Source organism: Staurois parvus, unplaced genomic scaffold (assembly GCF_062004578.1).
Source record: "Staurois parvus isolate SC_StPar_1 unplaced genomic scaffold, SC_StPar_1.0 ptg000662l, whole genome shotgun sequence".
NCBI lineage: Eukaryota > Metazoa > Chordata > Amphibia > Anura > Ranidae > Staurois > Staurois parvus.
The window spans coordinates 3,248,413-3,490,887 of NW_028318458.1; the positions used below are offsets into that span (position 1 = coordinate 3,248,413).

General features: G+C 42.8%; 2 protein-coding genes across 4 annotated transcripts; one reads left to right on the plus strand and one right to left on the minus strand.

The window, feature by feature from the left end:
- Positions 1-6,035: 6,035 nt before the first annotated feature.
- Positions 6,036-31,172, plus strand: DDX39A (DExD-box helicase 39A). Its single transcript, XM_089651781.1, has 10 exons — positions 6,036-6,193; positions 14,712-14,921; positions 20,591-20,811; positions 20,916-21,099; positions 24,843-24,961; positions 25,053-25,184; positions 26,286-26,395; positions 27,463-27,607; positions 29,911-30,058; positions 30,974-31,172. Exons 2-10 carry the CDS (start codon positions 14,717-14,719, stop codon positions 30,988-30,990), a joined length of 1,281 nt encoding a protein of 426 aa, XP_089507907.1. The 5' UTR covers positions 6,036-6,193; positions 14,712-14,716; the 3' UTR covers positions 30,991-31,172.
- ADGRE5 (adhesion G protein-coupled receptor E5) lies at positions 30,144-187,687 on the minus strand. 3 transcript variants are annotated; one of them, XM_089651778.1, is made up of 23 exons: positions 187,163-187,687; positions 161,965-161,979; positions 159,241-159,258; positions 152,854-152,871; positions 145,543-145,572; positions 143,141-143,170; positions 123,929-123,988; positions 122,082-122,216; positions 115,780-115,938; positions 111,110-111,235; positions 76,376-76,419; positions 66,864-66,947; positions 64,429-64,594; positions 60,758-60,859; positions 57,011-57,201; positions 54,990-55,151; positions 51,493-51,684; positions 48,262-48,479; positions 45,329-45,395; positions 44,290-44,381; positions 42,001-42,169; positions 33,586-33,687; positions 30,144-31,470 (listed from the first exon to the last, which is right to left on the minus strand). In XM_089651778.1, exons 1-23 carry the CDS (start codon positions 187,215-187,217, stop codon positions 31,441-31,443), a joined length of 2,265 nt encoding a protein of 754 aa, XP_089507904.1. In that variant the 5' UTR covers positions 187,218-187,687; the 3' UTR covers positions 30,144-31,440. The 3 variants fall into 3 exon arrangements, with proteins under 3 accessions (XP_089507904.1, XP_089507905.1, XP_089507906.1); XM_089651779.1 differs by lacking the exon at positions 143,141-143,170; XM_089651780.1 differs by lacking the exons at positions 143,141-143,170; positions 145,543-145,572.
- Positions 187,688-242,475: the final 54,788 nt, after the last annotated feature.

Genomic DNA, 242,475 nt, shown 5'->3' on the forward strand with positions numbered 1-242,475 from the left:
AGATTTCAGGGGTCACAGGAGGCAGAGGAGTTGGGGGGGGGTTGAAGGTATAGGAGTGGAGGGGTCCCTACAGACATGAGATTTCAGGGGTCACAGGAGGCAGAGGAGTTTGGGGGGGGGGGGCTGGAGGTATAGGAGTGGAGGGGTCCCTACAGACATGAGATTTCAGGGGTCACAGGAGGCAGAGGAGTTTGGGGGGGGTGGAGGTATGGGAGTGTAGGGGTCCCTACGGACATGAGATTTCAGGAGGCAGAGGAGTTTGGGAGGGGGGGACTGGAGGTATAGAAGTGGAGAGGTCCCTTCAGACATGAGATTTCAGGGATCACAGGAGGCAGAGAACTTGGGGTTGGGGGCTGGAGGTATAGGAGTGGAGGGGTCCAGGGTCCCTACAGTCATGAGATTTCAGGGGTCGTGGGAGGCAGAGGAGTTTGGAGGGGCAACTGGAGGTATAGGAGTGGAGAGGTCCCTACAGATATGAGATTAAAGGGGTCACAGGAAGCAGCAGTGCAGAGGTCACTGGGGTATATGGCAGCAGACACTAAAGGCACGGGGGGGGGGGGGCCTTGGCTTAGGCACGCAGCATGATGCCTATCCCTTTAAGACATTGCTCAAGAACTGTTTGGCACACAGGGGGTCGCTGAAGATGCAGAAATAACTGGAGACACAAAAGTGAGCAGGGGTCACCAGGCTCACTGGAGATACTAAGTCATAGAGTCAAAGGAGCACTAGGGTCACTGAGGACACTTGGGTCACAGAGACGCTGAAGTCACAGGTGTGCAGGTGTCACTGGAGGACAAAGGAGTGCAGAGGGGTCACTGGAATCACAGAAGTACAGGGGACGCTGGAAGCACGGGGGTGCAGAGGTCCTTAGAAACATGGAAGTGCAGAGGCCATTTGAGGCAGAGGAGTGTGGGGGGGACTGGAAGCAGAGGCTTGCAGAGGTCCTTAGAGATATGGGAGTGCAGGGGTCAGAGGAGGGTGGCAGGGCTGATGGCACAGGAAGCATCCAAGGTCACTGGAAGCATGGAGCAGACACTGAAGGCACAGGGGGCTTGGCTTGGGCAAGCAGCGTGACTCCTAACCCATTAAAAACGCCCTCGACAGCTGTTTGACCTTGTAGAACTGGGAAGCATAGGTGGCTGTATGCCAGAGAAGAGGCCCAGCAAAAAGTTTTGGCTGGATTGGATCTTTAAATAGATGGAAATGTATCAGCTTTTGAATGTGATGACTGTTCACATTTCTGAGAAAAAACAACACCCACCACACAACGAAAGTGGAAGCCTCCTTGATCCTACAGTGTTGAGTTCACGGGGGAAGATGTGAATAAAAGACTGAATCAATGGCCAGCTGAGTTCTGATGAACTGCTATAGTATAGCAAGTTACAGTATACACTTTATATAATGTATATTAGTGCATTTTTCTTACTGTATGCAGTATGGGTTGATTTACTACAACTGGAGCACTCAGAATCTGGTGCAGTTGTGCATAAAAACCAATGAGCTTCTAACCTCAGTAAAATAAACCTGCGCCAAAAGAAATGAAAACCTTAATAAACAATGCTGCTGCTCAAAAATGAAAGAAACATCAATAAAATGTGACCAAAGCGCAGCGCAGAAAATATAAACATAAAATAAGCATATATAATAAATGGTACAAAAATTATAATAAAAGTCCAAAAGTCCTAAATAAAAATAGTGATGTGCTCCAATCAGACAAAAAAATGCTTTTTCAAGCACTTTTTTTTTCTGTTTGGAGCACATCACTTATTTTTATTTGGGACCTTTATTATAATTTTTTTTACCATTTATTATATATGTATATTTTATGTTTATATTTTTTTGCGCTTTGGTCACATTTTATTGAAGCTTCTAACCTCAACTTGTTCAATTAAGCTTTGGCAATAAAACCTGGAAGCTGATTTTGCACTCTCTAGTTTTAGTAAATAACCCCCCTATATGTCTGATAATGCCTACAGCCGTAAAAGGTCACTTCTACAGGTCTAATCAGTCTCAGAGTTTCCATAAATTTATGGAAGAAAAGATTCCAAGGAAACTCCCAGTAAGGTATTTACCATAACTATGGGGCCTGTTGTTTTCTGTAGGCTTGTGTACACATGATATATACACCTTCTGTTTTCCTATCTGATGTTTATTCTGATTTAACCCTTTAAGGAATTTTCAAATTGAAGTAGCTTATTCTAAACAATGACCCCCCTCACATCTATGGGGTAGTGCGGGCTGCGGTTTGCACCGGCACGAGAGCCCATTCATTTGAATGGACTCCTGTGCCCCTGACATGCAGGGAAGAAGTCCCTGCACTTCTTTGGAAAACACAGCCCGCACGGGATCCTCGGTTCCCAGTAAGGTTGCATTTTCCAGAGCGGGCGGCGTGCCATTAGAACTAATGGCGGGTCTGCATTTCTCTGTGCGGGTGGTGCAGCTGCACAGATTTTGGTGTGGATCCACAGTGGCACCACCCACACAGATGCGAACCTAGGGTCAATAAAGGCTAAAATGTGACCTCCATCATCAGGAATGGAAGTGAAGGGAAAACTCCCCAATGAGTGGACATATAGCAGTACAATATTAACTCTATCACACTTTATTCAAAGAATTAAAAAAAATGGTTGGCATTGGCTTTAGAGATACCCAGTCACTGTTGAGCTCATGGAACAATCTGGATCCTTGGGCTGAAAGTGAAGTCCCTTCCTAATGGTAGCCCCTTCTCTTCACTCTCCTGCCGCACCTAATCCTGTGTTTGCACACGTGTGGTGCGATTTTCAGGTCCGTTTTTAGTGTGGATTTCTGAAGTAGTTATTCTGTGTGATTTAGATGTGGTTCTAATGAAAATTAGCAAGGCTCAAATCGAAGTCACGACTGATGACATGCGCAATTTTAGAAGCGTTCCCATTTAAATCAATGAGCCTATAATTCACACCGGACCCGCACCGCACTTCTCAGAAAACGTACAGGACTCTTCAAATTTGCACTGTGGATGCACCGCATCTGTGAATGGCCACAATACAACCCCATGTTATTTAACATGTCATGTGAATCAATGTGTTCTGAAACGCATCTCAATTCACATGTGTGAACCGGGCAAGGGCCGTGGATTAGGGGGTACCACCAGTCCTCCTGTAAGGGGCCCAAGCCAGCAGGGGGGCCCAGGCAGCTGGGTGAACCGGGTGTGGGCTGGGAAGGTGATCGGCACGGTGGGGGGGGGGACAATTACTGGAATCGATCCCCTGTATGTCTCTTGTATGGGTCTCTCTGCAGCAGCTGAATGCTGGATTCTTCTCTCCCTCCTGCTGGCTTTCAGCTGCTGCAGAGAGACCCATACAGGTCTTAGTAATTGCCCCCCTGCCGCACCCATCACCCTCTGCTGCCCACCCATACATTTCCCTCTGCTGCCCAGGCCCCCCTGAGTGCCCCTACACCTGCAGTGCTGCTGGCTTCCCACCGCCAGCTGCAAGCACACAATAGGATCCTTCAGGATGGAGAGTGGGGGAAGGGTCTGGTAAATATGTCACATTTACCAGCCCCTTCCTTCCCTGAATGAACAAAATGAGTGATCGGTACAGATCACTCACTGTGTTCATTCATAAATGAAGCCTAGTAAACTGTGTTTTTTGGGGGGGCCTGTCAAGTTGGCTGTATAGGGCCCCGTGGTTTCTAATAGCAGCCCTGACCGGGGCTAAGGCTACTGTGACGAACAAAACCTTGGTATCTCTGGGGTATAGAGGAGACTCACCCCCTCCAGGGGCGTATTTACCACAAGGCAAACAAGGCACTTGCCTAGGGTGGCATTTTTTGGGGGGAAGCTGCATTTTCCAGGGGGGGCAGGATGAAAGAAGGGACACACACAGCATGGGGACCAGGTGAGATCTGAGAGAGGCTGCAGGCTGCTTGATGGTGTATGCAGAGCCTGACTCTTGTTCCTGGATGTCCGGAGCTGTGAAGGTGAGTGTCTTCTCTCTCACTCGGTCTCATTGTTGGTGGTCAATGTCAGGCTCTCTTCATGGGGTAGGGGGATGTTGGTCAGTGTCAAGGTCTCTCCATGATGGGGGGGGGGGGGACGATCTTTGTGTTGCTAGGGCAGCACGAGACCTATATACACCACTGCCTCCTCCTCTCCTGTGATGGTTTTGGTGCTTGATCACTGTCACACGGGGCAAGGAGAGAGCCCTTCAAGGCGCCTTTACCAAAAAAATTTCCTGTGCGGGTAAGGGGGGTCTGTAGATAAAAATGCACTGCACAGCTTTGACCAAAGTTGAATAATGCCCTTGCTAAAAGTGGAGGCCATTTATGTACCTCATGAAGCCTACTGAGAAGCTCAGAGGTGGCATCCTCCCGTCTTGTCTTGTTGCTAGGACGTTGCTAAGACATGCCCAGCTATTCCTGTTCAATTTCACCATCACATGAGCTTTTTTCTCTGATTCAAACCCAGTCACGTGTGCCTTCTCTCTCCTGATGCAATAGGTCTGAGCTTGAGAGCTCACTCCTGTGACGGTGGAAGTGAACGGTAACAGGTGGGCTTGTCTTAGCAACGTCCTGGCAACACAGCATTATGGGGAGATGCAATCTCTGGGAATTTTCAGCCAGGTTTCATGAGGTACATACATTGCCTACACCTATAGTAAAGGCTCTATTCAACTTTGGTCAAAGCTGCACTTTGTGTTTTTATCTACAGACCCCCCCCCCCCTTATCTGCATAGGCAGTTTTTTGGTAAAACATGAACCTTGCCTTTGACCTTGTGTACCTCCAATCCTTGCTGGATACATTACATCACAGTTCCTCACATTTTCTAAACAAAGAGCCACTTGAGTGTGATCCTCCTGTGCTCAGTCCTTCTCCTCTTTGTTTACGTCCTGCTTGGATCCTTCCTTGGATGAGTGTCCACATCACTGCCTGCATGACATTGAGAATGCCCTTTGGCTGTCCACCAGAGGGGTTCTCTCAGGATCCAGAGTAGGACTAATGTTGGCCCAAGGAAGGTGAAGGAGACCACTGGTTTTGGGTGCATATGCAGCACTGGACTAGCGTTCCCTGCAGGCATTCAGCCACAACCTGCCATAGACTTTGACAGGCTGCCTGCAGCGGGGGCGGACACTGCACCAGTCCTTCTCAGGCCCACGAAAGTTACACGAAAGATACATTGCAGCAGTACAGCCCCACACTCAACGGACCATAGGGGTTGCAGGGCCACCAGGGATACCGTATTATAGCTCATTCTAATGGGTAGCCATCAAACCACAAGAGAGAACCCCAAGGAGCCAGATTTATTTAGGTTTAAGTACACAGATGTAAAGTACAAACAAAAAAGTGTATGTACTGTGGGGGCTGGGAAGTGGATAATAATTATAATAATAATGACTGCTGTTCTGGTGACAACTCTCTAAGGGAAAATAAATCTCACTTTGTATAGATTTGCCTGACTATAGGCCCACAAATCAGGCAGTTCACAGGGCAGCCCTGTCTAATGAAATCTGACCCCCTAACTAAAGCTACAAAAGCAGACCCCTTACCTTGCCCTCATCTTGCACACTACAGCTAGCAGAGAGAATATTCAGATACTTGTCTACGTCCAATCATGTCTGTCTCTTTCAAACTACAGCGGCTCTCCTGACACATCTCAGGAACCACCTGCCAGGCCCTGCTATATATATATATAAAGAAAACTTTATTAAATTACTTTGAATTCACTTAGTAAACCCCGCTGCCCACATACAAAATGGCGCAACAAAAGGCAACCGCGCTCTTTCGTTACGTCAGCACGCCGGACTCCATTTTGTTGGCGCCAAATCTCATCTTTTGAAGTGAACTCTGTCCCGGGAGGAAATGCACCCCTCCCGCCCTCTCGCAGACATATCATTGGCCGCTGATTTCCCCCTGTTCAATGCTTTAGCCATCGCTCTTTGCTTACATTGGTTGTTCGAGTAATCCCGCCTCTGCCCGTGACTAATCAGGCGCCGAGCTCTGTAACAAAGCCCTCGCGTCTTCCTTGTTCCCCCGGCGGCCACACCCTGTCCTTTCTTGCGTGTCCTATCGGCGAGCGGGGACGCGTTTGCATCACTGGGGGCTAGGCCAACCAGGAGCGGTGGGAGGAGCGTATTTTGGCCTGGTCTAGTCAGTGGCTCGAGCGGCGGAATAAGGTCGCTGTACACGTGGAGGTGTAACCGGAGGAGAGAAGAGGTAAGTGGGGATTGTAGAGCGGGCGGGGAGCTGGGCTTGCTGTGTGCCGGAAAGTAGCGGGAGAGGCTGATTTGGGCTCCGGGTACCGACCGGAGGTGTATGGGGGCGTATATGGGACCTGCGAGGGACCCCTCTCTGCCTGCCAGGGGCCCCAGAAGTGCCGGCGGCCTTCTCATCGAGCAGGAATATCCTTACTTCTATGGAACAACGTGCCGGCTATATCAGCCTGGAGTATCCATTATGGGGAAAGATAGAGGGGAATCTGAATGTAATGTGATCATACACCTCATTATACAAGGTGATCGTACGATCTGATTGTATGATCATCATACTCAATAGGATGGCCATTTTCTATACAATCTGATTGTATGATCTCCATAGAATGGCCATTCTCGCTGCAATCTGATTGTACGATCTCCATAGAATGACCATTTTCTATACAATCTGATTGTATGATCTTCATAGAATGGCCATTCTCTCTGCAGTCTGTATGATCTCCATAGAATGGCCATTCTCTCTGCAATTTGATTTGGAGTATGGTGATCATACAATCTGATTGTAGAGGGAATGATCACCGTAGGAAGGCCATTCTCTCTGCAATCTGATTTGTAGGATCGATCACCATAGGATGGCCATTCTCTATACAATCTGATTGTCCGATCTCTTTTACATTTGCCAGTCTGCACCTAGACATCACTTTTCATTTTCCTCCAATCAGACAGACCCTCTTATTATATAGCTGTGTGCAGATCTAAAGGAAATTGTACAATCAGATCATGTAGTCCCCTTTTAAGCTGGCCATACACTATACAATCTGACTGTACAATCTCCTATTTAGAGCATGGGCCCGTCTGGATACAAATTGTTTCTGATATTTGGGTTTGTGCTCATATCACACATCTTTGTTTGAAGGACATTCTACGATCGGATTGCGTCATATATGGTCACATTAAAGAGGCATTAAACCCCAAAGCAAACCTTTTTATTATACTGCATCTTGCCAATTCTTAGATGTGATGGCTGCATTTGTTTTCTTCTATTTCCATCTGGAGATTCAGTCAGTAAGTCTGTTGTTTTTCAGATGCTTGAGCTCTCGACCAGGAGGGGTCAGTATACAGAGATGAGACAAACCATTTACCACTAACAGGGGGAGGGGCTTACAATGATCAGCTTTGATTTATGTAAAACTTTTATCCCAAAAGGAAAAAAAAAACTTTTTCTGTAGCTGCTTAAGGCGGTATTACACCCAAATCTAAAACCTGTAATATATTGCAGCTTACCTGTCGTTCCATGTTGGGGCTGCATTCGTTTTCTTTTTAGGCTTTTTTTCCTCCTGTTTTCACCAGCTGATCTGGCCAGTAGTCACCTCCTCTATTAGAGCGCCCCCACTCTGGATGAAGGAGCACAGGGGGCACGGCAGACGGCGGCATTGTCGGTCTGGGAGGAGGGGAGTGTTGGATGTACTAGCAGATTTAGATACATTAACAAACTCCACCTAAGGCTAGGTTGGCATCTGTGTATTCCCTGCATGGTGTGGTTGTTCGGGGCTCAGCTGCCCATTCATTCATTGATTTTGAACTGTACCCACGGAAAATGCAGGGGAAAGGATCCTACACGTTTTCACAGGAAAAGCAGCAGTCTGTTTCATACTGAGAAATGCTCTGTGTTTTCAGGTGTGTGACGGTATCATTAACCACTTGGCCTCCACCCGAATACTGCTACAGGGCGGCAGGGCTGGGTAAAATCACGTGTGTGTGTGTGTGTGTGTATATACCTGATTTACATTTCCAGGTAGGGAGGCGTGCGCTGCTCTACCCGCGTCGCTGTTGGCAGCTACAGATGTCAATCACCGGGTCCTAGCCAGCACTCAGCCATTGTGGGGGAGAGGTCTATGTGTAAACAACACGGGTCTCCTGCCAGCATGGACATGCTGCTTTGTATCTCTCTGCACAGCATGTCTCCGTAATAACACACAACACAGTTAACCCTTTGATCGCCCAGATGTTAACCCCTTCCTTACCAGTGTCATTAGTACAGTCAGTACTTTTTATTAGCATTGATCACTGTATTGGGGATGTCAGTGATACCACGTCCGTTCTCTCCTCTCCAGTGTCAGAATGTGCGCCGCAGTCCCGCTATAAGTCCCTGATTGCCATCATTAATATAAAAAAGAAAAAAAAAACCCAGTGTCTATACCGCCATTTGTAAACGCTATAACTTTCACGTAAACCAATTAATTTACATATTGGGATTTTTTTCTTTTAGCAAAGACGTCTCAGAATACATTTTGGCCTAAATTTATGACTAAATTAGATTTTTTTTATTGGATATATTCTATAGCAAAAAGTAAAAAATAGTTTTTTTTCCAAATTTGTCGGTCTTTTTTTGTTTATAGCGCAAAAAATAAAAACCGTGCAGGTGGTCAAATACCACCAAAAGAAAGCTCTATTTGTGGGGGGGAAGGACATAAGTTTCATTTGGGTGCAGCGTTGCATGACCGCGCAAATGTCAGTTAAAGTAACGCAGCGCCGTATCGCACAAAATGGCCTGGTCAGGAAGGGGGGGAAATCCTCTGGAGGGCAAGCGGTTAAGAATTATTGGCACCAGGGGCAGACTGACCATTCGAGCACTCGGGCACTGCCCGGGGTCAGTAGGGGGCCCCATGAGATGCCCCTGGTACCTTTTTTATAGTCTTTTTTGAGTGTGGGCAAGGACACAGGGGCCCCATGATCCCCTATTGCCCGGGGGCCCCATGATTTGTCAGTCCGCCCTTGATCGGCACCCCTGTGTGTCTGCTACAGAGGTGCATGTTTTTGTCTGTAGGTCCAGGAGTGTGTGCAATTTCCACTCATTCCTACTCCGACGAGACGTGAACTTACACTTTATAAGTAGTTACAGGAAACTTTTTTTTTTTTTTCATTTTGGTATAAAGGTTTTATATAAAAGCTGAAGATGTAAGCACTCCTGTCAGTGGTAAATGGTTTATCTCATCCCTCTAACAGCTACATGTGCAGAAGAGCTTTTTCTCTTGAAAAACAGACATACTGGGCAGATCACCAGGTAAAAATAAAAGGTACAAAAGTCTTAAAAAAAAAAAAAAAGAGAGAAAACTAATGCAGCCATCACATCCAAGAATTGGTAAGCTGCAATATGTTTGCTGTTGGGTTTAATACCGCTTTAACTTTGTATTGAAATCCACTTCATTATGTGTGGCATATTGATCAAACCGATTGTTCAACTTATAAATCCATTATTCCGTTCGATTAGATTGTGAAGTGTATGGCGAGCTTAAAGTATAACTAAAGATCAAACTTTTTTTAGTTTTTGGTGGAGAGGGATTAGAACCCGTCAAGTTTTATTTGCTGTCTGTGTTCCCCTTAGGGAGTTGCAGCCTCTCTATCGGTCCTGTTTCTCATTATCAATAAGAGTGAACAAAAATCCTACATTTTGGGTTGTCACCAAAGCAGGAAATAGAGAAGAAATTAGTGGGGACACTGGTTCTGGCGTCTTCCAGGGGTTCCCTCACTTTGCAGAGATTTCCTTTCATTTCCTGTTCTGGCTGTGGGACAGGAAGTTGAGGGAAATCTCCCACAGCAGGACACATGACAAAAAACTGACGGGTTACAACTCTCCCTTTATTTAGTGGTTTAAATATTTAACATTTAGTTTATGTATTCATTTATTTACCATTTAGTTCTACTTGAGTTTAGGTTCACACTCATGGGGTGCAGGGAAACCACTTGTGATTCGCACAGGAATCGCACCACATTGTAATTTGCAGTGTGATTTAAGCCTTTTCATTTTGTATGGCTCAAATCTCCCCACATGCACACAAAAAAGGTGCAGGAACCCCCCCCCCCCAACTTTTTTTCTTTAATTTCTGCACTGGGTTCAGATTGAATTGCACGTTCACACCTATGTGATCCCTTTCAGGCAATCACACTCCATTTAGGACCTGTTTTTGGGATGTCGTTAACTTAACATTGACACCCGCATCAGATTGCAAGAACACAGTGCGATTGTGATGCAGTGCGGGAATCACACTGGAATTATTGCTAATCCTGCACCACATCAGTGTGAGCCAAGACTTAAACTGGCCATACGTTGTACAGTTTTCCTTTAGGTTTGCCAAAAACATATAATTAGGTCAAACCCACACGCTTTCAATTTTTACACTGCCTTGAAAAAGTATTCATACCCCTTGAAATGTTCCTCATTTTGTCATGTTACAACCAAAACCGTAAATGTATTTTATTGGGATTTTGTGTGATAGACCAACACAAAGTGGCACATGATTGTGAAGTGGAAGGAAAAAGATAAATCGTTTTCAAAATGCTTTACAAATAAATATCTGAAAAGTGTGGCGTGCATTTGTATTCATCCCCCTTTACTCTGATACCCCTAACTAAAATCTAGCGGAACCAATTGCCTTCAGAAGTCACCTAATTAGTAAATGAGTCCACCTCTGTGTAATGTAATCTCAGTATAAATACAGCTGTTCTGTGAAGCCCTCAGAGGTTTGTTAGAGAACATTAGTGAACAAACAGAATCATGAAGGCCACACCAGACAGGTCAGGGATAAAGTTGTGGAGAAGTTTAAAGCATGGTTAGGCTATAAAAAAAAATATTCCAAGCTTTGGACATCCCACGGAGCACAGTTCAATCCATCATCCGAAAATAGAAAAAGTATGGCACAACTGCAAACCTACCAAGACATGGCCGTCCACCTAAACTGACAGGCCGGGCAAGGAGAGCATTACTCAGAGAAGCAGCCAAGAGGCCCATGGTAACTCTGGAGGAGATGCAGAGATCCACAGCTCAGGTGGGAGAATCTGTCCACAGGACAACTATTAGTCGTGAACTCCACAAATCTGGCCTTTATGGAAGAGTGGCAAGAAGAAAGCCATTGTTGAAAGCCATAAGAAGTCCTGTTTGCAGTTTGTGAGAAACCATGTGGGGGACACAGCAAGAATGTGGAAGAAGGTTCTCTGGTCAGATGAGACCAAAATTTTTCTTTTGTGTTATGTGTGGTGGAAAACTAACACTGCACATCACCCTGAACACACCATCCCCACTGTGAAACATGTTGGTGGCAGCATCATGTTGTGGGAATGGTTTTCTTCAGCAGGGACAGGGAAGCTGGTCAGAGTTGATGGGAAGATGGAAGGAGCCAAATACAGGGCAATCTTAGAAGAAAACCTGTTGGTCTGCAAAAGACTTGAGACTGGGGCGGAGGTTCACCATCCAGCAGGACAATGACAATAAACGTACAGCCAGAGCAACAATGGAATGGTTTAGATCAAAGCATATTCATGTGTTAGAATGGCCCAGTCAAAGTCAAGACCTAAATCCAATGGAGAATCTGTGGCAAGACTTGAAAACTGCTGTTCACAGATGCTCTCCATCCAGTCTAACAGAGCTTGAGTTATTTTACAAAGAAGAATGGGCAGAAATGTCCCTCTCTAGATGTGCAAAGCTGGTAGAAATATATCCAAAAAGACTTGCAACTGTAATTCCAGTGAAAGGTGGTTCTACAAAGTATTGACTCGGGGAGGGGGGGGGGGGGGGCTGAATACAAATGCACTCCACACTTTTCACTTTATTTGCAAAAAAATTTTGAAAATCATTTTCCTTCCACTTCACAATTATGTGCCACTTTGTATTTTTCTATCACATCCAATTCTAGTAAAATACATTTGTTTTTGGTGGTAACATGACAAAATGTGGAAGACTTCAAGGGGTATGAAAACTTTTTTCAATGCACTGAATGCAATCAGGCAGGCCCTGGCACTACATGAAGGGAAATCTAAAGGAAATTTAAATAAGAAAATTGTATAGTGTATGGCCAGCTTTAGATCTGCAGACACCCCAGGGAAGGATCAGTTGGCTGGCTTGTATTTTTCCAGCTGTGTGCATCCAATGGAATATCAGTATTTGGTGGAAAAGCAGCAGGCGGTCTGTTTTTATGCCTGCCATGTTGTCGGGGTATATTTAGTCCCAGGAGGAGGTACTTGCCTTGTGTTAATGATTGCAGGGGGGGAGGTTGTGATCCTGACAGCCACAATCCCCAGGGGCCTCCATATGACACCTCAATGGGACAGGTGCTGGTGGTAGGCGACTGATATAATTGAGGGGGGAGTCAGCTGTTCCCACTCATCCCTGATTGAGGACAGTTCTTCATAGTTCCACACAGAACATCCCCCCCCCCCCCAGCCTTGCCTGCTTTTTTCTTCCCTCCATGGTTTGTGCTGTGTTGGTGAATGCCCCTCGCCTGTGTGGGGAATTGATGGTAATGGAGGTTTCAGTAACATAGTGTTTGAGATCCTGATATTGCTAACAGAAGAACATTCTTCTGTTCTTCCTCTGCCAATGGAGGATGTTGGCCAAGCTGTATAATAGTCCACCTACTAAGATCTGCTGCACTTTACAATTGACAAAGTGGTATTAAACCCCAAACCTAAGAAGTAATATATCACGGCTTACCAATCATTAGATGTGGTGGCTGCTTTCCTTTTCTTTTTTTTTTTTTTTGGCTTTTCCCTCTTTTTTTTCCATCTGGTGATCTGGCCAGTAACACACCACCTGTAGTAGTGCCCCCACATTGGATGAAGGAGATCAGGGAGCTTTGGATACACTAACAAATTGAAGCCAACATCCAGCTGGTACTTTATAGCACTGTCATGGGGGTGCAGGGATAGTGCCCTCAGCTGTGTGTAAAGGGGGGACATTCTGACACTGGGGGGGACTGACTTGGTGTCACTGACATCCCCAGTGACACCAATCTAGTGATCAGTGCTACAGAATAATGGGGGGGCAGCTGCAGGTTAACTGGTTTTTTTTTTAAAGGAGAACTCTTTGTAAATTGATGATGTCATGGCAGAGATGCATGTGCGGTATGTGAGCGGTTTTACATGCCATAGGATTTCTAGCTCGTTTCTTGTAAGCTACTCAACCTGACATACTGGGCAGACGGTTGGCATCATCACCTGACAAGTCAGCAGAGGTTTGGTAACCTTGAACCAGAAGATAGCAGCGTCTGGCTTTGCATGTTGACTGTTGTAATCTGCAGTATTTTTGATGCACACAAGTCTGTTGGGAGGTTGGATCAGTTGACCTGTGCATTGAAATTATGTATAGATCAGATTTTCATTTAAAAGGCATCTTTTGGGAACAACACATAGCTGTCACTGCTGTCCCCCTGAACATGGAGAATGCTCAGCTGCTCATTTGTTCCAGATCAGCACTTGGATTACAGTGAAGCCAGAGGAGAAGATTGACAGCTAAGGATTGTTTTAAAGTATAACTAAAGGCAAAACTTTTTTTTTTTTATTCAGTTTTGGATGGAGTGGAGAGACATTAGAACCCCTGTCAGTTTTTATTGCTGTATTTGCTCCTTTTAAGGAGATTCACTCTCTCATCTTGTTTACCATTATCATTGAAAGTAAAGAAAATCCCAAATTTTGGGTTGTCCCCAGCAAAGTAATAAGGGGGAAACCACCTAATGGGGACACTAGTTCTGGTGACCTGGGGGTCCACCAGGAATTTCTTTAATTTGCAGGGATTTCCTCTCGTTTCCTGTTTTGGCTATGGGACAGGAAATGAAGGGAAATCTTCACAATGAGACACAGATGGAGAAAACAAATCTGACTGGTTATAACCCTTGCTCTATCCGAATTGAAGAAAAAAACATTTTGCCTATAGTTCTACCTGAAAGCTGAGTTCCACTAACCCTGTCAAAACATAAGTCCGCAGCTGCAAAAACTGTAGCTGCTGACTTTTAAAAAACAGCCACTTACCTGTCCCGCGGTGTGTCCCCCACAGCCCATTTCACCGGCCGTCCTGTATTACAGGAGGCTGGCGAGTAGTGCTTCATGAATGGTCCTGTAGTCTTCTGGGACCTGTCACATGTCCCAAAAGACTACAGGGAGGTAGGACACCTTCCGATCGCCTAGGCAACCTGTGGCTCTCTAGCTGTTGTGGAACTACATTTCCCATGAGGCATTGCAAAGATTACAAAACTGACAGTTACAGCTATAACTTTGACTTGCAGAGGCATGATGGAACTTGTAGTCCTGCAGCTCTCAGGTTGCCTACCCCTGGCCTAGGCGATCGGACCGGAAGTGGGAGCGGGTACCTTTCAAATTCGGGTACCCGCTCCCCCCCCCCCCCCCCCCCCCCCGCTTCCCAATGGTGCCAATCCTTAATGGGGAGCAGTCCTTAAAACGGAACTTCCCCTTTTGGGTGAAGCTCCACTTTAAGAAGACATCCTGTATTTTGTCCCCCAGAGAAGTTGTCTTTAGTAGTTCTTTATTACTTCAGGATTCCAGTGAGCAGCAGAGAAGGGTGTACACATGACACTCCCTTCATCTTGGTCTATGATATTTGAGTGTCGTTAATGGTAGACTTACAGCTACAGGAATGGTGTTTTTGTAAATGGCATACTTTTTGTTTTCGCTGTCTTCCATGTCCTTGTTAGGTTTTATACTAAGTTTTGTGTTCTCTTTCCATTGTCCCGCAGACATCATGACTGAGCAGGACGTTGAAAATGAACTGTTGGATTATGAAGAAGAGGACGAGCCACAGCAAAGTGAGGCACCAGCACCAACTGGCAGAAAAGAGGTGAAAGGATCCTACGTGTCCATCCACAGTTCGGGTTTCAGAGACTTCTTGTTAAAACCTGAACTGCTTCGGGCCATTGTGGACTGTGGCTTTGAACATCCCTCTGAAGGTAGGTGTAGCTGCTGAATCCAAGTAGCTCTGACAGGAAACTGGTCTTGGGGGAAGAATGTCAGTTGCTACCTCTCCTTTTGAAGCTAACGGATGCTCCGTTGTGGAGCTGACTGTACACCCTCAATTTTGTCACCAATGCAGACGTGTGCTGGAAGTAGAGTTGGATATTTAAATCTTCACACTTGTTCATTCCTGTTGAAAGCCAAGCAGCTACCTTTTCATCTGAGATCAGCAATGGTGCCTTCCATATTTCTTGGCACGTTTCCTAAAGTGTACCTGTGGGCTGCAAACCCCACCAAAATCTAGTGACAGACAGATGGCATTACACCTTACTACTTTTCATGGTGCCCGGGTTCTCAAAAATCCCATCAATGTCAAGAAAATATTTAAGTCTGGTTGCTGTCTGCCATCAATTTTCCCCCACCTTTCCTGCTCTTCCAGACCTTCTGTACCAGTGATGGTGAACCTCTTAGAGCCCGAGTGCCCAAACTGCAACCCAAAACCCACTTATGTATCGCAAAATGCCAACACTGCAATTAAACCTGAATACTGAGGTTTTAGTTTACAAAAAACTACTCGTACATTAACATCTTTTGTCTTAGAAAAACAAAATAACAGCACTTCCACTGCCTGCCGGCACGAGGGGCCATAAGTTCCACTGCCTGCCGGCACGAGGGGCCATAAGTTCCACTGCCTGCCGGCACGAGGGGCCATAAGTTCCACTGCCTGCCGGCACGAGGGGCCATAAGTTCCACTGCCTGCCGGCACGAGGGGCCATAAGTTCCACTGCCTGCCGGCACGAGGGGCCATAAGTTCCACTGCCTGCCGGCACGAGGGGCCATAAGTTCCACTGCCTGCCGGCGCAAGCTAAAATCTTGTGTTAATAAAAATAAATGTATTAAATCCTCACAGCCAGTCCAATATGTATATATCCTTGGCAGCACACTGACCAGCCATGCGAAAGCTCGGACGAGTCACGGCTAATGAGTTGCAGCTCGTGACATCGTTGTCTGGCACCCCTACTCCTTTCCGAGCATGCACATTGGCCCCTATGTGCACTGTTATCCGATGCTCGACTGCTGGGGCGACTTGGCTTGCGTGCCGAAAGAGGGCTGTGCGTGCCTACTGCGGCATGTGTGCCATAGGTTCGCCACCAATGTTCTGTGCACTGTAGAGTGGAAAGGCTTATAAACCACTGGGTGGGGGAGGTGTATTACGAAGAGCTGGAAAGACAGGCCACCAAGGAAATCTGCGGTCTTATTTAAAGCTAAACTCCAACCTTACTCTGTCTTGCATGGTCCAGGATCCCCTTCTGTACTTGGACTGATTTCTCTGATATCACTGCACTCTGTTAGGTTTTCGGTGTGCATTATAAGCTGCAGCAAGCCCTAGCCCACCTTATGTCCTGGCTGGAGGACGTCCTGCATCATCTAGCTCTTTAGGATATTTGGCTTACCCCTAACATGCATGTGGTTTCAGTTCTTTCAATCATGGAGGCTCAGCATCACATTGTGAGTGGTCTGCTTGCAAATGCAGCCTGCCTAGAAATATTCACTCCTCCAGACATCACCCATCAAGACAGTTTGATATTTGACTCCTCCTAAAAGCAAGCCTACTGCTTGCATCAGGATTGAAGTGATTCTAAAGACTTATTTTCTTTTTCTAAAAATAACAAACATGACTATACTCACCTGTTTTGTGCAGCAGTTTTGCACGTAGCAGGTAGGATCCGCCTCTTCTCAGGTCCCTCACCGGCGCTCCTTGCCCTTCTCTCCTGTCGGGTGCCCCCACAGCAAGTGGCTTGCTATGGGGGCACCCTCTGTTCCATGTGTCCATTCACACACTGCTGTTGCTAGGCCCTGCCCCCTCTCTTCTCATTGGCTCACTGCCTGTGATTGACAGCAGTAGGAGCCAGTGGCTCCCTCTTCTGTCTCAGCCATTGAGAAGAGGGAGACCTGTGATAGCTGAGACTCCAGTGCACATCACTGGAACGAGAGGGGGCTTAGGTGAGTATTAGGGGGGACTGGGGGGGGTGCTGCACAGAGAAGGGTTTTTACCTTCATGCATAGAATGCATGATGTTAAAAAGCCCTGAGCCTTTACAACCACTTTGAGGGCTGTTGTAGGGTACTAAGGCAGGGTGCTGTGGTGTTTTTAGGAATCTATGTAAATCACCTTACCAGACCCTCCCAGTAATGATCTACCTGCATTGCATAGAGAGCTAATGATGTCCTCACTGGGTCTACGTATAATAAAGTATGTAATGAAAACCGGTTTCATTAAAATGTTGGGGGTGGAGCCAGGTACAGCAAAATATCAGATTAAATGATTAGGTTTCACTTTTACGAACATGTTACACCAATATTTAAGCTGTAATTTGTTGGAAATCACCAGCTCCTTCCCCTGTGACAGTGGCAGGAGTTCTTTTCCCCACAGCCAATGTTGCATTTAAAATCAATGCAGCTGTGAGTCTGCACCTAGACAGCCATTAATTCATTGGTCCTGTCCACCACTGCTGATTAGTGCCCTCATATGTAGTCCATTGACACTATCTGCACATACAGAAGTATGGGTGGAGAATTGTAGGCATTGTCTGAAGGAGCCTAACGTACCTGCAATCCACTGATCGTGAATGCAATGCTTTGCAGGCTCTTGTGTTCAAATAAATAATAAATGCACATTTTGTATCTGCATATTTTTTTTAAACCAAAGGTGAACTTGGCTTTTTTCCTCCCCAAATAGTTTTTAATCCTTTTTTTTTTCCTTTGTGTGCGAGTAAAGAGAGAGAACTAGTATTACCATGAAACAGTATAACATAACTTTGGGAAGTCTTTATCACATCCACAAAACTTTTATGGTGACTGTGATCGCATAAGAAACAACATAATGCTCATTGTGCTGTCAAGAGAAATAAACCAACAAGTGTGAACCTTGTTATATATCATGTCATTTGTAAACACTCCCAGATATTAAAGCGGTGCTCCACCCAAAAAGGGGGAGCGGGTACCCAACTTTGACAGGTACTCGCTCCCACTTCTGGTCCGATCACCTAGGCGATCAGAAACGGAAGTTGTCCTTCCTCCCTCCCTGTAGTCTTTTGGGACATGACATGTCCCAGAAGACTACAGGACCATTCATGAAGCGCAGCGCTACTCGCGCATGCGCAGTGGGTACCCGGCTGTGAAGCAGCAAGCAGTCACAGCCGGGTTCCCACACTGAAGATGCCAGCCTCCTGGAATACAGGACGACTGGTGAAACGGGCTGCGGGGTACACACAGAGGGACGGGTAAGTGGCTGTTTTTTTAAAAGACAGCAGTTAGTTTTTGTAGCTGCTGACTTATTTTTTGACAGGGCGAGTGGAACTCCGCTTTAACTTCACCCTGTCATGTATCCATGGCGCTTCTAGTAGGGACAGAGGGGGCTAATCCTGGTACTTGTAGCCAGGGGTCCCATAGCTTATTAAATTTGTGAGGGGTACCTTGTTGCAGCAAGATTTGTCTCTCCAGAGCTCAGGAGTTGGAGGACATGATTATTATTATTATACAGTATTTATAAAGCGCCAATAGTTCGCTCAGCGCTGTACATTACAAAGGGGGACAGAACATGTGACAGAACAATACCAATACAATGCAAAACATGAGGGGATCGAGGGCCCTGCTCTTTCCAGCTTACAATCTACGATAGATCCATTTTAATGAAACACATTTGCAGGCTAAAAATAATAGTCTGGAGCTAGAAGTCTGGACATGGGGAGTAAATAACTCCATCTATGAATCAACTTGGCCTTTAAACGTCAGGTTTACTAGAGCACTGGAGTTCTTGGTGTAGCAGCCTGCTCCTAGGAGAAGCAGAATGTGTGCAGGCACTAGTCTGTCCCTTCCCATAGAGGGTTGATAGATCTAGCCCACAGGGGGGTTTCATGTTGGGATTGTGTTTCAGACCCATTTATGCAATAACAGTTGATGTGGGGGTTTGAGTCAAAGATTTCACCTTTTTTGCTCTTGCAGGTTACAAGTAGTATTGCAGCTTTTTGGTTCCATTACAATAGTGTTTGTTCCTGTTGAGCAGATTTTAGTCTTGTTTTGGGGGGTAGATAGGACTCCTTCATTTCATAATGCATTAAAAATATCAAACTTACCACTGTTTAAAGCAGAACTTCATTCTGTCAACATTGACTATTTCTAATCCTTATGCTGCTAGCATTAGTAAATGGCTGGGAAAGCATATCATATGTACTTGTGTTAAGTAGGGATGCACTGAAATTTCCGTGGCCGAAACGTTTTGGCTGAAAACACCCCTTTCAGCCGTTGGCCGAAATTGGGAAGAAAAAGCACCGATACAGGTGCCGCAAAAACCCCGCCGCTCGGTAGTTCTCTGCCTTACCTGAGAAACCATCGATCCCGACTCTGGACATAGCGATGAGGGAAGGAAAGATGACTGTCTCTATGACCGTGGAGGAACCGGAGCGATGTCCCTTCCCTTTCCAGGCATTTATTTATTTTTATTTTTTTAAGCACTAGATCAACGCCTTGTGTGTTGTTTTTTTTTTTTTTTTGTTTTTTTTTTTTTGATCCAATGATTTACATTGTAGAGGAGAGATGTGGGGTCTTACTGACTCTCCATAAAGAGGACCTGTCACGAATTCTTTCTGTCACAAGGGATGCATGCATTTCTTGTGATAAGAATAAAAGTGATTACATTTTTTTTAAAGGGACAGTGCAAAAAACCCCTCCAAAAAACCTCAAAACATTAAACAAATAAAAAAAAAAAAAGTTTATAGTGCCTCCGTCCCTCCGTGCTCGCACATAATGGTGACCGCATACGTAGGCCATGTCCACATATGTAAATGGTGTTCAGACCACAAACGTGAGGTATCGCCACGAACATCAGAGCAAGAGCAATAATTCTCGAACTAGACCTATTGTAACTTTACACTGATAACCTGTAGAAATTTTGAAAGCATCACCCATGGAGATTTTTAGGTACCTCAGTTTCACGCCATTCCACGAGCGTGTGCAATTTTAAAGCGTGACATGTTGGGTATCTATTTACTCGCCATAACATCCTCTTTCATATTTTACAAAAAAATTAAGGTATATATTGTTTTTTTTTTTTTTATCAATGTATTTCCAAAAAAAAATATTCATGTTTAAAAACTGCGCATGTCGGTTTTCGGCCAAGTGCATTTTGAATTTTTGGTTTCGGCACCAGAATTTTCAGTTCGTTGCACTAATAGTGTTAACTTTTTTTTTTTTTTTTTCTTCTTCCATTTCTTCAGTTACTTCCTGGTTTCCATGCCTAGGCAAATGTCATACATCCCAGGCGTTTTCAGAAGGGCATGGATGGTTTTCAGCTCAGCCAATGCCTGAGCTAAAGGCAGATGGATTCCAGGAAGTAACTGCTACATGAATCATCTGCCCTTAGTCAAGATGGCCACGGCATCTCAGCAAAATAAAGCATAGAGACATGGACGGATGGAGGAGTTTGCTTTGAATATTAAAAATGAAATATGTAGCATTCTTGGTTTGTGGTGCTTGAATCCAGTGCCGTTCCACTTTAATCACGACTGATTTTTTTTTTTTTCCTCTTTTGTTATCTGGTGTGGCCCATCTACATCTGATCACTGGCTCATGTTTGTGTTTTTTTTGTTTTTTTTTTCCCCCTCCAGTGCAACATGAATGTATACCTCAAGCCATCCTCGGCATGGATATCTTATGTCAGGCCAAATCTGGTATGGGGAAGACTGCGGTCTTTGTCCTGGCCACACTTCAACAGATCGAGGCAGTAGAGGGACAAGTATCGGTTCTTGTAATGTGCCACACGCGTGAACTTGCATTTCAGATCAGCAAAGAATATGAGAGATTCTCAAAGTACATGCCTAATATAAAGGTAAGGGCTTTTCTTCTGATGTGTAGGGGTGACTTTCATGCACCTTGTGCTCATGCACTGTGAATGTTCTTGAGTTTCACTCAACTAGTCTTCTCTCTAAACAGGTTGCCGTTTTCTTTGGTGGCCTTTCCATTAAGAGGGATGAGGAGACCATCCAGAAAAGTTGTCCTCATATCGTGGTGGGCACTCCTGGCCGTACCCTGGCGCTGGTCAGACAGAAGACTCTGAACTTGAAGCATGTCAAACACTTTGTCCTAGATGAGTGTGATAAGATGCTGGAGCAGCTAGGTAAGTGTTGTATGAAGGTGGGGAGACCTTGTGTTAAAGGGTAAGCTCACCTTTTTAACAAAAATAATAAATGCCCTTTTTTTTGCAGGTAAAAAATGTGCAGTTATTATTTTTGTCTGCAGGAGCCTGGGAAGCCTTGCACCTGTGATCAGTAGATCAGTGATGCCATGCACGTCTCCTGCAGACCTGTCAGAATATCTGCTTGCCATACGAAATGTAAGAGCAAGCATATATTCTGACCGGAAGCTTCAATTAACTCCCACAGCACCATGGAAGTTCATTGAAAACTACAAGCCTGCAGCCGCTAAGGCTGCCGGGACTTGTAGGCACTCATTCACAGAACTGTGAAAGTGACGTGGCCGTGTGGGAGGAGCCATGCACGGCCACGCTGTTTTCAAATCTGACAGTACGTCAGAGGGAAGGGGCGGATGCGGCCGCAGCTATGGGAACATGTTACGTGTTCCCAAAGGTGAACTTATCCTTTTAACTGCTTCTGCTCTCACACATATTTACTCCTTATAAACCAGAGCGATTTTTAAATTTCTGCTGTGGACCTGTTTGATCAGCGATAACTTTGTCATTACTTAAGATAACATTGGAATACATTAGTTTTATTTTTTAAGGACAAACAAGGCTTTTTGTGAATACTGTCTTGCAACAATGGTTATTTATTTTTTGCAAGCCTTAAACCATTAAATGTGACAAATCGTGCTTTTTCTCTTTTTGAGCAGTGTTTTCTTAGTTTAAAAATAAATAGTAGTACTGCATGTAAAAAGGGAACATTTTATTCTGTAATTTTGTTCTGTTTAAAACGACACTAAAATTGATTCTGGTACAAAGCATTGCAAAATTATTCACAAATGTAATAGTGTTTTTTTTGTTCTTTTAAATGTGAAATTTTCTAAACATGGTAAAGAAGTAAAATATTAACGAAAAAAACATTTAAATATTAGTTAATAATATAGAAACTAACGAAAACAAATCGGCAAGAAAAATTGAATCAAGGCGAATGAGTTAATTAGGGCTGCTAGAGTAAACTAAGGGTTAATAAGGGGTTAAACACAAACATTTAAAAAAAAAAAAAAAAACTTTTTTTTTTTTACTTGTCAGGTTACTTTAACTGACTTCATCTGCAGATTGAAGTTCATCCATTTGATCTGTAGGTAAATCTCCAGATACAAAATGAAACATTGTTTCTTTTGAGCAGTGTTGTTGATAAACATTGCCTGACTGCTTTTCTTTGACAGCTCCAGCTGTCAGACCTCTCCTTGTGTACTGGGCAATGCAGCTTTGATTATTCAGAGCAGAGTACTGGGACAGGGGAGGTCCTGGAAGAAGGGCAGAAGGACTGGATGTGTTACACACTCCCTGTGTATAATGATGGCCTTTTTTTTGGGGTGTGTCTAACACATCCAGAGTCTGCAATTGATTAAAGGTGAGGTACAGAGGCTGTCATAACCTTATGAAAATGCATGTTGTCTGGCATTCTGGCTTAAATATTTAGAGTCACTGACTCCGATCAGGAAAGTTGGAGTGAAGTCAGAACTTCCAATGTGCATTTCTCTCGAGTCAATGGGATTGATTTACTAAAGGCAAATAGGCTGTTCAATTTGTGCAGGAATTTGCTCCAGAGCTTAGTAAATACGATGTTTCTATGCAAAGAATACCCAATCACATGCAAGGGGGAAAAAAAAAATAAAACCGCTTTGGGTGATCTTATTCACTAATCTCTGTGGAAAATGTTCTTGTAAAGTGAACAGCCTATTTGCATTTAGTCAATTAACCTCTATTATTATTATTATACAGGTCTTGTATAGCACCAACAGTTTGTGAAGCACTTTACATTATGGAGGGAGATAGTACAGTAACAATACAGTTCAATACAAGAGGGATTAGAGGGCCCTGCTCCTTGGAGCTTACAATCTAGGATGTCTTTAGAATACAACAGGGAATAGTATTTTAGGATAAGGGATGTCGGCATTGGAAGCCCCCATTGATGTGGCAACTTTTTAATGGTTAGAAATCACTCCGTTCCTGTTGAGTGTGTGACAAGACGTGCAGGGCAATCTCCCAAATGGGAACATGGCAAAAAACACACCCTAACACGTTATAACCTTTCTCCCACGTTATCCAGAATTAACATCGAACTAAACCTTCCAAAACTTTCCCCTATAGTGATTCGACTTCCCTCTGACACCAATATTTTATACCCAGATTTGGGGTTTTCAGTCATCTTGATTGGCCGGGTTGGGATGATCTTACTCCTGCCCATGCATGCTTATGGGCGTTCATGTATCCCAGTACTGATGTGTGGCGAGAGGTGATACTCAGCTGTGCATGTGCAGCTCGGTGTACATTCTGATGCATCTTGCGAAGAATGTGCAGTAAAAACCCTTCATTTGCGTAGGTCTCTTTAAAATCTAAAGTTAGTCTTTAACGTTTTGACAGGAGTTCTGCTAGAAGCATTAGATGTTATCTTAGTGAAAAACTGAAACTAGATGGCACTTCCACTTTTCTTTACCTTTTGGGATGCACTGAAATTTCGGTGGCCGAAACGTTTCGGCCGAAAACTCCCCTTTCGGCCAAAATGATAACAAGTACTGGTACAAGTGCCGAAAGAACCCCGATGCAGCCATTGGCTGCCGCTTGGTAGTTCAGCCTCGCCTGAGAAATCATCGATCCTGGCACACATAGAGATGTGTGAAGGCAAGATGGCCCCCACTCATCTCTATGCCCTTGGAGGACCAGAGCGATGTCACTTCCGGTTCCGGCCATTTTTTTCTAAAGCACTAGATCAAAGTTTTTTGGTTTTTTTGATCCAATGCTTTACATTGCAGAGGAGAGATGTGGGATCTTATTGACCCCATATCTCTCCATAAAGAGGACCTGTCACTAATTATTTCTATCACAGGGGGAAGCTTGCATTCCTTCTGATTTAAAAATAAGTGATTGCAATTTTTTTAAAAGAACAGTAAAAAAAAAAAAAGTTTAAAGTGCCCCCATCCCCCGTGCTCACACATAGTGGTGAACGTATAGGTAGGCCATACCCACATGTGTAAATGGTGCTCAGACCACACACGTGAGGTATTGCCATGAACAAGAGCAATAATTCTCACACTAGACCTCCTCTGTAACTTTACACTGCTGACCTGTACAAATTTTTAAAACATCCCCTATTGAGATTTTTTAAGTACCACAGCTTCACGCCATTCCACGAGCATGCACAATTTTAAATCGTGACGTTTGGTAGATATTTACACATAACAAAAAAAAAAAAATTGGGGTATTTTTTTTTAATTGAAGTGTATTTTTTCCCAAGAAATATATTCATTTTTAACTGTGCATTTTGGTTTTCGGCCAAGTGCATTTTGAATTTTCGGTTTAGGCTCCAGAATTTTAATTTTGGTGCACCACTACTTTACTTATTCTTCTGTCTGTAGATAAGGAGCCCTTTTGGGCTCCTGTGGCTGGTGCAGGTTGTAACGTTTAGTTAGCTTTAGCCCTGTTGGTACATAGGGTTGAGGTACTGTTACATTGGTAAGACTGGAAGCTATAATAGGTTGGATATTGTCATCGCCTTGCCTTGATCCTGTCCTTGTGTATTACAGAGGAAATGAAGAGATTAATTTATTACTCAAGTGGTCATTTTTCATATATGATCGGCTTTACTGTAATCCTTATGTTCATTTCAATGTACTAAATGGGGTATTCAATATATACGTGACTGCTTGCTTTTCCTGCAGATATGCGCAGAGACGTTCAGGAGATTTTCCGCCTTACCCCTCATGAGAAACAGTGCATGATGTTCAGTGCCACCCTCAGCAAGGAGATCCGCCCAGTCTGCAGGAAGTTCATGCAGGATGTGAGTATCCAGCACTGTGATCCACTTGCTGCAATATCTGCCCACTTATGTTTTGGATGGCAACCTATAACTTCTAGTGTTTTTTCCCCAGCCTATGGAAGTGTTTGTGGATGATGAGACCAAGCTGACACTTCACGGTTTGCAGCAGTATTACGTCAAACTAAAGGACAGTGAAAAGAACAGGAAACTGTTTGACCTGTTGGATGTGCTGGAGTTCAATCAGGTTGGTAGGAGGGATCATCTAAAGACATACTCTGGGCAATATGATGGTGCTTCTATACAGCCCTCTCCCCCAGAAATGTACTTGCATCTCCATGCTTCTTTCTGTTCTTGTTGAGCAGGGCTTCTGGGTATGGAGGAGCATGTGAACTCCTTGTGACAGTGCCCTGGTTTGAACAGCCAATCACCAGGCCTGCACACTGTCACATGAGGGTGAGGGCAGTGATGACCTCCACAGAGTGAGATAAAGCGGAGTTCCAATAACCCTGTCAAAAAATAAGTCAGCAGCTACAAAAACTGTAGCTGCTGACTTTTAAAAAAACAGCCACTTACCGGTCCCGCGGTGTGTCCCCTGCAGCCCGTTTCACCAGCCGTCCTGTATTCCAGGAGGCCGGCATCTTTAGTGTGGGCACCCAGCTGTGACAGCTTGCAGCTTCACAGCCGGGTACCCACTGCGCATGCGCGAGTAGCGCTGTGTTTCATGAATGGTCCTGTAGTCTTCTGGGATCTGTCACATGTCCCAAAAGACTACAGGGAGGGAAGACACCTTCCGATCACCTAGGCGATCTGACCGGAAGTGGGAGCGGGTACCTGTCAAATTCGGGTACCCGCTCCTACCCCCCCAAAGGTGCTAATCCTTAATGGGGAGTGGGGGAGCAGTCCTTAAAGTGGAACGTCCCCTTTTGGGTGGAGCTCTGCTTTAAGACATCATAGCTTACCCAAGCTGGACTCCTGCAGCATGGATCAGTGAGAATACCTTGCTGGGACAGAATGGGCTATCGGAGGATGCTGACATTTTGCTCTGCATGGAAAACCCAGAGGGCCTGCCAGTGCAGCTATTTTTATTTATTGCAAATACTAATTTCCTTTCTGTCATGAGATCTTGCCTTTACCTTCAGTAGTTTGAATCAAGGACCACTGTCTAGCTTTCCTGATCTGCATACTTATTTTTCTGACAATAAAAAAATTGAAGTCAATAAATTGGTATGACCGGTATTTTCAGAAGGAAGTAAGCAATGGCAGCACCCATATTTGTTCCAGATAGATGTACATTTTTGTGTATACAGTGGTGTGTATCATACTTGACATTGTTTTTCTCTCTCAGGTGGTTATCTTTGTAAAGTCAGTGCAGAGGTGTATAGCACTGGCGCAGCTCTTGGTGGAACAAAATTTCCCAGCTATCGCTATCCACAGAGGAATGCAGCAAGAGGAGAGGTGAGGCTCGCTTTTTGGATTTCTGCGACGGTTTGCATGTACAGCAACAACTGCTAGATACAGTGTGGCTTGTGAAAGAACAGAATGGCTTTCAGAGGTTTAATCTGTGTTCAGGGTTGGGTGATGAGTTTAAAGGATGATTTCACCTTTTTGTAACATGCAAAATGTTATATCTATATACAGTGTGTAACCGGCCCCCGATCCTCCCCATTGTTACAGCTAGTGGGGATCTGCTCCTCCCTGCTAGCTGTCACAATTGGGGAAAAAGGCAAAAAAAGAAAAGAAACTGCAGCTCTGTGGGGTTCTATCCGCCAGTCTGTGTCATTCATTCTCTGTGTTCTGTGAATGAATGGAATGCAAGTCTCAACAGCCTTTGCGACTGTCGACTTGCACTTCTCAATGAACTACCACAGCACTGTGGAGCACCGTGGTAGTTCGATTCTTCCTGTCAGTATATCTCCTTGCCCATACATCCCATACAGCAAGCAGATATACTGACAGGTTTGCCAGAGACCTGCGTGGCACCAGCGATCTGCTGGTCACTGGCGCATTGCTTTACATGCTCCAGAAACAAATAATAAATACACATATTATTTTTTTTTTTTTTTTTTTTTTTCCTACAAAAAAAGTGCATTTATCTTTTGTGAAAAGGTGAACCTATCCTTTTATCTTTTGACTCAGTGACTGCTGGTTTGTCTGCCATTTGCAGTTGGTTCTCCTAATCTGTTTACATCTATAGAGGGCTGCAGAGGTCAGAGTCTGTGGAAAGTACTGCCCTTTCAATGAAATTCATGGCAACTCACAGAATATTTCCAAAGCAGTGAATGACCTTTTCTTGCAGGTTAATCGTGAATTCAAAACCTATGCAGCATGAAGTAAATGTTTGGTATATTTATAAAGCAGTGAATGTGACATACACCAAAGTGTGTGTTGGGGGTGGGCATTTGTGGTGGAAATATTAAATACCAGTTTGCCAGTATTGGGTATTGCACTCAGTAGTTGAGCATAATTGTTTGATATATTTTTTTTTTTGTATATTATGATCATTTGTATTGATTCCCTTCCAGGCTTTCAAGATATCAGCAGTTTAAGGATTTCCAGAGGAGAATTCTTGTAGCTACTAATCTTTTTGGCCGAGGCATGGATATAGAAAGAGTTAATATAGTCTTCAACTATGACATGCCAGAGGACTCTGACACCTACCTGCATCGGGTGAGTAGTGAGTTTGTTTGAAAGGTTTGGGACCAAAAAAAAAATACATATACTATACTTGTAGAGTGTGCAAAAGATTGAAGTATATCTGTCAGGACAAACTGGAGCTGTCATTGAATGACTTTAAGTGGTTCAGTTCTGTCATTCTTACCTTTGCTGTTCTACTTGGAGTGTTACTGACATAAATTCACCATGAGCAGGTTAGGTGTCCCCTAAGGTGATCTGTAAAGTAATATCAAAGACTTGTTTTTTTTTTTTTTTTACTTTTGGTGGTTTTGCACAGAGCAGCCACGATCCTCATTTTCCCAGGTCCCCTGCCGTTGCTCCAGACCCCTCCCTTCTGCCTAGTGCCTCCTTAGCAAGCAGCTTGCTAAGGGCTCACCCGAGCAGGCTCTCTCTCGAGTTGCTGTTCTGTGTGTCCTTTTCACACACGGAACGTGGCTTGTACCCGCCAGCACTCTTTCCTCATTGGCTCACTGACAGTTATTGACAGTAGCGGGAGCCAATGGCTACTCCTACTGTCTTAGCCAATGAGGAGGGGGAGAGCCAAGGCTCTTGTGCATATTGCTGGCTCAAGAGAGGGGCTCGGGTATTAGGGGGGGTAGGGGCATGGCTGTACACAAAAGGTTTTTTACCTTCATACATAGAATGCATGAAAATAATAAAAAACTTTGAGCCTTTACAACTGCTTTAATGTTTGCCCTACGGGAGGCAGGAACCTGCTACAAGAGCAGGGGACAGATTTCGTTTATGACCCTCTCACACTTGTTTGTGCTGTTTTCCCATGCATTTGTGCACCAGGCTTGCTTTGAGGAATCCTGTTCTTATTTAGTGGGTGCTTCATGCAAGTCAAAAAATATGCCTGGTCCCCACTCAGAGTCCCTCAAGGCAATGTGTTGCTGTGGTCAGAAATACAGGTGTATGTGCTCAGTCTGTGTATATCTGTGGGTTTCTTTTCAAAATGAATGGCAAAAACGTAAAACACGTGAAAAGTGTGAACATTGGCATCTGTGTATTTTTACTGTGCACAGGGGGCTGGGGAATTGATGATTACCATTATAATCCTTGCTATGCTGGCAGATCATTACTTTCAGTAGATTTGAACACTGTCCTAACAAAGGGTCAAACTGGTAGTTTAGGCAAATTCTACGAAGGCTAAATCTACTCCCACCCCATTCAAAGCCTAATTTATCTAACCCTGTAAAGAAAAGATATGTATACTTGCCTATTCTGAAGCCGGTCCGGTCACATGATCTATCCAGCGGCAGCTTCTTTGTAGAGGACAGATCACCGATTGTCATACCATAGGCTTACTAGGGGGCATCAGTTGTTGGCTGCCCCTCCTCTACACTGAAGCCAACACTGGGACCCATCATGTGACTGGACCAGCTTCAGAATAGGTAAGTATACAGATCTTATCTTTACAAGGTTATGTACAATAGTCTAAAAATGGAGTTGGGAGCAGATTTAAGCCTGATACAGTTGAATGATTTTGTTTTTTTTTTTCTTCTTCTTCTTTATCCAACCCATGGGCTGAACGAAAAACACACATGTCCCTGTACTAACAAAACTGATTTAGTGCAGCGATCTCCCCTGCAGTGCTATTTGTGTTCTGACAGGGGGATGGCCCTCAGCAAACAACGATCACCCGCTCCACCCTTGACAGACACTGTTCACATACTGGCTATTGGCTGTCAGCGCTGTTTGGATACTGGTTTTCCAGCTTGCCCGTTTGACAAGCTGGTCTGGCTTCTGTCAGACAGGGAGCTGTACACACGGGCTGAAAGTCAGCTGGTTTCTGCTGAATCGACCATTTTGGCATTCACCTTTTAGTTAGATTTTGCCTGAACTTCCTCTTTAATTATCTAGAAGTTGGTCTTCGTTGTATGTTAATGTGGGGAAACTCAACATGTCCCTCTTTGTCAGTCTAGCCAGATTATTTCCATTTCAAATTGTTCCGAATAGCTTACAGCTTGCCTAAGGCCTGCTCCGAACACCTACAAAGATAATGCTGTGTGAATGGCAACACAAACCGATAGAGGGGTTTTTACAAAATTAGTACCACACTTTTAAGGTGGTAGAAAAGTCTCTGCCTTAAGTTGTATAGACAGGTAAAGACTGTAAGTACAATGAAACCCCAGAAGCAGTGACAGCACGCTGCATGGCTCTCTTCCGGTGCATACCAGCACACTGTGACATAAACTTGCAAGGGACCCTGTGTGATGTTGGGTTTTTTTTTTTTCTTTTAAAGTTTATTTCTAAAGGTTTGTTTCCTTGCCTTGACTGAACTGTATTTTTTTCAGGTGGCTCGTGCTGGTAGATTTGGCACAAAAGGTTTGGCCATAACATTTGTATCTGATGAGGAGGATGCCAAAATCCTGAATGATGTCCAAGACAGATTTGAAGTTAACGTGGGCGAGTTACCTGATGAGATAGACATATCCACTTACAGTAAGTGAATTCCACCTGTCTCGTGTTTACTATTGAAGAATCTGCAACCTGAAAATGTTTGAAGTTAAATGAGAAGTTCAGGAGATGTTTTATTATAAGTTTATTTAACACTGATACTTTACATATTTATACATTCACATCAGTCCCTGTACTCAAGGAGCTTACAATCGAAGGTCCCTAACTCAGTCATACATACACATACTAGGGCAAGTTTAGACAGGAGCCAGTTAAAGCAGAGCTCCATCCAAAAGGGGAATTTCCACTTAAGTACTAGTCCCCTGCTCCCCGTGAGGAATTGGCACCTTTTGTGGGGGGTGGGGAACGGGTATCCAATTTTGACGGGTACCTGCTCCCACTTCCGCTGCAATTGTCTAGGCGATCAGAAGCGGGAGTTGTCCCCCCTCCCTCCCTGTACTCCTTTAGGGACGTGACAGGTCCCAGAAGAATACATGACCATTCACAAGGCACTGCACATGTGCAGTGGGCACTCAGCTGTGAAGCTGTCACAGCCAGGTGTCCACACTTAAGATGCCGGTGCCGCGGAGCGAGGACATCTGGTGAAATCAGCTGCGGTGAGTACACCACTGGATTGTGGAATGACTGGAGCTCAGCTTTAACCTACCACTGAAAAAGACATTTTCAGTGTGTGGGTAGAAACCATCATGCAAGCACTGGGAGAACATACAAGCTCCATGCAGGGAGTATTCAAAACAAGAGGACATGTAGTAAAGCTGTGGTAGTTTTCCCCCACAGAATATACTGACATGCGGTCTTTCATTTTATTAGCATAATATACAAAGGCATTTATAACCTATATATAAAAATTGTACCTTGGAAAGAAGCATTGCCTTAAGAATATTTACATATAGAACATTGTCATGTATGTGATTAACTTTTCTTCTTCTTTCTTTACAGTTGAACAGAGTCGATAACGCTGCCCCCTGCTGTCCTGCTAAGAGTACATGTTCATCTCTGGTCTCCGATTTAGTTTCTGCTCTTGTCTGGCTGCACACATCCTGTGGGGAATTTTTCGGTTTTACAATATCTGGGTTTTTTATTGAGTTTGGTTTTGTGTAAAGAAGGGAAAGAAATTAAACTTTTTTTATTGTTTAAATCTGGTGTCCTTGTTCATAATGGTTTATCATCAGTTGTTTCCTTGGAAGTGTTGTGGGTGGTGCTCTCTGTTCATGGTCAGAGGTAATTGGCACAAAGTGAAAAGTGCAGTCTGCCTTGAGAGTTCTGCTGACAGATCAGTCTGTTTTTTTTTTCCCTTTAAATTTAGTCTTATTTTAACTAGTCTGGGTTTAGGCAAGTGGGAAGTGCAAAGGAAGTCTCTATGTGGCAAGTCATGCCACAGAAGATTGCAAGGTGTGCAGAATCCATCATAAGCCAGACTCCTTGCTTACCTTGGCCTGTAATAAAAGACACATTAGACATCCTGTAACAAGACATGCAAAATAAACACATTCTTTTTATTACCTCCTGATTGGCCTTTGTAGCTAATTAGCTGGTCAGATTCTTTGCAATGGTGAAAGCCTTTTCATAAATGTCCTTGTTCTCAGAGCAGTAATTGTGTGTAATGGCCATGATCCCACTTTCATTAGCAGATATCATGGGCGAAGGGTATAGAGCCAATCAGAGTGGCTCTGTGCCTTGTGATGACCAAACACAGCATTTAGCCATGTAAATAGTACTGCTGGTTACATTTGAGAGGCTGCCACTTTTCTCTTACACGCTCAAAGGAAAGAGTCAGTGCCTGACTGCAGGACCAAGACAGAGGCTACAATTCAATGTTGGGGGGGGTTAACCGCTTTACGTCCGCCCTATAGCAGAAGTACTGCTACAGGAGGACACTGGTGCGCAAAATCGTGTGTGTGTGTGTGTGTGTGTGTGTGTGTGTGTGTATAAAGTGAAGCAATGCCAAATCATGATCCATGTTACAGACACCTCCAGGGATATCAAACCTATTGCACACCTTTGTGTTATCAGCAGAAAGACATACCTTACCCAACAAACCCTTAGCTATATCACAGGACTTAGTACAGAGCCTTGGGGTACACCACTAGTGACTGGGCTCCGAGTGAACACCATTTACAACCACACTCTGGTATCTATCTTTTAGCCAGCTGCATATCCACTGAACCACCCAAGGGCTAAGTCTTAGCTTGTACAACTTTTGTATTAGATCATTATGTGGAACTGTATGAAATGCCTTGCTGAAATCAAGATATGCTATGTCCATAGCACCACCCTGGTCCAGAACATTGGTATTATGGTCAAAGTATTCAATCCAATTAATCTGACATGATCTGCCCTCAATAAAGCTATGCTGCTTTGGGTCCAGCAAATTTTAAGAGGCCATTCACACAACTTTGGGGTCCAAAGTCGCATAACAAGTTACACCCAATGTTTCCCAATGAGTGCCATTCATATCTGTGTGACTTCAAGTCACAGTGACTTGTAGTTCCTACTTGGTAGTGCATAGACTTCAATGTGAATCCTTCAAAGTCACATGAATGTCACACCTGAATGATATATGTGCGATTTTGTACAGCACAAACAATCATTCTTGGCCAAATCCAAAGTTGCATCCAAGTCGCAATGAAAATCACACGATTTTGAAATCGCACAAGTGTGAATGAAACCTAAGTGATCAATGATCCTTCTTTTTCAGGAGTGATTCCATTAACTTAACTACAACCGGTGTTAAACTCACTGGTCTGTAATAGCCACCTTCTACCTTGCTGCCTGCGCTGTGCTCCAAGAAAATAATTTTACAGGTAAACCAAAAATCAGTGGGCATTCTGTGGCAAGGTGGTATGGAAAATATAAACATTTTGCATACTTGGTGAGGTATTGCTAGTAATGATAATCTGCATGGCTTCCAGGCAACTAGCATTTTTAGAAGGAGGGATAAGCACTGGGAGACTCCAATTTAACTGCTGCAAAATAGATTGTTGACAGTTGTTCCCTTGTAAAGAACTGATATTATAGTTACTTGTCCTGTAGCTGAACTTTGCTGTCTTTGAGGGAGAGAGTTGGCCGATGGACCAACAACACTTCTAAGAGTGTTGGGTTCCTTGTCCTCTGGCCTAGAGAATCCCTTTCACCCAACACACTTCCAAGTGTTTTAGGTTCCTTGTCCCCTGGCCTAGAGAATCCTTTTCACCCAACACACTTCCAAGGTTCCTTGTCTCCTGCAGAGCTGCTGCAGTGTGTTCCTGACACTTGTAAGAACTGAGGAAGCTTATTGGCTAAGTAGTGAAATGTTGTCAACATTACAGAACAAGTAAAGTGAATGTGGCTAACTACTACTGGATATACCATGACTTGTATAAATGAGAACTCTCCTAGAAAGAAGAAAAAAAGTAAGGCACCTAAAATATTTGTTGAGCACAAAAACGGCAACTCTGCATGTACTAAAGGTGGCCTTCGTAAATCAAACTACAGTCTGCTCCTCACGGGATTTTCTATAATGAATGGAATTATCCTTAAATGGGTGAAATAGTATAAAGACTTCCTCTTACCCTGCTCTGTGTATTTACATTGCTGCTGTTGCTGAATTCGGAGTAGAGTGGAGACCTGAAATGAGCGAGCGCACAGATCACATCGCTGTATTTATCCCGAACCTGTGGAAAAAAGGAGACATTTTTGAAAAACTAAAAAGGTAAATGACAGATTCTTTCTTTACTGACCATGGAGCAATCTATAATATTCAACCCTTTGCTTAATAAAGCGACTTGGTCAAGAATATTAACATGAATAGAAGAAAACCCTGAACAAGAATGTAAATACCTTTCCTTCTGCCTATGCTGCAGAATACCTTTCCATTCAAAACTAATTGTCCACCAGTCTTTTACTGAACCAAGACATTTAGAAGTGTTGATCTGGTTCTTGCTTGCACCCAATAGACCCTCCTGCCTATTTCCACATCTTCCCAGCTTACAGCAGTGACTTAAGTTGGTAGGAGGAACCACAGCATGCAGTGAGGGATACAATAACTGACACACCATGAAGTTTTGGATAGCAGCCATGCCTGGAGCTTTTCAAGAGCAAAGTTTTAACACACCACTTGATGAAGTGGTACTTCTCTCTCCCCCCCCCCCCATACGGTGAGCTGCTGGTTTTTACTTTTCCATCTGGCAAACTGGATCCCTTTAGGCAGGTCCAAATGAAAAGAATGGTAGAAACACAAAAAAGTCATTCTGATCTGTCTGTGTTAAGAAAAATCTCTATTCGGAATGCTTCTGTCTTTAAATCCCACCCAGGGGCGGACTGACCATTTGGAAACGCGGGCACTGCCCGAGGGCCCGGGGTCAGTAGGGGGCCCCATGAGATGCCCCTGGTATCTATTATAGGCTTTTTAGATGTGCTTTGAGTGTGGGCAAGGACACGGGCCCCATGATCCCCTATTGCTCGGGGGCCCTATGAGTTGTCAGTCCGCCCCTGGACCATATACAACATGACGTTCGTGCTTCAGATGTAGCCAGATTCAAAGCCGTGCAGGCCGCGATATGCGGGGGCATGAGAGCCCATTCATTTTAATGGGCTGCAGTGCCCCGGGACACGCAAGAAAGAAGTCCCTACGTTATTTTTGAAATTGCAGGCTGCAAGGCTGCATGGGAACCGAGGTTCCCAGTACAGTCGTGAATTCCAGTACGGGCAGCGTGCCATTATGATTAATGGCATCTTCCCGCCGGTTCCCGCATTTTTCTTTGTGGGTGGTTGCAGCTGCCGGTATTTATGCGGGTCCCACATCGGCACCTTTTTCATAGGCTTTTTTGAGTTTGGGCAAGGACACTGGCCCCATGATCCCTCTATTATCCAGGGGCCCCATGAGTTGTCATTCCGCCCCTGGAGAGTGCAGCGCTATAAAATAACCATAAATTTGTTTAGTGTCAAATAAAATGCGTTTATAATGATAAATCTTTGTGCGTAAAGTCCACAGTATGCAAAAAAACTGTCAGTAAAATGCAAACATATAATTTCAATTTCAATATGTGCTCTGGAAAAAAATAAATAAATAAATAGAAGAATTAAAAGATCATGTGATAGTGAAAACACTAACATCCGTTAAATGGTATTGCTACGTGAAGATCTGTGCTCAGGTGGTCACAAATACATTCTATGTGCCAATATATATTCGGTGTAGTGCCGGGGATATAGTAAAAATGCGCACTCACCAGATGCACATTTTAAATACCCAATTTGTATAAATGTTGCAATCTACCAGAGGTCCCCTTTTTAAGGTGGAATGGATATGTAGCCTGGAAAGCAATCTTCCTCCTCTGGATCCTCAGCTGCTCCGCAGCTGTCCTTCACACAGGGCTCTGAAAATTACCAGCAGATGGGGAGCAGCCCCGTTACTTGCTCCTCTGGCTCTCACATGGCTGGAATGGAAGGTGATATCACAAAGGTTCTGACTCATTCGATTCAAAACTTAAAGTGATTGTAAAGATACATTTTTTTAAATAAAAAAACATCATACTTACCTGCTCTGTGCAATGGTTTTGCACAGAGTAGCCCCGATCTTCCTCTTCTGGTGTCTTCAACCAGTGCTCCTGGCTCCTCCTCCCTTCCGTGTGCCCATGGAAAGCTGCTTGCTATGGGGGGGGGTACTCATATGGACTCAATCCTGAGCCAGGCTATGTTGATGCAGCTTAGCCCCCCACCCCTGGCTTCTACTGCTGTTCCATGTCCAGTGAGGAGAGAGAGCGTGGTTTCTCTCGGGCATAGCACTGGATCGAGGCTCAGGTAAGTATTTAGGGGGGCTGAGAGAGGGCGGGGAGCTGATCACAGAAGGTTTTTTACATTAATGCATTCTGCCATTACAACCATTTAAAAAAATGTTTGCTGGGGCTTTGCTTTAATGATAGGGCCATTGATTTTCAAAACAACAAATGGGCCTACATTATTGACACATCTGACATCACCGTAATGTGCTTCTGATAAACTGGTTTTGTAGCCTGATAACTTATCCCAAGCCCCTCTATCTAAACAGCAGGGTAAGATGTATATTTCCTGCCCCCTTGGCCAACAGTCTTCTGTTACCATCCTATAGATGAACAAGCCCTAAGTAGGCCATAGATGGATAGAATCTCAGCTGGTTCAGCGGGGACCAGCAGAGATTCAATCCTTTTATAGGTGGGCTGGTTGTACCCAAGATGATCCATTGACTTGGATACAACCAGTCTGTTGGATGTTATACATGTGATTACTGCTGGCAGATACAGCCACTAGCAGTAATCGTGTTCTGCCGGCCAGGAAGGCTCCCTGTCATAGAACACAATAATTCCGCGACAGCCATTCCCTCATCAACACTGACTGTGTTGATGGGGGAAATTGAGCCATTTTGTGTCCTGCAACCCACAGTTGCAAGGAAGAAAATTGAGTCATCTCTGGCCTTTCTTACACTTTCAAGATCAGACAGATTTACACAAGAAATGCCAAGGCTGGGGGTGGAGAGGCTGAAAGAGTGCTTACTCTTTAGAAGTACACCTGGAATCAGGGGCGGACTGACCATTTGGAAACTCGGGCACTGCCCGGGGGCCTGGGGTCAGTAGGGGGCCCCATGAGAAGCCCCTGGTACCTTTTTCATAGGCTTTTTTGAGTTTGGGCAAGGACACAGGGGCCCCACGATCCCCTATTGCCTGGGGGCCCCATGAGTTGTCAGTCCGCCCCTGCCTAGAACTGAACAAAAACCACCCAGCTCTGCTAGTGCTTCTCTGGTTCTAGATATGTGGAACCAGAGTTGGTAAATTGTATGTACACAGTACACTACTCCACCAAGAAGAATGCACCCTGCCAGGAAAGGGAGAAAGAGGAGCCATCCAGGTTGCAGTGGCAGACAGGATAGCAGTCTGAAAGCTATAAATGAAGAGCAAACAAAAAAGAAACATTGTCTGCACTACATTACAGATAAAAACAAGACCACCAGAAGTGGGAGGAAGATTGAGCAGATGGTGATTGATGAGTATCTAAATTTAGTCCCAAGTCTTTGGCAAGAACTGAAGCAAAGTCTTCTGCAGCTGTCCCTAATTACACACACAGGAAAACCTTTAAGGGTCAAAGTATTAAAATCAAGAATGGTTGCACTCACATATTTCAGAAACTAAAATCACTTTGAATGTAGCCCCATCTTGCTGACGTTGTAGAACCATCACATCGTGGCCAGTGATGTTCGATGGATGCTCAGCATGAAATTTTAATTAGCCGTTACTAATGTAATTTTGCTGCATTTGTTTCATTTAGTTTTGTGTATTGCTTTTTGATGAGATTCAAATTTGAAGTATTCAAATCAAATTTGAATACGAAAACACTGAATTCAGCTGGTTCTATTCTATTCGAAATTTGAATTTCTGAGGATGGTTATATTCTATTCTATTTTATTCTATTCTATTTTGAAATTCAGATTTCAGAAGAGTTTTATATTCTTTCTATTTTATTCAAATTTCGAAATTTGAATTTTGAAAGACAGCTATGTTTCTATTTTATTCTATACTATTCTATTCAAAATTAGAATTTCAAAAAACGTCTATATTCTTCCTATTTTGTTCTATTTTTTCTATTCTATTCTTTTATTTTCTGTTCAATTCAGACGGCTATATTCTTTCTATGTTATTAGATTTTTTCTATTCTATGAGGTATGTCCAGAAAGTAATGAGAATAATATTTTAAAAATGATTTTATTGAAAAATGTTGCAATTGAACTTTGCCTCTTGCAAAGTATGCACCTTGTGAGTGCACACAGGGATTTTTCCATTCTTCATAGAATCCCTGGAAGTCTTCAGGTGAGATGGCGTTCAGTACCTGCGTAGTGACTCTGGACATTATCCACACTACCAAAATGGTGTTCTTTCAAATCCTTCTTCATCTTTGGGAATATGAAATATTTGCAAGGAGCCAATTCGCTGCTTTAGGGTGGATGGGGAAGCACTCTGATGTGTTTTTGAGCCAAATACACTTTGACAGCCAAAGCACTGTGCAGGGATATTTACTATAACAGGTGTGCAAAATCTGGTGCAGCTCTGCATAGAAACCCATCAGCTTCCAGGTTTTATTGCCAAAGCTCAATTTAACAAGCTGAAGTTAGAAGCTGATTGGCTACCATGATCAGCTGCACCAGATTTTAGTAAATCTGCCCTTGTGACTGGCCCCGTTGTTGTGATGAAGGATCTAAGTTGAGCCAATCTCAGGACGTACATGAAAAACCCTTTGTCTCAAGTGACCTTCCAGGTAAAATCTTTGATTCACAGTTTGACCATTAGATACAAATTTGACTTACAAAATTAGGCTCTCTTTCTAAATGGACCAGTAGGACATGGCAAACAAGTTGACGGTGTTCCTTCTGATCAGGTGACAAGTTCTTTGGAACAAGTTTTGCACACACTTTAATGATTTTCAAATCCTTAGTCACGATTTCATGAACAATTGAAATGTCCGTTTACTCTGCAATCATAGTGGGCCATTGGTCATGGTTGAGAACAGACCTCACTGCATCCACATTATGTTCCGTTTTTGAGGAAGATCTTGATCGTTGTTTGTATTCAAAACCTTCTCATCCTTCTTTGAAGGCCTTTTGCCATTGGTACCCTTGTGTAGCGAAATTTCTTTATAAGCTTTCCTCACCATTTCTGATGCACTTTTACCCAATTTCACACAATATTTTATTGCGTACAGCCGTTCCAAACTCACTTGCATTTTTCTTAATATGAGGCACTTGAACAGGGTGTCACAAAATAGAATGTCGCGACTCGGCTGGAATGCAACTGATCAGTGTTCTAATGTATACCTGGCACCCTACCGCAAGTGACCTTGGCCAGCTTCTCCCTTCACAGAGCCTTTCTCATAAGAACTTCATTCTCATTATATTCTGGACTCACCTAATATTCTATTATTTTATTTTCTAATCTATTCTATTATTTTCCATTTTATTCTTCTATTTGCTTTTTTATTCTATTCTATTCTTTTTGAAATTTGAATTTTGAAAGATGGCTAAATTCTTTATTTTACTCTATTCAAAATTAAAATTTTTGAATTCTCTCTATTTTATTATGTTCAAATGCTATTCCATTTTATTCTATTCTTTTATTTTTTATTCTATAGGGATGCACAATGCTGGTACCGAGTATTTTCATGAGTACCTGTACTCGTGAAAATACTCCTGATACCTTAACCAATACTTTGTGGTGTGATTTGCGGTAATGGACACAAATTGCACTGCAAAGATTAGCATGCGATTTGAACAAGAATGCGATTCCTGTCCAAATCGCATGCGGTTTCCCCACTGCTCCTGTGTACAACCAGGATTGTCATAGCCCGAGTTCACACATGAGCGGTGTGGGAAGCCTCCCTACAGGAGTAGAGAGTGGGAGTGTGGAGATGTATACTATGGAAGAAGATGCTCCATAATTCTCAGTGGTAGGAGAGGAGAGAAAGCGGCAGGGATTTGAAATCCACGGGCTAGATGGCATCTGATTGGTCAGATTATTCGCCACTTTCTCTCCTCTCCTACCACTGACACTCAGCATGGAATAGCTGCAGGGAGGTTTCCAGCACTGCTCCTGTGTGAACTCGGGCTATGACAAGTATCTGTGCTTGGTATCGGCAAGTACTTGAACGAAAGTATCGGTACTCGTAAAAAAAACCCCGCTATTGTTGCATCCCTACTATTCTATTCTTTTGTATTCCTTTTATTTTCTCTTCTTTTCTATTCATTTTCTATTCTGTTTTGTTCTATTCTATTGCATTCTATTCTAACAGAATAGTGTTAGCTACAGGTGAAACTCAAACAATTTGAATATCGTGCAAAAGTTAATTTATTTCAGTAATGCAACTTAAAAGGTGGAACTAATATATGAGATAGACTCATTACATGCAAAGCAAGATAGTTCAAGCCGTGATTTGTCATAATTGTGATGATTATGGCTTACTGCTCATGAAAACCCCAAATCCACAATCTCAGAAAATGAGAATATTGTGAAAAGGTGCAATATTCTCGGCTCAAAGTGTCCCACTCTAATCAGATAATTAAGCCATAACACCTGCAAAGGGTTCCTGAGTCTTTAAATGATCTCTCAGTCTGGTTCAGCAGGAATCACAATCATAGGAAAGACTGCTGACCTGACAGTTGAGCAGAAAACCATCATTGACACCCTCCATAAGGAGGGAAAGCCTCAAAAGGTAATTGCAAAAGAAGTTGGATGTTCCCAAAGTGCTGTATCAAAGCACATTAATAGAAAGTTATGTGGAAGGGAAAAGTGTGGAAGAAAAAGGTGCACAAGCAGCAGGGATGACCGCAGCCTGGAGAGGATTGTCAGGAAAAGGCCATTCAAAAGTGTTGGGGACTTTCACAAGCAGTGGACTGAGGCTGGAGTCAGTGCATCAAGAGCCACCACACACAGACGGATCCTGGACATGGGCTTCAAATGTTGTATTCCTCTCGTCAAGCCGCTCCTGAACAACAAACAACGTCAGAAGCGTCTTACCTGGGCTAAAGAAAAACAGACCTGGTCTGTTGCTCAGTGGTCCAAAGTCCTCTTTTCTGATGAGAGCAACTTTTGCATCTCATTTAGAAACCAAGGACCCAGAGTATGGAGGAAGAATGGAGAGGCACACACTGCAAGATGCTTGAAGTCCAGTGTGAAGTTTCCACAGTCTGTGTTGATTTGGGGAGCCATGTCATCTGCTGGTGTTGGTCCACTGTGCTTCATTAAGTCCAGGGTCAACGCAGCCATCTACCAGGAGCTTCCTTCCGTAGGTGAGCTTTATGGGGATGCTGACTTCATTTTCCCACACTGCCAAAAGCACCAAAACCTGGTTCAATGACTGTGGGATTACTGTGTTTGATTGGCCAGCAAACTCACCTGACCTGAACCCCATAGAGAATCTATGGGGCATTGCCAAGAGAAAGATGAGAGACATGAGACCGAACAATGCAGATGAGCTGAAGGCCGCTATTGAAGCATCCTGGTCTTCCATAACACCTCAGCAGTGCCACAGGCTGATAGATTCCATGCCACGCCGCATTGAGGCAGTAATTGCTGCAAAAGGGGCCCAAACCAAGTACTGAGTACATATGCATGCTTATACTTTTCAGAGGTCCGATATTGTTCTATGTACAATCCTTGTTTTATTGATTGCATGTAATATTCTAATTTTCTGAGATTGTGGATTTGGGGTTTTCATGAGCTGTAAGCCATAATCATCACAATTATGACAAATCACAGCTTGAACTATCTTGCTTTGCATGTAATGAGTCTATCTCATATATTAGTTTCACCTTTTAAGTTGCATTACTGAAATAAATTAACTTTTGCACAACATTCTAATTTTTCGAGTTTCACCTGTATATTCTAACAGGTGAAGACACACAGTCTTCAAAGTAAATCCGCAATATGTTTACATTTTGAATTTGTTTTAGTTTTCAAATTAGAATTTGTATGAAATTTCGTTTCATTATTTCAAATTTGTCTAAACTGATTACTATTGTTGTTTGGATATTAGGATACATCTAAATCTCCATATAATAAAAATTTCTTCCAAATTTCGAATCGAAATGAAACAAACTGCACGTCTAGTTTAAATCTTGACGCCAAGAATTCATCTTCACATTAGGCCCATCTGCACATCAGAGACTGCTGTTACTCGGCTCACACAGGTTGCTCCTACTGTTGGCATAGTAGGCACTTTACGTTTCTGAAATTTGTGAGTGCAACCATTGTTGTTTTTAAAACTTTGATCTTTAAAGCTTTACCTACAAGGTGTGCTCTTCCCTGTTTTTCTCGTTTGTTTTTTGGAAATTATGCTTCAGAATGTGTTAATGGCTATCAGCAATATAATATGTGGATCGCTGTGTGCTGCCCTTCTTGGCCTGTGTTGGCTGTGTAGCAATCCAACCCAACTTTTCAGCCAATCATGACACCTTTTTATGTTCTACCAACCTTTTTGTTCATGAGGCAGTGCAGGAAGAAGATCTGTACTCCTTGCAGAACGTTGCAGATGGTGAATGCGTATGCAAAAACTATGTCTGCCTTCCCAAACATGAGGAATCCAAATGCCCAACAACAGCCCAGAATGCACAGCTGGGCAACTGAGGTCACCGTCAAACTCCTAATAGATCAGAATCAACAGTTAGAGTGTAATCTGTCAGCTTGACATCTGAATAACGATTATTATTATTATACAGGATGTATATAGTGCCAACAGTTTATACAGTGCTTTACAAATTGAAGGCAGACATTACAGTTACAATACAAAGAGGAATCAAGTGATATAAAAGGCAATAGCTGTAGGGGAATAATAGGAACAAATTGATTTCAGATAGCTACCATATACTTTAAATTAAAGCAAAACTCCACCCAAAAGGGGAAGTTCAGTTTTAAGGCCCCCCCCCCACACCTCTTTCACATTTGGCAATCTTTTTTGAGAGAGGGGGTGCGGGTACCTGATTTTGACAGGTGCCCTCTCCCACTCCCGCTCGGATCACCTAGGCAATCCAAGCAGAGGTGCTCTTTCCCCCCTCCCTGCAGTCTTCTGGGACACAGCACAGGTCCCAGAAGACTGCGGGATCAATCACACGACTTGCGCATGCGTAGTGGGCACCCAGCTATGAAACCACAAGCCAAAGATGGTTCCCATGACCCCCTCAGGTGAGCACACCGCTGGTTCTGGGGACAGGTAAATGTCTGTTTATTAAAAGTCAGCAGCTAAAGTTTTTGTAGCTGCTGACTTTGAATTTTTACAAAAACGACGGAAGCTCCCCTTTAAAGTCTAGACAGGTATAGTAATGTGAAATAAAAACACACCCCATGTAAATTGATGACAAAACCCAGGTTTTGTGTTACTTGAAATAATTAATTTCAAGTTGGCATAAACAAACTATTTCCATTACTAAGAGATGCTCTGAGTGTTGCTTGCCGACCGCGCTATACCTGAAAGACGGCTACAGTGCGACTCTCCAGTTCTTGTTTGCTACCCCCCCCCCCCCCAATTACTTCTCAGGAAACTAACACAGCAGGCAGTCAGAGGATGCAGACACTGTGCTGTACAGACAGATATTTGTTTTATATAAGTACATTGATTGTTTGGCAACATACTACCTGTTTACAATGGTTTTCCTAAATGATATCTTGCATAGGTATTTTATTCATTGGTGAATATAGAGACAACCAACGCATTTCGAGAGCAGGGTTTTGCAGGTCTTCTTCAGGGATGCCCAGGCCCATAGGCTGCTGGGGCCACCAAGGGGTAATAGAGATCATCAAAATGAAGGCACGGCACTGTATACAAAACATATGTGCCAACATTTTGGTAAACTCTATTACCCCAGCAGCCTATGGGCCTGGGCCTGGTGGTGGTCCCTGTGTGGGGATTTATAAGGGAGCAAATAGCATACTTCCATCCCCGTTTTTAACTCATGCACCTGGTTGAGCTGAAATGTCTTTCATAGCTGGGTCAGTATTATACAGAAATTTGTTTGTGTACTATATTTCCATGATAGTTTTCTAATGGTGTGTTTACATTACAGAATTCCCCTGTACCTATATATGAGCATCCCTGAAGAAGACCTATAAAATCCTATTCTTGAAACGTGTTTAATGTCTCTGTACTCATCAATTTATGGCCAAGGACATCATCTATGATCATTGCTGTGTAATTCATGCATATTTGATGTAGCCACATGTATATTTTTATTGTCCTTTTTAATGGTATTATAATAAAGTTCTTGGAATTTTCACATTTTTGAGTTCTCATAGTTGTTGTGCCCATATTAGTTCCTTTCATTAAAAGGGTATTTTTTTTTTCATTGTAAACTTATGGAATGATGGCACCCCTATAGCACTCTACCATACCTTTACATTTAGTGCATTGCAGAGCCATCCATTTTGAAAAGCAGCCCAGCACACCTTGCTGAAAAATGTGAATTGTGATACAATGCACTAACGTTTTCATTAACTTGCATTGAGTTGCATTGGCAAAAATGTTTTAGTGTGCATTTTGTTGCGTTAGGCAGCCCACTCAATTTGAGGGGCTTCCCAAACGCAACGCACTTGCCCTAACACAGCAAGCAGATGAAATGCAAGCTGTACAAATATCCATCCATGTGAATTTACATTGCAAATCTGTAAAAGTCAAGTGCAGAGACGTTTAGCATATGAGGAATAAATAAACAGAACTGCTAGAAGTAACATTAGATATCATCCGTAATAAATGTAGTAACAGACGTTTACCTTAGGCGTTTTAGTTTTCCTTGCTCTGGGTTGATCGCTGTCATTTTCTCAGCCAGTTTCCAAACAGTCAATACAAAAATTCCACAATTCATCTGAATAGGGGGAGAAAGATATTATCAATGGACAGCAGATGGCGATGTAAAGCTGTTTTTGCTGTCAGGGATTTAAAGGGACAGCCCATCCTAAAGTGATATTTTAGTTATTGGTTAGTTAGCCACTGACGTCTTATATGTTTTGATTACTCCAAGATTGAGACCTAACTCTGTTACTAATGATTTCTAAATCCATTCTTTTTTATATAGATTTGAAGTGGAAAATTAGCACTGGACCCATACGGTCGTTTTTTTGGTTTTGCCATTTTAAAGCCTTGATGCCGATGCCAATAATCTGGTTACTGGGTAGGCGGCTTCTACAACCCAGAGGATCTCCATGGTCTCCATGGCTTGAAGTATTATGTAATAAAAATGGAACTTGAAGTACCTCACCACTGCTAAGAGGTCCAGATATGACTTTATTCCAATAAAAAGTGTTTTGAGGGTCCAAAAATTACCCCCTTCATCAAGGCTTGAGATGGAAAATAATATGAATGGGCTGAAAGTGAAGTAAACCTTTACTGGCACCTTTTTCAGTGTGATTACAAGCATAGGTCTTGCCAGTAGCTAGTTTGGCTGCCAAACCAAGACCTGTGTTTGTAATCAAGCCTTGAGCAGGGGCGGACTGACAACTCATGGGGCCCCCGGGCAATAGGGGATCATGGGGCCCCTGTGTCCTTGCCCAAACTCAAAAAAGCCTATGAAAAAGGTACCAGGGGCATCTCATGTTGCCCCCTACTGACCCCGGGCCCTCGGGCAATGCCCGAGTTTCCAAATGGTCAGTCTGCCCCTGGCCTTGAGGGTTGCATTACTGTATTGCTAACCACCTTTCTGTGCTCCAGCTCCCTCCCACCTAGCTTTTTTAAGAAATCAGTATCTTATATTCAAGCTGTGTGAGTTAATTTGATGGGACTGAGAAGGAGATGTTAGGAATACCTGACACTTACCAGAATAATGACACACACAGGTCCCATGAAGCTCCAGATAAAATTGTGATCGGTTGACAGCCAGCAGCTGCATACAAGAAAAAGGACAATTTTAAATGATATATTCTATCAAGCATTCTCTTCTCAGTTTTGAACCTTTGTCTCTCATGTTGGTCCAAACTAATGTCTGCCAAGCCATACTATCATCTGAACCTGAAAGATGAGGCCCACGGGCCAAGATATCAAGCAAGTCCACAAAGCACTATTGCTTGGGATATCACAAGAGTCAGACTTTGGCACGTGGGTAGTTAGGGCAATGGAACAATTAAATTCTAATGCTAATTCTCACTATTGCACTACATTATTGCATGTTATACCTGGCGTTAATGTGCATTGTGCTAATTCATTTGAATGGGCTGCCAAATGCATCAAAACAGGTGCATGTAGCATTTTTTGCAGTGCACCCAATGCACAAATGTTGGCAAGGTGTATCAGAAGAATGGCACCACACTGCACCAACACATGTAACATGCATTGACGCAGCTTGGGGTAAGTCATGGAAGTGGTACAGTGACCCTTGAGAATTTAGGACGCTGACACTTGGAAAGTTAAGACGTTACTACTTGGGATACTTGGGATGTAAGGCAAAGCTGGGATACTGGAGTGCATGCAGGCAATGCCGGGATAAGGTCATCTAGTGCCAAGGATGAAGATGCAAAATGGCAACCACACCCCAAAAATGTATGAGCATTGTGTGTTAGTAAAAATCTACCCCTTCCAAAAAAAAAATTTGAGCACTAATCTTCACATTCACCCCCTAATCATAAATTCTCTTTGCAAGCCCAAATTCTCTCCAAACAAACATTCCCCCTCTTCCAATACAAATCCCCCCTCCCAGCTCAAATCTTCTCCCTCCCCACATTCCCCCCTCATAGCACAAATCTTCTACCCCTCAAATTTCCCCTCAGAGGATTAATCCAAATCCCCCTCTCATAGCACAAGTTCCCCCCAAATTCCCTCCTCCTAGCACTAATCCCCCCTCCAAATTTCCCCTTCTAGCACAAATCCCTCCAATCTTCCCTACTAGCATAAATCCCCCCCCTGCCCAAATCCCCCATCTTAACAGAAGTCCACCCTCCTAGTACAAATCCCCCCCCATAACCCTTCTAGAACAAATTCCCAAAATCCCACTGTGCCCAGGGCAACTGCTTCTCCTGCCCACCCGTTGTCCCAGCCCTGCATGCAGGACAATGTACAACTGAAATGTAGGTCATGCCAGTTGAACAGTGGCTTTTGAGACACTTAGGAAGTTGGGACTCTTGGGAAGGTAAGATGATAGCTCACTTATACACGGGGAGTATTAGAACAATGATTTACTGCATCTTGGGAGGTCAGAACAATAGTTCACTATGACTCTTCAGAAGTTTGAGCAATGTTTAAATATGACCCTGGTAAATTAAGACAATGGTTCATTGACACTAGGGAACAGGGGCGGACTGACCATTTGGAAACTCGGGTGCTGCCCGAGGACCCGGGGTCAGTAGGGGGCCCCATGAGATGCCCCTGGTACCTTTTTCATAGGCATTTTTGAGTTTGGGCAAGGACACAGGGGCCCCATGATCCCCTATTGCCCGGGGGCCCCATGAGTTGTCAGTCCGCCCCTGCTATGGAACTTAGAATATCAGCTCACCTACAGGTTCCTGCAATATCTACAGAAGCTTATGGTTCCCCTGATGCTTCTAGCCTGTCAATGATGTCTCACACATTTTTAAATGCATGTCTATCTGCCAAGTTCAAATATGGCGGCTGGTAGACTGAGATTTAAACACAGTGTGTTTAACTTTGTTCAGCAGGTGATGCACTTTCAAGCTGGAGTAATTGGGTGACTGTCAACCCACCAATCGCTTCCGTAGCCTGCTGAAGGTAGCACCTTTCCCCCCTAGCCTGCCTGCTCCTGCCATGTATCCAGCCTCCGCTATTCCACATGCATATCTGGGGCCGACATGGCGGGTGTCAGCAGGTGGAACAGATGGACATCAGTGAACATCCATTCACTGACCTCCCCTTTGAGGAACAAATATGGAAGCGATGTTTATCATGTCACTTCCAGGTTCGGCTTTTGCTTTTTCTGGCTACTATGACCATGGAGGAAGCTAATGCTGTACAATCTGTGCTCCATTAGCTTCAGTGGAGGGCAGGGAGACATCAAGGGTCTAATAGAGAATTTGTCATTACAGTATGCTATTGCATAGGAGGCTATTGCCCCCCCCCTATGTAATAGCAATTCAATTATTTGTAAAAAATTATTTAAATAAAAAACACAAAGCTTTTTTTACTGTCCACTGCCCCCATGTACATTCACTTGGGAGGTGTGCCTACAAACTAAAACGATGATTGTGTTACACATCTTACATTTTTCCCCGAACATCTGAGTAGGACCAGTCATTCTAGGGCACTCATTCAGGGTTAACTGGAAACTGATATCCCGTAAAGGTTTAGAAGGTGATGCCTATGAGCAATTTTGGGTACCAAAGTTGGTCACTATTTGATGTGCGTGCGCAATTTTAAGGCTTGACTTGTTGGGTATTTATTTACTCATCACAACTTCATCTGATATTTTATTAACACATTGGGCAATATATTGTTTTTCTGTGCACCAAAGTTAACTTTAACGTATCTTTTACTGAAAATTTTCTTTTGATAAACATGTGCAATAATATTGTGTACCATAAAAAGTTTCCACTAGCTTCATTTTATTCTTCAGGGTCTCTGCTTTCAGAAAATATAAAATGTTTGGGGGTTTAACTAATCTTCAAGCCTAAAATGTGTATTACGTGTGCAAAACCTGAAAAGATGGCTGTGTAGTGGTTAATTTTTTTCCCTGTCCTAATGTTTCATATCCTCATTGCAAATATTCTATTCAATCTTCTTACTATAGTAAATAAAATTCTTACTGTTTTTTGGTCCCATATCCACCAGGAAACACTGCTGCACTAATTATGATGATCACAGTCGGCACTCCATAGCCCACTGCCAGAAGGTATCTAGTCTTCACTTGGGTCTTAAATACGTTGACAAGCATTAAGTAGAGTTCCAATCCTTCCAGAGACATCCAGCAGAAAGCAGAGAGGTAGAAGAAATGCAGGAGCCCCGCCACTATTCCACACACCACCTGGGATAACAATGTGTCACAAATGAACACAAAATTACTAAAGGAAGACTTCCAGTGAATACAAAAATGTAAGCTTTGCATGCTGTATGGCCTCTGTACAGCCGTGTGCATGAGGCCTAAGGGTTGAAGAAAGGGTTAGTGTGAGAGTTACATAGAGGACTGGGGTGAGTTAGGGCTACAAAGAGGTTATAGGTGAGGGTTAAAGGGAGGACTAGTGTTGGGGTTATAGGGAGGTTTAGGGTGAGGGATACAATGAGGATTAGTATTAGGGTTATAGGTAGGTTTAGGGTGAGGCTTATCGGAAGGATTAGTGTAAGGGCTATAGAGAGGTTTAGGGTGAGGATTAGTGTTAGGGTTATAGGAAGGATTAGTGTAAGGGCTATAGAGAGGTTTAGGGTGAGGATTAGTGTTAGGGTTATAGAAAGGATTAGTGTAAGGGCTATAGAGAGGTTTAGGGTGTGGATTAGTGTTAGGGTTATAGGAAGGATTAGTGTAAGGGCTATAGAGAGGTTTAGGGTGAGGATTAGTGTTAGGGTTATCGGAAGGATTAGTGTAAGGGCTATAGAGAGGTTTAGGGTGTGGATTAGTGTTAGGGTTATAGGAAGGATTAGTGTAAGGGCTATAGAGAGGTTTAGGGTGTGGATTAGTGTTAGGGTTATCGGAAGGATTAGTGTAAGGGCTATAGAGAGGTTTACGGTGAGGATTAGTGTTAGGGTTATAGGAAGGATTCGTGTAAGGGCTATAGGGAGGTTTAGGGTGAGGGTTACAGGGAGAATTAGTGTTAGGGTTATAGGGAGGTTTAGGGTGAGGGTTATAGGATGGATTAGTGTAAGGGTTATAGGGAGGTTTAGGGTGAGGATTATAGGGATAATTAGTGTTAGGGCTATAGGGAGGTTTATGGTCAGGTTTACAATGATGATTAGTGTTAGGGTTACATGGGGATTAGTGTTGAGGTTATAGAGAAGTTTAGGGTGAGGGTTACAGGGAGGATTAGTGTTGGGGTTATAGGGAGGTTTACGGTGAGGGTTACAGGGATAATTAGAGTTAGAGCTATATGGAGGTTTAGGGTCAGGTTTACAATGAGGATTATTGTTAGGATTACAGGGGGATTAGTGTTAAGGTTATAGGGAAGTTTAGGGTGAGAGTTATAGGAAGAATTAATGTAAGGGTTATAAGGAGGTTTAGGGTGAGGGTTACAGGAAGAATTAGTGTTAGGGCTATAGGGAGGTTTAATATCAGGTTGACAATGAGGATTAGTGTTAGGGTTATAGGGAGGTTTAGGGTGAGGGTTACAGGGAAGATTAGTGTAAGAGTTATAGAGAGGTTTGGGTGAGGGTAAAGGAAGGATTAGTGTAAGGGTGATAGGGAGATTTAGGGCGAGCGTTACAGGGAGAATTATTGTAAGGATTATAGGGAGTTTTAGGTCAAGGGCTACAGGAAGGATTTGTGTTAGGGTTATAAGGAGGTTTAGGGTGAGGGTTACAATGAGGATTAGTGTTATAGGAAGTTTTATGATGAGGGTTACAGGGAGGATTAGTGTTAGGGTTACAGAGAGCAATTATCGATATTCCCATTTCACATATTTATGGGGTAGGCTGAAAACTAAATGGGTGCTGCAGCAACAACCAGCTGGGAACTGGTAATATCACAGATTACCGTACATATTTGCCAGTATAGCATGGATCCTCAAATAGCGTCTTAACACTTTTATTGTTGGGGTACAGGGAAGATTACTTTTAGGTTACAGGGACGTTTAATGTGAGTGTTAAAGGGTTAAAGAGAGGGTTAGTGTGAGGTTTACAGGTTTAGGCTGATGGTTAAAGCGAGAATTAATGTTAGAGTTTCAGTGAGGATTAGTGTTAGAGTTACAGTGAGGATTAGTGTTAGAGTTACAGTGAGGATTAGTGTTAGAGTTACAGTTACAGTGAGGATTAATGTTGGGGGTTACAGGGAGGATTAGTGTTAGAGTTGCAGTGAGGATTAGTGTTAGAGTTTCAGTGAGGATTAGTGTTAGAGTTACAGGGAGGTGAAGTGTTAGAGTTACAGGGAGGATTAGTGTTAGAGTTACAGGGAGGATAAGTGTTAGAGTTACAGGGAGGATAAGTGTTAGAGTTACAGGGAGGATAAGTGTTAGAGTTACAGGGAGGATAAGTGTTAGAGTTACAGTGAGGATTAGTGTTAGAGTTACAGGGAGGATTAGTGTTAGAGTTACAGTGAGGATTAGTGTTAGAGTTACAGGGAGGATTAGTGTTAGAGTTACAGGGAGGATAAGTGTTAGAGTTACAGTGAGGATTAGTGTTGGAGTTACAGTGAGGATTAGTGTTAGAGTTACAGTGAGGATTAGTGTTAGATTTAAAGGGAGGATTAGTGTTGGGGGTTTCAAGGAGGATTAGTGTTGGGGGTCACAATTTTAGAGTGATGATTACAGGGCAGATTAGTTCTAGGATTACAGGGAGGTTTAGGGTGAGGTTTACCAGGTTGATAGTGTTAGGGTTACATAGAGGGTTAGTGTAAGGGTTACATAGAGGTTTATAGTGGGAGTTACAGGGAGGATGAGCCTTTGGTTATAGGAATTAGGATTACAGGTGTAGGTAGGATAGCTATATAGGTTGCTAGGATGATAGCTAAATGTAGTTCTTTTTGGATCCTCTTTAATATTTGAATCAAGATTATTGTTAAAGTTACAGGGAGGGTTAGTGTGAAGTTTACAGGGAAGATTAGTGTATCGCCTCCCCGCTGCCTGTTTTAACCCCCTAAATACCGAACAACCACGCATGTTGTGTGCAATTGGAAGTCAGTTGCAGCAGGTTCCTAGTCACCTGAATGGCTTACGCTCAGTAAGCGGTAACACCCACTGAATGCCACAGAGGATGTTGAGGTTGAGGGGCTGTAGAAACTCAGCTCAACTATGGGATTCACCGCTCCCCAATCACAAGGGTAACCGATTTCTAATTTGGAATGTTTTAAGCTCATGGTAATTTTAAATAAATCCATAAGTGGTAAAGTATCTTACCTTATTGGAAAAAGCTTCAATGCCAATTAGAAAGATGCAGTGACCAAGCAAAAGGGAAACACACAAGTGTATGTGGATAGTGTTCCGTTTTCCACGCAGAAATCGACACAAGGAAAATGTAATGATGGCAACGGCAAGGCATACGATTGAGATTGAAAGCCCAATTTTCGTAAGGAGGGTTAATGTCCAACTCTAAGGATGACAGAGAAAAAAAATGTAAGCCCTTGGTTCTAACTGATTGGAGGGTAGGCAGATGAATAAATGGTCCAGCTCCTCCAATCACAGAACACTTTGCATTGTGGGAACCTCTAGTATGGGTGCTATGAATGGAGAGTATGAGCGGAAGTGGCGGGCATAGTCTGCATTTTTGAGGAGGGGCAGGGGAGTGATTTGGTATGCAGGACTAACAATTATTTTGAGAGGACAAGTTTTCAGGGGTTTATTCCCTTGTTCTAGGTCCAAACAATACTGATATCCAAAGGTTTAGTAGAATGTTAAAGGCTAAGTTCACCTTTAAGAAAAAAATAAAAATCAAAAATAAATATATATATATATATATATTTTTTTTTACAGGAGCCTGCAAAGTTTTGCACCTTCTTCCTCCAGCTCTCTGCCCTTACCTCTGTACAGATTTTTGATTGCAGAGCTGGACATAGTCTCAATGGACTACAAGTGCGCTGATTGCCACACCCGTAGTCTACTAAGAACTACAAGTCCATCTGCCATGGTGGCATAGGATTGTAGATCAATCATTCACAGAACAAAAGTAACAGTGGTTGTGGGGGGAAAAGAACCCCCACAAACTATCACAGGGTGGAAGGCAGTGTGAGGGTTGTGGGTGAAGGCATTTGCACCATGTTACATGTACACCCCAAATACAGGTGTATATGTAACATAGTGCAAAAAGTAACTTTGCCTTTAAAACAAACCTGCACAAAAGGGGCGGACTGGGCTTTGGGGCAGAGGGGCAATTGCCTCTCAGGCCGTTCTAATGCCCTGTAAAAAGGCTGCACCACTTCTGCCACAGTCATGCCTAAAGGCTTCCTGGTGAAGAGGAGTAAAAATTCCCCATCGGTGTGCTACTGAGTGCGGGATGGGGACAAGGACAGAGCGCAGGGCGCCCTTCCCCGGCATGGATGGTGTACGCTGTGTCCATGCAGAGGCTAGCTCTGTGCCCCACTGGAAGCTCTCCTCTCTCAGATTGCCCTGACCGAGCCACCCAGGTTCCCCCCCCCCCGCCACCCAGTTCGGGAACCCAGAGTTGATGCAGTAGGCGCTGTCGACCCTGACCTTCCCAGTGAGCAGAGAGTAGCTGGAGGGGGGTTTCAGCCTGAGCTGTGGGTCGGGAAGAGGCAGGGAAAAGGGAGAGGGGGCTGAGTTGATGCGCCATGGGCCTCTAGGTTGTACTTGCCCCCCTGGGCCAAACGTTGCCAGAAGAGGAGTAAGCTGTGGAATATGGGAAGTAAAGAGGGAGTCGAGAGGTCCACAATGAGTCCATTATCTCTTGTGTCAAACAGAATTATCATTCGTAGTTCAAAGGTTTAACTTTTCTGGGTATTTTTAAAGGTCCCATTCGGAACCAAAAACACCATGTCTTCCATGGAATTTTCTGGCTGTAAGAACTGATGTCCCACAGGCGTATTATACATAAATTTGCAAAAGAGATATGACAATGAAGATACAAATAAGGACACTGTTGACATCTCCACTCTCCCACCAGAAGCCAGGCTTGTTGGAGCCATATATTGGCTATGAAAGAATATTTTAGACCCAATTTACTAATAATTGGCATATGTTGTATACAAAACACCCTTATTTCCTTCCAGATGACTATCAAAAAGGATCCAAAATCTGTATGCAAAAAAATGCATTGTTGCTTCTATGCACTGCTCCTTGTATAGACCAGGAGTGCAGTAGCAACGCTGAGTGGCTGGATTAATGACATCTTGCTACACTTGTTTAAAGCAAGCATTTGCTTTGCCCATTCAGATAGATATGAGAAGTATCAGGCCATTGGATGTAATCCTAAAGGTTATCATACACAAATCTATTGAGAAAGTCAATCGATTTCCCCATCCATGCTAACGGTGAATGGAGGAATCTTCACTGCCAGCTGCAGCTGCCTGAATATCCAAACAGTGACTGTTTCTGATACACTATTCAGCCGATAATGTTCCACCTGACTCAGTCGATTTTTAATTCAACTTTTGTTAAACCAGGAGATGCCTCCAGGGCCAGCCACAGCTCAAATTTCAGCCAATTCAGCAAGAATTTTGAGCTGTCCATGGACACCTTAAACTGGCTACTGGGCCTAATTTTCACTACAGGAACAAATGCTTAATACATATATTAATATGATTATTTGCTAGCAAAGATCTGTTGATATTACAATCACATCTTAGAAATAACGATACATGACCTATCAAATTTTTGCCATCAAATCAATAAATCTATGATCAGGAGTCATTGGATGCCTTTATTCTGTACAGCTGAACTATTGTTTTCCGTTAGGATGCAAGATAGTTACAATATATTCTACTGTATACAAAAATGGACAAACAAATTATACTTAAAAACATGAAGGGGTAAATACCAAATCATACAAATACCAAGTGGTAAATTGGGTCTGCTTTTTTAAAATTAATTAACCTTTTTGTCTAGTATAGATCTATTTTTTTTCCAAACACGTTTACATTCCATTACTGTTAACTCATTACCTTGGCTGGAAGACAGTTCCAAGTATTCATTGTATTCATTGATCTTTTGGAAAAAATTATATTTTCTAATATTATTCTTGAAACTTTCCTTTTGCCAGCTTAAAGCCACGGTATGTCTCAGTGTCCTTGATCTTAGCTTCATATTGAACATACTGCCCTCCTGAACATTCATCATACCCTTCATGTATTTAAAGATTTCAATCACCCCCCCCCCCCCTTCTTTTTCCAAGGTTGTGCACATTAAAGTGAATAAAACCCAAACATTTAGGCCAAATATGTTGTTGCATATGTTTATATGAAATAAAAAAAATATTCTTTTTCTATATGTTCTGCTAAATTATAAAGGCAAAGTGACACTATCTGTTCTAGGGTGACAACACTGTCACCCATTCTTGCGTGCTTTTGATGGTCTTCAAGCAGCCATGTAAATTTTTTCAGCAGTTCTGCAATGGCAGGACCTGTAGAGCTTTCCTTTACTAAGGTAGAGCAAAGTGCAGTGACTATACTCAATAACCAAAGGGATGAGTCAAAATGTGTCCCAACCTGTGTTTATGCAACCTTGACATTCCAGGTCTTCAAAAATATGAAAAGCTATCATGTCTGAGGAGCTAGAGGTCCCAGCGTGGCTTGCATGTAGTTCAAACAAAGCCTAGCATGGTGTGCAGTGCAGAGCCATTTTATTTTTTATTTATTTATTTCAGGTACTTATATAGCGCCGTCAATTTACTCAGTGCTTTACATATATATTGTAGATTCACATCAGTCATTCACATCAGTTACCTCTATATTCCCCATAGCCATCAGGATAGCAAAGCTGGTTAAATGAGTGCAGTTGCAGACAACTCCATGCTGGTGTCTCTCAAGTGTCTCACATCCTTCAGTGCTCCAGGCAGCATCCTCTACAGACCAGAAGGCACAATGTGTCTTGCTTGATGTCACATTCTTAGGGCAGAAAAATCTTTGTTAAGGATCCATTTTTTTTATTATAACCATTTTTGTGTGTTATGAAATGGAATAAAATATATGCCACTGATCTCACACTGTTGCCCTGTGCACTCTGTGTGTACTTCAACTAAACTGCAGCAGATGTAAAGAAGCTGCTTCAAGGTGCACTTCACCCATAGAGGATTTCAAATCATCCAGGTGACAACACCGTCAGGTAGTTCTATTTTCCATCCTGTTTTTTTTTTTTTTTTAGGAAAAGTGGTTTCTTTGCAAGCTAAATTTCCATAGTTCCTGGCAGAGGCATAACTAGAACCTTCAGGGCTCTGGTGCAGGAAAACATGAAGGGCCCCCTGAACCCATCCTAGGGCCCTTTCCATCGGTCCCAGAGGCCCTTGCCACTGGACCTAGTGCCCTTTCCATTGGTAACAGGAAGAAGGGTCAGCCGCACACCAGAGGATTGATGAATATAGTGTATATTTATTGATCTATAGGACACACAAAACACCAGGACATGAATACAGGACCTGTTATCACATTTCACTTGATCTCGTGCTTGGTCATGATCAAGCACGAGATCGTGTGAAACAATATTCCTCGATCGCAGTGGCCGCATTTAGCACGATAATGTGCCCTGCCACGCTACAAAATTTGCTTAAGAATGGCTTGAGGAACACAACAACAAATTTGAGGTGTTGACTTGGCCTCCAAATTCAGCATATCTCAGTCCAATCGAACATCTGTGGGATATGCTGGAAAAACAAGTCCAATCTATGGAGGCCCCTCCTCCCAAATTCCAGGATTTAAAGGATCTGCTACTGACAGCTTGATTCTAGATACCATAGCTACCTTCAGAGGTCTAGAGGCACCCATGCCTTGATGAGTTAGGGCTGTTTTGGTGGCAAAAGGGGGACCTATTTAATATTAGAAGGGTGGTCATAAAGTTGTGGCTGATTCGTGTATGTGTAAAAAGATGTCACAGTAAGGTTATTCAAGCATATCGAAAACCAAGAACAAAAATGAAATACATACTGTATCAGCATACCAGTCCTCAGTTTTAGTTCTATTTTCAAGAATTTTTTCTCCATTATTTACTGAAGACTGAGAACTGTCGTGATTGCTCAGTTCTTGGTCTTAGAGCCAACAGGGAACATCTGCAGCATCACACCGATGCTGCAGCCACATAAGTGCGTATGTGTGTTTGATTTTTTCCAACCCCATACGTCTCTTTCAACAGACCAGAGGGAAGCAAACTCCCACCCTTCACCATGGCCACCAATCATCGCTTCTCACTTTTTGCAGAGCACTTTTAGCCCACAGGAAACCATTCCTACCAGTTGGTTGTGTTTGCCTCCCAGGCCGACAGTGTGCATCCTTCCCTTGATTAAAGAGACAATGTCTATGCAGGGCAAAGTAACAGTGTCTCTGAAAAGTCCCCTCCAATCCCTTTATACTCACCTAACCAGTGTTCCTTTGTCACTGCTTCTTTTTCTGGAGCCATCTCAATACTTTCACAATACCTGACCCTTCCAGGTATGGAGGAGCAAGTGTCCTTCTTCCCTGTGACAGTGCTCAGGTCTGGAAGCCAATTGGGTTAACCCTTGCACTGTTACATGAGCAGGGGTGACGGCATCACTCCACTGGGTTGGTGACACATCTCATTATAATAATGACTAGGCAGGAGGAAGGAGCAGTGGGGGAAGGCGAGTAGAAGGAGTCGGCAGGGCTTTCCAAAGACACTGTCACCTTGCCCTGCTTTGGCCAGTTGACAATGTCTCGATAAGCCCTTGTCCAGTCTGTTACATGACACCCTTCTTGGCCCATATTTTAGCATCAGAACTCAAACCACAAATTCTTACCTTCTCAGTGAAGTTAAGTTGCAGCTGAATGGGCTTACTGAGGTTGGATGTATTATCCATCCCGAAGAATACGGAAACTACAGACGAAACAAGTTTCGCTGTCAGATCTTGTGAACCAATCTTAAGTTCGGCACCTTCCAGCAATGGGGCAATGTTGCCATATTCCAGACATCCAACCACTGGTGTGTTTGCTAGAAAAAAGAGAGTTGAAGGATAATAGTCAGTGTGGAGAAACAAAACTCAAAATATTTAATAGTCATATGTACCTTAATTCATAAATCCCCTCCTTCTACCTAAAGTTACCTCTGCGCAATGTTTATGGTATATTTGGAGCAGGTTGATATGTAAATTTAGTTTAACTCCTCTGTAATCAGTGGAGCAGGGTTTGATTGCTCTAGCCTGCTCAGTGCTACACAGGTTGCTGGCCTGATTGCCTCCCCCTGCATTCTGGCAGTTTCTAGAATTACAGTAGGAGGAAGAATAGCTTGAATATTTATTGGAATCCAGCCAATCCCTGAAAGGGTGTCAGAGCCTGGGCCCCAGCCTGGGACTTCTGGGGTGTGTGTGGCAATGTTCCTTCTTGCTGAGCCACTGGAATGCTGGACAGCTCCCTTGACAATTATTTGAATGATCCTCTCTTGGTCATGTTTGTCATGAACCTTGAACCCTTTGCTCCTCCCATGAACTTCCTGATTTAAGCCATGTCTCTGTACTTCCTGTTTGCCAGATTATTGTGCTCTCTTCAGCCAGTATCTCGCTCCTTGCCTTTTCTGTTGTCATCCATATTTTGCTACCACTTGTTATTGACCCTTGGTTGTTCCTCGACTACGCTTCTGCCTGATCGCAACCTACAACTGCTCATTACCAACCTTTGGCTTGTTTGTTGACTTCGCTTCTGTTTGATCTTCACCTACTTAACATGCTACTGGACCTCTGCTTGCTCACCTCCTGGTGGGGTGTTCCTGAGGACCGCGATCTGGTGCTAACATGCAGCAAAATCCATCTCCACCATCAAGAGCTCTGGTGAACACCGGTTAGTACTTAGACTCCACACCTCAGGTGAACCCACTCCTCCGCCAGGGTGACCTGCCTGTGTACCTATCCTGCTGGTTTCGGTGTGAGCCTTTCCACTGCTGTAGCAACTGGACTTCAAGCCTGAACCCTGATCGTGACAAAGGGTGTGTCCAGAAGGTGGTTGGGGAGCCCATAACTAGCTTGATGCACCAGAACAGGCTGCCTTTGGATCCTGAGTGAGCAGCCTGTCTGAGGGGCTCTGCCCCTCTAGGCAGTCTGCCAAGATTGCCTTGGTTTTGGCTGGGGGGGAGTTATTCCCTAAAGTCTGGGGTTTTCAGTGGTTTTTTTTGGTCTGGAGAAGCACTCTGGAGGATACCAGGTGGAGGCTGGATGGAAGAGGATCCAGTGGTTGTGGTATTGTGAGTTTGCATATTCCTCACTTGGAAGCACTCAGTGGATATCGGAAGGTGGCAGGTGATAATCCTGAGGCCAGTGAGTAATGACCTATTTTATATGCCCCAGAGATTGGATGTAGTTGTCAACTCTACACAGAAATGAGCTTCAGCATTTTTCATAGCAAGTTGAGACTTTGTCGGAGTCCTCTGCTAGAAAAGAGAGGAGAATCCTCAGTTGCTCCAGTTCCTTTGGGGCAGCCCATGTTTCCCCCATACCTTACTATATCCAAGTCACATTAGCAATAAAAATACAAAAGATACCCCTAGACCAGGGGTGTCAAACTGACAGCTTGTAAGTGTCAATCTTGCAATGCCTCATGGGACTTGTAGCTTGGCAACAGCTGGAGGATCGCCAGTTTGACTCCCGTGCCCTAGACTGCTTTATTGAACGAGAGAGAGAGAGAGAGAGAGAGAGAGAGAGAGGAAGATGCAGTGCACCTGACTGGGTGTGCTCTGGTGGGGATACAGGACCAACTAATACCAGTTGCTCCTATGGGGGGATTGCTATATGTATCCTAACTGTGCAAATTTATGAACACCCTAACAATAAAGTGCAGAAAAATACCAGTGGATCCTGCTAAAAATCCAGTTAGCTAGTAAATGCTCTGCTGTGCTCTTTAATTGTTCCCAGCTATCTCTATGGATTACAGAATACCTTAATCCTAAATTATGGAGACGGGGAGATGTTCTGTAGTGTTTTCCTAGGGTGACAATGCTGCCTCTCTTTAAATACATTACAGTGAGTGCGTGTTATCACTCTAGGACAGAAAGTGTGTTATTGGCAGGATCACCTTATGAAAATTAAGAAAAAAAGGCTTAAAGTGGTTGTAAAGGCTCAAGGTTTTTTTTACCTTCATGCATTCTATGCATGAAGGTAAAAACCTTCTGTGTGTAGCATCCTTTATTATACTCACCTAAGCTCCCTCTTGATCCAGTGATTGTGCACTGGAGTCTCGGCTATCCTGGGTCTCCCTCTCCTCATTGGCTGAGACAGTAGTGGGAGCAATTGGCTCTCTCTGCTGTCAATCACAGCCAGTGAGCTAATGAGAAAAGAGAGAGGGTGGGCCCGAGCAGCAACTCTGTGTGTGAATGTACACACACATAGCAAGCTGCTTGCTGTGGGGACACCCTACACGAGGGAGGAGCTAGGAGAGCCTGCGGGGGGACCCGACAAGAGGACGGTCAGGGCACCTCTGCAAAAACCATTACACAAAGCAGGTAAGCATAACATGTTTGGTTTTTTTTTGTTACATAGTTAGTCTGGCTGAAAAAAGACAAAAGTCCATCCAGTTCAACTATAGAAAAAAAAAATAGTTATAATCCTATACCCACAGTTGATCCAGAGGAAGGAAAAAAACCCAGCAAAGCATGATCCAATTTGCTCCTGCAGGGAAAAAAATTCCTTCCTGATCCCCCGAGAGGCAATCAGATATTCCCTGGATCAACTTCACCTATAAATGTTAGTATCCAGTTATATTCTGTGTATCTAGGAAAGAATCCAGGCCTTTTTTGAAGCAATATACTGAGCTGGCCAGAACCAACTCTTGAGGGAGTCTATTCCACAGTTTCACAGCTCCCACTGTGAAGAAACCTTTCCGTGTTTGGAGATTAAATTTCTTTTCCTCCAGATGTAAAGAGTGCCCCCTTGTCCTCTGTGATGACCTCAGGGTGTTTTTTTAAATGTAAGCCTTTAGTACCACTTTAAAAAAAAGAAAACTAATTCAGCCACCACATCTAAGGTCTGGTAAGCTGAAATGTATTACATTTTTGCTTTAGATACACTTTAGGGGAAAAATAGTCACAGTCAGGTACTAAGGATTACAGATTCAGAGGTAAAAAATCCACACAAAACCTGACACAAATCTATTGATAAATGAGACGCAGTCAGCTGCGCACTAGGTGAGCAGATGCTATATCACTAGCACTCCAAATAAACGAGTTTCAGATGTTTATCGTGAAGACAGCGTCACATAAGGCATAATAAGCCAGCATTTCGGGGCCTGGAAGGGTCCATTTCTCAAGGTGACATAGTGCCATTTTCATGCCTTGTGTGACGCTGTCTTCGTAATAAACACGTGAAATGCATTGATATGGAGTACTAGTGACAAAGCATCTTTCCATCTAGTTCTGGCACCGTATCATCATTATTACATGTTACTACATTATTATATTACTACTACATGAGTAGTGTGCGGAGAGCACGTGCTATTCGGACTTCACAGAGGAGCACTACATTCTGACAGTTGCCAGCTGGATGAGATAGGTGTGAAGTACTTACTGGCTTTTCCCAAAGCCGTCTTTGTGTCCAAGTGTATGGTGCTATTTCTGTTTCTCAGCGAGATCTTCCTGTCTTCAGAGGTCCTGCTAATTCTTACAGTATCTACAAAAACATAGAAGACATTGAGGACTGCCGACGGGGCCATGATAGACTGTAAACAGGCAAGCCAAGACAGTTAAAGCCTAAAGCCTCGAACACACAATGAAAATAGTGGGCAAATGGTCTTATTTTTTTTTTTTTGCATGCTAGTCTCCATATCAAAAATGAAGAGGTTACGAAAATTCTCATATGGCAGAAAACAACTTTGGAAGTGATGTCTATCCTTTAAATACATGTGCCTCTACTATGGGGACTCTCAAATTTGCAGAGTTAAGACCACAGAATATCAGGGTGCCGTGATGTGGCTCTGTGGTTTACGTATGTATTTGGAAATGTCTGCTAACTAAACCCCTGTTTTTAACGCATACTGCTAGACAGGTCAATTTGGTTGTTGGCAAGTTGGCTGGCGAATTGATTTTTGAACCATTTTTCCTTTTTTACAGACATGCGTTGCCCGGTTCACGTAGTCCTTGCTTCATAAGCCAGTTATGGACGGGGGCAGGTGCCATGTTTTATTTTACTGTTGTTTTTTTAAGGTGAATGCACTGGGCGCCCTGGCGGCCATTGTGCTACATGCTGGGTGTTCTTTGCACTCCTGTACCTTTTAAGAAGGATGGGCTCCCTTCATGTGCACCTGCCCTTGGTCTATCCTTTAAATGCATGTGGCTCTACTATGGGGACTCTCAAATTTGTAGAGTTAGGACCACAGAATATCAGGGTGCCGTGATGTGGCTTACATATGTATTTGCAAATGTGTGCTAACTAAACCCGTTTTTAATGCATACTGTTAGGTCAATTTGGTTGTTGGCAAGCTGGCTGGCGAGTTGATTTTTGAACCATTTTTCCTTTTTTATGACTTGTGTTGCCCGGTTCACGTTGTCCTTGCTTCATAAGCCAGTTATAGACCGGGGCAGGTGCCATGTTTTATTTTATTTTTTTTATGTATTGTAATGTATTCTTTCTTTCCCGAGCATATGTGGTTTGGTCTTCTGATTTTTTTTTTTCAAACAAATACTGTACTGCTCAAATGAAAATCCTTTGTTCTGTATCAAATGAGAAAATCAACACACATCCACCACCTCCTGCGCTCAGGGGCTCAGATCAGAGGAAGATTAATCCAATGAAAAGGTATGTTCATCCAATACTGATCAAAGGTTGTGCAGCTCTAGCACGAAGCTGTGGAAGCTTGATGTAGACTGTAGTAAAGAACAAAAGAAAAGAGCGCACCAACCTTGAGCATTACCTCAGTAAACAGTTCACGTATTTATTAATAAATTATACTCACAAGAGTAGCAGTAAAAAAGGCATATAATATCCATAGCCAACACAGGGTTAAAAGTCACATGCGAGTTCCATCTGGAAGGGAGATAAACTCTTGGTGAAGCTAATGCTTTTCGAAGGGTGAGGAAGAAGGGATCATCCTTCGAAACGCGTTAGCTTGACCAAGAGTCTATCTCCCTTCCGGATGGAATTCACACGTGACTTTTAACCCTGTGTTGGCTATGAATATTATATGCCTTTTTTACTGCTACTTTTGTGAGTATAATTTATTAATAAATACATGAATTGTTTACTGAGGTAATGCGCAAGGTTGGTGCGCTCTTTTCTTTTGTTCTTTACTATAGTCAAATAAGAAAATGTTTTGTGTTTGTCCCTTCCAATATTTTCACATGAACTGTTGTGATCGGCTGTCGAAAGCCGTGTACTAACGATCAGATTATCATACGATCGCTTCGAAAGCTGTATTTGTTTTGTCTGATTTTCCGTTCGTGTGTTCTAGGCTTAACTCCAACCAAGACCATTTTTTAATTTTGAATAGAGTGGGGAAAATGTAGAAATCTGTAAAGTTTTAAACAATGGGGGGCTTTGCTAAAACTGGAGCACTCAGAATCCAGTGCAGCTGTGCATGGGAGCCAATCCGCTTCTAACTTCAACTGGTCCAATTAAGCTTTGACAATAAAATCTGGAAGCTGATTGGCTACTATGCAGAGCTGCACCAGATTTTGCACCATGCTGTTTTACTAAATAACTTCCATGCTCTATTTATCCCCACAGAGGAGATTTCTCTTATCTTCCTGTTCTGTCAACACCAGGAATAAAGGGAGGAGCAGTCTTCCTCATGGGGATGCAGACAGCAATAAAGGAAAAGCAGAGGGTGTAAAATATCCTCACTTTATTAGAAGTTTGCATTGCTGTCTGTGTTCCTGCTTAGGAAAACTACCTTCACATCCTCTCATTTCTAAGACTAACAACATGGACATCCATTTGCCCAATAGATTTTTTACCACTCAGATTGCAGACAGCAAGGGAGGCCACTAGGGCAAAATGCCAAAAGATATTTATTTCAGGTACTTATATAGCGCTGTCAATTTATGCAGCACTTTACATATATATTGTACATTCACATCAGTCCCTAACCCTCAAGGGACGTACAATCTAAGGTCCCTAACTTACATTCACGTACTAAGACCAATTTAAAAAGGATCCAATTAACCTACCAGCATGTCTTTGGAGTGTGGGAGGAAACTGGAGTACCTGGAGGAAACCCATGCAGGCACAGGGAGAACATGCAAACCTAAGCAGGTGGTTGGTATTCAACCAACTACCTTAGTACTGCCAGGTGGAAGTGCTAACCATTTAGCCACTGTGCTACCCAGCAGAAGCTGCATTTTCCCATCAGAGTCCCCTCTTTAAGGGCCAATTCATACTGCATGTGAATTGCATAGGAACACTGCATTTCCTGTGTGATCCATATGCAGTTCTGTACAGTTTGATTTCAGCCCATTCATGCGGTGGCATGTGTACACCCTTGGCTGTTAAAAGGGGTAGGGATTAAAAGTGGTAAAACCGTGACTCAACCACAGTGCAGCAGGCACTGATGCTCCTCTGAAAAGCAATCCAAGTGTGCTTAACAGGTGGTGAAGTGGTGATATGTTGCCTCCTCACCGCCTGATTTAACCCCATGATTGCCATACAATGCATGCAATTGTGACCCAGTAGTATTGCAATTAGAGGTTTAAATCAGGTGTGAGGAGGCAACACTGTGTCTGGTGATCTTTGACTTCTCCCATGTTCTACACAAATAGTGCCTCTTCATTGGTGTCATTGGGTGGAATAGTGCTCCACTGTTGGTGTCAGTGGGAGGAATAGTCCCTCATCATTGGTGTTAGTGGGAGGAATAGTGCCCCAAAGGCCAGTTAAAGTCATTCAAAGGGCCACATCCAGCCAATGGGGCCACAGTTTGGAGACCACCGATTTAGAGGACAATGATACAGATAGCTTTTTTTATTTTGATGTCATCACATATGTACCACATCATCCAGGACCGAGCATGGCAGGTAGAAGATCATTGCAATGTGACCAGCCTGAAGGCACTGGAAAAAGGCAATTAACAAAATATCTGTGGTGGAGGAATTGCAGGGGGTGGTGGGCTGTGGTTTTAAAGGTTGATTGGGCTGCAGGGGATCGAGCGGCACCAGTTACTGTGTTCCTAATATCTGCCCATTGCTATTATGTCGTTATGATATGTACCATTCCATCTACACACATTTACATCAGCAGAGAAGACTCACTGATGAAATTCTGCTTCTTTGTGGGTGACATGGGTTTGGGAAAAAGGTAATCCAGGTTCTGTACCATCCTCTCCACTGCATTCAGCAGTTTTCCTGACATCTTTAGTCTTTCTTCCTTGCTTTTGTTTGTGAACGTGAAGATCAGCTTATCGAGGTTGTCCAAGAACTTTGAGAAAGGAGAAAACATGTTGAGAAAAATATTTAAAACTCAACCCCACACAAGATTTTCTTTTTTCAGTTTTGGTTAGACCTGAGAATACTGCATACTTCTGTCAAGTTTTTATTGTTGTATGTGACACCAACAATAATACATTGAAGCTAATGTAGCTACCAGGGCCAGTTTTTCATCTCTGGATCCTGTCGGCACAAAATGTTTGATGCCTTTAGTGACACCTCTTTGCTTAGGATGAGTTTTTTGGACAAACTATGTCATTCTGACCTCCCTTTAAATGTTTGAATAATGTGAAAATAATTTTATGTAATGACTGTACTGATAATGTAAAAAATATGTAGCTAATAATGATATGGGAAAACTGCCCTTTGGTCTCTGCTATCTATAGGGACATACCTGCTGTGCCTAATGGTAAAATTAGTCCTGGTAGCAACAGTATAATTAGAAAAACACTTTTGAGCTCCAGTCCAGTGACTTTGCTTAGAAACTGATCTAAAAATATAATTTGGTTCTTATAGAGAATATTTGGAAATGTTAATTGTACCCAAGCAGTGTCCTGAAAGATTTACCTCTTGTCCTGAATTGCAGTGTGACATCTAAGGCACTGCTGTCTTACAAGATTTGGAGTGAGATTTGGTGATGTCACTACTCTGCTGCTTACCGTTCTCCTTCCTGAAGAGAAAGCTGTACCTGAGAACTTGCAGTGGAAGAATTTACCTGCTTCTGGTTTATTCATTCTATAGATCTGTTCTTCTGCACCTTGCCTGCTAGTTTGTGACCATTCCCCCAAAAGTTATCAAATCAAGAGTCATTAGGGGGACAGCTCTGACACAAGGAAGCAAAGCCCTGTCTATACAAAGATGGTTGCCTTCATACAAAGATACAGTGCAGAACAAGGCATGAAAAGTCAGTAATGGGCAAATGATCAGCTGCCAGAAGACCCTGCCTTTACTGGTGACAAATTCTTTGCCTTTTTTTGGAAACAGTTTCCAAAGTTTATGTCCTCTTAGAGAGAACTGTAAATAGCTGTAGGCCTCTTTTGGATGGGCAGCAGTCCCTACCATCCCTCTGTTTATTTCTTCAGCTGAAGGGGAATTTTGAGTGGAAATAGTGCATGCCAACTGTGAGCCAAGTGTTTGGCCCCATTCATTTGAACATGTTGCATTTGGAGACAGCACTAACTGCCAAACACATCAACTGGTATCATTTTTGACACACCACAATGATGTATGGGCATGTTATCTTGTGGCTTGATGGTCAGAGGGCAGTAAAATCATGGCTCAGCTGGCTATTTTTACCACCCCTTGCCCGCCCATGTAAAGAGGCTTTATGCTGTAATGGTTTTGCACAGAGCAGCCCTGATCCTCCCCTTCTCGGGTCCCCTGTTGGTGCTTCTGGCCCTTTCCCCTTGCTTAGTGCCCCAGAGCAAGCTGCTTGCTATTGGGGAACTCGTGTGTGCTCACTTATGAGCCCCCCTTTATGTGTCTATGGGACATATAGAGCGTGACTCAGTCCTGCCCCCCACTCCCTCCTCACTGGCTGTGATTGCCAGCAGCAGGAGTCAATGACTCACGCTGCTATATCTCAGCCAATGAGGAGAGAGAGACACCCGGGAGAGCCACTACTCTCATGCACATTGCTAGATTGAGTTTGGGCTCTAGTAAGTATTAGGGGGGCTGGAGAGCTGCACACTGAATGTTTTTTTACCTTCATGCATAGAATGCATGAAGGTAAACCTTCAGCCTTTAGAAGCACTTTAAGCTGGCCATACAATGGAAGACTTTCATAAGAACATGAGAATCATGTGAGTACATTTGATAATGCCATCAGACACTTGAAGAATGTTGTTCAGATGTAGTTCAAAACTTAATTTGCTTTCAACATATGATTTTGAAATGAATGCATTTTCCCGAGGGAAAAGCCCAAACACTGATAGAATTCTGTTCGTTCACTATGTCTTTGACTTTAGCGAATCGAAAATTGAATGAATGTTCTGAAAATAAATCTTTTTTAACTAAATGTAATTGGTGCATTTCCAACTTTAGGAGTTAGGATAGTGTCTGAATCAAGCAGTTGAATGGCCAGGGACTGTCAGATAAACCCTGATCCCTATCAATTAATCTAAAGGCTCATATAAAGTAAGTAAGGGTAAAAGGGGAACAAATATAAACCATTTATCAGTGACCCTGCAGTACTGTACTGTAATCATAATGATCCATGTTACTCTAAATTCTAACCCAAAATGATTTTGAATTGTGTTTACCGTGTCCACGTTGAATTTTTCTCGGATGCTATCATTGCACATTGGCTTCCATGATTCAGTAAATGTATCAAGAACACATTGAAGCTGCACAGAGAGAAATTATTATTTATTGTTGTCTCCAACATAGTCAAAGCTGATATAGAAATCAACTGAACATGAAAAATGGCAATTGCAAGCTAAACCCTTCAAGCAGTCATGATTTTTAAGTGTGCAATGGTGACTTCTGTCTTCAGTTCAGACAAAGCCCTGCATTCAAAGTAAAATTCTTGTTTTTTTTTTATAAACAAAAATATATGTGTGTGTGTGTGTATATATATATATATATATATATATATATATATATATACACACACAGTGAAGGAAATAAGTATTTGATCCCCTGCTGATTTTGAATGTTTGCCCACTCACAAATAAATGATCAGTCTAAAAATTGAATGGTAGGTGTACTGTAACACTGAGAGACAGAATAGCAACAAAAAATGCAAAAGAAATGCATGTCAAACAAATGATGCACTGATTTGCATGTTCGTGAGGGAAATAAGTATTTGATCCCCTTCACAAAACATGACTTAGTACTTGGTGGCAAATCCCTTTTTGGCAATCACAGAGGTCAGACGTTTCCTGTAGTTGTCTACCAGGTTTGCACATATCTCAGGAGGGATTTTGGCCCACTCCTCTTGGCAGATCCTCTCCAAGTCGTTAAAGTGTGGGGGCTGACATTTGGCAACTCGAACTTTCAGCTCCCTCCACAGATTTTCAAAACCAGCAGAGGATCAAATACTTATTTCCTTCACTGTATGTATGTATATATATATATATATATATATATTAAAAAATAGAAGATATGCAAAATATTACTGTCTATTTTTGTAGAAAGAAGCCACATCCTGAGTAGAAAAGCCTGTCTCCTGCCAGCATGCTGCAGAGAAGGATTTTTGCTATATGTGTGTAAGCAGTGATCTCTCTGTAGAGGTCTGACAGCCCTTCTACCAAGTTACATCTACAGATAATGCTCCCTGGTGATTGGCCATCTCTAGCTCTGACTCAGCAGGGGTATGCCAGACCTCAGTTTCCACATGGAGATAAAGGGTTCAACTCTGTAGCATGTTGGCATGGACAGGCGTTTCTACTTTTATGAACTGTAAGACATTGTACACCTTCTTTTAGTTTATGATGGAATGGAAAAAGGTTGGAGCACCTGATGGAATTGTACTGCTGTTCAGGTTTCTATTAGAGAACTTTCTTCTCACTCCCTCCCACAGGTCATACACATATATGCAGCCTCTCGGCGGGTCTTACCACTAAAGGTAAACAGAACTGTGCTGAAACAAGCCCGATGCGCGCTCCTGGCACACAGGCGGCTAATAGAAAGCTCCGGATCTCTTTCAGTTGGGAGTTTTCCAATAATGTGGCTGCTGTGATAGCCAATCATGGCAATCACATGATCATAAACCTCGCCCTGTCTTCTGGCACCTGAAACCCCTTAAATGACAGGGACGTGCCGGCGCCAAGGAAATAAGCTGGCCATAGATGGACTGAAATTCGTCCGTTTCAACAGGGACCAGCTAAATTTCAATCCATGTGTGTTTGTGCCTGTTTTACAGAATATGATCATTAAATCAACTTTTGTTGATTGGGCATGTTGGGAAATTTTCTTGATCAGCCCACTGCATCAGTGTACTCTGATAGTGAAGAATTCCCACTGTCAGAATTAAATATCCCAGCGGGGAGGATTCCTCTATCCTCCTTGCTTGTATGAATGGAGGAATCTATTTTTTTTTTTCGTTTGGCTCTTTGGTGGATCAAAAAAAAAAATAGTCTATGGCCAGCTCTACTGTCTTGGTGGCAGTGGTTTCAACAGAGAATAAGTGAAAGAAAATGTCAACAGCAGTACAGATGGAAATATTTTTGAAATAGGGTGGCGGGAGGTTAGAACCCCTGTCAGATTAGAAATGAAAGCTTTGCCCAATCTCCCTTTCGCATAGCTAAATGATGGTGTCACATGCTCTCGTTATCTCTGATGAATATCCATGCCATTGTGGAATCACAAAAGAGTGACATTCCTATGGCTTTGTGGAATGGACAAATTCACAAAATCCTGCTCAGAATTCACACCACCGGAGTCTCTAAGAAACACATTGGGGTTGATTTACTAAAACTTGAGTGCAAAATCTAGTTTAGCTGTGCATAGTAGCCAATCAGCTTCTAACTAAAACCTGGAAGCTGATTGGTTTCTATGCACAGGTCCACCAGATTTTTCAGCTTTAGTAAATCGACTCTGGTATAAGAATCCAGCTGTAGCCCACTCATTGCTGAAATTGGGATTTATTTAATTTTTCAGTCAAAAGACCATAATTGTTGCTACCAGTGTATTAAATGTGTCAAAGTGATATTAAACCCTCAGTTTTTTTAAAGGGCAACTCCATGTTTGTGAACAAATATTGCAAATAAAAATAAATATAATATATACTGTACACTTGGAACACAAGCCATGTTGTAATTTAATGGTAATACAAATGACGTTTCCTTTTCAATCTGCAGCTGCTGTAATTTTCTACAAATTTCACCGCACTGGACAACCTTGAGGCCTTCTCTACACTGTTAGTTATGGGAATGTCATTTTCTGCTTTTGTGGTTGGCTCACTGATTTTCCCAGAACTCTGCATTAAGATATCAGTCAAATTCTGCAATAGGAATGTCAGTTTTGGTGATAAAGTCTACAAGGGATACAGACACTTTAGCTTTTCTCATCGGAACACTAAGAGTGCACCAGCTTATTATAATGAACCAGATCCCCCCATTGAAAATCAGGAATGCTCAGGAGATGGTGAAACAAACAGAATTTTGTTCAGCACAAAAAAAAAGTGAGACTCTTAAACATAGTTTGTTAAAATCCTTGCAATGTTCATTGATCACCTGGAGGGGATTGTGTTTTTCTTAAAAGTGGAGTTTTAGTCTAAAAACTTTCATCTGTCGATATAATCTCTTTTTGGCTACTTTTACACTGAACTGCTGCAAATACATGGCTGCGTTTTTACAGCGCTTTGAGTATTTTCTAAAGGACACGTGACTTAAAAACTGCACCAGAAGCGCTTCTCAGAGGAGTTTTTCAGGTGTTTTACATTGATTTCAATGGGAAGAGGTGTTTTGGGGGCATTTTTTTTTAACTGAACAAGCATGCTCCAAAAATGCCCCAGTGTGAAAACACACATAGCCATACAGTTAGGTCCATATACTGTATATTTGGACACAGGCACAATTGTTTTAGTTTTTCTTTCAGGTATTTACCAAAACATATTCAAGCTATATTCATATAATGGATATGGGCTGAAAGTGCACACTCTCAGGTTTAATTTGAGGGCATGTACATCCAAATTGAAGGAAGGGTTTAGGAATTACATCTCTTAAGAGTAGCCATCCCCCCTTTTTTCAAGGGACCAAAAGTAATTGGACAATTGAATCAAAAGCTGTTTCATGGCCAGGTGCGGGCTACTCTTTCGTTATTTCTTCATCAATTAAGCAGATAAAAGGTCTGCAGTTGATTCTAAGTGTGGTATTTGCATTTGGAATCTATTGCTGTGAACCTACATCATGCGATCAAAGGATATAACAAAATATGTATATATATCTTCAGATACACATACAGGTGTCGCGCTCCATATATACAAGTGATCATATAAATAGTGATATATATAAAAAAACAATAGTGCTTCCAATAAGTGCAACATATAGTGCTTATCAAAATAATACTGATCCAGTACTCAAAAGTAGTCCTCTTTATACTTTAATTCAGTGACAAATTCAGTGGTGTGCCACACTCCCCGTGCTCTATAGATAGGTGTGCGCTCACCTCCTTATTTAGCCAAACAAAGTGGCTAACAACGCTTTTTGTCCTATCAGGACTGGGTGGTAATCTTCATACTATGTGTGTATATCCATCCATGCTGTGGATCTATATTGCCTTTTTCCTGCCACCAGAGGTCTCCCTTTTTCCTCCTTCCACACTGAGCCTCAATGGATAGTAGGGATGGTTTAAGTAGTATTTCCTTCTCCCAGTAAATTGGGAAACCAGGTAAAAAAGAGCCACAATAGTGCCTTATCCTTTGTGAGGTAAAATCTTTTAATAGAAATAAGTTTCCACTCACATTGTGCTGTCTCCCACAGAGATGTATCCAACAGAGCTGTGCCCAGATCCTGTACTTGTAAATGCTGCTCGTCCACCGCGGCGTCGTGACGTCAGAGCCCCTCCCCTACGCGTTACGCCACAGGGTCACGTGGCTTCATCAGGGGGAAAACAATTGGACGTCACTCCGCTCTGCTCTATTTATATAGGCAGTCGGCGCCATTTTCTTGTAGACCGCATGCGCGTGGCCATTTTATTGGGGTCTATATATGCTAATCCACTTCTGATATGTATACACATATTATCAGTTCCATATAATGTATTCAACTTCGTTTCTAATGCCTTTTCTGACTGCATTGTCACTATTTACAAGCCTACAGGATCTTAGAACATTTATAACTTAATAATTAATAAAAAACTTTTTATATTTATTACATACATGATTTTATTAAAGTATATCTATACCACTTTATTTATTAACGATTAAAAAATACACAATAAATATATATATATATATACCCATGTAATAACATATATATATATATATATATATATATATATAAATAATTAGAAAAATTTTTTTTATATAAAAAATTAAAAATTCCATAAAAATAAAAACAAACCTAATTTATATATATAGCTCACAATAATATGTGGGGACCACTATATTACCCACTCTATATCCAATACTTTATTCTATCTTTATTTATTATTCTCCTCATTACAGATATCATGTTTAATAAATCATTTAATAGAACCTACTCCTCCATTTACATTTTGATTTTAATTTTTATTCTTTTAACCTTAATAAGAATTATTTGCTCTTCTGCTGTAATTACTTACATCTTAAATTATACTACCTATATCTCATGATTATAAATACTCATAATTACATATTTTTAATCCATTTATATATATACATAAAATCAAATAAATATACATATACAATGAATACATCTAAATAAAAATTATTTTTTATACTATAAAAAATTATTGACGCTAAAAAACTGTTTAAAAATTACTGATAAAACAAATTAGGTCAAATTCCTTATTTAAACCATGGGGGGCTAAACTTCTCATTTCATAAATCCATTTTGACTCTTTTTTGCTTATCTCCCTTACCAAATTATCTCCTCTCCAATGTCTCTGGTGTTTCTCTATTCCCCAGAATTGTAATTTAGACGCATCTTGGTTGTGACATTGTCAAAAATGATACGACACATGATGGTATCTGTACCCTCTATTGATGTTATATACATGCTCCTTAATGCGTTCTTTTAGTGCCCTTTTAGTTCTACCAATGTATATTAGATTGCATGGGCACTTCAACGCATAAATTACTCCCTTCGTTTCACAGGAAATGAACTGTTTAATTTTGTATTCCTTATCATTATATGTGTTAGAAAATACAAATCTACGTCTGGGGTTATTTACAACTCTCTTACACCCATAGCACCCCCCACATGCATAGAACCCTTCACCTTGAAAAAAGGTGAAATTATTGTTAATTTTCAATGGTTCCAATACATTTTTTACCAGTGTATCTCTTAAATTGGGTGCTTTTTTATATATAAATTTTGGTTTCTGGGGGATAATATTATTAAGATGTTTATCTAATTTTAATATTCCCCAATGTTTAGAGATAATTCTCTGTATTGCTTTATACTGTTTGTGATAATCCAGCACTATGGGTATATCATATTCTCCCTTATCTTTCTTTGGTTTATCCATCAATAGGATATCTCTATTCATCTGTCCCACTTCATTTCTTTCTTTCTCTATTTTTATTGGATCATACCCTTTCACTTTGTGCCTTATAATCTTCTTTTCTACTACAATTCCTTTTCTACCTTATAAATTGGCCCTTCAGGATATTATTTATCCACGGTTGGTAATGACAGCTCGTAGTTGGAATATATGCATTCCGGTCAGTATTTTTAAAATAATTTTTCGTATACAATAACTGTCCTTCCTTTTTAATTAAAATATCCAGAAAATTAATTTCATCCTCCTTAATATTCCAACTCAAATTAATATTATTTCTATAACCATTAAGATCTTTGTAAAATAGTTCTAGACTTTCCTTGCTGCCATCCCATATTATAATAATATCGTCAATAAATCTGTTATACAGTCTAATTTCTTCCCTGGGATATTTGTAAATTGCCTCCTGTGACCCTGTGGCGTAACGCGTAGAGGAGGGGCTCTGACATCACGACGCCGCGGTGGACGAGCAGCATTTACAAGTACAGGATCTGGGCACAGCTCTGTTGGATACATCTCTGTGGGAGACAGCACAATGTGAGTGGCAACTTATTTCTATTAAAAGATTTTACCTCACAAAGGATAAGGCACTATTGTGGCTCTTTTTTACATGGTTTCCCAATTTACTGGGAGGAGGAAATACTACTTAAACCATCCCTACTATCCATTGAGGCTCAGTGTGGAAGGAGGAAAAAGGGAGACCTCTGGTGGCAGGAAAAAGGCAATATAGATCCACGGCATGGATGGATATACACACATAGTATGAAGATTACCACCCAGTCCTGATAGGACAAAAAGCGTTGTTAGCCACTTTGTTTGGCTCAATAAGGAGGTGAGCGCACACCTATCTATAGAGCACGGGGAGTGTGGCACACCACTGAATTTGTCACTGAATTAAAGTATAAAGAGGACTACTTTTGAGTACTGGATCAGTATTATTTTGATAAGCACTATATGTTGCACTTATTGGAAGCACTATTGTTTTTTATATATATCACTATTTATATGATCACTTGTATATATGGAGCGCGACACCTGTATGTGTATCTGAAGATATATATACATATTTTGTTATATATTACATGTTTCACACAGATAATGAGTATTGTGTAAAGTGTTGATGCACCATAATTTGATTTAATAGTTTGTTAAATATTTTATTGCACAAGGGGAGTATCACATTTTGGCTCACGAGTATTACTTATTTCATGCGCTCAAAGGAGCTGTCCATGCAAGTGAAACAGGCCACTGTAAGGCTTCAAAAACAAAACAAATCCATCAGAGAGATAGCTGCAACATTAGGAGTGGCCAAATCAACAGTTAGATACATTCTGAGGAAAGAAGAACGCACTGGTGAGCTCAGCAACATAAAATGCCATGGACATCCATGGAAGACAACAGTGGTGAATGATCACAGGATCCTCTCTATGGTAAAGAAAAACCCATTCACAACATCCAGACAAGTGAAGGACACTCTCCAGGAGGTGGGCGTATCATTGTCAAAGTCTACAATCAAGAGAAGACTTCACAAGATCAAATACAGAGGGTTCACCACAAGGTGCAAACCATTCATAAGCCTGAAGAATAGAAAAGCCAGATTAGAGTTTGCCAATAAACTTCTAAAAAAGCCAGACCAGTTCTGGAAAAGCATTCTTTGGATGGATGAAACTAAGATTAATCTGTACCAGAATGTTGGGAAGAAAACAATGTGGAGAAGGCTTGGAACAGCTCATGATCCAAAGCACTCAATGTCATCTGTAAAACATGGTGGAGGCAGTATGATGGCATGGGCATGCATGGCTTCCAGTGGCACTGGGTCATTGGTGTTTATTGATGATGTGACAGAAGACAGAAGTAGCCGGATGAATTCTGCAGTGTTTAGAGATATACTGTCAGCCCAGATTCAGCCAAATGCAGCAAAGTTGATTGGACGGCGCTTCACAGTACAGATGGACAATGATCCAAAACATACTGCAAAAGCTACCCAGGAGCTTTTGAAGGAAAAGAAGTGGAATATTCTGCAATGGCTGAGTCAAGCACCTGATCTCAATCCAATTGAGCATGCATTTCACTTGCTGAAGGCAAAACTAAAGGCAGAAAGACCCACAAACAACGAACAACTGAAGGCAGCTGCAGTTATAAACTGGCAAAGCATCAGACAGGAGGAAACCCAGTCTTTGGTAATGTCCATGGGTTCCAGACTTCAGGCAGTCATTGCCAGTAAAGGATTCTCAACAGAATATTAAAAATTAACATTTTATTTTATTATTATATTCATTTGTCCAATTACACTTGAGCCCCTGAAAATGGAGGGACTGTGTATAAAAATGGTTAATAAACACTGTAGTCATAAGTGCAAAAGGGCACATACCATGGGAGCAAGTCAAACACTGTCATCAATGATAGAAAACCACTGTAGCCGTAGTAAGTCACATAAGTGAATCCAGGGAGTTCTACAAAGAGCCAGGCACTGTGGAGTGTGTAGTGATATAAAACACCTTGCGCATGTGCTTTTTCAAATCTTGAAAAAGTGCATGCGCGCGAAATATGTGGTCCCGGTAACTGGCCTTCACTCCCTGCGTGCGCCCACAGCGTGGGTTCCTCCCCTCCGTCTCCTGGACATCATGGTGATGTCACCTGGGATGCCGCAACTACGTGGTCCCCGCTTGACAGGCGCTCCTCTCCTTCACAGCTCCCTTCTGAGCGGATGGGCCATCCATCTGGAACCAGGCTTTTTAAAGTCACAGGCTTGTGCTTTTATATTTACACTTGTTATGCACCATCCTTTCCACTAAAGGTACACCCCCGTATAAAAATGGTTGCAGTTCCAAAAATGTGTACTTGATATTTATGTTTAACCCCTTGAATTAAAGCTGAAAGTCTGCACTTCAAATTAATTTGGATTGTTTCATTTTAATTTATTCTAGTGGCATACAAACCCAAAAGTATGAAAATTGTGCCTGTGTCCAAATATACACGGACCTAACTGTACATAGGGAAGCATTTTTCTTGAGCTGTTCAAATTTTGTTTTTTTTTGCGCAAAAGCGCTTCAAGACTCCTCAGTGTGAAAGTAGCCTAACTGAGTATGCAGATTCTGTATCTCTTAATCCTTGTCTGTTTCACTTTAAGCTGGTGTTATGACCGCTGCCCCAGGTTTTCCGTTTCAGGGTAGCTCCTTTCTCTTGCTGCATCTTTATGGAGTCACCCTTGCATACAGTGACTAGAGTTGTGTCTACCTACCCCCTGTGCATCTATAAAAACACACAGCCTCATAGCCTAAGAATGCAAGGCACTCCCCTACTCCCTTTTCCTCTCCCCTCCTTCTCCAAGCTAACAGACTGGCTCCAGAATGCACGCTCCACTGTTAACTCTTTCCTGTAAAGACCAGAAGTTCAGGGAAACAGTACTGAGAGAGCAGGAGCCAGCAGCATTGAAAGATGTACTCAGGATAAGAATTGAAATAAATAGTTTACTGGAAAAATGTTTATTTTATTGTGCTCGATGTGTTAAACTAAAAATAAAACTGAGGGTTTAATACTACATTATGGTAGAGAATGTGTAAGGATTCTTTATAAAGGTAATCTGTGCCTTGCTAAAATAATAGTTCTAAGAAAAAAAACATACCTTAGTTTTATTACATGCTGGTGGGATTTTATCGTTGCAGCTCACTGGAAAAAAAAATAATTAATTGTTTTCATTACAAATCAAACGACCAAAGATGAATGCAGCTTATTCTAGAGGTAAACCATTATAAAATGCACACCCTGTCCCCTCTTCCCTGCTGTATCTGCCGTACTTGGTAACAATTCCTAGCTGTCAAAATGACAGCCAAGACTTGCTCTCTAGCACATCAGTAGCTGAAATGGAAAACAGAGCTTCTGAACCGTGTGTGGAACACTGCTCAGAAGCTTAATAGAGAAATACAATCTATAAACATTGCTGTTTTATTGGATTAAAAAACAAAGATAAACCAGCTGTCAGGGCTCCGGGTATGACCAGAGGTGTGTGGACTGACACAGGGAAACGCAGGCTTCAGATATGGTATAAACAATATAATTTATTAAGACTAACAATACAAAACGCAGTGCAAAATTAAACATAAACACAGTGCAAACAAACCAAACCAAACCACCTACAGATAACAATACATACAATGCAAGAGTCGTCAGGCAGGCCGGGTCAGTAGCAAACGGGCAAACGGAGTACCAGGAACAGGCGGGTCACAAGCTGGGTTCAGTAACTCACGGGCAGCGCGGTGCAGAGGGTCAGGCAGAGAATGGTCAGGGTCACAAGCCAGGGATCAAACAGGAGAAGTCAGCAGAGGTCAGGATCAGGCAGGGTCGGCAACAAGTCAGGCAGAAACAGGAACAGGAACAGGCACACAGGATACAAGATACAGGGGCCCATGGAAAAACACACACCAAGGCCCTGACTGTGAGTCTGACCATTCCTTAAATACAACCCCTGCAATCAGCTTCAGGTGTTTGGCTGACTGCAGGGGTAAGTCTCTGATTGCTGAGAGCACCCGCTGGCCAGCCCTGGTACTGCAGCCCACAAGGCAGGTGAGTCCCACCATTATTGGCAAGTCCATTCCTGACACCAGCACTCTTTTCCAAATTCATGGTGAGAACTTTATGCAATGACAAAATTAAATTTGGCAACCCGTCCGACGCGTTTCAGCCAATCCTAGTCTAAAGCATAGCCAGATGTGGGTGGGTCTCTGTATCCTTATATGACTGCCCACCTATACAAATAATGTAATGTACAGTTTTTTAAAACAAAAATATGAATAAAACAAAATGAAAAAGCAGCAACACCAATGTATATAAACAGAGAACCAGTAGTGGAGCACTAACTGTGCAGATCAATGTCCCAATGAGAGCTCTGGGGTGTTTAAATCTGTAATTAAAAAATTCAAAAGGCCATCTGTTGCACCACACATGCTCGTGGAGAGGTTCTCTGTTTTCTCTTTACTTTGGTGCTGCTGCTTTTTACTTTTTTTTTTTCTGTTGACTTATGTGATATATATTCTGTATATGTTTCAGCTTGCTGCTTTCTGGGGAACTTCAATAATGTTCTTATTGTTTGTTCTATTTCTGTGGTTTTTCAGTCTGTTGAACCTTTTGTTTATCTTTTTCTTGCTAACCTTGTGTTGCACAAATAAAGTTCTTAACGCAAATTCGGATAAGGCCTCTTTCACATGGATGTTCAGATCAGATCCGCCTGCCCGTTTTTCCAATCGGAACCTCCATTCTCCTCTATGTCCGTTTACACCTGCCAACATCCAATTTGATCCACAAAAAAAGGGATGGATGGGGATCCAATTCCCCTTCCATCCGTCAGATCGGGTCGGATGGAAATGGACAAGTGGTCTGTTTTCATCTGGCCACCCATTGAGGAGAGCTAGCTGCTCTGTGTCCGCGTTGCAGCAGCGGAGCAGACACAGACCTGTCATCTGCTAAACAGGTCCGCCCATGTGAAAGGACCCTAAGAATGCTGACTGCCTTTTATTTTGGAATAGATTTGGAAGAAGAAATGCCTTGAACCACCTGCAGCTACCTTTTAAAGCTGATTTACATGTGCTGTGAGCTGATTACCAAATGTGATGGCTGTTGCATTATTTTATTTCCATTTCATTCATATGCAGCTCAAAGGAATGGTGTTTAAACCAAATGTGATGAGAATTAAAGCAACCTGAAAATTAAGAATTTTTTTCACCCAAGAAAATATGTTCCTATTTAACCTCCTAATCAACCGTTAGGCCTCGTGCACACTGCAGCTCAAAGAAGCTGCTCCTACATCTGTTTGAGCTGTTTTGAGCTTTTATTATTCTCTGCCCATTAACTCCTGTCCATGTTAGCCTACGTGTCCATACATAATATTAGGGCCGCCGATAAGGAGAGACCACCTGTCCTCCTGTAGGGGGCCCGATGGAATCGGTGCAGCGGAGGGGCAATTACAGAAGGATTCCCTGTGTGGCTCTTTGCAGCAGTTTCTCTCCCTGCTGCTAGGAGAGACACAGACACAGGGCATCATAACTGCAATTTCTCCCCCCCTCCGCCACAACAATCCCCCTCCATGCTGTTTTGATTCTCCCCCTGTGCCCCCTTGTCACTGTGCCGCCCCCTGCCCACCTTCCCACAGCACTGCCAACACCCTCTGTACCCATCGACAGCTGCAGGTACAGTGGACATGTCAGGATGGACAGTGGAAGGAGGGGCCAGTAAATATGTAATTTACCAGCCCCTTCCTTTTTTGAATGGACAAAGTGAGTGATCAGTAGCGATCACTCTTGAGTTCATAGATAACTGAAGTATAGTAAACTGTGCTTACTATGCTTCAGTTTATGAATGAAATCTGTTTCCTCAATTCCTTTCTCTTTCTCAAAGTTAAGATGTCAGGGGTCTGTTTAGACCCTTAATATCTCACCAAAGTCCCCCCACAGTGAAAAAAACCCCCAAAGAATAATGTACAAAATAATTTAAAATATGTAAAAAATCCTTTTTCAAGTAAAAATATTAACATTGTAAAAAATAATTTTTCAAAATTAAAAAAATAAATTTTTTTTTTAAAATAAATTAAGGGCTCATTCACATGGGTTACCTGGCCCATACAGTGTGAATGAGCTGTCTGTGCAGTGGGAGCCATTTGTTACTCTATTAGGATGCAGCGGATGTATGAACACAGCCACAGGTCCTAATATGATAGGTGTGGGTGAGAGGCCACAAATGCAAACTGTCAAGGTTTGGGATCCATACATCTGCATCCACACGCAGGACTTGAGGCTGTGTTAATATAGTCGCTGCATCCTCATAGCGTAACATAGGCTGTCTGTACACAGCAATAGGCACATTTTAACAAAAAAAACTGATTCACACTGTACAGGCCACAAAACATATCTGAATGAGCCCCAATACCTCAATTACACACATTACTTTTTATTAACTCAGTTTTGTCTTTTACATTTAGCAAGAATTTTGTAACTTATGTTAGGCTTGTGTCCGCTAATAATGATTTTAATGTATTTTTAGTTAAACTTAATTTTGATGTGTTTGGGGGGGGGCGGGGGAGGGGTCCTGTCAGGTAGGCTGTACATGATTTCTAACAGTTGCCCTGCACACTATAGGTGTTTTCAGGGATTTAGTGGCAGGGGAGTTTACAAGCAGAAAAAAAAACATTGCTTGTGCATTCAGAAGAGCTTTTGAGCATACAAAACACTGAAAGTGAAAAAGCGTGCATTAAAGTGTACATTAACATGTATTAATGTATATGCAAAACTATGTTTTTGATGCTTAAAACTCCTGTAGCTCAAAAAAAAAATTTTTTTTGAGCTTCTCAGTGTGCATGAGGCCTTAATTAACCCATTCAGCCCTAATGACCTTTTTTCATATTCTGTATTATATATCTGCTGATTTATTCTATTTAACCATTAAAACTTTTTTTTTCCATTGTTATTAATTTTGCTCCTTAATTTTTTTGTTTTTTTAAATTAAAAAAATGGCACAAATTTAAAAAAATAAAATTAGCTGCATTGCTTTTTGCAAGAATTATAATTTTAGTAACATTACATAAAGGAAAATGTATAGAATAAAATGTATTCCTTGTACGCTGAAAATTTTTTATTGAAATTAACAGAGTTGTACAGAGGTGGAAATATATGTATAGATCAGTGTTTCTCAACCTGTTTTTCAGCAAGGCACCTTTTAAAATTATGGACAGTTCCAGGGCACCCTTTAAAATTATGGACAGTCTTGAGGCACCCCATTCTAAAATAGTGTGCCTCAAGACTGTCCATCATTTTAAAAGGGCACCCCATTATAAAATGTGAAAAACTATTCTAATAGTTTTATATAAGGCAGCAATATCCACATATATAGGACACCCAACAGAGGTGAATTCTTCCAAAGCAAATACACTTTTGCACACTGGTACTGACTAGTATTCCAATGTTTCTCTTCTCCCTCAGTTTTTATCCATCACTGAGCTAATATGACCCCAGCACTGATGGAGAGGGGCGGGGAAGGGTCAAACTAGGATGCTGTTCATGCAGCTGTCATCCTACTTGTCAGTTGATGTCAGTTGTTGTCAGGACGCTGGTGGCTAGAAGGTGATAATGGTGCAGAATGAAAACCTGTGACTTTGTGTAACTAAAAGGCAGGCTTGTTCCACCCACTGGTTTGTATACAAGTTTTTGGTAATTTTTAGAACTTTTGCCATGGCACCCCTGAAGAAACCTCAAGGCACCCTGGTTGAGAAAGGCTGGTATAGATGATACATAAGGAAAACATTTCACATGTATAGCCTGAAAGCAAATGACCTCTGTGATAATAGTGTACAAAGAACCAAGCAATAACATTAGATCATAACAAAAGCAGGTTAGTGTCTGGACCATAAGGTACATATATGAAACATGGGAGACAACACTTTTTGTGTTGCCTAGGGCAGCACAAAACCTAAATACACTACTGATTATGGTACACTTTCTGTATACCACAGAAAACTGTCCCTACCATGAAAGAGCCAGTTGGTTGTGTTGGCCTTCTATGCCCCTGACTCCTATGGACAAACATGGAACTAGAGACTTTTGAGCCTGAAGTGACTCAGATCCTCAGTAATCTTCTACAAATGTCACAACAGGATTGTAATAATTTAATGGTGGTTGAAGTGTATATCTGTCTATGGAGAAACAGCAATACACCCTAGGGCAGGTCAGGTTTTAGAAATACGAAACAGGGGCATAACTACAGATCGTGGGGCCCCGTAGCAAAATTTGGATGGGCCATGTGACCTCCTGGAGGAGGGTGGAAGGGGCATCCATTCATGGAATTCACATTTAACTTTCATTTTCTAGTTTTGAATGTTAGGGTTAGAAGTGGACCTTTAAGGTGCCCAAGATTCACACATTAATAATGAAAATGTATATATTTTATTGAATAACATACAATAAAATAAGTATGAAAGTATGAAAGCATCAAGTTCAAGCTGCTAACCCTGACCTACAAGGCCACTCACAATGCCGCCCCGAACTACATAACTGACCTGATACCCAGATACTACCCTACCCGTGCCCTCCGCTCCTCACAGGACCTCCTGCTCTCTAGCTCCCTGGTCTCCTCCTCCCACGCCCGATTGCAGGACTTCTCTAGGACTTCCCCCATCCTCTGGAACTCCCTACCCCAATCCATCAGACTGTCACCTACCCTCCTCACCTTCAGGCGCACCCTGAAAACCCTCCTCTTCAGGGAAGCCTACCCCAACCTCACCTAACACCCGACCTCACCTAACAATTAACCTCCTCCACTGCACCCACCACTCCATCCCCCACAGCCATCTCCTCCTGTGCCACCTTCCCCTCCCTCCTAGATTGTAAGCTCGAAAGAGTAGGGCCCTTGAACCCCTTGTGTATTGTATTGTTACTGTCTTGTCTCATGTTCTGTCCCCCTTGCTACTGTACAGCGCTGAGCATACCCTTTGGCGCTATATAAATACTGTATAATAATAAAAATAATGAAAGTGTCATACATATTGTATTGAACAGTACTTTTTAACCCCTTCCTGCTGCCGCCTCCCTGCCCTTTAAGAGCTTTTAGTTGCTGGGAGGCGAAGGTGGGCATTTGGGTAACTTGACCACTGTGACTGACTGTCACAGCGGTTACATGATAGGAAAGTTTCCGATCGCAAGTATGCATTGGGAGCCTACCGATCCCCACCAGCTACTGTGCTGGGAACATGCAGGGAGCTCACTCTCAGCATGATCATTTGCTTATACAGGACCGCACATATGCGGCCACTCGGCTTTAAGGCCCACCTGCCAAGAGGCTGCTTATCTGCGTATGGTCGGTGGGAAGAGGTCAAAAAAAGATTCATATTAATGAATCTCACATCTTACAGTAAGGAACCCTGAATGTACATCATAGAGATTTATTATGGTAGCATATTCAGGCTACTCCTCATATAACAATGCATATACAGTACAATCAGTTAATGCAGGGTTCCTGCTTTTCTTTGTATGTGTTTCACAGGATGCAGACCCACTCCCTTAGGAGGTTATATTGGGAGTATACAAAACTATATTCAGGCTGAGGCTCTAATAGTAGAAACGATGAGAAAATCGGACGAAAACCACAATCAGAGCGATCATTCAATAATCTAACAGTTAGTACACAGCTTCCGGCAACCAATCATGGCTGTCCATATGAAAATTTCCGAAGAAACATGAGTGAAAATTTTATCTTGTTAGATAATAGATCTAATGATTATTGTGTAACTAGTACGGTGTTCGTACAAAAGAATTTAAGTGTACAAGAATCAAGAGAGAGAACCGCAAGAAGAAAAGGGCAACGAAAACAAGTATAGTGTACTATGGAAAATGCTAAAAAAAAAAAGAGAAAAACATATTTGTCATATCTTTGGGCCATTCTATTCCAATTCCATTTTAACATACCGAACATTTACGACGAATGGATCGATGTGTAGACACATGGCATTTTAGCAGAATGACAGACAACTATTTTGCCAGTTTTTAGCTGATATTCTGGGATTTTTTACAGTCTCTGGAAGACTGTGCTAGGTATACATAGTTCATTTCAGTGCTGGCTGGAGACATTTTGATGGCAATAAATCTGCACTGCTAACACAGCTAAAATATTCTCCCAACTGTACAGCATGCAAAGATGATCTGTGACTAGTGACAATGATTCTGATGTCTCCTCCTGTACGTCTGACTTCACCTCTTCTTGGTTGGAGCTGTCACAGGGATACATGGTCAGTGTCAACCGCTACCTCTTCAGTCTCTATTGACACAGTACTGGATGTGTGTTATTTTCAAATGCACACATATTTTCTATGTATAATTTACCATAAGAACTCTTCTAATTGGCCCCTCTCCACTCCCAGGCCCCATAGCAGATGTGTGTCCACTATGACTATTGTTATGCCACTGCTACAGAGCACTTCCACTCTCCTCATCTCCATACCATATGGGGAGGTGTTGTGTAGTCCACGTAGGCAACCAGAGACCATGCTGGCAGAGAATAGTTAGCACTATTAGGAGGTTAGGATCTCGCTAGGTTTTTAGCAGGTTGACAGGGCTTTTTGCACTTAACAAACAAATAACAAAACACTTTTTTATGGTATATTTAACAGATGAAAAGAGAGAGAATAAAAAGAAAATAATTGTTATGCCTCAGTCCACACTTGCGCTGGTGGAAGCTACTGCAGGGACCACACTTCCCGTAGCTGCAACCATCCACATACAACGTGGGACCCATGGGTGCCATTGATCTTAATGGCACGCTGCCCACACTGGAAATCACACCTGCACTGGAACCCTCACTGAAATGCGGTTCCCAGTGTGGGCTGCAATTTCTGGAAAGGTGCAGGGACCTCTTCCGTGTGTTTTGAGGGGCACAGCAGCCCATTCAAATGAATGGGCTGCTGTGCCGTGGCCTGCAAAATGGAACTAGAGTGAACTGAAGGTAAGGCCATGCTAAACTTTAGAGATCCTGTCCTCCTTCCTAATTCACCACTGCAGTCCCTAAAAATCATATGCAGATACCAACTATATATGTTGTAATAGGGCTAGGAAGGCCCTCTACAAGACCAAGTGCTCTGTCTTGGTGATAGGTTTGTGAGATGGTGATGGGAGTGTCCATGATTGCCCCATAACTAAATTTTTGTATTTTACATACTCCAAAGGTATATCATGGAGATGGACAAGCTCTGTAAAGATGCGATAATAGTTGGAGGATGATAATCATTTGCATATATTTGTGTGATGTATGGATAGAGAATAAACGTTCATAGCCAATGCATGGGGGAGAAGAATAAATGTGTTTCTTAGTGCAAGCCTGGTCAGCACAGGAGTGAGTGGTGATTGGGGGGGGGGTGAAAGGATGGTGAGAGCCAACTTCCTTCATGGAACACATGCCAGATGACCCAGGACACCTTGTACCATGGGCACTGGGTATTCGGACTCTTGGAGCCTTAGTCTGAATTGTAGGGCTCTAAGATAAGTGCTCTTAGTGCAAGTAATTCATGTGGACAGGGAATAGCGGAATATTACAGGAAGGTCTGGCATCAACATTTCACATGTACTGTATATTCACTGTAGATTCGGACAGAGAATTTTATGGAGTAGGTCTGAAGACCATGTATATAGTTGGGGCCCAGCTGCATGTCTCGGCCAACAAAAAGGAAGCTGGGCAGCCTGCTTACACAGTGACAAAATACTTCAGGTTTTCCCCAGGAGCAATAGGTAAATCCCCCCAATATACAGTGCCTTGAAAAAGTATTCATACCCCCTAAGATTTTCCACATTTTGTCATGTGATAGACCAACACAAAGTGGCACATAATTGTGAAGTAGAAGGAAAATCATAAATGGTTTTCAACATTTTTTATAAATAAATATCTGAAAAGTGTGGCGTGCATTTGTATTCAGCCCTCCGGAGTCAATACTTTGTAGAACCACCTTTCCCTGCATTTACAGCTGCAAGTGAGTGAGTAAGATTTTTGCCCATTCTTCTTTGCAAAATAGCTCAAGCTCTGTCAGATTGGATGGAGAGCATCTGTGAACAGCAATTTTCAAGTCTTACCACAGATTCTCAATTGAATTTAGGTCTGAACTTTGACTGGGCCGTTCTAACACATGAATATGCTTTTATCTAAACCATTCCATTGTAGCTCTGGCTGTATGTTTAGGATCGTTGTCCTGCTGGAAGGTGAACCTCTGCCCATCTCAAGTCTTTTGCAGACTCTAACAGGTTATAGTCTAAGATTGCCCTGCATTTGGCTTCATCCATCTTTCCATCAACTCTAACCAGCTGCCCTCTCCCTGCTGAAGAAAAGCATTCCCACAACATGATGCTGTCACCACCATGTTTCACAGTGGGGATGGTGTGTTCAGGGTGATGTGCAGTGTTAGTTTTCTGCCACACATAGCGTTTTGCTTTTAGGCCACAAAAGTTAAAAATTAAATTTTGGACTCATCTATGTCCCCCCTCATGGCTTTTTGCAAACTGCAAACAGGACTTCTTATGGCTTTCTTTCAACAATGGCTTTCTTCTTGCCACTCTTCCATAAAGGCCAGATTTGTGGAGTTCACGACTAATAGTTGTCCTGTGGACAGATTCTCCCACCTGAGCTGTGGATCTCTGTGGTTCCTCCAGAGTTACCATGGGCCTCTTGGCTGCTTCTCTGATTAATGCTCTCCTTGCCCAGCCTGTCCGTTTAGGTGGACGGCCATGTCTTGGTAGGTTTGCGGTTGCACCATACTCTTTTCATTACTCTTTCCATTTTCGAATGATGGATTGAACAGTGCTCCATGAGATGTTCAAAGCTTGGGATACTTTTTTTTTTTTAATAACCTAAACCTGCATTAAACTTTAAAAGAATTTTGAAAACCATTTATCATTTTTCCTCTACTTCACAATTATGTGCCACTTTTTGTTGGTGACAATTGTTGGAAACAATTGCCACTGGATCTGATGGAAAATCTAAAATGTAAACTTTGAGTTGTCTCTGGGTTTGAAATAAAATGGAAAGCTTCCAATGTTAAAGTGTTCCAGTGACAACTAAGATGTTTTTTGAGAGATCCCCTCTCATTCCCCTTCCTGTCCACCCATGGGACATAGCAAAAAGAAAAAAACTAATCAGGGGTTCTAACAATTTCCTATTCTATTCCAAAACTACTATTTTAGCTTTAGATATACTACATGGAGAGCAGACAACACACCTTAGCCAGTGTTACTATATAATCCTCAGTCCCTCCATGCATACTTGCGGTTAAGATTTCCCAACTTTTACCTTTACCCTATGTATGTTGTCCAATATACAAATACTGTAAATGCTAAAGATCTATTACCATACAGCAGGAAGTAAGGCAGGATTGCAGGGGTTACAGATTTTAATTTAAAGTACAACTAAAGGCATAACTTTCTTTTTTTTTTTGTTTTAATAATGTGGAGAGGGATTAGAACACCTGTCATATGTTCATTATTGTTTGTCACCCTCTCTATTTGTCATGTTTACTATTATCACTTAGAGTTGATCCAGGGAATATCCGATTGCCTCTTGGGGGATCAGGAAGGAATTCTTTTCCCTGCAGGAGCAAATTGGACCATGCTTTGCTGGTTTTTTTTGCCTTCCTCTGGATCAACTGTGGGTATAGGATTATAATTTTTTTTTTCTGTGGTTGAACTTTTGTCTTTTTTCTGCCAGACTAACTATGTATGTAACTTTGAGTGAAAATGAAAAAAAATACCAAATTTTGGGTATGTTACCAGAAAAGTAACTGAGGGGAAACTGTATGATAGTCACACTAGTTCCAAGGACCCTGTTGACAACCAGGGATTCCCTCCCATTTACATGAGTACACTGAGTGTCAGTGGTACAGCAGTTCAACCTGTAACACTGTAACACAGAACTGCTGTAACACTGACACTCAGTGGCTGAATATCTCCTTGCTATGGGAACTCTGCCATACTGAAGTTTCTATCTGCTCAACCCAGCTCTGCTGAAGAAGGGAGCACCCTTCGAAACGTGTTAGTTTTTATCCCCCCCCCTCCTTTGGATCTACCTGTAACCCTGTGTGGATATGGTTTACTTATGCCTGTTTTACCATCACCTTTTGTGAGTATATTTCCTAAATTAAATAAAATTAGTCACTATTTATTGAGGTAATGCGCAAGGTTTGTGCGCTCTTTCTTTCATCCTCTTCTACAGTTTATCAAGCTTCCCTAGCTTCATGATAGAGCTGCACAACCTCTGATCACCAACGGATGAACACGCTGTTTGTTACTAATGCCCGTTTGATCTGAGTCTTTGAGCGCAGGAAATAATGGATCTGTTTAGCAGTGAATAACAGTTGTTAATGAGCAGGCAGTCACCGCGTCCCTAACAACCAATGACTCATCAGCTGATATCTGAATGTAAACAAAAGAGTGCTATCATTAAAAAGTAAAAAAAAAAAAAATGCTTGAGGTGCCCCAATCCAAACTTTTAGAATCGGCAAGAGTGGGGTCCCCCCGCTGATTTCCGGTGGTTCTCGGGCTTACCTGCCTGATTGGTGAACCGATCCGGCGGTAACAGTGACTAATCATAGAAATTAGCTGGGGAAAGATGGCATCAGCTAATCTCCAGGACCTAGGAGAATCAGAGTGACGTCATGATGTCACTTCTCCAGAAAGAGGACCTGTCATGATTTATTGTTATCGCTAGGGATGTTTACATTTGTTGTGATAGCAATAAAAATGATCAAAAAAAATTTAAAGGGAAAGTGTGAAATGTAAAAAATCATAAAAACAAAAATTAAAGTGCCCCCCTCCCCCTGTGCTCGAGTGCAGTGGCGAATGCATACATAGGTCACGTCCTCATATGTAAACGGTGTTCGCATCACACATGTGAGGTATCACTGCAAACATGAGAGTGAGAACAATAATTCTATCACTAGACCTCCTTTGTAACTACAAACTGGCAACCTGTAAAGGCTTTTAAAGCATCACCTATGGAGATTTTTAAGTACTGCAGTTTGCGCCATTCCACGCACAATTTTAAAGCATGTCATGTTAGGTATCTATTTACACAGCACAATACCGTGTGACATAAAAATTGCAACAATCTCCATTTTATTCTCTAGGGTCATTGCTAAAAAAATAAAATAAATAAATATATATATATTGATCCCCTGCTGATTTTGAATGTTTGCCCACTCACAAAGAAATGATCAGTCTAAAAATCGAATGGTAGGTGTATTGTAACACTGAGAGACAGAATAGCAACAAAAAATTCAAAAGAAATGCATGTCTAACAAATTATGTACTGATTTGTATGTTCATGAGGGAAATAAGTATTTGATCCCCTATCATTCAGCAGGGTTTCTGGCTACCAGGTGTCTTTCATGCAGGTAACAAGCTGAGATTAGAAGCAGTCTCTTAAATGGAGTGCTGCTAATCTCATTTTGTTACCTGTATAAAAGATACCTGTCCACAGGAGCAATCAAACAATCAGATTCCAAACTCTCCACCATGGCAAAGACCAAAGAGCTGTCCAAGGATGTCAGGGACAAGATTGTAGACCTACACAAGGCTGGACTGGGCTACAAAACTATCGCCATTTTGCTTGGTGAGAAGGTGATAACAGTTGGTGCAATCATTCGCAAATGGAAGAAACACAAAACAACAGTCAGTCTCCCTAGCTCTGGTGCACCATGCAAGATCTCACCTCATGGAATGTCAATGATCATGAGAACAGTGAGGAATCATCCCAGAACTACACGTGAGGATCTTGTCAATGATCTCCAGGCAGCTGGGACCACAGCCGCCAAGAAATCAATTAGTAACACACTACTCTTACAAGGATTGAAATCCTGCAGTGCAAGAAAGGTCCCTCTGCTCAAGAAAGCACATGTTCAGGCCTGTCTGAAGTTTGCCACTGAACATCTGAATGATGCAGAGGAGGACTGGTTGAAAGTGTTGTGGTCAGATGAGACCAAAATTGAGCTCTTTGGCATCAACTCAACTTGCCGTGTTTGGAGGAGGAGGAATGCTGCCTATGACCCCAAGAACACCATCCCAACTGTCAAACGTGGTGGAAACATTCTGTTTTGGGGGTGTTTTTCTGCTAAGGGGACAGGACAATTGCACCGCATTAAAGGGACAATGGACTGGGTTAATGTACAGTCAAATCTTGGGTGAGAACCTTCTTCCCTCAGCCAGGGCATTGGAAATGGGTCATGGATAGGTGTTCCAGCATGACAATGACCCAAAACACACGGCCAAGGCAACAAAGGAGTGGCTCAAGAAGAAGCAGATTAAGGTCCTGGAGTGGTCTAGCCAGTCTTCAGACCTTAATCCAATTGAAAATCTGTGGATGGAGCTGAAAGTTCGAGTTGCCAAACATCAGCCACCAAACCTTAATGACTTAGAGAGGATCTGCCAAGAGGAGTGGGCCAAAATCCCTCCTGAGATGTGTGCAAACCTGGTGGCCAACTACGGAAATGTCTGACTTCTATGACTGCCAACAAGGGATTTGCCACCAAGTACTAAGTCATGTTTTGTTTGGGGGATCAAATACTTATTTCCCTCATGAACATGCAAATCAGTGCATAATTTGTTAGACATGCATTTCTTTTGAATTTTTTGTTGCTGTTCTGTCTCTCACTGTTACAATACACCTACCATTCGAATTTTAGACTGATCATTTCTTTGTGATTGTGCAAACACTCAAAATCAGCAGGGGATCAAATACTTATTTCCTTCACTGTATATATATATATATATATATATATATATATATGTGTGTTTGGGGGTTCTAAGTAGTTTTCTAGCAAACAAAACTGTTAGATGTAAACGAAAATTGCCAGAAAAAGCCTGGTCTTGTATGGGAGTCTTACCAGGAGGTCAGCTACAAGAGTTTTACAGCAGGGTGTAATTATTAATATTCAGATTGCATATTGAGGTTGATCAGGGAAAAAACAGCTTGAAGCATTTGGCAGCAGAGGTGAAGGTCTCATGTGCAGTAATGTAAAGATAGTTGTCATTAGCACTGCCATTATCTGGCATTGATTGTTGTCAAAAACAGCAGAAGCCATAAATATTTGTCACCTTTATGTTACTGAAGTATACGTTGTAGACATGAATGGGTTAAAGAGCAATCCAGTAGACTGGAGTGAACGTCTGATCTTTGCTGCTATCTCTTGTTTTCCAATTCCTCCTTTTTGGTTCATTTTAAGCCACCTCATCATATCCTTCTTGGTTGTACTGTTGTGTAGGTCCATAAACCCCACTCATCTGAATCTATGGTTTCCTCACATCAGCTAACTAGCTTGAAACGGATAAGTGCAGCTTGGAATAAAAGGATCTATGATTATTGGTTTTATTTATACCATTAATTCAGAATGTCCAGTTGACTCCATGGACAAATACAGTTGCAAGAAAAAGTATGTGAACCCCTTGGGATTACGTGGAGTTTTGCATGAATTGGGCATAAAATGTGCTCTGAACGTCATCTAAGTCACAACAATAGAAGAACACAATCTGCTGAACATAATACTACACAAACATTAGATGTTGCCATGGTTTAATTGCACATAACATGTAAACATTCACAGTGCAGGGAGGAAAAAGTATGTGAACCTTTGGACTTAATAACTGGTTGACCCTCCTTTGGCAGCAATAACCTCAACCAAACGTTTCCTGTAGTTGCAGATCAGACCTGCACAACGATCTGGAGTCATTTTGGACCACTCCTCTTCACAAAACTGTTTCAGTGTAGCAATATTCTTGGGATGTCTGGTGTGAATCGCTCTCTTAAGGTCATGCCACAGCATTTCAATCGGGTTGAGGTCAGGACTCTGACTGGGCCACTCCAGAAGGCGTATTCTGTGCTGTTGCAGCCATTGTTTTGTTGAATTACTTGTATGCTTTGGGTCATTGTCCTGTTGCATCACCCATCCTCTGCGGAGCTTCAGTTGGCGGACAGATGGTCGTACGTTTTCCTGCAAAATGTCTTGATAAACTCTGGAATTCATTTTCCCATCAATGACAACAATCCGTCCAGGCCCTGAGGCAGCAAAGCAGCCCCAAACCATGATGCTCCCTCCGCCATGTTTCACAGTGGGGATGAGGTTTTGATGTTGGTGTGCTGTGCCTTTTTTTCTCCACACATAGTGTTGTGTGTTCTTCCCAAACAACTCAATCTTGGTTTCATCTGTCCACAGTATATTTTGCCAGTAGTGCTGTGGAACATCCAAGTGCTCTTTTGCAAACTTCATACGTGCTGCAATATTCTTTTTGGACAGCAATGGCTTCTTCCGTGGTGTCCTCCCATGTATTCCATTCTTGTTTAATGTTTTTCTTATTGTAGATGTGTCAACAAAAATGTTAGCATGTGCCAGAGATTTCTGTAGGTCTTTAGCTGACACTCTGGGATTCTTCTTTACCTCATGCAGCATTCTGTGCTGTGCTCTTGCAGTCATTTTTACAGGGCGACCACGCCTAGGGAGAGTAGCAACAGTGCTAAACTTTCTCCATTTGTAGACAGTCTGTCTTACCGTGGACACATGAACATCAAGGCTCAAGGAGATACTTTTGTAACCCTTTCCAGCTTCATGCAAGTCAACAATTCTTGATCGTAGGTCTTCTGAGAGCTCTTTTGTGCGAGGCATGGTTCACATCAGACAGTGCTTCTTGAAACCAGTAAACCCAAAACAGGTGTGTGTTTTTTAAGGGCAGGACGGCTGTCAGCAACACATCCAATATCATCACACTGATTGGAGTCAAGGTTGGCTCACTCCTGGCTCCAATTAGCTCTGGGAGAAGTCATTAAGCTAGGGCTTCACATACTTTTTCCTCCCTGCACTGAGAATGTTTACATGTTATGTGCAATTAAACCATGGCAACATCTAATGTTTGTGTAGTGTTATGTTCAGCAGACAGTGTTCTTCTATTGTTGTGACTTAGATGACGCTCAGAGCACATTTTATGCCCAATTCATGCAAAACTCCACGTAATCCCAAGGGGTTCACATACTTTTTCTTGCAACTGTATAGAGTGATTTGCATGCTCTGAACACTACTATAAAATAAGAAATAAGTCCCTTGGGGTTTTTTTTTCTAATTTCAGATAGAAGTGAGAAATACAGATACTTTCTGTTTCTAAGAAGGGTGTTCCAAAAGGGTGTTCCAAAAAGTTTCAAAATGTCAGAATGGTACAGAGACATGTATTTACCTTTGCATTGTTGGTACTCGAATCCCAGTGATACTGCTTTGTATCCAGCTTGACAAATGTATGTCTTTAAGCCATTTTGTATTTGACAGATACCCCTCAATCCACAAATAAAGCGGTTACTTTTATATTATGTAACTGCAGCACAGACAAAGTTAGGGAAGACAGTATAGAATAAAGTACATGCATTCTGAGTTCAGTACACTTCTCTAGTGATCAAATGTATTTAATAGAAGAGTAAAGGTAAGTAAACTGCACCAGATGGATCAGTAATAACCCAAACATATTTGATACACACAGGGCTTTTTTTCAGCAGGAATGTGGGGGAATGTGGTTCCAGCACCTCTATCACTGAATGTATGTAATGGCAAGAGGTGCTGCTTTGTGCTGGAGGGTCTATTGATGCTGGCTGCTTGGGGATATATTGTTGCTTGAGGGGATCTAATTTTGTAGGGGGTCTGTTGTTGCTAAGGTGGTCTATTGTTGCTAGTGGGGGATCTATTGTTGCTATGGGTGGGCCTTATTTTGCTGGGGGGTCAAGTTTTGCTGGAAGGGATCTACTGTTGAGGGGGGGGTCAATTGTTGCTGACTGTTGAAAGGTCTATTGATGCTGGCTGCAGAGAAATCTGTTGTTGCTCCTGGTGGTCTATTGTTGCTGAGGGTATTTTGTTACGGGTGGTCTATTGTTGCTGGGGGGGATTCTATTCCTACTGGGGGGAGGGGGGTCTATTGTTGCAGGCTGCAGTGGATCTATTTTACTGCTTTTTGTGCTATCATCAAATTCATGACAAATTACTTAGCATCACAAAATGAAACTTGGGTCTGGATTATTTTGTTATTATACAGGATTATATAGTGCCAACAGTTTGCACAGGGCTTTACAAAATCTGTATTCTCTGAAAGGGCGGTACTGGGAGGTGGGTAGGGGGTGGGACCAAGGAACAGTGCTCAGAGGTGGGTAGGGGACAGAGACAAGGGGTGACTTGGAAAGGGAGAGTTCTTGCACCTATTCTCTGAGAATAAAAGGCCTGGGTAAAAATGATTGAACATTGGAAATGTTGGTTGGATGGAATAGAGAATAGCCACCTGTGTTCCATTTGAGATTTTCTTTAACTTCCTGTCTTGTAGATACAACCTGTCCTGTAGATATCCCATCTATTTATATTCTGTTTTTTTTATCTTCCTGCATTTTCAGTCCTGAAGACAATGATCAAAAGCCCAAAAAGAGAGTAAAATCTCCCCAGGAAGACCACAATAAAACCTGAAAGAGGTCTTAATCCCTAACCACTCTATCCAAAACTAAAAGAAGACTGGATTGTGTTAACAATTTAAGTTTTAGCAGTTTAGTTAGGAGTGGATTTATAAATGTTAATTCATATCAATTCAAAAAGCAGAATTCAAGAAATAATTGAATTGCAAGCAAAAATCACATGGCTCCAACGTGTTAGTGATGCAGATTGTTACTCAGCAGTTAAAATGTTAATTAGAAAGTCGGAGATCTGGATTCTGGAATACAGTAGATCTCCAAGCTTTCAGGGCAAGGTTCATGGTGTACTGGTGAGTGGATTCAGTTGTGCTTGTGTTCCCACTGTTAATGATCCATTAGAACTGGACACAAGCACCATTACTGAACAGTTACTTTATAGAGGTGATCATGTCTCAGTGGTTTTTATTTAAAAAATATTGGCCATTTTTGCAGAAAGATAAAGATTTGAAAATGGACTTTGAAAAAAATAGGTAGCAAGTCCCTTTTCAAATTTTTATCTTCCTGCAAAAATGGCCAATATTCCTTAAAGATATTAAAAATGTTTCCAGATTGTCATGACTATGTACTTAATGCTGTTATTTTATCATCTTCCACTATTCTTGACTTTCTGAATCTCAAAAGAGATTCTAGCTTTATTTGATACTTTCTTTAGATATCCTCTCTCAAAGAACCTCAGATAATGTCTATATCTTCATTGTCTAGAAATATAAAGTAAAACTTATAAAGTAGAACTATAGGCAAAACTTTTTTCCATTTTGGGTAGAATAAGGGAGGGTTAGAACCCTTGTTAGTTTTGTTTTGCCGACTGTGTACTATTGAGGGGACTTACCGTCACTTCCTGTCCCATAGCCAAAACAGAAAGTGAGAGGAAATCCCTGCAAATTAAGGGACTCCATAGGGGCACCCCAGGTCACCAGAACTTGTGTCCCCATTGGAAAATATTACCTAATTTTTTTCTGGGAAGAACCCAAAATTTGGGATTTTCTTTTACTTTCAATGACAATGGTCAATAGGATACATAGAGATGTAAATCTCCCTTATGGTGGCACAGAGAGCAAGGAAAGCCTAATAGATATTCTAATTAATCTCTCCTCTATCCAAAACTAAAAAAATAAATTATGTTTTAGTTATGCTTTAATTAGGCTCCCATAAATGACACCAGTTTAGGTAATTTGGATGATGACTATCTGTCAGGAGTCAGCAGCTGGGATGACCTGATATACAGTATGTAGCTACACACAGAAACTGGGACCAGACCATATGTATATATCTTTAAAGTGAGAGTTATTTACCGTGGATGTAAGATAACTACCAACAAAGTAATAAACATGAAAAGCACGAAAATCAGGACTAAATGCAAAAATGCAGAAACCTAAACAACTAACTAAATACAAAATAAATATATACAAATGAAACATGCAAGGCAGGGGAAAACTAGGGGAGCTGATGGGAAGGGGGAAAACAAAATTGGAAAGGAGCAAAGGCCTGTACTGGGTACAGGGCAGGAGCAAGAGTGAGATCAAGAGTTAATGGCAACAAAGTCTGGCAGCAGTACAGCAAATGGGCTACAAGGCAGGAACAGCCAAAACACTGATTCTAGGTGCCATAGCAGAAGTGGAACATAAGCACCCTCCCAGCAGGTGTGGCCAGCTGGAACTGATTGCTGGAACCTTCTGACTGCTGGGAGACACCTACTGGTAGACTCTAAAACTGCAGCTTTCCACCCAGGGAAGCGCAGTGCCACCAGCAGGTGACCCGGGCTGTGAGACTATCCCAATGGAGCAATTGATGCTGGTTTTTTTTACTAAGTGTTTTATAGATTCTTGGTGGGTCTTGCTTACCAAGAACATATGTATATAATTTACTCTATTAGGATAGGCCATAGATTCATTAAATGTATCCTTACATTCATTCCATAAGATGAATACATCATCAATGAGTCTGACACACAATATATTGGATGGGATATTCTTCAGAGCTGTCTGTAAATACTATGGTGTCCACCTACGAAGCCACAACTAAATTATCTAAGCTGGGTGCACAGGCATTTCTCATTGCTGTCTTATTCTGTTGTTTATAAATCATACAAGTGAGCAAGAGCACAGCAGAAACTCCAAAACAAAATTCTATGTTTAACAAAATGCATTCCATAAGTTCTAAGAAAACGTTCACAGGCCTTTTATACCCAATGCATGATTAATATTACTATATAAAGTCTCTATGTTGAGGCTTCCCAGAAATGTTTTGCCCAATACTGTTAGATCTTGTAATTTATTTACGAAATCTCATGTTTTAGCAATATATGTTGGAAAAGTATGCACAAAGGGACATAAAATTATATTAACGTATCTGCTAAAATTTTCATTACCGGGGAACATTGAGCATCTCGAAGGATCATTTTTAATTTTTATGTATTTTTGGCAAAAAATAAAATATTGGTAATGCTGGTGTTAAATCTAAATTATGATTCGGCACTTATATTGATGGCAAGCTTGCAAAATATTTGGTTTTTATGATTAGTCATAATTAATATTAATATGTGTAAGTGGTCTTTGACAAATGGTAGTATTTACTATTCTTCAATTATAGCTGAGACCAAAAGATATACCAGTTGAAGGTTGAGTAGACTATATTTAGAGATAGTTGGTTAAAAGTATTTGGTAGTTATGTCAAGGTTATTAGAAGTGACTTACTATTACAGTATGTATTTTAATAGTATTTGTTTGTATTTAGTATACGTTTCTAACATTGATACATATATACATTGATATGTTCTTAAGCTATACTATACTTTAAATATAGCTGAGGGTTACGTCATTAGCTTATAATATTATTTACATCAGCATACATATGTTCCTGTCCATCAAACATCATATGTATAGTATCCCCTCCCTTTTATGAAATGGCTTTTCTAAGCAGTAATACTTTCCATAGAAGGTATTAAGATCACTAACTATGACGTACATTTGCCTCATAAAAGACCATCGGATTACGGACAAAGGGACACTCACACACACACACACTTACACGTTACATGACTCTTGCATACACACGTTTGAGAAGCTGCAACAGGTGCTGCAAGATAAGAGATCATCATTAACGTCACATCCGGCTTCTTCTTTCTCGGACTCTGTGTTGGAGAAGGACATGAGAATCGCACATGGCAAGGATAGCCATTAGAGATGAGCGAATCGAACATGGCGAAGTGGAATTCGTTTCGAATATTGGGAAATATTCGATTCGCGCCAAATCCGAAAATTAGCCAACTTCGGATGCACGAATCGAATTTTCCCAAAAATGGCGGCGACATGTGTGGCGACGGAGCGGGGATCTCTGGGAAGGCGCGCAGACAAGGCGCGCTGACCCATAATGCATTAATTCATGACATGTGATCGCATTAGCCAATTAGCAGCCAGTCAGCCAGCACTGTGTAATGGTGGAGCTATAAATTGCGGCCATCTTACAATTCTCCATTAGCCTCCGGTCATTCAAGAGAGACAGACCTGTCTGTATTAGGGACAGAGTTAGGGCCAGAGAGACTTTAGGGCCACAGAATCGTTACTTAGGGACACAGAATCGTTACTCAGGGACACAGAATTGTTACTCAGGGACACAGAATTGTTACTCAGGGACAGACACAGAATTGTTACTGAGGGACACAGAATTGTTACTCAGGGACACAGAATTGTTACTCAGGGACACAGAATTGTTACTCAGGGACACAGAATTGTTACTCAGGGACAGACACAGAATTGTTACTGAGGGACACAGAATTGTTACTGAAGGACACAGAATTGTTACTCAGGGACACAGAATTGTTACTCAGGGACACAGAATTGTTACTCGGGGACAGACACAGAATTGTTACTGAGGGACACAGAATTGTTACTGAGGGACACAGAATTGTTACTCAGGGACACAGAATTGTTACTCAGGGAAAGACACAGAATTGTTACTGAGGGACACAGAATTGTTACTGAGGGACACAGAATTGTTACTCAGGGACAGACACAGAATTGTTACTCAGGGACACAGAATTGTTACTCAGGGACACAGAATTGTTACTGAGGGACACAGAATTGTTACTCAGGGACACAGAATTGTTACTCAGGGACAGACACAGAATTGTTACTCAGGGACACAGAATTGTTACTCAGGGACACAGAATTGTTACTGAGGGACACAGAATTGTTACTCAGGGACAGACACAGAATTGTTACTCAGGGACACAGAATTGTTACTGAGGGACACAGAATTGTTACTCAGGGACACAGAATTGTTACTCAGGGACAGACACAGAATTGTTATTCAGGGACACAGAATTGTTACTCAGGGACACAGAATTGTTACTGAGGGACACAGAATTGTTACTCAGGGACAGACACAGAATTGTTACTCAGGGACAGACACAGAATTATTACTGAGGGACACAGAATTGTTACTCAGGGACACAGAATTGTTACTCAGGGACACAGAATTGTTACTGAGGGACACAGAATCGTTACTGAGGGACACAGAATTGTTACTCAGGGACACAGAATTGTTACTCAGGGACACAGAATCGTTGAATTAAAGAGTATGTCAGACAACACGCAGAGGAGTGGCAGAGGAGGCAATGTTTCAGGACCGAGCAGACGTGGCAGCAGAGGAAGGGGTCGAGGCAGCACTAGTCGCAGCCAGAGGCCAGTGCTCCCGGTGTCATCCAGCGGTCGTGTCTCCACCGACAACCCTGCCGTCATCGATTGGTTGGCTCGGTCGTCTTCCTCTTCCCAGGTCACCTCTGACACCTACAGCCAACGGTCGGTGGGTACGTCAGACACAACCGTTTGTTGGCATGGCCCGAGAGCAAGCCCACTGAAATCACGTGTCCTCTACCTGCCCCTGTCCTTTGGTGTTCCCTCACCAAGCGAAGTATCGCATGCTGTGGGCTCAGCCCCACTGTACAGTGAGGAAGAGCTAACAGAGGGCGGTCAGGAACGGGGGGAGACATCCGCCTCTTCAGCAGCCAGGCGAAGAAGTACTGGCGAGGAGAGTGGCTCGGTAGCCGGTCTAGAGACAGGTCTATCTCCTGACCCACACGCAGCCGAGGGGGCTAGTAGTGAGGCGGAGACCCTAATTGATGATGATGAGGCTGATCGCACTTGGCAGCCTCGTCGTCATCTGCCAGGCCCGTAATCTGCCATGGGCCCCCGTACCGACTCCTCATGCTGCTGCCAGGCCCGTAATCTGTCATGGGCCCCTGTACCGCCTCCTCATGCTGCTGCCAGGTCCAGAGTGTGTCATGGGTCCCTGTACGGCCTCCCATTGCTGCTGTCTCCATTGCCACACTCTGCCATGTGCCACTTTCAGGTCTCCTCACACTGCTGGTGGGTTCCATTTTGTCATAGGGTGCTGGCAGATTACGGGCCTCCCATTGCTGCTGCCAGGCCCATAATCTGTCATGGGCCCCTGTACCGCCTCCTCATGCTGCTGCCAGGTCCAGAGTGTGTCATGGGTCCCTGTACGGCCTCCCATTGCTGCTGTCTCCATCGCCACACTGTGCCATGTGCCACTTTCAGGTCTCCTCACACTGCTGGTGGGTTCCATTTTGTCATAGGGTGCTGGCAGATTACGGGCCTCCCATTGCTGCTGCCAGGCCCGTAATCTGTCATGGGCCCCTGTACCGCCTCCTCATGCTGCTGCCAGGTCCAAAGTGTGTCATGGGTCCTTGTACGGCCTCCCATTGCTGCTGTCTCCATCGCCACACTCTGCCATGTGCCACTTTCAGGTCTCCTCACACTGCTGGTGGGTTCCATTTTGTCATAGGGTGCTGGCAGATTACGGGCCTCCCATTGCTGCTGCCAGGCCCGTAATCTGTCATGGGCCCCTGTACCGCCTCCTCATGCTGCTGCCAGGTCCAGAGTGTGTCATGGGTCCCTGTACGGCCTCCCATTGCTGCTGTCTCCATCGCCACACTCTGCCATGTGCCACTTTCAGGTCTCCTCACACTGCTGGTGGGTTCCATTTTGTCATAGGGTGCTGGCAGATTATGGGCCTCCCATTACTGCTTCCAGGCCCGTAATCTGTCATGGGCCCCTGTACCGCCTCCTCATGCTGCTGCCAGGTGCAGAGTGTGTCATGGGTCCCTGTACGGCCTCCCATTGCTGCTGTCTCCATCGCCACACTCTGCCATGTGCCACTTTCAGGTCTCCTCACACTGCTGGTGGGTTCCATTTTGTCATAGGGTGCTGGCAGATTACGGGCCTCCCATTGCTGCTGCCGGGCCCGTAATCTGTCATGGGCCCCTGTACCGCCTCCTCATGCTGCTGCCAGGTCCAGAGTGTGTCATGGGTCCCTGTACGGCCTCCCATTGCTGCTGTCTCCATCGCCACACTCTGCCATGTGCCACTTTCAGGTCTCCTCACACTGCTGGTGGGTTCCATTTTGTCATAGGGTGCTGGCAGATTACGGGCCTCCCATTGCTGCTGCCAGGCCCGTAATCTGCCATGGGCCCCCGTACCGACTCCTCATGCTGTGACGTTGCAACAAGGTGGAATTCAACCCTACATATGTTAGACCGCCTTTACGAACAGCGAAAGGCCATCACCGATTTCCTGATGTTACAAGCGGATAAAGGTACTCCCCTGTGTAACTTAGATGTCAGCCATTGGCAGCTCATGCGTGACACCTGCCGCTTGCTCAGGCCCTTTGAGGAGGCCACGCTATTCGTGAGTCGGCAGGACTATGGGATGAACGACGTCATTCCTCTGTTGCACGTCCTGGAACAAATGCTGTTAACAATGGCTGGTCAGGGTGCGGTAGACGTGGCGCACAGATCTCAACGCCACATGACCCCTGTGGGGGCAGGACAGGAAGAAGAGGAGGAGGTAGAGGAGGACATTGGTGCTCAGGAATTATTGAGTGAAATGGGTGGTTTTTCCACTCAGCGGACAGGAGTGGAGGAGCAGGAGCATCTGGTAGAGGAGGAGGAGGAGACAGAGGACCCAGACACACCGTGGCAGTATGCTGAGGAGATGGAGGCAGGGAGTCCCTCGCATTCCTTGGCACAAATGGCCCATAGCATGCTCGGTTGCTTGCGTAGTGACAGCCGAATAATAACCATCAGACAGAGGGATGACTTTTGGCTGTCCACCTTGTTGGACCCTCGCTACCGTTCAAAAATGGTGGCCTTTTTCACACCTGCTGAGAGGGAGGCCAAAATAACGTACTATAAAAACCACCTATGTAGTCAGTTGGTCTCTGCCTTTCTGTGCCAACGTCCATCCTCAGACACTGTGGGCCCTGTGCGCTCGCGTTCCGCTGCCATGGCAGCAGGGGAGGGGTGGGGTGGTAGGAGCAGTGGCAGCTCCACCAGCAGCGGCTGCCTCAGTCTGCAGTCGATGATGAGTAGCTTTCTTCACCAGCGCAGTGAGGAAACTACTAACCAGCCCCAGCAGCAGCAGCATCAGGTGGACCTGGAGCAGGACCTCAAACAACAGGCTTGGGCCTACTTGGACAGCACCCTGCCAACTGAGGTAGACAATCCCCTTGACTACTGGGCAACGAAACTTGACCTTTGGCCCCAACTAGCTGAATTTGCCCTTGAAAGGCTGTCATGCCCGGCCAGTAGCGTGGCATCGGAGCGCGTGTTTAGTGCGGCAGGAGGTATTGTAACTCCGCGGAGGACACGACTGTCCACCCAAAGTGTGGAGAGACTCACGTTTGTGAAAATGAATCAGGCGTGGATTAGTCTGGATTTCAAACCACCAGTTCCTGACACAACTGACTAAATCCGCCATGAATCATGCCCCAAACATGTTATTATTTTTAACATAGGCCTCTGTATGGCCTTCAATTTAAGCTGCTTACGCTTCGCCACTCTGCCATGGGCCCCTGTACCGCCTCCTCTTGCTGCTGCCAGGTCCAGAGTGTCTCATGGGTCCCTGTACGGCCTCCCATTGCTGCTGTCTCCATCGCCACACTCTGCCATGTGCCACTTTCACGTCTCCTCACACTGCTGGTGGGTTCCATTTTGTCATAGGGTGCTGGCAGATTACGGGCCTCCCATTGCTGCTGCCAGGCCCGTAATCTGCCATGGGCCCCCGTACCGCCTCCTCATGCTGCTGCCAGGTCCAGAGTGTCTCATGGGTCCCTGTACGGCCTCCCATTGCTGCTGTCTCCATCGCCACACTCTGCCATGTGCCACTTTCAGGTCTCCTCACACTGCTGGTGGGTTCCATTTTGTCATAGGGTGCTGGCAGATTACGGGCCTCCCATTGCTGCTGCCAGGCCCGTAATCTGCCATGGGCCCCCGTACCGACTCCTCATGCTGCTGCCAGGCCCGTAATCTGTCATGGGCCCCTGTACCGCCTCCTCATGCTGCTGCCAGGTCCAGAGTGTCTCATGGGTCCCTGTACGACCTCCCATTGCTGCTGTCTCCATCGCCACACTCTGCCATGTGCCACTTTCAGATCTCCTCACACTGCTGGTGGGTTCCATTTTGTCATAGGGTGCTGGCAGATTACGGGCCTCCCATTGCTGCTGCCAGGCCCGTAATCTGCCATGGGCCCCCGTACCGCCTCCTCATGCTGCTGACAGGTCCAGAGTGTCTCATGGGTCTCTGTACGGCCTCCCATTGCTGCTGTCTCCATCGCCACACTCTGCCATGTGCCACTTTCAGGTCTCCTCACACTGCTGGTGGGTTCCATTTTGTCATAGGGTGCTGGAAGATTACGGGCCTCCCATTGCTGCTGCCAGGCCCGTAATCTGTCATGGGCCCCTGTACCGCCTCCTCATGCTGCTGCCAGGTCCAGAGTGTGTCATGGGTCCCTGTACGGCCTCCCATTGCTGCTGTCTCCATCGCCACACTCTGCCATGTGCCACTTTCAGGTCTCCTCACACTGCTGGTGGGTTCCATTTTGTCATAGGGTGCTGGCAGATTACGGGCCTCCCATTGCTGCTGCCAGGCCCGTAATCTGCCATGGGCCCCCGTACCGCCTCCTCATGCTGCTGCCAGGTCCAGAGTGTCTCATGGGTCCCTGTACGGCCTCCCATTGCTGCTGTCTCCATCGCCACACTCTGCCATGTGCCACTTTCAGGTCTCCTCACACTGCTGGTGGGTTCCATTTTGTCATAGGGTGCTGGCAGATTACGGGCCTCCCATTGCTGCTTCCAGGCCCGTAATCTGTCATGGGCCCCCGTACCGCCTCCTCATGCTGCTGCCAGGTCCAGAGTGTCTCATGGGTCCCTGTACAGCCTCCCATTGCTGCTGTCTCCATCGCCACACTCTGCCATGTGCCACTTTCAGATCTCCTCACACTGCTGGTGGGTTCCATTTTGTCATAGGGTGCTGGCAGATTACGGGCCTCCCATTGCTGCTGCCAGGCCCGTAATCTGCCATGGGCCCCCGTACCGCCTCCTCATGCTGCTGCCAGGTCCAGAGTGTCTCATGGGTCCCTGTACGGCCTCCCATTGCTGCTGTCTCCATCGCCACACTCTGCCATGTGCCACTTTCAGGTCTCCTCACACTGCTGGTGGGTTCCATTTTGTCATAGGGTGCTGGAAGATTACGGGCCTCCCATTGCTGCTGCCAGGCCCGTAATCTGTCATGGGCCCCTGTACCGCCTCCTCATGCTGCTGCCAGGTCCAGAGTGTCTCATGGGTCCCTGTACGGCCTCCCATTGCTGCTGTCTCCATCGCCACACTCTGCCATGTGCCACTTTCAGGTCTCCTCACACTGCTGGTGGGTTCCATTTTGTCATAGGGTGCTGGCAGATTACGGGCCTCCCATTGCTGCTGCCAGGCCCGTAATCTGTCATGGGCCCCTGTACCGCCTCCTCATGCTGCTGCCAGGTCCAGAGTGTGTCATGGGTCCCTGTACCGCCTCCTCATGCTGCTGCCAGGTCCAGAGTGTCTCATGGGTCCCTGTACGGCCTCCCATTGCTGCTGTCTCCATCGCCACACTCTGCCATGTGCCACTTTCAGGTCTCCTCACACTGCTGGTGGGTTCCATTTTGTCATAGGGTGCTGGCAGATTACGGGCCTCCCATTGCTGCTGCCAGGCCCGTAATCTGTCATGGGCCCCCGTACCGCCTCCTCATGCTGCTGCCAGGTCCAGAGTGTGTCATGGGTCCCTGTACGGCCTCCCATTGCTGCTGTCTCCATCGCCACACTCTGCCATGTGCCACTTTCAGGTCTCCTCACACTGCTGGTGGGTTCCATTTTGTCATAGGGTGCTGGCAGATTACAGGCCTCCCATTGCTTCTGCCAGGCCCGTAATCTGCCATGGGCCCCCGTACCGCCTCCTCATGCTGCTGCCAGGTCCAGAGTGTCTCATGGGTCCCTGTACGGCCTCCCATTGCTGCTGTCTCCATCGCCACACTCTGCCATGTGCCACTTTCAGGTCTCCTCACACTGCTGGTGGGTTCCATTTTGTCATAGGGTGCTGGCAGATTACGGGCCTCCCATTGCTGCTGCCAGGCCCGTAATCTGCCATGGGCCCCCGTACCGCCTCCTCATGCTGCTGCCAGGTCCAGAGTGTCTCATGGGTCCCTGTACGGCCTCCCATTGCTGCTGTCTCCATCGCCACACTCTGCCATGTGCCACTTTCAGGTCTCCTCACACTGCTGGTGGGTTCCATTTTGTCATAGGGTGCTGGCAGATTACGGGCCTCCCATTGCTGCTGCCAGGCCCGTAATCTGCCATGGGCCCCCGTACCGCCTCCTCATGCTGCTGCCAGGTCCAGAGTGTCTCATGGGTCCCTGTACGGCCTCCCATTGCTGCTGTCTCCATCGCCACACTCTGCCATGTGCCACTTTCAGATCTCCTCACACTGCTGGTGGGTTCCATTTTGTCATAGGGTGCTGTATGGCTTCCCATTGCTGCTGCCTCCACCGCCACACTGTGGCTCCACACTCTGGTTTTGGCCCCGTGACTGCCCAAATGAGTGAAGTGTGCGGTGATTCTAAGATCGACGGCACTCATCTGCATGTCATACTGACTGACAGTATTATTTCTCTTCCCCAGCAGACTTCAAGGGCATTTAAATTAAAGGTACAGTGTTCTGCACTAATATAAAGGCTCTCTGAAGCCTAGAAACACCCTTTTTATAAGTTAAATTCGCAGCGAATATATTCGACTCGAATCGAATTTATTCCGCAAATTCGCCGAATCAGCCGAATCGAATTTTTGAATACTTCGCTCATCTCTAATAGCCATGACAGATAATGGTGACTTTGTTTACAGTAGTTTTATCTACATGGAACTGTTCATAATACGCTTTACATTGTTATTTGACATCATTGTGTGATAGAATAAAATCACACTTCATTTTTTATTTCAATGGCTCTTTCATTCATAATCGCCTTAAGACACTAGAAGAAGTATTCCAACAGCTGGATACTATATTATTATACATTTGTATTCCTTTTGTGAATTTGCCTTAGAAATTTCTCATGGTCCTTTAAGAAATGTTCTGGATTCTAAGTAGGATCCTGAGTTAAATTCTGAAAATTTCTTCTATCACTCAAAACTTTTAGGCACATTTTCAAATAATGGTATTTATTCATAATTACAGAATTTTGTCCTTTATCAGCTGGCTTTATTAAAAACTCTTTTTCTTACAGTTTTCTTAGTGCATGTCTCTGTAAACCAAATTGAGTTTTGATCCTCTTTTGAGTCTTATACAGTACTGTTAAATTATTCTCTGCCATATTAAAAAAAAGTTAAATACTTCCCTCTGGTGCAAATGGAGATAAAGTAAATTTGTAAAAGGAACTTTTTTTTTAGTCATTTCTTCTTCAGTCTCTCTTTGCAGAGACTCCAAGATCCTCTCTCAATGTATTCTTCTGATGTAAATATTACCATTTTTTTCTCATGCGTGTACTTTTTTTTTTTTAAAGCTAATTTCATAGCAAATAAATGTGACTTTTTCAAATATCTAAAAATCAATATTTGATACAAATGACTACCCCTCCTCTAATAGTTTTTGATGCTCTGCTCCCAACTAGAAGGAAAATAAAGGGAAAAGGAGAAGAGCAAAGGAAAATAAATTGTATGCTGTTCTTCATTTATCTCTGCATTTAATATTTCATATTTGCATATTTCCATTTGGGTTCTTTTACATCTTCCTTTTTTTGTATCTGTGTAGGTTCATTGTTCTCTGTTGCATAATGGTTGATTTCATTGGAATAAAAAGAAAAATTTATCCTCCCATGCTCATTCTGCCCCAAATTCTAAATCTGTCTTTCTCAACCTTTTCAACACAGAGGAACCCTTCAAATAACTTTCCAGTCTCAGGGAACCCCTGCTAAAAATTACTATATCTACAACGCATGATACATTATGGTGTGAAAGTCAGTGGGAACTATGCTTCTTATGTCTAGTATACACGATGACAATATCAGATGAATGACCGGCCATTTTTTTTTGTTTTTGCATGCTGGTCTTATATCAAAAACAAAGAGGTTACTAAAATTACGAAAATTCTTTTAAGACAGAATACAATTTTGGAAGTGATGTAATCTTTTGTATAGTATTGTAATGTATTTTTTCTTTTCTGGACATGCGTGGTCTTTGTCACTTGGGTTTTTCTTTTTGTACAAATACTATACTAAATATTATACAAATTACACAAAAACTATTCGTTCTATTATCTTATGAGAAAAATTTTTGTGCTTGTCCCTGTTATATTTGCATGAACTATGATCGGCTTACGAAAGCTGTGTACTAACGATCAAAATATCGGATGATCGCTGTGAATGTGTTGTTGTGGTTTTTTTTTTTTTCTTTTTCATCCAATTTTCTTATCATGTATACCAGGCATTACACTTGTGGACTTGGGGAAGAATTACCACCCTACAGATGACCAAAAAGATCAACGGTGTCAGTGGGAATGTATCTGGGAAGCAGAAATTGCTCATTGCTCAAGGAATCCCCTAGCAACCTCTGAAGGAACCCTAGAGGAAAAACCCTGCTCTAAATGATTTTTTAATACTATTTTTTTTCTTAAACAAATTTATTAAATACTGTATCCAAACTTCCTTGTGTCTGACAATCTTCTCAAATGAATTAAATATCTAAAACTTTAATATCAAATGAATCTGATAATTCAGGAGTTTATTCCTATTTATTTTATCTATGGAACCAAATGTAAACATTTTCTTGTCTGAAAAACTTTTACATCTGTAATATTTTTTTTCTGTTTCCTCATTTCTTCCTTATGTTATTGCACATTTTACCTTAGGCATCATTAGGACTCATTTATTAATACTATGGAACATTTGCATAATTGGGTTGCTGCTTTTTTATTCCAACCAATGTAGATAAAAGTTTAAACAGTTTATAGTAAAACAATATGCTTCATGTTGTGCATTTTTGGGTATTGGGAACTGGAATGTAATCTGTGTTGTTAATACAAGTCCAATTGTTTAGTAATTCCTTGCAAATTAGAAAAATTCAAGCAATTTAATATATTTGGTTAGTAGGCAATAGGTATTACTGTCTCTGATCTTCTGAATCATAATAAATATATAATATATTGTTTTTCAAGCTAACACCCTGACAAATGTATGTCGAACTTACCCCTCATGCAGGTGGTCAGACACTATAGCTGGCTTCTGTGCTCTTCACCTACAGCAGCCCCCTTTCCCATAAGGCAAGCAGGCTTACTGGCACTCAGCTGCCCCAGAGACTTATATTACAACTACAGCATTGTGTATATCAAGCCTGGCTTTAGTGCCTGGCCACCTTGCTGGGGCAGGAGCAAACTGAACGCAGCAAAGAGGTACTTGCGGTTGGCAGACAGAGGGGTTTAGTGACAGTCCAGGTATAAGGCAGGCAAGGTTCATAATAGTTAGGGTCAAAAGGCAGGCAGAGTTCAGAGAGTAGTTGATATCTGATATGAGGTCATCAATGAGGGAATACAAACTAGCAGGCAAGGCAGACAAACAGGGGGCTTGAAGCATGTGTTAGAAACACAATATGAAGAGACATGAGACTGCTGGCTTGGCTGGCTTAAATCAGGTTTGGTCTCCGCCCAGAAACTGGCCACAACAATCACCTTGCAGGTGGACAGATAGGAAGAATGTACCACAACCAAAACCCAGGATGCTGGAATGAGACCAGCAGCTGTGATGGCGCAGGAACACTTCAAGTTCCTGATAATTTGTCATTTTTACAATGTATCTAAACCCAAGAATGAAAAATATAATGTATTGAAGCTTACCAGCACTTATATAGATGTGGTGGCTACATTAGTTTTCTTTTCAGGCTTTTTTTTCTTTGTTTTACCTGGTGATTCTGCCAATAACACACTGTATCTGTAAGGAAGCAGGGTTGTGACCCTAGGACAGACTGTGACCTGTCCAGAGCTGATGACACTGCTTGAGACAAGGCTACATAGAGCACAGGACAGCACTTAATCTCTAGTAGGATCAAAAGGTATTTTTGCACCTGCTGAACAGGTATAACAAAGCTTGCTCAATGGTATAATTGTAGACAAAAATGGAGGACATAAGTGAAGTTCATTGTTGGGGCTCATGTACACTGCAGCTGAAGTGGGGCTTTTAGGAGCTATTCAGCATTTTTTTTCAGCAGCCCCTGAACTCTCCCTAATGTTTTCCTATGTGTCCATGTACACTTCTTCATTTAGTCGTTTACAGGCATTTGAGTTTACAGTTGTTTTTTTTAATGCAGAAAACTTGCGTTCAGCAGTCAATTTTATCGACTCAGCGTTTCAAACACAATATACTTGTAAATGCACCAGAACAAGGCAAATCGTATTTATAAGCGTTTGCATCTGAAATGTTTTTTTAACTCTTCCAGTTCCCGATGCTGGCCAGAGCCTTTTTTCATCATGAAAAATACATGCAAAGCATTTTCAAGGTACTCAGGTGGACAAAACACTGAACACAGGATGTTCCTACCAAGCTTGTCACACATTGTAATGACCAATTCACACCTCAGACTTCTCCCACCCTTAGAAACAAAAGATATGTTAATGACCATTCACACCTCATGCAGACCCAATGCCAGGTGGCCTTAATGACTCACTCCACCAGACACCTTTCCCACCCTTGGAAACAAAAGAAATGTTAATGAGCAACTCACACCTAAGCTAATCTCAACACATACTGCTGTCTCTGCTTCTACTCTCTATTTCTCTGAAACAGTCTGAAATAGTTAATAATTTACCACTTTTCAGTGCATTCTGGGCATTTGGGAGGTTCGCTGCCTGCTCCATATCTCAGTAGAAGGTTTTCTTAATGATTATCAATGACTCATTAATGAGTGTAGGAAATTTTACAGATGTTAGGTTATCAAATCATTGCAGATTTGTTTCTCATACTGCAAGGTCCAGGGGCTGTCATCCCAAATGTTCTTTCACTGCTTAGGGGGTCGCTGACATAGGAGCAGAATGTGCATATCATGTATCCCAATACCTGCTATGTTTATACTACAGGTGAGCTTGGGTGTCCCCAAACCCATCTGTATCCGAGCTCTGAGAGTTCAGTGTAGAGATGATAATGGAGGACGCCCGAGCTAATCAGCAGCATCTAGCAGGACACAAACAGATGTATGTTCTCTTACTTATTTTTTATAATTAGGTCCTTTTCAGTGGTCATTGTTGTCATATTCATTTGTACAAAGAGATTGAGATATGCATTATGGAACACAACAGAGTGTAGGCTTAAAGCGTTATTTTACCTTTTAAAAAGAAAAATTTGCAAGTAGGAAAGTTTTTTTTTATTACTGAATAGACTATGCACATGCACAGCTTAGTGTACAATCCTGATATTTTCTGAGTTTCAGGATAAATTAAAGTCTTTTCAAACCTGGACCACTTGCCGACTGTGCTATAGCTGAATGACAGCTACAGCGCAGTCGTTCAGTTCTGGGAGGGTGTCTATTGATGTCCTCCCAGAACTGCATCCCCCATGAGCCCACTGCAGCATGCTCCCGGTGCACTCTGTAATTGCTGCATCCTTCACACAGATGATCACAGAGAGATATAAAAGGTCAATCACAATGGCCCTTTACCACGTGGACAACTGTGTCCAATCACAGCTGATCATGATGTAAACACACTTGCCGGCTATCGGCTTTTCCTTTCCTTATGCAGTCACAGTGTGAAAAGAGGAAAGCTGGTACCCTGCAAGTGTGAAAAGGACATCTACACTGATAATCAGGACACTGCCCCAACAGTGCTTCATCAGTGCTGCCTATCAATGCTGATCAGTGTCGATCAGTGCAACCTATTAGTGCCTCCTATCTATGCCCATCAGTTCCTCCAATCAGTGCCATTCAGTGCCGCCTATCAGTGCAGCCTTATCAGTTCTTCTTCATCCATGCCCACCAGTGCTGCTTCATCAGTGCCATCAGTACAGCCTATCAGTGCAGCCTCATCACTGAACGTCAGTGAAAATGAAAAATTACCTGTTTGCAAAATTTTATAACAGAAACTAAGAAAAACTTTATTTTTTTCCCAACATTTTTGGTCTTTTTTTAACAAAAAACAAACCCCCAGTGGTGATTAAATACCACCAAAAGAAAACTCTGTGTGAAAAAAAAATAAAAATAAAAATTTCATTTGGGAACAGGGTTGCATGACTGCAATTGTCATTCAAAGTGAGACAGCCCCGAAAGCTGAAAATTGGTCTGAGCAGGAAGGGGATAAAAGTGCCTGGTAGGTAAGTGGTTAATAATGACTTTTTATAATTGTATTTCTTTGTACATATTAACTCCTGTCACTAGTTCTTTATTACCTATGAGTCTGCTAATTAACATTAACTGCCTAATGATCTTGCCAGTCCCCTAGCCTTCCTTTAACATTCAGGCCAGAAGTAGATTGTGCCGGCATGGTCAGTTTGTGTTCCTCATCTCCTAATTGGGGCTACAAGATGCCTTGCAGACACCCAGCCTGTCTGTAGTCTGATAGAGACACGTCAAGAGCTCTCACTGGCAGCTCACCAACCTTGGGTAACACTGTCTTGCCGTTAGCCAGCTCACCTTCAGGATTAGGGAATAGTGTGGCTTTCTACAGAGATATCTATATTTATTGACCCATATTTGATCTTGCACCAATTATTGACCATCTATTGACCCCCAGTCATTTACTGACCCCTTTGTGAGCCCCACCTATTTTATCAACCCCTTGGGTGGTCCCATCCACCATTGACCACTGTGGGAAACCCTGGTTTTAGATATGCATCGCTGTAACCTACATTTGGATAAGTACCTTACAGATAACCAAACTCTGCTCACAGTAAATACTAACATTGAAGAAACAGAGCCAGTTTCCAGTAAGACCGGCTAGAACAAAATAGAGCAGAACTCTACCAGGCGAACAACTGACCTAAACTGATGTGATGAAAATAAAAATGACACGTACCATTACACTGATTGGAGATGTTTAGGAAACCTGATTTACAGACACACTTGAATGATCCTACTGTGTTTATACAGACGGTGTTAGGCAATATGTTACAGATGTCAGGTCCTCCACATTCATCAATGTCTGTAGGGATACATGGAGATGTTTGGATACAGTTGTAAATAATTCATTTTGTTTATTTCAGGTACTTATATAGCGCCGTCAATTTACTCAGCACATTACATATATATTGTACATTCATATCAGTCCCTAACCCTCAAGGGGAGTACAATCTAAGGTCCCTAGCTTACATTCATATATACACATACTAGGGACAATTTAGACAGGAGCCAAGTAACCTACCAGCGATCAACGGAAAGAGCCGAAGATGTCGGCTTGGTCATGTGATCAGCTGTGTCCAATCACAGCTGATCACATGCAAATAGGGAAATGCCGGTTATCGGCATTTCTCTCCTCACGAGCTGTCACGCAGACAGAGGAGAGATCGGCTTTACTCAGAGAGAACATGTACACTGATCATCAGGGCACTGATGATCAGTGTGCCCTGATGATCAGTGTAGCCCCAGCAGTGCCACCTGTCAGTGTCCATCAGTGCTCATCAATGCCACCTGCCAGTGCCCATCAGTTGCACATCAATGCCACATATCAGTGCCCAGCAGTGCACATCAATGCCACATATCAGTGCCCATCTGAGCTGCCTTTCAGTTTTACCTATCAGTGCCAGTCAGTGCCACCTATCAATGCCAGTCAGTGCTACCTATCAGTGCTGCCAATCAGTGCCAGTCAGTGCCGCCTATCAGTGCCAGTCAGTGCCGCCTATCAGTGGGCATTAGTGCTGCCTATCAGTGCTGCCTAACAGTGCCAGTCAGTGCCACCTAACAGGGCCAGTCAGTGCTGCCTATCAGTGCCGCCTATCAGTGCCATATATGAGTGCTGCCTTTCAGTGATGTCTGTCAATGCCCATCAGTGCCACCTACCAGTGCCTACTCATCAGTGCCCATCAGTGCCACCTATCAGTGTCCATCAGTGCAGCCTATCAGTGCCCATCACTGCAGCCTCATTAGCGCACATCAGTGAAGGAGAAAAATCACTTATTTACAAAATTTTATAACGAAAACTAAGAAAAAAACGTTTTTGTTTTCAAAATTTTCAGTGGTTTTTGGTTTGTTTAGCAAAAAATAAAAAACCCAGAGGTGATTACATACCACCAAAATAAAGCTCTATCTGTCTCAAAAAAATGCTAAAAATTTCATATGGGTACAGTGTTGCATGACTGTGCAATTGTCATTCAAAGCGTGACAGCGCTGCAAGCTGGAAATTGGTCTGGGCAGGAAGGGGGTATAAGCGCCCGGTAGGTGAGGGGTTAATTAATTAGTGAGTGTTTTGAAGTGCTGGTAAAGGCAGAAAGTTGTATTCTTCCATAATGCATTTTGTGCATTAAGGTAAAAACCCTTCTGCATGCAGCTGCCCCCCCAACTTACATTAGCTCAGATACAGTACAGGAGCCATTGGCCCCTGCTATTATCAATCACAGCCAGTGAGGATGCAGCGAGGGGCAGAGCAATACAAAGCAGCCCGTTCTTGCTGACAGGGGAGAGATCTGTGCTGTTTACATACAGACCTCTCCCGTGTCAGCTCCACTGACGATCACCAAGTCCCGGACGAAAATTGGGGGCCGGGACCTGGTGATTGGCATGCCAAGGAGGCAAGATTGGCGCGGGTAGGGAGCGTGCCCGCACGCCCCCTACCCAGGAATACAAAATCACGTATATATATTATGTGATTTTGTGCATCCCTGCCCCCTTGTAGCAGTACTTCTGCGGTTAACCACTTTCCAGCTGCACTATAGCCGAAAGATGATTGCAGCGCAGCCGGCTAGATCTGGGAGGGTGTTATTTACTCCACTCCACCGTGTGGCCATGGGGCGCGCATTGGGCATGCTCTGTGACCACTGTATCCTTCAGACAGCTGATCACAGATTGTAGTAAAAGGCCAATCACAGCCAATCTCATTGTAAACAGGCTTGCCCTGTTATCAGCAGCCTTTTTCCTCATGCGTTGTCACAGCGTGAGGAAAGGAGAGCTGGTGATCAGCAATCCTAACAGGGAACATTTACACTGATAATCAGGGCACTGATTGTCAGTGCAGCCCCATCACTGCCAATTAGTGTCCATCAGTGCAACCTATAAGTGCCCATCAGTGTCTCCTCATCAGTGCATCCTACCAGTACCCATCAGTACAGCCTCATCAGTGCACATCACTAAAGAAGAAAAATTACTTATTTGCTAAATTTTATAACAGAAACTAAGAAAAATGTTTTTCTTTTCAAACTTTTTAGTTTGTTTGGCAAACAATAGGTAGTTAACTACCACCAAAAGAAAGTTCTGTCTCAAAAAAATTACAAAAATGTAATTTGGGTACAGTGTTGCATGATTGCGCAATTGCCATGCAAAGAGAAGCTCTAAATCAGAGCCCTTCAGCTCTTCCCTTGTTATTTAACACTTGTATTCATGAAAATGCTTGATACTAAAACTGATATCTTCAAGTCCGCACTGGGTTCACATATGTGCAGGGCCAGAGACTCGGTTCCCATATAGGCAATCCAGAAATGCTCCGAATTGCATTGCGATTCAGGTGTGTCAATCATATGTGGTTTTACTTTGAAAAGCAGCGTGTTTTTCATTTGATTCATGTTCTCTCTCCCTCTGTCCATGCGGTACCTCCATAGTCCAACAGCAAAATCAAAGCACAGACCATTTGGACGCATTGCGTTCCAAGGCTCCCATTGAATTCTCTCTCTTGCCTCGGGGTCACCAGGACCCCAAGGCAGAGGAGGCAGCTGTCTAGCTGACAGAAGGGCACACAATAACCCCACTACAGCTGGGCTTCCTCTAACACACAGCTCAGCAAGTCTGCTCCATCCCTCCAATGTGTAACTGGCGGAAACTGCAGCCAATTAGGAGAATCTGAAATTGTCATGTGACTGGGCCAGACCTTTCCCGATTGGCTTGTGGGTTTTCAGTGATAGAGGACACTGAACTCCTATATTGTCTCCACTGATTGATTTGGCATGGAAATGCACAAACCGCAATGTAATCTGACAGTTCTCAATGAAATGCATAGACTGTGAATTCAGATTGCACAGTCCAAAAATCGCACAGGGCTCTTTTTCAAAACCGCACTGCAACCCCAACGCATCTATCTGAACACCCTCCATAGGAACACATTGGCTTGTCATGTGAATTCACACGCTTCAAAAAGCATCATAAACCGCACTTATGTGAACCAGGGATATAATCACGATGTAGCCGACCCACACATGTCAACCGGCTCCATAAAATGCCGATTTGGTAAACATGCAATGCAAATTGGATGCGGTTCAAAAGTAGGTATCAGTAATTGGTATCAACAAGTATTTGAGAAAAAGTATCAGTACTTGTACTTGGTGTTAAAAAAACTGGTATGGGTGCATCCCTAGTTGTGATAGGTGTGAACAATTAAAAAACTGGTATTGGTGCATCCCTAGTTGTGATGGGTGTGAACAATTAAAAAACTGATATCAGTGCATCTCTATTTGTGATGGGTGTGAACAATTAAAAAACGGGTATTGGTGCATCCCTAGTTGTGATGGGTGTGAACAATTAAAAAACTGCTATGGGTGCATCCTTAGTTGTGATGGGTGTGAACAATTAAAAAACTGATATCAGTGCATCCCTAGTTGTGATGGGTGTGAACAATGAAAAAACTGCTATGGGTGCATCCTTAGTTGTGATGGGTGTGAACAATTAAAAAACTGATATCAGTGCATCCCTAGTTGTGATGGGTGTGAACAATGAAAAAACTGCTATGGGTGCATCCCTAGTTGTGATGGGTGTAAACAATTAAAAAACTGCTATGGGTGCATCCCTAGTTGTGATGGGTGTGAACAATTAAAAAACAGGTATTGGTGCATCCCTAGTTGTGATGGGTGTGAACAATTAAAAAACTGCTATGGGTGCATCCCTAGTTGTGATGGGTGTGAACAATTAAAAAACTGGTATGGGTGCATCCCTAGTTGTGATGGGTGTGAACAATGAAAAAACTGGTATGGGTGCATCCCTAGTTGTGATGGGTGTGAACAATTAAAAAACTGCTATGGGTGCATCCCTAGTTGTGATGGGTGTGAACAATTAAAAAACTGGTATTGGTGCATCCCTAGTTGTGAACATTTAAAAAACTGGTATTGGTGCATCCCTAGTTGTGAACAATTAAAAAACTGGTATTGGTGCATCCCTAGTTGTGATGTGTGTGAACAATTAAAAAACTGCTATGGGTGCATCCCTAGTTGTGATGGGTGTGAACAATTAAAAAACTGGTATTGGTGCATCCCTAGTTGTGAACAATTAAAAAACTGGTATTGGTGCATCCCTAGTTGTGAACAATTAAAAAACTGGTATTGGTGCATCCCTAGTTGTGATGGGTGTGAACAATTAAAAAACTGGTATTGGCGCATTGATATTTTTTTGGGTGTGAATAATTAAAAAACTGGTATCAGTGCATCCCTAGTTGTGATGGGTGTGAACAATTAAAAAACTGCTATGGGTGCATCCCTAGTTGTGATGGGTGTGAACAATTAACAGGATGAGCATAACTTTCTTTGCAGTGTGCTCTTGCCTCTGATCACTCACCTGTACATCCATTCTCTGTTCTGTTATCGGTCGGACAGAACTCTGTGACGTTCCCTTTAACAAAGCCTTCGTTACATGCACAGTAATATCCTCCATCTGAGTTCTTACAACCTGTGTTCTGACCACAATTATGTTTTTTGTCAAGACACTCGTGTATATCTAAAAAAAAAGCAAAGTGAGAGACACATAACTCATCTGTCAGTGTAAACACTACCCGACTGCTGTGATTGGCTGGCAGCTCCCTGTTTGCTGTGACATCACCTGTACCATTGTTTTTACTCTGGGCTTATCACTGTAATAAAGGTGAGTTACAGGCCTACAGCCCTAATCTATCCCCATTGTTGTTTGGTGTTGCACTGCAAAGTAATCCTGACACCCTCGGTCTTCTTTGATCTAATGAAAACAAGGCCCAGTTCATCCAATCATTGTGATACAATTAATACATTTTTATCCAACTTTTTTGAAAAAATTAGATCTTACACAAATCCTCTAAAGTCTGTACAACTCTAACCATATTGTACATGGCTAACACTGCATTAAATTATATACTGTTATGGACAAAATTATTGGCACCCCTGCATTTCTGTCAGATAATGCACTGCTTCGCCAAGAAATATGTTGCAATTACAAATGTTTAGGCCATCTCATGTTTATTTCTTTTGTTTGTATTGGAATGACACAAAAAAGTGGAGAAACAAGAAGCCAAACTGACACAATCCACGCAAAACACAAAAAATGGACTGAACAAAATAATTGGCATCTCCGATTTTTGTTTGATAGCACACCCCTTGGAAAAAATAACTGAAATCAATCGCTACCTGTAACCATCAATGAGTTTCTTATACCTCTCTACTGGAATTTTGGAGCACTTGTCTTTCATTAATGCAGGCCATACATGGGTCGAATTCCGAACGATTTTTCATCCGAAAAACGAAAATGTTGTTCGCTCGGTAATCCATCAATGTGCCATCAATGATTTTGAAAATCGGCCAACCAAGTCATAAAGTTCACCCCATATAGCAGGCAAAACTTCTGTTCCTTCCAGGTCATGGCTCATGCGCATATCCTTTTCGGAAAAACTATCGTACCATTTGACCATCATTGAGTTGAATATCGGTCATTTTTCACAAATTTTCCAACATGCCCAATCACCGAAAAGGGGACGAACCACAAAAACTGCCCGGTGCCATTGACCCACTAACAGAGCGAAAATTGGCCAATTATTCTTAGGTCTGATTTTCGGACGAAAAACAGGTCGAATTTTGACCCATGTTTGGCCAGCATAACTCCTCCAGGTCTCTCAGATTGGAAGGGTTCCTTTTCCTAACTGCTGTTTTGAGATCTCTCCACAGGTGCTCTATGGGATTGAGATCTCGACTCATTGCTTGGCCAGTTCAGTACTCTCCAGAACTTTGTGTGAAACCATTTCTGGGTGCTTTGGGTCATTGTCCTGCTGTAAAGACCCATGACCTCTGATGGAGAACCAACTTTCTGACACCGGGCCCTACATTGCACCCCAGATTAAAATTATCTCCTCTGACACCCTGTTTATGAAGCCAAGTACGATTGTACTCAGAAAGATAAGAGAGGAGACCTTTTTTCTCCAAGAATAGCTGAGATATAAGTAGAAGGGGGAGGGCTGCCTGTAATCCCGCAAGATATTGTGAGAATACAGTCCAGCCTAATTTAAAAAGTGAAACCAAAGTTAAAAAGGCCATGTAATTGTATTAAAATAATAAGAACTTGCTCTTTTTTTTAAAGCACATTTTCCTCCTCTTTTAACCTAACACAATGGTCACAATCCACCACCCACTCCAATGGCAACACCCTTGACCTTGTATTCACTCACCTATGCACTCCCTGTAACCTCTCTAACACCCCTTTTCCTCTCTCTGATCACAACTTTATCAGCTTCACTCTCTCCCTGCCTCCTACGCCCCATGCCTCCAACCAGCAAACCGTTACCTGTAGAAACCTGCACCACCTCAGCCCTGACCTTCTTCACTCCGCTACTGAGCACCTCTATGATGAAATTGCACCCCTGTTCTGCCCAGAACTGGCCACATCTGCCTACAACTATCTATCGTCCTCCCTGGACGCTCTTGCTCCTCTTTCTACACGCAGAACCAGGCTGCTCCTGTCACAACCCTGGCAAAGAGATGACACCAGAAGTCTCAAGAGACACAGCCGCACTCTGGAGCTAGCATGGTGTAAAACTAAATCCCTGAAAGAATTTACCCTCAACAAATCCGCTCTTCTCAAATACAACTCCAGCCTCCATTCTGCTAAGCAAACCTACTACAACACTCTTATCAAGACCCTCTCATCCAATCCTCGTCAACTCTTCTCTACCCTTAATTCCTTACTCCACCCCCCACTGCCTCCACCCACCAAATTACTTACTGCACAGGAGATTGCCAGTCATTTCAAAAAGAAGATCGACACAATTCGTGATGAGATCTCCAGTGTCAAGCTTCCTCCTCTAACCAACATACCAGGCCCAACACCAAACTCAACACTCTCCTCCTTTGACCCTGTTACCACCAAGAAAGTTACCAAACTCCTTTCAAAGGCCCACTTCATCACCTGTCCCCTGGATCCTGTCCCCTCATGACTGTTGCAGCCTCCTTTCTGATCTGTCCTAAACTCTCTAACCCACATCTTCAACCTCTCACTCTCCATGGGCACCTTTCCCTTTCCACCCAAACGTGCACTGGTTACTCCCATTCTCAAAAAACCCTCGCTGGACCCCACCTGTTTAAATAACTTAAAACCCATGTCCCTGCTCCCGTTTGCCTCCAAGCTTCTCGAGCGTCTTGTTCACAACCGTATGAACTGCTATCTCAACGACAACAACCTTCTTGATCCCTGACAGTCTGGCTTCTGCCCACAACATTCCACAGAAACTGCCCTACTAAAACTCACTAATGACCTACTAACTGCTAAAACCAACGGCCACTACTCCATACTCAAAATCTTTGACCTTTCTGCTGCCTTTGACACAGTCGACTACCCGCTTCTCCTCAGTAAACTCCACTCCATCAGCCTCTGTGCTCTCTCCTGGTTCTCTTACCTTTCTCAGCACACTTTCAGTGTCACATACAACTCCTCCTCCTCCGCTCCTCTTCCTCTTTCTGTTGGGGTACCCCAAGGTCCTGTCCTTAGGCCCCTCCTTTTCTCTCTCTATACCTCTTCCCTGGGCCAACTGATAACCTCCCATGGCTTCCAATACCACCTCTATGCTGACAACACCCAGATCTATCTCTCCAGTCCCCAGCTCACCCCCTCAGTTTCCTCACGTATGACAAATCTACTAAGCGACATATCAGCATGGATGTCACATCACTACCTTAAACTCAATATTTCAAAAACCGAGCTTGTAATATTTCCTCCTCCCCGATCCCCCACTCACGACTTTACCATTAAGATCAACAGCACAACCATTGGTCCTTCCCCTCATACCAGGATCCTAGACTCTGACCTTTCCTTTGGGCCCCACATCCACTCACTGGCTAAATCCTGCCGCCTAAACCTCCGGAACATTTCCAAAATCCGCCCCTTTCTGACCAATGACACCACAAAACAACTTATCCACGCCTTGTTTATATCCCGCCTTGATTACTGCAACTCCCTCCTCACTGGTCTATCGTTACACAGGTTATCCCCCCTTCAGTCTATTATGAATGCTGCTGCTAGACTCATACACCTTACCAACCAATCAGCGACTGCTGCCCCTCTCTGCCAATCCCTCCACTGGCTTCCACTAACCCAGTGTTTCTCAACTCTAGTCCTCATGGACCCCCAACAGGTCATGTTTTCAGGATTTCCCTCAGATAAAACAGCTGTGGTAATTACTAAGGCAGTGAAACTGATCAAATCACCTGTGAAAAATAATGGAAATCCTGAAAACATGACCTGTTGGGGGTCCATGAGGACTGGAGTTGAGAAACACTGCACTAACCCAACCCTATAAAATTCAAAATACTAACCACAGCTTACAAAGCCATGTACAACACTGCTCCTAGCTACATCACCAACCTCATCCATTGATACCACCCAAATCGCCCACTCCGCTCCTCCCATGATATCTTCCTCTCTAGCTCCCTCATCATCTCCTCCCACACTCGCCTCCAGGACTTCTCCAGAGCCTCTCCCATCCTCTGGAACTCCCTACCACAGCATGTCCGGTCAGCCCCCACCCTGTCCACCTTTAGGTGATCTTTGAAAACTCACTTATTCAGGGAAGCCTACCCCACCTCCACCTATGAACTGTACTTGAATCACCTCCACCAGATCATCCCCCCGCAGCTATCACCTTTTGTATCACCTCCCCCTTCCTTTAGATTGTAAGCTCCACAAGCATTTTTAGTAGCATTTTAGCAGTGTTTTAGTAGCATTCAGAAGTGTTTCGGAGCGTTAGAGTTTTATTAGCATTTTCACAGTACATGTGAGTGAAAAAAAAGTGAGAGAAAAAAAAGCTAGGCAAAAAGCTTTTTGGAGCATTTAGGTAGCATTTAGCCGCATTTAGGAGAGTTTAAGGTTTTTTTTCTGCTGGAAAAACTCTCCAAACAAATGTTTTTTTTTTCCTGCTCCTAGACGCTGAAGCTCAAAAAACACTAATAGCCTAAAGTAGTGTGCATGGACACATAGGAGAACACTATTTAGCTTCTAAGAGCAGAAAAAAAATATGCTGATAATAGCTTCTAGAAGCTTAAAAAACACGAGTGAGCATGGAGCTTAAATGTGCATTTTGGCATTTTTGTACACACATTTAGGCGCTTTTTTAACATGCATTTGACACTTTTTTAATGTGCATTTTGGCACTTTTCTGAACACCCATTTTGGCACATTAGCACACGTTCTAGCACAGGATATTTTAATGCACATTTTGGTGTGGTTTGTAACGTACATTTTGGCACTTTTTTTAATGTGCATTTTGATGCACCTTTATGTGCATTTTGGCAAACTGTGCATCTGCTAGCTGCGTTTGGGGTGCCATTAACAATTAATGCATGTCTGCTAACCGCATTTGGGGTGCCATTAACAATTAATGGCACAGCATGCATGCCACACATTTTGTGTGTTTCTGGGATGCGTGTGTTTCTGCAGGTTCCCAATGACAAAACGTGCGACAAAACGCATGTCTGCTAACCGCATTTGGGGGGCCATTAACAATGAATGGCACCTAAAAGCCAGTTCTGTATTTTGACACAATTTTAGTGCAATTTGGAATCACGGGGAGAATTGTATGATTCTGCTCACGGTTCTGCATTGCTCAGATGTGCATGGGACCTAAAAGACAATACAGTACAATTATGTATATAACATTCTATACTGTGTATATATGTATAATCATTTTTAGCCCCGCTGGTGCTGATATTAGGAAGAAAGAAGCCTTCTTCCTCATATCACAGCAGCTTCTCACCCAGATTCCTCACCTCTGGGCTGGAGAATCTGGGTCGGAGATATTTTACAGAGATGGCCAGTAAGATCTTTACATCTCACTTTCATAAACCAGCCATCTTTGTAAAATTTTTTTACATGATGATATTGCACCATTACTTGTCCTTGTACATGTTGTACTTTATATGTTGAAGACAATGGGGGAGATTTACTAAAACTGGAGCACTCTGAATCTGGTGCAGCTGTGCATGGTAGCCAATCAGCTTCTAACTTCAGCTTGTTCAATTATGTTCTGGCCATAAAACCTGAAAGCTGATTTGTTTCTATGCAGAGCTGCACCAGATTTTGCGCTCTCCAGGTTTAGTAAATAACCCCCAATGTGTCTAGTATACTATGACTTTTTGTAACTTTGACCTGGAAATAAATTATTTAAAATAATGTTTCTGATCAGATGTAGCATCGGGTTACTGACAGCCTTCGTCTCTGCTCAAAATTATATCCATGAAGCAAAATATGTAATGTTATCTTATCTGAGAACATCCAAAACAAAAACAAATGCAGGTAGGTATCTTTTTTTTTTTTTCTTTGCAAATTTACAGTATATTGCCAAACTCAGTCTTTTACTGTACTATTAATATTTTTTACATCAGTACTCAACACTGTCATAACTAGAGGAGAAGCCAGCGTTGTGACTCCGATTGATGAAGAGGTCTGGGGTTATCTGCAGAAGGATCAAGTGACACCCACTGTGAGCCTCCTGTTGTGTACATGCTGAAATCATCACATTCAATGATGATGTTGTCATGCTGCCGCCCCGATGACATCACTGCAGTTCTATGTATGAGATTGCTTTTCATTATGTCTCCATGATGTTTGTCACCAAGTGCAGATGTACTCACCTTGACAACCGATTCTTCTTATAGCCCCTTCTGTCGCATCGTAAGCTGTGTATCCATCCATACAGGGACATTGTGAATAGTCATCACAGCTGTCATTTACTGGGCACTTCTTATTTTCAGGACACTCTATTCCATCTACAGAAAGACAGAAAGATTATCTATTAATCACCTCATGCTTTATTTGTACAGTAAATTTGATGTCATCATTTTACATGCAGATCAGACATCATTTGTGTCCAGTGCTATACATACTAAAAGAAATTCAGGATTGCAAGTCAGAGAATTATTTCCACAAGACAACAAAATTATCAATTCAAAATTGTTTTGGAACAAAGGCTGTCATGAATCATTAAAACTTGAATTAAATCTCATTTAAAACAAGAACACATTTGGTGATTAAAAATAATTGAGAGTTTTTTTGTTATTCATTTCAATGTACTAAAATATATTTTTACAATTGTTTTCAATGTATTAAAATTCTTTTTTTTTTTAACTTTTATAATGTATATAAATATATCAGTGGTCAGTGTTTGCGTGGCCACTTTCTAAGTCCACTCACTGACTGTCATGTGGAGGCTGGGTGGTGGGAACACTCTAAACTCTCTGCTTGTAAGCCTTATCCCAGTTACTATCCAGAATTTACAACAAAAAATGTTCTCAAGGCTTTGACGGGTTAGGAGGGCCTTGCTAGATTATAAGGATGGTAAGTAGCAGTGGGGGAGAGTTTGGGCTATTTGGCCTTATGCACAGTGGTTTATTGTAAAACGCTCTTTCTCCTGAAAGGGGACAATCTGCGTTAAAAACTGACTTAAGCTGTGTTTTTTCAAACTGGGTTGGCAGCGTTTAGCAGCATTTGGTGTTTTGCCGTTTTATTTTATTTTTGCCAATTAATTTCATTGGCCAGAATTTAAATTTTTTTCTGGCTATTGAAATGAATAAACGCTGAAGTGCTAAATGCAATTATTGTTTAGGCACATTTAGATGCGTTTAGCAGCATTGAGCGTTTTTTCTGCCAAAACTCTGCTGCTCCTGGATGGACTGGCAGTGGATTTGTTTCCTGCCTCTGAACTCTCCTTCCAGTAAACGCTGCTAAAAGCCTATGTGTGCATCGACACATAGGCTAACATGGAGGAGAGTTTAGAGGCAGGAAAAATAGAATGCCAGATTATTATTGTTATTATAAAGGATTTATATAGTGCCAACAGTTTACTCAGTGCTTTACAATATAAAGGAAGACAATACAGCAACAATACAGTTCAATACAAGAGGGTTAGGAAGGCCCTGCTCCTTGGAGCTTACAATCTAAGAGGGAGGGGCTAGTAGTACAAAAGGTAATAACTGTGGGGGAAGGACTGATAGGAGAAATAGAAGATCCGATTATTAGCTGAAGACAGGATAGGCTTCCCTGAACAGATAGGTTTTCAGAGTAAAGTGGGCAGAGTAGGCGATAGTCGAATAGTTTGGGGTAAAGAGTTCCAGGGTGGATGGGGGAGGCTCTGGAGAAGTCTTGAAGATGAGCATGGGAGGAGGAGACAAGGGAGCTAGAGAGCAGGAGATCTTGGAAGGATGGTTTGGGTGATATTTGGAGACAAGATTGGTGATGTAATTGGGAGCAGAGATATAAATAGCTTTATATGTTATTGTTAATGTTTTGAATTTTATTTGCTGGGCAATGGGAAGTCAGTGGAGGGATTGGCAGAGAGGGGTGGCAGATATGGAATGGTTGGTAAAGTGGATGAGTCTGGCAGCAAAATTCATGATAGACTGAAGATGCCCCTAATAGCAGCTGTAAAAATGTCCATTGTTCATGAGAGCGTAATTTAAACATCCCTGCCCATGTCACTTACTTATTACAGGTTTGCGGCATGAACGGTATGAGTTTGATGCATGTGTTGTAGAGTCTTGCTCTGTAAAAAGTAAAAAAAAGGATTATTAATCTTATAATTAATTACAAGGTAGACAAGGAAATGGGCATACAAAATACATGGGCTAAAGAGAACTTACCAGACTTTTTTGTTATTTGTGACTAATTTGGAAATGTTACCCTAGAAACCATGGAATATCACAGTCTGGATAATAGCAGCTTTACAATTACATTTATCCACTTCCCTACCGGGCTATAGCTAAATGATGGCTACAGAGAAGTCGTCCAGTTCTAGGAGGGCATCATATGAACGCACCCTCCTGCACGCTGTCTGCGATTTCTGTGTCCTTTGGACAAAGTCGATCACATGACATGGTAAAAGGCCATTCACGGCTATGCAGAGCAATACAAAGCAGCATGCTGGAGCTGACAGGCAAGAAATCTGTATTGTTTACATACAGACCTCTCCCCGTCAGTGATACTCGGTGATCGTCAATTGCCGGCGGGGAAACTCAGGCCAGGACCCAGTGATTGACAGCTGAAGCTGCCAATGGCAGCGCGGGTAGGGCACGCGCTCGCCTCCTACCCAGAAATGCAAAATCACGTATATACACGTGACTTTGCGCAGCCCTGCCGCCCTGTAGCAGTATTTCTGCTATAGGGCAGTGGGCAAGCAGTTAAGTATGCACACCTAAAGGAGACACCAGTGCATACACTATCCTAACCAGGGCTTTGTTTGTCCATTGAAACATACAGCACCCAGCATGCCATGCTTCTGCTCCCTCCTCCCATCTCCTGACAGACAGCAGTAAGAGCCAATTGCTCACCTCTCCCATCTGCAAACAGAAAGTTCAGGAGCGGTGGGGCTTGTGTAGAGATGCCAGGTAAGTGTTTGGAACATTTTTTTTACAGTAATGCAATGAATCCACCATGGCAAAAAAAAGTTTAGCCTTTTGTACTACTTTAAAGTTTAAGTGTGGACATTTTTGCATAGTTGCATTCCTCTAGCCATCCTACCCGTTCCATCCCCATGAAAGCTTGAAATCGCTGCAGTAGGCACTGCTAGCAGCTGGCTTCCAGGTTGTGTGCCAAGTGGCTGCTCTACTGCTTAGTGAACACAGGAGGAAGCTTGCTCATCATGGGTGCTCATTGGAGTACATTTTGCATTTTCTCAATGAATGCAAAGGGTTCTCAGATTGGCACCCTCCTAGATATGTGCTAGGTTTTGATAGATATGTGCTTAGTATGTGTTAGTAAGTACATTTAGTTACTACACTGTAGTCAGTGTGGCTATGATTGTTTGTAAAGTAAAAGCATAGTTTGCTAACTGTACTCAGTGAAGCTGCATTCTGCTAGTCATGTCTGCTCAGTGTGTTCAGCTGTTGCCAGTCTGATAGCTCCCTCTGCATCCAGATAGCTTGAGAATTTTCTTGACGATAGGTGTGGACTGTGGAGCTATGCAGATGGGAGCTTGAATATTGATACAACCCTGGACTATCCGAGAGGGGAGGGCTCTGATGGCATGCTGGGAGACTGTATATACAGTATTTGGTGAGCATGCTGAGCTTGGGGTCCTTTCCTAGATAGAATTAGTCCAACCTGGAGGGGGCATGCTGCCCTTCCAGGCAATGCTGCTATGTCTGCTGTTGCGAGGCCTCAGGCGGGCGACCTTAGGTCTTGGATGCTGAGACCCTGGAACTAAAGAGAGCTGACTGAGGGAGCTGTCTGCTGAAGATCTGGTCTGGCATCACCGGAGTAAGGTGTTGCTTGGAAGTTGGAAGGAGGCAACCAGCTATCCTTGGGCCATGTGTGAGTCCAGACACTTCTAAGAGGTCTTGTGGACTGCTGTGCTTTTACCACCCCTCTGGTGCTAGAGATTCAGCTGTGGGTTTAGTCAAAGGGAACACTGGATGGTGTCCTGAAGAGCTTTGTCCATCTAATCTTCTACTTAAACGGCTCTGCTCTTGTGGCTCCAAGAAATAGATTTACAGTTAACTACTACTACCTTAAAGTTGAAGTCTACTGTTTGCTGCAAGCACAGACTTTAATTTAGCTTGTTCTGAAGAATACCTGAAAAAAGTCCTCAAGTTGTACATACTGTAGTTCTTAGTATCCCAACTAATTTCTTCAACCCTATCCAAGTTCTCCCAAAATAAAAACAGCAAAAACAACACTCTTAGACTGTCCTCTGAATGGTGTCCATGTGGGGTAAGTGACCTCCTGTGCAGCTGCTCGGTATGGGACCCAGAAGCTGGCAGCAGTCAATGGAGTAGCAGTGTCTACTACAGTGATTTCCAGCTTCCAGGGGGATCTTCCAGTTATGACACATAAATACTTACACTATGTAAAAATGTCTCTTTTTTGGGAAAGTTTCAGTAGAAAGGCTGTATAATGCTGGGAAGGACTGCACAGTAAAAATTGCTGCAATTGGTACAATTGTACTTTAAAGCTGGGAGAAAACTTTTTTTAACATTTGCTAAGAACCAATAAATCCCCTATAATGAGGCATGTCCAATGGGGGGCTGTCTGCTGCTTTACTTAAAACTGTTAGTGTCATTGAACCCAAATAGTACAGTAAGTGTCCAACTTCCAGTGCAGGGACTTACATCCCTGGCTCTCATACTATGCATAAAGTGAAGGCTACATGTCTCGCGTGAACTCCACCTCCTCTATTCATAAAATGTCTTGTATACCCAACATTGATTACAAGGTGTTCTGTGATGAGGAGGAAAGATTGTTACATTCATCTGCCCCTGCCCTCTCCTCCTCCAACCACAGAATGAACATAACAACTAAAGAAGGAAAAATTGCCCTGATTTAATGACAACTATACTGTAGAAATTCTAGAGCCCTCAGTTAGTCTCCCTATTCTATTTACTGTCATGGAAAGGCCATCCACCACTGGGACACATAATAGATGGGCTCAGAAGATTTTACAACGGGAAGATCTCAGCTGCAATAACACCTAAGTATACCAATTGGGGTGGGATGGGGTTGGATAATGATCATTTAAAGGATAATTTTACTGAAAGCGCACTGAAAGTGCAAAACACTTTGTTGTCTTCCTGCACCCAGCCCATGACTGGACACTAAAGGGGAAGCAGAGGACTGATGAGGTCATCCCTTTTGTTTATGTGATTATGTTCCTTGTCAGTAGTACCCTTGTCATTGCTGCCCCTTCCTCTCCTAATCTGAATGTTTCTGTACAGAGCATTACAAGAGGCTGTTATCAAAATAATATCAGATACGTATATTAGTTGCATTTAAAAATACATTGAATAATGTTTTTTAATGAAAATAATTCACATTGCATTTTTTCTTTTAATATCTGCCTGGTGTTCAGCTTTAACTATTTGAATACCATAATATATTCTGAAATTAAAATTTGAATCTGCCATATCTGGCTGCTGTCCCAGACTTTAAATAGCCTTTTCCTATGAAATCCCTCTATTCTCTGTAGAGAAACATCATACAATATGTGCACTAATGATCCCCAGCAAAACAGGAAAGGAGATGCCATACTGTAGTGTTATGATATCCGGCGCTACCTTTGTTATTCCTATACATTGTTCAGCATGTAGGACAAATGAATGTCTAGATGAATTTGTTATTAAAAATGCATTCTCTGTAATAGTGTTACTATCAGAAGGCCCTCTTACGGTTAAAAAAAGAACATCTATTAGGACATCTATTGTAAAATTGAGGACATACATAGATATATACTTGATTGCTGTCCGCATTTCAACAATATAATTCAATCTGTTTCTATTTTGTTTACCTAAGTGATAGATTTATATAGGTCTCAGTGCTGACCAGTATATGGACCCATCACTATTATGAATACCCAGGTAAGTTTATTTGCTTTCCTTTAACACTTCAAAAGTGGTTTCCTCTTATTTGGGATTTTTATTTACTAAAACTGGAGAGTCCAAAATCTGGTGCAACTCTGCAAAAACTAATCGGCTTCCAGTTTTTTTGTTTTTTTTTGTCAAAGCTGAATTGAACACGCTGAAGTTAGAAGCTGATTGGATACTCTGTACAGCGTCACCAGATTCTGTGTGAACCAGTTTTAGTAAATCTACCCCACAGTGTTTTCTTGACATTTGAGCAACATATCCAGAACCTGGATATTTGTTCCTCGCACACTTTTATACTTCACCAAATAATTTTATGGATTAAAGTAACTTGTTAAACTAACCACCCATTTTTGGCAACATAAGGCGTACAATTACAGTCTTGATTTCAAGTTGAATAGTCAGCTACTAAAGTTCCTACAAACATACATGCGTTTGTTAGAGGAACCATAGCACCGTCATTTTTCAACTGTATCCATAAAAAAAAAGATCTTTTCACATTTTTCCATCTTGAAGTGAACCTGTGCTCAGTTTTAAACTTTACAAAATCTTTCTTGCTATAAAGAATGTTTAAAGTGTGGGATTCTTATTTTTGCAATCCACCCTTGGTTGGTACTTCTCTGTATCCAATCCTTCTGCAATCCTTGGGCTTGATTAGATATAAGCTTAGTCTAAAAGGGCTTTATTATGGGTTTCACAGAGCCAGAGCCTTGGGTGGAGCTGTTAAATAAAGAAGGCATTATTAATCTGAATCATTTGTGTTATTGAACTCTGTAAACAACAAGCTGTTTACTACAAAGTGACAAATCAGAAAAATATGTGGAAAGAAGGCTGAAGTTCCATCTGCTCTCTCTAATGTTAAATGCAAAATATCAATCTGCCACATTTCAAATTTGCCAAAATAAATACATTATACTATATATATATATATATATATATATATATATGTACACAGTGTATATACAGTATCTCACAGAAGTGAGTGCACCCTTCACATTTTTGTAAATATATTATATCTTTTCATGTGACAACACTGAAGACTTTGCTACAATGTGACGTAGTGAGTGTACAGCTTGTATAACATGTAAATTTGCTGTCTCCTCAAAATAACTCAACACACAGCCATTAATGTCTAATCCACTGGCAACAAAAGTGAGTACACCCCTAAGTGAAAATGTCCAATTTGGGCCCAAAGTGTCAATATTTTGTGTGGCCACCATTATTTTCCAGCACTGCTTTAAACCTCTTGGGCATGGAGTTCTCCAGAGCTTCACAGGTTGCCACTGGAGTCCTCTTCCACTCCTCCATGACGACATCACAGAGCTGGTGGATGTTAGAGATCTTGCCATCCTCCACCTTCCTTTTGAGGATGCCCCACAGATGCTCAATAGGGTTTAGGTCTGGAGACATGCTTGGCCAGTCCATCACCTTTACCCTCAGCTTCTTTAGCAAGGCAGTGGTCGTCTTGGAGGTGTTTTTGGGATCATTATCATGTTGGAATACTGCCCTGCGGCCCAGTCTCCAAAGGGAGGTGATCATGCTCTGCTTCAGTATGCCGAGGTACATGTTGACATTCATGGTTCCCTCAATGAACTGTAGCTCCCCAGACCATAACACTCCCACCACCATGCTTGACTGCAGGCAAGACACACTTGTCTTTGTACTCCTCACCTGGTTGCCACCACAAAACTTGACACCATCTGAACCAAATAAGTTTATCTTGGTGTCATCAGACCACAGGACATGGTTCCAGTAATCCATGTCCTTTGTCTGCTTGTCTTCAGCAAACTGTTTGCAGGCTTTCTTGTGCATAATATTTAGAAGAGGCTTCCTTCTGGGACAACAGCCATGCAGACCAATTTAATGCAGTGTGTGGCGTATGGTCTGAGCACTGACATGCTGACCCCCCCCCCCCCACCCCTTCAACCTCTGCAGCAATGCTGGCAGCACTCATACATCTATTTCCCAAAGACCACCTCTGGATATGACGCTGAGCACGTGTACTCAACCTCTTTGGTCGACAATGGCGAGGCCTGTTCTGAGTGGAACCTGTCCTGTTAAACCGCTGTATGGTCTTGGCCACCATGCTGCAGCTCAATTCAGGGTCTTGGCAATCTTCTTATAGCCTAGGTCATCTTTATGTAGAGCAACAATTCTTTTTTTCAGATCCACAAAGAGTTCTTTGCCATGAGGTGCCATGTTGAACCTCCAGAGACCAGTTTGAGAAACTGAGAGCGATAACAGCAAATTTAACATACCCGCTCCCCAACGAGTCACATGGCCCCGGGGAGGGAAAATGGCTAACTGGGCCCAATTACTGTACAGGGCCCAGGCCAGCAGGGGGGGTCCAGAAATTTGGGTGAATCAAATGTGGGAAGGGAGGGTGATCGGCACGCTATGGGTTATTTACTGGAATCGATCCCCTGTATGGCTCTCTCTGCAGCAGCTGAAAGCTGGCTCCTTCTACTCTCCTTTCTGCTGGCTTTCAGCTGCTGCAGAGAGAGCCATGCAGGGGATCAGTTGCAGTAATTGACCCCCTCATGCATCCATCACCATCCCTGTGCATATGTATTCCCCTGCTGCCCAGGCTCCCCTATGTGCCCCCACCCCCAGAGTACTGCAGGCTTCCTTCTTTTCCTTTCCACTGGCAGCTGCAAGCACAGAATAGGATCCTTCAGGATGGAGTGTGGGAATATGTCACATATACCAGCCCTTCCTTTCCTGAATGAACACATTGAGTGATCAGTACTGATCACTCACTGTGTAAATTCATAACTGAAGCATAGTAAACTGTGTTTTTTTTTTGGGGGGGGGGCCTTTCAAGTTGGCTGTATGGGGCCCTGTGGTTTCTAACAGCAGCCCTGCTTTCATTTGTACCCTGTAAGCACCTGCTTACATACATATTTATTTTATTTGTTTAGCCCTAACCATGATAAAGCATTATGTATAAACCCACTATACATTTCCATAGTATTTTTGTATTTGAATCTGATGTTTTATATCTACTGTAACATAATATAGAAAATGCTAACCAGAGAGGTTCTGCACATGATAGTAACAATCAAAGACAGTTTTCACTGCCACAGTTTAACCAAGTGTAATGGAAGAAACATTTCCTAGAAGGTAAGTACTTAAATGGAACTTTTTTTTAACAATTATACATAAGTATGACAGAAATGTTTAAAAATTAGCAGAACTGAACTTATAGGTGGAATAAAGGGGAGTAATGCTGTTTTCATACACACCAACTGCCTGTCTAACAATCCCATAGAGGACTAACGTCAGGCATCATGGAGCCATATTTTTGCCTATTATGTCAGCATACATACAGGTGTGGGGATATTAGTGTATTAGTGGACATATTTGTGTGTATAGCTCTTTCATATGAAATGACTAGTTTTACTTTCTGTGTAATGGGCATACACTTAACGGTAACCACCTATTTTAAAGCTGTTATCAAACCTAATGCTCAGATTTTTTTAAGCAGAGAGATTTCAGGCAACAGGAAACTCATGGGGCAAGCTCCTCAATCTATGATCTTTATCTAGTTCTTAACATTTCCTTTCCATACATGCTAGACAGAGATAAGTTGTAGTCTTGAAGCCAAATCAAATCCAGAGATGACACGAAGCATTAGCTCCAGTTACTTATCTACTCATGAGTATGTTCATCATCACACTTATTCGAGGTTTTTTGACAGCCCATTCTTCCTTCCACCAAAAATGTTTGAAAATGCATCTATAGGAAAAGCATTATAAAATGTGTGTTCAAAACAGATCCATTTTTGGTGGACCAGTAGTGCTTTGCACACATATGCGCCACTGGAGACAAACACTGGCATTAAAAAGAATATATTGTTCTTTCAGTGGATTTTAGGTAAACTTTAAAGCTGAACTATTGTCATGTCTAAAAATGTATAAAGCAGTGCCCCCCTCACCTGCATTAAAAGGATTTATTGCTTGTTTTGTCTAGTAGTAAGAAATAAACAGCAATGCTAAATGTATTCAACAACATGATGCTCCAACAGGCATCATCCCCACTGTACAACCAGTCCAACAAAGCCACCTCTCTTTGTCACTAATGCATTGTGAATACAGAAGGTCCCTCATTTGGCACGGGCACCATTCAGGGAATAATTTGTATTTTCTCAGTGAATGCAAGGTGTTCTCTGATTGGATGAGATGGAGAGGTGAAGCAGTAGCATCACAATCTCCACCTTGTACAATTAGAGAACAATTAGAGAAACAGTGTTCTTTGAATGGCTCCCGTACTGCCCAGGCAACATCCTGTGTTCAGTAAGCAGAAGTGCAGCCACTTGGCATGAGAGATGGAAGCTACTGGCAATCACTGGAGTAGCAGTGCCTTTATATTGATTTTCAGATTCAAGGGGAACCCCACAGGTATGGCACATACATACTTACATTGGTTGAGCTGGACCAATGTAACTATGTAAAAATTGTCATATCTGGAATTCAGCTTTAAAGTGTATGTACTGTAAACCCTAACAATGAACATCTTATATTTTCTACCTCTCGGTCTGTTAAATATTCCATTCAAAGTGTTTTGTAAAAGCTGTCCTATAAGTGCAAAACATTCTGTTGATCCTACCAGAAATCCAGTGAGTTGTTAACATAAGCTTAATGTACTAATTACCATTTTATCTATATGTTACTGAACTATCATACCAACCTGTGTTATTGTTTTAAAAGCATTGTTTCTAAGTATATTCTGTAATTGCATATACACATGGGTCCAGCCACATTTGCTTGGTACATACTAGTGGTGCACCGAAATGAAAATTTGGGTGCCAAAACCAAAAATTCAAAATGCACTTGGCCGAAAACCGAAATGTGCACTTTTTAAAAATGAATATATATTTTTTGGAAAAAAATACACTTTGATTAAAAAAACAATATATACCCCAATTGTTTTGTAAAATATGTAAGAGGATGTTACGGCGAGTAAATAGATACCCAACATGTCACACTTTAAAATTGCGCACGCTCGTGGCATAGCGTGAAACTGCAATACTTAAAAATCTCTATGGGTGATGCTTTAAAAATGTCTACAGGTTAGCAGTGTAAAGTTATAGAGGAGATCTAGTGTGAGAATTATTGCTCTTGCTCCGACATTCGTGGCGATACCTCACATGTGTGGTTTGAACACCATTTACACATGTGGGCATGGCCTACGTATGTGTTGACCACTATGTGCGAGCACAGGAGAGACGGGGGCGCTTTAAACTTTTAAAAAAAAAATGTATTTAATTTTTTTTTTATTTTTGCACTGTTCCTTTTAAAAAAAATTGTAATCACTTTTATTCTTATTACAAGAAATGCATGTATCCCTTGTGATAGAAATAAGTAGTGACAGGTCCTCTTTATGGAGAGATATGGGGTCAATAAGACCCCATGTAAAGCATTAGATAAAAAAAAAAGCATTGATCTAGTGCTTTAAAGAAAAAAAAAAATGGCCGGAACGGGTAGTGACATCGCTCCGGTCCTCCAAGGGCATAGAGATGTGTGGCGGCCATCTTTCCTTCTCTCACTTCTATGCCCAACGCCGGGATGAATGGTTTCTCAGGTAAGACTGAACTACCGAGCGGGAGCTGGAAGGCAGGCGACGGCAGAAGGGCGACGGCGGATGGGCGGCTTTGAGGGGCAGGCGGCTTTGAGGGGTGGGGTTTTTTGGGCACCTGTATCGGTGCTTTTTTTCATTTCGGCTGACAGCCGAAAGGGGTGTTTTTGGCCGAAATGTTTCGGCCACTGGAATTTCGATGCATCCCTAGTACATACTCAAGGTTTGCTTTCTCTTCTGAAGTGCTATACAATGGTTGTCGATATGAATCTATTGACTCATTGGGAACAATGCATAATCAGTGTTGCTTATAATTTATCTCAACAGTTGTCAGTCAAGCAGAATCATAGTGGTGGATAATATATATATATATACACATACATACATATAGGGCGTTCAAGTTAAACTGGGACTTTTAAGTTTACAGGTGTAAAAAGGGATGCTAGTGTGGCAGTACTACATGCAGTAGTAGGTGGCAAGTGTGTCCTATTACTGATAGGAGGCGCACATGTCGCAGGCCAGTCCAGACACTGTTAATCAAGATGGCAGACAACAGTGTTAGTGAGTGCGTGGAACATTGTGTGGTAATAAAGTTTCTTGTGAACGAAGAGGTAAAACTGGCAGAAGACTTCAAGCACAGCACGGTGATGAGACACTCAGCCGCAGTAAGACATTTAAATGGTGTAAACATGCAGTGTGTGGTGATAAAGTTTCTTGTGAACAAAGGCGTAAAACCCGTGGATATCTACAGCACAGCACTGTGATTAGATGCTCAGCCGCAGTAAGGCATTTGTAAATGTTTCTAAGATGGCTGTACTTCCATCAGTGAAGATCCCGCTGTGGTGGTTCCCAGCCTACAGCTATCATTCCTGTAAACATTCAGTACTTGGAACCCCTGATTCTGAATAATCGACACATAACCTATTGTGAAATTGCACAAAAGACAAATCTTACTGTGGGAACAGTGAACACAATAATGATGAAGTGAAGCAGGCTGTCCTAGGATGGTTTAGGCATACTGACAAATCCTTCCATGCCGAAGCTTTCCAAGCATTAGTTAAACACTGGGATAAGTGTATAAATTTAGCAAAGGAGTATGCTGAAAAATAAATACAGTTTCCACTCCTTGAAAATTGTTCTTTCATCATATAAACTCAAAAGTCCCAGTTTGACTTGAACTCCCCTTGTATATACAGTATAACGTCTGCCTTTACACGCACATGAACTTTAATGGCATCCCAGTCTTAGTCCATAGGTTTCTATATTGAGTTGGCCCACCCTTTGCAGCTATAACAGCTTCAACTTTTCTCGGAAGGCTGTCCACAAGGTTTAGGAGTGTGTCTATGGGAAGGTTTGACCATTCTTCCAGAAGCACATTTGTCAGGTCAGGCACGGATGTCAGGTGAGAAAGCCTGGCTCACAGTCTCCTCTCTAATTCATCCCAAAGGTGTTCTATCAGGTTGAGGTCAGGACTCTGTTCAGGCCAGTCAAGTTCCTCCACCCCAAATTCACTCACCCATGTCTCTATAGACCTTGCTTTGTGCACTGGTGTGCAGTCATGTTGGAACAAAAAGGAGCCATCTCCAAGCTGTACCCACAAAGTTGGGAGCATGAAATTGTCCCAAATGTCTTGGTATGCTGATGCCTTAAGAGTTTCCTTCACTGGAACTAAGGGGCCAAGCCCAACCTCTGAAAAACAACCCCACAGCATAATCCTCCCTCCGCCAAACTTTACACTTGGCATAATGCAGTCAGGCAAGTACCGTTCTCCTGGCAACCGCCAAACCCAGACATGTCCATCAAATTTCCAGACAGAGAAGCGTGATTGGTCACTCCAGAGAACACATCTCCACTTCTCTAGAGTCCAGTGGTGGCGTTCTTTACACCACTGCATCCAATGCTTTGCATTGCACTTGGTGATGTAAGGCTTGGATGCAGCTGCTCGGCCATGAAAACCCATTCCATGAAACTCTCTACGCACTGTTATTGTGCTAATCTGAAGGCCACACGAAGTTTGGAGTTCTTTAGCTATTGACTCTGCAGACAGTTGGCGACTTCTGTACACTATGCGCTTCAGCATGCGCTGACCCCGCTCTGTCATTTTACATGGCCTACCACTTCATGGCTGAGTTGCTGTTATTCCCAGTTGCTTCCACTTTGTTATAATACCACTAACAGTTGAGTGTGGAAAATTTAGTAGAAGGAAATGCCACGGTTGGACTCAGGGGCGGACTGACAACTCATGGGGCTCCCAGGCAATAGGGGATCAAGGGGCCCCTGTGTCCTTGCCCACACTCAAAACACACCCAAAAAAGCCTATAAAAAGGTACCAGGGGCATTTCATGGGGCCCCCTACTGACCCTGGGCCCTCGAATGGTCAGTCCGCCCCTGGTTGGACTTATTGCACAGGTGGCAACCTATCATGGTACCACTCTTGAATTCACTGAGCTCCTGAGAGCAAACCATTCTTTCACAAATGTTTGTAGAAGCAGTCTGCATGCCTAGGGACTTGACTGTATACAACTGTGGCCATGGAGGGGATTGGAACACCTGAATCCAATGATTTGGAGGGGTGTTCCAATACTTCTGGCAATATAGTGTATATATACCGTGTATATATCTGGCAATATAGTGTACATATACTGATGCCCGCCTCACCACCTGCCCCCTTGACCCTATCCCCACACAACTCCTACAACCTCCCTCCCCCTCCATCCTACGCTCCCTCACCCACATCTTCAATCTCTCCCTCTCCTCCGGCACTTTCCCTTCCCCTCTGAAACATGCACACATCACCCCCATACTTAAAAAGCCCTCCCTGGACCCCAATGACCCGAACAACCTCAGACCCATCTCCCTGCTCCCATTTACATCTAAACTCCTCGAGCGCCTAGTCTACGCCCGCCTATGCTCTCACCTCAACGACAACAACCTCCTCGATCCCCTACAGTCCGGCTTCCGTCCCCTACACTCCACCGAAACTGCCTTACTCAAACTCTCCAACGACCTGCTAACCGCCAAAGCTAATGGCCACTATTCAGTGCTCCTACTCCTTGACCTCTCTGCGGCCTTTGACACAGTCGACCACCCCCTCCTCCTCAAAAAACTACACTCCCTCGGCCTCAGAGATTCTGCTCTCTCCTGGCTCTCATCCTACCTGTCACAACGCTCTTTCAGCGTTACCTATAATGCCACCACCTCCCTCTCACTCCCCCTCTCTGTTGGGGTCCCCCAAGGCTCTGTCCTCGGGCCCCTTCTCTTCTCCATCTACACCTCCTCCCTTGGCCAACTCATACACTCTCACGGCTTCAACTACCACCTCTATGCCGACGACACACAAATCTATCTCTCAACCCCCCACCTCACCCCCTCGGTCTCCGCCCGAATCACACACCTGTTGAGCGACATATCAGACTGGATGTCGCTCCACTTCCTTAAACTGAACCTCTCCAAAACCGAGTTTCTTGTCTTCCCTCCAGCCCGGACACCTCCCCCCATTGACTTCTCCATCATGTCCAACAACGCCACCATCAAACCCGCCCCGCAGGCCAGAGTACTTGGTGTCATTTTGGACTCCAACCTATCCTTCCAGCCCCAAGTCCACTCTTTAACAAACTCATGCAGACTCCACCTCCGCAACATCGCCAAAATCCGCACGTTCCTAACTCCAGAAACCACTAAACAGCTCATCCACTCCCTCATCATATCGCGACTCGACTACTGCAACTCCCTCCTCACTGGCCTGCCTCGCCGCTGGCTATCCCCGCTTCAGTCCATCCTGAATACGGCTGCCAGACTCATTCACCTTTCCAACCGCTCCGTTTCCGCCACCCCCCTCTGCCAATCCCTCCACTGGCTTCCGATTGCGCAACGGATCAAATTCAAAATCCTAACACTGACGTACAAAGCTGTCCACCATACTGCCCCGAACTACATCACTGACCTAATATCCAAGTACCGCCCAGCACGCACACTCCGCTCCTCACAAGACCTCCTTCTCTCTAGTTCCCTGGTCTCCTCCTCCCATGCCCGCCTCCAGGACTTCTCCAGGGTGTCACCCATCCTCTGGAACTCCCTGCCCCAACCCATCAGATTATCACCTACTCTCCTCTCCTTTAGGCGCACCCTGAAAACCCATCTCTTCAGGGAAGCCTACCCCGCCCCCTGCTAACTTGCCGACCTCCTCCACTCTTCCTACCACTCCATCCCCCACAGCTATCTCCTCCTGTGCCACCATCCCCTCCCTCCTAGATTGTAAGCTTGAAAGAGCAGGGCCCTCGATCCCCTCATGTTTTGCATTGTATTGGTATTGTTCTGTCACATGTTCTGTCCCCCTTTGTAATGTACAGCGCTGAGCGAACTATTGGCGCTTTATAAATACTGAATAATAATAATAATAATAATATATATATATATATATATATATATAATATATAGTACATACAATAAAGATTTGTTGGAGAAGTGTCTAACTGAGAAAGATGTGAGACACCCAACTGCTGAGTTGTCCTAGCCATGATAAAGCTTTTAACTGTCTACAGCAATACAAGCCACTAGTTGGGAGATATAATCAACATACTGTATGTACTATATATACAGTTCACAAAATGACACTGTCCACTGAGGAAATTATAAACGAATTAAGAAGAAGGGATGGGAGTAAGATAGGGTAGGTAAGGTTGTGAATGGTCCACGAAACATTCAAACAATTCAATAAATGAGACAGTGTGACATAAACTGATAGGTCAGAGGGAGAATGGTAGACTAGAGTTGGTTTTCTGGAAAAGTGGATCCAAACATTCCATTATTTGTTCTTGTTTTGTTAATAGGGATATGGAAGTGGACCTCCAAAAAAAGAGGACTACCTGTAAATTGTATGGCTGTGGAAATAAAATGGCGGAGTAATTGTTTCTTTTTATTGTGATTGGTCCAGAAAAAAGGATAATAGAGCAATATCAGGGATGGAGCTAGATTCCATAAGAATCACTGTATATGGAGAATATATTGGTTCAGAATATCCAGATGTGATGGGGGAAGGGCAATCCCACTATGTGTGCAAGTAACCCACTCTCTCCCGTCAGCATTTCTAGCATATTTTAGGTGTCTCTGGGAACATCTGGTGTTGTGGCATTGGCTCTCTGTAGCAATTTAAAAGAATTTAGATTTTTTTTTTCCATTCAGTATAACAGGATATTGAGGCTTTACGCATGAAAATGTAAGCTTTATCCACTCCTCATCGGAAAGTATTCATCCGAGATTTCAGTGACACTCTCTTGTTTAGCTTATAAGTGGCTCATCCTTCCTTGCCTGTAGCATCCCGTAACATTTAATACAATATAAATACGTAAGAGCAAGGATGTAGACATGTAAACAATAATAGCTCAAAATAGGTATTTATTGAATATACACTATGCTTTCTTAAAAATATAGCTAACACTGGACGGAAACACTCCACTAATCAAAGGCCTGAAAAGAGAGACATGGATGCTGGCCACAAAACCACAGGGAGTCTTGCCACTTCTCTTAGCAAGCCACGTTTTTCCTGCTTAATTTACTCACCAATGTTTAAAAATTGTCAGAAAATATCAAACCAAACAGTGGATGAAAATTGAAGATATTGAGCTTTAATGTGTTTTTTTTACTCTGGTGATTTAGCTTCTGTTCATGGTAAATTGATTAACATTTTTAGACTATACTTTAGAGGCACAAAGTAACAATAAAGTTGTAGTAAACTTAACTTTGTGACTTTACCTTCAGGCAAGCTTATAATAAGGCTTACCTGTAAGTAAAATACACTGTTTAGGAGAAATTTGAATGTTCTGCACCTGGTGACGACACCGGCGCAGGTGCTCTGAAGGAACAGCATACCCATGCCGTCCCTTCAAAGCTCTGTGCCGCAGCCATGACTCTCATGCACATGCATGAGAGATACGTCATCACGGCTTGGCGGGGGAAGATGGAAGCCCTGTGAGTTTCAAGGTAAGTCTTTCATAATGTGCTAGTATGAAATGAATACTAGCACATTATGATATTACCTTGCAGGGGGACCAGACTTTTTTTTTTATTTTTAACCATTTCCAGTCTGACCCTTGTATATAAACGGCTGGCCTGGAGCAGTTGCTGTTCATAAATGGTGCCCGCATTTTCAGCTTGTGCTTGCTCCCTGGGAGCGCGTGGCACCGCAATCCGGAGCCCGCTGTGTCCTGCGGACACAGTGGAACACCGATCGCTGTATGGGACCTCGGTGTGAGGTCCTGATCATGTGATCACTGATTGGCCAATCAGTGATCACATAAATAGCAGTAAACAAGATGTCACTTCTGACATCATTGCTTACGTGTGAAATCTGTGAATGATCACAGAGGTCACATGGTACAAGGCTATTCCCAACAGCCTTGTACCATGTGACTAGCTGCGACCCATCACAGCTCTCACAGTATTTCTCAGTGGCTGCAAGAATGCAGCCAGAGAGAAGGAGAAATGATTGCTTTTACAGCCTGTATGGGTGTAAAAGCAATCAGTGTAAAAAAAAAAATAAATCTTCATCACCACCCACAAGTAGTACAGTGTCACTATAGTGACACTGTACTGCTAGGGTGACAGTATGTTAAAAAACATAAATACTTATATTAAAAAATAAAATAAAAATGTTAAAAACATTTTTAAAAACTATAATTTTTTGTTATAAACTAATTTGGGTAATTTTTTTTACTAAAAAGTTAGCTGAATACATTTTGGCCAAGATTTATGAAGAAAGATAATTTATTTGCAAAATTTTATAAGAAAAACACTTTTTCTCAAATTTTTTGGACTTTTTCATTTATATAGAAAGGAAAAATAAAAATCCCAGTGGTGAATAAATACCACCAAAATAAAGTTTTATCTGTCTCAAAAAAATGCTAAAAAATTCATATGGGTACAGTGTTGCATGACCGCACAATTGTTATTCAAAGTGTGACAGCGCTGAATGCTGAAAACTGGCCTGGACAGGAAGCGGGTAAAAGTGTCCGGACTTGTAGTGGTTAAATAACTTTACTACTGCTTTAATGTTAACAATGACATGCACCTACTGTATGTTGGACATATTCATGCAAAGGATAAGATAAGGCAAAGTTTCTGCAATATAACATGCAGGGAAGAAATGTATTGCATAGACAATTGGCAAGTTTTGAAATTACAGATGACAAATATAATGGTAGACTTCTTCAGACTGTTCACAGGAATATACAGTTGCAAGAAAAAGTATGTGAACCCCTTGGGATTATGTGGAGTTTTGCATGATTTGGGCATAAAATGTGCTCTGAACATCATCTAAGTCACAACAATAGAAGAACACAGTCTGCTGAACATAATACTACACAAACATTAGATATTGCCATGGTTTAATTGCACATAATATGTAAACATTCACAGTGCAGCGAGGAAAAAGTATGTGAACCTTTGGACTTAATAACTAGTTGACCCTCCTTTGGCAGCAATAACCTCAACCAAACGTTTCCTGTAGTTGCAGATCAGACCTGCACAACGATCTGGAGTCATTTTGGACCACTCCTCTTCACAAAACTGTTTCAGTGTAGCAATATTCTTGGGATGTCTGGTGTGAATCGCTCTCTTAAGGTCATGCCACAGCATTTCAATCGGGTTGAGGTCAGGACTCTGACTGGGCCACTCCAGAAGGCATATTCTGTGCTGTTGCAGCCATTGTTTTGTTGAATTACTTGTATGCTTTGGGTCATTGTCCTGTTGCATCACCCATCCTCTGCGGAGCTTCAGTTGGCGGACAAATGGTCGTACGTCTTCCTGCAAAATGTCTTGATAAACTCTGAAATTCATTTTCCCATCAATGACAACAATCCGTCCAGGCCCTGAGGCAGCAAAGCAGCCCCAAACCATGATGCTCCCTCCGCCATGTTTTACAGTGGGGATGAGGTTTTGATGTTGGTGTGCTGTGCCTTTTTTTCTCCACACATAGTGTTGTGTGTTCTTCCCAAACAACTCAATCTTGGTTTCATCTGTCCACAGTATATTTTGCCAGTAGTGCTGTGGAACATCCAGGTGCTCTTTTGCAAACTTCAAACGTGCTGCAATATTCTTTTTGGACAGCAATGGCTTCCTCCATGGTGTCCTCCCATGTACTCCATTCTTGTTTAATGTTTTCCTTATTATAGATGTGTCAAAAAAAATGTTAGCATGTTCCAGAGATTTCTGTAGGTCTTTAGCTGACACTCTGGGATTCTTCTTTACCTCATGCAGCATTCTGCGCTGTGCTCTTGCAGTCATTTTTACAGGACGACAACGCCTAGGGAGAGTAGCAACAGTGCTAAACTTTCTCCATTTGTAGACAGTCTGTCTTACCGTGGACACATGAACATCAAGGCTTTTGGAGATACTTTTGTAACCCTTTCCAGCTTCATGTAAGTCAACAATTCTTGATCGTAGGTCTTCTGAGAGCAATTTTCTGCGAGGCATGGTTCACATCAGACAGTGCTTCTTGAAACCAGTAAACCCAAAACAGGTGTGTGTTTTTTAAGGGCAGGACAGCTGTCAGCAACACATCCAATATCATCAAACTGATTGGAGTCAAGGTTGGCTCACTCCTGGCTCCAATTAGCTCTGGGAGAAGTTATTAAGCTAGGGCCTCACATACTTTTTCCTCCCTGCACTGTGAATGTTTACATGTTATGTGCAATTAAACCATGGCAACATCTAATGTTTGTGTAGTATTATGTGCAGCAGACTGTGTTCTTCTATTGTTGTGACTTAGATGACGTTCAGAGCACATTTTATGCCCAATTCATGCAAAACTCCACGTAATCCCAAGGGGTTCACATACTTTTTCTTGCAACTGTATGTAGAATAATATAGGAAATTCCATATAATTGGTTGAGAAACTATAAAAATCCAAACCAAAAGTATTGCATATTATATTAAATATAGGGGTATTTGAAACTTAGCAGTACCTTTAGACATACAGATCACATATGAGTATATGGCACAGCATCCTATGTACATCGGATCTAGGTGTCCTTTTATCATGCAGCGATAAATGACCGTTGCTCAGTTCTCCGGCATTCTCAGAGGATCAGTTCTCTGAATGCCTTGTTATGAAGCGGTGTAGATCGCTTCTCCGATTGAAGAGAGAAGTGATCAACAAATGCTTTGAACGCTAGAAAACGGATGCTGTTACAGCAATCTTGTGAGATTACAGTAAGAGATCAGTCAAACATTCTTTACTAAGCAGCGGTAAATTGCCGCTGCTTCGTTTGTGGTTCCCCCAATTCTCCACCTCTGGGCTGGAGAATCTGGAGGGAGAACACAGATCGCCATTGAAGGGCTGACATCGATCCTTCATACACTGGCCATCTGTGTGCTGAGATGATCAGCGGAGAACATGTTCTTCGCTGATTATCTCTGTTTCCTAAACCACTAATGATCGGAGATCAGCAATGATCCTCAGGATCGCCGCTGATCTCTGTTTCATAAAAGGACATCCTAATCATATAAGAGCTGCAGTTCACAATCAAGTAGAAGCTGCATCAAACGAACAGCAAGTAGGAGATTTCACCTGTCACATACCCCTAATTTGTACATATTTAAAAAAAAAAAAAAACTATTTATATTTTGTTGTGTCAACCACTACACATTAGGGACTTTGAATTGTTTGGAGGCATACACAGATGTCACTCCATATAAGTTGATGATAGAATTTAAACCTTTACAAATAAATATTTTTAGACTGCATTTTAAAAAAAAAAAAAGGTTTCCTGTGCTATAGATACCTTGTGTGAATGGTACTGTAAGAAAAGAAAATAGTTATGAGATGGGTTCTTGCAACTAGGGAATACAGGTTAAGGCCTCATGCACCCTGGACATTTTTTCTGCTGCTGCTGCTGTTAGTGGCATTTTTTTGCTGCCTCTAACCACCCCTGCATGTTAGCGTATGTGTCCATGCACACATAGGTGTTTAAAGGAATTTAGACATAGGGGCGTTTAGAGGCAGAAAAAACCCCACAGCCAGTGCGTCCAGGAGCAGTAGAGTTTGGCAGAAAAAATGCTTGACATGCCTAAACGCATCTAAACACACCTAAGCACATTTAAACATGCCTAAGCGCTAGGCTCGCTTATCCCTTGAGTGTCAATTCATTTCATTGGCCGGAATAAATTATTATTCTGGCCAATGCAATTAACACCTAAGCTTGTGACGGGCCTAAACGTCAAGCGTTTTTTCTGATAAAAGTCTGCTGCCAGGAGTAAAGGAGTCTAAGAGAGATAGCAACACAGTGTGTATAAGGTCTAAATTGGGATGTTATTTCTCTATTATTGATCTCAATTACACACAGTACATTTTCTTCATTAAACAGAGGGGAGAAGCAGAACACACAAAGTTATATAATTGTAGCACTACTCCCTTAGGAGTCGCTGGAAGATTTGGGTCCCGCTATAGTCCTGCATGGCTAGACATCACGCATTTCCACAAAAACTTGCATCCAGATTCAGAAATCAGTCCTTGAGCTTTGGTTTTGTTCTTTGATTTAGGGGATTTGATCTGGGATAGGGTTAGGGGTGTACAGGATGTCCAAGGGAACTGATGAACTGAGGACAACTTCTTGGAACTATTTACAAGCCTTACTGCAGCACAGTCTCTGTTGGAGAACTAGCCAGCATCTCCTTAGTGTACCACCCAAGACTCTAGATGAATTCCTCTTTATTCAGCAACCCCCCCCCCAAAAAAAATAAAAAACAAGAATAAATAAAAGTAAAAAAAACAGAAAATATTAAATCAACAAAACATGAAAAGGCTAAATTTCTTTTAATTTGCAAAAATAAGTGCCATAAGATGCCACCAGCACCAATTTTAAAGACAAACTATATATTAGCCAAATATAAATTAACTGTATAAACCAATCAGACAGAGAAAAAAACAAAACAAAGAGATAAAGTTACAAAACTCCACCGTAATCAGCAGCCGCTCAGCTGCCACACTGGCCCCAGACCCCCGCCATCTTCCTCCGTCCTTTCTTCCTTTCCCTCTGCCACCCCTCACCTCAGCTGAAAGATCCTTTATGACGTGGCAGCATCCCACACGATCAATTGGCATCTGCTCCCCTCACCCCGACCATTGTCCGTCCCGCCCCTCCTCCTGTCACCTCCATGACCCTCCGTCTTCCTTGGCTTGGCTCTGATGGCTCCTGCCGGGGTGCAGAGTCCAGACTGTGGCTCTCAGTGTGGACAGGCAGCCTCCCAGCACTACACTGCTTCCCTCTCATACACATTGGACCCCGATCATCCTACTCACATGGGGTTAACCCTGCAACCAGAGCACACCCCCCGGAAGGCAGCGCCTAGGGTGCACTGCCACCTAGGGGCACCTGGGCGCAGTACAGGCCAGCACTCTGTTTGGGCTATTCTTCATTTCTCTGCAGGGTCCCCCTCTCCTCATACACAGGGAATGATGAGAGAATGATGGTATCTTTACTCTGCACAATTGTCTCACAGCCTATTCACACACATGACCATTTTGTACAAATATACATACACGTGACAGAAGGCCAGTAGCAGTGAACTGTTGGCTCCCCCTAGGATTGGAAGTAAAGAAATTAGCCCAGGACCCCGGACGGTCAGCAGTCTCTGATTAGGGGACCAGTCCGTACATCTCCGGTACACACGCTGGCACACACGATCCTCCAGCTGTAACAGGGAGCCTGCTAGTGACCGAATGGGGCGTGTCCAGTGCTGGCTCCGCCTCCTCCTACTCAGCTAAAGCCAATCAATGTTATAAACATCCCCTTGAGGAGAGCATGCATGTAATTAACTCAAGACTAATTTAAAATACATCTATAGGGAATACAAACATTTGCCAGAAATCTTATACAAGTTGAAAAGACAATCTTATCGTAAATGCAGTGGACACCAACATGGAGATGGAGAACAAGTATATCGATATATCCAACCTGGTGTAAAGTACATCTCTGGGTTCCCACAGATGTACTTTACACCAGGTTGGATTTAGATTTGGAAACTCTTGCAATAGGTAGATATAACAGTCAGTCGTGTTTATATTAGGTGTCCATATTGGCCAAATGGGCCAAGGTCTAAAGGAGGTATGTCAATGCTCGAAACATTAGTGGTGAATATGTTTAGACTGTATTTGGAAAAAAAAGTTTACCTGGGCTACTGGTATTATTTATGGGTTTTTCTGTAAGAAAACAAAATGAGTATGAGATAGATATGTAACTTTGTAACTATGTATCAGAGTTAGGTGTCTTCAACAGTATCTGTTACTCTATAATGCCATTTGACAACAATTAACACTTTCAGCCATGAAATGTGAACAGTTAACACACCACAGACTTAATAGCACCCATGGGATTTGATTATGTAATTAAAACATGGTGGCTAAACCTCCCATCATGTTCTTGGACAGTCAACATCTGCCTTGACACATTCTATCAGAACTCATTTTAATCAGCAGTCTTCTAAACCATAAAATTACCCTACCAGTTTGTAAGCAGATGCAGTCTCTTTTCTCCACTGCAGGTGGTGCTCAACTGTAGCAGCATTGCAGACGGGAGAGGAAGTCAGGTGAAACACACTCCACTATGGTTTCCTGGGTCACCGGGGAAACAATCTGATTGGATGCTGCCACCCCATGTGACTAGTGGCCATCTTGAGTCAGGCAGAGTTTGTTTAAGACCCTGGCCTATTTGCGAGTGGATAGCACAGGGTCAGGTCTCCAGTTTGACAGGGAAAGTGAATAGAAGCAGTCAAAAGTTACAGATGAGTAGAGACAGGCTAGGGACACGTCATCCTTCCTGGTATCCTCCCATTGAGGCACAGACCGACAAGGCCGCATTCCTCCCTCTGAGACAGACGCTGTTGGCACATCAAGACCTGCTCTGCTCCACATTGCTGTGAGTGTTCCCAGTCAGGTGCCTTCCTCCAGGGCTGTTGTATCGCTGAATTTTGCCTTCAATGCAAATTTTGTTTACTGCAACTGGATTCCGTGTAGGTACTGCCGCCACATCAGTAGTGAAGCAACTTCAGCTCATCTATCCAGCTGAAGTGAAGCAGAAGTAAAGATAAAAGCACTAAAAAATGCATAGGTGTGAACAGAGCCTAAAAGAAGTTCATCAGTCTGCTGCTTCACCTTTCACTACTCAGTCACAGTTTAGAAGAGAAAAATCAGGTCTTCTGCCTGACAAATAAGTCTGTGCTGTGTGGCAAATATGTGTAATTCTCAGGCATGGATGGACAGAAATACAAATCCTTTGCCTGGTAAAACAGCTCATATATGTATTTCATCTATATATTTGGCTGCCAGCCTGGCATATAAGAAGTAGGAAATCCTGGTTCACACCAGTGTGGCTTGGAAGTCGCACTGCTTCAGCACAACGTCAGCCGGCTATTCTGTGCGATTTCATCGTGGCTTGCTGACACTCATCAGTTAACAGATGATAATGCAAGTCGCAATAAAGTACACAGAAATAGTGCAGGAACCTTTTTTGAAGTTGCTGCGACTTGAGTCGCACTGATTTGAATGGCTCCATTGCTGCAAAAAAAAGTAATTCATCCTCGAAGATCACGACAGAGACTCTAAAGTTAGGTTTCTGCTGGTTTCTAAGGGCTCGTTCACACTTGACTGTTTTACCAACTCTTGCCAAATGCCCCTATAGCGTTTGGCAAGCGTTGGTCCGGCGTTTGCGGAGCGTTTTTTAACGCTCGGCAAACGCTCCGCAAACCCTGCATGCGCGGTTCAGCGGGGTTGCTAGGCATTTGCCGAGCGTTAAAAACGCCCTACAAATGCCTATAATGAAGTTTGAATGGTGTTACCACTCCGCAAATGCCCCACAACCACGTCGCAACCGCACCGCAAACGCCAGCCGGGCATTTGCGGAGCGGCACCATAGACTAGAATAGGAGGCTTCAACGCCTCCTGACTCGACCAGAGGTGTCCGTTTTGCCACGACGCTAACGCTCCCATTAGAACAGTACCATGTGCTGCAATGTGCAGAATTGTCCGAGGCGTTTGGGAAGCGGTAAAAACGCTTCCCAAACGCCTTTCTGCCGCTTGCACACAACGCTAGTGTGAACGTAGCCTTACAGCTTACAAGCATCTGTTGTGTGTTAATATTGGAGGGCTAGCATCTGTTGTTAATATTGGAGGGCTAGCATCTGTTGTTAATATTGGAGGGCTAGCATCTGTTAATATTGGAAGGCTAGCATCTGTTAATATTGGAGGGCTAGCATCTGTTAATATTGGAGGGCTAGCATCTGTTAATATTGGAAGGCTAGCATCTGTTAATATTGGAAGGCTAGCATCTGTTAATATTGGAGGGCTAGCATCTGTTGTTAATATTGGAGGGCTAGTATCTGTTAATATTGGAGGGCTAGCATCTGTTGTGTGTTAATATTGGAGGGCTAGCATCTGTTAATATTGGAGGGCTACCATCTGTTGTTAATATTGGAGGGCTAGCATCTGTTAATATTGGAGGGCTAGCATCTGTTGTGTGTTAATATTGGAAGGCTAGCATCTGTTGTTAATATTGGAGGGCTAGCATCTGTTGTTAATATTGGAGGGCTAGCATCTGTTGTTAATATTGGAGGGCTAGCATCTGTTGTTAATATTGGAGGGCTAGCAGGTACTGAGATTCTGAGTAGAAAATAAGGGGAGAGGAGCTGTGGTTTTTGGGCTCATGCACACTGCTGCTCATAAATGTGAGTTCAAGAGCTTGTTGGCATTTTTTTTTCCAAAGCCCTTGTGTCCGTTCACACAGACTTTTATCAGAGTTTAACAGCAGGAGAGTTTAGGGCCAGTGAAACGTCCCTCTCCTGAATGAAATTCTGCGTTCAGGAGAGGAAAGTTTCACTGGCCCTAAACTCTCCTGCTGTTAAACTTTGATAAAAGTATATGTGTGCTTTGACATGTAGGAATGTTTTGGCCAAAAAACACTAAATGTGGCAAAAACCTGTGTAAAAACGTACATAAGTGCTAACTGCATTTAGCACTTGGGCGTTTATTCATTTCAAGGGCAAGTACTCTGAGCAATGGAATTAATAAAGTGCTAAATGCGGCTAAACATGGGTAAACGCAGTACCGCGTTTACACACATTTTTGCCACGTTTAGCAATTTTCTGCTGCTAGCAGAAAAATGCTCCAGTGTGTATAAGATCTAAGTGTCTCTGGTGTGAAGTATGGTCAAAGTTTTTTTTGGCTATACTTCTCCTATGGATCACAGGAGTGCAGTTCATTCCGCACTCCTGTGACCTGTTTTCCGCTGAAGCCCGCTGTTGGCTGACGTCACAAAGCCATTCCAGGCTCTAGGAAGATTCCCACTATATGGTTGGGATCCGCCCCAAAGCCTAGACTGGCAGCTGGCTCAGCCTATCAGCTGCACTGCTGGGAGATTTAACCAGCCTCTACTGCCCTCTCCATAGCCCAATGCTCCAGTGAGCACAGGAGGGACAGAGCAGAGAGCCAGAGACTGACAGTGACTGACAGTCACCACTCTCTGCTCAGGAAGAAGTGGAGAACTGAGTGATCAGAAGTCTTTAATCACTCAGATCTCAGTGCAGAGCTGGCAGTGAGAATAAGGCAGGCCACAGATGACACGATTTTCTTTCCCTCAACCATGGATCGCAGAAAAGAAAATCACACAACTTCCGCATCACCACTGTTAGTGTTGATTGGAGAATCCCTCCAGTGGAGCTATTGTGTTCTCCCAGCAGTGGGGTGCAGGTAACCGCCCCGGCTGGGAGAACACAATGATCATTGCTAGTGGCTATAGCCACTGGCAATAGTCGTATGTAAAAAAATCCAACATGCTGATTGTACGCAAGTTGTACAACAATCAAATTGGATGCAATCAGCCCACGGGCGGACTGACAACTCATGGGGCCCCCAGGCAATAGGAAATCATGGGGCCCCTGTGTCCTCGCCCACACTCAAACCACACCAAAAAAAGCCTGTGAAAGGTACCAGGGGCATCTTATGGGGCCCCCTACTAACCCCGGGCCCTCGGGCAGTGCCCGAGTGGCAAAATGGTCAGTCCGCCTCTGAATCAGCCTGCCCATAGATGGTTCGATTCTCAGCCCATCCCTACTGAACCATGAAACCATCTATGGCCAGCTTTGATTTTTGTTTTTAAACCCTGTACTTCTCTATTAAGAGAAGCTTCACTTTTATTAAAAAAAATTACTATATCAGTATGCTGAAATCTATGTTTTGTTTTTATTTTACAAATTATTTTAACATTTATACTGTTTGGGATACAAAAAAAAATGAATTCTTTTAACAGTGTTTTGTTCATTTTTTGAGAGGTAACACCTTTAAAGTTCCATTTTTGGCCTTTTTCTTTCCTGTCATATTCGTGAAATCAGTTTCTGTTCCTTTTAAAGCTCCTTGATTGTACAGATCTTCCCCACATATCACATTGGTAGGCACATCAAGTCTGAGTCTACTTATCATTTGTCTCTGATTTGTAAATGGTCAATTAAAGAGCTGATTGCATGTCACCATTCATGTTTCTGTGTTGTGTTTGTCTAATATTTAAAATATACTACTTGTGATTATGTTTTGGACAGAACCCAATTAAAATAATAAAAGTAAACAAGAACTATAATGTGTGCAAGGAATATGAAATGATAATGTAATATGTGCTAGGTACAGCAAATCTACCATCATGTACAGCTCACATAATTCACACAGGGATGAAATATTATCTAACAAGTCACTACTGGTCTTTGAAAAACAGACCGTGCTACTACTGTGTTTCACTGTAAACTGTAGTTACATAGTTACATAGTTAGCCTGGCTGAAAAAAGACAAAAGTCCATCCAGTTCAACCATAGAAAAAAAAAAGTTATAATCCTATACCCACAGTTGATCAAAAGGAAGGCAAAAAACCCAGCAAAGCATGATCCAATTTGCACCTGCTGGGAAAAAAATTCCTTCCTGATCCCCCGAGAGGCAATCGGATATTCCCTGGATCAACTTTACCTATAAATGTTAGTATCCAGTTATATTCTGTGTATCTAAGAAAGAATCCAGGACTTTTTTGAAGCAATCCACTGAGCTGGCCAGAACCAACTCTTGAGGGAGTCTATTCCACATTTTCACAGCTCTCACTGTGAAGAAACCTTTCCGTGTTTGGAGATTAAATTTCTTTTCCTCCAGACGTAAAGAGTACCCCCTTGTCCTCTGTGATGACCTCAGGGTGAATAACTCTACACTGAGTTCACTATATGAACCACTGATGTATATACAGTATACATGTTGATCATATCCCCCCTTAATCTCCTCTTCTCAAGAGAGAATAAATTCAGTTCCTCTAATCTTTCCTCATAGCTGATCTCCTCCATGCCTCGTATCAGTTTGGTTGCCCTTCTCTGTACTTTCTCCAGTTCCCCAATGTTCTTTTTGTGAATTGGTGCCTAAAACTGAACTGCATATTCCAGATGAGGTCTTACTAATGATTTGTACAGGGGTAATATGATATCTCTCTCTGGAGTCTATACCTTTTTTAATACAAGAGAAGATTTTGCTTGCTTTAGAAGCCGCAGCTTGGCATTGCATGCCATTATTAAGCTTGTAATCTACCAGAACCCCCAGATCCTTCACCACCATTGATTCCCCCAGTTGTACCCCCCCCCCCAGTATGTATGATGCATGCATATTCTTAGCCCCCAAGTGCATAACCTTACATTTATCAACATTAAACCTCATTTGCCACATAGTTGCCCAATTAAACAGTGCATTGAGGTCGGCTTGTAAGTTGGAGACATCCTGTAAGGACATTATTCCACTGCACAGCTTGGTGTCATCTGCAAAGACTGAAATGGGATTTTTAATCTCAGACCCTATATCGTTTATAAATATATTAAAAAGTAAGGGTCCCAACACTGAACCCTGGGGTACACCACTGATGACCCCAGACCATTCAGAGTATGAATAATTAACCACTACTCTCTGAATACGATCTTTTAGCCAGTTTTCTTTCCATTTACATACAGATTTTTCCAAGCCCGTAGACTTTACCTTACAAATTAGCTGTGTGTGGGGAACTGTGTCAAACACTTTTGCAAAATCCAAGTATACCAAGTCCACCGCCACCCCTGTCCAAGGTTTTGCTCTCCTCCTCATAAAAAGAAATCAGATTTGTTTGACAACTTCTGTCTTTCATGAATCCATGCTGTCTGTTGCTTAAAATATTTTTTTCCAGCAAGAACTCATCTATGTGGTCTTTTATTAAACTCTCCACTATCTTCCCAACTATAGAAGTTAAACTAACAGGTCTGTAATTACTTGGTAAAGATTTTGACCCCTTTTTAAATATTGGCACCACATTGGCCTTACGCCAATCCAGTGGTACTATGCCAGGCACTAAAGAGTCCCTAAAAATTAGAAACAATGGCTTTGAAATGACAGAGCTCAATTCTTTAAGGACCCGTGGGTGTATGCCATCCAGTCCAGGTGCTTTATTCATCTTTATTCTGTCTAAATTTTTTTTAACATTATCATGGCTCCAAACTGTCTCTCTACTGTACCGCAAATGCCCCTCTATTGTACTCCTATTATTCCATTCATTTTATATTAGAACCAATTCCACCATATCTCGTTCTGTTGTACCCCAATCCTCCCTCTGTCCCTCTATTATACCTCTTAATCCTTCCTCTGTCCCCCTATTGTGCAGCCCAATCTCTCCTCCATCCCTCTCCCAAGTCCATTTCCTCCTTTGTATCTACCCCCTCATACTCCCGTTCATTTTATATTAGAACCAAATCCACCGTCTCTCCCTCTATTGTACCCCAATCCTCCCTCTGTTCTTCTATTATACCTCTTAATCCTTCCTCTGTTCCCTTATTGTGTAGCCCATCCCTCTCCCAAGTCTAGTTTCTCCTTTGTAACTACCCCCTCATACCTGACCTGTTCAAATACCTTCTAATACTTGACCTATTCACTTACCTTCTCATACCTTGAACCAGAGTGAAGTAGGCTCAGGTATTATTTAACCACACCCCTTTAAGCCCATCCCACTGTTAACCACACCCACCATCTGGTGTGGCACACTATGCATGCCGCTGTTACCCCCATCCCTTCCCCACCCTATGTAAAGTGGGCATGGATTGTAGGGTGTTTCTGTATTTCATTTTGAAAATCTGGTTGCCTTAGCCTAAGAGCAGACACAATAGTGTGCCTATATTTACCTTTATCAGGATGTGCACCTCTTAAAAACTGGTTTCACTTTGCTACAAAGGACCTAGTTCTTGGCTTTTGTTTTAGGCCCCACCAAATGCCATCCATTGCTTATAAAGGGCACCAGCCTTTGACAGGGTGAGGACAGCTGGTGGTGCTAAAGTCAGGGAAGGGTCCAGGGGCACTTTGGGCATCACTGTTGAGCCCACATGAGTGTTCCTTTGTTCAGATGTAGGAAAACTTTTTTTAACTGTAGTAAATCATTTGAATTAAAAAAGTACTTACCTAATTTGTTGAAGGTTTCTGTTCAAGAGAGAAGAAGTTAAGGTTACTACATCACATTAAAAATAAACCGTAGTATATCCAGCACTCCATAAAAGCTTAATACTCACAGAGCTGCCATCACAGGTTGATTTACTAAAGGCAGAATGAATTTGCACTGCGCAAAGAACAGTTGCACTCTGAAAAGTGCAGTTGCTCCAGAGCTTAATAAATGCAGCAAAGCTTCAGTTTGCAAAGAATTCCCAATCACATGCAGGGAGAATTAAAAAAAACCCAGCAATTTGCTTGAACATGATTGGACAATGGAAGTCAGCAGAGCTTCTGCTCATTTACTAAGCTCTGGAGCAACTGCTCTTGCAGAGTGCAACTGAACTTTGAAAAGTGCAGAGTCTATTTTTTTAAATATTTTTTTATTATATATTTTATTAAATTTTATTTTATACATACAAAAAAACCAAACAGCCATATATCTTATCACAACACATACATCCACTTTAACCCCCTCCCCACCCCCCTATACCCTCTCTTCCCTGTCCAATTCGAATCTTACCATCTCCTTCCCCTTCCTGTCTATCAATCCGCATCTGTAAACTTATTTTCTGTAATCTAGTTATCTAGTTTAACCGACTAAATTCTCCGGCTCTACTACCAGGGGCCCCCTCATTTTCAGATATTTTCCAGATGTTTTAAATTCATACCACCTACTCCATTCTTTTCTACGTTTATCCATTTTATCTTTGTCTATATGGCGTAACTCCTCCATCCTATCAATATAGTCAATTCTATCTATCCAGTCCTTCATTGTTGGGGGGTTCTGGGCCTGCCAAAACTTAGGAATCAAACTCTTTGCTGCACTGATCAGATGGTGTAATATATTATTTTATATTGCTTCACTGACATCTCAGTCTTATGAAAAAGACATACCCACGGATCTTTCTGAAGAGATATCTCCCAAATCTCCTGTATATTGGATTATATCCTGCCAAAACACCTGTATTTTTGGACAATCCCACCAACTCCAACACAATGGTGATATTTCTCCTCGTTGTTTATGTGCCACACTCAGTGTACAATACCATCAAGACAAACATTTATAATTCATTTAGACTGTGTTCATATTCATCACCCTGTGCACTAACTTAAACATTTTAATCTTCTGTTGATCATTTATTTTTGTACCCATGGAAATTTAGAAATAGTATATTGCACACTTTTCCAAATGAGCATACAGAACATAAGCACAGGGTGATAACATAATAACATTAGGGGGCCTTCCCACCTCCCCTATAGAGTAAAGGTATAAATTCCTGCCTCGAGTTTGCATGTTCTCCTTTTGCCTGCATGGGTTTCCTTCTGGTTCTCCGGTTTCCTCCCACACTCCAATGACATGCTGGTAGGTTATTTGGATCCTGCCTAATTCAACCCTAGTATGTGTATATATGAATGTGAGTTAGGGACCTTAGATTGTACAACACCCCTTGAGGGTTAGAGACTGATGTGAATGTACAATATATTGTATGCCCCTTGAGGGTTAGAGACTGATGTGAATGTACAATATATTGTATGCCCCTTGAGGGTTAGAGACTGATGTGAATGTACAATATATTGTATGCCCCTTGAGGGTTAGAGACTGATGTGAATGTACAATATATTGTATGCCCCTTGAGGGTTAGGGATTGATGTGAATGTACAATAAATATATATGTAAAGCTTTGTGTAAATTGATGGCGCTATATAAGTACCTGTAATAAATAAATAAATAATAAATAAAGGTAAAGCCCAGCTCCAGGCACAAGAAAAACAAATACCTCTACAATACCCCCCCCCCAAACACAAACACTGCAAGCATTAAATGCTTGGTAAATCTAGGGATAGAGTAATACAATTGCAGTCTTGCCGCCTCCTCCATATTTAATGCAGGACTAATTGCCCTCTGTTGTAGGTGAGGATGAAAAGGCCTGGCCATAGCTTGGAGTGAAGAAGAGAACAGAAGAACACTGGGCCTGTTTGGAAACCCAATGACTGAAAACCACTGAAGCTGCTGAACCCTAAAGCTGCTATCTTTACATTATTTTTTATCTTTCCAGATTCCCTGCAGTATTCTCAGTTGATTGTTTGGGGTAAGCTGTCTGGTGGTCATATGTGATAATTAAAGTCATAATGATTACTGAAGCTAATTTGCTCTGGCTGTCAGAATACAATAGCCCAGCAGGTGGGATTCCTCCATCCATGTTGTTCGTGTGGATGGAGAAATACGTTGGATTTCTTTCATTCAGCCTGCAGGCTGGCTGAAGGAAATCTATAGGTATATGGACAGCTTAGAGGGGGTTACGTCACATAAGGGAGATCAGGAGCAGTGTGTGTGTTTTCTTAGTGTGTTACCCTCCTAGATTGTAAGCTCGAAAGAGCAGGGCCCTCAATCCCCTCATGTTTTGTATTGTATTGGTATTATTCTGTCACATGTTCTGTCCCCCTTTGTAATGTACAGCGCTGAGCGAACTATTGGCGCTTTATAAATACTGTATAATAATAATAATAATAATAATAATAGTAAGAAGAACTATGTTTAAAATAAAAGTATTATATATACATAAAATATGCAGCACTAAAAATCCATAGTAAAAGGAAATGATACAACGTATATAATAAACGTGTGCAAATAAGTAAAATGTTTTGGTGCTGAGACCAATGATGTGAGTCAATATCATGTATCATACGAAAAAAGGTGCAAATAGTGACATCAGTGGCAAAATCCGTCTATCCAGTGGTATTTGAGAAATGGTCCCAAGACCGCCCCTTGAAGATGTCATTCATGACGAAACTAGTAGGGCTTGGCTTGCTGGATGCTGACGTCCGTGGAGAGGATTGAGTCACGAGCGCTGTAGTGAGTGTGAGGGGAACAAGAGACTGTTATACCATTTGCTGTTTTATGCTGTTATACTGGTGTCGGTGAAGACACCCTTTTTGTGAGTGTAAATCTTTATTAAATTGTTGGATACTTTTATAAAAAAACTGGCTGCACCATGATTTTTTCTTTCATTCCCAAACATGACCTCGGTGGAGAGATATAAAAAGAGAAAGTGATATAATGCTCCTGGAACCGTTATATTGAGTGTGGATACCTACCTTATGGATGATTGTGTAGCTATTGATCATCACACCTGAGAAGTTGATTCATTGCATCTGCTCCCAGAGCAAAAAGCGTTTTTTGCTGATCTAGAGATTGATCAGCATGGAGCTCTGGTGAGTTACCCAACTTTACTTTGGTGGTGGATTTTGGCACAATTTCTTTGAGAGCACTTGAATTTGAAAAGGATTTGTTTGGACATTTGAAGAAATTTAGAATTGGACAATTTTTATATTCACAAATTTAATTATTTAAATTACTTATGCACTAAAAAATAGTTTTGCACATAATTTTGATATTTTTTTATATTAATTGAGAATAGATATATATATATCTTTTGCACTAATGTTTTTACACTAAATTAGGAATAGTTTGTGGTTTTAGCGCATTCCTTTATTTAAGTTATAGCACTAAGAAATTTATTTGGTTTCTTTTAGGTGGAATTGCTGCTTTAAAGTATTAAGGGTGTGGCGCTTTTATTACACTTGTGATAGCACTACATATGTATTTACAGTCTACTCATTTTGGGTTTGAATACCTAGAAGTGAACCAGAATAGGGTGACAGTTTCCCCAAGTTTTCGATTCGTTGATTCTACACTATGTGTATTGATGCAAAGTTGGCAAACTAGCTAGCCAACAAGAAAATTGGTCAACAGCAGCCATGTATATTGGAGGGTCTGAAACAGAAAAAATTTAGTTTTTTTTAAATCCTCCCCTAGACCAATGCCTGTTTATCATTTTGTAGTCAGTTTGGGGAGTACATTTTCAGAAACAAAAACCTCATCAAGCTGCAATGCATTTTTAAGATTATTGCAGTTCGGCTTTTTACTGACACCTCCTTCTAGTGCCTGCTCTACAAATGTATTATTTATGGTTTACAGGTACTAATATAGCGCCGTCAATTTACGTAGTGCTTTACATATATATTGTACATTCACATCAGTCCCTAACCCTCAAGGGGCATGCAATCTAAGGTCCCTAACTCACATTCATACATACACATACTAGGGCCAATTTAGATAGGAGCCAATTAACCTACCAGCATGTCTTTGAAGGGTGGGAGGAAACCGGAGTACTCAGAGGAAACCCACGAAGGCACAGGAAGAACATGCAGACTCCAGGCAGGTCTTTAAAGTTATTATTGTAACAAAAACATGGAAGAAGTATGTGAAAGGTGAAAATCACATTTGAAAAATACTTTATAGTGGCTTTCTGGTTGGAATAGTAAAATCTCCATTCTGAATGTGTGCAAATATAGTAACCTCCTTGCCTGGAGGAAGGAATGGAGGGAGGGCTATGGAGCAGGAATGGCACCTAGACAGGATGGCAGAGGATAGAGTCGGGCAGGGGAAGTGTGACATTTTTGATGTTAGTGAAATAAGTAAACCCTTCTGTTCCATTCAGAGCTTCTTTGATTGTATAGATCTTCCCTCATGTCACATTGGCAGGCACATCAAGTCCGAGTCTACCAATCATTTATCCCTGATTTGTAAATAATCAATTAAAGAGATGTTATTGTTCATATTTATGTGTTGCTTTTGTCTCATAATTAAAATATACCATGTTATTATGTTTTGGACAGAACCTAATTAAAATAATAACAGTAAACAAAAACTATATAGTATGCAAAGAATATGAGATGAAAAAACAATATGTGCTAGGTACTGCAGCTCATATCATTAACACAGGGGTGCGGTATTATCTAACATGTCACTAATGTTCTTTGAAATACAAAACTATGCTATTATTATGTTTTACTGTAAACTGTGACATTGTCATGGCTCCAAATGGTCTCTCTATTGTACCCCAAACCCCCTCTCCCATTGTACCCCAATCTTCCCTTTATCTTCCTATTAAAACCCAATCCACCCTCTGCCCCTCTATTGTACCCCGATCCTCCTTCTGTCCCTCTATTACAACCCTCAAGTCCTCCCTCTGTCCGTCTACTGTAGCCCAATCTCTCCTCTGTTCCTCCTTGGTACCCCAGTCCCTCCTAGCACCTTGTACCTGACCTGTCCAGGTACTTACTCATACCTGACACATCCACCTACCAGACCCCAGCACTGCAGTTATGCACTCAACCCAGAGCAGAGTAGGCTTAGGGATTTTTTAAACCATAACCATGTAAGCTCCTCCCACTGTTAGCACAATTAGACCACACCCAGCATCTGGTGTGACATGCTGCGAATGCTATTATTCCATCCCCTACCCCACCCCATTAAACATGGATGAGGCCTGTAGAGTGTCCCTGGATTTCATTCTGGTAACCTTAGTCTAAGAGCAGGCACCATAATGCACTTACTACCTCTGCACTCTATGCATTACTTACTCCAGACCACTGCACTCTGTGCATTACTTACTGCAGACCACTGCACTTTGTGCATTACTTACTCCAGACCACTGCACTCTGTGCATTACTTACTCCAGACCACTGCACTCTGTGCATTACTTACTGCAGACCACTGCACTTTGTGCATTACTTACTCCAGACCACTGCACTCTGTGCATTACTTACTCCAGACCACTGCACTCTGTGCATTACTTACTCCAGACCACTGCACTCTGTGCATTACTTACTCCAGACCACTGCACTCTGTGCATTACTTACTCCAGACCACTGCACTCTGTGTATTAATTACTCCAGACCACTGCACTCTGTGTATTGCACACTCCTACCCTCCGCATTCTGTGCATTACTGTGATTCCTGCACTCTGTGAATTAGGTCCACTAGACTTCAGGACTCTAGACCTCAGAACACCACTTATGTACTCTTGACCCAGAGCAGAGTAGGTGGTTTTATTTAACAATAACTCTTTAAGCCCCTCCCGCTGTTTGGCACAATTTGGCAAAACCCTTCTGGTATGGCACACTATGCTCACCACAATTACTCCTGACGTGTGGCCTTTAAGGTGGCCCAAGATTTAATTTTCAAGATGTGGTCACCTTAACTGACTCCATAATGTGCCTGAATTCACCTTTATTGGTATGAAAACCCTCTTCTCTGCACCTCTTAAAAACTGTTTTTTACAAGGGACTTAATTCTTGAATTCTGTTTTTAGCACAGCCAAATGCCATGTATTGCCTAAAAGGGAAACTTGCATCTGACAAGGTGAGGAGCTTGGCACTACAGTCAGGGAAGTGCAGGTAATACCCATGGGCACTTTGGACATCACTGTTGAGCCAACATGCCCGTTCCTTTAATTTAGACGTAGGAAAACTTTGTTCAAGTGTAGTAAATCATTTAGATTAGAAAGTACTTACTGTCTTGTGCTGGGGTAACTGTTCAAGAGAGAAGAAATTAAGGTTACTAAATCACATTACATTCAATACTTGTTCTACATCAATGACTAAAATTTTGTTTAAAACATTGATAGGCATGACATCTACGCAGGTTTACAGGGAGATCAGAAATTTCAGACTCTGTATTTTTCTTATGACAGTTTTACTTTAAAGAAGAATCCCAGGCAATTATTGAAAAAAAGATCATCGAATTATGAATATAGGTGAAAAATATATGAATATATGAAAAATATAGGTACTGTGAGAGAAAAACTGGGATGCAAGTGAAAATTGTTTCTGATTGTATAAGATTTCACTAGTATTTGCATTGTAATACTAGGGGTAACCAGATGGGCTCAAAAGCGGTACAAATCATGGATTTTGGTCCCTTGGATTGGCAAAATTAAGACTTTGTTCTTCCCTAAGGCCAGGTTTTGGATTTGGCTGGCCTTATGTGGCCTACTTAAATAGATAGGCAAGAAAACAGGCTGGGGTACCCCAGTGATGCAGTCATCAGCAGGTGGAACTATGGTGCACAATAAGGCTTGTGAAAGGGGTGTGACTACTTTGAAATGCGCTGCCAGCACGACCCCTCTCCCTTACCATGTACTCCCAGGCTCATCCTCTCCTGACTGCATTCATTCTGCTCTTGTGTGACTCATCAAGCTTCAGCTTGCCAGTGTCGGCTTTACACATGACAGCTTGCTGGTGTTAATATCTGAACTACAACTAGCTCTCTGCTCAGGCTTTGGATCTCCTGAGGCTATTTCTTTGTTCAATGTTTTATCAACATTTACTTTTTTTTTTTTAATTCTCAATAAAATTTCTAATACCACTAACATACTCTTGCACCCTGAAACCGCGCTTATGTTCTGTATCAGTTGGATTTTTCCAAAGATCTTAATCAAGGAGCTGATGTCAGTGATCAGTGGGACATTAGATGATTTATAAACTATTCTCATATATTGTATGTTTCGCAGATCGCACTACACTACTCCTCACCTCACCCCTTCAGTCTCCTCTCTCATTACTAACCTACTAAGTGACATATCAGCATGGATGTCACTCCACTTCCTCAAACTCAATCTTTCCAAAACTGAGCTCTTAGTATTCCCTCCAGCCCATGCCCCCTCCCATTACTTCTCCATCAAGATCAATAACACAATCATCAGTCCCTCCCCTCATGCCAGGGTGCTAGGTGTAATCCTAGACTCCCATCTGTCCTTTCAGCCCCAAATCCAATCACTGTCCAAATCTTGTAGACTTCACCTCTGCAACATCTCCAAGATACGCCCGTTCCTAACCTCCGAAACCACTAAGCAACTTATTCACTCCCTTGTTATATCTCGCCTTGACTATTGTAACTCCCTCCTCATTGGTCTACCTCATCGCAGGCTATCCTCTCTTCAGTCCATCATGAATGCTGCTGTCAGACTCATCGACCTTACCAGCTGTTCTGTATCTGCCACCCCTCTCTGTCAATCCCTCCACTGGCTTCCCAGTTGCACAATGGATAAAATTCAAAACATTAACAATAACATATAACGCCATTTATAACTCTGCCCCAAATTACATCACCAATCTTGTCTCCAAATATCATCTACACCGTCCTCTCCACTCCTCGCACGACCTCCTGCTCTCTAGCTCACTTGTCTCCTCCTCCCATGCTCGTCTCCAGGACTTCTCCAGAGCTTCCCCCATCCTCTGGAACTCTCTACCCCAATTTATCAGACTATCGCCTACTCTGCTCACTTTGAGGTGATCTCTGAAAACCTTTCTCTTCAGGGAAGCCTATCCTGCCCTCAGCTAATAATAGAATATTCTACCCCTCCTACCAGTCCATCCCCCACAGTTACTACCTTTTGTACCACTAGCCCCTCCCTCTTAGATTATAGGCTTCAAAGAGCAGGGCCCTCCTATCCCTCTTGTATTGAACTGTATTGTTGCTGTGTTGTCTCCCGTTATATTGTAAAGTGCTGAGCAAACTGTTGGCGCTATATAAATCCTGAATAATAATAATAATAGATTATATTTATTCTTTGATCAATCAGCATGGGGGTGTGAGTACATTTTGAGAAACAAAAATCTCATCCAGTTGAGAGACATGGCATTTATAACATGATTACAATTTAGATTTACATTGAGAGTGCCCTCTAGTGGGTATTCTAAAAATCTCTATAGTTAATATTGTAGAATAACATGGAAGAGGCATGTGAAAGGTGCAAGTCACATGTGAGTTACTTTAAGGTGAATACTACAATAACACAATATATGCACTTAATGAAAATACATTACACATTCCTTTGATAAAAACAAACTGTGCAGAAAGAAACAGAGCTTGCCATTGCTGACTTCCTTCTAGAAATTGCTGTTGCCTGGCTGTCTGCCTTCTAAGACACAAACAGGAACATGCATGCAGATGCAGAACATCAGAGTGAAGCCAAAGCTCCTTCTTCTTTGCCCCAAGAGAAAGTGCTGAAGAACTAGCTCAGCATAACAGCCAAGAAACTAGCGTTTTAAACAGGAGTTCAGCATTGGCAGTCTCGGCATTCTCAGCCCCTGTTTCAAGTAACAAGAAATGAAATTTTTGATCTAGTAAACTTTACAACATAAATGAACAGCTGTATACACTTCAGTGTCCAGTAAAGCCCTGTATAATCTTGGCTGTGAAAATGTTTGTATGTGTTATCTATAAAAGTCACTTACCAGTAGAAGATAAAGCTATTGGAATAAAAAAAAGAAACAAAAGATTAAATTAATAAGGAATTAATATATTAGTAAAAAAAAGATAATTTCTTTATACAATTTACACATTTCCACTATACGTAAGTCCCTATTCAGCTCATATATGAAAATGGCAACCTAATTCATGTATCGTCCCAATATCACCCAAACCATACTCTCCGCTCCTCACACGACCTCCTGCTCTCTAGCTCCCTTGTCTCCTCCTCCCATGCTTGTCTCCAGGACTTCTCCAGAGCTTCCCCCATCCTCTGGAACCCTCTACCCCAATTTATCAGACTATCGCCTACTCTGCTCACTTTTAGGCGATCTCTGAAAACCTATCTGTTCAGGGAAGCCTGTCCTGACCTCAGCTAATAATGGAATCTTCTACTCCTCCTACCAGTCCATCCCTCACAGTTACTACCTTTTGTACCACTAGCCCCTCCCTCCTAGATTGTAAGCTCCAAGGAGCAGGGCCCCCCTAACCCTCTTGTATTGAACTGTATTGTTGCTGTATTGTCTCCCGTTATATTGTAAAGCGCTGAGCAAACTGTTGGCGCTATATAAATCCTGTATAATAATAATAATAATATTGTGATGTGCTGCTTTGAAAAAGGGGGTTATATCAGTTTTGGTGGTGTTGTAGTGAGTTGGTAACTCATTTAAAATGATCTGACTGGCTTACCGCAGCGCACATTAACACTTGACACAATGCACTTTAACAGACATTTGTTAATGAATCTCACTGTGTACATGGCCCTTAAAAGCTGTAAGTGCTAGGCTTTTTAAAATGAAAACTTTTACAGTCCAAAATCAATTTCATATCTTATGATTTTTACATGATTTTCAAAAATGTAGTAGATTAGCATACAGATCATAAGGGTTCTTTCACTTTATTGCAAAAGCATGGCAATACAAAAAAAGTCAAGCTCCCATTTCACATAGCAACATTTCAGACTACGTCTAGCCCTTTATCAAGCTCAGAGTATTACAGATGATAAAATAGAAAAATATGCCTCATTCTAGTCCAGTGGAGCCCACAATTTATTTTGAAATTCCTGGTAGCGACAGTCCTCTTTTCCCAGGTACTTTGACCTGGATGAACTCAACTAGTCTTTGTCTTCCACACACATACACATACAGTATACCTTTCTTATTGTGTGGCCTCCATGTGTTCTGCAACTTTTAAAACCATTTTCACCAAATAACGGTAGAAGGAGACAAGCTTTGTGAGCATATACACACAGATATCAATACCTATAAACTATGATAATTAATGAGATAAAAAATCAAACACTGAGTCCCTTGTGATCAAATCAGTAGTGATGTCAATGTCAGAGAGAGGAACCAGTGAGAGATGTGTGCGGGGGGGGGGACCATAAGATCGACACTTCTGGAAGTGTCAATTTCTGAGGAAACTTTCCTTGGAGATCAAAGCGGCATTTGGTGGTATAGGTGGCAGAAGAGGTGAGTAATTAATTTATTCCATACAGGAAATACTTATATATTTACTTTATAGTTTCAATTTTGGTGACAGGGTTGCTTTAAGACTTATGATAGCCATACAAAGCTGGAATTTTGTCCAATTCCTGCGGAATCAACAGAAATGTGTGCCCTGCCAGCTTGAAAAACTTTGATTGCAAAATCAAAAGAGCAGATTAGAACACAGTTGGTCAAACAGTGACTGCATCCAATCAGATGCAGGCCTCTGGGGTTGATGGTTGTCCAAATACAATAGCCCTCGCTGAACATTCCTCCATCCATGCTGTTTGGCATGGATGGCTTAATCTATTGTTTTCTCTTTTCCAGTTTATGGGACTGAATGATAAAAATCAAAATGTGTATGGCTAGCTTTCAGCAGCCCATACACTCTGCATTTTTTTTGTTCAACCAGTGGGTTGAATGAAAGAAAATGCCTCAATTCCCCAATCCACACATTCCAGGTGGATGGGGGAATCACTCCCACTGTGGTATTGTTTTTTGACAGTGGGGAGCTTTCCTTGCTGTCAGAATACAATGATCAGTGTTGTTGGCTGTAGCCAGCAACACTGATCGATCAACAAAAACCCAACAGGCTGGTTCAACAGAAATTGGCCAATAGATCCAACCAGCCTGTCCATATATGGATTGAAATTTGGTCGGTCCTTGCTGAAATGGCTGAATTTTGATCTGAGTAAGGCTGGCTTTAAGCAGCTATTAGTCACATGATCTTTTAAGGAGAAGTTTAGGGTTATAAAAAAACCAAACATACATAATCACCATTATGCTGCAGTGTTGGTGTAACCGCTGAACTCTCAGTTCTCGGTCTTCTTGGAGCAGAGAGCGCTGGTTGTCAGTCACTGCTCTCTGCTCTGCCTTTCTAGTGGTCAGTGGAGAGCCAGGCTGGAAAGGGGGTTAGCACAGCTGGCTTTGGCTCTCAGCTATGCACTGAGAAGTGGAGCCAATTGTCCATCAGCATGGGCGGATCACGACAATAGGGTCAGGTTTCTTTCAGAGCCTGGAGCACCACTCTGATCACTCTGGGTCACAGGAGATCAAAGGTAAGTGCACTCTTGTGACCCACAAGAGAAGTATTGCCAAAACAGCTGATCAACTGATCTTATGTGCAGTGCAGCAAATGTTGTCCAGTAAATGAACTGTGAGTAACCCAAGCAGGTTATACTCTTGAAAACACAAAACGTTTACTATTTCTTGGGATTCTTGGAAAATAATGATATAGAGTAAAACTCTGGAAGACCCCAGTATCACAAAAAAATTGTTACTTGGACAAATCATCTTAAAATAGGGCGTGTATTCTTAAGACACTCACTTGGGAGAAGAGAGGTAAGCGAAACAGGTATGAAGAGTGCATACCTACAGCAGCCTCCCAAACCTCCCTGTTGTAGCCTATCTGTCACAAGTTAGCCTACACCTCTTGTGTCAGGAATGGACTCGCCAATAGTGGTGGGACTCACCTGCCTTGTGGGTTACAGTACCAGGACTGGCCAGCGGGTGCTCTCAGCAACCAGAGGCTCACTCCTGCAGTCAGCCAAAACACCTGAGGCTGATTGCAGAAGGTGCATATAAGGAATGACCAAGTCTGTGATCTGGGCCTTGGTGTATGTTTCCCAAGAGCCCCTGTACCTGCATCCTGTCTGCTTTCTGTCTGATCCTGCTTGATCCCTGACTCTGATTGAACTCCGCCTGTCCTGACCTCTGCTATTCCTGACCACTCTCCAGTCTGCTCCTTTGTACCTTGTCTGCCTGATTGTTCCTGACCCAGCCCCTCTGACTACGCTCTGCCTGCTCCTTTGTACCTTGCCTGCCCGTTTGCTACCGACCCGGCCTGCCCGACTATGCTTAGTATTGTTCTTTTGTTATCTGTTGGGGGTTTTGGTTTGATTTGTTTGCACTGTGTTTATGTTTAGTCTTGCACTGCGTTTATGTATTGTTTAGTCTTAAATAAATTATATTGTTTATACTATATCTGAAGCCTGCGTTTCCCTGTGTCAGTCTACACACCTCTGGTCATACCCGGAGCCCTGACATCTTGTATGTTTATTCTTACCTCCTTGCTGCTCCTGATTCCTTCACATGTGTGTTTGTCTGTGCTCACCTGTGGGTGTTGTCTGCTATCCTCTGGGTTTTATTTCCTTCCCTTCCATCACTTCCTGGCCCGCCTCCTAGTTTGCTTGTCTATATAAGACATGCTCAGTCTAGCCCACTTTGCCTGAGCAACGTCTTAGTTGTTGGAGCTCCCTCATGCTTCTACTGTGAATCCTATATTGGCTATCTGTGTACCGACCCCGGCTTCGTTCCTGACCTTGCTTGTTTTCCACCTGTCCTGACCTTGGCTTGCCTACTGGATTCCCTGTGTTTTCTCCCATTGTACCCTGCTCCCGCTACCAGTCTCCTCTACCTCAGCTGGGTGTACCTTGGGGCCGCGACCTGGTCCCAGCCTGCTGCAAATCCATCCCCACCATCAGGGGCCCTGGTGAACAAGCAGGCTGGGGCTTAGACCCGACGCCCTGGGGAACCCCAAGTTGTGGATCAAAAGAGCTCACTACCACAGGTGCTGACACTATCATGTTAATAAGCCAATAAAAATGTGTAGGGGTGAGGTTTAGGGGTTGATTTATTAAAGGCAAATACTTTAGGTTGTTAACTTTGCAAGATAATTTTCACTTAGCTTTTTTGATTCCGAAAAAATGTTTATTAGAAAACGTAGTCACGTAATAACATACATGAAAAACAATAATATACATATAGGTACCATCCATAAACCATCCCAGTACAACCAACAATATAATGTGTACTATACAGCAAAAGAGAATTATGGTGTGCAGATCATATGTAAAATTATGTTATATAGGACCATCAGTGGAAGCAACCATACATCTTCCAGGGTAACCTTCTGGTGCATAGATGTAAGGAGTTTGAAAATGGGGTGTCAAGGCATAAGAGGATTTATACATGGGTAATACTCCCAGGATGCCTAGCCTGATGACTGCCAAGTCTATAGGGCATAGCCCAGGGGTATTAAACTTGGCCGACCAGATTTTATCAAGCTTAGCTGGACAACCCATTTGTTGGTAAATAATACGTTCCAGCTGTAAGGTATCACCAATCTGTTTAATCCATTCACTGACGGTGGGTGGTATATCAGACTTCCAATGGCAAAGAATAAGTCTGTGAGCCTCACTTAGATTAGTGAATGATGTGAATCTCTGCTGACTTTTATCATCCACCCGTGTACAAGCAAAAATACATTTTTTTTCTTTTTCTTGCCAATTGGATATTCTTTACAAAGTGAATTATCACCACATTCACTAAGCTAAGAGAAAATTCCACTGCAAAGTGAAAATTCCCTTGCAAAGAGAACGGTTTATTTGTCTTTAGTAAATCAACCCCTTGGAGCCAAGCTGAAACACTACCTGAAAGGTCATGATAGAAAGGTTTGGAAGGCTTCTCCATGCATCTTCATACATCTTCATGTCTTACCCCCCTGTAACAGAGTATCTTTAACTTCTTCTGACACTCAGTAAGAGCTATTACATAACAGTTAATTATAAGTCTAGGTTTAACAGTTTTTAATGAGTTTTAAGCTGGCTATTAAGTTTGTGCCGCCTTTTTGGTTTAGTCCACAGAACAGATTTTGAATGTAATTTCTAGTGAGATTATTTGATTTTTATCAACTTTCCCTGGGGGGACCATATTTTGCTCCATGCTTTGTAGTTTTTTTCTTTTGATGATCCCATAAAAATAGTCATCTATTTCTGTCTCAGCCACTATTAATGTTGTTTCCATTCTTCAATTATCTTGTGTAGCTCAAGGTCTTTACCCGACCAAACTAATGCCTGGTCTGTATTTAGAATCCCTCATAGTTGACGTTCCCCACCAATCTCCTACTGATGCGGCTGTTGCTGTTGTTCCTAGCGGTCAAAAGATTATCTCTTTTAGTAAATGTGGCCAACATCTAATTTTGACAGGCAGGCAGGAGATCCTTGGAGGAATCTTATAGAAAACAGAAATAATACTCCCTACAGAACTGTTATTGCTAGCAAAGAGAGCATGCCAATGGGTCTTAGATACTAGAGGTCCAAAGCACCAATATGAAACCATAACTGATGTATTGGTTTTTGGGTGGATTTAGAAAACCGGTCTCCCTATGGCTAGCATAAAACAAAACATCAGAATGTCTAAATCCCATGAAACATAGCTCTACAATGGTGCTGCTTCAGTGATCCCTAGCCTTGTAACTACATTGACACTGCTTCCACTCCAAAATCTGTGGTAGAGAAGTAGAAGGAAGGCATGAGCATAGCGCGCCATGGATGATGCAGAAAGGGACCTTCCTAGCAATCAGATGTTATTTTCATCAATCTGACTACAATGTTACAATACTCATTAATATGAGTCTTAGATTTTACCAAATATTTAATGTTACCATTGGATCTTAATAAAATGAAGCAGATCTGGGTTCCTTTCTTTTTGGGAAAAAAACTTCTTTTATGATGGGACTGTGACATGGGGTATGACTGCAGGATTTGTATTCGTTTTTAACCCTTGAAAAAAATATAAAGTGGAAGTAATCAAAGTCTGCGTGTTTCAGGTAGAAAATCTGTTTCAATGTATTTATTTATTATTTAACATTCTGAAATTTAAACGTATAAAGTACAGGGATATGCAAAAATAAAGATAGTAAACATTGGAAACACATTGGATAAGCAGTATAATCATAAACAAGCATCAGTTGTAAACTGGGGGCCCAAGGTATTGTGTCACAATAGCAAAGAATCTTGGTTGGCCGCCAGAGTTTGCAAAAACACAAATTGGGAGTTTAGAAATGCAAGGTAGTACCGAAGCTGGGAAATGGCCATAGGTGATGGGGGGATGAGGAATGGGAGGGTATGGGTAGAAGAGATTGATAGGGCATAGTCATTTCAGGTGGAATTTCATCAAGACAAAACAACAACAAAAAACATGATTGGCAGCATTAAACTTATACGCTTCAATTAGCACCACATTTATAAAGTTATGTTATCAAGGGATAAAAGACTTAAGCAAAAACCTACTGGCAGTTATGGCCAATGCTGTCATTGACATTTATTTTTATTTATTTTTATTTTATTACAGGTATTTATATAGTGCTGTCAATTTACGCAATTTAGATAACCAACTGTTAGGTCTTTATAAAAACTAATCAAGTCCACTTTTTTTAAGGCCTTACAATATAAATAATACTTCTGTATTAATTTGTTTTCAACAATTTTTTTAAACACCCAAGATGCTGTTTGCATTGGCAGCTGCTATTTGAGTGGAGCTGTATAGCTTGCTGTTTATTAGTTTCCTAGGTCCTTCCAAGGTACCCTTTACCTAACTGTATTATATGTGTTGTTCAGGTGATGGCTCACTTAGCACGGCCTCATTGCATAACTTCACAATCATCATCATTAAATTTCATCTGTCATTTAACTGCCATAATGTCTTCTCTCCCGACACTGGCATCTTTAGTGTGGGCACCCAGCTGTGACAGCTTGCGGCTTCACAGCCGGGTGCCCACTGCGCATGCGCGAGAAGCACTGCGCTTTGTGAATGGCCACCTGTAGTCTTCTGGGACCTGTCACGTGTCCCACAAACCTACAGGAAGGACAACTCCCCAAAGGTCTGCAGTCTCTGGTTATCTCCTATACTATGTCTGCAGTCTCTGGTCATCTCCTGTACTATGCCCACAGTCTCTGGTCATCTCCTATACTATGTCCGCAGTCTCTGGTCATCTCCTGTACTGTGTCCGCAGTCTCTGGTCATCTCCTGTACTATGTCCGCAGTCACTGGTTATCTCCTGTACTATGTCCGCAGTCTCTGATCATCTCCTGTACTGTGTCCGCAGTCTCTGGTCATCTCCTGTACTGTGTCCGCAGTCTCTGGTCATCTCCTGTACTATGTCCGCAGTCTCTGATCATCTCCTGTACTATGTCCGCAGTCTCTGGTCATCTTCTGTACTATATCTGCAGTCTCTGGTCATTTCCTGTACTATGTCTGCAGTCCATTGGTTCAGAATATATTTTTTCTTGTTTTCCTCCTCTAAAATCTAGGTGTGTCTTATGGTTAGGTGCATCTTATGGAGCGAAAAATACGGTAATTTGCAGGGTTTTTTTTCCTTTTTTTCTGGATGCGGTTTAAGTAAATATCTTGTTGTAATATTTGACTATCCTGCCTAATTTTATTAATGCTACGTAATTTTATATCATCAGATGGCCTGGTAGCCCATCCACTATTAACAAAGATATTGAAAAGAAATGGGCTTAGCACTGCTCCATTTAGAATACCATTGAAAGCTGGCCCATTTATAATATGGGAATAAAACTACAGCCTTATTTAGAGAAGACTTACTATTAATTTTGTAGTACTGTTCTGTCTCCTAGGGCACAATGTATATGTAGTACTTTGTCCTATGTTGCTTGGTTCTTCCCAACCCTAGCTATGAGTTCCAAACTGCCCCCCTTTCTTTCTTAGCAAGGCCGACCCAAAAACAGCTAGGAAAGAAATGGCTGCTTCATAACAGTGGCTTGTCTTGGCTCTGAGAACTTTTCCTGAGAAAAACAGCAGCAAGAGGAATACTGAGGGAGGGGGGAATGTGTCAGCCTCTGCGTTCCTTTTTCTGTTGCTTGCCTGGGGTGTTTAGAATCTATCAGTGCCTCAGGGCCATGATGAAGCAGCCATCTCCTTCTTAGCTGTTGTCAGATTGAGCTTGATAGGGGGGAGAGGTCAAAGCTAGGGTTAGGAAGCACTTAGCAACATAGTATAAAGTATTACATGCACTTTGTCTCACAAGGGACAGAACTAAAAAAAATATCATGATCGATCTTCTTTAAGATACGTAAATTGCACTAAAGCGTTCTGATTTATTCTAATATAATCTGATATATATATATACAGTATACTGTATGTGTGTGTATATATATATATATATATACATAAAACAATTTTTAGGTTTAAGACACTCAGGCTCTAATGGTTTGAGCTTGCCAATACGTGTCATTGCTTTAATTATAAAATAAGCTGATTTGAGTTTGTTATATTATCTCAAAGTCATATAATAGGAGATAATTGTTCCACTTCCCTGTTCTACAGTTTATTCAGACAGAAAGCAATATAGAACAGAATTTCTGCAAACTGAACACAGATGATGTAATTAAGTCCCCTTCCTCAAAACAAAAGCTGCCATGCATTGGCCTGCTCTCTCTTCCTCTTTGTGCTATACCCTTTACGTAAGTCATATTGTCAAAACAGTTCCCATGCTTGTAAAAAAAAAAGAAAATTCTCATAATTTTATGAATCCAAATAACATGCCATTGCAGTAATATGAGACATAATATGTGTTTGACTATATGACTTAAAATAAACTTTCCATGAAAAAAAAGTATTAGCTACTTCTCTTTTATTCGGAAAGATACTGTGATAATATATTTTCCAATCAAAGGTCATATCGGTGACAGGCCGGCACAGTCATTGCATGCTACTTCTTTAAGGTGAAGCTGAAGTTACCTGTGTATTTATAAACTATTTTACAGAATTACATTGTTCATAGTTGAAACTTTCTTCATTGTGAAAAGCTGTACTCCGGCTAACTTACATGGACAGGGACAAGATCTTCTGTTTGTGTACATGCACCCTGTTGTTGGAACCACTGGGATGATGGAGGGATGGGCTCAGAGGGTCAAAGTGATGTAGGTAGTCACCATAATGATGCATCAATGATCCCAGCATAACTCAGCATAAGAAAATTTGCCATTTTACCTATTCAGGGAAAGTGACAGGGTCTCTTTACGGGTCATCCACGAATCCACTTATCCCTTCAGCACACTAACTCTCTACTGCTAAAACCCTCAAAAATATATGCAACTTCTGATTGTGGCAAACATTTGACCTGGCTATAAATTATTCTGTTTTTTTTTAATCAGCCAGCTGGCTGATGAAAAAAGTGACCAGATTCTTCCATCCACACAATTGAGGTTGATGGAGGAATCCTCCGTGCTGTGCTATTGTGTTCTGACAGTGGGACTCCTCTGCTGTTAGAACACACTGATCAGTGCGGTAGCCACTGATCAAACAAAAATTTACCAGAAGTCGCATTTGAGAGGAGCCAATCGACTCCTCTCGAAATGGAACAGCCATAGATGGAATAAAATTAATGCGGTCCCTGCTGAAATTGCCGAATTTCAGTCCATCTATGGCCGGCTTTACTTCCAGTATGCAATGCTGGGGTCTAAGCATTCAGTCGCCAGGTCTGAATGCTGTCAAGTGGGGGTGGGGAGAAAGTAATTAGCCCTATGTAAGCTCCGACACTGAGTTTTCACAAGGATAATACCCATAGCTCTGGCAGACAGAGGAGAAAAGGTTAGTATCAGTAGGTAAGGGGTTGCCTTTCAAGAGAACCTGATACTTTGCCCTGAATGGGCAAAGCCAAATATTCTCATTAAAGCTTATCTAAGTCAAACCTAGGAATAAAATAAAGAATGGTTAAAAACCCTGACAGTTTTTTTCCATTTGTGTTTCATTGGCCCTAAAGACACAGCAGGAAGTGGGATTTTTGTTACCAAGGAGTGATACTGCTGCTGGCAAAAGAGGAAACAATCTCGAAAGAACATGGTGGCAGTGTCATAGGAAAAGGGGATAGAAGAGGACATCTGTCTGTGCTTAGTTTTCAGACTTTCATTGGTGGAATACTGTTCTGTTTTACTACAGGGGTGTTCAGAAAATACTATGGAATCATATGGGTGTATGTGTGTGTTGCCCAAAACAACCAAATTCAATCGGTTTTCATTAATGAGACAGTAATCACAGTGCTAAAAATGTTACTTCAACAGTGCAATCAATACTATATTAAAACCAAATAATTTTTAAGGAACTTCCCCACACAAAAAGAAGACATGGATGGTCTGTTTCTTAAAATTGTTCTAAATTTCCATGAGTTTCTATTGTTCTTGAGTAGCCCTTCTCAAACTTTTTAACATGGAGGAACACCTAAATAATGTTCAGGTCTCAGGGAACCCCTGCCAATAATGACTCTATCTACAGCTCATGCTACACTTACGTGGTTTTCAGTCAGAAGAATGCTCCTTACATCGATGGTGAGTGGGAGGAATATCCCCCAAAGATAGCTGAAAGGGACATTGGTGTCAATGGCTACATGTCTGAGAGGCAGAAATTGCTCATTGAGCAAATAAGCCCAGCAACCTAAGGGGGAACCCTAGGAGTCCCTGGTTGAGAAAGGCTGTTGTAGAATTTGCTCACTGACCAAAGAACCCCTAGCAACTTTTGAAGGAACCCTGAATGAGAAAGGCTGTTCTAGAAATTGCTCATTAACCAAAGTACCCCTAGCAACTTCCAAAGGAACCTATGGATTCCATGGAACCCTGGTTGAGAAAAGTTGTTCTAGAAATTGTTCATTGACCAAAGACCACCTAGCAACCTCTGGAGGAACTTGTGGATTCAATGGAATTCTGGTTAAGAAAGGCTGCTCTACAAATTGTTCATTAACCAGAGAACCCCTATAAACCTCTGAAGGAACCCTAGGATTCCATGGAACCTTAGTTAAGAAACTCTGGTTGAGAAAGGCTGTTCTAGAGCCAGGGTGTGTTTGGGGCTATGCACCCACATGAATGTCACATTGGGAGCAGCGGCTGTGTTGGTTCAGCTGCTGCATCACAATTGACAGTTATGAGACTGTCTGCACGGGGATGCGCGAAACACCTGCGCATTCCCATGCGGGTGTACACGACTGGCCCTCACACTGGGCACAGATGTACTGTATATCCCCTGTGTGAATGATGCCTAAATCAAAAAAGTACCTTCTATTTCTCTCAGACTCCTCCAAATCTCCAAATTACTTTTTTTGCTGCAAGTCAGATTAAAATCTGACTTCCTTTTAAAGGGCGGCTATGTGCATTTTCCATTGTCCCAACCTATATATATTGCTTGCCCCCAAGATGGACTATGGACTATGGGATTTGGAATGTGCATAGAGCAGTGCACATGACAGTAACTAACACACACTGCTCATTCCAAAAAAATGAAAGTGAGGGGAGAAAATGGAGAGGTTCAAGAGCTCACAGAGGACATTACAAGTAGGTAGAAACACACACAGTAAGAAACAATTTAATGGAAAATAGACTTTGAGGCCATGAAGTAGTGGATTTTTATGGATTATTTTTGGAGAATTAAGATATCCGTTTAGTGTCACTTTAGACTAAAGAAATACAAACAAAAAGACTTTCCATATTCTGGGCCAAGAAAGATCTATTACTAACATTCCTGGACATATCCCATTATTTTAGATGCCCCAAATTGAAACCTCTAAGCCCTGTTGTTTACACGTTCTAGTGGGCAGCCGCCTCTTTTTTACCACCCCACAGCCGCCAGTGTTAAAAAGCCCTTATGGTCATACTGTAATGATATAAACAATATAAGTAAAGAAGGCACAACCTGCAACTTTGATACACAATTCTTACATGCTATGAAACTGCATGGATAAAATATTTAGTCCACTAAATACAGTATTTATAATACTATGCATGCTGAAGCTAGAGTTTGTGTCTCATCAAGCTTTCTTAATTTTGCAAATTTTACACTTCCTGTCCAGTGGCGCCAGCAGAAATTGAGACACAGGCCAGGACATTAGCCTGATGTAAACACGTGAGTTTTCTGGGATATCATCATATGACCGGGTTATTGACATTCCTGCTACAGTACACAATGATCATAATGAGCCAATTAACACTCTCCTAGCTGGGTCAACACCATTAAACCGACCAATAAAACAATATATTCTCCCATGAAAATATATTAGTGCCTATTGTACTGTGCTTCTTTTAGCCACTTGCCTACTAGGCACTTTTACTCCCTTCCTACCCAGGCCAATTTTCAGCTCTCAGTACTGTCACAATTACACGGTCATTCAACATTGTACCCACACCCTCTCCATCTGTCCTCGTCAGCTCTTCTTCACTTTCAAATCCCTGCTGTCTCCCCCCCACCTCCACTCAGCACCTCACTCACTGCCAACGAGATTGCCAATCATTTCCAAAACAAGATTGACACAATCCGTAAGGACATTGTCGACTCACAATCTACCTCTCCACCCAGCCTCCCGCCCTCCTAGAACCCCTCTACCCTCCCCTCCCCTCCTCCAACCTCATAGCCGCACTACCCCCTGCTATGCCTAACCCCCCGCACACTATCACCTCCCCAACACTCCGCTCCTTCAGCCCAACTACCCCTGAGGAGGTCTCTAAGGTCTTCACTGAAGCCCGCCTCACCACCTGCCCCCTGGACCCTATCCCCTCACAGCTCTTTCAGTCACCCCCTCCATCATTCGCTCCCTCACCCACATCTTCAATCTCTCCCTCTCCACTTGCACTTTCCCCTCCCCTCTAAAGCACGCGCACATCACCCCCATACTCAAAAAACCCTCCCTTTACCCCACTGACCTTAACAACCTTAGACCCATCTCCCTGCTACCATTCACTTCCAAGCTCTTTGAGCGCCTGGCCTACAATTGCCTAAGCGCCCACCTCACTGATAACAACCTCCTTGACCCTCTACAGTCTGGCTTCCGTCCCCTGCACTCCACCGAAACCGCCCTACTTAAAATCACCAACGACCTACTAACCGCCTAAGCTAATGGCCACTATTCTGTCCTCCTGCTCCTTGACCTCTCCGCGGCCTTCGACACTGTCAACCACCCTCTCCTCCTTACTAAACTGCACTCCCTTGGTATCAGGGACGCTGCTCTCTCCTGGTTCTCCTCCTACCTATCCCAACGCTCCTTCAGCGTCATCTATAACACTGCCACCTCCCCCTCCCTCCCCCTCTCTGTCGGGGTCCCCCAAGGCTCTGTCCTCGGACCCCTCCTCTTCTCCATCTACACCTCCTCCCTTGGCAAACTAATACACTCCCACGGCTTCAATTACTACCTCTATGCTGATGACACACAAATTTACCTCTCCACCCCCCACCTCACCCCCTCACTCTCCGCCCGTATCGCCCACCTCCTGAACGACATATTAGACTGGATGTCGCTCCATTTCCTCAAACCTAACCTGTCCAAAACAGAGCTCCTGGTCTTCCCCCCACCCCCCCCCCATCCTCCACATCACTACTAACAAAGCCACCATCACTCCCACCCACATGCCATAGTCCTGGGTGTCACCCTGGACTCACACCTCTCCTTCCTACCCCACGTCCAATTGCTATCAAGATCATGCAGGCTCCACCCCTGCAACATCTCCAAGATACGTACGTTCCTCACCCCAGACACTACTAAACAACTCGTACACTCCCTCATCTCACGCCTGGACTACTGCAACTCCCTTCTCACTGGCCTACCCAAACAAACGCTATCCCCACTCCAGTCGATCCTGAACTCAGTGGCTAGACTCATCCACCTCACCAACCGCTCCACATCTGCCTCCCCCCTCTGCCAATCCCTTCATTGGCTCCCGATTGCCCAACGCATCAAATTCAAACTACTAACTCTGACCTACAAAGCCATTCACAACGCCGCCCCAAACTACATAACCGACCTGATACCCAAATACTACCCTATCCGTACCCTCCGCTCCACACAGGACCTCCTACTCTCTAACTCCCTGGTCTCCTCCTCCCACGCCCGACTGCAGGACTTCTCCAGGACTTTCCCCATCCTCTGGAACTCCCTACCCCAATCCATCAGACTGTCACCTACCCTCATCACCTTCAGGCGCACCCTGAAGACCCACCTCTTCAGGGAAGCCTACCCCACCCTCACCTAACAGCTGACCTCCTCCACTCCTCTCACCACTTCATTCCCCACAACCATTTCCTCCTGTACCACTTTCCCCTCCCTCCTAGATTGTAAGCTCGAAAGGGCAGGGCCCTCGAACCCCTCGTGTATTGTATTGTTTCTGTCTTGTCTCATGTTTTGTCCCCCTTGCTATTGTATAGTGCTGAGCAAACCCTTTGGCGCTATATAAATACTGTATAATAATAATAATAATATGACATTTTTATCACACAAATAGAGCTTTCTTTTCGTGGGATTTAATCATCACTGGATTTTTTCTTTTTTGGACTATAAATGAAAAAAGACCGAAGATTTTGAAAAAAAAAGTTTTTCTTTGTTTTTATTATAAATGTTTGCAAACGGATAACTTTTCTCCTTCATTGATGTGTGTTGATGAAGCTGCACTGATAGGAAGCACTGATAGGAACTGATAGGCTGCACTGATGAGGCAGCACTGATAGGCATTGATGAGGAGGCACTGATAAGGCTGCACTGATATGCGACATTGATAGGCAGTACTGAAGGGCACTGACTGGTGGCATTGACTGGCAGCACTGACTGACAGCACTGACTGGCAGCACTGATAGGTGACACTGATTGGTAGCACTGATGGGAAGCCCTGCTAGGCAATGATGGGCACTTTTGGGGCTGCACTGATAATCAGGGCACTGATTATCATTGCCCTGATTATCAGTGCAGATGTCTCCTTTGACAGTTGCCGGTTATCGGCAGTACTTTCCTCAAGCTGTGACAGTGTGAGGAAAGTACTGCCAATAACCGGCAAAAGTATTTAAATGGTGATCAGCTGTAATTGGACACAGCTGATCACATGGTAAAAGGCCGCTGTGATTGGCCTTTTACCATGTGATCAGCTGTGTACAAAGGATGCATGCTGGGATGGGCGCGTGCCGCTTGTTGCTCATTCTGGCAGGACACCATATGACGCCCTCCCAGAACTAGACGACCGCGCTGTAGCCTACATTCAGCTATAGAATGGTCAAGAAATGGTTAAACAACTATTTTGCTAGTTAATTAAACTTGAAGGAGAAGTGTGGGATTTGAAAAAGTAAACACACATACTCACCTCCATGCTGCATCATTCATGTGATGCTGCAGCTGTCCTACATTGGTTCTAAGACCGAGAACTGAGCACTCACATAACCACTGATTGCTCAGTTCTCAGTCTGCTTTGAGCGGAAAGCAGTGACTATCAGTCACTGCTCTCTCTGCTTTGCTCCTATAGTGCTCATTGGAGCGCCAAGCTGGACAGGCGGCGCCAGCAGCTGGCTCCAGCTCTCAGCTGCATACTGAGAGGCTGAGCCAGCTGCTGCTGGGGCATCTGGGTGGATCCTGACAACATGGTCAGGATCCTTCCAGACTCTGGAGCAGATCTACCACATCACCTGATAGGGGGCAAAAACCCGCTGTTAGCTGACTCTGGGTCACAGAAGAGCAAAAGTAAGTGCACTCTTATGACCCACTAGAGTAGTATGGCCAAAAATCTTTGGCCATACTTCTCTTATGATACTCCATTATAAAAGCCAGTGCTTGTTATGTACCCATTGGTGTAGGTTTCCTTATCCCCTTATTACCAATACCCTTTAACTGTACATACATATTCTCCAACACAACCCTGTATGTTATCATATTATTTAAAGCTTTAAAAATGCTTTCTTACTTGATTAAAATGAATATTCTTTTCTTCATTCTTTTTTGTTGAATTTTGTTCAGAAAGTACGAGTTGCACAATTAAGCAGTTGTAAAAAGAGCACACAGACAATACAGTTAGGTATGTATTGCATAGGGTGATGATGGTAATGTGGTACAGGTCAACCACAACAATACATGCAGTGCCTACGCCAATAGCTAAACCCCACCACACTTTCAGTGGATAAATATCCAAAAATAAAGTCCAATAAAGTACAAAAGTGAGACTACTCTGTGACATGCAGTCCACCACAGAAAGCACCAAAGCTTCTTGCCAGATAGTTGGACTTCAGAATTCAGAAGGTTAAGCCATGCTTATGTATCGATATCATCTCCATAGCAGATTATTGATACCACCAGCCATAGCTTGGCTCACAATAAGGCACAACAGCTCCTCTCCAGTTTGCATTAGGAAGGTTCCAGATAGTGCAAGAATTTCAAAAGAATTTATTAGAATGCACATAAAAGCTCAAAAAAGAGAAAATTCCACCATAATGCCCTGCCGCAAATGCAGGATGTGATGACGTCAGTGTACTATGCATTTCATCACAAAAGAGACATCATCAGAGACCATAGCACAACCAGTTTAGTAAGGATAGAAAAAGTAGAACACAAAAGAGTTCCGATATGGGAGTTACAGAAGGGTAGGAAGGAGAGATATTGGAAGTGGGGAGTGTGATTTTGGCCAGGGAGTACAGGTATTTCAAATTAAATAATTAGAATGCACATAAAAGCTCAAAAAAAGAGAAAACACCACCATAATGCCCTGCCGCCAAATGCAGGACGTGATGACGTCAGTGTACTATGCTTTTTGTCACAAAAGAGACATCATCAGAGGCCATAGCACAACCAGTTTAGTAAGGACAGAAAAACTAGAACACAAAACAGTTCCGATATGGGAGTTACAGAAGGGTAGGACAGAGAGATATTGGAAGCGGGGAGTATGATTTTGGCCAGGGAGTGCGGTATTTCAAATGAATTTATTAGAATACACATAAAAGCTCAAAAAAAGAGAAAACGCCACCATAATGCCCTGCCACCAAATGCAGGACGTGATGACGTCAGTGTACCATGTATTTTGTCACAAAAGAGAAGTAAGGATAGAAAAACTAGAACACAAAAGAGTTCCGATATGGGAGTTACAGAAGGGTAGGAAGGAGAGATATTGGAAGCGGGGAGAGCGATTTTGGCCAGGGAGAATTCTCAGCAAAATGAAAATGCTTTTATGCAGAATTACCCCCTGAGAACACCAGATATAATCCCCTGGGTACACAGTGCAGTTAGCTGGTTAGGAAGCACCTAAATGGAATGAATTAGGTCAGGGGTGGGCAACTGTGGAACTACAAGTCCCATGAGGCATTGCAAAACTGATAGTTACAAGCATGACTCCCAAAGGCATAGGCATGATGGGACTTGTAGTTCACCAACAGCTGGAGGGCCACAGTTGCCCACCCCTGAGTTAGGTGGTTCTAAACTACCATAATGGCAGGAGTTTTATATGAAGTTGGCCGCAGCTTCTGATCCCACCTTTATCAGTTTATACCTCAGATCGGTGGGTGGTAATTACTGAGTGGATGTCATGGACAGCATAGCTACTATACTGTATCTGTATGAAATGTTCTCCCTGAGATTTGTTAGTAACCTCCAGTTCCTCTGGTTTTCTCCCACAACCTAAGAGTTGAATTAAATAGTTAGCTGATGACTCACCATATTAAAGCAAAACTAAACTCTCTCAATTGAAATGAACTATTTGTATCCTTATGCTGCTAGCATTAATATATTTAATAGGAAGGTAGATTATATTTACTTGTTTTTAACTTTTTTTTTTTTTACATTTCTTCAGTTGCTTCCTGGTTTCTGGCCTAGGCCAAACTGACATCATACATCCCAAGAGTCACCATGTGCATTTTTTATTTCATCTGGAGGAAGGGAGGAGGGGTTTCCACAGCTAAGCGCCCCCCCTGAATGCATGCCTGGGCTAAGGGCAGATGGATTCCATTATTTAAATGCTACATTAACCATTTGCCCTTACTGTAGATGGCTACTGTTAGATATAATATAGGGGTGTTTTTCAAAGCAATTTCTCAATAAAATTATTATGGAGACATGGATGGATGGGTGAGTTTGTTGTGAATAGGCATCATGCACATGAGTGTATGAATTTATGCTGCATTGTTTTCTGCGAGAACCTGGCAGAAAAATGCCTCTATTGTTGTGTCTTTAGCATGCGTTTATGCGCATTTACTGGAATATGGCATTTCTAAGCATATGAGCGTAAACTCATTCTATTGGCTAGAATATTAATTTATTCTAGCCACTAGAACAAAATTACACACCTACCGCTGCTTTTAATCTGCTAATTCACATTCTCCAAATGCAGCTTTGAACATTTTTTATGCTCCTTAAATCTGCGCACAAATACATGCATAAATGCCTGCATGTGTATGGCCACATTAAATAACATGCAATTGTGTTGATTAGCATAAAAAAAAAACCACCAGATGCCCCTAACAGCAGCCTTGTTTCTGCTTGTGTGGATGAGCCCTAAAAATGATTAAGGGGATGAGATTAATGTACTTTGCAAGGGCCCATTCACTCTCATGCATGACACATCTCATGCACATTTTTCGGCATGTTGACATGCATTGCGTTGATTGTGCCAATTCATTTTCAACGAGCTCTCAACCAGGGGCAGACCGACAACTCATGGGGCCCCTGGGCAATAGGAGATCATAGGGCCCATGTGTCCTCGCCCACACTCAAACCACACCCAAAAAAGCCTATGAAATGTACCAGGGGCATCTCATGGGGCCCCCTACTGACTCTGGGCCCTCGGGCAGTGCCCGAGCACCCGAATGGTCAGTCCTCCCCTGCTCTCAACATATCATATGTGTCATAACATAGCTGCCTCATTTTTTTCCAGGCAAAGTATTTTGTACTTTTTCAATGTGATGTGGTTCAGATGTATTTGTTTAGTCCTTGTATATGCACTTGAGTGGCACTGATAATTAAAGGCAAGGCACTGTAATGCACATACACTGTGCCGTGTTGTACCGTACATTCACTCATGCAACAAGGAACATGCAAAGGTGTGAATGTGGCCCAAAGCACTGTGTATTGTATTGAAGCTGTATATGGGATATATATGTATCAGGGGCGGACTGACCATTAGAGCACTCGGGCACTGCCCGAGGGCCCGGGGTCAGTAGAGGGCCCCATGAAATGCACCTAGAACCTTTTTTATAGGCTTTTTTGGGTGTGCTTTGATTTGAGCAAGGACACAGGGGCCCCATGATCCCCTATTGCCCGGGGGCCCCATGAATTGTCAGTCTGCCCCTGATATGTATATGTATATATATATATATATATATATATATATATATATACTGCCAGCCTTCAGTACCAGAAACCGGAGTATACACATCCTAGATGCCACCCATCCACAAAGCATGCCTTTGAAACCATTCTCACCACACTCAGACATGCCAGCGTCGCAGCGGCTAAATAAAGACACAAGCATCAAGAGATTTCCTTGTTTATGGCGATGCAGGGCTGAGTCACTTAACAGATTAAGCTGAAAATAACTTGATATAAAGCATTTAAATCAGCGATTTAATAAATCAGTCTGCAGTACGCATTTTAAAACTGATCTAGAGCAATATAACAGAGACGCAGGAAATGTTTGATTGGCCATGAGCCAGCCAACACCCTGACCTGTGCCCTCATTCTCTGGTCTGTAAACGCTTCTTGATATACCGCCATACTATAGATAGCAAAAATAGCAACAGTAGTAGCAAAAGGAGCACTAGTAGTAACCACAATATAAGCAGAAGTATTATTTAGCAGGAGTAATAACCAGAAATACCAACAGTGGGAGAAACAAAATGTTATTTATATTAGTAGCAAAACAATTATAATCATACAACAAAGCCTACAGAGTTAAGAGCAAGGCTTTTTTTTCAGCGGGAACATGGGGGACCGCAGTTCCGGCACCTCCTGTGCTGAATGTATGTGATGGCAAGAGGTGCTGGGGTGTGCTGGAAGGTGTATTGATGCTGGCTGCTGGGGGATCTATTATCAGTAGAGGGGATCTATTTTTTCATGGTGGTCTATTCTTGCTGGGGAGGTGTATTGTGGCTGGTGGGGAATTTATTGTTACAGGAGGGGATCTGTTTTTGCATGGTGGTCTATTGTTGCTGGGGAGGTGTATTGTGGCTGCTGGGGGATCTATTGTCACTGGAGGGTATCTATTTTTGCATGGTGGTCTATTGTTGCTCAGGAGGTGTATTGTGGCTTCTGGGGGATCTATTGTCACTGGGGGGATTTATTGTTGCATGGTGGTCTATTGTTGCTGGGGAGGTATATTGTGGCTGATGGGGGATCTATTGTCACTGGAGGGGACCTCTTTTTGTATGGTGGTCTATTGTTGCTGGGGAGGAGTATTGTGGCTGGTGGGAAATCTGTTGTCACTGGACAGGATCTATTTTTGCATGGATGTCTATTGTTACTGGTGGGGATCTATTGTCACTGGAGGGGATCTATTTTTGCATGGTTGTCTATTGTTTCTGGGGAGGTGTATTGTGGCTGCTGGGGGATCTATTGTCACTGGGGGGGATTTATTTTTGCATGGTGGTCTATTGTTGCTGGGGAGGTATATTGCAGCTGGTGGGGGATATATTGACACTGGAGGGGACCTCTTTTTGTATGGTGGTCTATTGTTGCTGGGGGGGAGTATTGTGGCTGGTGGGAAATCTGTTGTCACTGGACCGGATCTATTTTTGCATGGAGGTCTATTGTTGCTGGGGAGGTGTATTGTGGCTGCTGGGGGATCTATTGTCACTGGAGGGAATCTATTTTTGAATGGTGGTCTATTCTTGCTGGGGAGGTGTGTTGTGGCTGGTGGGGGATCTATTGTTGCTGGAAGAGATCTAATATTCAGGAAGGCTCTATTGTTGCTGGCTGCTGGAGAGTGTATTAAGGTTGGCTGCTGTGAGATCTGTTGTTGCTGCTGTGAGATCTGTTGTTGCTGCTGGGGTCTATTGTTGCTGCTGGGGGTCTATTGTTGCTGGGGTGTTATTTTGCTGCTTGGAGGATCTATTGCTGCTGGCTGCAGGGGATCTATTTTACTGCTTTGCTTGTTATTAACAAATTCTGTACAAATTACTTAGCACCACAAAATGATACTCGGCTGTGTATTCTCTATATGGAGCGGTACTGTGAGGTGGGTAGGGGTGAATCCTAGGGATGGTGCTCGGAGGTGGGTAGGGGGAGGATACAAGAAGTGATTCAGAAGGGGGAACTTCCTGCACCTATTCTCTGAGAAAAAAAAGCCCTGGTTAGGAGTATCATTGTTGGATGTAACTGTGGCATTATTACAACGTACTTGCAAGTAGGAACAGTAGAAGTAACAGAAGCATTACCGGTGGCACCTCTAATTATTTGTATTCGTTTTACCAGTAGCAATAGTAGTGGTTCTTTGATACCACAATCAATGCATGGGTTGAAATCCACCAAAACGCTGGTCAATAATGCCTTGGATTATTTATGGTCCTTCAAATACCTGTTTATGTTCATGTTTATTTGCTGGATATCCTTTACAATATGTACCAAGGACTTTATTTACAATCAACATATTGTTAGTAGCACCGATAAATCATAAAATTGACAGCTGTAGAAGGCAGAGGAGTAGTAGCTGTATTACTAAATGTCATGCTAGTATTAGTGCCCATTCACACTTGTGCATTTTTCTGCTTGTTTCCCTATGCCTGACTTTGCCTTAGTACACAGAATTCCATTCTTTCTAATTATTCTTGTTCACACTTGTACACTCAATCATCCTACACTATGCACAAAAGAAGTACATGAACTTATAAGCATTTTCAGTGCATTTTTGTGTAAGTTTTTACATCTGAGGAATTCCTCTCCTCCTATAGAACTACTCTCCTCTCCTTGCCAAGTCCAGGAAACACAATTCTGAAGCTTGATACACACGCAAATACATCTGTAAGAAGCAGGGGTGGACTGACAACTCATGGGGCCCCCGGGCAATAGGGGATCATGGAGCCCCTGTGTCCTTGCCCAAACTCAAAAAAGCCTATGAAAAAGGTACCAGGGGCATCTCATGGGGCCCCCTACTGACCCCGAGTGCCCGAGTTTCCAAATGGTCAGTCTGCCCCTGGTAAGAAGCATGCAATATGTCTGAAATTTGCTTGAAACACACTCCTGACAAAAATGCTTTGAAATCTTCAGGAATATGCTCTGCTAAGGTGTGAGTGCAAGCCTAGAAGTTCCTTTATTAGGAGTAATGATAATGGTATTACTGTCATGTATTTGTGGCCGTATCCGTGGATGTACTTTAAGCAAAGACCTTTATAGGCACTAGAGGACAGCTGGACAGGTAGGCATGACCTGGCCAACCAGATGCTTATGTCTGCTGGCCTGGTGCATTGCCAAAGAGTGAACAATTAGCTCAGACAAGTGTTTCTGTTTAGTTTCTTGGCTTGCAGAAAAGTATGGACAACGTTTAACCAGCTAGTTTGTCTGATTTTTCCCTTGATAGCTGATGGCCACTAATGTCTGCAGGTACTTGAGGGAGACGAGAATGTTCCCCTGATAGCTGATGGCCAATAATGCCTGTGGGTACCTGAAAGAGATGAGAATGTTCCACTGATAGCTGAAGATCAATAATGCCTGTTGGCACCTGAAGGAGATGTGAATGTTCCCCTGATAGCTGATGGCCAATATTTCCTGTGGGTGCCTGAAGGAGATGAGAATGTTCTCCTGATAGCTGATGACCAATAATTCCTGTGGGTGCTTGAAGGAGATGAGAATGTCCCCCTGATAGCTGATGGCCAATAATTCCTGTGGGTACCTGAAGGAGATGAGAATGTTCCCCTGATAGCTATTGGTCGATAATTTCTGTGGGTACCTGAAGGGGAAGAGAATGTTCCCCTGATAGCTGATGGCCAATAATGCCTGTGGGTACCTGAAGGAGATGATAATGTTCCCCTGATAGCTGATGGCCAATAATCCCTGTGGGCACCTGAAGGAGATGAGAATGTTCCCCTGATAGCCAATAATGCCTGTGGGCACCTGAAAGAGATGAGAATGTTCCCCTGATAGCTGAAGGTCAATAATGCCTGGGGGTACCTGAAGGAGATGAGAATGTTCCCCTGATAGCTGAAGGTAAATAATGCCTGTGGGCACCTGAAGGAGATGAGAATGTTCCCCTGATAACTGAAGGTCAATAATGCCTGGGGGTACCTGAAGGAGATGAGAATGTTCCCCTGATAGCTGAAGGTAAATAATGCCTGTGGGCACCTGAAGGAGATGAGAATGTTCCCCTGACAGCTGATGACCAATAATGCCTGTGGGTGCCTGAAGGAGATGAGAATGTTCCCCTGATAGCTGATGGGCAGCAATGGAGTTGATTTACTAGAACTGGCGAGTTCAAAATCTGGTGCAGCTGTGCATGGTAGCCAATCAACTTCTAATTTTAGCTTGTTCAATTAAGCTTTGATAAAGAACCTGGAAGCTGATTGGTTTCTATGCAGAGCTGCACCAGATTTTGCACTCTCCAGTATTAGTAAATCAACCCCATTGTCTCTGGGTACCTCACAGAGATGGGAATGTTCCCCTGATAGCAGATGGCCAATGAAGTATGCGGGTACCTAAAGGAGACGACAATGTTCCACTGATAGCTGTAGGCCAATAATGTTTGTGGGTACCTGATGGAGATGTGAATGTTCCCTTGATAGCTGATGGCCAATAATGTTTGGGGGTACCTGATGGAGATGTGAATGTTCCCTTGATAGCTGATGGCCAATAATGTTTGGGGGTACCTGATGGAGATGAGAATGTTTCCCTGATAGCTTATGGCCAGTCTGCGGGTACCAGAAGGAGATGAGAATGTTCCCCTGTTAGCTCATAGGCACGAAAGTCTGTGGTTACCTAATGGTGATGAGAATGTTCCCCTGATAGCTGCCGGCCAATAATGTCTGCATTTACCTGATGGAAATTAAATTGAGTAGATATGATGGCAAAAAAAGGTGTGAAAGGCAGAGAAAACCCAATACTATGGAATGGGAAGTTAATCGTGGAGTCCTTTGGGCAAGGTCTTTACACTATATAATCCATATTTTTGGATCCATCACAATTTTTGCAGCACCTTTAGGAGACTGAAGAAGTCTCTGGAACAGCAATAGGAAACAGCAGAGTGCAAAGACTATGTGTAGCATTTTATTAAAATAATAAAATTCACATTTAATTAATTGTGGATATCTACTACACTTAGCTTGTGCACCCTGCTGTTTCCTATACCTGATGGAGATGAGAATGTTCCCCTGATAACCGATAGCCAATAATGTCTGAGGGTTCCTGTTGGAGCAAGATGAGGGCATTACCATGATAGCTAACGGTAACCAATGTCTGTGGGTAGCTGATGGAGATTAGAACATCACCCTAATAGCTGATGGCAACCAAAGTATCTGATGGAGATGAGAATGCTCCCCTGATAACTGATGGCCAATAATGTCTGAGGGTTCCTGATGGAGGGAGATGAGAGCATTACCCTGATACCTGATGGTAACCAATGTCTGTGGAGATTAGAACATCACCCTAATAGCTGATGGCAACCAATGTACCTGATGGAGATGAGAATGTTCCCCTGATAACCGATACCCAATAATGTCTGAGGGTTCCTGTTGGAGGGAGATGAGGGCATTACCCTGATAGCTGACAGTAACCAATGTCTGTGGGTAGCTGATGGAGATTAGAACATCACCCTATTAGCTGATGTCAACCAATATACCTGATGGAGATGAGAATGCTATGTCATCCAGCCGATTGCAGTATCTCTCCTGATGGTACTAGCTGTAGCAATACCAGTAGGATTAATAATGGCTTATAGAGTGCTACAAATAATACTTCTACCAACAGCAATAGTAACTTTACCAGTAATATTGACAGCAAAAGAAGCTATATCAGGAGTAAACGTAGTGGTAAACAGATGTGCTGGTAATCCCACCACCACCAGAGTCCAACCATGAAATGTATAACCCCCAGCAGAGGCAACAAGAACAGAATGTGGCCCCACAAAGGGCCCTTATCAGAGGGTCATCACATGAATACAGATACAAGTATCAGCAGTACAATCACACACAACATTACCTGATATCACAACAATCATCGCCATAGTAAGTCCAATTTTTATCCAGTATTTCATTGTTGGTCACTCTTCTGTGTCCACTCCAAGGAGTAGAGGGTCTCTGTTTTCAACTTTATCTCCCAGATAACTCAACCTTTCACTTGATATCGTCCACCGCACTGTTTTAGGTTATTTATAGACTTCTGCTAATATCTTTAAATTCAGCTGTAAACTATTTCTACTCTTTATGGTTTCTTGGTGTTTGTTCATATGTTCCTGTACCTACTGTTTATTACTCCTTCCTTCCTCATCTGTCACATTTCAGCATGCGTCTTCAGCCTCTCCAGTATTGTCCATACACCCCAGGCTGCTGCGAGTTCAGGTTCTCTATGTACCCCCCTGTTCTGTTACGTTTTCTTTTATAGATATCTATCTCCCAGCATTCAGCCTTTGTAGGATTCCCAGCAGCAATGACTGAACCCTTCTCCCTGCCCAGTGCTGAGTAGTTGTGTGTAATAAGTGTAGGGGAAGTGGCTGAGTTAGGGGGTGTATGAGTGAGGTCACTCTCAGGATATAAAGAGATAGAGGAGCGAGAAGGGAAGAGAGGCGTGCACACCACCAGAGGAGAAAGAGGAGGGGAAATCCAGAAATCAATGATACAAGCAGCAACTTGATAGAGGGCAACATGAGGAATAAAAACTTGTCACATTGTAATCTGTGTTCCCATCATTAACATTGAGCTGCAGACAGATATAACAGACACACATTCATGTCCAGTAGCTCTGCATTCATTCATACATTGCTGTTCAACCATTATTGAATTGAGGAACACCTTTAAAATGTAAGCAAAAGCTGAAGGTGCCCCAGTGTAAGATGTAACAAAACACAATGTATCGGGGAAATCTGAGCCTGGATGGTGCACACAACCACACATCGGTGGTCCCCCATCACTTCTCATCAGAAGTCCTCCTTCACATCGGTGGTCCCCCATCACTTCTCATCAGAAGTCCTCCTTCACATCGGTGGTCCCCCATCACTTCTCATCAGAAGTCCTCCTTCACATCGGTGGTCCCCCATCACTTCTCAACAGAAGTCCTCCTTCACATCGGTGGTCCCCCATCACTTCTCATCAGAAGTCCTCCTTCACATCGGTGGTCCCCCATCACTTCTCATCGGAAGTCCTCCTTCACATCACTGGTCCTCCATCACTTCTCATCAGAAGTCCTCCTTCACATCGGTGGTCCCCCATCACTTCTCATCAGAAGTCCTCCTTCACATCGGTGGTCCCCCATCACTTCTCATCGGAAGTCCTCCTTCACATCACTGGTCCTCCATCACTTCTCATCAGAAGTCTTCCTTCACATCGGTGGTCCCCCATCACTTCTCATCAGAAGTCCTCCTTCACATCGGTGGTCCCCCATCACTTCTCATCAGAAGTCCTCCTTCACATCGGTGGTCCCCCATCACTTCTCATCAGAAGTCCTCCTTCACATCGGTGGTCCCCCATCACTTCTCAACAGAAGTCCTCCTTCACATCGGTGGTCCCCCATCACTTCTCAACAGAAGTCCTCTTTCACATCGGTGGTCCCCCATCACTTCTCATCAGAAGTCCTCCTTCACATCGGTGGTCCCCCATCACTTCTCAACAGAAGTCCTCCTTCACATCGGTGGTCCCCCATCACTTCTCAACAGAAGTCCTCTTTCACATCAGTGGTCCCCCATCACTTCTCATCAGACATCCTCCTTCACATCAGTGGTCCTCCATCACTTCTCATCAGAAGTCCTCCTTCACATCGGTGGTCCCCCATCACTTCTCATCAGAAGTCCTCCTTCACATCAGTGGTCCCCCATCACTTCTCATCAGAAGTCCTCCTTCACATCAGTGGTCCCCCATCACTTCTCATCAGATGTCCTCCTTCACATCGGTGGTCTCCCATCACTTCTCATCAGAAGTCCTCCTTCAGATCAGTGGTCCCCCATCATTTCTCATCAGAAGTCCTCCTTCACATCGGTGGTCCCCCATCACTTCTCATCAGAAGTCCTCCTTCACATCAGTGGTCCCCCATCACTTCTCAACAGAAGTCCTCCTTCACATCACTGGTCCTCCATCACTTCTCATCAGAAGTCCTCCTTCACATCGGTGGTCCTTCATCACTTCTCATCAGAAGTCCTCCTTCACATCAGTGGTCCCCCATCATTTCTCATCAGAAGTCCTCCTTCACATCGGTGGTCCTTCATCACTTCTCATCAGAAGTCCTCCTTCACATCAGTGGTCCCCCATCACTTCTCAACAGAAGTCCTCCTTCACATCAGTGGTCCCCCATCACTTCTCATCAGAAGTCCTCCTTCACATCAGTGGTCCCCCATCACTTCTCATCACTCATCAGAAGTCCCCCCATCACATCAGAGGTGCCTTCATCACATCTGTGACCTCCCTTCACATCAGAGCCCCCCCTTCACATCAGAGGTCCCTGCATCACAGAAGTGACCTCCCTTCACATCAGAGCCCCCCCTTCACATCAGAGGTCCCTCCGTCACATCAGAGTCCTCCCTTCACATCAGAAGCCCCTCTTCACATCAGAGGTCCCCCCATCACATCAGAGTTTCTCCATTTACATCAGAGCCCACACTTCACATCGAGGTCTCCCCATCACATTAGTTATTGCCCTTCACATCAGAGCCCTCCTTCCACGTTCACATCAGTGGTCCCTCTGTCACATCAGAGTCCTCCCTTCACATCAGAGTTCCCTTTCACATCAGAGTCCTCCCTTCACATCAGAATCTCCTCTTCCCATCAGAAGTCCCTTCATCACATCAGTGACCTCCCTTCACATCAGAGCCCCCCCTTCACATCAGAGATACCTCCGTCACATCAGAGTCCTCCCTTCACATCAGAAGCCCCTCTTCACATCAGAGGTCCCTCCAACACATCAGAGTCCTCCCTTCACATCAGAAGCCCCTCTTCACATCAGAGGCCATCCATCACATTAGTGACCTCCCTTCACATCAAAGTTCCCTCCATGACATCAGAGTCCTCCCTTCACATCAGAGCCCTCCTCTTCACACCAGAGGTCCCCCATCACATCAGAGTCCCCCCATCACATCAGAGTTTCTCCATTTACATCAGAGCCCACACTTCACATCGAGGTCCCCCCATCACATTAGTTATGCCCTTCACATCAGAGCCCTCCTTCCACGTTCACATCAGTGGTCCCTCTGTCACATCAGAGTCCTCCCTTCACATCAGAGTTCCCTTTCACATCAGAAGTCCCTTCATCACATCTGTGACCTCCCTTCACATCAGAGCCCCCCCTTCACATCAGAGGTCCCTTCATCACATCAGTGACCTCCCTTCACATCAGAGCCCCCCCTTCACATCAGAGGTACCTCCGTCACATCAGAGTCCTCCCTTCACATCAGAAGCCCCTCTTCACATCAGAGGTCCCTCCAACACATCAGAGTCCTCCCTTCACATCAGAAGCCCCTCTTCACATCAGAGGCCATCCATCACATTAGTGACCTCCCTTCACATCAAAGTTCCCTCCATGACATCAGAGTCCTCCCTTCACATCAGAGCCCTCCTCTTCACACCAGAGGTCCCCCATCACATCTGAGTCCTCCCTTCACATCAGAGGTTCCCCATTACATCAGTGACCTCCCTTCACATCGGAGCCCCCTTCACACCAGAGGTCCCACATCACCTCAGAGTCCTCCCTTTAGATCAGAGGTTCCCCCATCACATCAGAGTCCTCCCTTCACCTCAAACCTCCCACCCCCTTCACATCAGAGGTCCCTCATCACATCAGTGACCTTCCTTCACATCAGAGCCCCCCTCCCCCTTCAAATCAGAGGTTCCTCCATCACATCAGAGTCCTTCCTTCAAATCAGAGGTCCCCCATCACATCAGAGTCTTGCCTTTACATCAGAGCCCCCTCTTCACATCCTCCTCCCTCCCTTCACATTAGAGGCCACTCATGACATCATTGACCTCCCTTCACATTAGAAGCTCCTCTTCACATCTAGAGGTCCCCCATCACATTAGTGACGGTCCTTCAGATCAGATATACCCATCAAATCAGAGTCCTCCCTTCACATTAGAGGTCCCTCATGACATCAGAGTCCTCCCTTCACATCAGAACTCCCCTTCACATCAGCATCAATGACATCATTTCACATCAGAGGTCCCCACACCACATCAGAAACCACCCTTTACATCATAATCCCCTCTTCACATAGGAGATCCTCCCCATCACATCAGAGGTGATGGGGGGAACCTTTATGTCATGTCAAAAGTCATTTTCAATATCTTCAAATTTTCACTTTTCGTTAAAATGATACTTGGTAATCCTGCCAAATAGGTCCTTGTTCTGGCACTTCCTGTTATATATACACATTATCCATTTCTTCCTAATTCTTCTAGATTGTTGTGTTTTGGGTGTACATGCACTTTCCAGTTTGTGGTTAGCAAAATTTGAATAGGCTGCTAAGGCACAAAATGGAACAGAAATTCGGCAAGCTCCATTTTTTTCAACACTTCTTTCATGATCTGTTTCATCTATAATCTCAAATAATACAGAGTCCATGGTGCTGCCAGAGCAGTCTGCTTTATTATTTATGTTTGTGCTTTGGTATCCCCCCCACTCAGAGGTGTCCCTAGGGTTGGTGTCACCCGGAGCGGTAACACGTGGTGTCACCCCTCCAGAGAGGAAGGAGCAGTGCTGGTATAGCGGTAAAATGAGTATCCCTTGAAGATATGTATCCCCTGAAGCAACTGTGCATGTGTCGGTTTCAGGTCGTAGAAGCCGATCTCCAACATTAGCACAGAGCTGGCGATTGGCTTCTTCGGCCTGAAACTGGCACATGCGCAGTTGCTTCAAGGGATACTCCTTTTAGCAGTGTAGCAGGGTGGGGGACAGCTGTCACTGTGCCAGCATCCTGCTCCTGAACCCCCTGTGATGGTGTCACCCCGTGCAGCCTGCACCCCCTAAGGATGCTACTGCCTCCAAAAGAACAAACAAAACCAGCGCTCAAATCTTCATGTAGACTAAAGGGTATTCGGAATGCCAAACGGTGAGGTGCAGCCCTTCAAAGATCGGGAAATCTAGGTGTAGGTGAACAAAAGCAAACAAGGGCGCACTCTCATCGTGCATTACCATGGTACACCACGTATTTATTGAAAAAACATATAGATATATACTCACAAACCAAAAGAGAATAAACACAGAACAGGTAGTCCGCTATTGCAGTCCAATGGAATACTGTGCCCAATATAGGGATAAGCTGACACGTTTTGGGAGACAAACTCCCTTCTTCAGAGCTCCCACTGTACTTTGTCGGTTAGTACAGCCCATAGACAAGCACTCCCAGCCTCCGCATGCTTTCCAGTTAATTCCTTGCTACCTCTGTCCAAAAAAAGAGGTAATTTTAGAGAGAATGTTTTGACCCTGACCCTGAAACCCCTTTTCACCTGCAAGAATAACCCAGAAAACATTCTCTGTAACCTGCCAGCCTGTAATAAACAACATTGTTTTTTCCTGATGAGTTGACGCTGCTTGTTAATGTTGTTGAGTTAGCAGGTTGCTATACTATCTATACAGACTGAGACTCAGGAGGTATGTCTTTTACATTAAGCGGCATTTGAAGGGGAATATTTATGCTGGGCTGTAGTAACCGAAAACATGATTTAATTTAGTCCAAGCTATAAAAAAAGCAAGCATATGCTAAAAGTGCAAACACAGTTAAAGGGCAAGTTCATTTTTAGTAAAAACTCTACTAGATAAGCTGCTTACTTACATTGGTATGACAACCACAGCATCAGGGGCGGACTGACCATTTGGAAACTCGGGCGCTGCCCGAGGGCCCGGGGTCAGTAGGGGGCCCCATGAGATGCCCCTGGTACCTTTTTCATAGGCTTTTTTGAGTTTGGGCAAGGACACAGGGGCCCCATGATCCCCTATTGCCCAGGGGCCCCATGAGTTGTCAGTCCGCCCCTGGCAGCACTTATAAACTTGTATAAGGTTGTTCTTAGATTGTAAGCTCTAATGATCAGGGCCCTCTGTTTCCTCTTGTACCAAATTGTATTGTAACTGTAATATCTGCCTTCATTTTGTACAGCGCTGCGCAAACTGTTGGCGCTATATAAATCCTGTATAATTAGGGCTCATGTATACTGCAGCTGATAAACTGACGTTCAGGAGCTGTTCAGCATTTTTCAGCAGCCCCTGAACTCACCCTAATGTTTTCCTATGTGTTCATGTGCACATCGTTGTTTACAGTAGTTTACAGGCAGTTGAATTTACAGTCGTTTTTTGAACGCACCAAAATTGCGTTCAGGAGTAGATTTTACCGGCGTTTCAAACGCCAAATTCTTGTAAACGCGGTTAACCGCTTACAAGCGTTTGTGTTTAGACGTGTTTTTTGACAGGTCCATGTCCAGATGATGTCCAGAGTCTTTTTTCTTCATAAAATGCATGCAAAGCGTTTTCCATGTATTCAAATGGACCCGGTACACCAGCGCAGTCAGTTCCAGGTTTCATGCGAAGGAAAAAATGGTAGAACGTGCCGCATTATGCTCATGATGGTGAATACAACCAGAAAAGACAGGTCATCTCAACACATACTGCTCTCTCTGCTTCTGCTCTCTCTATTTCTCTCAAAATGTCAGAAATGGTTAATTATTTACTATTTTTTAGTGCATTCTGGACATTTTGGAAGGTCTCCTGAGGTTATCTTTTAAAAACGCTTCTAAACGCAAACGCACATAAAGGCGGTATGCAAACACAGCTAAACTGACGTTTTTTCAGCTACGTTTTCTAGCAGTCAGTTTCCAGAGGTCAGAAGAGTTTTCCAAACGCCCCGTGTACATGAACACTAATAACAATAATACTATGAGACTGGAAAGAATCTGAGTTTGGCCATATTCAAGTCTATGAACAGCCAGTGTTGAATACAGCTTTGGCCTGGAGGAGGTAAACACCAATAGTGCTGAGATAGGAAAGCAGTTCTGAAAAGGGGAAAGGAAAGGGTACTAGGCTAGTTTAGGAGGTTCGGAGGGGAATGTGAACTAATATAGTTTTTCCTAAAAATGTATATTAAAGGAAAAAACCACGGGTTCCATGAAAGAAAAGCACTCAGTTCCACCATCAACACTGTCAATGTTGGTCAGGGAATCCCTCCGAGGAGCTATTGTGTTCTGCCAGCGGAGAGCCTGCCCTGCTGGCAGAACACAATGATCACTGCTAATGGCTATAGCCGCTGGCAGTAATTGTATGTAAAAACGTCAACCATTCTGCCCATAGATTGGGGGTCAGCAACCTGTAGATCGCAATCTACCAGTAGATCGCGACCAGATGACTGGTAGATCGTGGTTTGGGTTTACTGACCCATCCCAGAGCTTCTAACAGAGGGACAACTTGTAAAGCTGGAGCTGTAGTAGGGAACAAGAGCCTCATAAGCCGATGCCTCCTCTGCAGTGCCGGCTTCTGTCCCATGCGGAGTGATACCAACTGCACTCCACCTCTTATCCCGGCTAGTGGTCTCTAGAGGGGTGCCAGTAGCAGGAAGAGATCTTCAGGTCAGTGTGAAGCAATACACTGGGCATAATAGTATAGGGCTGCTTTCACACTGACGTGCTGCGGTTTACCCACATCGGGGGTGCAGTGCAGTGTACCTGCTGCTTTCCTGCACGTTTAGCCATAGACTTCTATAATATCCGGAGGGTTTGGTGCACTTTCTGAAAGCGCAGCAAAACTCCTGAATGCAGGAAAGTGCACCACACCTGCAGGATATAATAGAAGTCTATGTCAAAGCGCAGCTAACCCAGAAAAGTCGCAGATGCACTGAGCTGCACCCACAGTGCAGGTAAACCACAGCACATCAGTGCGAAAGCAGCTTTATAGGGGGCTCATAACAGTAAGGGTTAATTTACATTTTCAACTTGGGGGTGGTAAAACCCCATAGTCAAAATGTGTTTCTACCACCCTGCCCCAACCACACCCCCTTTAGTTGCAGTGGCCAGGGGTGTACACATGTCGTGCCACAGCAGAGTTATACGCCTTGTCATACTAAGTGGGTGCAGCATCTGCCAAGCATGACCCATTCCAGTGAATGAGGCCGTTTTGCAAGTGCCTGCAACCAAGGCAGAGACAGGATATTTGGTGGTGTTATTATGAGACATAGATAGTTTAATGAAAAGTGGTTCATGGGTCAGGAGGGCATTTCTTGTCTTTGGGACTGGAAGAATGGAAGTCAAGCCTCCACATATGGAGATACTTTTGTTTATATCTAATACATAGTAGAAGTTTGGTCCAGGGAATGCCATTATGTGTAAGGATTGGAGGTGTTTTGTTTTTTTTTTGCTTTTCTCTGGTTAAAGTTTAGAGCCAACCTTTACATTGGTTGTTTTTACAAAAAACACAACCAAATGCTATTCAACAAATACATTAGTGATTATTCGGTGAACAAAAACTCAGGTCTTTTTTCCCAGTGACCCAGCTATTCCTCTAGATCAGTGGTTCTCAACCTTCCTAATGCCGCGACCCTTTAATACAGTTCCTCATGTTGTGGTGACCCCCAACCAGGGGGCAATAGGGGATCATGGGGCCGCTGTGTCCTTACCCAAACTCAAAAAAGCCTACGAAAAAGGTACCAGGAGCATCTCATGGGGCCCCCCACTGACCCCGGGCCCTCGGGCAGTGCTCGAGTTTCCAAATGGTCAGTCCGCCCCTGCCCCCAACCATAAAATTATTTACCCAGTAATTATAATTCATGAAGTGTCGTTTTACCTCCAATACTGCTGCTTTCTACACAGTAGCTGCTTTTAACAGAGTAGCTGCTTTCTACACAGTAGCTGCTCTTTACACATAGGAAATATGTGTTTTCCGATGGTCTTAGGTGACCCCTGTGAAAGGGTTGTTTGACCCCCAAAGGGGTCGCGACCCACAGGTTGAGAACCTCTGCTCTAGATCAGGGTTCCTCCAGAGGTTACTAGAGGTTCCTTGAGCAATGAGCAGGCAATGCCTCTCAGATAAGTTCCCACTGACACCATTGATCTTGTTGGCTATCTGTAAGGTGGTATATCTTCCCAGTGACCACAATTGTAAGAAGCATTCTTCACAATGATCATCACACTAATATGTCATGAGCTGTAGAAATAGTAATTTTTATCAGGGGTTCACTGACAGAGGACATTTATTTCAAGGATTCCTCTGTGTTGAAAATGGCTGCTATACTAGACAGTGGTGTCATGCTCCCTCTGTCCCAGCATAGAGAAGGTGAAGCCGAACTGTTAAGCACAGCTTCAATGTCATCTCTGCCCTTCTTGTAAAAGTCTACCACTGCTGTCTGCATCAGTGGGAGTAGTTAGAGATGGAGATGAAGGAGTAGCTGTTGACTTTCAACAGAAAGTCAACATTTGCATATCAGTAACAGCATTATTTAATCTAATCAGTTAGCATATTTGGGTTAAGCCTAGTATATGCGATGAGAAAATTGGACATAAAACACTGAGTGACCAAGACCGCGCATGCCCAGAAACGAAAGAATACATTACAATACAATATATTACATCACTTCTGAAGTTGCATTCTGTCTTACGAGAATTCTCATAACTTTAGTAACCTATTAGTTTTCGATATGAGACTAGCTTGCAAAAGAAAAAAAAACTCAAAAAAGGACGATCATTCATTCAATAGTCTCATCGTGTGTACTAGCAGGGGCGGACTGACAACTCATGGGGCCCCCAGGCAATAGGGGATCATGGGGCCCCTGTGTCCTTGCCCAAACTCAAAAAAAACCTATAAAAAAGGTACCAGGGGCATTTCATGGGGCCCCCTACTGACCCCAGGCTCTCGGGCAGTGCCCGAGTACTTGAATGGTCAGTCCGCCCCTGTGTACTAGGCTTAAGGAAGGAGTGCTTTTGAAACAGCTGATGAAGCAAGACAATATTTTACATGATTTGACAATGGCAAGGTTCACATTAAAGGATTTCAAGTTGCAAGGTATTTTTTTATTTTTTACCTATTTATTTATTTAACTCAAAACGTACATTGACCTACTTACTGTAGGCAACTGTCAGAAAAAGGCATTGGTAAATCTAAAGGAAACAAATCCAACTACTATGCGACATGTGTAATAAGCTGATAGATATGGAGCCCATCATTTAGTCCTATAGATATTTAACAGAGTTTTACCATGGAAGGAGAAGGTTTGTTGATTTATATGTAGATACAGCAACATACAAACAAAACAATGCTGGTGGTCACACGTACACCACAGGAAATTAGCCACATAGTGAGAGTACTGTATCTGCAGGTTCACTATACACTGTGCGTTCAGGTTGACATTGGTTTCCTCCAGACCTCTAGTTTCTACTTACCACCTACATGTTTTGTAACAAACGTTTGCACATGCACTATATTGGCAAAAGTATTGCGGCGCCTGCCTTTACACGTACATGAACTTTAATGGCATCGCAGTCTTAGTCCGTAGAGTTCAATATCGAGTCAGCCCACCCTTTGCAGCTTGAATTGAACCCAGGGCAGTTTGGCTCATTCCTAATATTAATATTTTGTTTTCCTGTTTTAGAGCTGGAGGAGGAGCTTTATTCTCCTTTTATGTCTTATTTTTTTTCTCCTGTTTTTTACCGAGTTAAATAATACTGACCCCCGGTTCACATCTTCGTAGCCGTGCGGGCCGCGTTTTGCACGGGCATGAGAGCCCATTCATTTAAATGGACTCCCATGCCCGTGACATGCAGGAAAGGAGTCCCTGCAATTCTTTGGAAAACGCAGCCCGCACGGGAAGCTCGGTTCCCAGTACAGTTGCGTTTTCCAGTGTGGGCGGCGCGCCATTAGAATTAATGGCATGCGCCCGCGGGTCCGCAACTCTCTGTGCGGGTGGTGCGGCTGCACGGATTTTCGTGCGGCTCCGCAGTGGCACCACCCGCACAGATGTGAACCTAGGGTTACTGAAATTTATGTTACATGCGTCAGTCTCCTACCCCCCCTATTTTAACTACTCAACTACTCTGTCTATAGTGTCCATAAGAGACAGTACTGCCTGAAAGGTGACCCTGCATGCTGTGTTCTATCTCTGTCAGGGTCGAAAGCAGAGGAGAGAGAAAAACCTTCCTAATCTCCCTGCAAAACTATGAACTAGCCAGAAGCACTTTCTAATTTAAAGCGGTTAGACTTTGGCTGGAGCAGCCAAGAAAACAGCAGATTGTGTACCATCTGTCCATTCTGTACTCGAGATGTCTGTGGAGAGTGCAGAAGAGACCAAGAGGGTCCAAGAAGGTCCAAGAGGTGGTCCCATAGAACCGGTAGGGAGCAAAGATTGGAGTCAGAGTCATGCAGGTATGTATTATTCTTTTATATTTCTATTCTTTCTTTTATAGGCTGCCTGTAGTTATTTTTTTATGTATACTGACAGGGCAACTTGAAGTACAAATATTTAGTACTGAAAAGTAAAAAAAAGCCAAACCTCAGCATCAGTTTTCAGAAACCATAAACTAACTGGCTTTACCTATATGTTTGTGTCTCATTTCTAAAAAAAGCACACAGGAGGGTGCACACACCTAATATTACCAAAGGTTTATTGTATAAAACTAAATATACAGCCAAATGGATACTCACAATTCAAAAATGTATACAGGCATTGTATGAAGCTAAATATCAATCCAGTGTGGGAATAATGTGGCCAAACACAATGCAATGCTGCGCTGGCAAGCTGAAGCATTTCAGGTGACCTAGCCCCTTCTTCAGAGCTAAACCAGCACAACCACTGCCATTTATATATGCACGCTACATTTGGTGACACCACAGGAAGGTGCAGTAACACAGCCTCAGACAGGGTTAAAGGTGAGGAACAATAATAATGAGGATACCATCCATCCAGATCACCCATTATTTGCTCACAAATTAACCACCATATGTGTGCCACATATACAGTACATACACTATATTGCCAAAAGTACTAGGACACCTGTCTTTACACGCACATGAACTTTAATGGCACCCCAGTCTTAGTCCGTAGGGTTCAATATTGAGTTGGCCCACCCTTTGCAGCTATAACAGCTTTAACTATTCTGTGAAGGCCGTCCACAAGGTTTAGGAGGGTGTCTATGGGAAGGTTTGACCATTCTTCCAGAAGCACATTTGTGAGGTCAGGCACTGATGTTGTATGAGAAGGCCTGGCTCACAGTCTCTGCTCTTATTTATCCCGAAGCTGTTCTGTCAGGTTGAGGTCAGGACTCTGTGCAGGCCAGTCAAGTTCCTCCACCACAAACTCGCTCATCCATGTCTTTATGGACCTTGCTTTGTGCACTGGTGCGCAGTCATGTTGGAACAGGAAGGGGCCATCCCCAAACTGTTCCCACAAAGTTGGGAGCATGAAATTGTCCAAAATTTCTTGCTATGTTGCAGGGGCGGACTGACAACTCATGGGGCCCCCGGGCAATAGGGGATCATGGCACCCTTGTGTCCTTTCCCAAACTCAAAAAAGCCTATGAAAAAAGTACCAGGGGCATCCTATGGGGCCCCCTACTGACCCCGGGCCCTCGGGCAGTGCCCCAGTTTCCAAATGGTCAGTCCACCCCTGGTATGCTGACACCTTAAGAGTTCCCTTCACTGGAACTAAGGGGCCAAGCCCAACCCCTAAAAAACAACCCCACACCATAATCCCCCTCCACCAAACTTTACACTTCGCACAATACAGTCAGGCAAGTACCATTCTCCTGGCAACTGCCAAACACAGACACGTCCATCAGATTGCTAGACAGAGAAGCGTGACTGATCACTCCAGAGAACACGTCTCCACTGCTCTAGAGTCCAGTGGCGGCGTACTTTACACCACTGCATCCAATGCTTTGCATTGCACTTGGTGATGTAAGGCTTGGATGCAGCTGCTCGGCCATGGAAACCCATTCCATGAAGCTCTCTATGCACTGTTGTTGTGCTAATCTGAAGGCCACACAAAGTTTGGAGGTCTTTAGCTATTGACTCTGCAGACAGTTGGACACTTCTGCACACTGTCCCCTTCAGCATGCGCTGATCCCGTTCTGTCATTTTATGTGGCCTACCACTTCATGGCTGAGTTGCTGTTGTTCCCAGTTGCTTCACTTTGTTATAATACCACTAACAGTTGACCGTGGAATATTTAGTAGCCAGGAAATGTCACAGATGGACTTATTGCACAGGTGACAACCTATCACGGTACCACGCTTGGAGTCACTGAGCTCCTGAGAGCGACCCATTCTTTCACAAATGTTTGTAGAAGCAGTCTGCATGCCTATGTATTTGATTTTATACACCTGTGGTTATGGAGGTGATTGGAACACCTGAATCCAATGATTTGGAGGGGTTTCCTAATACTTTGGCAATATAGTGTATATAAAAATAATCTGCCAGCACATCAAAAATAGTGATTATTTTATGATAGAATGAGCATAAATACCTGCAATTGTATGTATAATTGGATAAATACAGTAGATGCATGGACAGCAATATATATTTCACATCTTGTTTTTTTGCTGCTTTGGTTGGCTGCATTTCCTAAGGGGTAAGGAGAGTGTATTGTTTGTGCCTCAGGGAATATGAGTGCCTACTTTATTGCTGAAGAATTATCAAAGAGCTGCTAGTTGATGCAGCAGCCACTTAAAGACAAATATATGGTAAGAGGTGTCAGGACACTAGAAAATCTTTAGACCAATCTTGCAATCAGGTTACATCCCATATACGAGTCAGATATCACAAGTGATAGGGTAGGTCACATTTGCCTAAATATTACCTAATGTATTACCAGCCTTGGTGTTTTTTTTCCTGTTTTTGGACAGACTGTACTTTTCTATGAGGCTACTAGCACAAAAAAAAGGATACCACAACTGCTAAAAATGACTCATAAACAGCTACTTGTGAATAATGTATACAAAACCTAAAATGCAATTGCACATGGCATGCATATATTGCTATGCTTTGAGAAAAGGCAGAACTTCTAATATTCTGTTTATTTTTATTTTTAGAGACAAGCCATTCAGATATATCTTACAAACCCATTGGAAAACAAACTAAATCTGACGTTTGAAGAGTCATTCCTTTCTGCAAAGATTTACCAGTAGGTTAAAATGTCTCCTTTTTTATGTAAATCATAGTGGGCATTCTCATCATGATGATTGGCCTCCAAGCAGTTTTTAAGGTGCTAAAATACTAGGACCCAGGGACGGACTGACCATTTGGGTACTTGGGCACTGCCCGAGGGCCCAGGGTTAGTAGGGGGCCCCATGAGATGTCCCTCGTACCTTTCATTGGCTTTTTTGGGTGTGGTTTGAATGTGGGGGAGGGCACAGGGGCCCCATGATCCCCTATTGCCCGGGGGCCCCATGAGTTGTCAGTCCGCCCCTCCTAGGACCCCACTTTGCTTTTGAGTCTTGACAGTATGTGCAATTTGTAAACTGCAAAGGGATGCTGATTTTATATCACTCTTTATTCCTTTAGACTCTATACTGTCTATGATCATAAAGGTTTAAACAAACATTTAAAGTTCTGTAACTCAAATACAAATATTATTTTCATTTTCACATGGTGGTCTGGCCAGTAACACGCTTCCTTCCTTAGGGTGGTTACATTCATTCCTCTACTCTATCTATGAAAGGGCAACATAGACACCCTTTCAATGTCAGCCTGTGAAAAGGGCAAAGTATTACATAATGTATTCTAATAGTATCTGTGTGTATTTAGTTTGATTTATAAGTTGGTAATATTGTCACATACATAGATTTGTGGTTATACAACATTATTGAGATGTTGTAAAGATACATTCTTAATTTATATTATCATTTAAATATGAACAAGCTGATGTTACATCACCAGCTTATTATGGTCATTACATATGTACCTGTCAATCAAAAGACCATATATGTAGCGTCCCCTCCCGTCAATGAAATTGCTCTGCTAAGCAGTATTGTTTGCCAAACAAGGCCTTAAGATTACAAGTTATGACTCTTACTTGCTTCATAAAATGGCCCTAAAGGACAGTCTCAGGGACACACACTCACACACACACACACACACGTCTATCCATACAGACACGCATAAGAACATTCTGAGAAGCTGGAACAGGTCTGTAAGACAAGAATTAGTCTCTTCCGTCTACTTCCGGCTTCTTCTCAAAGACCCTGAAGGACAAACTGAACATGGAAGAAGGACATGAGGCAATGGACATAAGGGTGACACATCTTTAAACTTCCGCTATGATATTTCTGGTTTTATATACATGGAACTGTTCATGATACGCTTTACTTTGTTATTTTAAGCCATTGTGTGATAGAATAAAATCACACTTTATTTTTTATTTCAATGGCTCTTTCATTCATAATCACCTCAAGACACTAAAGAAGTATTATATGTGTCTCAGAAAATCTAACAGTGTGGCTGAGCCTGCTCAGCAGCAAGAGAGTTCAGGTGGAAGATGGAGTGTGAGGAAGAGCTGTAGGAGCCTGGGAAGGGGCCCACCTACAGGAAGGAAGCTTGAATGGAGGATCATTTGGATCTCACCAGCCCCCTGAGCAAGGAGGCCTGGAGGCGGCTACCAACCCACCAGCTCACAGAAAAAAGGACTGAGTGAGTAATCCTACGCCCCCCTGGACTGGTTAAGGGAAAGGAGAATTTGGGTGGGAAACCTGACTCGCTCTATACCTGGGATTGTTTCTCTGAGAGTGGCAGACAGTAGATCCCCTTGCCCAGGGATTCCCTCAGGCAGCTGGATAAGAAGAGGATTTATCTGGGGTCTGGAGTGGTACACCGGAAAAGGCTTGAGAGCTCTTCCAGAAGAGCTTGGCTGTTTAAAAGACTTGTACATAGTTGCCAGGAAATTGTCCTCAGTTTACTGTTCCTTGGGCATCCCATGTGTTGCTCAACCCCATCCAAGTTTATTACCCCTAATGAAATCCCCAAAAAAAGTTCAAGGACTGTTTACTGTCTCTGGAATGCAAGCCCGGGAAAATGCGTGTTGCCTGGCTGTGGAGGACCATAGGGGGACCCAAATCTTTAGCAACTCCTAAAGGGGAAGTGCAACATCCCCTTCTGGTTTGGTGTTAGCAGTCTTTAGTTAGACACTCCTGGCCACTCTCTGCTGCTCAGTTCTTAGTTTCACTTTCAAAGCAGAGACAGGGCTTATGAAAGTCATTGTGTTGTAGTCAACTTCTGTATCTTGATGAAGAGTTAGGCTGTCTGTGGAATCTGCCAAGTTAACAAGTAGCCATACTGTCTACACAGACTGGGTCCAAGGAGGTATGTCATTGCATATATCTGCATTTGATATAAAGTAGTAAGAAGACAGATTTCTAAAACATTCTACATACTCTGCACTACTCTGCATACTCTGCAGAAGCCTAAAGCTGAGATCCAGTTGAATAAAAAAAATAAAAGTCAGCAGCTACAAAAAGCTGATTTTTAAAATACAGACACTTACCTGTCCCTCAGTCCAGCGGTGTCCTCACCATCGCTGGTTTCTCCGGCCATCTTCTCTTCCCGATGCCGGCATCTTCAGTGTAGACACCCGGCTGTGACAGCTTGCGGCTTCACAGCCAGGTGCCCACTGCGCAGGCCCGAGTAGCACTGTGCTTTGTGAATGGTCCCAAAGTCTTCTGGGACCTGTCACATGTCCCAGAAGACTACGGGGAGGGAGGGGGGGAGGACAACTTCTGCTTTCAATAGCCTTAGGCGATCGCAGCAGAAGTGGGAGCGGGTACCTGTCAAATTCGGGTACCCACTCCCCTCCCCGCTCCCCAAATCTGCTAATCACTAGTGGGAAGCCGGGGACAAAGCCATAAAATGGAACTTCCCCTTTTGGGTGGAGCTCCTCTTTAAGTAATCACTGTCAAGCTTAGTATTAAGTAAAAGGTGCTGCCCTGAAGGAGATCTGACAGCAGCAGGAACACAAGGGCCACCCCCATTACAGTCACATCTCCAGTTGGAAGGGTTCCCCCGCTGTCAGAAGCTCATCTTTGTGCTGGTTGCTGCCTAGGATTGGATGAGAGGGTCGCTGACCCACACATCATCAGAGTCCGTTACATTTCAGACTGTGTTCATTCAAGTTCCACAAGTTCTTAGAGACATTCTTCTACATATGCTTTTATTAACCACTTCCCAACTGCCCTATAGCAGAACTACTGCTACAGGGTGGCAGGGCTGTGAAAAATCACGTATATATACGTGGTTTTGCATTTCCGGGTAAGGGTGCAAACGTGTGCCACCCTACCCGGGCCGACATTGGCGGCTACAGCTGTCAATCACTGGAGATTCCCTGCTAGCACCCAGTGACCAATGAGGAACATTGGCCAGGTAGAGACATGTGTGTAAACAATACAGATCTCTTCCCTATCAGAACCCACAAGTGAGCTAGCCAGTTGATTCTGTGTTCCTCCCTACATCTCGCACTTGGGGAGAAATCTCCCAGTTTGAGGGCCATTGTTTATACTCCAGATTTGCTGGACATACAGTCAGGTCCATAAATATTGGGATATCGACACAATTCTAACATTTTTGGCTCTATACACCACCACAATGGATTTGAAATTAAATAAACAAGATGTGCTTTAACTGCAGACTGTCAGCTTTAATTTGTGGGTATTTACATCCAAATCAGGTGAACAGTGTAGGAATTACAACAGTTTGCATATGTGCCTCCCACTTGTTAAGGGACCAAAAGTAATGGGACAATTGGCTTCTCAGCTGTTCCATGGCCAGGTGTGTGTTATTCCCTCATTATCCCAATTACAATGAGCAGATAAAAGGTCCAGAGTTCATTTCAAGTGTGCTATTTGCATTTGGAATCTGTTGCTGTCAACTCTCAAGATGAGATCCAAAGAGCTGTCACTATCAGTGAAGCAAGCCATCATTAGGCTGAAAAAACAAAACAAACCCATCAGAGAGATAGCAAAAACATAAGGCGTGGCCAAAACAACTGTTTGGAACATTCTTAAAAAGAAGGAACGCACCGGTGAGCTCAGCAACACCAAAAGACCCGGAAGACCACGGAAAACAACTGTGGTGGATGACCGAAGAATTCTTTCCCTGGTGAAGAAAACACCCTTCACAACAGTTGGCCAGATCAAGAACACTCTCCAGGAGGTAGGTGTATGTGTGTCAAAGTCAACAATCAAGAGAAAACGTCACCAGAGTAAATACAGAGCGCTCACCACAAGATGTAAACCATTGGTGAGCCTCAAAAACAGGAAGGCCAGATTAGAGTTTGCTAAACAACATCTAAAAAAGTCTTCACAGTTCTGGAACAACATCCTATGGACAGATGAGACCAAGATCAACTTGTACCAGAGTGATGGGAAGAGAAGAGTATGGAGAAGGAAAGGAACGGCTCATGATCCTAAGCATACCACCTCATCAGTGAAGCATGGTGGTGGTAGTGTCATGGCGTATGCATGTAGAGTAGGGGAAGGTTATAACCCCATCAGTTTTTTGACATCTGTGTCCTGTTGAGGAGATTTACTGTTACATCCTGTCCACTAGCCAAAACAGGAAGTGAGAAGAAATCCCTGCAAATTAGGAGAATCTTTTGGGGCCCCCTGGTCACCAGAATTATTGACCACATTGGAAGATTTCTCCTCTAATACTGTTCTTGGGACAACCCAAAATTAGTGATTTTCTTTTACTTACATTTTCAATGATAATGATATACAGGGCAAATAGAGAGGGTGATTCTCCCTAAGAGAGGCAGAGGTAGCAACCAACCTGACAGGTATTCTAATCCTTCTCCACTCTGTCCAAAAGTAAAAGAAAAGTGTTTTCTTTAATTATACTTTAAGCCTTACTTAAAGTTTAAAGAATATGTAAACCCAGCATTTCATATTCCTGATATGTGTCTGCTGCACCATGTACTTGTATGGAAAAGTATCCTGCTCTCTTTGTATTGCTTCCTTTGTGTGATATCCCTGGTGTTCGTGCCAGTCCCTCTGCTTTCCTATTAAAAACTGACCACACTAGGCATGAGAGCGCAGCATGGTCAGTATCCTGGCTGTGCTAGGAGCTAATCCAATGATCAGACTTGTGTTGATATGCCCCTCCCTTTACAGCCATTCACTGGAAAGATCAGTGTGTTGCTATTTCTTCTGCTCCAGCTCTCTAACCTTCTTATGCAGCTGAGGACAGAGGGTATGCGATCACTTAAAAAAAAGGGGTAAAAAAAGTATTTATATATATATATATATATATATATATATATATATATATATTTTTTTTTATATCTATACACAAATGTTTTGCCTTTAATTTCTATTTTAAACTTAATGGGTTGTTTTACAAGGTGAGTGTTTCCATATACATAAAAGAAAGTCATGAGGCATACAGGGTAGAAATGACTGATGGTTTATCTGATTTGTGGAGTTTATAACTGATACTGATGAAACGTGCAATGATGCACACCAACTACGCAGCGCACTTACAGAGCTAAAAGGTGCTTATGAAATACAGACGAGTCTTTGCAAGAGTTCAATAGTTTTACTGCCCTTTACAAGAAAAGGAACAGTACATGTTTGGGCCAAGACACTAAGAGATGCAAAGATATCACAACCACATGAAATTTCATCATGCCACCTCACTTCTTCGAAACACTCTAAAGCGTCTTATAGTTTGTTAAGCTCCTATCCACAGCAATAATCTCTGAGTAACCCACTGACATTAGTACACATGAAGACAGATCCTAGATTGTTCAAAAGAGGTAACCAGAAGTTCCAAGAACTGAATCTTTATCTCAGTTGAAATCATCATTCTTAGATTGTAAGCTCCAAAGAGCAGGGCCCTCCTAACCCTCTTGTATTGAATTGTATTGTTGCTGTATTGTCTCCCGTTATATTGTAAAGCGCTGAGCAAACTGTTGGCGCCATATAAATCCTGTATAATAATAATAATAATTTCAGGCATCAGAGATACAGAAGAAATTTCTCCTACTGTACTTTTCGAAGGAAATCAAATACCTAATGATAGAGAAGAGATTCCTACTCCAGAAGAGATACTGTACATCATCTATCTTTCATCATTATGACTAGTTACATCCCACCAGTTGACAATGATAAGAAAATTATGCATAAACTGGGAAGAGATATCCAAAGAATTCACAAGGTACAAGGACAGTGCACAAGTGATCTTCATAATGGTCCCTCAACAGACTGACTTAAGTTGGGTTTTTATTGGCCCTCCACACTCTAGTAAGAAGCAGAGTTCAGTGTACACACTTGTACAATTATTGTTAAAAACATTCTCTGACACATGTTACGGGAACTCAAAAGAGATACAAGCTTTGACAAGTAGTGAAAGTGAAACAACGTCTCAGACTATTACTTACAATAACAAGATTCATCTTTCAACAGGTGACCAGGAATGCAACAAAATAGAAAGGTTTTATTTCAAAATTTACTTAGCATGTTGATGAAGAAGGGGAGTGGAGGAAGAACCTGGAAAATATCCTAGATTGTTCAAAAGAGGTAACCAGAAGTTCCAAGAACTGAATCTTTATCTTAATTGTAATCATCATTTCAGGCATCAGAGATACAAAAGAAATTTATTCTACTGCACTTTTCAAAAGAAATCAAATACCTAATGATAGAGAAGAGATTCCTACTCCAGAAGACATACTGTACATCACCTATCTTTTTCATCATTATGACTAGTTACATCCCACCAGTTGACAACGTTAAAAGAATTATGCATACACTGGGAAGAGATATCCAAAGAGTTCACAAGGTACAAGGACAGTGCACAAGTGATCTTCATAATGGTCCCTCAACAGATTAATTTAATGTAAGTTGGGTTATTATTGGCCCTCCACACTCTAGTAAGAAGCAGAGTTCAGTGTACACACTTGTACAATTATTGTTAACAACATTCTCTGACACATGTTACGGGAACTCAAAAGAGATACAAGCTTTGACAATTAGTGAAAGTGAAACAACGTCTCAGACTATTACTTACAATAACAAGACTCATCTTTCAACAGGTGTCCAGGAATGTAACAAAATAGAAAGGTTTTATCTCAAAATTTAATTAGCCTGTTGATGAAGAAGGGGAGTGGAGGAAGAACCTGGTAAAGCAAAATTTAAGTAGCTTAAACTTCCACTTTATAGAATGGGCAAAATAACTGTCTAAACTTAAGTCTCCTCACAGCTATGTGCCACCTTATTTAATTTCTGGATTTCTCTTTTATGGAGCTGGGAGTCCAGGTATGCAGGGACACATGAGAGTGTTTAGGCATGATCAGACTCAAACATTGTGACATGGGGGGGGGGGGGGGTTGACATCATACCACCTCAAATGCATACTTAAAACATAGTTTAGACAGGTGGAAATGAGGCAGTGAGGAGATGACAAGTGTGGCTGGGTAAGTATACATGTTTTAGGTGCTACATGCTGCTCCAGTTCAGGACTCAGGATCAGCTATCAGCAGTGGATTCTGTGTAGAGGAGGGGTAGCTGACAATGGACGCCCCATAGTAAGCCTATGGGTGATGCCCTCTCCCAGGCATTTCCAGCCTTGTCTGTATACTTACCAGGGGCGGACTGACAACTCATGGGGCCCCCAGGCAATAGGGGATCATGGGGCCCCTGTGTCCTTGTCCAAACTCAAAAAAGCCTATGAAAAAGGTACCAGGGGTATCTCATGGGGCCCCCTACTGACTCCGGGGCCTCGGGCAGTGCCCGAGTTTCCAAATGGTCAGTCTGCCACAGGGGGACCTTTTTCATAGGCTTCTTTGAGTTTGGGCAAGGACACAGGGGCCCCATGATCCCCTATTGCCCGGGGGCCCCATGAGTTGTCAGTCCGCCCCTGGTCCGCCCCTGATACTTACTTATTCTGAAGCCACTTTGTCCTGTCTCCATTGGCGGCTTCTGTGTAGAGGAGAGATCACTGACAACAGCTGAAAATACCTGGAAGAGGACATCACTCATAGACTTACTATGGGACATCGGTTGTCAGCTGCCCCTCCTCTATACAGAAGCCACCACTGACAGCTGATCCTGGGCCCTGGGCTGCGTCAGAATAGAAGCAGCGTCAGAATAGGTAAGTGTACAGATCTTTTCTTTACAGGGTTAGAAAGAATAATCTTAGATTTTGGGTGGCTGTGGGTTTAGCCTTAGTTCTGTTTTGCCTTAACTTCCACTTTAAAAGGAACAAAGAGAATATCTTTTTTACTGTTGAGTTGGGCTTGAAGAATACAGCAATCAATAATTTTTGTAGATTTGCCCATCTGTAATCAAACCTCCTACACAATAAAACATATTTGATCATTCTAGCAGCTTGTGCTTGTATTGTATAAACCATGTGAAAGTTCTGAAATGTCATGATGTTGCAATGCCATTATGCAGCCCATTAAGAGGAAGAATGTGTGATAAAAGATACATAGAAACATTATGAAATGGAACTGTGAATAGATAAAGATATAGATCAGACACGCCTTTATGAAGCTTGGTGTAGAAGAATGTGCAAAGTGTGCTAACTTGTAGCAAGCAATCAGCAACCAGATCTCATTTGTTTGCTTAAATGGATGAAAACTTATGGGTTTCTGTGTGTTATTGCACACCTTTACATTTGCACTTCCAGTGTCAGTAGGCTTTAGTCCTGTGTCGATGTGCAGATGACATTTTATATCAGTTTGAGATGCTTATGAGCTCATTCATAGTTCATTGACAGGTAAACAAAAGCCCATTGATGAAAGCTTCTAAACTGAAGTCCAGCCTTCCCCTCAGTCTTGCACAGTTGTACAGGTTCCCCTACACACCAAACGCAGCCACACAGGTGTGACCCGAGTCTTAGAGCTGAGGCCTGCTATCGACACTTGGAAGTGGTGCTCTTCTACACCACTGTGTCATTACACATCAGGGCCGGATCTAGCCTGTCTGATCAGGGGGTGCAGTAAAAAAAGTCAGGGGGCATAATGTCAGTAATATGACAGGGATGCATGGAACCTGTGTTACCTGTTCACTTGGCACACTTTTGTACCATGTACATCAGTTATCCCCATTAGAGTGCCCCCTTATATCAACTGTCCTCACCAGAGTACCCCTTACATCAACTGTCCCCATCAAAGTGCCCCCTTACATCAACTGTCCCCATCAGAGTGCCCCCTTACATCAACTGTCCCCATCAGAGTGTCCTCTTACATCAACTATCCTCATCAGAGTGTCCTCTTATATCAACTGTCCCCATCAGAGTGCCCCCTTACATCAACTGTCCCCATCAGAGTTTACCCTTACATTAACTGTTCCCATCAGAGTGCCCCCTTACATCAACTGTCCCCATCAGAGTTTACCCTTACATTAACTGTTCCCATCAGAGTGCCCCCTTACATCAACTGTCCCCATCATAGTGTCCTCTTACATCAACTGTCCCCATCAGAGTGTCCTCTTATATCAACTGTTCCCATCAGAGTGTCCCCTTACATCAACTGTCCCCATCAGAGTTTCCCCTTACATCAACTGTTCCCATCAGAGTGCCCCCTTACATCAAATGTCCCCATCATAGTGTCCTCTTACATCAGCTATCCTCATCAGAGTGTCCTCTTATATCAACTGTTCCCATCAGAGTGCCCCCTTACATCAACTGTCCCCATCAGAGTTTCCCCTTACATCAACTGTCCTCATCAGACTGTCCTCATACATCAACTGTCCCCATCAGAGTTTCCCCTTACATCAACTGTCCTCATCAGAGTGCCTGTTACATCAACTGTTCCCATCAGAGTCACCCTTACATGCAAGAGACCTTAAAGGGCTTTTCTGACCTCTGGTCTAGGGTTCTTCCCTCTGGGCCTGGGGCCCTTCCCACTGATCCCTGGGGCCATTTATTATGGTCCCACAGCGGGATTTTTACATGTTCTTTAGCTGCCCCCCCTCTTGTTATAAAAAAGTTATAATGCTATACCCACAGTTGATCCAGAGGAAGGCAAAAAAAACCCCAGCAAAGTATGATCCAATTTGCTCCTGCAGGGGAAAAAAATTGCTTCCTAATCCCCCTGGGAGGCAATCGGATATTCCCTGGATCAACTTTACCTATAAATGTTAGTATCCAGTTATATTCTGTGTATCTAAGAAAGAATCCAGGACTTTTTTAAAGCAATCCACTGAGCTGGCCAGAACCAACTCTTGAGGGAGTCTATTCCACATTTTCACAGCTCTTACTGTGAAGAAACCTTTCCGTGTTTGGAGATTAAATTTCTTTTCCTCCAGACATAAAGAGTGCCCCCTTGTCCTCTGTGATGACCTCAGGGTGAATAGCTCTACACTGAGTTCACTATATGAACCACTGATGTATTATACATGGAGATCATATCCCCCTTATGTATTATACATGTTGATCATATCCCCTCTTATGTATTATACATGGAGATCATATCCCCCCTTAATTTCCTCTTCTCAAGAGAGAATAAATTCAGTTCCTCTAATCTTTCCTCATAGCTGATCTCCTCCATGCCTCTTATCAGTTTGGTTGCCCTTCTCTGTACTTTCTCCAGTTCCCCAATGTTCTTTTTGTGAATTGGTGCCCAAAACTGAACTGCATATTCCAGATGAGGTCTTACTAATGATTTGTACCGGGGGAAATGATATCTCTCTCTCTGGAGTCTATACCTCTTTTAATACATGAGAGGATTTTGCTCGCTTTAGAAACCGCAGCTTGGCATTGCATTCCATTATTAACCTCCCTAGCGGTCTGATTATGTCCATATTTCTCTGCTCAAAGAGGTACATTTTTTTGCATGGAAATATGTAGTTTTTTTTATTGTAGGCTGTAATTTTTAGGAATAACTCACTGAAATCTGTCCGAACAAGAGTCTAGTAAACATCCCGGGTATGTTAAAATTTGAAACACAAAATCATAAATTATAATTTAATAAATAATCATAAAAAATAATAATATAATAATAATACATTTAATTCAATAATGTAATCTAACCAAAAACACTGAAATTTGAAATATAGCGCCAAGTTCGCACATTACTGAGCAAAGTCGCAAAATTGTTTTCAGTGTCTGATGAGGAATTTCCCCCACGAATCATTATCACTCAATTCTGCAAGTGGTTCTGATTTACTATCGCTGTTCTCTAGCTGGTCTAAAACCGCTTTTGACCAAAAAGGACACTTTTTGGACGCCATGGACATTTCTCAGTTGCCAGGCAGAAAGAACAGTAAAAATGCAGGCAGGGCACAGGACAAAGCACTCGGGACAAAATGTATGTGAAATGGTTTGATACAGGAATGTTATACTATTAGATTTTAATGTATTGAGTGAATGTCACATTTTAAAATTTTTGAATTTTCCGCCAGTTCTGTCCCCCCGTACGTCCCGATACTCGCAGGGAACGGAACCCGGAAGATGGATGCCGGCATCAGCTGGAGGAGACGCTGCAGGGGGGACATCGCGGGAGCGCAGGACAGGGTAAGTGCAGGAGGGATCCCGGAGCAACGCTGCAGGGTATTCCCGAGTGTAGCTCGGGGTTACCCCTTCTGGTACAGAAAGTTAACCCCGAGCTACACTCGGGAATACCGCCAGGGGGGTTAACATATGCTGCAGTAAGACAGCTTATTCATTTTGAATGGTTAGCCTACAAACTGCGATGCACATGTACTGCTAGTTAACTTAGCGAAGCACAAAAGCCCAGATTGCTTACCTGTGTTGCTCTAAAACATCCACTAAATCCTTTGTTTTCAATAAATTTTAAAATCTACCAAGCATATCAGCTCCATCTAGACTCTGTTCCTCCTTCCTTTCTAATGTGTTTCATCCCATTAATGGAGTAAAACGCGTTAGAGAGAGAAGAGGCGTCTGGCAGCAGGTAATATACTTGTTGGATCCAAAGGATTTAGTGGATGTGCCTCTTTTGTATTTCTACTTTGGATTTCGGGGGAGCAGATGGATCCCATTTGACTACCAACAGTCAGTGGAAGGAAGCCAGTAGTCTGCCTTGAGCAGCATCATTTTGAAACACCTTTTTGTGGCCTGATGTGTAGGTACTGTATGTTGGGGTAGTATTCAAAATTAAGGGACCTTAAAACACTGTGCCAAACAGCTGTGCCATCTATCATGCATCATATTTATGCAACTGAACCCAATTTTTCTGATTAAACCCTTCGTATGAAGTATTGTCCAATTGAAGTTCTTTGTGCAACCTTAAAAACTCTCAATAAAGGGTTTATTTCTGTTAACTTTTCTTAATTTTTTTCTCGAAAGGTCTGGAAAACCTTGTCAAATGTCTCTTTTCTTTACGCTTGTGACTTGTTGTTCCTAAAGCATGTAAAGCAGTTCACACACTGTAAATGACGGCATATGTACTTGGATATACTTATGTACACATATATGTACAACTTTGTATTTAGCGATTTGCCTGGAGTGTCACTGTAAGTAGCATAAAAAAAGGTCCATGTAGTTTTTGTTCTACTGACTATTTTCTGCCTCAGCAGTAAAACATACGTAAGATTGCTGACACATATCCTTATTTCTTGGGTTGTAATGCTTTCTGAAGTTAAATACTATTTTCATTAAGCCACATCTAGGCCATATGAGTATGTAAATATGTCGTCCATGTTATTTTAGTACTGTGGGTCTCATACCACCTATCATTTATCTCTTAGATTTACTATGTGGCTTTCTGTGTGTGAGCATTCTAAACACACAGGTCCAAACTTCCCCTTCAGTTACCTTAACTACTTCTGAGGATTTACCCCCCTTCCTGACCAGGCCAATTTTTGCATTACGGCATGTGTTACTTTAACTGACAATTGCGTGGCCATGCAACACTACAACCAAATTATATTTACGTCCTTTTTTCCCACGTATTGAGATTTTTTTGGTGGTATTTGATCGCCTGTGCGTTTTTAATTTTTTGCGCTATACAAAAAAAAGACTGACAATTTTGAGAAAAAAAATATTTTTGACTTTTTGCTATTAAACATGTCCAGTAAAAAAAATTAAAAAAATAAAATTTTGTCATAAATTTAGGCCAAAATGTATTCTGCTGCATGTTTTTGCTAAGAAAAAATCCTAATACGTGTAAATGAATTGGTTTATGTGAAAGTTATAGCGTTTACAAATGGTGGTATATATAGTGGGATTTTTTTTTTACTAGTAATGGCAGCAATCAGCGACTTATAGTGGGACTGCGGGACTGCGGCGGGCATTCTGACACTGGGGGGGGGACTGGCTTGGTATCACTGACATCCCCAGTGACACCAACACAGTGATCAGTGCTAATAACAAGCACTGACACTGTACTAATGGCACTGGGCATGAAGGGGTTAACATCTGGGACAATCAAAGGGTTAACTGTGTGCTGTTTTACTGTGTGCTGTGTTAGTGCTTCACTGTAAGCACACTGCATAGCACAGCCATACAAAGCAGTGTGCAGGAGCTGACAGGGGAGAGAACTGTATTGTTTACTTACAGTTCCTTCCCCCCGTTGGCAATGCTCGACGACCACCGGGTGCCAGCGAGTAATCACTGTCCAGGAACCAGTGATTAACAGCCAGGGCTGCGAATAGCAGCGTGGGTAAGGCGCACACGCCCCTACCCAGAAATGCAAAATCACACACACACATATATATATATATATATATATATATATACATATATATATACACACACACACATGATTTTGCAAACCCTGCCACTCTGTAGCAGTATATCTGCTATAGGGCAGCGGGAAAGCGGTTAAAGAAATGTCCAAGTTTCTCAAGAGCTAATCGCCATCAGAAAATAAGGTTTACATTCTATAGTTTTCTAAACAAAGCCACAAGCTTGGTACTGATTTTTAGAGCCAGGGCTTTCAGGTACAAGTGATCTGGGCAACTCAAGAGTTTTATGGAGCTTTGAAGTTGCACCTTTACAAGTTATCAGTTTAGAGTTAACCTAATGTAGTATCCTCCTAGTTAGCTAGGGGGCGCTAGCTAAGTATTTTTTTAGGCTGAGTAGTAGCCTGGGTGATAGTCAGAGGGGTCAAATTTGGGTCAAGGCTAAGAGGCTCTGCATATCAGCTCTCTGATACCTCCCCCTGATCTAGAGACTTGGTGAAGTCTCTAGAACTTAGTAGGCGTAGGTGAGGAGGAGCTGGTCTGCACTCTTGAAGGAACTTGGCCAATCCCCAGGCAGGAGGCTTGGCATGGGGCCAGGACAGCCCTTAATAGTGACTCAGCCTGCTCAGAGGCAGGAGAGTTCGGGTGGAAGAGGTAGAGAAGGCTGAGATGCAGAGGCATGGGAGGGGACTCAGTGGGAAGGCAAATGTCACTTATATTCATGCATAGTAGATTAGGGTTGAAGATGGTTGAAGTCAGTGGTTAGCAAAGGGCTTTGTGTAGACTGTATTTTTACATTTTGTAATACACATAGGGGTGTGATTTAAATAGTTAATTATCCTATTAACCACTTGCCTACTGCAGTGTTTTTCAACCTTTTTTGTGCAAAGGCACACTTTTTTCATGAAAAAAATCACGAGGCAAACCACCATTAGAAAATGTTAAAAAAATTTACCTCTGTGCCTATATTGACTATATATAAAGTAATTCTCTTGAATAGGAATCAAACACAAAGAAATTATTTTATAATTACTTTATTATGAAATAATAAAGTATTTTATAATTGGACCCGGGGGCCGGACCAAGAGTAGATGAATGATGTGTATGTGTCATCCATAGTAAGTATAGTAATATTCCCCCATAGTAAGCATAGTAATTAATCCCCCATATAGTAATTCATCCCCCATATAGTAATTCATCCCCCATAGTAATTAATCCCCCATAGTAATTAATCCCCCATATAGTAATTCATCCCCCATAGTAATTCATCCCCCATAGTAATTAATCCCCCATATAGTAATTCATCCCCCATATAGTAATTCATCCCCCATAGTAATTCATCCCCCATATAGTAATTCATCCCCCATAGTAATTCATCCCCCATAGTAATTCACCCCCCATATAGTAATTCATCCCCCCTATAGTAATTCATCCCCCATATAGTAATTCATCCCCCATAGTAATTCATCCCCCCTATAGTAATTAATCCCCCATATAGTAATTCATCCCCCATAGTAATTCATCCCCCCTATAGTAATTAATCCCCCATATAGTAATTCATCCCCCATAGTAATTCATCCCCCCTATAGTAATTCATCCCCCATAGTAATTCATCCCCCATATAGTAATTCATCCCCCATAGTAATTCATCCCCCATTATAATTCATCCCCCATATTAAGTCCCCAAGCCCCCCCTGTGTCAATTCACTTACCTTTGCTCCGCGCGTTCCTCTCGCCGTTCCGGTGTAGCATGAAAATCTGTCTCCTATGAGGATCTGTCCCCCTCGACGTATCTGCGCATGTGCCAGTTTCAGGCATTAGCAGCTGATCGGCGATCTCCAGCACATGCGCAGATACGTCGAGGGGGACAGATTATCCTGACAGTATCACGCTCCGCGGGCCGGATTAGAAGGTCCGCCGGGCCGTATACGGCCCGCGGGCCGTAGTTTGCCCATTGCTGTTCTAATGATTGGTCTATTTGTGAGCCGAGGCCACAAGTTACGGATGAAATTGCAATTTTTCCCACGGCACACCAGACAATATCTCACGGCACACTAGTGTGCCGCGGCACAGTGGTTGAAAAACGCTGGCCTACTGGGCATTTTCACCTGCTTCCTGCCAAGGCCAATTTTCAGCTTTCAGTCCTGTTGCACTTTGAATGACAATTGCACAGTCATGCGACACTGCATCAAAACAAACTTTTTATCATTTTTGCGACAGATAGAGCTTTCTTTTGGTGGTATTTCATTTTTATTTTTTTGCTAAAGAAATGAAAAAAAGTTTGAAAAAAATAGTTTTTCTTAGTTTATGTTATAAAATTTTGTAAATAAGTATTTTTTCTTCTTCACTGATGGTCACTGACAGGCTGGACTGATGGGCACTGATATGCTGAATTGAGGGGTACTGATGAGGTGGCACTGATGGACACTCTTGAGGAGGCACTGATGAGGCTCCACTGATAGGCAGCACTAATGGGCACTGACAGGTGGCACTGATGGGCACTGGCATGTATCACTGATGGCACTGAAAGGCAGCACTGATGGGCACTGATAGGCAGCACTGATGGGCACTGATAAACATCTTTGACTGATGCCCTGATCACTGTTCAACAAATTTTTATTTTTTGCCAGTTTTGGAAACAAAAGGATCCATTTCTTAATGAATTTCACATTCTGAGTTCAAATATAACAATGAAATTTGTCAATTGGCTCTAGTTTTTCTGTAAACGGAAAGTTTTCTACTATAGGCGTAATGACTACATAATGCACAGTAATTATATAGATAGATGTCTTTCCACAAATATAAAGCAAGTGATATTGACTACATAACAAAGCCTAAATGGCATAATATATTGCATAGGATTACCAAGAAAAATTATAGCCATAAGCTAAGTTGAATCATTTTAATACTTATGATTCTCACTAGTTTTGTCTTCAGTTTGTGTCGGTTTTGCTTCTCTTGGCTTTTCTCTTGTATTCGAGGAAAGGGCTATCTCTTACAACTGCACGTGACTACACGCTTCAGGTTCTTCCTCACTTGACTCAACCACGAAGGATTCTGGTGCTTTAGGAATTGGTAGCCCCTCTCCATGAGGAACTGGACGTATTGCCGATGGAATATTTGGATAGTGCACAGATAACTTTTTCTTCTTATTTAGCCCATTTACAATTGGAGGCACCATACAAAAGTAACAATTACTAACATGATCTGTTGGCTCTCTCCAAATCATTGGCACAGCGAAAGGCATAGATGCCTTTTTTACATTCAACCATTGCTCCAGTGCCGCCCCACAAGAATTGCAGCATATATGTGGTGCCCAGCTCTTCTCCTGGTCTCCTATCTTGCAGCCAAAATACAAGTTGTAGGCTTTCTTAATCATTCCTGTTATCCTCCTTTTTTGTGAGATTAAAGTTATTTCACCGCAGATATAGCAGAAATTATCTGCTTTATTCACACAAGTTCGAGGCATTACTGAGTAGCCTATATAAGCATAAAACGAAATGTAAAGACGCTGTCGAACTACAATCAGCTACAGATACTGCAGCTTTTATGCAGTGAAGTGATGCAATTAAAGGCTAATATTGCATCATCTCAGTATACATGCAATTTTCTATTGGTCACCAGTATCAATTGCGCAATATGCAGCTGAAGTAGCATCATAATTTTGAATGGCTTACGTCATTAGATGGGTGAATATATCATGGAAACTAGAGCCAATCAACATTTTTTAGGGTCATTTTCGTTTTCAGCACCCCAAAATTATGTAAGATTAGCTAATTTTATGCCCAAAACTTTTTACCTGTTGAACAGTATTATCAGTGTAGATGTCCTGTGTGTGGATTGTCACTTATCCACTCTCCTTTTTTCATGCACTATCAGCAGGAGGAGAGGACTGCCGATAACCGACTAATCCTGTTTACAATGTAAGCACCTGTGATTGGACATAGCTAATCACTTGGTAAAGGGCCACTTTTATTGGCCCTTTACCTCGCTCTGTGATCACCTGTGTCCAGCACCGCTATCACTGCCTCATAAAACCTCTACACACTGATGGGCCCGCTGGGTTGAACGAAAAAAACTCCTTGTGTGTACCTAACATAAGGGTGACAAGGCAGCAGCACAATGGTGCCAATGACTTAGTTTTGTCACCCTATAAAAGTGTTCTGTATATTGTATATCATCATTGTGTTGAGTGGGGATCCATCTATTGGGCATTTATTATTGCACCCTTATCAATAAATAACAGGAAGTGCCTCTGTTTGTTAAAATAAAGATTTCCCATCCACCATTTCCTTTTACCTGAGCTTCCAGAAGAACACCAGTAAAGGTCTCCTCCATTCTCTCCATTCTGCTTCTCCATATGCCTGTACATTTTTCCATTGTGTTTGTTAAAGTCACATAATCGCTAGATCACATTTAATGGTATTCAATGTGATTTGTAGGTAGCTGTTTGCAAGAAATGAATTGATTGTATGCATTTGTGAGAGACTTATATAAAAACATATTGTAACTTCAGTTTATGTATTTGTATTGCAGTTTTACAGAACTATTTACAGAAGTAAATTACATTTTGGAATGAAACACAATGCTGCTTCTGTCAGTTTTGTTAGCTAGCTGTTGGCTAACCGTTAGTAGGACAGCATAAAAATGATGTGTCTGAACAAGGACCTTCATGGCAGAATCTTCAGAGATTATTTTAATAAAAGAGGCAGATTTATAACTATAGAAAATTACTTTTTTGAAATGTTAATGCTCATATGTAATTTTAGTGAGTGGGATTACATTTACTTTAAAAAGTATTTTCTTTTTAAGGAACTTTGTGAAACCTATCTAACAAATTTCCATGGCGACAGATTTTCTGTGTGACTCAGTATCTCTGTTTGCTCTTAATATAGGCTCCGAAAATAAATCAACCACCCAGCTTCCTCTGAGAGGCCTTGTGGGTAAGAGAAAGAGGAAGAGCAGAGTGCAAACCAACCTACAATTTTTTCACTGTGTAATCAGCAGGAATTGAAAAGGATGCTTGTGGCCAATGTGGGTCAATGTAAAGACCAAAGCAGTCCCCAATATAAAACCAAAAAACTTCTAATAATAGGGCAACAATGGAAGAAAAACTAGAAAAAGGGCCCCGTGGAATTGTCACCTTTTACCACCCTTTTTTATTAAAAAAAAATCAATTATTTCTTAATAAGGGTTATGGTGAATGTACATGTTCTTGTGGAGCTGCTTTGCTGTTTTCTTGTTTCAGGTAAGTTGCTTGCAGAACATACTCTCGGATGTGGCTTGCTGGATATTTTTGTAGGAAAACAGCTGGCCAATGAATGAAAGGCTGGGTTCACACTGGTGCACTGCGGCCTGGCTGCAGTGTTTTTTGCACGTTTTATGCTCAGCTTTAGCCACAGTCCCATAAATTTTGATTACGTTTTTTTCCTGAAAGCACGCCAAAGATTTAGTATACAGGACTTTTAGTGCACTTTTAGAAAATGTGACAAAACCACGTGAGCTAATAGAAGTCTATGGGACAGAGGCTAAAATCACAGGTAAAGCGAAAATTGTGGATATACCCACGCGGTGGTCAAACCGCAGCACAAAAGTGTGAACTTAACCTAATCCTCCAGCCCACCACTGGGCAGGTCAGTATGTACCTCAGGACTGTCAACTGGATTCACCTCAGGATGGTCTTTTGCCACATCTGGATTGTTAGACCTTCTCCTATCCAGAATGGAATATTTACTTCAGGGATTAATCTGCAAGGCTCACCTTTCTTTTGGAGAGGACTGGCTTAGACAGTGGAGTTGATTTTACTAAATGCAAATAGACTGTTCCCTTGGCAAGTGTAGTTGTGCTTTTAAAGGGAGTTTGCTCCAGAGCTTAGTAAATGAGATGAAGCTTTGATTCGCAAAGAATTCCCAATTACGTGCATGGAAACTTAAAAAATTTTTTAAAAAATCAGCATTTTTGCTTGCAAATGATTTGCTGATGGAAGGCAACAGAGATTCCCCTTTTGCCTTCACACTAGGCCTTTGATCTCGTGCACCTCATTGACATCTTCACAGCTTACTGGTTAACGCGGAACTTCACCTAAAAGGGGAAGTTTCGCTTTCTACCTCCTCCCCCTCATCACTTTTGGACACTTCTTCCCCACATCACTTTTTTGGTAGGGAGGGAATACATGCTTTAGACAGGTAGGTACCTGCTGTGAACCTGCAAGGAGTCACAGCCAGCTTTGCTTAGTAAACAAGCCAGCCTGGGTGACAACAACACTGGATCCCTAGACAGGTAAGTGTCCTTCTTTCTTAAAAAAATCAGCAGCTATAGTATTTTGAAAGTCGAAGGTAGGTGCCATGATCTTGGGGATGGAAGGTGCATGTTGGGTGGAGATGATTAGGAGTTCCAGAGGAGGTAAAGGTGGGTAGAATGAAGGTGGTATAAAAAGGAAGAGGGTTTTTTGTTCATAGGTGCTGTGATCTGAAAACGTAAGGTAGTTAGCAGAGAAGTCAACTGGGAAGGGGGGGATGTGGGCAGAAGGTGCTGTGACTGGTGGAGGGAAGGTGATGTGGTATTGTATGATATGGGTGGAGGGGTATTAGAAGTCATGAGGCCCTATACGGGACAGGCCCCCCTCAGGCAGCTTCCCAGGGACTCCCCTCTGGATTCTGCTGTATAGTTACGGTTGAGAGGGAACAGTTTTGCTTACACTCACTGTAAAGATCATCATTTCATTAAGCAGGAGGAAATGTTCTCTCCTTCAGAAATTTGACACAGCTGCTAGCACTTAGGGCCCATTCACACCAATGGGTATGTGTTATGGTCAGGGCGGACTGACAACTCATGGGGCCCCCGGGCAATAGGGGATCATGGGGCCCCTGTATCCTTGCCCAAACTCAAAAAAGCCTATGAAAAAGGTACCAGGGGCATCTCATGGGGCCCCCTACTGACCCCGGGCCCTCGGGCAGTGCCCGAGTTTCCAAATGGTCAGTCCGCCCCTGGTTATGGTCAATTTAATGCTTGCCCGCTGGTGTGTGTTGTGTAGGGGCAGTGCAATGCTTTGTTAAAATGCATCACACTGTTTAATTAAAAAAAAAGAAAGTTCATTAAAATTTTTGTTTACGGTGCATTTTTGTGTGAAACAAACTAAAATGATTAATTATGGATTCAACCAGGACTCATGGGGTTTTTTATATTTGTTTGGGTTGTGCTAACATAGATAAATGGGATAATGGTTGAAAAATCTCATAAATGACTTCTTTAATGAAAACATCTTCAAAACATGACAAAACAAAACAAATAAGCATCACACTCCACAGGTCTCATACTATTCCTCCTCAAATTTGGTTGATATGGTGGATCATATGTTGAGATATATATAGTCCCATGATGGCCAACAAAACTCCGTATTACAGGGTAAAACACATGAAGTCCTCGGTAAGAGAAATGTTCCCTGTATTACAATTCTACATCTTTCAAAGGAGAAGTATATTGCAGAGGAAAGGTAATATGTACACATGACGTGCAGTCTAGATGAGGAATTTTAAACCAGCATTAAGCTCCCTCATGCACTCTATAAATGACCCAATGGGGTTTATTTACTAAAGCTGGAGAGTCCAAAATCAGACTCCCTTCTGCATAGAAACCAATCAGCTTCTAACCTCAGCTTGTTCAATGAAGCTTTGGCAATGAAACCTGGAAGCTGATTGGTTTCTATGCAGAAGTGAGTCTGATTTTGGACTCTCCAGCTTTAGTAAATAAACCCCAATGCGTCTTGTAGAAAAGTGAAAAGCCGAAGTGGAAGACAACAGAGGAGGAAGCAAACTGTGCTTGAATGCAATGTGGATGATGCAAATCTTCACCTCCCTCTAGCACCCAAGGGTCCCGTCCCAGGGAGGGTTCAAATAAACAAACCTCCCTCATACATGCTCAAGATTTGTGTCAAATAGCAACCAAATGGGCATAAAGGTAGAAGGAACAGTCCCTTTAAAAATGATAATGCTTGAATTTCTTGAAATAAAGGCAGTACATAATATCGGAGCTGAGTCCAAAATGGAGTAATCAATACTTATCAAACTGTAGGCATAAGTCATTATCAATGGATGTGGGGGTGTGGAGGTGCCTTTCCTGGCTGGTTTCGCTGGTTACACCGGCTGCTTCAGAGTTAGGCTTCAAATTGTGCATTTTTACACAACACACACACCAATGCCAATGTATGGTGTGAACAGGGCACATAGAGAACAATTGTTTTCTCTGTGCTCTTGTGTTGAGCTTGCACTGATCAATGTGGAGCGGCACATCTCAACAAATCTGATGTGAATGAGCCCTCAAATTAAAAAAGAGAAAAATCACATAAAAGTCCTTTTTTCTATAGGTAAACAAGGATGTACAAAGCTTGCTAAATATAGTAAGGAAGTAATCCATAAAATTTTTGATGGAAGATGTTTAAAACTTATGATTTGTCATTTTTCATGTCTTTACAAAGGTGCTCACTAAGTGCTTACTGTTGTCACCTTTTCAGCCAGCAGAAGTCTGCACAGAACACGTTTAAACACGTTAAGTGACACCATACAGCAATTGTGTCTCACTGTGAATGTAGAATGTCCCTTCTGAGCATGTGCACATAGATCTGTTGGGAGTAGTAGAGTGCAGGAAACTAGGTGCTCTCCACCATCACTTATGGAGCAGCACTTTGCTTGTACCAGCCACTCTACTTCACTATGACACATTGCATACTGCTAGGCAAAAGGCCAGGGGTGGGGCCAGTGTGATGGACGAATGGCGCCCCCAGCCAATTAGAGGGTGTGGCTCTTTCCTCATCCTCTCTTTACCCACAAAAGACAAGTTTTAATGGCCGTTATGGAATTATGAGATTATGCAGCATTTTGTGCATGCTCTGGGGAAGATGCCTGAGTGAGCCCTTAGACTGTGCTACTACTACACAGTGTGGAAATGATCCAAGCTGAACCTGCGCCCCATACTCACTTGGAAGGAGTGCTCCTGCCTCCCAATCCCCATCGTTCCATCTATAACCGGGATTCACTCCTTGCTGTGGAGGGGGGTTGACAGCTGTATGGAAGCTGCTACCCTGAAAGTTGTTATGCTTCGAGTCTGGTATAAATTCGAAAGGTGGAGCTAACCCCATAAAACGTGTGAGGTTCCCCAAAATCTATTCCAGATCCTCATCCGAGCAAGCAGCCTGGCTGGCCAGGAAAGAGCAGAATGAGCGTAAGCCCCCCTCCTGAACTATACCAAGCTGGCTGCTCTCAACACAGGAAGAGTACCTTGCCAGGATGGAAACTCTGAAAAAGAACCTTGTCACTGTATTAATGAGGACAAGGGCCTCTCCCCCACAATTCTGATGGTTGTGAAAGTCTGCGGGCAGGGGCCTGTCAGAATCTGGAAACCTGTTTTTTTAAAAAAAATAATTGTAAGTCATGTCATCCAGTGATGCAGATCCTTGCCTATCAGGTTGAACAATGCTTGCCGATTCATGGAAAGAAAACATCCAATGACATGTCCGAATCCATTGCTCATTGACTGCAAATGACTGAACTTGACATGCCCATATTTAGTTAATGATGTCACTGAGGATCTGTAAGGGATCCTGTCGCCGTGCAGCAGTGCGACGGTGATGGATCCCCTCGGGTCGCGGTGGTGCGAGTGCGCAGGAGCAGGAGTGTGCGGCCGCTCATGCGCGGTAACGTGGAAAGCTCGCACATGCACAGTAAGCGCTCACGTCACGTCACGTCAGGCAGGCTATTTAAACCTGCTTCACTGTAGAATCACTGCCTTCTGGTCTACAACGTTCCTGCATACATTCCTGATCCTGATACCTGTATTCTGCATACCCGCCTAAGAAAGAACTACGCCTGCACTGACCCCGGCTATCCCTGACCATTCTCTTGTCTGCTCCTCTTGTACTTCACTGCCCGCTTGATACTGACCCGGCTTGCCTGACTGCGCTGTATTATCCTACCTAAGAAAGAACTCCGCCTGCACTGACCCCGGCTATCCCTGACCATTCTCTTGTCTACTCCTCTTGTACTTCCCTGCCCGCTTGATACTGACCCGGCTTGCCTGACTCCGCTCTATTATCCTACCTAAGAAAGAACTCCGCCTGCACTGACCCTGGCTATCCCTGACTATTCTCTTGTCTGCTCCTCTTGTACTTTGCTGCCTCTTGATACTGACCCGGCTTGCCTGACTCCGCTGTATTATCCTACTTGCACCTGACCTGCATCTGGTCGGCTACCATACCACCTGCCCCTGTACCCACGGCTCTGCATCTGGCCTGCATCCGGATCACCGCCATACCTGTCAGCCACCGCATCCACACAGCGATGCGCGGTCCCAAAACCCACACTCTGACTGCCGCCACACCTGCTTGCTGCTGCACCTACGTTCCTGCACTCACACCTGGCTTGTGTCCGGATCGCCTGGGTCCCCGGCTACCTGCTAACAGTCTTCAGGATCCACACTCCTGCCACTCCTGGCCCTGTGCCCCTGTTCCCACTTCCAGGGGCTCTGAGCGGGGGTTGTAAGAGGACGCCATCTCTCCACATCAGGCTCCCCAACCAGGTACGTGACAGGATCCCCACTGATGTCACTGACCAAATATAAGTCATATCCATGTTTAGTCAATGGTGTCACTTGGGATACCTGTCCCCTTTGTTTATGTTTACTGCAAAGTCTGGGAGCTGTCATACACGGTTAGTGAATGACAGAATCAGACACACTGCCAGGTTTTTTCTCTCAGCTGGCTTTGTTCATAGTAATTAATGAGGATCTGCATTGCTGGGTGAAGTGAATGACGGTGGATTTACATCATGGGACAATTTTTTTTCTTTTTTTAATAATAGACCTGATAGTCCGTGTGTTTATTTACTGTCTACTTAATACTTTTTTTGTGTGAATGAGTAGGGGTAATATGTACCCCTTATTTCTTTACATAGGAGGGTCTAGCATCTGTGACCCCCTTAATTTTAAAGGGAGCCCCCAGAGTCCGATAAGCTCCCTGGTAATCATTGGGTCAGTGCTGTGGGAAAGAGGTCCTTGTACTCATCAACACTGACACAAGGTACTTTGCCACAGGGTTCCCCCCTAACAAGATATCTTCCCTAATACTGAGGACAGAAGCCTGTTATGGTTCAGAAAGGGAGGATCTGTGAGGCTACATGATTGGATAAGGATCTAATATAGATTTGGGCTCATTTTCTTTTTTTTTCTTTTTGTTTTGCCTGGGGTTCCCACTTAAAATCCATACCAGCCCTGAAGGGTAGCAGCTTCAATACTGCTGTCTACCTTCCTCTGCATGAAGTGAATCCTGACACTGATTTCATCAGAGTAAGGCCTTTTTGACCTACCAACTCACCTGCAAAATAGCTCCATCCCATGGTCCAAACCCTTGCCATTTTGTTTTGCTGTTTTCTTTTTATTTTACCAGACTTGATGTCTCTGGTATGAGTTTTGGGGGAATCCAACACAGTTTTTTTAAACACTCTTTTTGCTACTTTATTTACATCCACCTTTCAGTGGGGAATTCTCGACTAACAGCTGAATGGCCTGGCAGGAATTACTCACTGGTCGGTAGGTTAACAACCAGTCTGAGTAGGAAGATGTTACATTTAGCAGTGGTAGTAATACCACTGCTAAATGTATCACTTCCAACTGAAACTGGAGATTTGGCTCGGCCAAACACCCATTCTGTTTGGTTGAGCTTCTGAACAAGCAAAACTTGGATTTGGACCAAACCAACAACTCATGCATACTACCCAGGTACCTTCTGAATAATATTTTGTCAACTAGTCAACCTGCTGCTTTACCTTCTCATGTCTCTAGTGCTTACTAACTTCTGCCTTCAGTACAGCCACTCACTACTGGGTGTTGGTAAGTACACTCACTTTCTTCTGGTTGTTGCTAAGTGACATTGGTCTGTGATAGATCTCCCCTAGGCTTTCATTTGCCAACAGCAGTTTGATAGAATTTATTAGTAAGGAAAATATTCTGATAAGAAATGTAGAAGGTCTATTGCAAGATTCTTTACCAACCATTAGTAGGCCTTTTGTATTTTTGCTAGCATTCTATGGCCAGTCTAGATATTTTCAAACATAAGAATAATTTATCATTACAAGAATTTTGGTTTGTTGTTTTTAATATTAAATCTTTTATTAATTTTTTTATTACAAAGAAAAAACATTGGAAAACTTAACAGTATAATATATTCACATAAAAAGAAACACAGACATTTCGCCTACGTCTCCCACTCCCTTCTCCTCAACCCTCTCCCCCCCAACACCCACCCACACCTCAATTACCCCAGTCCATATGCATCTTCCCATTACTTTCTGTAATTCCAGTCTACATCTACTTTGCTTCTTTCTAACCATCTCTTCCTTTTTTTTTTTTAATTTAAATATTTATTAATTTTTCACATTATTACAAAATTTCCATAAGAAGAGACACAATACATATAAATATCAATACATTTCTACTCTGTCCCTTCTATTTACCTCTTTTATTTCCCTTCCCTCCCAACCCACCATTTCCCCCCTTCCCCCCCTCCCTCCCCTCTGCAAGATCTCCAGTCTCTCTAGGCCCAGTAACTTCGAATAGCTTCCTAGTTTAGAGTTTTCTATATTTCTCTTTCAATCCCGATTTTTCCCATTTTTCCCATCGTGAATAGTATATTTTCATCCTGTCTTCCTGCATATGATAAGATTTTTCCATTCTGCTAATCTGGTTTACCCTATTGATCCAATCCTCCTCCGTTGGTACCTCTGTCTTCCGCCAAAACTTGGGGATCAACCCTTTTGCTGCACTTAAGTAGTACCATACACCTGATTCTCTATATTTATTTACTGTTGTCTCAACACTATGTAGGAGACACATGGTTGGGTCTAATCCTATGTCATTTCCAGTTATTATTTCTATTAATTTGACTATTGTCTTCCAGAAAACCTGAATTTTTGGACATTGCCACCATATATGAAACACCGTGCCCTCTTCCCCACATCCTCTCCAACACATTTTTGAATTCTCCCCCCTCATCCTGTGCTCAGTGCTCGGTGTAATATGCCATCGTGTCAAACATTTATAGTTAATCTCAACGTCTCTCATACTAACACTCTCGTGAACTAATCTAAATATCTTATTCTGTTGATCTTCATCTATCCCCACCCCCATATCTCTTTCCCAATTTGTTATGAAAATTAACTTTGTGTCTGTGTCTAGTTCTGTAAGTATTCTATACATTTTTGTAACACCGTGTTTCCCATCTCTACGTGTTTCTAATAGCCTTTCAAACATATTCCACTCCTTTTTTAATCTCAAGGGTTTTGGGAGAGTTCCTATAAAACATTTTAATTGATGATATTTCCACTCATCTATTTTAGTAAACATATCTCCTCCCATCTCTTTTAATTCTTTAAATGTTCTCAATTCCCCCTCTACCAATATGTCTCTCAATTGGATATCTTCCTTTTTAAACCATCTCCCTGATATCTCATCTTTTCCTGGGGGGAAAAACTCCGTGTTTGCAAGAGGCATTAATATAGAGTTGAATTCCCATTTCATGTGTTTATGTAAATTATCCCATATCTTTAAGACAATTAAGGTGTAAGTGCTTGTGCCCTCTTTAATTCTTCTATAATGTGCTGGAACCCATATCATCCTACTCAAATTAATTCCACTCAGATCATTTTCTATTTTTACCCAACTTTTCCCCTTGTGATTAAAAGTCCAGTCATAAATTCTTGCTAACATTACTGCTTTGTAATATCTCTTGACATCAGGTAGTCCCATCCCCCCTTTCTCTTTAGTCCTACTTAGTGTTTCATATGATACTCTTGGTTTTTTATTCCTCCATATATATCTTGTTAACATTTTTCTCATTATCTTAAAAAACGCCTCTGGGAGTTTGATCGGGATCATTTGAAATCTATAGAGTATTTTAGGTATAATTACCATTTTAATTAGGTTCATACGTCCTAACCATGATGGATTTCCTCCTTCTAATCTTTTTAGTTCGTCCTTAATCTCATTTATCAGAGAAATATAATTTAATCTATACAGTTGTTTATATGAGGTAGCAAGTTTTATTCCTAGGTATTTTATATCTTTTTCTCTCCAAATAAAGGGGAATTCTTTTTGTAGCTTTTCTTTTTCGCTCTTTGGTATATTAATGTTCAAAATCTCAGTTTTTGTTGGGTTAATCTTTAGATTAGATAGTTCACCATATTCCTTCAGGATCTTCATTATATTTGGTAGTGTTATTCGGGGGTTGCCTACATAAAACAGTAGGTCGTCCGCAAAGGCCGCTACTTTATGTTCTATATTTTCTATCTGGATTCCCTTTACCGCTCCACTATTCCTTATTATTGATAGCAGGGGTTCCAATGTCAATACATACAGCAAGGGGGACAATGGGCATCCTTGCCTTGTTCCATTGGACATCCCAATGGATTCTGACCTTTCCCCATTTACCGTGATAATTGCGGTGGGCTCCTTATATAGTTTACCTATCCATTCACGCATTCTCTCTCCAATCCCCAACACTTCCAAGTTGTCCATCATAAAGCCCCAGTCCACTCTATCAACCGCCTCTTCGGCATCAATTGACAAGAGCTCTACCGGGCTTTCCCTTTTCTACTTTTCTGGATAAGCATCAGAGTTCTCAAGCCATTATCTCTACCCTCTCTCCCCTGAACAAAGCCCACCTGGTCTCCATGAATCCATTCGGGCATTAGATCTTTCAGCCTGTTTGCTATGACCTTTGCGTACAACTTAGTATCAGTGTTTAATAATGAAATTGGTCTGTAGCTAGAGCACTGAGAGGGATCTTTTCCCTCCTTATGGATGAGAACTACATGGGCCTGAAGAGATTCCCTCCTCCCCTCCATCCCACCTCCCAAGTCATTCATATATTTCTTTAACTTTGGTAACAGTACTTCACTAAATTCTTTATAGTACTTAACTGTATAACCATCCGGGCCTGGGCTTTTCCCTCCTCCTGTACTTCTTAATGCTTCTTCTATTTCTTCCTGAGAAATTTCTGCATCCAAGGAGTTCAGTTGTGTTTCACTAAGCTTTGGCAATCCCGCATTTTTTAAATATGTCCTCCTTTTTTCATTAATACCTTCCCTAATTTCTTTTGGTGATCCTTGGTGGCTGATGTTATACAACTTTCTATAATACTCCGTGAATACTTTAATAATTTCTTTAGTTGAGTGGACCATCTCCCCCTTAGGGCTTTTTATCTTTTCTATATAATTCCTGTTCTTCTTCTTATTCAGGGCTCTCATTAAGTATTTTCCTGGTCTATCACCCCATCTATATCTTTCACTTAATACTTTATTATATACTCTTCTCCTCTCCTCTTCCATCAATCTCTCTATTTCGTCTTTTTTTTCCCTTAACTTCTGTCTTGTTTCTATTGTTATTTTTTTCTTGTGTATCTGCTCCAAGTCCAGGATTTCCTTTAAGAGTCCACTAACCCTCTCTGTTCTTTCTTTTTTCTTCCTTGCTCCCATCGCAATCAGGATTCCTCTTATATATACCTTATGACTTTCCCATACTGTAGCTGTCGATACTTCCTCTGTTTCATTCTCCTGGAAATATACCTTAATCTCTTCCCTGATCTTCTGCACAATATCCTCATCCAAGAGAAGAGCCTCATTTAACCTCCCACCTTAAACCTCCCGTCCACCTTTTTCCCCATCCTATTTTCATTACGACTGGGGCATGGTCCGAAAAAGTTCTTGTCTCTATTTCTATTTTAACCAGCATTTCAATGAGTTGATGATCTATTAGAATGTAATCCAGTCTCGAGTATATCTCATGTGCATTAGAGAAGAAGGTATAGTCTCTGTCCTTCATATGCATTATTCTCCAGGTGTCCACCAGCTGGTACTCATGGATCACCTTCCTCAAAGCTCTCAGGGACCTACCCCCTTCTCTCTGCACAAGGGAGGTTGCATCCATTTGTGGATCCATACAGAGATTCAAATCTCCTGCTATTATCAAACGCCCTTTTTTAAAATCTATCAATTTTTTTAGCAAACCCTTCAGAAAGATCTCAGGTTTCTTGTTGGGGCAATATATATTGGCTAGTGTGCATTCAATTCCCTGTAGTTTACCTTTCAAAAACAGGAATCTCCCTTCCGGGTCAGTCCTTCTATCTTCCAACTCAAATCTCATATTTTTTGCCAATCCTATTGCCACCCCCTTTGCTCTTTTAATTGGAGAGTCAGCGTAATACCATGTAGGATAATATTTGGATTTTAGTTTCACATTAGATTCTATCTCAAAATGTGTCTCCTGCAAAAATACCACTGACGTTGCCCTATGATGTAACTCTTTAAACAACTTAAATCTTTTCCCAGGGCAATTCAACCCATTCACATTATATGTTATAAACTGTATTTCTTCCATCCTTCTTGATTTTATTTATCTCTCTTCTAATTCGTCTCCTCCTATTAGGACCGGATGACTTGCAGAATATTAGCCCCACTCCCCCTCCCCCCCTTCCCCCCATCTCCCCCCCCCCACCCCCGCCCCCCCCTCTCTTACTTTTCCCCTACCCATTTTTAGGCTTTTAAACTGCCTACAAATCATTTGTGGAACTGTTTCCACAGTTGATTTAAAATATTGGGCGTAGACTCCGCCCATGGACGGCTCACCTTTCCTCCGACCTCCCTAGCACCCCTTTCTCTATCTACAAGGCTCTGCAATAACCTTTACTTCCCCACCTCAACCGGAGCCTCCAGAGGGACTTCCACCTCTAAAAAGGGGGATACTAGGGGGGCAAGGGAACAAGAGAGAGAAAAAGAAAAGCGTATTTTTTTGCTCACTTCTCCCTCCCCCCTCTCCCCAACCCCAGAGCCTCTCTCCCCCTCCCCCCGACCCGCTGCCAATCCTCCCCTCCCGTGTCATCCGAGTCTCCTTTTTCTTCTTCTTCTTCCCACCCAGTTATCTCCATTCTTTGCAGATCCAGTCTATCACAAAAATCTCTCAGTTCCTCCGGGAATCTCAGGTATGCTGTTACCCCATTTTTCCAGCCAATTAGAGATGCTGAAGTACCCCATCTATATTGCACATTCTGTTTTCTCATTTGCTCTAACAGGGGTCTCAGGGATCTCCTTCTCCATAGAGTCTCTGGTGTTAAATCCGCAAAAATTTGAACAGTCAAATCTCCATATTTAATTAACGGTCTTCCCTTGATCTTCTTCCAAATCTCATTTTTGACCCCAAATTTCTCGGTCTTTCCCTCTCAGTATCTTGTTTGAACTTTCCTATTCTGAAAACTCCATCCAGTTCAATCACTTCTGTTTCAGGTCTGTCTCTTATGGAGTTTAAGATTTTTTTAACTAGTTCATGTAATGTTTCCCCTTTTGCTGCCTCTGGAATTCCTCTCACCCTAAGGTTAGACCTTCTTTCTTTATTTTCTCGAATTTCCATCCTGTAGAACAGTTTTTTCTGGGTTTTCTACAAATGGGTTATTTTTTTCCTTAGCTTATCTATGGTTTGGGCCTGGGTTTTAACTTTCTCCTCTGTTTCTTCCATTCTCGTTAGCAGATGCCTTAAATCATTCCGAATTACTGTCATTTCATGTTTTATCGTTTTCTCCAAACTTTGGAACATTTCTATCATCTCCTTCTTATTCGGTATTTGTAGTTCACCATCAAGTTCTTTTTGTCCCAAGCCATCCGCTATTTGTTGGCTACAACTGCTGTTCATACCCAGTGATAGTCTCGGGCTGTTTCCTGAGCTAGTGTCCATTTCCCCTTTGGCCCTTGCGCCTTGGGCCCTTTCTGGCGTAATGTTTCCATATGATGTAAATTTCTTTATCGTGCCTGATTGAGACCCTTTGAGCCCTGCTCCCTTAGGACCTTTATTCTTCATATCCTCTATAAGTCTTTTGTCTTCTATATTCTCTAGATGGGGTTATACCTCTCCTCTATGGTTTGTAATCCAGACAGGTTTACTGAGTTTACTTGTGCTCTCCTAGGGGAACGTGGGTCTCTTCTCTTCTGAACCCATGGGATCCTCCCCTCTCCTCCTTAACCCCTTGTTCCCCACTGTCACTCAGGAGTCCACTATACAATACAATAGGCCCCCAGCAGGTCTCACTCACCCTTCTCTTCCCCGGATGGTGGCTCCAAGCTTGGGTGGAGGGTCTTCACAGCAGCTCTGTCCTGGGGGGGATTCCTCTGGGCTTCCAACTCTGTACCTCGGTTTTTTTTTTTTTGCCTCTGGGCTTCGTCCCAGGGATGCAGGGTGGGTCTCCTGGCGCTCCCGGGCTCCCTGACCCAGAATCGAAGAGTCAGCTGGCCGGGGGCCCCAGGCAGCAATAGACCGGGGGCTACAGACAGTAGCCAGCCGGGGATTTTGGGCAGTAGTTAGCCGGGGGTTGAGGGCAGCAGAGAGCCGGTAACTGTAAGCCGGCGTCTCTCCGTCAAATCAGGCGGCCAGCCGGCTTTCTCCTTCTCCTCTCCCAGAGAGCCTCCGCGGACGGTCACACACCCCCGCCATGTCACTCCGCTCTCCAGCCGTCCGGGTCCCTCTCTCACCAAGGACCGGAGAGGCCGGGCCGTCACTGCGACCCCCGTCTGGCTCCCATCTCCGGCTCTCCAGACTCCACTGCACGGCCCTCCAGACTCCGGTGAGTCGGCTCCTAAGGGTCACCAGGGAGGTCGGGGAGCGGTACCTAGCCGAAGGCTAGTGCCGCTCACTCCCCACAGCCGCCATGACCAGGCTCCTCCCTCCGGTTAAGCAAGTCTTTTAATCTGTCTTTCTCTAACCATCTCTTCCTACTCTTCCTCTTCTTTCCATTCATTTTTTCTTATTCCATTCAACTCTCCTACCTCAGGCCACTGGGGCTTTTCACTATTTCCAAATATTTCTCAGATGTCTTAAACTCGTACCATCTACCCCATTCCTCTCTAAACATTTCCATTTTATCTTCATCTATGTGGTACAGCTCCTCCATCTTATTTATATATTCAACCATGTCTATCCAATCCCTCATTTTTGGGGGGTTCCTATCTCTGCCAAAATTTGGGAATAAGTCCTTTTTCTGCGCTAATCAGGTGATATAACATACCGTTCTTATACTGTTTCACTAATGACTCTGACTTATAAAATAAGCACACCCACGGATCTTTCTGTATATTATTCCCCAGGTTCCCCTGTATTAGTTGTATTATATCTTGCCAAAAAACTTGTATTTTTGGACAGTCCCACCATATATGTGACATTGTTCCCTTCAGTCCACATCCTCTCCAACACAGCGGTGATACTTCTTCCTTCAGTCTATGTACTACATTCAGTATCAGATACCATCTCGTCAAACATTTATAATTAATTTCAGCTGTGCTCATATTCGACTCCATATGTGTTGATTTAAACATTTAATTTTTCTGTTGTTCACTCAATTTTGTTCCTAGTTCACCCTCCCACTTCTCTAAGAATGCCGGAGGGCCTACCCCTTCATTTCATTAAGAATCTTATATATCCTAGAGGTGACATGTTTTGGAGCTATATCCCAGCATTTTTTCAAATGGGAGAATGTCCTTCGGCACCCTCAGAGGTTGAGGCAACCCTGAAACAAAATGTCTCAATTGATAATATCTAAATTCATCTAATACTACAAATAACTCTTCTTTGTTTTTTAAATCTTTTCTTTGTTTTTTAAATCTTGAAAAGTGCACAACTTTCCCTTATCTACTATGTCCCTAAATCGTGTATCCCCATCCTTAAACCATTTGCCTGAGATATTGTCTTTCCCTGGTGGAAAAAAACTCTGTGTCCACCAGGGGAATCAATAATAAATTATATTTCCAACCATTTGTTTGTGCATTCCATCCCATAATTTTAACACCTCCCGTGTCAAAATGCTACTAATCTCATCTATAGTACGAAATTTTCGTGGAACCCAAATAACCTTCTCTAATTGTGCTTTACTTAAAATTCCATCTTTTTTTAACCCAACTTTTCCCCTGTGAGTTAAATGTCCAATCTACCACTCGTGACAGCATCACCGCTATATAGTAGTTCATAATGTTGGACAAATTTAAACCCCCTGTCCCTTTCCTATCACACAAAGCTTCATATCTAAATCTAAGTTTCTTATTAGCTCATATATATTTAAGTATTCCCTTTTTTATTATCCCAAAAAAGGATCTTGATTTGTGGACTGTAATCATTTGCAATTTATATAAGATTTTTGGGACTATCACCATCTTAACCAAGTTTATCTGCCCAATCCAGGAGACCCTACCCCTTGACAGTCTTCTCATCTCATCCTTTATTTAATTTATTACTGGAATACAATTAACCTGATATATATTCTTTATAGAAGGGGTCAATTTTACTCCTAAATAGCCCAGTTCTTTCTCCCTCCATGTGAATGGAAAAAACAGTTTGTAGGGCCTGCCTCTCTTTCTTAGAAACATTAATGTTCAGGATCTCTAACTTTGAGGGGTTTATCTCCAGACATAAAAGCTCTCCATATTGTTTTAATAATCTCATTAAATTAGGTAACGTTAGTCTGGGGTTCACTATATAAAACAGCATATTATCTGCATATGTTGCTACCTTATGGTCTATCTCTTCTACCTTAATTCCTCTGATATCTTACTTTCTTACTGTCGCCAACAAAGGTTCCAGGGATATAACAAATAACAACGGGGATAATGGACATCCTTGTCTGGTACCGTTATATATCCTAAACAACCCTGAGAGGGACCCATTTACCTTGACTGCCACTGTTGGGCCATTATTAAGCTCCTTTATCCACTTTAACATCTTAACTCCTATTCCTAAAACTTCTAGAGTGTTTATCATAAACCCCCAATCTTCCCTGTTGAAGGCTTTTTTGGCATCAATCGACAATAAAATTGTTGGTAACTTTTCTCTCCTCACTTTTTACAGAAGGAGCAATGTCCTTAAGCCATTGTCCCTCCCCTCCCTACCCAGAGGGTCTATAACTAGCACATTGCGAGCTATCCTTTCCCTCTTTCAAGATAATTGTTATATGTGCTTGGAGTGATACCTCTCTCATTTCCATTCCCTCTCCCAGAGCATTTATATATGTACAATGTTTCGGGATCATTACATCTTTGAATTTCTTATAATACCCCACCATATACCCGTCAGGTTTTGGGCTCTTCCCTTCTATTGTATTCTTCAGAGCCATATTAATTTCCTCTTGGGAGATCGGTTGCCCTAGAGATGCTAATTTTTCTTCTGATATTTTTGGTAGGTCTGCCGTCTCTAAATAGTCCTGTATTTTCTTCATCTTCATATCCTCTGTACCTTCCTGGTTCCTAGAGCCCACATCATACAGTCTACTATAATATTATTGGAACACATTGGTGATGTCGGTTATGGAATAAACCAGTTCTTCTTTTTCATCCTTAATTTTTTCAATATAATTCTTTGTTTTCTTTTCAATAAGTCTTTTAATCAGATATTTTCCTGGTCTTTTCCCCCACCGGTATCTTTCTTTCGAGACCCTATTAAATATCTTTCTTGTTTCCTGCTCCAGTATGTCTTTTAACTCATCTCTTTTGAGTATGCTCTTTGAATATATCTCCTTATCTTGTTTCTTTTTATGTGCCTGCTCTAAAACATATAACTCCTCCGTCACTTATCTATCTCCCCTGTTTTTTCTTTTCTCTAGCCCCTATAGCTATTAGAATTCCCTTAATATACGTCTCATGTGTTTCCCAAACAGTGGCTACTGATACTTCTTCAGCCTTCTCTCTACCTCAGGGTTTTGTATGAGCATCTCATATAATCTCCACATAGCCCCTTTTCTCCAGTCACTTCCCACCTTTAGTCTTGTCATGACTGGAACATGATCTGAAATAGACATAACTTCTATATTAGATTTAACCAGTAGGTCCAATTGTCTATGTTTGATCATTATATAATGCAACCTTGAGTACATCCTATGCGCCATAGAAAAGAAGGTATAGTCTTTCTGGGATGTTTCACCCTCCATATATCGATAAGTTGGTATTGATGTAATTTCTTTTTCAATATTAATTTTTTACCTCCTTCTTTCTGCGCACTTGAAGAAGCATCCAACTATGGATCCATACAAAAATGAAAATATACTGCCAGGACAAGACTACTCTTGAAATCCATAATTTTTTCCAGTATTCCACTCATATATAATACTGGATTGTGATTTGGACAGTAAATATTGACCACTGTACATTTTTGTCCCTACATTTTCCCTCTTAAACATAGAAACCGACCTTCTGGATCTACCAATTCCTTCTCCAAGTTAAAGACTGTATTTTTTGTGAACCCAATTGCCACACCCTTGGCCCTCTTTATTGGTGAGTCCGCATAGCGCCAAGTTGGATAATATCTCAAACATAATTTAACATTAAAATCATATGATAAATGTGTCTCTTGTAAAAACACTACAAGAGTGGAGATCTTATGGATTTCCCTAAGTATCTTATGCCTTTTAGTAGGAGAATTCATACCTTTCACATTATATGTCATTAGAGTAATCAAACTCACGACAATCTAAGGTTTCTCTTTACTTTCTGTTCACAAAGGAAGAGATATAGACTTCTCAATTTATGGACCTCCTCCTTACTCCCCCAACCTCCCACATCCTCTCCCCCATCCCTCCCCTCCCCTCCTCATCCCAATACATCCTTAAAAATCCCTTGGCCTATGTACTGCCCTGGAATCTGATGTGAGGCTCCCCCACTAATGATTTCTACTATGGGGTATTGCTCAGGAAATGGACGCCTACTGCTACCCCCTGCTCTCAGCATAGGGTCTAAATATAAAAAAAAAAAAAAAAATTTTTTTTTTTTATCTAGCCTCCCAACATCCTGCCAACTGCACTTATTACCTAAAGCCTCCAATAAAAATAGGGGGAAGGGGGGGGGGACCAGAAAAAAAGAAACAAAAAAAAGAAAAGTAGGGAAAATACAATCCCCACGGCCCCAACTATCTCCCCTACTGGACCCCCCCTCCCACCCCCACCAAGTCTATCTTCTCTTTTTGTTTACTAAATGCCATTTCTCTTTTTTCAATCTTGCATTTTCTTCAGACCCCTCTGACCACCCCATGATGTCCATCTTCTGCAGTTCTGATTTTTCACAGAAATCACTATGTTACTCTAGGAATCTTAATCTTGCTGATTTCCCATCTTTCCACCCAATCAAGCATGCCGGAAATCCCCAGTTATATTGAATTACTTTCTCTTTCATGTGGTCCAGTAAAGGTTTTAACGATCTCCTTCTGGCTAATATCTCGGATGATATATCTGCAAAAACTTGTAATTTCATATCTCCATATTTTATATCTGGGATATCCAGCAATTTTTTCCATATTTTTTCTCTATCTTCATAATGGTGAAATCGAACTATTACATCTCTTGGGGTGTCTGATGCTACTCCTGGCGGGCGTCTTAGTCTATGTATTCTCTCCATCTTCAAAGGGTCTGTGGCAAGTCTGCCTATTATGGGATTAAACACTTTCTTTATTTTTTCCCGGAGGTCCTCATCCTGCAAATCTTCTGGCAGGACACGCACTCTTAAGTTATTTCCTCTTTCTCTATTTTCTAGGTTCTCTAATTTAAACAGGAGCTTTCCCTGTTATCTTCGTGTCTCCTCCAACTGCATCTCTAATCAATTATCTGTTGGTCCTGAGTCTCCATCTTCTCCTTCACTTCTTCAACCCTTGTTAATATTTGTCCCTTTATGAATCACCGCCATTTCATTTTTCATAGTTCAAGTTTTGAGAAAATTTCCGCTATCTCCATTTTTGTAGGAATCTGTGATGTTCATTTCTGTTGTTCCGGGTTCTTTTGATAACTTTCACCATCAATATTTATTGATTCATTAGTCTTACTCTCTTCCTGTGTTCCTAATGACAATCTGGATTGCTCCCCATCAATTTTTTTCCTTCCTTCCTGTTGTTTCTCCTCTCTGGACATTTTTCTTGTAATGGAATATATTTCCTTATTGTGCTGGTATTTAGGTTTGGTTGCGGGGTTTTTATACCCCCTGCTGTCATATGATTTTCTTCATATTTTAGTATTCTTGGCCACAGATTTTCTGCTTAATGCTCAATGCTAATATCCCTCCAGTAATTTTTTTTCAGGCCCAGACTGCTTGCATATGTATGTTATTAATATCCATATTTGGCACATACAGTGAGGAACAGAAGTATTTGAACACCCTGCGATTTTGCAAGTTCTCTCACTTAGAAATCATGGAGGGGTCTGAAATTCACATTGTAGGTGCATTCCCACTCTGAGAGACAGAATTTAAAAAAAAAGTTCAGGAGATCACATTGTATGATTTTTAAAGAATTTATTTGTCTTGCACTGCTGAACATAAATATTTGAACACCTAAGAAACAGCAAGAATTTTGGCTCTCAAAGACCTGTTACTGTGCCTTTTAAAAGTCCACCTCTACTCCACTCATTAATCTAACTTAGTAGCACCTGTCTGAGCTCTTTAAAGACACCTGTCCACCCCACAGTCAGTCAGACGCCAACTACTACCATGGGCAAGACCAAAGAGCTGTCAAAAGACACCAGAGACAAAATTGTGGACCTCCACAAGGCTGGAAAGGGCTACGGGGCAATTGCCAAGCAGCTTGGTGAAAATAGATCAACTGTTGGAGCAATTGTTAGAAAATGGAAGAGGCTAAAGACAACTGTCAGTCTCCCTCGGACTGGGGCTCCATGCAAGATCTCACCTCGTGGGGTATCACTGATGATAAGAAAGGTGAGGAATCAGCCGAGAACTACAAGGGAGGAGCTGGTCAATGACATGAAAAGAGCTAGGACCACAGTTTCAAAGGTCACTGTCGGTAGAACACTTCGCTGTCATGGTTTCAAATCATGATTTGTACGGAAGGTTCCCCTGCTCAAGTCATCACATGTCCAGGCCCGTCTGAAGTTTGCCAATGACCATTTGGATGATCCAGAGGAGGCATGGGAGAAAGTCATGTGGTCAGATGAGACCAAAGTAGAACTTTGTGGTCTAAACTTCACTCGTTGTGTTTGGAGGAAAAAGAAGGATGAGTTGCATCTCAAGAACACCATCCCTACTGTGAAGCATGGGGGTGGTAACATCATGCTTTGGGGGTGCTTTTTTGCGAAGGGGACAGGACGACTGCACTGTATTGAGGAGAGGATGAATGGGGCCATTTATTGTGAGATTTTGAGTAACAACCTCCTTCCCTCAGAGCATTGAAGATGGGTCATGGCTGGGTCTTCCAACATGACAACGACCCGAAGCACACAACCAGGATAACCAAGGAGTGGCTCCGTAAGAAGCATATCAAGGTTCTGGAGTGGCCTAGCCAGTCTCCAGACCTAAATCCAATAGAACATCTTTGGAGGGAGCTGAAACTCTGTGTTGCTCAGCGACAGCCCCGAAACCTGACAGATCTAGAGGAGATCTATGTGGAGGAGTGGGCCAAAATCACTGTTGCAGTGTGTGCAAACCTGGTCAAGAACTACAGGAAACTACAGGAAACGGCTTCTCTTGGGGGGGTCTGGACGGGAGCTCAGGGTCTCCTCTGATTCAACCATCTCTAAGGCTTGGACTCTCACCGCTTCACAGCCTTTCTCCTCTCATAGCACATTGCACTCCTCTATGCTCTAGGGAGTGCCTCCATCGGCTAGTATTGATTTCCTCCTTTTGGTAATTTTATCACCATATAGTTCTTACAAAGGAACCCAAGGCGATTAATGCATCACCTTTTATTTTCCAAGAGTTTTTCCCTTAATGAATACATTGCTGATGACCTATCTTTGGTGAAATACATGACTTTTAATAAGGCTCTTGTTATAATTAGATCAGAACACCTCTCATCCAAGTTTGATAGCAAGTTTTCTTTTTGCCTCTTGCCGTTTTCGCTGAGAGCATTTAGATACCTGGGTGTACTATTTACTGCAGCAAAGCCTGCATAAATGTTCCTGGCTTCTTTACGTAGATTTAAAGGTTTAAAGATGGCTGCCATATGGGGGAAGTGAAAGAGAGAGTTGAGTGAGAGGGTGAAAAAGAGGAGGGGTGTGAGAGAGAGAGAGGAGGAGGAGTGAGAGAGAGAGGAAGGGATGAGAGAGAAGGGGTGTGTTTTAAATTGCGCCAAAAATTGGGCATGGCTTAAAAGGGGTGTGGTTAAATAGTGTCTGAGATGACTTATATAGTGCAGAATGAGGTAATGTTAAATAGGGAATGTACAGTGTGGAGTGTATGACAGTGGGTAGTATGTACAGGGAGAGGAGTGCGGAGTGTATGGCGGTGGGTAGTATGTGTAGGATGGTGTCAGTAGTTTTTCATTTTTATTAGTATTATTTTTTTTTTACAATTTTATGATTTTTTTTACAAATTAATGTTTTATCATTTTTTTTCAAAATGCTTTCGGGTGGCCAGTGGATGGTGTCAGTAGAGCTATGGTGTGGGTGTCAAAATTTTTTAATTTTTATTATCTACTGTTTTAATTATTTTTTACAATTTATTTCTGTATTATTCTTTTAACAATGATTTTGTGGGGACAGTGTCAGTAGGGAGTGAACAGGAAGCACTAGTATATGTTGGGCTGTCATTAGATTGGGATGAATAAACAGAACCTGTACCCCCTTATATTGGAAGGAAGGGAATGGATGGAGGGATGGAAGAAAGAAAAGGGAGGGAGGGAGGGAATGGATGGAGAAAGAGAGGGGAGGGAAGGAAGGAGGGGTGGGAGGAAAGAATGAAGGGAGGGGATGGAGGAAGGTAGTTAAAGAAGAAAAGGAAGGGAGGAAGGAAGGAATGAAGGAAGGGAGGGAATAGATGAAGGTTGGAAGAAAGGGGAGGGAGGGAAGGAAGGGAGGGAATAGATGGGGGGGGGAAAGAAAAGGGGAGGGAGAGAAGGGAGGGAGGAAGGAAGAAAGGAAGAAAAAAGAAGGGAGGGAAGGAAGGAGGGGTGGGAGGAAAGAATGAAGGGAGAGGATGAAGGAAGGAAGGGAAGGAAGAAAAGGGAGGGAGGAAGGAAGGAAGGAAGGAAGGAAGGAAGGAAGGAAGGAAGGAAGGAAGGAAGGAAGGAAGAAAATTGAGGGAATAGATGAAGGGAGGAAGAAATGGTAGGGAGGGAGAGAGGAAGGAAGGGGAGGGAAGAAAGGATGAAGTGAATGGATGGAGGAAGGAAGGAAATGGATGGAGGAAGGAAAGAAGGAAAGGGAGGGAAGGAAGGACGAGAGAGAGGAAGGAAGGAAATGAAAGGAGGGGAGGGAGGAAAGAATGAAGGGGAAGGAAGGAAATGGATGGAGGAAGGAAGGAAGGAATGAAGGGAGGGAGGAAGGGAGAAAGGAAGGAAATATTGAAGGAAGAAGAGGGAGGGGGGAAGGACGGAATGAAAGACGAGGAGGGAGGGAAGGAAAAAATGAAGGGAGGGGATAGAGGAAGGAATGAAAACAAGGAAGAAAAGGGAAGGAGGGAATGGAGGAAAGAAGGAAGAAAATGGATGTAGGAAGGAATGAAGGAAGGTGAGGGAAGGAAGGAGGGGAGGGAGGAAGGAAGGAAGAAAAAGGAGAGAGGAAATGGATGAAGAAAGGAAGGAAGGAAAGAAGGGGAGGGGAGGAAGGGAGAGCAAAAGGAAGGAAAGAAGAGAGGGAGGGGAGGGGAGGGGAGGGCAGGAAGGAAGGAAGGAAGGAAGGAAGGGAAGGAAAAAATGAAGGGAGGAGATGGAGGTAGAAAGAAAAGGGAGGGAGGGAGGGAATGGATGAAGGAAGGAAGGAAGGAAATTGATGGAGGAAAG

Bases quoted from the DNA above. Each gene is read 5' to 3' on its own strand.
- DDX39A (XM_089651781.1), top strand. From the start codon at position 14,717: ATGACTGAGCAGGACGTTGAAAATGAACTGTTGGATTATGAAGAAGAG. The intron at 14,922-20,590 runs GTAGGTGTAGCT...TTCCCCCTCCAG, and splicing joins CTTTGAACATCCCTCTGAAG to TGCAACATGAATGTATACCT. The intron at 25,185-26,285 runs GTTGGTAGGAGG...TTTCTCTCTCAG, and splicing joins ATGTGCTGGAGTTCAATCAG to GTGGTTATCTTTGTAAAGTC.
- ADGRE5 (XM_089651778.1), bottom strand. From the start codon at position 187,217: ATGAAATACTGGATAAAAATTGGACTTACTATGGCGATGATTGTTGTG. The intron at 143,171-145,542 runs GTAAACTTTTTT...CTTTTCTTACAG, and splicing joins AAATAATACCAGTAGCCCAG to TACCATTCACACAAGGTATC. The intron at 51,685-54,989 runs GTAACTGATGTG...TGTCATCCTTAG, and splicing joins TGGCTATGGGGAATATAGAG to AGTTGGACATTAACCCTCCT.